The sequence below is a fragment of the Rhinatrema bivittatum genome, chromosome 3 (genome assembly GCF_901001135.1).
Source record: "Rhinatrema bivittatum chromosome 3, aRhiBiv1.1, whole genome shotgun sequence".
Taxonomy (NCBI): domain Eukaryota; kingdom Metazoa; phylum Chordata; class Amphibia; order Gymnophiona; family Rhinatrematidae; genus Rhinatrema; species Rhinatrema bivittatum.
The window spans coordinates 275,444,912-275,694,033 of NC_042617.1; the positions used below are offsets into that span (position 1 = coordinate 275,444,912).

The 249,122-nt window shown below is 46.4% G+C and overlaps 3 protein-coding genes across 4 annotated transcripts; all 3 read left to right on the forward strand.

The window, feature by feature from the left end:
* The first annotated feature begins 18,761 nt into the window (after nucleotides 1-18,761).
* Nucleotides 18,762-154,281, forward strand: LOC115087471 (inactive dipeptidyl peptidase 10-like). 2 transcript variants are annotated; one of them, XM_029594695.1, is made up of 13 exons: nucleotides 18,762-19,310; nucleotides 25,226-25,369; nucleotides 68,675-69,103; nucleotides 81,452-81,566; nucleotides 81,870-81,965; nucleotides 111,398-111,472; nucleotides 131,746-131,798; nucleotides 136,549-136,630; nucleotides 140,751-140,871; nucleotides 142,074-142,228; nucleotides 142,479-142,576; nucleotides 144,849-144,972; nucleotides 153,745-154,281. In XM_029594695.1, the coding sequence occupies exons 6-13, from the start codon at nucleotides 111,404-111,406 to the stop codon at nucleotides 153,766-153,768; spliced, it is 726 nt and encodes a 241-aa protein (XP_029450555.1). In that variant the 5' UTR covers nucleotides 18,762-19,310; nucleotides 25,226-25,369; nucleotides 68,675-69,103; nucleotides 81,452-81,566; nucleotides 81,870-81,965; nucleotides 111,398-111,403; the 3' UTR covers nucleotides 153,769-154,281. The 2 variants fall into 2 exon arrangements, 1 of the variants encoding a protein (XP_029450555.1); XR_003855531.1 differs by lacking the exons at nucleotides 111,398-111,472; nucleotides 131,746-131,798; nucleotides 136,549-136,630; ... (3 more) ...; nucleotides 144,849-144,972; nucleotides 153,745-154,281 and adding an exon at nucleotides 83,185-84,696.
* Nucleotides 154,282-155,055: 774 nt separating this feature from the next.
* LOC115088562 (inactive dipeptidyl peptidase 10-like) lies at nucleotides 155,056-206,724 on the forward strand. Its single transcript, XM_029596819.1, has 10 exons — nucleotides 155,056-155,143; nucleotides 156,092-156,183; nucleotides 161,710-161,757; nucleotides 162,289-162,407; nucleotides 163,405-163,452; nucleotides 186,922-187,020; nucleotides 195,547-195,613; nucleotides 197,438-197,632; nucleotides 198,092-198,223; nucleotides 206,220-206,724. Exons 1-10 carry the CDS (start codon nucleotides 155,129-155,131, stop codon nucleotides 206,722-206,724), a joined length of 1,320 nt encoding a protein of 439 aa, XP_029452679.1. The 5' UTR covers nucleotides 155,056-155,128.
* A 1,895-nt stretch (nucleotides 206,725-208,619) lies between these two features.
* On the forward strand, nucleotides 208,620-233,128 carry LOC115087472 (inactive dipeptidyl peptidase 10-like). The gene is made up of 5 exons (XM_029594696.1): nucleotides 208,620-208,714; nucleotides 208,839-208,897; nucleotides 209,696-209,768; nucleotides 215,299-215,372; nucleotides 232,721-233,128. The coding sequence occupies exons 2-5, from the start codon at nucleotides 208,868-208,870 to the stop codon at nucleotides 232,862-232,864; spliced, it is 321 nt and encodes a 106-aa protein (XP_029450556.1). The 5' UTR covers nucleotides 208,620-208,714; nucleotides 208,839-208,867; the 3' UTR covers nucleotides 232,865-233,128.
* Nucleotides 233,129-249,122: the final 15,994 nt, after the last annotated feature.

A 249,122-nucleotide genomic window follows, 5' to 3' on the forward strand; every position in this document is an offset into this window, starting at 1 on the left:
CTTGCCTCGGTGAGTTCTTGTACTTCGGATCCTTGTTCCTGTCTTGGCTTGGTGTTCCTGGTTCCTGACTTTGGATCGGCTAGCGGTGATTCCTGGTGTGTGACTTTGGACTGGCAAGTGGCGATCCCTTGGTATACGACCTCGGACTGGTAAGCGGCGACCCTCTGGCACATGACTTCGGACTTCTTCTGGACCATCATCTCCAAGGGCCCACCTAAGTCCCAGCGGCCCGGGTCCCTACTGGCTCCTCCCGGGGGGACCCCGGGCTTACAGAGGTGAAGCTTCAGTTAGCCCTTGCACCGACCTCTCGACTCCTTGACCTCTCAAAGGTCCACCTAAGTCCCAGCGGTCCGGGTCCCTACGAGCTCCTCCTGGGGGGACCGTGGACTTCCAGTGGTGAAGATTCCGTTCTTCTCCTTGACGTCACGACTCTCCGTCTGCTTCCACGGTCGCCTCAGTCTCCAGTGCCAAGGATCAGCTGGTCACATCTTCTGTTCTGCCTCGCCACCCGACGGGAGAACCTACGGATCTTCCTCCTAAGGTACACCATCCTCCCGTCGGCCCAAGGGTCCACAAGCCTGAGCATAACAATAAATCCCTCTAAATCACAGGTGCTATTAAGATTTTTGATTTATTGTCTCTGATCTGACATCTGAAGAAGAGGCCTATGTAGTTTTAAAAGCTTTTTTATTTTGCAGCTATTTTTAGGTAGCCTCACTTGTTCTGTTTACCTAATAAGTAGTGTATTGGTGTTTTAGGGCCTGATGTAATATTTGCAGTGTTCGAAAAAAGAAAAAACAAAAAGGTGTGAAAAGTAATATCATACATCCAAAGTTTATAGAATTACTAAAACAAACTGGCATCATAAAATTTTATCTGCACAAACTTCGTTCCCCTGCCTTTTGCCTCTCAATGGGCTACAAACAGTATCAGGATATGGCTCACTAATTAAAAGTCATCTACTAGTTTTCAAATTTTTGTGCAAAAATGTGTCGTACAAACATGCCATATCCTGATACTGCTTGTAGCCCATTGTGAAGTAAGAGGCAGAGGAATGAAGTTTGTGCATATAAAAACATTTCTGATACCAGTTTTTTAGTAATTCTATAAACTTTGGATATATGATATTACTTTTCACACCTTTTTGTTTTTCTTTTTTTTTTATTTGATTCAAGGTATGTGCTTACTATTTTTTTTTTTTTAGTTTGTACTAACATATTTGCAGTGTTGCCTTTTTATAGGTAGGGTTGTTGCTGTTTGAGTGCTGGCAGTTAGTGCTGTTTTGGTATGGAAGGTTTACTATATTGTAATTGTTTATTCATGGCTTTCTAAGGGCCAAGTCCACACCCAATGTGTGTTACGAAATGCCTAATGCCATATGGGTTCCAACTGTCTTTTGTATGCTGGGGAGAGGGGACAGAGGGAGCGAGACTGATGAAGACTTGTGGGGGAGAGGGGGGCGAGATTTAAATCCCCTCCTATTAATGTCAGCGCACGCCACTGAGTCATCCTGGGTTGTATTCCTTCTGGCCCCAAGAACATAAGAACATAAGAACATGCCATACTGGGTCAGACGAAGGGTCCATCAAGCCCAGCATCCTGTTTCCAACAGAGGCCAAACCAGGTCATAAGAACCTGGCAATTACCCAAAAACTAAGTCTATTCCATGTTACCATTGCTAATGGCAGTGGCTATTCTCTAAATGAACTTAATAGCAGGTAATGGACTTCTCCTCCAAGAACTTATCCAATCCTTTTTTAAACACAGCTACACTAACTGAACTAACCACATCCTCTGGCAACAAATTCCAGAGTTTAATTGTGCGTTGAGTGAAAAAGAACTTTCTCCGATTAGTTTTAAATGTGCCCCATGCTAACTTCATGGAGTGCCCCCTAGTCTTTCTACTATCCGAAAGAGTAAATAACCGATTCACATCTACCCGTTCTAGACCTCTTCATGTTCAGATTTTCTAATTCCCTGCAAACTCTTCATTCAGTAAATGGATCAGCATCTGCCCGTGACCCATGTGCACCTCTGCCAAACTCCTGGCAGTCCTCTAATCTGTGTACACGCAACAAAGACTTCTGTTCTGCAGTTCTTTTTAAAGTCTCACCCTTCGCACTTTTCTCCTTACGGTCCCATCTCTGCTTTTTCTGCTTGCACTGAAACACCTGAGAAAAAGTCTGGTCGCTTTGCTTTACTACCTTAACTATTATTCTTTCCCCTGCTCAGGCTGTTGCCAACCTCCTTATCTTACTACTACCACCAAACATTTCTATAGGCTTCTCTCAGCGTTTTCAGATAATCTTCTCTTAGAGACCTTCATTTTTGGGTTTTATTTTATTTTTCCAGGGAATTTGTCAGTCTCTCTATATATATATATTTTTTTTCTTTTGTAATTATCTGTTTATTGCAAAAAGAACCATAACATAATAACAGGCACCAGCATACATGAAACTCGAATACACGTAAGATACAGCCTGAAACCGTAAGTACACGTTACCACACTTAACATAGAAAAGAAAAGAAAACATCGTTTCCCAACAGGAAACTCATTTATTATAACTGTACCACTAGGCAACAGTGCTCTGCATATGGGTCCTAACGCATTAGAACCAATAGAAGTTAACCTCCTCCCAAGAAGCCCATCCCTCCCCCGGATAGTATTCATCCGTGATTGGAGTCAGACCTCTGTTGATAAACATGCCACGTTTTGTGCAATTTAGCCAAGGTATCCCTTCTGGAAGCAGTCAGATTCTCCATAATATAATAAATCCACTTCAGTCTCCGTAACACCTCTGACACTGAGGGCGCTCGTGGGTCCTTCCATCGTTTAGCAATTTCGCCCCAAACAGCGTGAGCAACCGCGCGAAGTAGGAGCCTGTGCTCACCAGACACGTCGGCGTCTGGGGTATGCAAAAGAACTTCCTTTGGGGTAAACCATATGGGTGCACGCACCAGGTCGTGGAACCAGGTTTCTACCTGCTTCCATAATCGTTTTATTGCTGGGCAGGTCCACCACATAGGATAAAAGTCACCCTCTTGACCACATTTTCTCCAGCGTAATGAGTCCTTGCTAAGCCCCATCTGTTTTAGCTTGTGTGGGGTAATATACCATCGAAACAACATTTTATAACTGTTCTCTACCATAGAAGCAGCGGTTGAGCTGCGACCAATCGCAGAAAAGCATACATCCCTTTCTTCTTCCGACAGTTGCCCGCCCAAGTCTTTTTCCCATGCCTTAATATGGCGCAAGAACAGAGGCGCAGCCCCATTAAGCAAAGAATACATTTTTGATATAACCCCTCTCATCAGGCGAGTTTTATCACAATAACCTTCCAGAAGTGTCTTCCCTTTATTCATATCTGTACGCACTGTTTTAGAGAACAAAAAATGGCACAGTTGTAGATATGCGAAATGATCGGAGGTGCCCAGCTGATACGCAGTTTGCAGCTCCACAAGGGGGTTTCACCCCTTGATCAGACCAAAATTGACCAAGTGTCAACATCCCCTTTTTAGCCCATTCATGAAAGATTTTCCTTTCACGCCCTGCTGGGAAATCTGCACATCCCCGGATCTTGGTGGAGGAAAAATATATTTATTTATTTATTTATTTATTTATTGGTTTTTATATACCGAAGTTCCTGTATACAATACATATCACTCCGGTTCACATTTAACAGATATAGCTATCGCCGGGTAGGCGGTTTACATGGAACATATCAAATATAATATAATGAACAGAAGAACTATAATACAGTGTAATATATTATATTAAGAAACAACTAAGATCAACTTAGGTAACAACTTGGAACAAAAAACTGACTCAATGTGAGCATTACATTATTGTGGTAAGACAAGGCTGGAAGTTTTAATGCGGTCTCCCACCAATTGTTTTCGCCAACCCTGCCAAATAAGCAGTGTAATAGCCATACAGGGAGACCGGAGCCCTATATCAGTCGGTGGAGGGCTCCTCCCCCAAAACCAATCGTCATATATTACATTGGAAACCATATCTCTCTCTAATTGTACCCATTATTTAACTTCCTTATTATTATGGAAGTCCACCACTGCTCGTAACTGAGAGGCAACGTAGTACTTTAAAAGATTGGGTACCCCCAAGCTTCCAGCTATTTTATTTTGGTAGAGCACCGCCTGTGCCACCCTTGGAGGTCTCCTCTTCCATATAAAGGAAAAAACTTTAACCTATAGGCCTTTCAAAAAGTGAGATGGCACTATACATGGTAACGTTTGAAAAAGATATGCTATCCTGGGTAGGAATGTCATCTTAATGACCGCAGTTCTGCCTAGCCAGGTGAGAGTCAACCGGTCCCAGGCTTGTAAATCTCTCTCCAGTTTTTTAATTAACGGCAGATAATTTAAATTGAACAAATCCTGATAGTCGGAACCTAGCAAAACCCCTAAATATTTCACCGTTTGTTTCGCCCATTGAAAAGGACATTTCAATTTTAATTGGGGAATCATGGATGGTGGTAGAAAAATCGGCAAAATCTCCGACTTATCCTGATTAACCTTAAAGCCAGACACTTTCCCGTATGCTTCTAAGAGCGGTATTAGACCCCACAGGGAGCGTTCAGGTGCAGCTAAAGTAAATAATACATCATCAGCATATAATGCTAACTTATAAGTTTTGTCTTCGATAGTGATCCCTTGAACCTCCTCCACTGTCCTGATTTTCGCTGCAAGAAGTTCTAAGCATAAAGGAAACAACAGGGGTGATAGGGGGCAACCCTGTTGAGTTCCCCCTGTACCTCAAAATTAGCCGAATAGCTCCCATTTACTTTTATGCAAGCAGCGGATTGTCTGTAGAGTTCTTGGACCCAGGTGAGAAACCTCCCTCCAAGCCCAACCTTCCGTAGCACCTGAAACAGAAAGGGCCAATGGACCCGGTCGAAGGCCTTCTCAGCATCTACTCCAAAGAGTATTGAGGGAATGGAACGCATTTTAGCATAGTGAATTATATTTACCACTTTTCTGATATTGTCACCTGCTATTCGGCCTGGCATGAAACCCGCTTGGTCATCAGGTACTAACAGTGGGATTACAAATTTCAAGCGATTTGCCAGAATTTTCGCTAACAATTTTAGATCGATATTAATAAGTGATATGGGTCGATATGAACTACAGAGCAGTGGATCTTTTCCAGGTTTAGGCAGTATTGTAATGCCTGCTACTTTCGCCACCGGTAGAATATGACCCCCTGTTCCTAAATTGTTAAACATGTCTACTAAGGGACCTACCAAGACTTCCTTAAATTTTTTATAGAAAAGAGGAGTATAACCATCTATCCCTGGCGCCTTTCCCGGCTTCAGGTCAGAGATAGCAGCTAGCACCTCCGCAGAGGTGATAGGTTGACCAACTCCCTCCGACAATGATTCCTCTAAACTGGGAAGTTGAACCTCTGCCAGGTACTTCTGAATGTCCGCCTCAGAAGCGCTATCCTCCCTTGAATACAAAGTGGCAAAAAACTGATTAAACTGTGATCGAATCCCTTCCCTGTCCGTGACTACCGTCCCCTCTGATGATTTAATTTTAGTGATTTGAGATTGGGCCATTCGAGACTTCAAAGTGTGAGCCAACAATTTTCCTGCATGATTACCATGTTCGTAATAGGTTTGTTGAACTAGGTCTAACTGGTGAGCCCTCTCATCCGCATCTAGCTGTTGTAGCTTGTATCTGATATCCCCCAATTCTATCAAGAGAGTCCTAGAGGGATTTAATTTATGAGCTTTTTCCACTGTTGCCAGTCTGTCTTTCAAGATCCGACTTTGTCTAAGCTTTTCTTTCTTTTTATATGAAGCTTAAGCGATAAATTTTCCCCGAAGGACCGCTTTAAGGCAATCCCACAACAACACAGGCGTGGTCCCTTCAGTATTATTAGTGATTAAATAATTCCTAATAGCTGTGCGGATGTCCTGTTCTACCGCCCCATCCTTGATTAAGGAATCATTCAACCTCCAAAATCTGCGACCATTATCAGTTCCAGCTCTATGAAAAGACCACCATATAGGGGCATGGTCAGACCATGTAATGTTTCCAATGTTAACATCAGAAGTTAGCCCCAGCACAGTATTATCAATAAAGAAATAATCAATTCTGGTGTAAACATTGTGAGCTTTAGAGTAGTAAGAATAATCCCTCCCACTAGGTTGTCGTTCCCTCCAAATATCGACTACCTGCCATTTTTCAAGAAACATTTGTAATGCTCTGCTATCGGCTGCAGAATAATGCCCCTTTCCTTTGGAGCAGTCAACCTTGGGGTTACATACCAAATTAAAATCCCCCCAATGATCTGCTTTCCGCTTTTAAACTGGAGCAATTGATCATCAATCCGCTGCAGCACCTCCCTTTGTAGCGTGTTGGGGTTATACACATTTACCAAAGTATATAAAATCTGATTAATATAAAGGGACACTATTATAAATCTACCCTCGGGATCCCTAAAAACAGAATCTACTTGGGCCATAATATCCCTAGAAATTAAGATCCCCATTCTGGTGTATTTAGACTTAGGCGTACTAGCAGCCAGAAATGCTAATGGGAAACGAGCATTGTGCAGTAAGCCTTCGTGCCACTTGCGTAGGTGAGTCTCTTGAATAAACAAAATATTGGCCTTCAAGCTAAGCGCTTCTTTAAACAGGCTATGGTGTTTGGCTGGGTGGTTAAGGCCCTTAACATTCATAGAAACTATTCTAACAACTCTTTTAATGAACTCTCAGCTATAATCCTCTTAATTCATTCTCTCCAACCTGAACATGCATACCCTCCTCATCCAACCTAATAATGCGTACTGGACTTGATATGTTTATTTCTGTAAATGTTCACATTGTTATATTGTTGCAAAACTGCTAAGAAAAATGTTCACTTTGTAAACCGTTATGATGGCTCTACTGAATGACGGTATATAAAACTCATCAAATAAATAAATAAATAATAGACATCATAGCCCTCCCCACTCTTCCATTCTGCCTATATCAATCCCGCTCCTCTCTGCTTTCGTCGGGAACCTACCCCAGACACCGTAGAATATCCAATATAATAGCCAGTGGTCTGCCCTCCACCATCTGCTGTAAATTTCCTCCCTATCCTTCCCCAATCCCCCCCTCCATCCCCACCCTCCCCCTTGCAATACCCCGCCGCCGTATCATCGGCAGGGAATCCACCGAGGTGAAGTGAGGTCCCCCTCCCTCCCCCATCGTCCCTCCATCCAGAATTACACAAACAATATATAACTTAGAACATTGAGAACAGTAGAAAGATAATATATGAGAAATCCAAAGGATATGCAAAATGCAATAACTATGGTATGATCAACCCTCAAGTATCAGCATCAATTCCATCGGTGGACAACCCAAAGTTAGGGAAGGTCCGATAAGACCTCCAGAGAGAAAACTTAGACCCCAGATGTCCATAATCAAGTAACGGATGGGCCCTCCCCACCATCCTGAGGCCTGTTGACCCCATTAGATTTGCGTTGCAGTCTGGAGCCTGTCGTCCCCATTCTGCTGCCAGCGTGGACGGTCCGCTGCTGAAGATTTTTGTATTCCACTCACCACCTCGGGAAGAATCAAGCCCTCGCCTGCCAGCACTGTAGCTGCTTTGGACGCCATCTTGATGAAGTGCGTGCAGCCATCTTTGGTAAAAGCTAACCCGGTCGGGTACACCCATCTATATCGCAGATTTTCTCGACGAAGAAGCGCGGTCACTGGCTGAAAGTCTCGTCTTTTTTGCAACGCGGCCGCCACCAGATCATTATAAATAGTAACACTCTGGCATTCCCATGTAATGGTGTCCATCTTGCGAGCTTACTGCATTATGGCCTCTTTCGTATGAAAACTATGTAGACACGCTATAATGTCTCTGGGGGTATTCATCCTGGTAGCTCTTAGCACTCTGTGAGCCCGGTCTAATACAATTTTGCCATCCAGCGAATCACTACGCTCCGATCTTTCATTTAGCACTGCTCTACAGAGCTTTTGCACTACCAATGTCACATCCGCGAACTCCTCCGTTTCAGGTACTCCCCGCACTCTAATATTAGCGTGCTTCGAGCGGTTCTCCATGTCCTCCAGTTTAAGCAAAATCTCTTCGTTGGACTTTTGAAGCGCTGTGAGGTCCTGTCGGAGGCGTGAGGCTTCCACCACCTGCCCCTCAACTATGCTTTCCACATCCTCGACCCTCTGGCCAAAATCTCCGAGTTCAGACCAAAACTCAGTCAGCACTGCTTGCATATCAGTTTTAATAGATTTAATATCCTTTTGGATTTCTAGAAACCATTGCTGAAAATCATCTTTAGTGGGTTCTGACATCGCTCCCAGCCGTCTTGCCTCCTTTCCTACTGTCGCAGCGCATGTAGCCGCTGCATCTGGCTGAAGCGAGTCATCCGCCATTTCATGTTCTCCCAGCCCGGGTTCTTCACCCAGGGCTGCGAATCGTGAACCTCCCGGTTCATAGGAAAAAGTTTTCAAGTCCATTTATTTTTTTCCTAGGATGCATCTCTGAGGTGTCAGCCGGCCCCTGATGCTTTCCAGAAGTAAAACTTTTCCCCGGGTTCTCCGATAAAGCTTATTATAGGATGGATGAGAGAGGAGCTATCGCCTCAAGCGACCATGCTGTAGGGGTAACGTCACTTCCCTCCTGTCAGTCTATACTATAGCAAACAAAAACAGGAGAAACTGTTTCCACTTTTTATTTGTTATAATAAACACTGACAAAGCAGTGGCGTAGCCAGAATTGATTTTTTGGGTGGGCACAAGGTTAACATGGGTGGGCACAAGGCATGCAGGTCTACTAGTTGTTTTCGTACTGATAAATAATACCATATACTGCACCCTAGAATGGCTTTCTAAGTAGTTTGAAACAGCCATTATGTGTCATGTATGAAACTTTAAAATAATTTACTACAATTATTTCAAGTATAGAAAACAATCAAATCCAATCATATAATAAAACAGAAATTAATGTATTCTTTTTTTTTTTGCAGAAACCCAGAAATCTTCATAAATACAATAAAATATAATTAATCATCAGAACAGGTGCAGCGCAGAGCTAGGGCAATTCACATTACAAGTAACATGAAAAAAAAAAATTCAAATTCTGGTGTCATCTCAGCAAAAAATAACCCTCCACTGCTATTTTGTGAAGTAACAAACTCTTGCAAAGAAAGAGGCATCTGGAACCTTGCCATACAGTCACAGCACTGACTCTCAGGATTCAAACAGCAACCTTATGAACAAGCAGCAATGCAAATACTACACCAGGCCCTACTGGAATAACAGAACAAGCTGGACTACTACTACAGAGAAACTATATGCTAGAAATACTGCATTTCCATCACACACACAGGCAAAACTGAGACTGACACTTACCTAATATAGAAATAAGAGACTATAAATTAGAAACAGAAACATGTAGATAAAGCCAAAATAGAAAGCCTGAGAAACTAAAATGTCTGAACAGTGGAATACTTAAGAAAGAGCAAAATACAAAAATATAAGAATGCACATTCCCAAAGATGACATATTTAAATTGCTAACATCTCTCTCTCTCTCTCTCTCTCTATATATATATATATATATATTTTTTTTTTTTTTACCTTTGTTGTCTGATCTTTGTATTTTTCTAATCAGTTGGTCCTGGTCTCTTTTTCCCAATTTTTCCCTTGTCGCTCATTTCCTAATTCCTCTTCAGTGTCTTTCCTACTACTGTCTTCTTCCCTTCCACACACACACATATATACATACATGCTTTCTCTCACAGACTCCCTCACACACTCAGGCTCTCACTCTCGTATGCTCTCTCCCCGCCCCCCCAAGCTCACATTGTCTGCAGACATACATACAAGCTCTCACTTTCTCACCCCTCCCCAGGCTTATATTCTTATGCACACACAGACGCACATCCAGGCACCCATTCTCATCCACACACACAAACCCATACTCCCATTCTCACCCACACATACACATATTCAAGCTCCCATTCTCACCCACACATACACACATTTAAGGTCCCATTCTCACCCACACATACACACATTCAAGCACCCATTCTTACCCACATATTCAAGCTTCCATACTCACCCACACACACAAACCCAGACCTCCATTCTCACCCACACACACAAACCCAGGCTCCCATTCTCACTCATATATACACACATTCAAGCTTCCATCCTCACCCACATATTCAAGCTTCCATTCTCACCCACATATTCAAGCTTCCATTCTCACCCACACACATTCAAGACTCCATTCTCACTCCCATACACACCCAGGCTCTGATTTTCACCCACACACACACACACCAAGGCTCCCATTCTCATCCACACATACACATTCAAGCCTGTGCACAGTTTCCGCTTCCTCCCCCCAGAGCAGGAAGATCAGCTGGCCTCTCCTGCTGCAACTGGCCTCCTGCTATCTTCGAGCCATACGGCCGACCGATCTTCCTGCTGGGGGGGGGGGGAGCGGAAGCTGTGCGCGGCGCTTCCACTCTCCTCCCCCCCAACAGGAAGATTGGTCGACCGTACGCAGGAGGCCGGTGGCAGCAGGATAGGCCAGCTGATCTTCCTGCTCTGGGGGGAAGAAGCGGAAACTGTGTGCGGCGCTTCCGCTCTCCCCCCCCCCCCCCCAAACAGGAAGATCGGTCAGCCGTACGGCCCGAAGATAGCAGGAGAGGCCAGCTGATCTTCCTGCTTTGGGGGGAGGAAGTGGGAGCTGTGCGCAGCGCTTCCGCTCCCCTCCCCGCCCCCCCCCCCCCCCGCAAACAGGAAGATCGGTCGGCCATATGGTTGCAGGACTGCTTCCCCACGTGTGCTGCGATGGTGCGCCAGGCATGGGTTCTCCTCTTCACTGTCGCGGGGATGGGATCCCGCGACAGCCTTGCAATTCCGGTGTCAGTTGAGTGGGCCTCGGTCTAAATTGGGTGGGCACCTGCCCACCCAGGCCCACCCGTGGCTACTCCACTGTGACAAAGTGCCTGGAAAATAAAATGAAGACAAAGGTCCTTTCCTACCCTTAATATGACCCCTCCTGCTTCCTGGATGCTTAACCCTTTTGCCCTTACTTTGTTCAGCCTTGTTTAAAAATATATATATATATATATTGATCTCTTTCTCCTCCTGGAGGGGTCTGGGTCGGAAAGGACCCGAGTCTTCATTTTTTTCTTTTATTTTCCAGGGAGCTTGTCAGTGTTGTCAGTGTTTATTGCAACAAATAGAAAAATGGAAATGTTTTCTCCCATTTTTGTTTGTCACAAGTCAATGGCAAAGCACTGGAGCAGAATTCCCCGATTCACAGGAAGCTGACAGGAGCCGCTGAGTGAATGCTTCTGCCAGGGCGCCTGGCGCTGTGCTGAGACCACCAAACCATTTCACACAGGCCACGGGATTTGAGCCAGTGGCCTGGATGCGAAAGGCTCTGTACAATGATGGCCTTTTATTTACAACCCACTGTTCTACGCGACAAAGAACTCCCCACTCCGCCGGTCCCTCCTTGGTACATGCCCTCATCTGAACAGCGCTGGCAGCCTTGAAGTCCAGGGCCCCTGACCTTGGTGTAACCCCAATCTCCTCCCTTTGCTCTCATATTACCTACGCTGTCTGATGATCACTGGAACTTAGGTGACCGCCTGCCCCACGCTGGAAATATTTATCCCTGTTTATAAGCACTAGGGGGGGTTCTGTAAGTACAGTATTTGCCGGAAATCTGGGACCTCCCTACTTCTAACTGATTCTGCAGATGAGGCCTTCTTCCTGCACAAGGCGTTTTGGTCTGTCTCCGCCTAGGTGGGGGTGTAATATGTACACAGAGGATTCCAAACCAAAGGACAACACTAGCAAGCCAGCAGCAGCTGCAACGTTGCCTTCCCTCTCCTGTGAGAGGTTCTACGGGATGCAGGGATCCGATTCAGTTTGCGTCTGCACTGCCGATGCAGCAACCAGGCAGGTTCCTGTGCTAGTGCTTGGCCCACGTCTCAGGTTAAGTTCCTTGTCTGTGAATTCCGAAGATCACTGGCAGCCTCAGGAAAGGCTTTGCAGCGGCGAACTGGCTTTTCCTCCAAGGAATAGCAGTTCTGCACTGGCATCATCAATGTAGCGACAGGCATCCACCCCAGGGCACTAGAGTGGCAGTTTGGGGGAGGGGAGGGAGCAGCAGGGCAGGACCCCCCCCCCCCCCCCCCCACACACACACACACTGCCACTGGTAGTAGCAGGACCACTATCCAAGACATAATGGGCTGCGGCCGGAGAGGTCCCTGCCCCAGGAGCAGCGGCAGCCATAGCAAAAGGGACCCATCCCGTAGCAGCAGGGCCCCTGTTTCAATGTGGAAAAAAAAAAACAGCACCCGAGGGCCACCACAGCAGCAACAGGCCTCCACGGTCGGCTCCATTCACAGCAGAGGGCACTGCTAAACTGAATATTTTCCTTGGGCGTGAAATGGCTGTGAAAGCCAGTGAAGATCTCAAGGTCAAGATCTGGAAAAGATCAAGAACTAGAGGAGGAGATCTCAGGGAGGCAGGAAAAAAAAAAAAAAGCTAAAGCACCGGTAAGAATCCGTATGGGATTGAGAAGCATCACCGCCTGGAGCTGAGGCACCTTTGCTTTCAGACAGCTCGATCCAGTAAAGTTCAGTTGAAGATTTCTCGTCTGTAACGAGCTCGCTGCGCACAATTCGGACGCATAAGGCAAACCAGCGATTCAGTCTCCAATTTTGCGCATCCGTAGTGCTTCTTAAAACAGACGCGTAACCCTTCCCGCACCCGGCATGTAAATGAACGAATTAGCTGTATAATGAAGGAATTAGCTATTCCCCTCCGATACCGTAACGCGCGCTCAGGTTCTCTCATTAGTAACGCACTGTTTTGCCGCGGCCGTAACGTGTTAGTTTACCGCCTCCCCCTAGTAGGAGTTAGGACTGTGAGTCTAGTAATAAATCCATTGACACCGCTTAAGATACTCAAAAACAATAAAACACAATTTAAAAAAAAAGCGATACAGAGATGATCGAGAAAATGTAATGATGTGGGACACATAAAACCTGTCAGAAGAAAAAATAAAAATTTTTAAATACCTGTCGGAGGGCCGCGTGGGTCCAGGCGGCCGACGTGGGTCCAGGCGGCGGGAGCCGGGTGGTCGCGTGTTAAATCTAGGCCGCGGGCGGGTGGGCGCCTGTTCCGGGCGGCGGCGGCAGCGGCGGCGGGGGGACACGCGTTAGTTCGAGACGGCCGGCGGGTGGTCGCGTGTTAAATCTAGGCTGGGTCCGCACAGGCGCGCATTCACTGCCGGTGGGGGCTGCCTCTCCCGGCAGCCCCCACCGGCAGTGAATGAATGAATGCGCGCCTGTGCGACCCCTGCGATTGGGCGCTCAAGGCGTGACGTCACGGCATGTGACTGCCTTGAGCGCCGAATCGCAGGGGTCGCACAGGCGCGCATTCATTCACTGCCGGTGGGGGCTGCCGGGAGAGGCAGCCCCACCGGCAGTGAATGAATTCATTCATCCAGGCGGAGGAGCCGGCTGCTTTCGCCACCGGCTCCTCCGCCTGGATGAATGAATTCATTCACTGCCGGGAGAGGCAGCCCCCACCGGCAGTGAATGCGCGCCTGTGCGGACCCAGCCTAGATTTAACACGCGACCGCCCGCCGGCCGTCTCGAACTAACGCGTGTCCCCCCGCCGCCGCCGCTGCCGCCGCCCGGAACAGACGCCCACCCGCCCGCGGCCTAGATTTAACACGCGACCACCGGCCCCCCGGATCCCGCCGGCCGCCTGGACCCACGCGGCCCTCCGACAGGTATTTAAAAATTTTGATTTTTACACTTCCTGGTACCTGTCATTTCAAATGTCATTTGAAATGACAGGTACCAGCGCACCCTGGTTACTGTATAGGCGCTGTATTAAGCGCCTATACAGTAAAATGGGTTACGCGGCCATAACCCTTCCCTACCGCTTTAAAGCCGCGGCATGCATTTGCATGCGATTAGAGGAGAGTATCGGGGAGTTAGTGAAGAGAACTGTGCGTGCGGGGAGGAAGGGTGCGCCTGACACTGCCGCACTGTTTCTACCGCGGCCTTACTGGATCGACCTGAGAGTCCAAGTACTCCTCAGCAGGTTAATTCACTGGGGACAGAGATTCAGCCTCTTTGTAAAGGCGTTAATGTCTACATTATCCTTAAACAAAGAAAATTCCTCCCTGGTCTCTGCAGTTCATCCTGCACTGAGAGAGGGAGAGAAGTAACCACAGCCCCAGACAGACAGCAGAGCTAGCCGGAGTGAATAGGAGAGCCAGGGTCCCTGTTGATGGAGTAACACATTTAAAGGATGGCAGGGATAATAAGGTAGACCTCACGCTCATGAAGAAATGTGAAATTCTGGGCATGTATCCACTGCAGCAGCCCATGCAGCCAGAGGGACTCTGAAATTGCAACCATCAGTCATTTCCAGGCCATCGGGAGCACACCCCTTGCGAGATGTCTTGGCAATCCTAGCAGCTGCCAGAATGGATGGGGAGGGGGCTCCAAACATATGAGAGAGCAGCAGTCGTGGCAAGGGCAACATCTGCACCGGTTGTAGCCAGAAGAGCTCTGCAGCTTAAGGAGTAGAGGGCAGATGGTCAGTATAAATTACCATTTGTTCTATCTACCTTTCAAGGGCACAGTGCTATTAGGTGAAGATTTGGATGTCCTGATTAAAAAAAAAAGTTGAACAGCGGGGAGCGGGGGCAGGGAGGGTGGAGGGCAGTCTTGAGGTACAGGGGTTTATGTATAAAGCACGAGTGTGCCTATGATAGTTAGTTCGGAGTGTATCACAGTAGCTAGAGCCTTGTACGGTGTGATCATACACCGTTTATCATCTGTCTGTTACGATGTGTACTGCACTATAATATCTAACTACTCTATGTACAAATTCACAATACTGTCCATATGGCCACCTGATTGTTCACTTGTTTATGTATTGTTACACAAAAGTTCTAAATTAAAAAAAAAAAAAAAAAGTTAAAGGACAGTAAAAGGGGCCAGCACCACCGCAAGATTGTAGGTTTAAGAGCCCTTCGTTTTGTCTAACTACAAAGGTATCCATTTTATTACTTTTGCAGAACAGGGTTTCCTAAAAGAACACCCTTCAGAAAATTGAGTTCTTTCATTTCTATCACAAGGATCATTAGCTAGGTGGCAGGAAGGGGACCAGACACCTAGCGCCCTCAGCTAGGCCTGGATTTGTGAATAGGCACATTAGACCCATGCCTAGGGCAGCAGAAATGTGTAGGTGGCAGACTGGCTGAAGATTTGCTGCTTTCCAGCTGTGCAGAATCTCACTCAGCAGAGAACAGCCTTTTGCTTCCTGATCTAGCCTCTCCACTCCCGTGCAGCCTGCAGGAAGCAAGAGAGGAGGAGGGTGAACCTGGAGCAGACATAGCAGAGCAAAGAAGAGCTGCTCTGCTCCCTAATCCAGCCAATCAGGGAGGGGGTAAACCTGGAGCAGACAGAGAGCAAAGGGGGATCATTTTGGAGAGGTTAAGAAGGACTGCCTGGTGGATAATTAGGGCTAAGGAGAGAGAGTCTGTGGAAGGGGAGGGGTTCAGCTGGGGCACACGTGTGTGTGTGTGTGTGTGAGATAAAGAGAGGGGGGGAATGTGAATAGGGGACAGTGTTTGTGCATGTGAGAGAGAAAGGATTGGTCCCAAATGTGTGTGAGTGTATTGGGAGGGAGGTCAGAGAGAGGATGCAAAGGGGATCAGGGCTAGAACACCTTCCTCCTTCCCAACTTCCCTTGCCCTCACCACAATTCCAGATCCTCTCTTCCTTGATCTAGAGTTGTCCCCCCCCCCCCCCCCCCCCATATCCTGGATCATCCCTCCTTCCTACCTCTCCCATCTCCTTGATCCTGGGAACTCCCCCCCACCCCCCCCCCCCCCAAAATGTCCTGGAACCCTCCTCTCTCCCTCCTCTTTCTACATCCCAGGTTCCTGATCTAGCCCCTCCGCCTCCCTCAATGTCGTCATCCCCTCCCATCCTTACTCCTCCTCTCTCTCTCTCCTCCCCCCATCCCCAGTCCTCTTTTCTCCCCCTCCTTCCTTTACTGATGCTTGAGATTCCTTTTCCTCACCCAGTAAAAAGACAATAAATTAGACAGACATAAGCAAAGTTGGAAGGCTACTTTACTTTTATAATGTAATATACACAAGATGGAAATGTTTGTTAGTCTGCTTCATTATTTTCTAATTTTTTGCTACAGAATCTACCCACGAGTTGTTGCATGAACCTGTGGGGCTGTGCCTCAGACTTTCTGCTCCTTGTTGTCTGAACCTGTTGGGGGGTAGGAGACAATCTACACTGCCTCAGGGCAGCAAAATTCCCCAAGCCAAAATGTTCACTTTTATAGTGGGAGAGAAAATAGAACTGCTCTCAAGAAACGTCCTCGGACTCAGTTGAGTGGTTGGCCAGTTGGAAAGGACAGGGAGCTCACTTTTCAAAGGCTTTGGGTCTCAGTAAATCAGCCGGAGGTGAGAGCCATGTTCAGAGCCTTGTGTGGATTCACATGTAGCGGATTGGCAACAAGCCTGCCCGTCAGGCAGTATACTGATGCCCGCCTCTACTGTACATAAACAAATGGGCGCACCAAGAGCAAGTGAAATGTCACCCGTGTGAGCCCAAATCTTTCTTTTGGATCTGAACAGTAAAATGTCTAACACTTTCGAATAATAGAAGGACTAGGGGGCATTCCATGAAGTTAGCAAGCAGCACATTTAAGACTAATCGGAGAAAATTCTTTTTCACTCAACGCACAATAAAGCTGTGGAATTTGTTGCCAAAGGATGTGGTTAGTGCAGTAGTGTAGCTGGGTTCAAAAAAGGTTTGGATAAGTTCTTGCAGGAGAAGTCCATTAACTGCTATTAATCAAGTTTACTTAGGGAATAGCCACTGCTATTAATTGCATCAGTAACATGGGATCTTCTAGGTGTTTGGGTAATTGCCAGGTTCTTGTGGCCTGGTTTGGCCTCTGTTGGAAACAGGATGCTGGGCTTGATGGACCCTTGGTCTGACCCAGCATGGCAATTTCTTATGTTCTTATGTCTCAGGTTAAATAAAAAAAAAAAAAAAATCCAACCACGTCAGCAAAATTCTAGTTCACCCAGGCAGAAGGATTTTCACAGATTTGCCACTTGTGGAGAGTTCCAGCAATAACCTTCACAGCAGCTTGAATCAACAGGAAGGAACAGCAGTAGCTAACCCTTTTTTAGGGTTTTTCCTTGGGGAAAAAGGACACCCCTTTAGGCACTGCAGAGACCTGACAAACTTGGCGCACTCCATATGGCTCTTCTAGATAGGGAGAAAGCAATTTGCTACTGGATTCAAATGGGATCAGTTTCAGAGTCACCCAAATAATGTTCTGTGTTACCTGCCACTATACTGTCTCTTAAAATCAGCAGGATTTCGGGGTGGGGGGGGTGTTGGCTTTGGGTGCACCTCCCTCTCCCAGTCCCTCCACCCTTGTGCGACTCCAAAATAAAACTTCAGGATTCACTCCATTTGATTCCAACCATCTTGTTTATTTTCTTGCACACACATGACACAGCAAACAGAGATCCCAGTTCAGACTGCCAGTACATCAATGGAATGTAAAGCTGTCCGATGCAATTTGATAATCCACATTGGGCAATGCTACTTGTACTGCTGCACTTTCACGCACTAGCGTAATCCTATGGTACTCACAGCAGGATGATTTGCCCCATGCCTCAGCAGGGGGAATCCCAGTATTGGTTGGCATTTCCCTCCCTGGAGCTTCCAAAATGCTCTTCATGTTGCTGGGTCCTCTAGGGCAGCAGGCTGGAGAGGGAGGTGTTTCCTGTTCCAGTGCTCTCTCTCCAAGGAGCGAAGTTACTCAAACTGCAGCATGCTCAGGTTGCCACAACACAAAAACATTAAAAACTCCACAGGGGGCACTTGAGTACCATTTTAGCTGGTAAACATGGATTACATAGTGTCCTCCCCACCCCCCTCCCCCCACGAATCCTGACGCCCCCAACGCATTTAACAACAGTTAAGTATTTAAGCAGCATCATATTATATGGCCCAGTCATCCATTGCTTAACACACATAGCATTACATTATTTTTAACAACTTATGGCTCCGGTGATACCTTAAGACTATCTTCTGTGTTAGAAAATACCAAATGTGATGACAACCAATTAACCCTGGCAATATCCAGGGCCACATATAAGTGGTGTCATGGCAGCAAATGTCACTCCACCAAATATACTGCACAAAACAAGATAATGATAGTGACATGATTAAATACTTTAGCCTTTCAGCCTGGCTGTGACACACACAAGCACAGACACTGTCAAAGAGCTTCCTATGGAGGAATTTTTAAACAAGAAGTACTACCCTAAGGTGAAACTGCATCTGAGAGTCCTAGGACAATCTCCAGGCAGATACAATTATGCCCTGCCCTAGTCTGGCAGGCCGGACTCAAGAAGCAACCCCTCAGAAGCGACACAGAGCTGCAAGGCAGGACTAGGGCTGGTCGTCTGCCTAGCCAGACCCCCTCCCCTGCAGGTTAAGTCCTTGGGTTCTGGGAGCTGGTAGGACTTTCCACCCGGCAAACATCAGGGCTGGGAGCTGAGTACAGGCAAAGGCTGGGAGCTGGATGCAGGCACTGGCTGGGCCCGAACCAAGGACAAGGGCAAGGCCTAGGCAGGGACTGAACTGGACTGCGCAGGGCAAGTGCAGGAACTGGACATGCAACAGGAAGCAAGAATGCTCAACAGGGCACGAGACTGGGCAAGGTAATCATAGTGAGTACGGAGGCCAGAAGGCAGGATAGGCAGTTACAAAAGGCTACTGAGCAAGGCAGCAGAGCCTAGAAGGCCACAAAGCACGGGAGGAGGCCCGGGTAGGCCACAAGGCAAGGTATAGCAGGACAGGACTGGCCAGATCAAAGAGCCAAGGTGACTCCATGATGAGGCACTGAGGGACTAGATAGGCTGGGTTAAGGAGGGCTGAGGCTGAGGCATCAGGTGATCAGCAAGGAGGTAACTTGCACAGCTGGAAGATGGGCTTACTGAGGACCCCTGGTGGAGGGAAGGCTGCACAGCCATCCCCCTCCCCTTTAAGACCCCCTCCTCCTCCTGGGTCCCATTTGCCATGCGGGCTTTGATCAGTATGTACTGGGATAGAGTCTCTCTCTGAGGCAGTGGTCTTGAACCAGAGTTTCTTGGACACTGCGTGGCTGGGCCAGAGACTCTTGGGCGCTGGGTGGCTGGATCCTTCAGCAAGGTTTAATTGCACAGGTAGGATTTTTTAAAATTGCTGTTGGTAGCTTTGGCTGTTGTAGAAATATTCTGAGTAAACTTAAGACTGCTTTAATGAGGATTCTAGGCAAACTGGAGTAGAATCTAAGCAAACTTGCACAATATGTAAATTACCTTTAGCTGGAACAGAGGCAAGAAGATTTGTTGTCTCAGGCTGCACTCTTGATTGGCTGTTGTGCAGTGAGCAGTTTAGGGGCTAGACACCCGCCGACAGGTTAGTTCTGGAAAGATCATGTTGCCAGAACTGCTTTTTTTTCACATCCCCACCAGTCAGGATGAAAAGAACCACAGTTAAAAAAATCCACAACTGTGGGTGGGTTACCACTCGGGCATCCAGCAATTAAATGAAGTAGAAGGTGCTTTAAATTTAGAAACGACTGATTCTTTAGCCCCTCCGACTTGCTGATAACTTCCTATGTTGACCATCTTTCTGACTCACGACTCCTCGCTATGTCTTCCTCCCTCACTATACTTATTCCCAAGCAATCCTCTTTTCTCCTCTCCCCACCTCTCTAGGAACCCCGCTAATATTTACTGTACTGTTATTCAATATGTATAACCATAGCATAAGTCTGTAGTTATACCTTTACATGCATTATCCAGGTTAATCTATTAATCATGCTGTGTAAAATTTTAACCAAATATTTTATGTTTAACTCTGTTTCCATGTATTTTCAAACTTTGTTGTATTTTCATTGGAAAAGCCTGTTGCTGCATTATGTTCCACTGTAAACCGAGGTGATGTTCCAAACGTGCCACGGTGTATAAAAAAAACCCCCTTAAATAAATAAATAAATAGAAAGTTTTCTGTTGGCTCCCTGCAAGTCTGGTAAGCCAAACACAGCCCTTGTTAAGGTTGTGCTGGAAGTATCTGTTGTGGTAAGGTCACAGAAGCTGAACCACTAGCCATCTTAGGCTTTGAAATTCCTGCAGTCTGACACACAGGCTCAAGGACAGAGGAAGTACTGCGTTCTGAAACAGGATTTACTTTGGTAAGTATCGCTTTTAAATAGCTTTGGCTGGTTTTAGCTGTGACTGGATTTGCTGTGGTTTTCAGGGAAGCTGGTCTTGGTGTCTGTGGGAGAGGATATTGGCTTTGAAACTCCTGCAATCTGACCCAAGGGCAGAAGAACTGAAGCAGGATTTGCCTTTTCAGGTGCAAGTTTAAATTTTGTTTTTTGCTGGTTTCATTTGTAAGCAGGTGTGCTGTTAAGTTTTCAAGGGATCTGGGCTGGGAGCTTCCTCAGCAGATTGCAGGCTGGCACTCACTGGTGTTTATAGTTGGGAAGGCATTTTCAAAGAACCATAACCAAAACAGGTCTCTGTAAAGTGAGGGTTGCAAAACAGCACCTTTTATATCTCCACAAAGCAGGGTTGGGAAAATGGCATGAAAAACATTCTGGGAAGTTTGGTGGCTTCCAGATTGTCCGGATGGTTTTCTGTGCTGCAGCTGAAGCGGGATTTGCCCTTGCAGAGATAGGAGGTAATTTTCAAAAGGATTTACACATGTAAATGAAACTGCTATTGTAGCAGTTTTCAAAAGCCATTTACTAGTGTAAAGTGTGCTTATGCGAGTAACTCCTATGGACAATTCAAAGGCATACTCGAGTAAAGCGCATTTACACATTTAAAACCCGATTTTCAGCGTGTAAATGCTTTTAAACTCAGGCCCATAAGGTTTTACTTTGGCATATTGTGGCTGTATTAGCTGTGGTTTTCGGAGAAGCTATGCTAGTTTTTTCTGAGCGGCAACTCCCATGCTTTAGAGTCTGGAGTTTGTAACCAGATAGGCCTTCGCATCCACAGGGTTCACCACTTTGCTTCCCACACACCACTTTGCATCCTGGTTTGGGTTCAGAGAGCCACAGTTAGTACATTCAAGGAATGGTGGTGGGATCCAACATTGACACCAGTTACAAAAATAGACAGTGGTACAAACATTTTTTCTTTTGCTCACTGGGTTGGCAGGGAGTCCTATACCCACTCCTGTGGGGGTTGTTTGGCCTCTTCGTTCAGTCGTGGTCTGGTAGGCTGGACTCAGGGAGTACACTCACAGAAGCAGCATAAGGCTGCAAGGCAAGGCTAGGGCTGTCTTCTGCCTAACCAGCCCCCTTCCCCACAGGTGAGCCCTTTGATTCTGGGGGCTGGTAGGACTTTCTTCCTGGCGAATATCATAGCTGGGAGCTGGGTACAGGTACAAGCTGTGCTCAAACCAAGGACAAGGGCAAGGTGTGGGAAATAGACAAGGGACCGAACTACACTGGGCAGGGCAAGGACCAGATAAGGACAGGACTGAACAAAGACTGGACAAGGCTAGGACTAGACAGGAAACAAGAAAGCCCAACAGGCACAAGTCTGGGCAAGGTAATCCTAGTAGGTCTGAAGGACAAAGGCAGGATAGGTCGGCTTAGAAGGCTACTGAGCAAGGCAGGAGAGCCTAAAAGGCCACAGAACAAGGCAAGGAAGCCTGAACGGCTAAAGAGCAAGACAGGGAGTCAAGGTACACTACAGAGCACAACATAAGGCCAAGCTAGGCTATAGAGCAAGGCAGGAAGCTGGGTAGGCCACAAGGCAAGGCAGGAAGCTGGGTAGGCCACAAGGCAAGGCAGGAAGCTGGGTAGGCCACAAGGCAAGGCAGAAGGCCTGGGTAGGCCACAAGACAAGACTCGCTAGATCAAAGATCCGAGGTGATTCCATGAAGAGGCACTGAGGGACTCAAGGTGCGGTTTCACCATGGAGCGCTATAGAGGCATTATGACATTTTCCGTTTTATTAACCATTCCCTTCCTAATAATTCCTAACATTCTGTTTGTTTTTTGACTGCTGCAGCACACTGAGGTGATGATTTCAAAGTATTATCCACTATGATGCCTAGATCTTTTTCCTGGGTAGTAGCTCCTAATATGGAACCTAATATCGTGTAACTACAGCAAGGGTTATTTTTCCCTATATGCATCACCGTGCACTTGTCCACATTAAATTTCATCTGCCATTTGGATGCCCAATCTTCCAGTCTCACAAGGTCCTCCTGCAATTTATCACAATCCGCTTGGAATTTAACTACTCTGAATAATTTTGTATTATCTGCAAATTTGATTACCTCACTCATCGTATCCCTTTCCAGATCATTTATAAATATATTGAAAACCACTGGTCCAAGTACAGATCCCTGAGGCACTCTATTGTTTACCCCTTTCACATTGAGAAAATTGTCCATTTAATCCTACTCTGTTTCCTGTCTTTTAACCAGTTTGTAATCCACGAAAGGAAATCACCTCCTATCCCATGACTTTTTAGTTTCCTTAGAAGCTTCTCATGAGGGACTTTGTCAAATGCCTTCTGAAAATCCAAATACACTACATCTACCAGTTCACCTTTATCCACATGTTTATTAACCCCTTCAAAAAAAATGAAGCAGATTTGTGAGGCAAGACTTCTCTTGGGTAAATCCAGGCTGAATGTGTTCCATCAAACCGTGTCTTTCTATATGCTCTGTGACTTTAGAATATTTTCCACTATTTTTCCCAGCACTGAAGTCAGGCTCTGTGGTTTGTAGTTTCCCGGATCACCCCTGGAGCCCTTTTTAAATATTGGGGTTACATTGACCACCCTCCAGTCTTCAGGTACAATGGATGATTTTAATGATTGGTTATAAATTTTAACTAACAGATCTGAAATTTAAATTTCTACTTCCTTCAGAACACAATGGTTATGCATGCCATCCTGTCCAGGTGATTTGCTACTCTTTAGTTTGTGAATCTGGCCTACTACATCTTCCAGGTTCACAGTGATTTGGTTCAGGTCATCTGATTCATCACCCTTGAAAACCATCTCCGGAACTGGTATCTCCCCAACATCCTCATTAGGAAATGCAGAACCAAATAATTTATTTAGGGGCCGATGCAATAAATTTGCATAGAAAGTGTGCGCTGAACAGTCAGCGCCCGCTTTCTTAATGCACCCCAGGTGCCCCCCAGGCGCCATGCAATATTTAAATTAGGGGGTCACGTTAACAAGGAGGTGCTAGGATCGCTTGTGCGCCCCTAGCGCCTCCTTGCTAACAAGAACCCAATCGGCTTTTCTAACTTGGCCGTCTGCCGGTTAGGAAAACAGACACCGGGGGTTCAGGAAACGGACGCTTGTTAGTATGCGTCCGTTTCCTGCACTTGACTCGCAAGTGTTTTGTTTTTTTTTTAAACTTGTTTCTTAAAGGATTTCCTCCTACTTAATATCGCAATGATATTAAGTAGGAGGAAGTACAGAAAAGCAGTGGAACTGGAACAGGGACCAGGGCAAGACAGGCTAGGACAAGGCAGGACAAACCAGGACAAGGACTACACAGAATGCACGAAGGCAGCGAGGGCAAGGAGTTCCCCAAGAGGCAAGACAGGGAGAGACCTAAGAGTCTCAGGGCTAGGCCAAGGCTAGGAAACAGGGAGGCCTGGAAACAGAAGAGACCTGGGAGTCTCAGGAAGGCCTGACAGGACAGAAGGCTGGGGCCTCAGGACAGGCAAGGGAACCAGGAAACAGAAGGCCCAAGGCCAAGGAACAAGGTATCAAGAGTCAGAAGGCCCGGAGGCCATGAGGAAATACAGAGAATGGCCTGGGAGGGCCACAAGGCATGGGTTGCCAAAGCATTGAGGCATGGGAGAGGCAGGATTAAGTAGGGCAGGAGTTTGAGTGTGGTGCAGGCAGAACAGAGGGGCTTGGCCAGCCAGGGGCGAGAGCTCGTGGAAGTCCTCTGGTGGCATAGAGGCTGTAGGATATGCCAGGGACCAAAGACATACTGGTAGTTCGGAGCCAGGTTCACTGGGGTCCTCTGGTGAAGGGGAGGCTGCGCATCGGCTGGAAACGCAACAAAAAAATTCCACAAGGGGTGCTCAGGTACCATTTTAACTGGTAAACATGGGTTACATCTGCATACATAGCATTCTTATTCCAATCAATAAAAGAAAGAAAGTTTACTGAAACAAAATGTAAGTAGTAGGAAATAATGCAAATCCTCTTCCGAATTACAGTCTCTCAAAAATACAGACTCCAGCAACAATACACAGTACAGATGAGCAGTGAAGATTCTGGGTGTCCGTTTGGCCTCCCTTGCTCTAAGATTTCCCAGAATAGATGTGGTTCCTTTGTTACTATTGCATATTCTCCCTTGTTTCTTTATGTGCTACAGCTCCTCAGAAATGGCTTTGTTTTCCTCTCCTTCAGATGGATACCCTTCAAAGATTGCAGTCTCAGATTTCTCCTTCACAAAACAAACCCAGAATAAAACTGTGGATTTGTAGTACATTAGTAGAGATCCCTGGATTACAAAATAATTTGCAGAAGTTTGTGTTTTCTTGCCTTTGTAGGGGAAACTATCCCACTCTCCAAAAAAACACAGGAACAGACCCACAGTGCTTGTGTAGAAAGACAAGTGGCCTTCCCACTGGATAAAGTGAGAAGCTGGAGGTTCTTGCTCCAGAGAGCAGGCCAGCATCTTTGCTGCCTCTCTCTCAATTAAAACTCTCACCGCAAAACAAATAGTACTTCAAAATTCCCTGCAACACTCCCTAGATCTGCCATTTTAAATTATGTGGAAGGTTCCTCCCAGATTTATAAATGAACTTTACACACCCAAAACACACTTTATGCATACCGTCACTCTGGTAAGGACCTGAGGGCCCTTACAAGTAGATAAACAGAGCTCTCGACCCATACACGTTCTCAGTTCCAAGTGGCAGCCATCTTTCTCTCAGTCCTTGACATAGGAGAGGAGAATTGTATTCTGTGCCTGACAGTGTGACATAAAATCGATCTGAACTGAGATGTAACCAATTGAAATGTGCATTTTGGATGATGTTTATCCACCATCCATTTTAATGTCTGCTCAGTGCTTTTTTTTTTTCCAGTTTTAAGTGAAAGAGACCCGAGGGTCTGTGAAAGAGATTAGATAGACCACTGAGCTCAGGGATGGTGACACGGAATGAAGATCTGAAAGGATTGAACCCCAGAGGAAGGCATTATTATTGCTGAAACAGCCAGTGTCAAATGAGGTTTGTCTTTTTTTTTTTTCATCTCTTCCCTTGTTTGGCACAAGATATATTGGGGGTTAGCCCTTTATTTTTATACACGAATTCATAAGATTTCTCTGATTTTGAACCTTATTAGGCAGTGCTTAAAAGGTCTATTGATGATACCCTAATTGTATGTAAAAGTCTTGTTAAAAAGATTTTCTGAAAATGTACATGCGTTTTCACAAGTTTTTGATGTTTTGTTATTCTTATAAGACTCTTTAAGTGTCCTTGATTTTGTAATTTAATTTTACCTGCTTCCTTTATAGCAACAGAGAGGATATCCAGGCCCAGGCCAGCTCCTGTCTTGTTCCATTCACTATCACTCTCTGTTCCCAGGGAGGGCAAACCAGAGCCCTTCCTGCTTCTGTGTCAGATGAGCTTGAGTGCACCCTGGTCGATTTTACAACAGCTGTTGCAATCGCTGCCACAGAGACCGTTTTGTGGCTCTTATTTAGACCATGTCTATGTGTGATTTTGTTTCCTTGTAAATACTATTTTTCGGTATGGGAAGTGCGCTAACTAAGCATCCAGAAAAATAAAGGGTGCGAGTTCCTTAGCCAACAGACAAGTGTAAACCAGTAAAAAAAAATTGCAGATGTGATTTTTTTTTAAATTTACCCCTGTGCTGACCATGGTGAACTGGGGAGTACCAGTCCATGCTGACTCCTCTCATGTCTCCAACCTTTTCATCTCACTTCATGTGCCACACTCTCCTTGTCCCCCTCCAGTCAGTCTATTACCAACTTTCTCCATCCTCTACTTCCTACCTGTTAGGAGTGCCTGGCCACTTGCCCTCTTCTGCGTTTCAGAGTCTCTCAGCTTTTTCTTTAGGCAGGTTCTTTTGGAGCTTTCAGCTCAAACAGAGCTGGTCTCTGGCTCGGAGGCCTTGAGCTTTTGCATTTATGAGCCATCGGCCATCACAGTGACAGTCCTTGGCAAGGAGCCCATCTAATGTGGCCACTAAGTCTGGTACTAGGTGTCACTGTGGCGCATTGGCTAAGACTCCTTCCCAGTGGCTCTGACTGCTGCCTGTGCAGCATCCTAACTATTATAATTAATGAGGATTGAGTGGACCCTTGGACACTGTGGCAGTTGACCACGCCCACGGGTGGGGAAGTCCAGTGAGGGGCCACAGGTCAGGCTCAGCTTAGGACACACAAACACAGAGATTGATCTTTTATTAGACAATGTGATGAAGCTACCAGAGGTGGCAGTAGTGAGTAGTTGAAGTAACCCGGCTGGGCTAGTGTCCCTCAGACACTGGAACAGTGACTCCGGTAGCAGTGGTATAGTGGAGAGAACTGAGAATAATGAGTAAAGTGGAATATGCACAAAGCCCCAGTATGGAGAACCCCACGATAGGGAGAGCAGGCCCTCGAGGAGCGAGAACCTGATTCCTGAGAGCAGAGAGGCTTGAAGGTAATGTACTCACACAGCGGTTCCACGTAGGAGATGGCACCAGGGCTGAAACAGAGGCAGGCCCTCGAGGAGCGAGTACCTGGTTCCAGGGAACAGCTCTGAGGTGAAGATGGTAGTACTCACTGGTGTTGAAGATAACTAATCCCTCCAGGCAGAAGAGAAGGTAGGAGCAGGCAGCGAATCAGGGAACATGGGCACTCGAGGAGCGAGTACCGGTTTCCTGATAGCGACCTGAAAAGCAAGTGAGGCCCCCGAGGAGCGAGTACCCGTTAGCGTTAAGAGTCCAATGGAAGATTGGAGCCAGAGTAGCTGGGTACGGAGAGCGAATCCCATCCGTAAGGTATCCCCTTGCTAACTCAAAGGCTAGCAAACGTTGTAGGCTTTAAATATCCGGGCAGCGTGAGGTCATCACAGGGGGACGCCCCTGAGGTTCTCACCAAGTAGGAAATAAGACTGAGGACCGTGCGGCGGCGGCGCATCCTAAGGTACCAGCGGAGCATGGCGGGAGGCAGCGCCCAAGCCGGTCCGGGGACGCCGGAGAGGACGGCAGGCAGACACCGCGGCAACCAGGCGTCCATCCACAGCGAGAGGAGGTGCAAAGAAAGAAAGGTAGGTGGAGTGAAGCCGTCGGGAAGGGACGGTTGCAGCACTAACCCTAGGGGGCCTGAGCAGCAGAAGCCTAGTCTGGGCATCCAACCCAGGTCTTTGTACACGGCAGTGTGCAGCACTTGTCACTGAAACACTGGGCCAGCCCTCCAGTTTCAGTTTCTAAATCTATATCGTACTATTAATAGTAGATGATCTTTGTCTGTTATTTCTTTTGTCTTTCCAGCAAAGTCCTCCTACATTTCTTATTCAATTTCAGTAAGTCACAGTGCATTAGAAAACTCTTGGGCTGCAGTTGTGCAATTCTTCTTCTTCTTTTTTTTTTATTTTTATTAAATGTTTATTACACAATGAGAATATTGCAGTGTCACATAACAGTCATTGGTTTTTCCTTCACAGGACACATCAGTTATTATGCTAAAGCCAAACTGAATAAATCAGTTACATTATTGTAGCAAACATGAGTTTGTAGTACACATAGGTGTGGCAAATAAAGAAAAGAAAAACAAAGTCTTGTGTACAATTGTTACCATTTTTATGTTTCTATGTCCTATCACTGTGATGGTGCCCCCCCTCCCATGAGATGCCTATCGGGGTATCGAGTTGAGTTTTAAATCAAGTGGCCTTATGGATGTTTGGGGTTAGACTCAGAGTATCTTAGTATCTGGGTCTTATCCATTTAATATATGGTGTCCAAGTCTTCTCGAATTTCGGCAGTGTATCATGGATTTGAGAGGTAGTGTAGAGTTTATCTAGTCTGGTTTTGATGTGGGCTTTCTGGGGTATCTCAGGTTTATGCCACCAAGCCGCCAGTTCACAGCATGCTGCCACTATAATGATTTGTGTTAACTGGGAGGTTCTCTAGTCTATTGTGCGTATATCTATATGGATAGCAGAAGAAGTCTGGGGTTTCTTTCGACCTTACACCCCGTGACTTCTAAGATGAAATATAGGACCATGTTCCAGTATTCTTCTGCTTTGATGCATTCCCACGACATATGAAAGGAGCGTCCCTCCTTCCCACATTGGCGCCATCAAGGCCCGGGAACATCTTGCATAGCTTGTGAGGTGTGAGATACCACTGGAATAGCAGTCTATAGCCATTCTCGATGACTCCCGATGAGATCAGGTTTTTCCCCGTCATTTTATAGCAAACATCCCAGTCTGATTGCTCTAGCTCTATATTCACGTCTCTTTCCCACGACAGCACGTGTCGTGGTTTTGAGGTCATCTCATCAGTCAGGAGTCTGTATAATTTGGATATCGTTTTGGTCATGCTATCTGCTTTAGAGCAGATTATCTCAAATGTGGATTTATTCCTTTGGAGTAGTTATAGGATTCCCCCTGACCTTAAGAATGAGAGAAGTAGGATATAGGAAAATCTGTCTCTCTCTTCTATGAGTTATATCCTCAAGGTTTACTATTTCCTTTTCTAACTTTACTTGTTTTTGTTAAAATTAGTTTATTTTATTTATAAGAGTAGGGATTATAATGATATAATGTATTTTTATTCTTTCTATTATCATCTTTAACTTCTGTTGTTAGTTTGGTTTTATTTGATTTTATAATTTTTATTTTATTTGATTTAAATTTAATTTCTGGTTAATTTTTTCTTTATAATTTGTCTCTTGTAAACCGTCTTGATCAAACTAGTTTGAAAAGACGGTATAGAAATATTTTTAAATAAATAGGGGGTATAGCTGGGACGCCTTCTCGAAGGAGTGTATGGATTTCCCAAATCATAGCTGTTCTAGTCTTACTATCCCTACTCTTCTCCAGAAAACAATGGTGTCTCCATCCCAGGAGGGAAGAGCTTGTTGAGTAGGCATGATGAGCGGGGCCATAGGGTCTGTTCTCCTTTCAATAGTTTTCCTGTGTTGTGTCCAAATTGTGAGTGTGGTTTGGGTAAAAGGAGATAGTTTTTGCGAGAGATTTAGGGGTATGGCTGTAAACTGTTATGACCATCGGTCGCAGATGGCTGCGACCACTGTTACTCACTTCGTGTGTCACTGCCTGTTACGTAGCGGGGGTGTTTTAGTGTGCCCTTGGGCCTCAGCTCGACCCCAGATGAATCCAGGACCGAACCGAGGGTTGGCGACGTGTCCCAGCATGGCAGAACACGGTCTTACCCTCTGCCAGGCCTGCAAGCCCCCAGAGCCAACAACAGATGATGTTGGTAGGGGAACGGTCCTCCGACTGTTCCGAGCACTTTCAGACCTGCCGCTTGAAACGGCATGGAGCAGCAGGCCGGCCTGAGGATGAGGGCAGACGGAGGCCTTGACATGAAGACATAAGACCAAGGTTGATGCGACAGCATCTCAGACGAGGGTTGAAGCAAAGACAAGACACCAGGGCGGATGCAACGGCATCAGAGACGAGGAACTTGACGAAGTCCAGACGAGACGAGAAGCTGGGAAGGAAGACATTGGCACTGTCTCTCAGGGCGCCCTACACAGCCCACCTTCACGGGCGAACCCAAGGGGCTGGTTGCGGACCACCCTGTCCCACTGCTCGCCCTACACAGCCCAAGGAGGCTGGTCACGGACCACGAGGAGAGCGGGACAAGAGCAGGAAAGGAATCCAGCTGGCAGAGGCTCCAGTGACCGGAACAGGAACCAGACGGAATGGATTTACCTTCACGGAGGTCACCTGGAGGACTAGGAGAGCTGGAACATCGCAGGAACAGACATCAGGGAGATCAGACACCAGGATACCTGAACAGGGACCTCAGGCAATGAAGACATGGTTCTAGATACAGACGAGACAAGGAGCTCCACGAAGAAAACAAAGGCCAGTCGGAGCGCTGGACAGCAGGAGCTTCCAGAGACGAAGTAACTCCGATTCAAGGCTGACTGAAAGTTGAAGTCCTTTTATAGGGCTGCAGACCAGCAACTCCCTGGGAGGAGTTTGGAAGGCCCACACCTAGCTGGCCCTATAACTGAGGAGTGCTGCGGGCCGGCCGCTAGGAGAAGGGCGTGGCCCAAACCAGGAAGTCCATGCAGACACAAGCAAGCCTCAGGCAGGCCCCAAGAACATTGAGGCCTCCCAGGCCCTGGAGCAAATCCTGGATAGTTCGTAGGCGAGACCCCGGCTTTGGAGCGGCCTCCAGGAAGAGGTAAGGAGCCTCCCGTAGCACCGCTACAGGAGGGTTCATAACACTGCCCTCTCTCCTCTGGGAATACTCGTGGCTGTGGCTAGCCGCCTCTGACCCTCATGGCTCCATTCCAGGACTCCCCAGAGCAGCGAGGACACTGACGACCGCCATGTCTTTCCCGGGCCTTCCTAGGCGCATGCACTCCTTGGCCCTCTTTAAGGATGCTAGGGCGGGAACCTCAGGGGCGTCTCCCCTTGATGACATCACTAGCCCTGGACTCTTCAGCACCATTGGGGCCTGGCTCTAATCAACTTGGCAACGAGTTCCTTCCTTGCTGAATTCTGCTATTCTCGCTAAGGGACGTTGGTTCCTGGTTCCTGCTCCTCCTGGCATGAGACACTCTCGGGTACCCGCTCCTCGAGAGCCCTGTTCCTGTCTCTGGCTATCCGCTCCTCGGAGGGCCCTGCGCCTCGGACGCTGTTTGCCATCACCCCTGCTCCTCGGGGTTGCCCCAGGAACTACTCTACCCGTGAGACTCTACTTCAGTGTACCCTACTCTGCGGACCATTGCCTTATGACTCTACTTCATGGAGACCAACGTAGGTGTACCCTGCCCTGCAGGCCACTGCCTCACTGCTCTGCTTCGTGGAGATCTAGTGCTTGTGTACCCTGCTCCGCGGGCCATTGCCATCGCTTGTGACTAAGCTGCGACCCCACTCCTCAGGGTAGTGCATTGTGAACTTGGGACTGAGCCGCGCTACCCCGCACCTCGGGGCAGTGCCTTGTATACTTCTGTTACTACATTCCGCTTCCCGGGGTAACGTCCTGCCTCTCTGAGACTGTAGCGCACTCCCCCGCTCCTCGGGGTATTGTTCTCTTGCACTGCCAGAGACCCCTAGGCTTCCCTGTGTCCCGGGTAAGCCTACGTCATACTTTCTGTGCTCTGTGACTCAAGCACTCCTCCATACCCTGCCTGCATTCCCCGCTCCTCGGGGCCTGTTCAGCACTCCACCACTAGGGGGACCTATTCTGGTAACCACATCCACACCCCAGTCTCCTCTTCCTGTACTCGCTGGGCTGTGTCACCTATTGCTCAGACCTTGCCTCCCGACGGTGAGGCTCAGTGGGGCTCCTCCCCGTGGGCGGTACCATCTCTCACCTCGGGCCAAGGGCCCACTAACCTGTGAATCCTAACGTCAACCAGACTAGTTCCTCTGTGGGGGTGGTGCCTTCAAAGTCTTATTCTATCACTGTCCATAGTTTACAGGTAGATTTTCCATGCCAGGAAATTACTGCTCGTAGTTGAGATGTGGCAGAGTAACGGGTCAGATCGGGTATGCCTCGTTCCCCCTGTAGTTTTGGGCAGGAGAGGCCTATGCTCACTACTCTAGGTGGCCTACGCCTCGAGATGAAATGGAAAAGCTTCCTCTGCCAGTCCTTTAAGGTTTTGGGGTGAATGCTTATAGGGAGTGTCTGGAAAAGATAACAGAATTGGGGTAGAATATTCATCTTGATAGTGTGTATCCTGTCCAGCCAGGATAACTGTAGCCGTTCCCATTTCTCTAGGACTGCAGTGACTTCTTTTTTGAGGGGCCCATAGTTAATGTCGAGCAGCTTCCTCAAGAATGATCCCAGTGTTATCCCTAAGTATTTTATATTATTGCTCGCCCATTTGAAGGGTAGCTTCGACTCAATATCCGATGTTTCCTGTATCCCCAGGGTTGGATTTAAGATTTCGGACTTTTCCTCATTTACTTTAAAGCCTGATACCTGCCCGTATCTCCTCATCTTCTTTAGTAAAAGGGGGAGGGATCTTGCTGGGTCTGTGATTGTGAATAGCAGGTCGTCTGCGAATAGTGTCATCTTGTATGATTGTGAGCCTATGAGGACCCCGTCAATCTTGTCATTGACTCTAATTTGTGCAGCGAAGGGTTCTAATGAAAGTGCAAATAGCAGGGGGGGGCACAACGGACATCCCTGTCTTGTTCCCCTGCCAACCTCAAAGAATTCAGAGTATCTCCCATTGACACGGATGCTAACTTTTGGGTGATGGTATAAGGCTTTCACCTAAGTTAAGACATTGGTCCCAGGCCAGATTTGTGGAGAACCTGGAATAGGTAAGCCCAGTGCATTCTATCAAATGCTTTTTCTGTGTCAATCGTTAGCATGACTGCTGGTATTTTCGCTTTCTGTACCCACCACCTGGTATTTAGGACTCTGCAAACTTTGTCTGCACCCAGTCTCCCTTGCATGAAGCCCGGCTAGTCTGCATGGATAATGTTAGGGATTATTAAATTTAGGTGCTGTGCTAGGATTTTAGCTAGTATCTTGAGGTCAGTATTGATTAGTGAAATAGGTCTGTAGGACCCACACAGTGTGAGATCGTGTCCTTCTTTTGCTATCAAAGTGATGCCGGCTATTTTGGAGTTTGTCGGCAGTTTGCTTCCCTCCCTCAAGTAGTTAAACATTGAAGTGAGGGGTCTAACAATTGCATGCTTACAAGATTTATAGAATCTAGCTGTGTACCCATCTAGTCCTGGGGATTTCCTATTATTAAGCTTTCTAATAGACTCTAGTACCTCTTTTTCATCTATTTTGGCATTCAGCTATGTCCTAGCCTCCTCAGAAAGGTATGGAAGGGAAGTATCCAAGATATAGCTCTCTATATCTTCCTCTTTTATGGAGGTGTCTGCAGAGTAAAGTTCTGCATAGAATTGGGCAAATCTGTTAGAAATTTAAGTACTATCATATAGGAAGTTCCCTTTTCTGTTGTTGATTTTAAGAATCTGATTTTGCAGCTATCGATTTTTAAGTTACCTAGCTAACAGACTGCTGGCTTTATTACCAAATATGAAGAATTTTTGTTTTGTCCTCTCTAATTGGAAAGCTAAGTCTGCTAAGTCCAGGTCTCTCAGTTCTCGTCTTGTCTCTTCGAGAAGAGAGAGGGTAGAGCTGTCTCTTGATCTTTTATTTTTGATTTCCAGTTTACCAATGCATGTCAATAGCTGCATTCTGCTCTCTTCTTTTTCTCATTTTAGGTGTGTGGCGCTAGAGATCAATTTTCCCCTGATAACCGCTTTTAGTCCTTCCCATAGTACCGTAGGACTGGTTTCCCCTGTCTCATTATTAGTAAGGTAATCCTCTGTCTCCTAGTAGGCTGTCAGTGAATGATTTGTCAATGACTAGGTTTTTGTTGAGTCTCCAGAAGGATCGTCTAAGTGGTTCCCTGCCTGTCCTCAGTTCTACCCATATGGGGGCGTGATCAGACCAGGTTATATTTCTGAAGCCTATGTTGTGTATCTTGCCCATCGTTCCTTTATCTATTAAGAATTAGTCGATTCTGAAGTAGGATTTGTGGGGTTGTGAGTAAAAGGTGTAGTCCCTTATAGTGGGGTTTCTTAATTACCATGCATCTACCATGCAGGTGTCTATAAGGGCCTTCAGGCTGCGTCTGTGCATCTTTGAAGTGCCATGCCCCCCTTGCTGAGTTGTCCAGGAAGGGGTATCCTGTCAGGTTGAAATCACCTCCCATTATAGGATCAGGAATCTCCCGTGTATGTCTCTGATAATAGCTTTGACGTCAGCTATTAAATTACTGGCAAATAGTATACCTACTCCCCCATATTTCCACTCCTTAGTGGCTTTGGAGTAATATTGTGTTGGGTGTTTTCTGGAGTGTGCTTCTTGCCAAAAAAATTTGCATTCTTAGACTCAGCTTCCTTATACATTAATTTATGTTTCCTCACTGTATTTAGGCCTTTCACATTCAGTGATATTTTTAACCATCTCATGTTAAGAACTAGTTTCTCTCCGCCTTGCCCTTTTACACATCTCTAAACTTAAATGGGTAATGCCCCTCCGGTGGGTTAGGAAATGTGGTTCCCCCCCACCTCTTTGATTCTTGGCCTTCCTATAATCAGGCATCGTCCCTTGTACCCGTGCTCCAAGTGGAGACTTTCCTCCCTTTGGAGGAATGATTTCATCCAGGCAAAGGAGCCTGTTCCCCGGCTCTACCACATAGTTTAAAGTATCACACGGATTCAGAGTTCACACACTCACCACCCTGCCGGCCGCGAACTCAGTGGGGTGAAAGACGTCAGAAATAATAAGATCATTATTGGGTATATCAGGCTAAAAAAAAAAAAAAAGATAATATTCCAGGTGTTTTACAGTTACCACTATCTGCTTCGTCACCTATTCACCGATCCCGGTGATGGTGGGTTGTTCGTTTGTATCTGTAAGCGGCTGTTTGTCCCCAGGACTCTCTGCCATCTGGTTTGGTCTTCCATGCTTTTCGGCTGCGCCTTGGTGGGATTCCCCTGTGGTTCTTCCGGGGTGCTGATTCCCAGCTCCTTCAGGGATTCGGTGGCCTCTGATGCTGTTTGAACCTTAAAGGTCTTGCCTTGCGAGGTGAATTGTAATCCAAATGGAAATAGCCAGCGGTATTTAATGTCTGAGTTTCTTAGGGTGTTGATGACTCCACAAAAGTCCCTGCGCTTCTTGATTGTGGGTGCTGATAGGTCCTGGAAGACCTTCTACCTTCTGTCCCTGCCACTCCACATGACCCATTTTTCTGGCTATCCAGGCTACTTTTTCTTTGATGGTGAAGTCGAGGAAGCATGCCACTATGTCTCTAGGAAGGCTACCCTTTGGTTTGCCTAGAGATCTGTGTGCTCTGTCCAGTTTATTCACTGTACCTTCTGACTTGCCTTCCTCTGATTCCAGTATAGTGGAGCATATGCTGGTTACCATGGTGTGGCAGTTGTTATATTCAGGGAGTTCCTGCACTCTCCTGAAGCGTAGCTTGGATCTGCGGGATTTGTTTTCAAGGTCTTCCATCTTTTCCTCTAGGTCTGTGATCAGTTTGGAGAAGGATTGCGTTACCCTCTGTAAGTCAGTGATATTTGCTGTTTGATCTTCCAGATGTGCGTCTGCCTCCTCCATGCGGTGTCCTAGCGCAGCTATGTCTCCCTTCACCTCACTGATCCACTGTCTGACCTCAGCGCGGAGAGATGCCGTGTCCTGTCGCACTTCGGCAAACCAGCGGAGGAAGTCCGCTCTTGTCGGCATGCTGCTATCTACCGGCTCTCGGAGGTCTTCTTCGCTCTCGCGGTTCCTCGCCACCGCCATGCGGTCTTGTTCCTCCTTCCTCTCCAGGGACAGTGCATCACGTGCCTCCCTGCTAGAGAAGGAAAATGCTGGCGGTCCATTTTTTTTTTTTTAGCGCCGTCATCTGGGGAATGATTGCTGCTAGGAGCATGGTTGCCGGGTGCTTTTTTTCGGCCAATGTGTGCCGTGATTGCTACTGATATTGTGGTGGAGGTTCAGAGCTCCAGGCTCAGGTATCCATTGCGGTGGATAACGCCACTTCCTCTCCTGCAGTTGTGCAATTCTAACAAAGTTTTTTTTTTTATTGAGAATTTTTATGTTATGAAATAAAAAAAAATCAATTTAAAATTATCAGACTTGATGGGCTTTGAACTGCAGGTTTTTTTCTTGCCCTTCCTAAATATAACTGTTATGTTTGCTGGCTCGCGGGACATCCCTGTGAACTGGCACATTCATCCCCAAACACCACAGCAGCAGGCCTCACTCGTGAGGCACAGATGCTGTCATCCTCACACCAGTCCTGCTCTCCTTAGGCATGCGCACATGAAGGCTACCCAGATTTAAAGGACCTGCAGCGGGAAACAGGCTGCAGTACCCTTGGATGACGTCATAGGATTCAGCCTTTAAAAGGGCTTTTTGGACATCCAGACCTCACCTCAGCAACAGATATCCTGCATTCTCTGCAGTGTGTTGCTAGCGTCCTTGTTGCTTCTTCTAGCCTTGTCTTCAGGGGCGGATTGGCCTTTCGGGGGATCGGGCATCCCCTGGTGGGCCGATCGCTCCAGTCACGTGGTCTGCCGTGCGCGGCCGTGACAGAACCGCGCACGGCAGACCACGTGATGTGTCCTGGGCCAGCCTGGGTGGCGAATACCCGGGCCGGTCCGACCCGACATCGTGAATCCGCCGCTGCTTGTCTTACCTTCCAGGCTTGCCTCATCCAGCCTTATCTTGCCTCGTTGTCCAGCCTTGTCACCTGGTCCAGCCTCATCCAGTTTGTCTTCCTTGTTCCTGTCCTCAGAATTTCCTGTATGTCCGTGTCTTCCTCAGCTTGCTGCTCTAGATCCGACCTCTTGCCTTGACCTGACCATGTTTGCTTGCCATCTGGACCTGACCTTTATCCTGGACCTAACTACTCTTGCTCACTGTCTGCCCAACCTTGGCTCTCTTCTGACTTCCGTAAGCTTGCTGTCTCCTTTGTCTTTGGTATGTCTCTGGATTCTAGCACCGCCTTGATTTGGGCCTCCCCTCTCTGGAAATGGGATGATCAACTCCTGGAGGATCTGACCCACTTTTTGCAAGAATACTGGCAAGTATTTGTTGAGCCCAGTTACACCATGTCTAAGTCTTCTGAGCTCCTGCAGATCAAACAAGGCTCCCGTTCGGTGGGGGAGTATGCAGTGCACTCTCTCACCTTGGCTTCTGAACTCCAGTGGGGCGGCGACAACTTGATGGCAATTTTCCGACAAGGACTTCCAGAATGCATTAGACAAGTTGGCTGTCTGCGACCTACCACCTAGCAAGGACGGGCTGCTCAGTCTAGCCATACATATAGATCTGAGGTTGCAGGAAAGGACCAAAGAAAGATGTTTGAACTGTCGCTCTGCCCACCTTGCTCCACCTTTTCAGAAGCAAGTGACTAACCACTCCCCTTCTGAGTCTGGTTTACTAGCAGCAGAGCCTATGTAAGAGGATCATTTCTGAATCTCAGATGATGAGGCAGAGGCATCAGACTCTCAACCTATGCTTCTACTGTACTACGCCAGGCAAAACGATGCCCTAACAAACTGGGAAACCCAAAGACCTGGCCTGGTGGGAGAGGCCACCCTAGGTCATCCTTATACCTCTCAATTACTGGTTCCAGTACACCTGTCTTACAAAGATGTCCTTCTTGATTCTCTTGCCTTCCTGCTCACATTCACTGGAGGGAGTTTTATCCATGAGACTCTGATCCAACACTATAGTATAGCAACAGTGCCCTTGAATTCCCCACTTCTGATATCCTCCATTTTATGGAGATTTTCTGCCAGGACAGATTACTAAGACTACAGTACCACTGACCTTACAGACTGGGGTCTTATATGAAGAACAAATCAGTCTCTACGTGTTACCCAATGCAATCATTCTGGGCCAGCTCTGGTTCCTTAGTCATCAGCCCCACATCGATTGGACAATGATGTAAATTGCTAGATGGGGTCCTAAGTGCCCAGAAAGGTTAGAAAGATCTCATGGAGCAGTCAGGAAGCCAGTCTATGAGAAAACCTGATATGTGTGATGTTTCTGTGTTACCTGAACTTTATGTGAGCTTCATCATTTGTTTGGTTTTGCTTTGCCTTTCATTTTTCACTGTAAATAAACTGCAGAAAAGGAAACAGCCAAAATCTGCTTCCTTCTGGCTGCTATCACCCAAGTTACCATAGCATCATAGGGGATAATACATTGAAATTGGCTCAGTGTGCTGTGGTGGTAAAAAAAAAATTGAATGTTAGGAATTATTAGGAAGGGAATGATGAATAAAACGGATAATTTCAAAATGCCTCTGTATCGCTCCATGAAGAGACCACATTGTGAATACTGTTTGCAGTTCTGGTTGCCACATCTCAAAAAAGATATAGTTGCACTGGAGAAGATACAGAGAAGGGCAGCCAAAATAATGGACATGGAACAGTGAAGAAAGGCTAACGAGGTAAGGGCTGTTCAGCTTGGCGAAGAGACAGCTGAGAGGGGAATATGATAGAGGTCTATAAAATCATGAGAGGACTAGAATGGATAAATGTAAATTGGTTATTTACTCTTTCAGATAATACAAGGACTAGGGGGCACATCATGAAGTTAGCAAGTAGCACATTTAAAACAAATTAGAGAAAATTCTTTTTCACTCAATGCACAATTAAGCTCTGGAATTCATTGCCAGAGTATGTGGTTAAGGCAGTCAGTGTAGCTGGGTTTAAAAAAGGTTTTGATACATTGCTGGGGAAGAAGTCTATAAACTGCAATTAATCAAGTGACTTAGGGAATAGCCACTGCTTATTACTAGCAATAGTAGCATGGGATCTATTTAATGTTTGGTTATTTGCCAGCAGGGGCGGATTGGCCTATCGGGACTTTGGGCATGCCCCGGTGGGCTGGTCAAGCCAGTCACGTGGCTCACGGCGCCACTTGCTGGAGGTTTCTTGCAGCCTCCGCAGAGGAGGAAATGAGTGCTGCAGAAAAAGGAGAGCCATGGTGGCAGCTGCAGGAGTGAGAAGATGAGGGCCGCAGTTGCAGCAAGAAATGAAAATTAGGGCTGCGGTGGCTGCAGCAGGCAGCGAATATTAGGGTGACATCGGCTGTGGGATGATGAAAATGAGGGTCGTGTTGGCGGCAGGTGCGGAGAGATGAGGGCTGGGCCGCGTTGGCGGAAGGTGCTGGAGAGACGAGCACCGGGCTGTGTCGCGGGAGGTGCAGTGAGATGGGGGCCGGGCCACGTCGGTGGGAGGTGCATAGAGATGGGGGCCGGGCTGTATCTGTGGGAGGTGCAGAGAAATGAGGACTGCATCGGTGTTCAGGATCTGATGCTAGGAGTTAGCAATCTGTTATTTTCTGTTATTTATTAGGAGAGTAGTGGGTGAATCCTTGGGCCGGTGGCAGATGACCACGCCCCCTGGGGAAGATCCCGAAAGGGACCACAGGTCAGGCTCAGAGTATGGAGACAGACACACACTAGTTCTTTTATTAAACAGTATACTGAACCACCAGAGGTGGCAGTAGTGAGCTGGAAAGCCCGGCTGGGCTGTAGTCCCTCAGATACTGGAACAGCGATCCCTGGAGGCTGAGCTGTAGAGAAACTGAGATATAGTGAGTAGGCAGGGTATGCAGATGGTAACACTCACCCAATGAAGCCCAGGAGCTGGAAAGTATAGGCCCTCGAGGAGCGAGTACCTGGTTCCAGGGAAAGCTCAGAGAGAACGATGGTAACTCACTGATGTAGCTGAGATAGTTGGTAGTGAAGACTTCCAGGCAGAAGAGTATATGAAGCAAGTCTGGGATGAGGGCCCTTGAGGAGCGAGTACCGGTTCCAGAATGTCACCTGAAAAAAAAAACCAAGGAGAGAGCGAGGCCTCCGAGGAGCGGGTACCTCTGGTAAGTCCGAGGAGGCAGAGTAGCTTAGACAGACGAGATTCTGTTGTCAATCCTTGCTAACTCGATGTGTTAGCAAATTCCGAGACCTTAAATATCTGTTGCGGGTGATGTCATCTTCGGGGGACACCCCCCGAGGTTCGCGACAATGCCGGTACTTCAATCGGGGGCCGCGCCGTGCGCGCGCCCCTGGGCCTCCAGGAAACATGGCGGTTGCAGCGTCGAGCCGGTCCGGGAACGCCGGAGAGTCCTCGGCAAATGGACGCCGCGGCAGCCAATCTTCCCGCGGACGGAGAGGGAGGCGCCAAAGAGGTGAGGAGGGTGGAGAGAGGGATTCGGGCACCGACGGACACAACAGTCGGTGGCAGCAGTGGGAAGATGAGGGTTGCAGCAGGAGCATAAGGGCCTGGTCAGTTGAAATGGCAGTGACAGCGAGAAGATTAGGAGGAAGGCTGACAGCAAGAGCTGGAGTTTGCAGAACTGAGACTACTGGATTGGGAGGAGGTGTGTTAAATCAACATGGTGGGGTGGGTAGGGGGAGAAATAGAATGAGATTGTTGGAGGCAAAATGATTGGGATGGAGGGAGACTGCTGGTGGTGGAGGGAGAATGAGAGGGGTGGAATGGTGGTGAAGAGAGAATGAAAAGATGGGATGGTGGTGGCGGGAGCTTGAGAAGGATGGGTAGGGGGAAGGGGTAGGGGGTGGTTGGAAAGTGTGTGAAGAGAAGTCTGAACAGTGAGACTGATGGGTAGGAGATGGGATTGGGTGGGTGGAGGGGGAGTGAGAGCGAGACTGCTAGGGTTGGGGCGGGGGAGAGGGAGACTGATGGGGATGGTGTGATGGGGGTCAGGGGAGGGAGATGGATTGGGTGGAGAGTGCGTGGGATGGGGGTGTGGGGAAGAAGATGGATTGGTAGGGAGGGAAACTGCTGGGGATGGGGACTAAGTAGCTGTCTAGAGTGCTACAGTCCATGGGGGCAGCAATGATTTCTCCTCCCCTCCTGCACTGGCAGGAGGGGAGGAGGAGGCAGCAGGGTTGGCCCCATGTGCCCGGAGCAGGAGGCAGTAGCAAAAGCGCAAGGGGCCTGAAAGAGCATGGAGCAGGATCAGCCTGCAGGGCTTTGAGTAGCCAGAAGTAGCAGGGTTAGCCTGCGTGCTGTGAGCAGAAAGCAGCAGAGTTGGCCCTCGGAGCTGGAAGGAGTGGGAAGCAGCAGTACTGGCACTGGCCAGTGTGCCGGAAGGAGGAAGAGCAGGAGACAGATCGGCACTGGCCCCAGTGCCCAAAGAAGGAGAGGAATCCTGAGGGTCACTGGGATTGGAGGAGGAGGCTGCTGCTGCCCCTTGCTTGTGCTTCCAGAGGGAGACTGAGCATGTGTGTGAGAGAGAAAGGAGAAAGTTTCTCCCCCTGCTAATCCTTGACAAACTCAGGGCATCTAAAGTTCCCAGGTATGGAGATTGATTTTTTTTTTATCAGTTTTAATTATTGGGTATTATTTGATGTGTCTGCTGTTTTGAAATATTTTATTGGTGTTTGGAGAATTTGCAAAAAATATGACTTTTTACACTGAGTGTTCTGTTTGTCAGCTGTTTTGAAATATGTTTATTAGTGTGGTTTTACTATTATTGATAGTTTTATAGTTCTTGATTTTATTGTTGATGTTTTATGAGGAATGGTGATGTTTATGTTTTTCCATTATTGCTTTGCATATGGTGTCTGGCTTGCAGTTCCAGTTCAGCTTTTGTCTGCACATTTGTATTTATACTTTATTCTGTATCTGGCAAGGGTTTAAGGTTTATCATTATTTATATACCGTTGTCTCAGCAAGCCTTCACGACGGTTTACATTTCAATAAATATGCAGTGAGGAAATTACATTCAGTCATAAAAGATAAAACAGCTAAAATTTATAAGAGAGAAATTACTAAAACATATTAGCTGTTAAAAGATATAAAGCTATAAATATTAAACCAATAAAACCATTAAAACAATAAAAGATATTTACAATTCAGCATTGCCTATGGATTAATAGGAAGCGGCCTGTGCATAATGAACTTAAACGCATGTTTGTTGTTCATTTTCAATATAAGCTGCATTGAATAACCATGTTTTAAGTTCTGCTTTAAACTTGTTTTTTCTCGCTGTGTTCTTAATTGAACTGGTAGTGAATTCCACAGTTTCGAACCTGCAATGGATAACGCTCTTTCTCGAACTTGGCTAAGATGTGCTGATTTTATTGTAGGAATTGATAGAAGACCTTTGCCAGCCGATCTTAAGTGTCGTTGAGGAGTATGCAATCTCAATACTGCATTTAGCCATTCTGTTCTTTCTCCATAAATTATATTGTGAATTATACAGACAGCTTTATACAGAATTCTAAAATGAATAGGCAGCCAATGCAAAGTTTATCAATGTTGGAGTGATGTGGTCAAACTTCCTCTTTCCTGTCAAAATTCGAGCTGCTGTATTTTGAAATACCTGCAAAGGTCTAATGGTAGATTGAGGTAGGCCTAGGAGGAGAGCGTTGCAATAATCTAGGTTGGAGAACAGTAAAGCTTGTAAAACAGATCTAAAATCAGAAGGTTCTAGCAATGGCTTCAGTTTTCTTAAGGTTAATAATTTAAAGTAGCCATCCTTTAACTTAGTTGCTATATGTTTTTTCATATTAAGCTCTGAATCAATCACTACTCCCAAATCTCTAGCAAAGGGAGAAGGCGTCAAATCAAGGGTCTGTCTATGTTTTGCATGTGTGATGGAGGTGAGGTATTCTGCACTGCTGTATAGTTTCTGTGTACTGCTCTATAGCAGCCTGGTTTATTCTGTTTACCTAATAAGAGATATATTGGTGTTTTAGGGCCTGGTGTAATATTTGCACTGTTACCTTTTCATAAATATAATTGTTATGTTTGAGTGCTGGCAGTTAGTGTTGTTTTGGTATGAGAGGTTTACTATATTGTGATTGTAATTCGGTTTACTCAAGGCTTTCTGAGGGCTAAGCCCAACACCCATCCCATATTACAGTAGGCCTAATACCATGTGGGTTCCAAGGGTCTTTTGTTTTTCTGGTTTGCAAAACAGCAACACATATAAATATATATGTATTGCAAGTGATATTTCTAGTTCAACTGTAATTTGTTCTTTTTCATATAAAATCTATTATAAATGCATCGTTTTTTAATTGTATGTGAGGTGGGCTCGGCAGAGGCCAAGCACATGGCTGTAAGGTATGCTTAGGGCACCTAATTTCCTTGCACTTGCCTTGGAGGGTGACACCTGGGAAGGGCGATGTATGGGGTGGGAGGTGATAACAGCACAATATTTATTTATTTATTTATTTATTTTTAATTTTTATATACCGAAGTTCTTGTGGGAATTACAAATCACTCCGGTTTACATAAAACGATGAACTGCCCAACAGCGGATGGGGGCTTTACATAGAACTGTAGAACATAAGGAACAATAAAATTATAAGTGTAAGAGAGGACAGTAGCAATTCCCAGATTTTGGTGCTGGTCCATTTTGCATCTAGTCAGATTACATTTCTGGCCATGGCTGGATAAAGTATATTTAGTAGGGATGTGAATCGTTTTTCTGATGATTTGAAATATCGGTATGATATTTCATTTCAATTCAATTCCCAGTCCTGTCTCTTTTTTTTTCCTTCCCTTCCCATCCCGTAGCCCAATCCATGGTCCTCCCTCCTTCCCTCTCCTCCCCCTCTCATTACCCTTCCCTCACCTCCCCCTCTCATCACCTCTCCCCACTCCCTTCCCCCCACCCCAAGGCCATCTTCAGTACAGCAGCATGTTGTCACCTCCTGTGTGGTGCAGCCGCATGGTTCCAGTCTCATGCTGTATGAACTGCACAGTGCTGACAGATCCCCTAAGAGCAGTGTATGATATACAGGGCACCGCACAGTTCATACTGCAGCCTGAGGGCCCGATGTTATAAGGTATGCTCAGCAGAGCGCAGTTTAACCCTCAGTTGTGGGCACATTTTTTTTTTGTGTGTGTTCGAATGTTACTCTCGATGCACCAAAGAGTGTTGCACCCAAAAAATGTACACACAAAAAAAAAATGTGCGTATTCCTTAGAGCCCTCACATGGAAATCTCATGCTACTGGTGGCATTAGGGGTGCTCTGGGTTAGGTCAGGTTTTCTTAGCACTGGAAACTCAGCTCCTGGTCCAAGGTGGAGTGAAACCCAGGAGTTACAGTTCCAAACCGCGAGGAAGTATGTTTTGTGCATATTAAAGATTTGTGTACGTAAAACAAGTGGCAGTACTTCAGCCTAGACAACATCTGCACCAAGAGCCCCTCCCCCCATGATCCAACTACTACCACAAGCACCTGCTGAGGGGCCCTCAAGAACCGCAGCACCGCACCTCCCTGGCCTGCACCGAGGACCCTTACACAGGGCCTGGCTCCTCCCTGCGTCGTTTGCAGGGCCAGGGACCACGACTGCTGCTCGAGGAGTGGCAGCCACCAAATGACAGCAGCGGCACGGTGGCTCCTTCCTCCTCTTCTGCAGCAACAGTGACGGCGGCCCTACTGCTCCCCCGCTGCAGAGGTGAAATACATATCCACCAAAATGACAAGGACACAGGTCCTTAATTTCACACACATTTTCCATTTCTCAAGCACACACTGCCTCTTTTTGCATACACAAACGCACTTAGTTTCTCACACACACATACACAAACACACCCAGTAACAGAATCTGTCACCAAGACACACACAGGCAAACAAATTCAAATTCTCTCTCAAACACACACACACATCAACATACAAAGCCTTCCTCTCCCACAAACAGCCAAACAACTCTTGCCTTTGTCTCACACACACACACACACACACACGGATAGACACACAAAATTGACCTTTCTCTCTCTCTCTCTCTCTCTCTCTCTCTCACATATACACACACACACGCACAAATAAACACATTTTGGAAATTTGCCCACGACGTAAAGAATTCCTTTGGAAATTTTGTGCACTCCTGTGGAGAACACCTTCCCAGTCTTTTAGCTTTTCTAAGTAAATGCTGTAGTCTTGCTGGTAAAAAAAAACAAAAAACCATTTGCTTTTCAAATAAAACTACACAATTTCCTCTTCGAGATGAAACCTGAGGTAGCTTGCAGAGCAACAGGAAGTGCCCAAAGCTGATGTGTGCACGAGAGCAGAGAGGCTGGTTCTTTGTTGGTGCTGGGAGGTATCCTTGTGTCACAGTGTTTGTTATGTGGGTGGGCTGGGACCGCAGCATACAGTCACACGGGATGACAGCATTACTAGAGAGCACCGCAGCCCGAAGTGAGTCAGAGTCCTCTCTGGCAAACGAAACTTTAAAGGTTAAGTTCTAACCTTTGCTCCATTTGGTGGTGGGCGGTCAGGGCCTTCAAGGGAGTCGGTGAATCCCCTGCCCTCAGGTGGCAAACTTTTGGAAGTGGCAGCAAGTGTCTCCTCCACCTCCAAAAACCCCCCCCAAAACCCTGTGGCAGCTGCCTCACGCTTTAATTCTCACTTCGCTGCTGAGGCGGCCACGGATAACCGCGCTGGCGGTGTTCCCACTCCTCGCCAGCAATAATAAGGTCGCCGCAGTGGGGTTCCCATTCCCCGTCGGCATTGAGAAGGTCCCCGTGCTGGTGGGGTTCCCCACTCCCCGCCAGCACTAGAAAGGCCCCTGCGAGGGCGCGGAAGGAAGATGAGCTGGTGGCGTTCCCACTCCCCGCCAACACTAAGAAAACCCTCGTGGCAAAAGAAAAAGCCCTTCGAGGCGTTTCCCCTGCTGCCAGCAGCCACAGAAGAATGATAGGTCCAACGTGTGCCTCTTTGCGTATATACATGAGAGAATGTATGTGAGAGAGTGCCTTTGTGTGGGAGAAAGTGACTGCCTGTGTGTACGAAAGATTATGTGAGTGCTTCTGTGTGTGAAAAAGTGACTGTGTGGGCCTATATGAGAGACAGTGCCTAAGGAAGACTGCCTGTATATGTGTGTATGTGAGAGCGGGACTCGGAATGATGACATGCTGGTAGAGTTCCCACTTCTGCCAGCAATAGGGAAGATCCTGTAGTGGCGCAGAACAATGACATGCTGGCAGGGTTCCCATTCCCTGGCAAAAGAAGAGGCCCTGCAGAGTCGCCGGTGGCTAAAAAAGGCACCCTGCAGGCCATTGGCATTTCCCCTGCAGCCAGCAAGCGAAGAAGATGGAGAGGTTCAGAGAATATGCGTATGTGTGTGTGTGTGTGTGAGAGAGAGTGCCTGTGTATGTGTGTAGAGACAGCGAGGTTAATTTGTGCACCTTTCTTGGGGAGCAGCAACAGGCAGCCTACTTAGACCCTGGGGCCCTGCCTGGATCCCCCCTGACCACAATGCAAGAAAAATATTTTTTATATACTTATTGGGTGAGTGGGTAGGGAATAAGAAAGACCATGTGTTAGCCAGAGATCCTGTTTGTGTCAGTGAGCATGTGTCAGAGTCAGCATGTGTAAGAGAGAGAGCACCTGGGTATCAGTGAGCCTGTGCATGAGCGAGAAAGAGAATGTGTTAGTCAGTGAACCTGTAAGGGAACATGTATGTGAGTGAGAGAGAACCTGTGAGTGAGCTTGTAAGGGAGCATGTATAGGAGTGTGAGTCGGCAAGCATGGGTGTGGGCCTGGGTGTGAGTCAGAGAGTCTGTGAAAGGAAGCCTGTGTGTGAGCAAGAGAGAGTGGGCACTTGGGAGTGAGCATATATGAGTGTGTGAAAAAGATCTAGGCATCATAGTGGATAATACTTTAAAATCGTCGGCTCAGTGCGCTGCAGCTCAAAAAAGCAAACAGAATGTTAGGAATTATTAGGAAGGGAATGGTTAATAAAACGGAAAATGTCATAATGCCTCTGTATCGCTCCATGGTGAGACTGCACCTGGAATACTGTGTACAATTCTGGTCACCGCATCTCAAAAAAGATATAGTTGTGATGGAGAAGGTACAGAGAAGGGCAACCAAAATGATAAAGGGGATGGAACAGCTCCCCCATGAGGAAAGGCTGAAGAGGTAAGGGCTGTTCAACTTGAAGAAGAAACGGCTGAGGGGTGATATGATAGAGGTCTTTAAGATCATGAGAGGTCTTGAACGAGTAGATGTGAATCGGTTATTTACACTTTCGAATAATAGAAGGACTAAGGGGCATTCCATGAAGTTAGCAAGTAGCACATTTAAGACTAATCGGAGAAAATTCTTTTTCACTCAATGCACAATAAAGCTCTGGAATTTGTTGCCAGAGGATGTGGTTAGTGCAGTTAGTGTAGCTGAGTTCAAAAACGTTTACTTAGGAAATAGCCACTGCTATTAATTGCATCAGTAGCATGGGATCTTCTTAGTGTGTGGGTAATTGCCAGGTTCTTGTGGCCTGGTTTGGCCACTTTTGGAAACAGGATGCTGGGCTTGATGAACCCTTGGTCTGACCCAGCATGGCAATTTCTTATGTTCTTATAAGTAGAATTGTAACTTTTTGAGTGCTGGCAATTAGTGCTGATTAGGTATGGGAGGTCTACTATATTGTAATTGTAATTCAGTTTACTTGTGGCTTTGAGGACTAAGCTCACACCCAGTGTACCTTATAATACCTTAATAGGTCTAATGTCATATGGGTTCCAAGGGTCTTTTTTTTTTTTTTTTTTTTTGCAGGGTTTTTGTTGGCACCACAGCAATGTGTATACATCTTATAAGTGATATTTTTGCCTCAGAAAAACATCCTTTTACATGTAAAATCTGTTATTCTAAATGCATAACTTTTATTGAGTGGGGGGAGGGGAGGGTGCAAGGCTATAAGGTTTGCTAGGGCACCTAATACTTTTGCACCAGCTCTGGCTGCATTGGTTCCATGTGGAAAAGCAAGATTCCATGTGCAGCTGTACTGCTTTGGGTCAGTGGCTCGCCCTAGTCTTGGCCCAGCCAAGTGTTGGGGTGGTGGTGGGGGGAAGTACAGGAAGTGACGATGCCAGTTGAGGGGGGGGGGAGGTGGTGGTGTGCATTTACTGAATCCCCTACCTTGAATGTCACCGCATGCAACTGGCTCCATTCCTTCTACACCTACCTTCCCCCACCCTCCATATAACACCTCCCCTGCTAGAGAGTAGTATATTAATAATGCTATTTGTATTTTTTATATTAAAACTATAATATATTGGGAGGGAAGTGGGGGAGAGGGGCAGTTGAAGCACTTTTTGTCTCTGAAGCTGCTACTGGCAGCCTTGAAGCTGTAATTTACTGGAAGATTAACAGGTCGGTATAAATAATGCAGCTCCAAAGCACCGATCCCCAGAGGAGCAGGAATAATTTCAGCCGCTGATTGCTCAGACTGCATAGGCAGCGTTGCGGGAGAGCACAACCAGGCCAGCTACATCTGCAAAGAGAGCTCCTATGGTACAACCAGAGGCTGATAGGTTGCATTCCAGTATCGCTGGCTTGCAAAAATATGCAGAGTCCTTACAATCCAGATAATAGCTTTATTTTTGGTTGATTGATTTTTTTTTATTTTTTTTTTTAGCATAAAGTTTAACCCTCCTGCTTTGGCAATGCTTGTTACATCATCAATAACCTCCCATCCCATCTTGTGCAGGTTCTTTTTCTGGAGGACTGTGAGGACCACCTCTTTTATCTTTTATAATCAGACCTGGGCGTTACATGTCATAATAACAGTTGGTGCTTTTATACTGTTCCATTCTTAAGCTCATCCCCCCCAAAGCATACGCCTTATCCACAGCATACAACACATGATTTAAAAAAAAAAAAAAAAGAATGCAGCCACTATAGTACAGCATTATCTGTGTGGGAAATGCATTGTCAGCTGCCTTCACCCTGCTGCATATCCGTCTGCTGTGCTTTAGATATGAACAGAGCAGAAGCTCTTACAGGTTGAAGACATTTTTCAATGATTTTTATCATGTACGTGTTTCTCAGTCAGTTGGCTCTTCCAATATTGACATCCTTAACTGGAGGTTTCAATTAAATGCTACGGCTTATGTTTCCTTTAACAGATGAGGGATAATACCTGCTTTAGTAACAAAGATAGCGTAAATGTATGCACATCTATCTCCACTCATAGTAAATTATTGGGAGGCCCATCCACTAATTGGATACGTTGGGGGTTTATTTTTTTTTTAAACTTTGTAGGTTTTTTTTTTTCCAAAGAGCAAGCAGATTAACAAGTACATCAAAACCTTTGCAAAGTAATACATTAGAAAAGAACATAGTACTTTACAGTACACGACATGAGCAAAACACCCGATACTTAACAATGGCCAACAACCAGGTATTATGGGGAGGAATCCCCCACCCTTTTTAGCATAAATTGGCTGCCCAATATGGATCCCATATTCTGTCATGTACGCAACCTCCTTGAGCTGTTTGCACCTATGCGTCATCGTGGGAACCAATTTCCACATGGTGGCAGTGGTAAACCGCACAGCATGAATTGAATGCACACTCCACTTGCGCTGGTCCCGCCGAAGAAGTTGTTCGCACAGTTCTTCCAACAAACAGACCTCTGCTGTGAGCTGTATCTTGGCCCCCTAGGACTCTTGAAATTCAGTCCACCTCCTTCAAGAATGACTGAGCGTACAGACATGACCACCACATGTGCAAGAATGTACCCACCTGGCCACAACACTGCCAGCATACCCCTGACGCCGACGGGGAGAAAGAGGTGAAAAACACCCACTGTCTATGCTTGCACATAAGCTCAATTCTAGGGCTGCAGATAGAAATCTTTGAGGCCCTTTTCCAGATAGTTTTCCCATTTGTTAGGTCCAATCCCGGCCCAAGTCGAAATTCCACTTATCCATGACGCCTAGGTGGGCCAGGCCATCCCTTGAGACTGTATAGCCTTATAAAAGCCAGTTACCAATTTTTTTAATTCTGCCTGTGTCCATTAAAATTCGTTCAAGTGCTTTTGGCTAACCTCCTAGCCCACACTGCCTGTTCTTGTTTGTGGATAGCCCCCTTCATATGCTTGTATAGCACACCTGTCGTGGGACTAAGGCTGTAATCCTCCTGTAATTGAGCAAAAGAAATCCACTCTTCTTTGTCCCACAATTGCCCTATGTGACGAAGACCCAACTCATCCCATTCCCGCATTGCCCTGTTAAAAGTGTGAATGGATAGAGACAGATTGTGACACAACAAGGAGACTGGTGATAGAATACTCTCTGGTAACCCAAGGTGTTCGCACACCTCCCTCCAGACCCTCAGAATATTTGATATAACCGGGTTGAACCTGGCTACCTTCTGTAACCCCGACAAAAGTTTGTGGGAGAAACAATATAGTGGCCAGCTCTTTCCCTTTAGCCGACCCATTTTCCAAGGACAGCCACACTTTCCTGTAATCTCGTCTACCCAACCTTGCTGCTTAATAATAGCTTCTGAGGTTTGGAAGCACCATCCCTCCTTCTGCCTTTGATCACTGTAAGTTTATTAGCTTATTCCTGGGGGGTTTGCCTTGCCATATAAACTCATGTATACAACTGTCTCGTAGGGCAAAAAAAACTTTTTGGGAGCAAGCACAGAGTGTGTCGGAATACATATATCAGGTGAGGCAAGATATTCATTTTAAGGACGCCTATCTGACTGGCCCAAGGTATTAATAAATCTTTCCATTCAGAAAGATCAGCTTGTATACTGCTGACCAATGGGACATAGTTGGTCTTATATAAATCTTCCAATTGACACAGTATAAAAATTCCCAAATAATGAAACCCATCTTGCTCTTATTTGAAGGACAGCGAAGATGTCACCTTTGCCCCGACCATTCTGGGGTTTACGAGAAAAACCTCTGACTTTTGACAATTTACCTTACAGCTGGAAGCTCGGCCATGTTCCGCTAAAATCTCAAGGAATCTATCAGGAATAATAAGACGTCTGCACAGAGTGAAATTTTGTGGGTTTGCCCTTCAAATTTAAAGCCGGCTATCCGTGGGTCTTGTCTAATAAGATTGGCCAGTGCCTCTATGGCCAAATTGAACAGCAGCGGAGAGAAGGGGACACCCTTTTTTCGCGTATCCCTCCTTATAGGGAATGGTGCTGGCAGATCCCCATGAGTCAGGACTCTGGCTTCTGGATGTGTGTATAAGGCCCGTAACCCACTCAATGAAGAGGGAGCAAAACCCAAAGTGCTTTAGAACTGTCAAGAGAAAAGGCCACTGGAGGCCGTCAAATGCCTTTTCTGCAAGCAGCGCAAGAATTGCTCCTGTTCATGCCAACTATCCTGCCAAAGCCACCAAATTAAAAACACGTCTTGTACTGGTGGTGGACTGCCTCTCTTTTACAAAGCCAATTTTGGTCTGGATGTGTAAGGTCCAGCATGACCCCATCCAATCGTAACTGTAGGACTTTGGCCAAGATCTTAATATCAGCATTGAGCAATGAAATTGGACAGTATGATCCAGGGTCACATGCGTCTTACCCTTTTTTGGAAGAGCTACATTGGTAGCATCTGTCAATCTGTGGGCAGCTGGGGTTTTTCCTAAGGGGCTGGAAGGTCCTACATAAAAATATGCCCAGCCTGGGTAAAATATTTTATAAGTGATAGCCATCAGGGGCCGCACACTTTCCACTGGGCATTTGCATCCCATACTTCTGAATTTCTTCCAGTGCAGTAGGAGCTGACAACTTAGTCTTTTGCATTTCAGTCACTCGAGGGAAGCTTATGCCAAGTACTCATTTATTTCAGAAAGCGACATCCCCTCCTCCCCTGAATAGGGCCTAGTAAAGGAACCAGCAAAGGAGTGGTTAATATCCTCCATTTGGTATGTTAATGCGCCAGACCCTGTACGCATTCTATTTATCATGTTGGCTGCCCTCTTTTTTTTCCACAACATCCTGGCCATAAAGGCTCCAGTTTTGATGCCATGCACGTAGAATTTTTGTTTTAGAATCCGAAAGGATTTCTCAGCCTGGGAAATTTTGCAAATGATTCCGTTTCGCTCTGCAGTTCTGCAATTCCCTCCAGATTCTCCGGGAGCTTCTCTCCTTATGCTGACTGTCTGACACTGTGATTTTTCTTAACTAGGGATGCCTCACGTCTAGCCCGCAACCGGTTCAGGTGGCTAAATCCTATAATCCGCTCGCACAGTGCCGCCTTTAGCATCTCCCAAAGTACCACCGCACGGTATTGCAGAGAGGAATGCACCTGATTGAATTCCTAAATAGATTTGTGGATCATTTCTTGGAAGTTCTCTCTTGCCAGGAGTGACCGATATAAGTTTCCATGTCCCTCCCCCAGCCCCCAGAGCATGTCTTAATCGATAACAGTATGGGCTGAGGCCTGAGAGCGGTGCTGACAGGATATCGACAGCACTCAGTTGAGAAGCCAATCCTTCTGAGGAGAGAAAACAATTCAATGCAGTTAACTTATATGTGTGATGAGAAGCTGGAAAAAAAAGCATCTCCCAACCCCAAGGACTTCATCAGCAATGTCAGCCTTAGGCTGCAGTCCCTGCTTCCCACCAAAGTATCTATCTGATCCTGTCTGGGGTCCATGTATGTGTTTCAATCGCCCCCCCCCCCCCCCCCCCCCCCCCCGCCACTATAATTGGTTGGCCCCTTGCCCCCTCTTCTGTATATAGTATTTATTCTATTTTATTTCACTTTATATATTTATTGCTCCGTTCACCCCCTCTTTATTTTCCTACTCCAAGTTAAGGCTTCCTTGTTATAATGTAACTGTATGCTCCGTATCTCTTGTTGATTGGTTAATTGTATATTCTGCTTAGTTCATTGTAAACCGAATTGATTTGATTTGTATCAAGAAAGTCGGTATATAAAAGCCTTAATAAATAAAAATAAAATAAATATAATATGGGCAGAGAAAGCCGAGGAGTCAGATGTCAACTTCTTACAAAAGCTACTCTGGCCTTTGTTTGGTCTGTAAACATTCACCAGTGCCACCCTTTTGCCCAGATGCATGCAGTCAAGAATTACACTTCTCCCCTCTAGGGCTGCCACTGTTTTATGAGTCGTGACAGGTAGTGATTTGTGGACCAATATGCACACCCCACGACTATTCGAACTGTAAGAGACGTGTACCATCTGGCCCACCCAATCTCTCTTTAATTTCTCATGTTCCTTGCTGGTCCAGGTGAGTTTCCTGTAACATAGCTATGTGCACTTGATGTTTTTTGAGATAGGAATACAGCCTCTTCCTTTCTATGGGAGAAGCCAGGCCAGGAACGTTTTATGACACTAAATGTATTTGTGTGCCCGACATCAAGGTAGGTGAAAAAGATACATGCACAAATCAGGCAGCAGATGTACATATAATAAAAATGACTTCCTGTACAAATATATTATTGCCCTAGCCTGCTCTGTGTTTTTCATTTACCAAACCTCCCAACCAGAACCCAAAGCTTTACCAACCAACCTGCCCTAACCCGACTCTCTCTTCCCGATGCTCCATTAAGAAATGAGGGAGCTTCCACATTGCATCTCTCTCCCTTAATATTTCCCAGAGCCCAAGCCCCTAATCCCTAGATGTGCGTAATAAGCTGATGAGATCTTTCAGTGGAGAAAATCCCGGGGCTGAAGTTTCATCCCATCAGGTGCTCCCCTCCTCGTTCCCGCCCCCTATGCCATTCTCTCCCCCCCCCCACCTACACCCGCCCTTTTTCTCCCCATCCTCCTCCCCACCTCCCCCTCCCCCCTCCATCAGACCTATGCATATAAACAGTCCAATTATGAAAAACCCCCCAACAACGAATCTATCGACGCTCCTGCAGTAGCACCGCCATTGCTCCAAGCAGGGCTTAACAGGGCCTGAGCCAACTCGGGATCTCGCATTGTATCTGATTGATGTTGCCATGCGCTCCAGTTCACTTAGGAACAAGTTCTTCTCGCCGACCTCGGATGTATCAGGGTCTCTCACTACCTGGGCCTTGCAACCTGATTTGCAGCCTACTGCCGGAAAGTGCTCCTGCTGCTCAGTACCGATATTAAGGCCTCCACCATTGGGCAGATCCCTTTGAGGCCCATTTGGTCCAAGCAAATCCAGTGTCCCATTTGCAGGCCATTCCTCCCACCCACCCCTCCTTTCCCTCCACCTATAAGAACAAACGAAATGAGTTAAAACGGTCTCCCTCTCCCCCCTCCAAACCATGTCATGTCCAGAATTCATATTTAGGGACCGGTGTCTGCTGAAGCAGCATTTGTTAGGCTCTTGGCATAGTTTTCTGCCTCAGCCTGCAGAACTGAAAAATTAGCTAGGGTCTCCGAAGCTGACCCGAAGTCTCGCAGGATAGAGCAGTGGGTACTGCACACCACAGGAACAGAGGTGTCGTTTCGCATTTGTGAACCCTGGCTGTTTTTTGTTTTTTGTTTTTTTTAGAAGGCCGGCTGAGAAATCCTGGAAAAAGTAAATGCGCTGACTTAGATCAGAGATATTCCTTGCAGCCTTCAGGATTTTAGCTTTATCAGCATAGTTGTGTAGCCGCGCCAGGACAACACAAGGTTTTGCTTTCCCTGCTGGCCTCTTGCCAAGAGTTCTATGTGCTCAGTTGATTTTAAGGGCTGGGCTCATGGCCTGTAGCTGCAGGGCCTGCAGGATCCATTTAGCAAAGAACCCTGCCACATCCGAGCCTTCAGTGCCCTCCAAGAGACAGGTGATCTGCATATTTTTACAGCAACTGTGATTCTCCACCTCGTCTTGTTTCTCGGTAAGCGATTTGGCAAGCTTTTCGAGTTTAAATTGCCACCCACTTTCAGTCTCCCCCATTTCTATCTTCTCCATGCACATCTGCAAGCTGTCCAGCCGGGCTGAATTTTTGGACACACTAGCAACCAAGGCTTTTCTCCAGTTCTGTGTCTATGGGAAAAATGCTTAGTAAATGAAGCCCCAGGTTTGTGAGCTGGACCACCCCTGATTCCATTTGGGTTCTAGGCTGTCATTTATTTGGGTTCCAGTTTTACTCGTGGCCTATATCGCCCGAGAGGCCAGTATCCCCCAGAGACTCCTCATCAGAGGTGGCCTCTTCCGTGGCCCCTGCCTTCTCAATGGCATTTTTAAAGTGACTTTTTGGAACTGACACTTTGATCTCCCCCACAGCTTTGGCAGGGAACGCTTTGAGGGTCTCTGACCATTTTTTTTAAAGTAAGAGATGAGAATAACAGTAGGATTTAGCTGAAGGGGAGCAGGAGCGTGCCATCGCAACTGCTTCTGGTTACACGGCCATCTTGGAACCTCCCTCCCCGATCGGATAAGTTTCAGCTGGAAAAAAAAACCAAACAAAAAGCAACAAGGACATTCCAAAGGCGAAGCTTAAACTTAGGCAGGCGGCGCTGCATATCAGTATCACCCGGATAAGTTTAAACAGGTAAGTCTGGTCCTGCCTGAGAGCAGGTCTAAAGTTATCCAGTGTGCTTACCCGGATAGCATTGAACCTAACTGACTTGATCCCTCACCTCCCAAAATACTTTAAAAAAAAATAAATCTGGACATAGCTTCTGACACCCCCCCCCCCCCCGACTCCCCAAATATTTAAAACATTGTAGGTTATAATGACCCAAGACCCACTCCCCGCAAACCCCAATACTAAAATGAAAGAGCTACTTCCGGGCCTCCTCCTGCCCTCGCCTCCCAACCCAGCCAGATCCCTCCCAGACCTGCAGCCCAAAAGGACCGCAGTGTCGGCAGTGTAGGCTGCCCACGTTACTATCAAAGCAATGCTGGACGAGGCTGGGAGCGCGATAAGACTCCCGCCTCCTGGCTTGGTCTTGGGCTGCAATGAGCTGCAACTTGCTTTAAATATTTGGGGGGGGGGGGGGTTGGGAGGATTAGGCCCCTACAACCTAAGTATTCTGGGGGATGGAGGGGTCGGGCCTATTGCCTGCAAGTTTGGTTTGGTTTTTTTTAAATGTTACTAGCTGTGTGTTGAATGAATACAACTAGTTAGGTTTAAAGTTATCCAGATAACTTTTGCTGCTTTCCAGCCTTAGCAAATGTGAACGTCTACACTGACATCAAGAGCACTGGCTGGCATAGAACCAAGAAGAGCTCTGTAACCTGCTTCCATAGGAAACAAAAAAACTAATTCAATGTAACTGGTTCTTTGCCCACTGTATATATATTTTTTTTTTAATCTTTTCACTGCAGTTAAAGCCTAAATGTATGGTGCACCAAGCTAGGTCCTTGTTAGGTTAAGGTGGCAAAGCAAATAAAAAGAGGCATATTAGGTTACCAAAATGCTTCCCTTTTTGGAAATAAAATATATTTGGCTTAAATCTTGTCTGGAATCAAACTTTTGTGACTGTGGATGAGTGCCCTGCAAGCAAACAAAATAAAAAAACAACCCCACTAATGCTTCAGTACCCCATTCCAGTATTTCTATGTCCTCTTACTGCTACTGGAATTCAGTTAGACCAGGGGTGGGCAATTCCAGTCCTCGAGGGCCACAAACCTGTCGAAGTTTTAGGATATCCTAATGAATATGCATGACATAGATTTGCTTACAACTGAGGCAGAGTGCATGCAAATCTCTCTCATGCATATTCATTAGGGATATCCTGAAAACCAGACTGGTTTGTGGCCCTCGAGGACCGGAATTGCCTACCCCTGAGTTAGACAATGCGGTTTTGTATCCATACAATATTTTACATTGGATTTTACCAACCCGTAACACCTGAAATTTCTACCTGTGGATCCTATGCTGTATTTATCCCTTGCTCATCACTTCTCTTGTTTTAATGGACAATTGCATAATATTTCATCTCCTTGCATGCTGAATATATCCTTCTGCTCATTAGAAGAGTCTGTTGAGTATAATGGGAGACTTCAATTACCCCAATATAGACTGGGTAAATGTATCATCGGGTCACGCTAGAGAGATAACGTTCCTGGATGGAATAAATGATAGCTTTATGGAGCAATTGGTTCAGGAACCGACGAGAGAGGGAGCAATTTTAGATCTAATTCTCAGTGGAGCACAGGACTTGGTGAGAGAGGTAACGGTGGTGGGGCCGCTTGGCAATAGTGATCATAATATGATCAAATTTGATTTAATGACTGGAAAAGGAACAGTGTGCAAATCCAAGGCTCCCGTGCTAAACTTTCAAAAGGGAAACTTTGATAAAATGAGAAAAATTGTTAGAAAAAAAACTGAAAGGAGCAGCTACAAAAGTAAAAAATGTCCAAGAGGCGTGGTCATTGTTAAAAAATACCATTCTAGAAGCACAGTCCAGATGTATTCCACACATTAAGAAAGGTGGAAAGAAGGCAAAACGATTACCGGCATGGTTAAAAGGGGAGGTGAAAGAAGCTATTTTAGCCAAAAGATCTTCATTCAAAAATTGGAAGAAGGATCCAACAGAAGAAAATAGGATAAAGCATAAACATTGGCAAGTTAAATGTAAGACATTGATAAGACAGGCTAAGAGAGAATTTGAAAAGAAGTTGGCTGTAGAGGCAAAAACTCACAGTAAAAACTTTTTAAAATATATCCGAAGCAGAAAGCCTGTGAGGGAGTCAGTTGGACCGTTAGATGATCGAGGGGTTAAAGGGGCACTTAGAGAAGATAAGGCCATCGCGGAAAGATTAAATGATTTCTTTGCTTCGGTGTTTACTGAAGAGGATGTTGGGGAGGTACCCGTAATGGAGAAGGTTTTCATGGGTAATGATTCAGATGGACTGAATCAAATCACGGTGAACCTAGAAGATGTGCTAGGCCTGATTGACAAACTGAAGAGTAGTAAATCACCTGGACCAGATGGTATACACCCCAGAGTTCTGAAGGAACTAAAAAATGAAATTTCAGACCTATTAGTAAAAATTTGTAACTTATCATTAAAATCATCCATTGTACCTGAAGACTGGAGGATAGCAAATGTAACCCCAATATTTAAAAAGGGCTCCAGGGGCGATCCGGGAAACTATAGACCGGTTAGCCTGACTTCAGTGCCAGGAAAAATAGTGGAAAGTGTTCTAAACATCAAAATCACAGAACATATAGAAAGACATGGTTTAATGGAACAAAGTCAGCATGGCTTTACCCAGGGCAAGTCTTGCCTCACAAATCTGCTTCACTTTTTTGAAGGAGTTAATAAACATGTGGATAAAGGTGAACCGGTAGATATAGTATACTTGGATTTTCAGAAGGCGTTTGACAAAGTTCCTCATGAGAGGCTTCTAGGAAAAGTAAAAAGTCATGGGATAGGTGGCGATGTCCTTTCGTGGATTGCAAACTGGCTAAAAGACAGGAAACAGAGAGTAGGATTAAATGGGCAATTTTCTCAGTGGAAGGGAGTGGACAGTGGAGTGCCTCAGGGATCTGTATTGGGACCCTTACTGTTCAATATATTTATAAATGATCTGGAAAGAAATACGACGAGTGAGATAATCAAATTTGCAGATGACACAAAATTGTTCAGAGTAGTTAAATCACAAGCAGATTGTGATAAATTGCAGGAAGACCTTGTGAGACTGGAAAATTGGGCATCCAAATGGCAGATGAAATTTAATGTGGATAAGTGCAAGGTGATGCATATAGGGAAAAATAACCCATGCTATAATTACACGATGTTTGGTTCCATATTAGGTGCTACAACCCAAGAAAGAGATCTAGGTGTCATAGTGGATAACACATTGAAATCGTCGGTTCAGTGTGCTGCGGCAGTCAAAAAAGCAAACAGAATGTTGGGAATTATTAGAAAAGGAATGATGAATAAAACGGAAAATGTCATAATGCCTCTGTATCGCTCCATGGTGAGACCGCACCTTGAATACTGTGTACAATTCTGGTCGCCGCATCTCAAAAAAGATATAATTGCGATGGAGAAGGTACAGAGAAGGGCTACCAAAATGATAAGGGGAATGGAACAACTCCCCTATGAGGAAAGACTAAAGAGGTTAGGACTTTTCAGCTTGGAGAAGAGACGACTGAGGGGGGATATGATAGAGGTGTTTAAAATCATGAGAGGTCTGGAACGGGTAGATGTGAATCGGTTATTTACTCTTTCGGATGGTAGAAAGACTAGGGGACACTCCATGAAGTTAGCATGGGGCACATTTAAAACTAATCGGAGAAAGTTCTTTTTTACTCAACGCACAATTAAACTCTGGAATTTGTTGCCAGAGAATGTGGTTCGTGCAGTAAGTATAGCTGTGTTTAAAAAAGGATTGGATAAGTTCTTGGAGGAGAAGTCCATTACCTGCTATTAAGTTCACTTAGAGAATAGCCACTGCCATTAGCAATGGTTACATGGAATAGACTTAGTTTTTGGGTACTTGCCAGGTTCTTATGGCCTGGATTGGCCACTGTTGGAAACAGGATGCTGGGCTTGATGGACCCTTGGTCTGACCCAGTATGGCATTTTCTTATGTTCTTATGTTCTCCCTCTGAAAGTGCCGTTAGTTATCATCTGGGAGCTGGACATTTCTGTTTTCATCTGTTCTCTCCACACATTGTGTCCTTCACTTGTCCAATAATACCTGGTGTACCAACCACACCATCACATTTCTTCACATCTACTGCTATTATAGCCAACTCCTCCGTGGACATTACTGAAGACTTTCTCGCCTTCTCCGTCCACCCTCATCTGTTTGGATTGGCAGAACATGTTTACCATCAGCTTGTGGACTTTTCTGCCTTCCACTGGTACGTGGTCTATCTCAGATCCAGCATCTTATCAAGATTGAGAACCAGAAGATTTCTCACACAGCTGCTAATTTGGACTCTGCTGGTATTTTTTGGTGGGAATATTTTTTTGGTTTCTCTCCTAAAACAACTCAAGTTTTTTACTTTCTTATTCATCCAATTGTTCTATTGATTATTGTGCAAGTTATTTTCATTATTTCATTGCCCATGTTTTGTTGGATTTGTAAGAAAATATTTAATTTATTGCTTTTATGTCATGATATTTGCCAAGTGTCTTTGACGTCTTAAACATACACATACGCTGTTCTTGTCTTTACACAGTTTATCACATTCTGCTATCAACTCTATTGTTTCCTCTTCTGACATTTAGATTTACATACTGTTCACTCAGCATTGAATTACCTCCATTTTGATTTTCCTGCTGATATTGATTTTATGTTATCCTTTGATTTATGTTCTGGTTTGCTCTTTTGAATTGTCGTCCTCATTTGCTTTCATTTGATGTTGTTCCTCTTATTTATAAAATTGATTTTATCCTTCTGTATGCTTTAATTGATTTTATTGATTCAATATTGATTTTCTTCTTGTGCTGTGACATTATATTGTGACTCCTCCTTCTTCATGTGCTTCACTCAGAGTCATAAGGGGGTAGATGTGAAATTATTTATTGGACCTGACATTAAAGGACTATTTTCTGGAACCTGGAGCAAACAATGGCTGAAGGAAAGTAGAATTGCTAAAGATAACCAGGCCTTGGTACAGATCTCAGGCAGATCATGTAGAAAACATCTGTTAGTAGGTAAAAATAATGGATAAATGTGCCAGAACCAACTCCCTTACCATCCCCACCTCTCTAGAAATTAATAGAAAAAAGAAGAAACTGCTATGGGTCATGTACATAATTCAGGCCGACTTGTGCCTGAATGCAGCTCGCCTTGAGCTACCAATGAAAAGGCACAGCTAAGTATGCAGTACATAAAAATATTAAAATAAACAGCAGCTCTTCTGATAAGGTATATAAGAAGGGGGATGGTCCTAAGGTACTTCGGAGCTCATCATGCAAAGTCACTGCAGCCCAGACTGGTCTGTGGTCTGTTGATGAACAGTTCCTGCCTGGTCAGTGGAGCAAATCATGGAACATGAGTAATCGTGTTATGTGCGCTGTAGCTTGGCATATCCCTTATTCCCTGATATATAGCTTCCCCTGAAGATCCCGAGTGTAACTAGGTACCACGAATGCTCTACTCTTCCAAAAACAGAACTTATTGTACAAGGCCCCGTCACCGTGATTATAACAAGTTAATAATCTAACAACCGTGTGGCAATTTTGTAGCACCCAAAACTTGTTCTTTCTTTATTTGATTGATATTCTGCTTTTCAATCACTGTCCCCAGAGAGATCACAATCTGAGGTAATGGAAAGTGAATTGATTTGCCCAAGATCACAAGGAATAGCAGAGGGGTTTGAATCCTGGCTTCCCTGGTTTGTAGCCCGCAGCTCTAATCACTAGGTTACCTCTCCCCTCTAGTTCTACATTGTGACCATTATAACCAGCACTATTATTAATCTCAGTACAATAAAAAATCACTAACAGAGAATCTGAGTTGCATTTCCTCTTTTCATTGACACTACCAATCACATGCTACATTTCTCCTGTGAGTAATAAAAATAGCCTTTACCGTTCATTCTCCATAATTTGGTTCCCCTTTCTCCAACAAGGGCCTCAGTAGGGTTGGGTGGCAGGGTATTAACTCCTGTCCATCCCCTATTGTACTGGTTCTCAGTCTCAGCCAGAAGGCCAAGATATCACATCAACACGTCTAAAAGTCAAGAACAATTAGTGCAATTCTGATAGTCATATTGCCCCTGGAGAAAACGTGCAGCTTTAGTAGGTTGTGAGAGCTTATAAAGGATCAGAATAAAGATGTTGCAGTAGAAATGCTCCGGAGACCTCACAGGTCCCTTCTTCAGAAGATGCATGTGTGTTTGTTTGTGTGGTCTCCAAAGCTCATGCTCAAAGCAGAAAACAGGAGCCGAGTCCTTCCTGAGCAGCTCGGAGCACTCAGCATGAATGGATGGTCCTAGAGGCCACAACAGCAGAAGACTGCAGAGAGGAGAGCAGGAAATGGCATCTTCTGGCCAGAAAGTATAGGAGTGGCTCTTAATTTTCAGAAAGTGGGGCTGCTTTAACCTGTGGCCAAAAGGGATGGTTGCCCCAGACCCAGCATAACAAGGGGACCCATAGCAGCAGCAGTATTAGAAGCAGCTTTCATCCAGCAGAGCAGCAGATTTTGAAGGCGTATGATGCCTGGCTTGCTGCTGCCTTCCTTTCTCGGAGTGCTGGGCTCTCCCGGCCATCTCTTGAGTTCCGCCTGGGTGGTGGCGCTGCCAGCATTACCCTCAAAATAAGTTGCTGCCTGCTGCGCCATGCATGCGTCCTGCTTCAACAAAATAAAAATGTATGCCTCATGTTGGTAACTGCTGCTACATAGTGCCTGCCCCCCCTCTGTCATCATCTCAGTTTCACAGGATCTGCAAAGTAGAATGTATACGCGTGAGAAAGAGAGTATGTATGTGTATGAGAGAGACAGTGTGTGTGTATGTGTTTGTGAGAAAAAGAGGGAGGGAAGGAGAAAGTTTGTGCCCTCCCCCCCACAATAATGTCAAGCTAACAGGTATGGAGAGTGGGGAATGTTTTTTTTTAACCTTTATTAGTTTTAATTATTGGGTGTTATTTGATGTGTCTGCTGTTTTGAAATATTTTATTGATGTCTAGGAAATTTTAAAAAGTTTTTAAATTCTTGGATGTTATTCTATTCATCAGCTGTTTTGAAATATTCTTTTTTCTTAGAATGGTTTTACTATTATGATTGATGTTTTACACTTCTTGATTGTCTTGTTTTTTGAGGAATGGTGCAGATTATTTTTTTTTTTAATTCTTTATTTCTCAATTTTCATGTCATGATACATTACGACAGATATACAGTAAATTTTTTCAGTCCTTATTTCAACATTTGACAATACTGTTTAGATTTCCAAAGAAAAAATTTTTAACTGAAAAATATACACCATAATCGTACAGCAAATGTTGCAAAACCACTCTTTTGTATAACTTCTTTTAGTGATAATTTAAAGGAATTTAAACCTGGGATCAATGGAAATCATTATTTAGGAGATTAAATAGGATAAACTAATTTCTATTACATATGGTACAGTTATTGCAGTTTCATTACAAAATGCCTGATACTTCAGGGTATTATTGGGGAAGAGGCAGTTGGCTCTCTTGCCCCTACAAATTGGGTTAGATGTTCTAATTGGGAGAAGATAAAAGTTTCATTTCCCCGCTTAATTATACATCGACAAGGGTATCTGAGCATATAGGAAAACCCTAGTGCAGTTACCCTTGATCTTAATGCCAGAAATTCTTTTCTTTTAATACGTGTAGAGGGAGCCAGGTCTGGGAAAATTTTAACATCTTGACCACAATAATTAACAGGAAATTTCTGAAAGTAAACTTTCATTAAATTACTCACATCAGCTGTAGTAATTAAAGAAACAATCAATGTACTTCGTTCTATTACCTGTAAGGTAGAGTTTTCTAAAAAACTTGTTAAATTACTAGGTATTGATACAACAGGATCTGAGGTTCTTTTCTTTACAAAAAAGCAAGAATTAATTGATGGAATACTATTTTCTGTAAATCCCAGAACCTCAGTGAAAAATCTTTTCAGGGACGTAAATGGGATTTCTCCCGCTATTTTAGGAAAATTTACAATCCTTACATTTAATTGTCTCATATTATTTTCAAGGATTTCCAAACGCTTTAAACATGCAATCTGGTCCTTTACAACTAAATTATTAACAGACTGCACAGTTCTTATATTATTTTCAACTTCATCTACTCTTGTTGACATTTCAGTAACTTGTCTTTGTGTACCATATAATTGTTGTTGTAAATTAGAGGATACCGAATCTATTTTCCCCTCCAACCTATTTACAGTGGCATTCAAACCACTTACCAGGTCCCAAATAGCCCCTAATGTGACCGTCTCTGGCCTAGTTGTTAAAGAAAGTCTATCCACAGGGTTCTCAGTTTGAGGGACGTTCAGATGTAAACCTGTAGACAATATAGCTGTTTCTTCTCCTCCAATGGAGGCAGGCTCAGTGGGATTCATCCCTGAGCTTTGTCCCGGAACAACTTCCTCAGATGTTACATTTTGCACCACTTTATCAGTGGGCAAAATTACTGCACCTCCTTCTGGATCGCTTTGAGGTGGAGGCGGTCTGTAATCAGGACTGAGGGAAATCTCATCCTGGGGAGTCTCCTTTCGAGGAGCTCCCAAAGGACTCACCGGAACCCTCTTTTCCTAACTGCTGCATAAAACGGTCTATCTCAAGTTGAAGTAATGAAGGTAAAGGTTCTGAGGGGAAAACCCTCACTTTGCCTTTTCGTTTAGCTGGCATAATAATACTTAAAGAAAGTTTATACCAGAATTCTAACTGAGAAAATACACGTTTTCTGTACCTTTATTTTCCTTGATCCCAGTCATTGGTCCGGCTTAGTCCGGATTGGACGGACTAACAGAGGAAGCCCTGCAGACGGACTCCAGATTATTTTTTTCATTGCATACAGTGATACAGAATCTAGCTTGTTGCTGTTTCCAGTTCAGTTTTTGTCTGCACGTTTCTATTTACTTTCTGGTCTGGGAGGATGTTATGTCAGACTGTTGGGTCCATGCCATCATTCGTCAGGGGTATAGTTTCAATTTCAATCGGCTCCCAGAGACCTCTCCTTCATGTCCATCTTGGGGTTCTTCCGCCCAGCAGGTCATCCTTCAAACGGAACTCTCTGCCCTTCTTGTAGCAGGCGCGGTAGAGCCAGTCCCTTGCCCGGGTCTATTTGAGGTACTTCCTCATTCCCAAGAGGAATAGCAGCTTGCGCCCCATCCTCGACCTCAGGGCGTTGAACAAGTTTCTCGCAAAAGAAAAGTTCAAAATGGTGTCTCTGGGCATGCTGATTCCCCTCCTCAAAAGAGGAGTCTGTTTTGCTCCCTCGACCTCAAAGAGGCTTACGCGCACATAGCCATTTTCCCCAACCACAGAAAGTATCTCCGCTTTGTGGTGGGGAATGCCCATTACAGTACAGGGTGCTACCTTTTGGGTTGACCTCAGCCCCCCCATGTCTTCATCAAATGCCTGGCAGTGATGGCGGCCTATCTCAGACATCAGGCAGTGCATGTTTTTCCGTACTTAGACGACTGGATGGTCGAGCGATTCCCATGCAGGGGCCCTGAGTGCTCTAGCCCTGACGGTGCATATGCTACAGGCCTTAGGGTTTGTTATCAACTATCCCAAGTCTATCCTCTGCCTGTCCCCTCAGCTGAACTTCATAGGGGCCAGGCTGGACATGGCGCAGGCAAAAGCATTTCTGCTCCGGGATCAGGCTCTCACCCTCTACTCACTAGCAGCCTTTGTCCGCAACAGCCGGCAGGTATCCGCCCTTCGTCTGCTAGGCCACATGGCGGTTTCCATCCATGTCACCCCTCTCGCCAGCCTGTGCATGTGGAGGGCTCAATGGACCTTGTGATCACAATGGCGACAGGCCTCCCAGGACCTCAAGACTCACGTCGCAGTCATGGAACTTCTGTGAGTGTCTCTGTCCTGATGGGAAGACCTCTCCAGTTTGAAGAGGAGACTTCCCTTCCAAACTGCTCCGCCTCAGGTGATCCTCACCACTGATGCCTCTCCTCAGGGCTGGAGAGCCCATGTGGATGGCATCCACACACAGGGTCTCTGGACTGCCTACAAAGCCTGCTGTCAGATAAACGTCCTGGAGCTTCAGGTGATCCGTTACACCTTGTTGGCATTCGCACAAGGAAGTCCTGATCCAGATGGACAACCAAGTAACGATGTGGTATATCAACAAGCAGGGTGGCACGAGCTCGTTCCTTCTTTGTCATGAGACGGAGCAAGGGTGGTCCTGGGCCCTGTCACAGGGGCTATCTCTGCAAGCGACATACCTGCCGGGACTCTGAACGTGCTAGCAGATCGCTTAAGTCAGTCCTTCCAGCCACACGAATGGTCTCTCAACCCGGTGGTAGCGACTAAGCTATTTCGCCGGATGTGGACCTCTTTGCCTTCCCACACAACTACAGGGTGAGCAGGTTCTGCTCCCTGTAGTCGGTGGGCAGACATATGACTTTAGATGCCTTCTCCCTCCACTGGGAGAGGGCCTGCTGTATGCATACCCCTCTCTACCTCTCCTGTTGAAGACACTGCTAAAGCTTCAGCAGGACATAGGGATCATAATCCTTGGGCACCCTTTTGGCCCCGACAAGTCTGGTTCCCGCTTCTGCAGGACCTGTCAGTGCAGGCCCCCACCCGGCTGGGGATGGTGCCAAATCTCATCTCACAGAATCAGGGCACCCTGCACCATCCGAACCTCCAAGCTTGGCTCTGACGGCTTGGGTGTTGAGCGCATAGTCCTTCAGCCCTTGGCCCTCTTGGACTGTGTCTCTCAGGTGCTGGTGGCATCTTGGAAGCCCTCCACCAGGAAGTCCTACAGCTTAAAGTGGAAATGATTTTCCATCTGGTGTGCAGGGTATGGCTTGGATCCTTTCTCATGTCCCCTTCCCCAGCTGTTGGACTAACTGTGGCACCTCTCCGAGTCTGGGCTTCAAACCAGCTCGGTCAGGGTTCACCTTAGCGCTATCAGTGCGTACCATCAGGATGTCGCTGGCACGCCCATTTCGGTGCAGCCTTTAATTGGCCGTTTCATGTGGGGCCTCCTCCAGGTGAAGCCCCCTCTTCGGCCTCCTGTTGCATCTTGGGAACTCAATGTTGTCCTGGTACAGCTCATGCGCCCTCCCTTTGAGCTGTTGCAATCCTGTGATCTGAAGTTCCTCACCTGGAAAGTTATATTCCTGGGGGTGATCACTTTGGCTCGTAGAGTCAGTGAGTTTCAGGCTCTGGTTACGTACCCGCCATATGCGAGGTTCTTCCACAATCGTGTGATCTTGCATACGCATCCTAAGTTTCTGCCCAAGGTTGTGACTGATTTCCACCTCAATCAGTCCATCGTGTTTTACCCACCTTCTTTCCGAGGCCTCATTCCCACCCAGGGGAATGGGATTTTCATACCTTGGACTGCAAAAGGGCCTTGGCTTTCTATTTAGATTGCACAGCCGACCGCAGGCAGTCCACTCAGCTCTTTGTGTCCTTTGATATCAACAGGCTGAGAACAGTGGTGGGTAAACAGACGTTGTCTAACTGGCTTAGCCTTCTGCTATGCGCAGGTGGACCTTTTGCTAGCCGGCAGAATAAAGGCTCACTCTGTGGAGCTATGGCGATGTCAGTGGCCACTTGCATGCAGTCCCCATCGTCGAAATTTGCCAAGCCGCAACATGGAGTTCTCTTCACACGTTTGCAGCTCATTACTGCTTGGACAAAGATGGGCGTCAGGACAGTGCCTTCAGTCAATCCGTCCTGCGCAACCTGTTCCAGACCTGAACCCAACTCTTCCTGTTTATGCCTCTTGTGGGAACCAGATAGTCCCCTACCAACCCACAGCGCCGCAGTTGTTGTGCCCGTTGGCACCTTGTTCGGTCGCTGTTGGTCTCTCCTGATAACAGGGATAGTTTGGAGCTTGATATTCACCCACATTTGAGGACTACCATCCTGCTTGTCCTAGGAGAAAGTGCAGTTGCTTACCTGTAACAGGTATTCTCCTAGGACCGCAGGATGTTAGTCCTCAGGAATCCTGCCCGCCACCCCGCGGAGTTGGGTTCCCTTACACTTTGTTGTTTTACTTTTTCGCTCGTATTTTTCATCTATGTTATGAGACTGAAGGGGGACCTTGCGTGGACGTGCAGATAGTGGCATGCTGGGCATGCTCAGTCTGCTGGTCAAAGCTTCTAGAAACTTTGACAAAAGTTTTCCTTGCTGGGCTCCATCGGATGAAGTTACCCACATGTGAAGACTAACATCCTGCGGTCCTAGGAGAACACCTGTTACAGTAAGCAACTGTGCTTTCTGCTAAGCGTATAGCTTCTCTGTAGGGGGTCTGTGTAAGTAATGATTTAGTCATTTAAGGCATTGCTTTAATACACATTTTGTAATAGTATAACTTTTCAATCTGGATAAAACAAAAGGGGGCCCATACACAAAAGTTTGCCCAGGGTCCCATAAGTGCTTAAAGTGGCTCTGCCAGAAAGTAAAACATCAGCCAGCACAGCGTTAGCCTGCTGAAAGTTACCATTCAGGTAAAAGAATAGAAAGAGTTAATGCATCCTGGATTCCTTTGCCATCATTACTGCTGAGATTAAGTGCTGGCCCAGATGTTTACTTCAGCAAAAAAAAAAAAAAAAGCCAAGACATTGCAACCAGCAGATGAAAGTAAGAGTGAGTGTGGCTGTGTCGCATGACTTTCTTCTCTTCCAGTTTACATTTTGATCTCTCTTGACATCTTGTGACTGATGCTGGTACTGCAGCCTCACAGTGAGGGGTTGGAAGGCTCTTTTCGTGGTTCCTCTAGGGGCCACAGTCTAGGTATTGATAACCATTTCTGTGCTGCGCTGCTACCATGGATTACAAAGGGGTGTAAGACCAGATCTCCTCGCTGAAATCCAACCTGATGTGGAACACTGGGTGTGAGAGCCAGAGTGGCCAACTCATGACATTTGTTACTGTCCACCAGATTTTTTAGTCTAATTGTTTTGAGAGACACATGTTTTACTGGTGCTAGTTTGTACACAGCTGGACTTAATATGCTGAGATTCATCCCCTTTATGCACCAAGATGTAGTCTCCAACTTTCACATGGTGTAGCCCCCAGAACCCACCAGCACCAGAGAGAGAAAGAAGCACTCACTCATGAGGTTTTTTTACTGACATGAAATTATTTTTACAGACATTTTTTTTTCCTATCATTAAATATACGGACAGTTGGCAACCCTGCAGTAAGCTGTCCAGCCCTGGAGTGTCATTAATAAAATGACTTTAGATGACTCCCTCCCGCCCCCCATAATTTGTGTACAGTATCGGCTTTGTCATATTCTGCCTCAAGTAACTCTCAGAATTTAAAAAAAAAATGTCGACTCCCAGCCTGTTCTCTATAAGAAAAGACCAATGATCTAATTGCTTTTCTTTTTTTTACCTTTATAGCATCTCGATCTGTTTCTCCCTCTTTTTTACCTCCCTTCCTGATGCTATGTCATTCTCCTTTTCTCCTCCGTCTCTTCTGAGATTCCTTTCTGCTTTGATTCCCTTCGGCTTCACCTAACCTGCCCTGGGCTGGGACTAGGAGTTCACTTCTTTCTCTCACCACAGGAGTCTGCGGGACATTTCGCTGAGAGAGAGGTTTGCTCTGTCATCATGATTCATTCCCCCTGGTCAATATTATATTGACTTGCAGTAAGGAGGTTCTGTGAGAGAAGGAGGAACAGGAGGAGGGCGAGAGGGAGAAGAAGACTGTGTGAGGAAGAGAGGCAGACGGAGAAAGACAAAAGGAAGGGGAGAGAGAGTGAATGAGAAAGAGAGTGAGCTTTGCTTACCTGCTTGAAGGGACCCAGCTCATCATGTACTGAAGGAGAAACTGCAGTCGTCCAAAGAAGAAAAGGAGACATTGGAAATTAAGAGGAACGGCAGAGGAACAGGGGGAAAAAAATAAAAAGGAAACCCCTAAACAATCTTAAGACCCCGGAACCAACTCATCCAGACATGATAGCAACCACCCAGCAGAACATCACACCTGCCCGGGTAAGCAACTTCTTTGCCTTTTGCTGTGTGGGTTGCTCTTGTCTTGTGCTGGCTCTGATCTGGTGAAATATTCCAGGGAATTCAGGGCAGCCACAGACAGTGGTCTGTGCAAGGACTGTGGGTGGCTTCCCGCTGGGGCTGTCCCCCTCCGAGTCACATCCCCCGCTCATTACCGCTCTGCCAGGCTGATGAACATACCTGGCCTTCAGCTCCCTCTACAAAGTCTTTTAATATCATGAAAGGATTAGCTTCGCTAGACCTAATGGATGTATAGTAAATCCCTGTACACTCACACACACACTCCATGACACACATCCCTGTACATACACTTATTCTACTACTATTGCACATCTTTGTGTATACACACCTATACCTCTCTACACTTACATGTATACAGTCACACATATACAAACTCTCACACATCTATTCATACATCCACGCATGTTCAGAAACACATGCACAACATAGCTCAAAACGTGCTCACACAGACACATTTACACACGCATGCATTTGTGCTGACTCCCAAACAACTATTGCATAATTCACAGGTTTAAGTCACACATAGTTGGATGGAATCACACACACACACACATGAGTCGTTGCCTACACTTCACTGACTGCTGTTACTATTCAGTAGCCCCGTTCTGGTGATAGTGAGAGTGCAAGGAAAAACTTCTGCATTAAAGCGTTTGAAGACAAAGCAGATCTGGGAAACAGTTTTCACCAGCAATATGAAGAAATTCCCTACACTGCAGCTGGATTTAGCCCTGTTGCCTCTCACTAGAATGCCCTGTTTGGCTGCACCTCCCTGCACCGATCCCAGGAAAGGCGTCTGGTCACTGGGTTTAGAATTTCACATCCTACAAACCAGTTTAACCTATGTCCCTGAGTCAATTCATATGAATTAACAAAGACTTCAGTACTAGGGATGTGCAGCCCAGAAAATGTTTGGTTTGATTCACTTTTTCATTTTAGAGGGTTGGGAGTTCACTTTTTCATTTAATTTAATTTTTTTTTTTTTGTTCAGTTTGTTTCTCGAACCCCAAAAAACTTTAAACTCCACCCCCAAAAACAAAAAAACCCCCAAAACACCAAATCGGGCCTACCGAGGCCCTGCAACTTCTAACCTACCCCCCAAAACATACCCGGGGCCTGAGCCTACTCAGCTGGGCTAAGCCGGATCCATCTAGGACTCCTGAACCCCTCCCTCTCCCCCAGTACCGGGGCCAGGCACCAATGTTCCCTCTAATTTTTGAAAGGCTACGTGTGCTCTTTTGTGCAACTGTTTCTAAGCCAAGTTCAAATTTGTGCGCTATGAGCCAGTATAAAAATAATGCAAATAATAATCGGGGATTTTGTATGCACACTATATTTTGCCCTGTGTGCAGGGTTCACGCCCTGTGTGGCCGTGCTTAGAGGGATCAGTGCCGGGGATCCCGCTCCCACAGGTCCAGGTAAAAATGAAGAAAAGGGCAGGAGCCAAGCCACTCATTTGTTCCTGCCCTGCATGCCAGTGACTTAAAAATGGCACTAGTGGCCCTGAGACTGGCACCATAGGGACATTACTTCCTCTCTGGTCTCAGGGCCGTCTGTGCCATTTTTAAATATCCCGGCATGTAGGGCAGGAAAGAGTGAGGGACTTTGTTCCTGCCCTTTTCTTTATGTTTCACTGTACCCAGAGGAATGGATGTGGTGGCTAGGGAAGGAGGTCCCTGGGCCCGACACAGGGTTCCAGGGGGCAGAAGGGGCCTAGGGAGGCCTGGCTGAACCCAGCTGGGTAGGCCCGGGCCATGGAATTTCCTTAAAGGGGTGGGACGGATGTCGGAGAGGCCCGACTAAGCATGCCAAGGCACAGAAATGTCTTGGGGGATGGAAGGGGCAATGGAGAACCTCGGGGAAGCCCATTTTTAAAAAAAATATTTTAATACGAAACAAAAATACCTGAACATTTTTGGGTATTTTTGTGAGAGGTTATTTTCAGTTTGTTCCATTAGGAATGAACCAAAAACGGCCTCGTTCATCCTGTTTTCCGCAATCATGCAAAGCCGATGCACATCGCTATTCAGCACCACTGCTGCTACTATAGGGGATTCTGACAGTCAGTGAGCAGTGCTGAGGGTGCAACCCCTCCAGCCCGAGAGTCGGGGAGAGTGCCTTGAGCCACCTAGGCACGCCGACTGGAGAGAGGGGATGACAAATATATAGGATCATTCATCAAAATGTGTTATGGCGTTAACGCATGCGATAAAGCATTAACGCATGCAATAATGCATGCAACAGTTATGATATCGCATGGCGTGAATGCAAATTTTTTGAAGGGGTGGGATTGGGGAGGGGTTTGGGTGGGATTAATGAAAATGAGGGGCACTATCACACCATGCAATGTTCTCTCACCCTAGCTTGATGGACTCTATAGCAGGGTACTATCAAGCTAGGGCGAGAGAACTATTGTAGAAATCTCATCTTTGTGAGACTTTCCTCACTCCAAATGACTTCAAATCTTCACTGAGGTGTACTGTGCTGTTCGTACCCTAAACCACCACCAAAACTGTGCTGTTCGTACCCTAAACCACCACCAAAACCTCACCTCTAGTTATTACCTGCCCCTCCTATAATGATATACCGTTGATAGCTGACTATTGTGAAGTCTCCTCCTCTTACAGGGAGAGAGTAAGTAAAATGCAAAAGGAGAGAACCAAAACGATCTTCTTAGAAGAACAATAGACTCCACTCTAGGCAGGGCATGCCCCCTAAAACCAAGTTGGGATATAAGTCACACAAAGTAGAGTCCTGTAACCCGGGTCAGAGATTAATTAGAAGGCATTCTAACAGCATGCTGAGTCACGGGTGTCTTGAATCAGTGGAAAGAAGGCCTCCTAACAAAAAGCTGCAGTTTCAGGTCTGTATGGGGTAAAGCAGAAGAGGGCCCCTAACAGCATGCTGGGATAGGAGGGGGTCACACAGAGGATAATCCCTAGCACCAAGACAAGTGCATAGGAATCAAGGGATGCCCAGGCAGAAGGGAGGTTAGATGCAGGGCAGAGAGAAACATGCAGATGTACAGTGCCAGGGAAGGAAATGGAATGAAGAGAGCAGAGGGTAAAAGGAGGGGGGGGGGGGGATCAGGGGAGGGAGAGCATCGAAGCTTGTCTAATGGTGATTAGAAAGTTCCACTGCCTTTGACAGCATTTCGATAATGAGTCCATTAGCCTGAGCAGCCACAAACAGCTCCCAAGGGATCAATCTCCATTCAGAGAAAATGATCCTGTTACAACCGTTTCCATGAGCCCTGCACATTTATCCACCTACACACAAACAGGAACACAAAGACTCACAACCACACCAGCACAGGCCCACACTAGAATTCACAGAGCCTGCGGTCCCAGCTTCTCCCAGCAGGAGGTGCTGTAGGAAGTCTTAGTTTGAGTTTCTTCCACAAATGCTCCGGCACAGGAGGAGGCTCATGCATAAAATGGGAAAGCTGGGTGTGGATCCCGAGGTGGTGCAATGGATTAAACTGACTGACTAACAGACCACAGCCTGTTGTGGTAGATGGCACTTACTCTAATGAGATAAGTGGAGTGCTTCGAGGACCGGTTTCTGATCGGTATCTTTGTGAGCCACATTGCAGAGGGGTTAGAAGGTAAGGGCTTGTCTTTTATGGATGAGACTAAGATCCAAAACAGAGTGGACACCCCTGAAGGAGTAGAGAGAATGAGAAGTAATCTAAGAAAACTCAAAAGAGCGGTCAAAGGTTTGGCAGCTGGGATTCAATGCCAAGAAAATGCAGAGTCATGCATCTGGGGTGAAAAAATTCAAAGGAGTTGTATGTGATGGGCGGGGCGGGGGAGGGGGCGAAAAACTGATATGCACAGAACGGGAGAGAGACCTTGGGGCAATAGTGTTTGAGGATCTGAAAGTAGTGAAGCAAAGTGACAAGGCAGTGGCTAAGGCCAAAGGGATACTGGGCTACATAGAGGCATAACCGGCAAAAAAAAGGAGGTGATAATGCCCTTGTACACTTTGGGGTAGATTTTATAAAGTTGCGCATGCGCGTCCATGTGCGCATGCTACCTGGCGCATGCACATGGATGCCCAATTTTATAACATGCGTGCACAAGTGTGCGCATGTTATAAAATCGGGGGTTGGCGCGTGCAAGGGGGTGCACAATTGTGCAACTTGCGTGCGCCGATGCCTGTGGCCTTCACCTGTTCCCTCCCAGGCTTTATAGGGAACAGGTGAAGACCACAGGCATCGGCGCACGCAAGTTGCACAATTGTGCACCCCCTTGCATGCGCCAACCCCCGATTTTATAACATGCGTGCACACCTGTGCACGCATGTTATAAAATTGGGCATCCATGTGGAAATCGGAGCGGCCTGGGAGGGAACAGGTGAAAGCCACTGGCATCGGCGCGCAAGTTGCACAATTGTGCACCCCCTTGCGAATGCCAACCCCCGATTTTATAACATGCGCACACCGGAGTGGCCTGGGAAGGAACTTTCCAACCCCCTAACCTAACCTCCCTTCCCCTTCCCCTAACCCTCCCGTCCCCTAGCCCTCACCTAGACCCCTCTCCGACCTTTATCTTACCTGTTGCGCCTGCCTTTGGGCAAATGGCCGCTGTGCCAGGAGCCTCTGACCCCACCCTGCCCCCTCCCTGCCCCTTTTTCGAAGCCCCGGGACATAGGCACGTCCCGGGGCTTTACACGCGTCGCCGGGCCTTTCTAAAATAGGCCCGGCACGCGTAACCCCACCTATGCGCATAGGCTTTTTAAAATCCGGCCCTTTATGTATATTGTATTTGTTTTTCTGTTATCTGCATTGAACATCAACCTATGGAAATTGTGGAATATGTGAAAATAAACAAATAAATAAATAAATATATGCAGGTCCTTGGTGAGGCCTCACCTGGAGTACTGTGTTCCATTCTGGAGCCCGTATCTCAAAGGAGATAGAGACAGGATGGAGGCGGTCCAGAGAAGGGCGACCAAAATGGTGTGGGGTCTTCAGAGAAAGACTTATGAGACTGGAAGACCTAAATATGTATTCCCTGGAGGAGAGGACAGATGGGGAAGATATGAAGCAGACTTTTATATCTTAAAGATATAAATGATGTACGAGAACGAAATCTTTTCGATGGAAAGGAAGCTGTAAAACCAGGGGTGATGTCATGAAAATCCAAGGGGGAAGACTCAGGAACAATATCAGGAGTTGTTTCTTCACGGAAAGGGCGATGGATGCAGGGAACATCCTCCCGGAAGGAGGGGGGGGGGGGGGGGTGAGGATGAGAATGGTAACAGAATTCAGAAGGACATGGGGTAAACACAGAAAATCCTTAATAGCTAAAGGATGGAAATGAAGAAATGGGGCAGATTGGATAGGCCATAGGGCCGTTTTCTGCCGTCGTGTTTCTATGTTTCATTGTGACCTGTGCTAACTTTAGGTGTAACCTTTCGGCATGGGAGTAACGTGCACGAAGTGGTATTTGCAACCCTAAACTACTTGCTGTGCAGACTGGATGGACCATTTGGGTTTTATCTTCCGTCATTTACTATCGAGCTGATGCAATATAGGTGTGCATGATTGAGCGCCCATGTGCTGATCCACCTCTCCGGGGTGCCCAATGCTACATGCAAATGGGCTGCCATGGTAAAAAGGAGGCGCTAGGAGATCATATGATGCAATGAGCAGAAAGGACGTGTTTTCCTCGTGCTCCGGGTGCCTTCCCTCTGAAAACGCCTCCAACAGCAAGCATTTAAGATTATTTTTACTCTCAAACATCAATATCACAGCAAGACACTTGGGCGATAACCACTTTTTTAAGGGACGGTATGTCTACTTTTTTAAGGGACGGTATGTCTACTTGCCCCACCAGAAAAGAAAAAGACAAGCTGTGCAAACCCGACTCTAAAATGGCCGCCACAGCACCAGCAGTACAAGATGGGGCCTGAAATGACTCAGCGGTAGCGACGATTACTACCACTGTCGTGGCAGCACTAAACTCCTGCTTCGACGAAATTTCGTCGCAACTTGCTGAAGTTAAGAACTCGCTTGCTGACTACAATTCATGGCATGGACATAGTTGACAGCCGGGTGAGCATCATGGAGGACGACACCTTAGCCCTGCAAGTCAAAATGGCGAATTTGGAAAAATCTGTGGCGGCCCAAGACTCAAAAATAGAAGACTTGGAGAACAGATCAAGGCGGTCAAACTTGCGGTTCATGGGGTTTGCTGAGCAGATCGTCGAGGCAAATTTATCTAATTTGATTGAAACCTGGCTCCCGACGGAACTTGGCCTACCAAAATTAGTGGAGCACCTGAAAATTGAACGGGCCCATCGTGTCGGAGCTGTAGCAGTAGATAGAAAATCGCCGAGAGTTGTGGTGGCAAAATTACTGAACTATGCACATAAGGTGAGACTTCTGCAGGCATCCCACAAAAAAAAAAAAAGGAGCTTCAACATGAAGGGAAGCACCTGCTGATATCCCAGGACTTTTCCACTAAAGTCTCACAGCTCCGGCGTGCATTTTCAACCATCTGTACCAATCTGGTAAACCGCAAACTGCGTTTCGCGCTACTATACCCAGCAAGATTAAAAATTTGGATCGAGAATAGGATAACATTTTTCAAAACACTGAAAGCAGCTGAAGAATTCCTTCAGGAAAGCACACCATGATGGGTGGATGTGAGTTATTTACAATGTTATCTTCCATAGCCTTGTAAGTGGACTCTACTATCTAATGGTGATGTCGCGGATTTACTTTCACTTCAAGACTACAGGTTTAAGGACTCATACACTAACCAAAGGACTAAGGTCTCATGGCGGGGAACATCAATGGAGGAGGGAAGGCACCCACGTGCTCTAAGCTGATCTCCAATGGAGGGATTTTTGCCCTCTGGCACTAGGGATTATACTGGGGGAGGAGGGGGAAGGGGGAGGGGGGATGTTGAGAGGGGGGGGGGGGATACCAGGCGATCTCCAAGAGGGAATAGCAGAGATGCACTGATCCATGTCTTACTAAGGTTCCTGTACCAAGTAAGAATGGCTATTTTGTGGTTTACTGTCATAGGACTTGTTTATAGTTTTGTGTCTAGTACTGGGTCCTGTAGTGCAACAGTGTTACATAGAAAGTATGTAGGTCACTGCTTTACTCACTTGTCAATATGAACCCATAGCTAAATCTGTCTCTTTTCAGCAGCAATGGGCTATCGCTGATCTCAGGGGCCGCTATATTATCATAGAAGGCCTTCTATTCGGGAAATTAACCATTTTGACCTCTATATTCGGACCCAATTAATATGACCATAGGTTTTTCTCAGAGATTGTGTCCCAGATAATGTCTCTTAACCAAGCGCCAATTGTGGTAGGAGGCGATTTTAACTCTGTGGCAGACCCTGTCTTAGATTGCTCCTCCCAAGCTCCCGGGAGATCTTTGGGTCCGAACAAAGGCATTCTCTTCCTATGTGACTCCTTGCAGTTATTAGACTCATGGCGAGTGTTAAATCCGGGAAGTAAGGATTTTACCCATAATGCATGAGTTGCAATCTCAAAAGCTCGGCTTGACTATATTTTAACAGCTGATTCTTTGTTTACACAACTCCAGAGCTCAGGTATAGAACCCTTGGTAGTTTCGGATCACTGCCCGGTGTCCTGTGTCCTGAAGAGGCCTGGAATTTTCTGAAACCCAGCAAATTGGAAACTGCCATTGTGGCTAGTCCAAGACAAAGACTTTAGATAATTTCTGATTTCCAAATGGAGGGAATATGAAAAACATAATATATAACATCTCGCCCAGTTGCTACATCTCTGTCACTATCACAAATTTGTGGACCCCATTCTGGTGGGCTTCGTTGCAGAGAAGGCGTTCGACAGAGTCTCCTGGTCCTTTCTTATGCATGTCCTGGACAAGATGGGTTTCTCAGGTTTCTATCTTCAGGCTATCCAGGTTCTCTACTCTAACCCCGGGTGGAAGGGTCATGGCGAATGATTGTTTGTCAACCCCTCTCCTTTTAACAAGATGCACTCGCCAGGGATGTCCAATGTCACCACTATTATTTATTTTATCTCTGGAACCCCTAGTGCATGCTCTTCAAAGGTTCTTGAATACTGCCACTACCCACAATAGTACCATCTTACCGAACACATTTTTGTTCACTGATGACATCCTGCTCTTTGTCCCTCAAGCACGCACTCTTCTACCAAGCATTCTGGGTCTATTTGAAACCTTTGGCTCCTTTTCAGGCCTCAAATTAAACTTAGATAAGTCTGAAGTATTAGACATATTAGGTCACTTACAAGCAATCTGGCCAGAACTCCCTCTACGCTGGGTAAATAATTCGATGAAATATTTGGGAATTTATCTCCAAAGGGACACTGCTCAATGGTATGCACTGAATATCCCACCTATTATAGAATATATCCAAAAATTGAGTGTGGGATGGATGGTCCTTCCTCTTTCTTTAATGGGATGTATAGCGCTCTTTAAGATGTCTCTCCTTCCAAAATTTCATTATGTATTACAAATGCTACCTCTTGCTATTACCCCTCCGATCTACGTAACCTAAACAGACTGAGTACCTCTTTCCTGTGGAAAACTCGTAGGGCGAGAATAGCACTTCGGAAACTAAGGATTCCTGTGAATGCGAGGGAGTGGGGTTTCCCAAAGATACAACTTTGGTGCACTCTGGTCAGTCGGAGACTGGATTTTCGGCAGTAATCGCTATTCGGATATGCAGCTGGATCGCCAATTAGCAAAACCCTTAGACTTACGTTTTGTAGTACATGCGGGTCCGACTGATCTCCCTGCACATCTGAATACAAATATCCTGGTGAGATATGCCCGGTTTGGCTGGTGTGCTACTCGTAAGAGGATGTCGCTCCCTTGGAAGATGTCATTATTAATGCCCTTATGTGGAAATCCCAAATTTATCCCAGGCCAAGAAGGGAAGTTTTACTCCAACGTTACACAACAGGGTCCTTCTACTTTTTCGTATTTCATTGATCCATAGACCCAAAAGATATACCCCTTCTCTAAATGTCAGGACTTATTTGGGTTTCGTCCAAATAACATTCTCTGTTACTTTCAAATTGCAAGCTTTATCGCCAAGCATTTTGGAACAAACACCTCCACCTACAGTTCAAGTCCCTTTTAGAGACTATTGGCCTTGTTCCGAGGCAGGAAACAGTCCCTGGCCAATATATACAAATTGTTACAGGCATTGGTTCCTTATGGAGTACTGAGGGTCTTGGCTGAGCTCTGGAATCAGGAATTGGGTTCTGACAAAGATGAAGAGGACTTACTAGAGGCTTTAACTATCTTTTGTAAAGCTATACCTTCGGTTGGCATGAGGGAACAATACCTAAGGGTAATACATAGAATTACTATCTCACCTCTCAGAACCTTTCGGATGCGAATTATCTCTTCCCCAAAATGTTTCAAGTGCCCAGAGGCCCAGGCTTTGCTAGGCCATGGGATGTGGGAATGCCCCCCCCCAATACAAGGATTTTAGAATTCGGCTCTGGGCTATCTGACAGGGATCTTGGGGTGCCCTCTCCCAAAGACAGCCTCTGTAGCTATACTAGGTATTGCAGATGAGGATATGAGCTGGACTCGCCGGAATTATTTGTTTGCGATCAAAGCCATAGGCATAGCCAGGAAATGCATATTATCCAAATGGATTCAACAAGAATCTCCGACGATGGACTTCTGGCACGCTGAAATGTTGACCCTCCTGAACCTTGATCATCGAACATGGATTCTTTCCAAACATCGAAAGAAAGCGACCTTCTCAAAAATCTGGGGTCCCTTTATTAACCATCTCCCAATAGCCCTACAGGGCAAATATGTAGAATCTGCTTGATAGTTTTCCTGTCATGTCTGATGCTCGTAACAGGAAATGGACATACTAGGGTAATGTTTTTAAACTGAATGCGCTTGTTAACACTCTAACAACCGTTAACTTTCCTCTTGAGTGATAAGGGAGGGGAAGGGGAGGGATGGGAGATGGGGATGGGGGTGGGGGTGGGGAAGCGGAGTTCCATTGTTGCTAAGTTACCTGTGTGTAAACATGGTTTAATATTAATGTTTGTTGAAAATACAATAAAGACAAATATAAAAAAAAAAGGAGGTGCTAGGGGAAATTGCACGCCCCCTAGTGCCTCCTCGGCAGCGGGCACCCGGGAGAGGTAGTCATCAGCCACTTAGGAAAAAGGACACTCAATTTTAGAGTGTCCGTTTTCCTAACCTGTGCATAGCCATGGGTTAGGAAAATGGACACTTGTTAATTGAGCAGCCCTTTTCCAACCTGACCGCAGGCACTTTTTTGGGGGGAGGGGATATTTCTATTTTTTTTTTAGTTCCTCTGACTTAATATCACCACCATATCACCACAGTATTTTCTGCTTTTCTGTATACTTTTTGAGTTCTTCAAGACTTAACGTCAGCTTCAGAGCTGGTGTTAATTTTTGAGAGTAAAAATGTGTGCCTCTGGCGAACATTTTTTTTTTTTTTTTTGCATGGTGGGAGAATCGATAAAAGCCTCATCAACATGCATTTGCATGTTGATGAGGCTGTTACCTACGTGTGCGATAGGAAGCGCGTTTTGGACGTGCTAACCCCCATTTTGCATCAGGGGATATGGATGTGCATCCAAAACACGCCACCAATTGCAGGTTAACCATGCGCTGCAGCCAGCGCATGGTATAGCATCGGCCCATATCTGTTACATACTGTGAGAGTTAATACAGGGAATAAGCCACCTGAAGGCCTTCACAAGTTTCAAAGCCTAGAGGGGCTCTGTCTTTCTGCCTAATCTCTGTACTATGGATGTTTTTTTTTTCCCTTCCAGCAAGCCTTATCCCAGCTGGGCAGTCTGAGAAGATCAGGTATATGCCAGAAGGGGTGCATGGGGGAGGGAGGAGAAGAGGGAAAAAGCAATTAGTTTAAAAGCTTTCTACTCAGGGAATGGTAGTCTTGTAATCAATCAGTGAGAGTCACTCTCTTACTCTCTCTCTCTCTCTCTCTCTCTCCCTGCAGTCTTGAGAGACATTTTATTAACTTGTTAGCTACTTTGGAAGATGCTCAGCTGTCAATATTGTGGATTCCTGCTGTAATTTCACAAATGATTCGTTGATTTCAAAGCTAAATCCTAATGTCTGCATTTTTCTTGTCACACTGGCAGTGGCTGTGCTGAGTACACAGAAGTAGGCATCTCGCCTTCCAGCAATGAGAAATAGCTTAGGGATATTCTCCAGTTCTGCATTTTTTGGCCTGTGTTCGGCACTTTGCTGGAGTTGTCTGCAGCAGCCCTTGTTACTCCATCCCCCTATCCCTACCCTGTAACCTGAAAACCAGGCGTTCGGTGCATAAGCATTGTTTCTTATATTTCTGGATTGAAGAGCAAAGAGAAGCCTTTTGTTTTGGATATATTTGATTTTGTTTTAATTTTAATGCATTGATTTTATTATTTACCTTTCTTTTATGTAGTTGTTTTAGATTTTTATGTACTTTTTTACTATTTAATGTATTTATGTACCAAGTAGGTACATTTAACATTATTGATCACTAACTATGTTACCGAAACTTATGGCACCCTTGTAAATGTTCAAATCACAGTATCATTAATTTTATGTGCCTTGATGTAAACCGTTGTGACGGTATCCTCCAAACGACGGTATAGAAAAGATTTAAAATAAATAAATAAATAAATATTGAGCTTGTGAATTGGTATGTTTTGGATCAGAATATTGGTATATAAAACTAACTAACTAACTAAATAAACAACACCCTTTGCTATAACCAAGGGAGAGAAAAGATGGAGTGAGACATATAGCAAGAGAGGACAGGGGAGGGGAGGGAAAGAACAGAGACAGTGAAGCGAGAAGTTAGAGGGAATGGCACATGAGGGAGAAGGGAGAAAGCTTGGTGAGAGACAGACCCCAGAAGGTCTTCACAAGTTTCAAAGCCTAGAGGGGCTCTGTCTTTCTGCCTAATCTCTGTACTATAGATGTTTTTTTTCCCTTCCAGCAAGCCTTATCCCAGCTGGGCAGTCTACTCAAACCACTATAAACAGCTCTTCCAATGCACCTCTAGTCTGCCTAGCAGCACCTGCTGTTATTCCACTACAGAGACCTCTCCTACACACACACACACACACACACACACCCCTCTGCCAATGGACCTCAGTTCTGCCCTGCAGCATGCTCTGCTATACTCTGTCCCGTTCGCTGTAATAATAAGAATGCTGTAAAATTCAAGCTGTTTGAATAATCAACCAGTTTCAACTTCTGTAGCCTGTAGGTTTGATGTTTCCTTTTGATTCTGCTTATTTTCCTATTTGCTAGGACTTGGGGATCTCTGATCAGCCTCCTCGGAATTGGAAGGGGATTGGGATTGCAGTCCTGGTTATCACTATTGTTCTTGCTATGGTTACTGTGTCTATCATCCTCCTCACGCCAGGTAAGCATTCACATTTACACTTCTGGGGTCTGTCTCTCACCAAGCTTTCTCCCGTCTCCCTCATGTGCCATTCCCTCTAACTTCTCGCTTCTCTGTCTCTATTCTTTCCCTCCCCTCCCCTGTCCTCTCTTGCTATATGTCTCACTCCATCTCCTCCTCTTTTCCCTGTGTCTTTTCTCTCCGTTGGTTATTTCCTTCTGTAGGAAAATAAAAATCTGCAATGCATGTCATATAGACATGGAAATGCAAAATAACATATAGTTGAGAACACAGGTGCCCACGATTCCATTTTCCTATTTCCAGAAGATTCCATGCTGTCTCTTGGCTCCCCGCTTACTCTGGATGACCTAGAGAAGAACGAATTCAAGCCTCATAACTCTCACCTGTGTTGGATCAGCAGTGAGTATAGCCCATAGACTGCCCCCGTATATGCACGCTGCTATAATACGCATGTAAAAACACACCTACTCTAACTTATATGTACAATCCACATGCACATGCACACCATTAGTACGTAGCAGAGGTATGTACACAAACATACATAGAGACACACATGCTTACAATCAGATGCTCGCAGGGAGGCAGAGGTGGCAGGGTGGCAGGATGTTAGTCTTGTATCCTATACGCTCATATACCTCGGAAGGTAGAGAGCCAACGAGTAAAAGAAAAACTGACTTGAATAAGGAGCGATATCCTACAAGCAGCCAAGCTTCTACAGCTGCTAGCTGGGATTTGCTCTTGCAGCATTGATGGGAATGAATGCGAAGACTGGAAGGGGCACTTGGTCTTTTTCTACCATCGCCTACCATAATTACATGCAGACATTAACTGTAGTGAGTCCTGCTCTGTGGAAAAGCAGATTTGGGGGTGATAATATCAGATGATATTAAGGTGGCCAAACAGGTGGATAAGGTGATGGTAAAAGCCAGAAAGATGCTTCGGTGCACAGGGAGAGGAATAGTCAGCAGAAAAAGGGAAGTGATATTGCCCCTGTTTAGGTCCCTGGTGAGACCTCACTTGGACTACTGTGTACAAATCTGGAGACCGCACCTTCAAAAGGATATAAACAGGATGGAGTTGGTCCAGAGGGTGGCTATCAAAATGATAAATGATTTTTGTTCTAAAGCTTATGGGGACAGACTTAAAGATTTAAACATGTATACCCTTGAGGAAAGGCAGGATAAGGGAGGTATGATAAAGACATTTAAAAACCTCCAAGGTTTCCATACACAGGAGGTGAGCCTCTTTCAATGGAAAGGAGTCTAGAACGAGGAGTCATGAGATGAGGTTGAAAGGAAGAAGACTCAGAAGTAATCTAAGAAAATATTTTTTCACAGACGGGGTGGTGGATGCCTGGAACAGTCTCCCCATGGGGGTGGTGGAGTCAAGGACAGTATTTGAATTCAATAAAGCATGGTATAAACATTGAGGAAGTGAGAGGGATTGTGAAGCTGAAAAGTTGGTGTGGATGGGCAGACTAGATAGGCCTTATGATCTTTTTCTGCCATCATATTTTATGTTTCTCTGTAAACAGTATTCTCCGTATACAGCCATAACACATGAAGTGGCATTCTCCTGTTTACAGGTATACAAATGTGCTTTCTCTGTCAACAAGCAGGCATGAATCAGCTATAACAAGTGAAAAGTCCCAAGCTGAGGATTGCATTGCAGAGCAATTACTTAAAAGACTACCCGGCCCCACCAGATGGAGAATGGACTACTAAGTGAACAGACTGTGCAGACCTGCTCAGCCAAAGTTGCCTGTTCTTTGGGACATGTCGTCTAGATAGTAATGAGATGTAAAGGTGTGAATTGATGACCAAGTTCCAGCTTTGCTCTGCCTTTAATGGAAGTGGCCCTGAAGTTGCCATGGCTCTCATTGGATGAGTGACAGAATCTGTAATCTGTAAACTACCCATAGTGTAATAGTGCATAATACAGTCTGCTAGCCAATTAGACACAGTTCTTTTTCTAACTATCCTTTCCTACCTATTGGGATCAAAGAGCATGAACAGTTGAGAAGCTTGATGGTGAGATTGAGACCTCCTCAAATAATACGCTAGGGTTCTTTTGCAGTCCAAGGAAGAGCCTGTTCTCTTTTGTGTGCATGCGGTCTTAGAAAGAAAGTTGGCAGCACAATAGCTTGGTTAAGGTAACATGCAGATGCCACTTTTGGAAGGAATTTGGGGTGAGTTGGTAGAACAAACCTCTTATGAAAAAACTGCAGGTATGGTGATTAAGAAACAGAGTTTGTAATGCACTTACTTTTGGTACCAAAGTGATGGCGACAAGAAATAGACTTTCCAGGTGAGAAACTTCAAGTCCACTGACTAGAGAGGTTTGAAGGGAGGTTTCACGAGCTGGGCTAGGACAATATTGAGGGTCCCCAGGCACTGGAGGTTTATTGACCAGAGGCTTAGATGCCAGAGATCTTTCATAAATTTAAATACTAAATGATGGATAAGAGATTGGAGCTCCTGCCACCTGTACATTGCAAAGGCATGGAGATGAGCCTTAACTGAAGAAGGTGTTACGATCCTGCTCGTGGAGCTAACCCCCCGTAAGCAGGCCTCTCCACTTACCCCAGACTGCCGGCACACATCTTTGTGGCCTAGGCCCACCCCCAGACCAGGCCGCTGCTGCTGACTTCCTCTGCGTGGCCTAGTGCCGCTACTGCCGCCGCCGCCGAGACCCGCGGCAGGCTGCCGCCAACACCATCTTCACTGTGGCCCTATGCTGCCGCCGAAACTCTGCCCCTGCGGCATGGAGCCACCGCCAATATCTTCCCTGAGCGGCAGGGGGAAGCCGCTGCTACTGTGACGTCGTCTTCGTGGCCTGGTGCCACCGTCAAAGCCTGCCTGCTCCTACATCTGCGTGCAGGGAGAACACCGCTGTCCATGGTCCTGTGTTCTCTTCCTGGCCCTTCCTAGGTGCTGGCGCATGCCTCTTCAAAGCTATTTAAAGGGCCAGAAGCGGGAAAAGCCCACAGCCTCACCGGAAGTCTTCAGATCTTCACTTCCTGGTTCAGCCCTATATAAGGGCTCATCTTCAGTCACTCGAGGCCTTCGGATCAGCTTTGCACTTCGTTTATGTTCCGTCTGCTGGTCCATGTTCTCTGTGGTCTTCATTTGTGTAGATGGCTTCGTGTTCAGTGTTCTCCATGTTCCTGATCCTGATGTTCTTGGTCTCCTCATCCTGATGTCTTGGTCTTGTCCCTCATCGGAGCTCCTTCATCTGTGATTTGGGATGTTTCCATGTTCCTGATGTTTGTAATCCAGCCCTGATGTTCCTGATGTCCATGTTCCTGATGTTCCGTGATCCCGTCCTGATGTTCTTGATGTTTTGTGATCCAGCCTTGATGTTCGGTACCTCTGGTTCCTTGTCGCTACCTTTCCTGGTGTGTTATGTCGTGGTTCGTGACCAGCCCCACGGGTGGGCTGTGTAGGGCGCTTGTGGTACAAGGTCTGCCTTCTCGTCTGCAGCACAAACCTCCGGAGGGTAATTTTTGCCTGAAGACAAGTCTTGTCTTGGTCCTGGGTCTTGAATCCTTGCCTGAAGCCAAGTCCTGTCTTGGTCCCTTATCCTGAACCTTGCCAGCCCTCGGATTCCCTTGTGTCTGCTCCGTCCATGTGTTAAGAAACATAAGAAAATGCCATACTGGGTCAGACCAAGGGTCCATCAAGCCCAGCATCCTGTTTCCAACAGTGGCCAATCCAGGCCATAAGAACCTGGCACGTACCCAAAAACTAAGTCAACTCCATGTTACCATTGCTAATGGCAGTGGCTATTCTCTAAGTGAACTTAATAGCAGGTAATGGACTTCTCCTCCAAGAACTTATCCAATCCTTTTTTAAACACAGCTATACTAACCACATCCTCTGCACTAACCACATCCTCTGGCAACAAATTCTAGAGTTTAATTGTGCGTTGAGTAAAAAAGAACTTTCTCCGATTAATTTTAAATGTGCCCCATGCTAACTTCATGGAGTGCCCCCTAGTCTTTCTACTATCCGAAAGAGTAAATAACCGATTCACATCTACCCGTTCTAGACCTCTCATGATTTTAAACACCTCTATCATATCCCCTTTAGCCGTCTCTTCTCAAAGCTGAAAAGTCCTAACCTCTTTAGTCTTTCCTCATAGGGGAGCTGTTCCATTCCCCTTATCATTTTGGTAGCCCTTCTCTGTACCTTCTCCATCGCAATTATATCTTTTTTGAGATGCGGCGACCAGAATTGTACACAGTATTCAAGGTGCAGTCTCACCATGGAGCGATACAGAGGGATTATGATATTTTCTGTTTTATTCACCATTCCCTTTCTAATAATTCCCAACATTCTGTTTGCTTTTTTGACTGCCGCAGCATACTGAACTGACGATTTCAATGTGTTATCCACTATGACACCTAGATCTCTTTCTTGGGTTGTAGCACCTTATATGGAACCCAACATTGTGTAATTATAGCATGGGTTATTTTTTCCTATATGCATCACCTTGCACTTATCCACATTAAATTTCATCTGCCATTTGGATGCCCAATTTTACAGTCCCACAAGGTCTTCCTGCAATTTATCACAATCTGCTTGTGATTTAATACTCTGAACAATTTTGTGTCATCTGCAAATTTGATTATCTCACTCGTCGTATTTCTTTCCAGATCATTTATAAATATATTGAAAAGTAAGGGTCCCAATACAGATCCCTGAGGTACTCCACTGTCCACTCCCTTCCATTTAATCCTACTCTCTGTTTCCTGTCTTTTAGCCAGTTTGCAATCCACGAAAGGACATCGCCACCTATCTCATGACTTTTTACTTTTCCTAGACGCTGCTGGAACCTGCTGGAACCTGCTGGAACCTGCGCCACTCCAGCATGGTCCTTGACCAGCCACAAGCGGCTGTGTATGGCGCGCCCCGGTGCAGGCCTCAACAGTATCTGGGACATGTTCCTCGCACTTGCTTCACTTCTTGTCTAGAGTCTGCCCCGCATCCATCGTGTTCCGCGACCAGTCCTGTGGGTGGGCTGTGTAGGGCGCGCTACGTCGCAGCCTCAACCTAGTACTTGATCCTGACGTCTTCGTCGCCTGAACCTTGATCCTGAGTCTTCGTCTCCTGAACCTTGATCCTGAGTCTTGTCGCCTGAACCTTGATCCTGAGTCTTCAGTCTCCTGAACCTTGATCCTGAAGTCTTTGTCGCCTGAACCTTGATCCTGAGTCTTCGTCTAAGTATCCATGTCTTTGCCTGGCCTCCGTTCGGAAGTAATCCATTCTTTGCCTGGCCTCCGTTCAGCCTGCGCTTCTTGCCATTGCCCAGCGGCAGGTCCAAAAGGGCTTGGAATGGTCGGAGGACCATTCATTGACCACCATTGCGTTGTTGGTCTTCTTATAGTGTACAGGTCTGGTGGAGGGTCAGTACGTTCAGTCAGCCTTGTCTTCGTTCTAGCCTTGTTCCTGTTCCATCCATGCTGGTACCAGCTCACCTCCCGTGGTGTGTCTTGGGGCTCCTCCCTGAGTCGTGCCATGGGTCAAGGGCTCACATTCCTCTCCAGATGGATTGTGCTCTGCAACAAGAAGTGCTGAGGGTTGAGGATGAGTTGAAGAATAGGTATCGAAGCAAGTCCCTCAGGCTGCAGGAGAATAGATCCAGCTGGTGGGTCCCCACACTATATCAATAACCTCTTCCACTTGAAAGGATTAGCTGGTTGAAGGTATCCCTGGCAGCAATCAGCATATCCTCCACTTCCTTAGGAAGGTCTAAGAAAGAGACTAATGTGCATTCAACAGCCATGCCATGAGGGCAACAATGTCAGGTTTGGATAGCACAGCCTGCCATCTTCCTGTATGATAAGCACTGGAAATAACCCAAGGGATTTGGAGTGTAACTAGACAGATGGATGAGATATGGTTACCACACTTGTCATGGCCAGGCTGGTGCTATGATAATTATTCTCTCTCTGTCCTGAAGGACCTTCTGGACAGTCCTGGCAATGGCAGAAATTGATGGGTACTGTGATGCAGTACGACCTGGCCCGGGGCAGAAACAGCTGAGACACAACCGAGCAGAAGCTAGTGGTACCAAACTTAGCCACCGGAGGGCGCTGAGGAAGGTAGCAAAGACTACACTTCCCAGGTTCCCCGAACCAACACCTGACCCCTGGCTGGAGCCTGAGCAGGAACAGGTGGAGGAAATTGGGACTGATCCCTATGATTCAGCAGAATCTATGGAGGCTGAGGAAGAGGGCGTGCCCCCGTGGTGGACCTGGCCACAAAGCCCGGCTCCTCAGAGTCTCTGGAGGAGGAGATGGAGGTAAGCTGGGGAGAGGAAAGCTCCAGCTGTTCCTCTATGGAGGTGGAATAACCAGGAGGTTGGGGGATGGTAAATCCTGTATTGCTGTATGGATGTATGAGACAGGCGGGAAGGGAATTGTGTTTTAAATGCTGTGTACCCTGGGGCTTGTAAGGACAACCCCGCATTAATATAAGGCTGCAGCCACTGAGCTACAGCACCACATTAAAACTCCTTATTGATTAAGATCTTTTTCTGTGTACTGCTTGGGAGTGCCAGGACTGGGCCTGGCACTCTGACTAGAGGCTGTGAGGAGTCCATAGCAGCGCTATGCCTGAGCTGTGCAAGGGGACAAGACGTGTCATAGGAGCAAAGCCAGAGCCCTGAAGCCCAGCAAAGCCCCACAGCATGCTGAGCGGAGGGACCCTCATCGTGACAAATGGTGGCAGCAGTGGGATCCTTGAAACTCGCTGACTGGAGGGCAGACCCAGCGGTCAACTACCTGTGCTTCTACTGACCTAGTGAAGGCATGGCGTCCGAGGAAGTGCTAAAATGGATGGCAACCCAGATGCAGCAGCAGCAAGAGGCCATGCAGCACATTATTCAGCGCATGATGGATCACCAGCAGCAGCAACAGCTCCCGTTGATCCAGATGTTGGAGGAACAGCGCAAGGTCACCCAGCTCTGGGCCGCCCAGCAGGCTACTGGAACAGCAGGTACCCCACACCCGATGACTGGGACTGGCGGAGTAGGCCGGATGGACCTCATGCACGGTATCCACCTAGAGAAGATGGGTCCAGGGGATGACCCTGAGGCCTTCCTGGTCACGTTTGAACGGGTGGCTAGTGAGGCTGGTTGGCCCAGAGAACAATGGTCTGCCCGGTTGGCCCCTTGTTTAACAGGCGAGGCCCAAGCCGCCTATAGGGCTTTGGCCCGGAGCAGGCCATGAACTATGCCTTGCTGAAGACAGCCATCTTGGACCGACTGGGTATAACCCAGGATTGGTATCGGCGCCAATTCAGGGAAACCTGGTTACAGCCGAAAGACAGACCTCGGGCCCTGGCCCAGCATTTGAAGGACTTCGCATATAGATGGCTAGAACCCGAAGGGAAAACGGTGACTAAGCTCATGGAGCTGATAGTGCTAGAACAGTATATAAGAGCACTACCACCTCCAATGAGGAGCTGGGTGATTCGCCAAGGAGGCAAGTGGGCTCGAGAGGGCGATAGTAAATACAGAGAGATACTTGGAGGCAGAAGCCGCTATGGGAGGTGGCGCATCCTCCAACAAAGAGAAAGGGTCTAAAGGACCAGGTCTGAGTAAGGAAGGTAGTCAAGGGGTTGCAAGGAATCAGAGAGGTCCCCTACAGGTGCCCGGTGGAAGGGGTGGACCGCAGGAAGAGACAGGCCCAGGACGGGAGGCGGGGGTAAAGCCGGCCCCAGGGCGATGTTTCCATTGCGGTGGCGCAGGGCACTTCAAAAGGGAGTGTCCACACTTGGCGACTGCCTATGCCCATCCACCGGAGCGAAGGGAGGAAGCAGTATCCAGAGACCCGAATCCCTACTTTCAGCAGGTTCAGGTTAATGGTCAGCCAGTGCAGGCCTTAATAGACACTGGCACTAATCAGGCGCTGCTCTCTAAGAAACTGGCTGTGGCTTTGGGACTCAAGATGCCCCAAGCCCAAAAAGGGGAGGTGGTGATACGATGTGTACATGGTACGGCCGTTAGGTACCCGGTACATGAGGTACTGGTACGTTGGAGAACCCATGAGGACATCGTAGAGATAGCCATAGTGGAAGGATTGCCGGTGCCCCTCATTTTGGGGAGAGAGTGGAGGCACCTCGCGGAGGTGTTGGCGGGCAGGCAAACTTTGATAACCACAAGAGCCCAAGCCCAGACACAAGAGGTACGTGAGCATGAACCCCCTCTAGGAGAGATTTTCCCTTTGAGGAGGGGGAGGTGGTGGAAACTCCCGGGGTTAGTTGTAAGCCCCGAGCGGAGAGAAAGAGGGAGAAGAGGAGACAGACTGGCCCAGAGGAAGGTGAGGACGCAGGGGTCCACTAAAGAAATGATAGGCACCCTGCTAGCCCAGTTCCCAGAGTTTAGAGAGGAGCAGGTTAAGGACCCAGCCTTGAAGGTGGCCTGGGAAAAGGCTAAAGTATCTATACAACAGCTTGCTAATAAAGAGGCTATGATATACCCCTACTTTATGGTCCAGAAGGGATTACTTTACAGGGTAGAGGAAGGACTGCAGGGACAGGGACCGCATAAACAACTGTTAGTGCCCCTATGGTTTCAACCCGAAGTCATGTCACTGGCGCATGACCATCCCCTGGCCGGGCACTTAGGCCCGCATAGCACCTTAGCCCGTGTCAAGCGGCGATTCTTCTGGCCAGGTATTTACAGCACAGTTAAGAAGTTTGCAGCTCGTGCCCCAACTGTCAGTTGGTCGCCCCAAGGGCCCCCCCTAAGGCACCCCTGGTACCCGTGCCGGTAGTACATGAACCAATGGATCGGGTAGCGGTAGACATCATGGACCGATAGAAAAAAGTAAACGCCTGTCATCAGTATATTCTCGTGGTATTAGACTACGCGACCAGATTTCCGTGGGCCGTCCCTTGAGGTCTACTGGGGCAAGGGTGGTAGCCCCGGAGTTGATAAGGATATTTTGCCAGTTCGGCTTTCCACGTGAACTACTGACAGACAGGGTAACCAATTTTATGTCCCGGAATTAGCAGGCCTATGGGCCCAGTTCGGCATTAAACATATACGAACCTCAGCGTACCACCCCCAGATGATGGGTTAGTGGAGCGCTATAATCAAACCCTGAAGTCCATGATGCGCAGTTGTCTAGAAAAAGATGCTAGTAATTGGATCGCCTCATCCCATTCTTGTGTTTGCCTCCAGGAGGTGCCCCAAGCTTCCACAGGGTTCTCACCTTTTGAACTTATTTTTGGGAGACAACCCCGGGGTCTGCTCGATGTCATACACGAGCAGTGGACAGGGGCTGAGGCGGAACCTCAGGACATCATAAGTTACATTGGGGGTATTAGGCAGCATGCTGAGACTGCCCTGGGTTTGGCCAAGGAAAATCTCGAGCAGGCTCAAGAAAGGCAGAAGACCTACTACGACCGCGGGGCTAGGGACCGGGAATTTCAAGAGGGAGATCAGGTCTTAATATTGGTGCCTACGTCCCCTAACAAACTTTTGGCCAAGTGGAAGGGCCCAGGGACAATTTTAAGGCGCCTGGGGCCCCTAAATTATCAAGTCAAGGTAGGACTTAAGCGACCCCAGGTGTACCACGTCAATTTGCTGAAACCTTGGGTAGAGAGGCAAAGTATGTCCGCGGATACGATATCCGAGGAAGAGGTGGATTTAGGTCCACAAGTAAGGGAACTTAGTAAAAAAGTTGAGGTCCCGATAGGAGAGGAGCTAACTCCCAGGCAAAGAGCCCAAATACAGGAGATAGTTGAACAGGCCAAAGACGTGTTCTCCCTGTTGCCAGGACGAACCACGCTAATCACGCATGAGATAACAACACCGCCAGGACAGGTGGTTAGGAGGAGGCCCTATCGCCTCCCTGAAGCCATGCAGGATGAGGTTAGAAGGCAGGTTGAGGAGATGTTGCAACTGGGGGTCATCGAAGAGTCCAGTAGCGCCTGGTGTAGCCCCATTGTCCTGGTGCCTAAGCCAGATGGAACTTTACGTTTCTGTATAGATTTCCGGTTGGTTAACGCGATATCCACTTTTGATGCCTACCCCATGCCACGAGTTGACGAACTAGTAGAGAGGCTGGGACGGGCTCAGTATTTAACCACCCTGGACCTGACCAAGGGATATTGGCAGATTCCCTTGGCCAAGTCCTCGCGAGAGAAAACAGCGTTTGCTACCCCAGCAGGGCTGTTTCAGTTCGTGTGTATGCCGTTTGGACTGCAAGGAGCTGCGGCTTCTTGTCAGCGCCTCCTAAACCTGGTGTTATGCCCCCATATAGCATATACAGCGGCCTATATGGACGACGTCATTATATACTCCACTGAGTGGGAATCACATCTAAAAAGGGTTAGAGCGGTACTGCAGTCGCTTAGGGATGCGGGGTTGACGGCCAACCCGGCTAAATGTAGGATTGCCCAACGAGAGGTTAAATACCTAGGACATCTGGTGGGGCGAGGGGTGATGAAACCCTTGCTGGATAAGGTGGAGTGCATTCGGGATTACCCGCTGCCCGAGACCCAGAAGCAGCTCCGAGCCTTTTTAGGGCTCATTGGATATTACAGACGGTTCATACCACACTTTGCAGATCTGGCCACCCCTTTAAATGACATGTTAAGGAAGGGGACCCCAAACAAGTTGCGGTGGGGCCCACTGGAGGTAGAGAGGGTGGAGAGACTTAAACGGGCCTTGTGCCGAGATCCCGTGTTGAAGGGCGGTTGACTTCACGTTACCATTTCTGTTACAGACGGATGCCTCAGGGTGTGGGTTGGGGGCAGTTCTCTCCCAAGTGGACAAAGGGGAGGAACACCCGGTCTTGTACCTTAGCAGGAGACTTCACCCCCATGAGGAAAAATATGCCACTAATGAGAAAGAATGTCTAGCCGTTAAGTGGGCTATTGAAACACTAAAATATTACCTGGCGGGACACCCCTTTGTGTTAGTGACGGACCATGCACCCTTAAAATGGTTGCACGTCATGAAAGAGTCCAATGCCCGATTAACCAGGTGGTATCTTACCCTCCAAACCTATCGCTTTGAGGTTAGACACAGAGCTGGTAGGGATCATGTTAATGCTGATTTCCTTTCCCGGTTGGGGGAGAAGACTGGAACTCGGGTGAGGAGTTCCAGGGTTTTTAAAAGGGGGGGGGTGTGTGATGCAGTACACCTGGCCCGGGGCAGAAACAGCTGAGACACAACCGAGCAGAAGCTAGTGGTACCAAACTTAGCCACCGGAGGGCGCTGAGGAAGGTAGCAAAGACTACACTTCCCAGGTTCCCCGAACCAACACCTGACCCCTGGCTGGAGCCTGAGCAGGAACAGGTGGAGGAAATTGGGACTGATCCCTATGATTCAGCAGAATCTATGGAGGCTGAGGAAGAGGGCGTGCCCCCGTGGTGGACCTGGCCACAAAAGCCCGGCTCCTCAGAGTCTCTGGAGGAGGAGATGGAGGTAAGCTGGGGAGAGGAAAGCTCCAGCTGTTCCTCTATGGAGGTGGAATAACCAGGAGGTTGGGGGATGGTAAATCCTGTATTGCTGTATGGATGTATGAGACAGGCGGGAAGGGAATTGTGTTTTAAATGCTGTGTACCCTGGGGCTTGTAAGGACAACCCCGCATTAGTATAAGGCTGCAGCCAGTGAGCTACAGCACCACATTAAACTCCTTATTGATTAAGATCCTTTTTCTGTGTACTGCTTGGGAGTGCCAGGACTGGGCCTGGCACTCTGACTAGAGGCTGTGAGGAGTCCATAGCAGCGCTATGCCTGAGCTGTGCAAGGGGACAAGACGTGTCATAGGAGCGAAGCCAGAGCCCTGAAGCCCAGCAAAGCCCCACAGCATGCTGAGCGGAGGGACCTCATCGTGACAGTACACATAGACTAGATCAAGACTCCAGCCTAGCATGAAGGTATTAGGGCTGATCTGCAGTTGCTTGTATGCATGGAACTGAAATCCTCAGCTTTCCTGTTGTCCTCTGAGGTGAACAGGTTAATTATTATCAGTATGCCCCAATAACAGAACAAGCCATTTGCGACCATTTGATCTAAGGACCACTCATGGGGCTGTGGAACTGTGCTGAAATGGTCCAACAGTGTATTATGGGCTCCTGAAAGGTAAGACTACTGAAGGTGTGTTGTGATGACAGACCCACAATCAGATTTGGAGTCCCTCCTCAGAGACAGTGCACAAGCCAGTGCCTCCTTGTTTATTTATACAGAGCATGGCCATCTGATTGGATCAATATTCTCTGGCCCAATAGCAGGTGGAAGAAAGCTCTTAGTACATAAAGGATGGCTCTTGACTCCATAAGGAGATTTTCTGCTAGGAACCATAATCCTTGGGTCCAAGCGGTGCCAATGTGCACTCAAACACATGATGTACTGGGATACATAGTGAGAGACTGTCAAGGTCTTAAGATACAGGCACAATAGGCTCACTTCATCAGCAGTTTTAATGAAAAGAACCGCCGCCAACATTGTCCTTCTCTGTGACGTGGAGCCGCCATCATCCCTGCCATGTCTCGCGGCAGGACTGCCGCCTTCAGCCTTCTTTTGCGGCAGGCCGCCGCCGCTGCTGTTCTGGTCCCAGCTACTCCATAGGCATGCGGCCGCGCCTCTCATCTATATTGAAAGGGCCATAGCGGGAAAAGCCCCACGGCCCTGTTTGATTACATCACTCCGCGTCACCTCTTCAGCCAGATCCTCGTCACCTTCGCAAGGAGCTTGTCTGCTCCTGGATGCTCCATTCCTGTTCTTCCTTCCAGGAGGCTCCGCGGTCCATCTTCTCTCCTTCAAGGTCCTCTGTTCTTCGTGGGAGCTCCCTTGTCTCGTCCTGTGTTTCTGGTCTCTCAATGGATCCTGCATCCTTGTCTGTCTCGTTGTTTAGATGCTTCAGTCTCTTTGGTTCCTGTCTTCGGATGTTCCATTCTCTTCGGTTCCTGCCTTCGGATGTTCCAGTTTCTCCAGTTCCTGGCTCCAGGAATTCCAGCATTGTCCCTTCCTGCCGGATCCAGTCTCCAGATGACCATCCTGTGAGTAAATCCGTATCTGATCCGGTTTCCTGTTCCCGGTCATTGGAGCCCTGTTCGGTTGGATCCTTCTTCAAGCACTGCCAGGATTCCTCTTTCTTCCTGAGATTCAGTCCTGTGCTCTTCCCGCTCTCCGCGTAGTCCGCAACCAGCCTCTTCAGGTTGAATAGGGCTAGCAGTAGGACAGCATGGTCTGTGACCAGCCCATGGGGGGGCTGTGTAGGGCGCGTGAGGAGCAGTGCCTGCCTGAGTCTCCAACTGCCTACGTCTCATCCAAGTCTCCAAGTGCCTACGTCTCATCCTTGTTCCAGAGTCCTCATCTGTCCTCAACCTCTGACTGTCTTGTTGCATCTGCCATTCCTAGACGGCAGGTCTGAAAGGACTATCGAGTGGCTACCCCAGAGACCAGCATTGCGTTGCTGGGTCTCTCCTGGAGCGTTCAGGTTCGGCAGAGGTCAGAGTGCTCCGAGTCTTCAGCCTGTCCGCCCGTGCTCGGATACGTCTCGCCTGCCATGGCGCATGCCCTGGGTTTCCCTCTGGGCTTGTGCTGTGGTCCAAGGGCACACATTCTGTCCCAAACAAGCGACCACTCTCCCGTGCTCGCAACACTGGAAACTGCAATAAGACAGACTCCATATGCAGTGCAACATTGGAAAATCAGAAACATTCCCATGCCTCATAAAACATCATCAAGAAACATAAAACAATCATAATAGTAAAACCATACTAATAAAAAATATTTCAAAACAGCTAGCAAACAGAATAAGAGGAAAGGTGGGATAAACAACATATTTCAAAACAGCCACTGATAATTAACAAGGGTTTAAAAAAAATCTCCTGCTCTCCATACCTGCGAACTATTGAGTTCCAGTTATCCTGAGATTGTCATTCATTTGTGATGAATGACAATCACAAATCTCTCCCTCACATACACACAGGCACACACATACACATCTCTCCCTCACATACACACAGGCTTTTCACACACACTCATGCTCTCTCAAACACACAAACACACTCATGCTCTCTCTCTCACAAACATACACAAACATACTCATGCTCTCTCTCTCTCTCACACACGCACATGCACATGCTCTTCTTTCTCTCTCCTCCCTTCTCCTGGAACAGGTAAGCAGCAGCAGTAGCAGCTTCATTTGGCAGGCCCGCCGTCCGACGCCTCCTCTCTCTCTCTCTTCTGTTTGCAGCTGTGCAGGCCCAGCTGAGGCTTCTTCTGCTCAGTGCTCCTTTCTTCCTTCTGCTGCCGTGCAGGCCCAGCCAACGCTGCTCCTCTCATGGATTGCTGATGTCCCTCCTGTTCCTCTTCTGTCTCTGCTCTCTTTAGCTACAAAGGCTAGCTGAGGGTGCTCCACCTCGGCAATCCTTTCTTTTGGCCCATGGTTCCAATGCCCTTCCTATTCCATGCTCCATAGTGCCATTGTGATTGGCCCAAGAAACACAACTTCCCCTTCCGGCTGCATTGGGATGAAGGCAGGAAGAAGGAGGTGCAATTACTAAAACTCCTTCCAGCATCTGTTTAAATGTGACATAGGCATAAGGCCGGTAGAAGTACTAGGCTGCCGACCCCAAACTTTCCACACTCTAGGCAGTTGCCTAGTCTGCCTAGTGTTTCCACTGGTCCAGTTCCCCAACTTTCTACCATAACCATAGCTCACCTGGGAGGAATTCAGTCTACCATTCCCAGGGTCAGTAGTTCAAAACCCCACAGGGCATTACAGAGATCCACCATTGGAGGGATGTGCACATCTGGGGAGCCATTTACATTTGATGGGATAAAGGCTGGAATAGTTGATTCCAATGATATTGGATTGTTCATTGCAGGCCCTGCATGTGCAAACAAGTCAAAGGAACCATGTGAACTGCTGGAGCTATATGACTAGGATAACAAAGATTGACTTCACTGATGTCTGGTCCCATTGCAGAAGGGATCTTACCAGGTTCATCAAAACTTTGGTTCATTTGATAGGAAGAAATGCCTTCTCCCAAAGCAAGTCTACCCAAGCTGCTGTGAACTGAATCCTTTGAGACAGGACAATGTTGTACTTTGAGAAATTGACCAGGGAATAGAGAAGCTGAATGATCATGCTGAGGAACAAACCCTCCTGCTAGAGATAGGCCCATCACCATCCAATTGTCCATGTATAGGAACTTGCAGCTTCCTGCTGATTAAGCTGCACAGCTATGACCACAAGACATTTCTTGGCCTATAGTAAAAAGAAGTAACTTGTACTGGTAGTACACTTACTGCATCACAAACCTGAGAAATTTGAGATAGATGGGGTGAATGGGAATATGCACATAAGTGTCTTTCAGATCCACAGTACACATCTAACCAGCTGGATGAAAGGCAGGATCATCTGAAGGGAGCTCATCTTGAACCTCTATCAGACCAACAATTTGTTCAACTTCATGGAGTGCTCCATAGACCTTATATCATCTCAAAGAGTATCAATCGAGTCATATTTACTCATTCTAGTCCTCTCATGATTTTGTAGATCTCCATCATATTTCCCTTCAACTGTCTCTTCTCCAAGCTGAACAACCCTGAACAGGTAGATGTGAATCGGATATTTACTGTTTCGGATAATAGAAGGACTAGGTGGCAGTCCATGAAGTTAGTAAGTAACACATTTAAAACTAATCAGAGAAATTCTTTTTCACTCAACGCACAATTAAGCTCTGGAATTTGTTGCCAGAGGATGTGGTTAGTGTAGCTGGGTTTAAAAAGGTTTTGAATAAGTTCTTGGAGGAGAAGTCCATTAACTGCTATTAATCAAGTTGACTTAGGGAATAGCCTCTGCTATTACTGGCATCAGTAGCATGGGATCTACTTAGTGTTTAGGTACTTGTAGCCTGGTTTGACCACTGTTGGAAACAAGATGCTGGGCTTGATGGATCCTTGGTCTGAACTAGTATGGCAATTTCTCTTTAGCCTTTCCTCATAGGGGAGCCGCTCCATCCCCTTTATCATTATGGTCACCCTTCTCTGTACTTCTCCAGTGCATCTATATCTTTTTTGAGTTGCGGCAACTAGAATTACCAAGAGTAGAATCCATGGCCACACTCCTGAGATGGAACAAGCTTAATTGCCTTCTGCTGAAAAAGAGAGGCTACCTCCAACTTAAGTTGAAAAGATTGAGAGGGGTCAGAACCAAAGACCACCCGCTTTTGGTCTGGAGGGGACTAAAAGAAGAGCAAAAATTAGCCATATTCCACAATTTTAGGATCTACTTGTCTTTGGTGATACCAGCTCACTCCTGAAGGAAGGACTGAACTCTTCCCCCCCACCAGATGTGGGGAAGTGGGCCTCAAGGATATAAAAAACTGGTCCCAGGCTTTAGGCTACGAATGTTGCTGGGCCTTCGATTGATGTCTCTCCCTTTACTGACCTCTAGCGGGAAGCAGCTGGTGCTGGAGAGGAAGAGGAACTGAATGACATTGATAGAGTGGAAATGACATCTTTGAAAAAAATGAATTCTTATATGAAAAGAGCTTTTGTCGGGCTGTGGCTGCAGACAGCAACTGCTGAGTGGATTGATGGTCCTTAAATCAGAGCTACCGTCTCTTGCACCTTCTCCCTGAACAAATTCTCCTTGGCACATATTCCTGAAGGACACTTGCTTACAACCATGTTAGCTTGCTAGTTCCTACAGAAGCAGAGCAGATACTTCTCAAGCTCCTCTGCATCTTCCATGGCTCAATGGCACGCTGCTTGCCTGGGGTCTGATTAATCCATCAAAGCCTTCAACTTTTGCACATATTTGTGTAGACATTGTACCACACACACACACAGACCAAAACACACCAGAGAAACAGAAAGATCCACACTCCATAGAGCATCCAGACACACAAGCCACATACCACAATGGTAAGGGCTGGAACATTTTTCCCAGAACTTAAGTGCCAGTCAAATTCTTTTAGGAGCTGAGAAAAAGTCTGCCTCACCCTGGCCAACTTTTTTTTTTCTTTTCACTGTATTCCCTAATTTTTCTATTTTTCTCTCTAGTTTTTTATTTTTCATAGTTTCCTCCTCTTTTATTTTTTTCATGTTTTGATTTATTTAACTTTTTTACACTTATTCTTCTTTCTCCACTTCCTCCTTCTCTCTGGCCTCTTTGCCCATTCCCCTCAGCAATCTCACCATTTGTCTTCTCCCGAGGGGCAACAGCTGCAATCTCTTTCCCTGGGAAGGGACCCAGCAACAGCAGGTACTCCTCCCAGGCTGAGGCCTGAGGGAGGCGGGTCCTCCTGGGGTGTGGAACACTGCTGCGGCTGTTCCCATGTCCTTGTTCTGCCACACAGTAAGCTGCACTCCACCTGGAACCGCTGTATCAGAAACAGCTCCTTTCCCTGACTCATCGAAAGACGATGTCACTACATTCTGGCAGATTCCTCCCTCTTGAGCTTGCAATCCTTCCATGGCACTGAGACTCAGCAGTGAAGCCATTTTTCCTTCCTTGATTGGGCAATCAGTGTTCTCCCCTGTTTTGGGTTCTGACTGCAAACACTATGAATTTTACCCGATGGGCTTCTGCCTGCATGCCAGTGGGACTATATGAATGTTAGGAACTGCAAACAGAATGTTAGGAATTATTAGGAAGGGAATGGTTAATAAAATAGAAAATGTCATAATGCCTCTGTATTGCTCAATGGTGAGACCATACCTTGAATACTGTGTACAATTCTGGTCGCCGCATCTCAAAAATGATATAGTTGCACTGGAGAAGGTACAGAGAAGGGCAACCAAAATGATAAAGGGGATGGAACAGCTTCCCTATGAGGAAAGGCTGAATAGGTTAGGGCTGTTCAGCTTGGAGAAGAGATGGCTGAGGGGGGATATGATAGAGGTCTTTAAGATCATGAGAGGTCTTGAACGAGTAGATGTGAATCGGTTATTTACACTTTCAGATAATAGAATGACTAGGGGGCACTCCATGAAGTTAGCATGTGGCACATTTAAAACTAATCGGAGAAAATTCTTTTTCACTCAATGCACAATTAAGCTCTGGAATTTGTTGCCAGAGGATGTGGTCAGTGCAGTTAGTGTAGCTGGGTTCAAAAAAGGTTTAGATAAGTTCTTGGAGGAGAAGTCCATTAACTGCTATTAATCAAGTTTACTTAGGGAATAGCCACTGCTATTAATTGCATCAGTAGCATGGGATCTTCTTGGTGTTTGTGTAATTGTCAGGTTCTTGTGGCCTGGTTTGACCTCTGTTGGAAACAGGATGCTGGGCTTGAAGGACCCTTGGTCTGACTCAGCATGGCAATTTCTTATGTTCTTATTTTCTTAAGGAGCTTATCTAATATAAACATACACACACAGTTACTGGGATTATACCTGGGGTCTTGAACCTAGCAGCTTATTCCCCACACAAATAATCACACACACACTCTGACTCAGTACATCGCGGTTCCAGGACTTTCTGATAGGTTTATTTAAGCAATAAGAGAATAGAACAGAGAATAAATAAAACCAGAACTGCAGTTAGTAATTACTCAAGAGAATACCTAAATATGTATATATATCATGAGATACTAGGATATACAATGTGATTTATAATACCTCCAAACAGGGTTTAAAATAATCTTATATCACAAGAAAAATTGTGGTGGTAATTACTTGTAATAATAAGGAAACATTTCATATATTGGCTTCACTCTATTAAGAGAGTGTAATATGAAAACATTTTTTATGTGGATGAAAGCAGTGAGTGGATGAATGAGTGCAATGTGTTGGGCAGCAGGGTAAAGCAATTGGTATTATGGTTTAAAAAAAATCGTGATATGCAATTTTCATGTAACTTTGTAATAAAAGATTTTTGTACATTGAACAATGCAAAGGTGATATTAATAGAGATATTCTTGAATAGATATACAGGGTGGCCCATGGAAAAGTAGCCCGCCTCTGTTGCGCTCATAGGTGGACCACCGTCCTTTTTCTTCATGAAGAAGAACCCCGCTCCTGCGGGGGAATCAGATGGACGGATAAAGCCTTTCTCTAGATTCTCTTTAATATACTCCGACATAGCCTGCGTCTCAGGCTGGGACAACGGATAGGTTCTGCCTTTGGGAGGCGTAGTGCCCAGCAGAAGTTCAATAAGACAGTTGAATTTGCGTAATGGAGGCAGGATATCCGCTTTCTGCTTAGAGAACACATCGCTGAAGTTAGAATACTGCGGAGGTAAACCTGGAATGGTAACTGATTTCAAGATGGGTATCTCGGGGGATACTGGGTGCAGACAAGTCTTTTGGCATTTTGGGCCCCACTGTACCAACTACAAGGACTGCCAATCGAACTGGGGTTTGTGGACCTGGAGCCAGGGTAGCCCCAGGATTACCGGATGAGTTGAGCATTTTAGGACGTAGAAAGATGTCTCTTCCTCATGGAGGGTACCTACAGTGAGATGGATCACCACTGTCTGGTGAGTAATGAGACCTGGAAGATGTTCCCCCTGGATGGAGGCAATACGAAGACTCACCTCTAGGGGTTGGAGAGGTATTTTCAAGAGTTTGACAATGTCGTTCATAATGAAGCTACCGCTCGCTCCGGTATCGATGAGAACAGAAGTTGCAAAGGTGTGGGCCTTGATGCCCAGGGATACAGGAAGCAAGAGTTGAGGGCCAGAAACAGTTGCGCCCAAGCTCGGGACCCCCGCCAGGCTCAGGCGTTGCAGTTTCCTGAACGGACGGGGCAAAACTGCAGACGATGTCCAGAAGTGCCATAGTAAAGGCAGAGCCCCTCCTTTTGCCGACGAAGATTTTCGGTCGGAGACAATCGCCCACGATTCACCTCCATAGGTTCTATCATGGAGGAAGGTGGTGGTGCAGGAGTCTTCACTGGAGTGCAGGGTGCACTTGTGGGGCGTACTGGAGGAGGGCGTGGAGCCTTTACTTCTAGGTGTCTTTGCTGGAGGCGATGATCAATCATCCCGGCAAGGGAGATCAAGTCTTCTAGAGTCGTGGGAGTCTCACAGACAGAGAGCTCATCTTTCAGAGCACAGGAGAGTCCATCTAGGAAGATGGCTTGCAGACAGTCTTCTTGCCACCCAAGTTCTTTGGCCAAGTCCGGAACTCCACTGTGTATTCGGAGAGGGTCCTTGACCCTTGACGGAGGTGGAGTAAGTTATGACTAACGATAGCCATGCGACCTGGGTCTCCGAAGGTCTGCTTGAAGAGAGCAATGATGTCAGATAGCTTGGAGAGAATGGGGTCAGAATATTCCCATAAGGCCCATGCCAGAGCCTTCCCTTCCAAACGGGACAGAATGAAGGTGACTTTAGTGATCTCCTTCAAAAATAATGAGGGTTGTAGCACAAACTGCATAAAGCACTGATTAAGGAAGCCATGACAGGAGCGTGGATCCCCATTATACCTGAGGGGTGCAGGAAGTGCCAAAGTTGCTTTGGGAAGCATAGTGGCCGAGAGGCCCACTGGGTTGGCCATTGCTGTATCTTGTAATTGAGAGCGCAGTTCTTCTACCGAAGAGGCCAGCGTCTCTAAAGCTTGATGATGTTGTTTCACTGTGGTGGCCAGTCCTGGTAGGGCCCTGGAGGTGGGAGACTCCGCCGAGTCCATGGCCTTGGCAACCTATTGCACTCGGGGGTGGACCCTTGTCCTGGGACAGTGAAGGAACGCTTCCTGAAAGGGAACAGGAGGTAACTACCCCCAGGGGGCAGAGCACTGGAGGAGACAGGCTGTGAAGCTTCACCACTGGAAGCCTAAGGTCCCCCCGGGAGGAGCCAGTAGGGACCCGGGCTGCTTGGACTTAGGTGGGCCTCGCCGGGTCTCCTGAGAGAATGGAAGTCTGGCGTGCCCACAGACACAGGAGGAGTGCGATCGGGTTCGAAGTTGGAGGCTGGTTGGAACAAGGAGAACCAGAACAGAGTTGGTGATGACAAGGTGAGGAACAGAGCCAGCATCTGGAAACAAGGTCAGGCAGGGAGAGGTCAAGATCCAGAGGTCAGTCCGAGGAATGGTCAGTAAAGCAGGGGTCAGGTACCAGAGGTCAGACGAGGTCAAAGGCAGGCTGAGGTCTTGAGGCAGGCGGCAGGCAGGCAGGTCAGGAGCAAGCTGAGATCTTTGAGGCAGCTGGCAGGTAGGCAGGCAGGTCAGGAGCAAGCTGAGGTCTTTGAGGCAGGCAGGCAGGTCAGGAGCAGGCTGAGGTCTTGAGGCAGGCGGCAGGCAGGCAGGTCAGGAGCAAGCTGAGGTCTTTAAGGCAGGTGGTAGGCAGGCAGGCAGGTCAGGAGCAAGCTGAGGTCAGTACCAGTAAGACTGGTACTACCTGGGTAGACAGACAGATGAACACAGGAACAAGCAGGACGCAGGAAGTAGGATGCAGGAACAAGTCAGGAACAGAACTGGAACAGAAGGATCCTGGAACGAGACTAGGAACAGGCAAGAGCAGGCATAGGCAATCTTAGAACAAATCGACCCAATTGCCAAGGCAAGGAAGCATAGACAGGAGCTTCCTTATATCGAGGGATCAATCAGGGCGCCCCGCGGAGCTAAGACCCGCCCTTGCCCTACATGAGTCCAGGCAGTCCACGCGCATGCGTGTAGGGGCGTGGCTAACATGGCAGAGGACGCCGAGCCTCGGCGTGAGGCCTGGCGCGCAGTGGAAGGCCCGGCGACCACCACCGCGAGACGCTGGGGCCTGGCAGGGCTGGCAACTACTGCGAGGGAGGTTGTCCCGGGACCCGCTGTGGAACCATGAAGGTGAGCAGGCCTGTGCGTGGGTCGGCCGTGGGCGGGGCGCGTAACAGCCTCCAATACCAGTGCCATGCAGGCAGGCTACTTTTCCATGGGCCATCCTGTATATTTTGATTGGTCAAGTATCAATACATTGAAAATTTGTTTAAGCCCAAATTCATATTACTGTATAGTATAAATATATATATTTCCAAAGGATCAGTCTGCTCTATCACTTTTGGGAAGCAATCTCTCTTCTACTCTAGGTATTATCACTTTTCAATTCAGTACTCACTGCCTGTCCTTCTGCCAGTTATACACTTTCTATCTGTATATCTGAAACTATGTTATGAGAAAAGCATGGGGTGTTCCCAAAACGCAGTCTAGACTGTCTCATGTAATTCTGACTGCCTCACATCAGATTGTGTGCACTTGCAGGCCGATGCAATATAGTGCACTCAGCCAAGCGCCCTGGTTAACCCGTGGTTGGACATGCGTCCATAATCCCTTATGCAATAAGGGGATTAGCACGTCCAAAACGTGCGTCCAACCCCTGCTAAGCTAATAGCGCTCTTCACATGTAAATTCATGTTGATGGGACTATTAGCTATTACCTCCCAATGCAAAAATTAAATGTGTGCCCAACGCACACATTTTTACCCTCAGAAATTAACGCCTGCCTTGGTCTGACCCAGTATGGCATGTTCTTAGGTTCTTATGTTCTAAGCATGGCTTCTCTCTCAGAAGAAGAGTTATTCTGGGCTCACACAGAAGGCTTACCTTAATACTCCTGTCTCTTGCACACACACTGAGATAAAACACCTCGGTGTCAGGTGAAAAATAATATCACATTTATTATTAGCTTTTAGGAATAATTAGACAACGTAAATTGCTACAAATAACACTAAATGCTTGACTGCAATAATCAGACTGTGGGGCGGATTTTAAGAGCCCTGCTCGCCTAAATCCGCCCAAATCCGGGCGGATTTAGGCGAGCAGGGCCCTGCGCGCCGGTAGGCCTATTTTACATAGGCCTACCGGCGCGCGCAGACCCCGGGACTCGCGTAAGTCCCGGGGTTCTCCGAGGGGGCGTGTCGGGGGCGTGTAGGGGGCGGGCCCGGTCGTCGCGGCGTTTAGGGGGCGTGTCGGCAGTGTTTTGGGGGCGGGTCCGGGGGTGTGGTTACGGCCCGGGGCGGTCCGGGGGCGTGGCCACATCCTCCGTACCCGCCCCCAGGTCGTGTCCCGGCGCGCTAGCAGCCCGCTGGCGTGCGGGGATTTACTTCTCCCTCCGGGAGGCGTAAATCCCCCGACAAAGGTAAGGGGGGGGTTTAGACAGGGCCGGGGTTAGGTAGAGGAAGGGAGGGGAAGGTGAGGGGAAGGCGTTAGGGGATTCCCTCCGAGGCCGCTCCGATTTCGGAGCGGCCTTGGAGGGAATGGGGGTAGGCTGCGCGGCTCGGCGCGCGCCAGCTATACGTAATTGATAGCCTTGCGCGCGCCGATCCAGGATTTTAGCGGATACGCGCGGCTCCGCGCGTATCTACTAAAATCCCGCATACTTTTGTTGGCGCCTGGAGCGCCAACAAAAGTACGCCAACGCGCCTTGTTTGAAAATCTACCCCAAAGAGAAAAATCACAATAATTAATACAGTAGTATATGAAGCAAAGCATATTTCTTACAATCAGGCCGATACAGTACAGTGCACTCCGACGAGCGCACTGTTAGCCGGCATTTGGACGCGCGTTTTTGACGCGCTAGCTTTATCCCTTATTCAGTAAGGGTTAATAGCACGCTCAAAACGCGTGTCCAACCCCCCTGAACCTAATAGCGCCCGCAACATGCAAATGCATGTTGATGGCCCTATTAGGTATTCCCGCGCGATTCAGTAAGTAAAATGTGCAGCCAAGCCGCACATTTTACTTTCAGAAATTAGAGCCTACCCAAAGGTAGGCGCTAATTTCTCCGGGCACTGGGAAAGTGCACAGAAAAACAGTAAAAACTGCTTTTCTGTGCACCCTCTGCAATATAGTGCACTCAGCCAAGCGCCCTGGTTAACCCGTGGTTGGACATGCGTCCATAATCCCTTATGCAATAAGGGGATTAGCACGTCCAAAACGTGCGTCCAACCCCTGCTAAGCTAATAGCGCTCTTCACATGTAAATTCATGTTGATGGGACTATTAGCTATTACCTCCCAATGCAAAAATTAAATGTGTGCCCAACGCACACATTTTTACCCTCAGAAATTAACGCCTGCCTTGGTCTGACCCAGTATGGCATGTTCTTAGGTTCTTATGTTCTAAGCATGGCTTCTCTCTCAGAAGAAGAGTTATTCTGGGCTCACACAGAAGGCTTACCTTAATACTCCTGTCTCTTGCACACACACTGAGATAAAACACCTCGGTGTCAGGTGAAAAATAATATCACATTTATTATTAGCTTTTAGGAATAATTAGACAACGTAAATTGCTACAAATAACACTAAATGCTTGACTGCAATAATCAGACTGTGGGGCGGATTTTAAGAGCCCTGCTCGCCTAAATCCGCCCAAATCCGGGCGGATTTAGGCGAGCAGGGCCCTGCGCGCCGGTAGGCCTATTTTACATAGGCCTACCGGCTCGCGCAGACCCCGGGACTCGCGTAAGTCCCGGGGTTCTCCGAGGGGGCGTGTCGGGGGCGTGTAGGGGGCGGGCCCGGTCGTTGCGGCATTTAGGGGGCGTGTCGGCAGTGTTTTGGGGGCGGGTCCGGGGGTGTGGTTACGGCCCGGGGCGGTCCGGGGGCGTGGCCACATCCTCCGTACCCGCCCCCAGGTCGTGTCCCGGCGCGCTAGCAGCCCGCTGGCGTGCGGGGATTTACTTCTCCCTCCGGGAGGCGTAAATCCCCCGACAAAGGTAAGGGGGGGGTTTAGACAGGGCCGGGGTTAGGTAGAGGAAGGGAGGGGAAGGTGAGGGGAAGGCGTTAGGGGATTCCCTCCGAGGCCGCTCCGATTTCGGAGCGGCGTCGGAGGGAATGGGGGTAGGCTGCGCGGCTCGGCGCGCGCCAGCTATACGTAATTGATAGCCTTGCGCGCGCCGATCCAGGATTTTAGCGGATACGCGCGGCTCCGCGCGTATCTACTAAAATCCCGCATACTTTTGTTGGCGCCTGGAGCGCCAACAAAAGTACGCCAACGCGCCTTGTTTGAAAATCTACCCCAAAGAGAACAATCACAATAATTAATACAGTAGTATATGAAGCAAAGCATATTTCTTACAATCAGGCCGATACAGTACAGTGCACTCCGAGCGCACTGTTAGCCGGCATTTGGACGCGCGTTTTTGACGCGCTAGCTTTATCCCTTATTCAGTAAGGGTTAATAGCACGCTCAAAACGCGTGTCCAACCCCCCTGAACCTAATAGCGCCCGCAACATGCAAATGCATGTTGATGGCCCTATTAGGTATTCCCGCGCGATTCAGTAAGTAAAATGTGCAGCCAAGCCGCACATTTTACTTTCAGAAATTAGAGCCTACCCAAAGGTAGGCGCTAATTTCTCCGGGCACTGGGAAAGTGCACAGAAAAACAGTAAAAACTGCTTTTCTGTGCACCCTCTGCAATATAGTGCACTCAGCCAAGCGCCCTGGTTAACCCGTGGTTGGACATGCGTCCATAATCCCTTATGCAATAAGGGGATTAGCACGTCCAAAACGTGCGTCCAACCCCTGCTAAGCTAATAGCGCTCTTCACATGTAAATTCATGTTGATGGGACTATTAGCTATTACCTCCCAATGCAAAAATTAAATGTGTGCCCAACGCACACATTTTTACCCTCAGAAATTAACGCCTGCCTTGGTCTGACCCAGTATGGCATGTTCTTAGGTTCTTATGTTCTAAGCATGGCTTCTCTCTCAGAAGAAGAGTTATTCTGGGCTCACACAGAAGGCTTACCTTAATACTCCTGTCTCTTGCACACACACTGAGATAAAACACCTCGGTGTCAGGTGAAAAATAATATCACATTTATTATTAGCTTTTAGGAATAATTAGACAACGTAAATTGCTACAAATAACACTAAATGCTTGACTGCAATAATCAGACTGTGGGGCGGATTTTAAGAGCCCTGCTCGCCTAAATCCGCCCAAATCCGGGCGGATTTAGGCGAGCAGGGCCCTGCGCGCCGGTAGGCCTATTTTACATAGGCCTACCGGCGCGCGCAGACCCCGGGACTCGCGTAAGTCCCGGGGTTCTCCGAGGGGGCGTGTCGGGGGCGTGTAGGGGGCGGGCCCGGTCGTCACGGCGTTTAGGGGGCGTGTCGGCAGTGTTTTGGGGGCGGGTCCGGGGGTGTGGTTACGGCCCGGGGCGGTCCGGGGGCGTGGCCACATCCTCCGTACCCGCCCCCAGGTCGTGTCCCGAGTCGGAGGTCCCGAAAATTTAAAAAAGTAAAAAAAAAAAAAAAAATTGAAATAGGCCCACAGCTCGTGGGTTGAAAACTGGATGCTCAATTTTGCCGGAGTCCGGTTTCCAAACCCGTGGCTGTCAGTGTGCTCAAGAACCGACGCCGGCAAAATTGAGCGTCGGCTGTCAAACCCGCTGACAGCCGCCGCTCCTGTCCGAAAAGAGGCACTAGGGACGCACTAGTGTCCCTAGCGCCTCTTTTTACTGTCGGGCCTAATTTAAATAAATTTATTTACTGCATCGCGCGCACAGCAGAGTGTCCTGTGCGCGCGATGGGAGAGCGGGCACTTGCCCGCTCTCCCGCGTTTTTTACTGTATTGGCCCGAATGTTGTTTAGGACCCAAGGTATCATGCGGCTCCTGACGTGTATAATGTTTTGTCCGTTTATAGCTTTGCTTACTTTTAACACTGGCAGCTGTGAGCTTGAGGCAGGAGAGGGTCCCCCTCTCTCACTATTTTATCAGTCCTGGCCTCACAGTTCAGCACATCAGACCCCAGTGCTGCTTTAATGCTTACCTTCATGCTTGGGTGTTGTCTATAGCTCCAGAAGCTCCCAAATTCTTATTGGATAGTTTTCAGGGTTTCAGCACTTAAGCATTTGCATTGGTGAATCCTCAAAAGCTGAAGAGGTTAGGGCTGTTCAGCTTGGAGAAGAGACGGCTGAGGGGGGATATGATAGAGGTCTTTAAGATCATGAGAGGTCTTGAACGAGTAGATGTGACTCGGTTATTTACACTTTTGAATAATAGAAGGACTAGGGGGCATTCCATGAAGTTAGCAAGTAACACATTTAAGACTAATCGGAGAAAATTCTTTTTCACTCAACGCACAATAAAGCTCTGGAATTTGTTGCCAGAGGAGGTGGTTAGTGCAGTTAGTGTAGCTGGGTTCAAAAAAGGATTGGATAAGTTCTTGGAGGAGAAGTCCATTAATGGCTATTAATCGAGTTTACTTAGGGATTAGCCACTGCTATTAATTGCATCAGTAGCATGGGTTCTTCTTAGTGTTTGGGTAATTGCCAGGTTCTTGTGGCCTGGTTTTTGGCCTCTGTTGGAAACAGGATGCTGGGCTTGATGGACCCTTGGTCTGACCCAGCATGGCAATTTCTTATGTTCTTATGTTCTTAAAAGCAATGATAGCAGGGGCGGTTTTAATCAACAGCATATTCAATATATGTAAGGAACATGTAAAGGACATCGCCCTTCTCTGCGGCCTCAGCATATGTAAGGGACATCACCCTTCTCTGCAGCCTTCATATCTGACAGGTTTTTTTTTACTCATTTGAGTTTAGCTAAGTGATCCCTCTATTATCCTTGCAAACAGTAATAAGATCTTGTAATTTAAGGTCAGCGTTCAGTCCTGTTAAGGCCCACAGGTATCATTAACCCTATTTGATCTGAATTGATCACACTCAGATCAATTCCATAACAAGCAACCCGCTGCCCAGCTTCCTAAGACTTCTAAGCCTTACCTGACAGCACCTTCCACAGTCTTTCCATCTTCCAGACATGGCACTTCTGCACCCTTGAGGACATCCAGCCACAACTATAACAGCTGGCATCATCCTGAGCTGGACCCAGGTAGCGGTAGCAGACAAAATGGGTGTCTGTGATGGATATCCTACGCCCACAAATGCAGACTTTAAACCTACTAACTGCAGGCTTCTTGGCCTTATATTTTTCCATATCCCTTTTTTTTTTGTAACTGAAAAGTTCCTTTGAGGCAGTAATAGAGGAAAAATAAGGGGTAGATTTTAAAACCTACGTGCAGGCGTCCATGCGCGCGCGCTACCTGGCACGCGCACACGGACGGCCAATTGTATAACATGCACGAGCAGGTGCGCACATGTTATAAAATCGGGGGTCGGCGTGCACAAGGGGGTGCACACTAATGCATCTTGCATGCGCCAACGCCCGCGGCCTTCACCCGTTCCCTCCCAGGCCGCTCCAATTTAGGAGCGGCCTGTGAAGGAACTTCCCTTCCCCCTACTCTATCCTTCCTACCCCTTCCTCTAACCTTCCCATCCTCTAGCCCTATTCTAACCCCCCTCCCCATTTCTTTACCTTACCGCGTGTGCCTGCCTTGGGGCAGGCGCAGGTTGTGCACGCTGGCACCCTGCTGGCATGAGATCCCTCGGCACAGCGGCAAATGGCCGCTGTGCCGGAGACCTCTAGCTCCTCCCTGCCCCATCCCCGCCCCTTTCCCGAAGCCCTGGGACTTAGACGCGTCCCAGGGCTTTATGCGTGTTGCCGGGCCTTTTTAAAATAGGCCCGGTCCGAGTAACCCCCACCTACGTGCGTAGGACTTTGAAAATCCGGGCCTAAATGAATCGCAAACATAACTCGGGACAGAAATCAAGGCCAGTAACAAGGCCAAAAAGGAAGACAATTTTAAGAGAGACTAGGAACACGTTCATGCTGATGAAGAGAGACTGGGGGGCTCACGAGGCAGCCTGCATGAACAGGAATTCCCGTGCATGAACAGGAATTCCCGTGCATGCTTAGTAAGACTTTTTCTAAGTTCTGAGATCTGGGTCCATGCTGGTGTTGTCAGATGAGGCCACCTAATGCATTATGGATGGTTCAAGGGAGAACCAAGAAACTGATGTGTTAGAAAGAGGAACCTTTGGCTTTATAAATGTGGTAGTGTTACTTTTTTTTTTTTTTTTTTTTTAAATCTATGTGCATTCACAGATAATGAAATTGTTCTGAAGACAAAAGAAGGGAATGTGGTCAGGCAGGAGGTGGAAAGCCAGAAATTGGTGACACTTGTAGAGAATAGCACACTGGTCAGTATTAATGCCATCCTTTATATCTAGTATGAGCAGCAAGGGCAACCTTCAGCCCTGGATGCACATGAAGCTTGCATGCAGAGACCATGAATGCCCCTCAGCTCAGGATTTCGGCATTTACCTGAAGCATGTGTTCGATTACCATAAGCACCCATGGCGCCCAAGTATTACATAAAACATGCACTGAGTGATAGTGATGAGGACCCCTTTAGTTCTGGATCCATCTGGCGCACGCATGAATGACTGTAAGCCCTCTTTGAGCCCAAGCACCTGAAGCATGAATGCAGAGAGCACATCCCCATCCTATGATTTAAATTAAGCATGCATGCGAGTACCAAGCTTACCCTTAGCCCAGGAATTACCTAAAGCGTGCATGTAAATACCATACACCTCACGGGCCCAACATTTACCTTAAGCATGCATGCACCGACAGAGAGAATCGCAATTTACCTGAAATACGTAGGCAGTGACAGTAATAACCCCTCTACCCCTCCAACCCCAGGATTTAACTGAGGCATGCATGCAGTGACAGTGAGCACCCCTGCTCCTTCCAAATTCAGGATTTAGCTGAAGCATTCATGCAGTCACAACAAGAGCCCTTCAAGCCCCAAGTCCAAGATTTACCTGATGACGTTCATGCAGTGAGAGCCCTTCCCCACCACGTGCAGGACTTACCTGAAGCATGCAGTCACAGACAGCCCCCTCCAAGCCCACTCCCTACCCCGAGTCCAGGATTTAACCGAAGCATGCATGCAGTGGCAGTGAGCACCAGCTGAGACCACCAGTGTTTGCATGCAGTGAGCAGCAACACACACCACCCCAGGCTGGAATCGTCCTGAATTACAAACTGCTTTTTCCATTCTGCTTCCCTCTGCCAACAGCTGTCCATGAAAGCAGTGCATTTCCAGGTGTCCCGGGATCTTCAGAACGTGCTGTTGGCATACAATGTGGAACAGGTAAGAGTATAGGAGGCCTGGATTCTCTGCTGGGCATCCTAGCAGGGATGTAAATTGTGGTTTTACTGCCAGGCCCTTCCCTCACATATCACAGGGAAATGGTCTTCTTAGAATAATTAGTGTGCTGTTTATTATTAGGAACGTATTACTTACAGCAAATATTTACAGAAAGAAAGGCTAAATAGCAAAAAAAAAAAAAAAAGTGGGCTGGGGAAGAGAGAGAAATAATCTTTGTGTTTGTTCCATGTTATATAGGGACACATTACAAAAATGTACATCTCTCTTTATTATCCTAAGTAAAGGTGTGCACTGTGATGCTCAGAAATTCTAAAACAAACTTAAAAGACTGAAACCTTACAATAACATCAATCTTATTATAACCTTTAACACCTGGGTCTGATGACTGAAATTATTTGTCAGGACAAAGTTAAGTAATCCATTAATTATAACCTAACTACAGAATCATATAACTACCCTTTCCCAGTTCAGCTCACGAGAACATCATTCAGTACCCACACTACTAATCCAACAAGCTCTTTTCTCTGCATCGTGTAGATATCTATCTTGCTTCTTCCACAAACACAAAGAGAAATATTAAAGAGGTCAACCAGACTTCACTAATAGCCATCCAATAAATAAAATAAAAAGATGTCGAGTAAAGAAACCATCACGTCTTCATTGTTTGGAGGTAAAGGGAACACAATACAAAACTAATTTCTTTTACCATTTTGTTGGAACTGAATACTGATGCATCTTGGGAGAAATTGTCCCCGTCATCCATAAATAACACAACATGAAGGCAGACAGCACGGTAAGAAAGACAAGACACAACAGATAACTTGCATCCAGATCTCCCACTGCTGCTTTTGGGCCATCTCCGAAGCCAGACAGTGATGACAGGAGTCTTGTTATCCACGACTTTGCAGAAAGCTCTTTTTTGCTCCCACAGCTCCCTGACTTGTGCACCCTCATTCTGTCCTTAGCTGAGTGAGTCCAAGTCCTGGAAGTCCAGCTGCAGACTGTGGCAGCCCCTTTGCACGTTTCCCCACAGGCTGCCTGCAGTACCTGTGCTCCAGGCTTACTCCCCTCCTACCTGCAGGCTTATTGAAGGGGAATGGCTGCAGCAGTAAACAGAGAGGCCCTGAGCTTGTTAGCGTTTCCCAAGAGACCGGCAATTGCTGCAAATTCCCTAAGTCTCCAGGGGAAATCCGGAAAGTTCCCAGGTATGGTACTAAACAAACATAGAAACATAGACATGACAGCATAAAGGACCAATGGTCCATCCAGTCTGCCCAACAAGCTTCCCATGGAAGTACCTACCGTGCTGTGCAGGTTACTCCCCTGCATCAGTCAGTTTTGCTTGACATCCTTTGCTTTTGGACTTGGCCGTAGAAGCAGTCCTGTGTTTTTTTCTTTAATGTCTGTGCATCAGTACCTCAGACTGTAAAAAGTCATGGCTTGCGTTGGTTGTCTTTGATTCCAAATTCCTTTTTCCTTTCACTCCCCAACCCCTTCCTTTGAAGCATAGAGTGATGTTGCAATTGCATCAAAAGCATCAAAGCTTATTGGTTAAGGGTAGTAATCCCCTGCCTTCTGTTAAGGGTAGTAACTGTGTTAGTTACCTCCATGCTGGTCAGTTCCCCAGATTCCTCTTTTCTCCCGCCATTGAAGCAGAAAGCAATGTTGGAGTTGCATCAAAAGTATCAAGGCTTATTGGTTAAGGGTAGTAACCACCGTACCTGCAAGTTACTCCCGTGCATGCTTTCTTCATTTCCTTTAGGACTTGGCCGTAGAAGCAGTCCTGTGCTTTTCCCTTATGTCTGTGTATCGTATCCCAGACCATGGAAGTTGGGACCCTCGGTTGTCATCTGAATCCAATTCCTCTTTTCCCCCTGCCATCTAAGAGGGGAAAAATATTGAAGTTGCATTAAAAGCATCAAAGCATATTGGTTAAGGGTAGTAATCGCCACGCCTTCTGCTAAGGGTAGTAACCGCCTTACCAGCAAGTTATTCCCCTGCACACTCATTTTCATCCTCTAGCCTTTAAGGATCCACAGTCTTTATCCCATGTCCCTTTGAATTCTTTGACTGTTTTCTTCTTCACCACCTCTTCCGGAAGGGCATTCCAGACCTCTATCACCCTCTCAGTGAAGAAATAATTCCTGACATTGGTTCTGAGTCATCCCCTCTGTAGTTTCATTTTGTGACCCCCTAGTTCTATTGATTTCTTTCCAATGGAAAAGGTTCAAAGTCCATACATCTTTGAAACCTTTTAGGTATCTGAAGATCTGTATCATTTCTTCCCTGCACCTCCTTTCTTCCAGGGTATACATATTTGGATCCTTCAGCCTCTCCTCATAGGTATTCTGATACAGACCTCACACAATTTTCATTGCCCTTCTCTGGACTGCCTCCATCCTGTCTCTATCCTTTTTGAGATACGGGCTCCAGAACTGAACTGTTGCAGATCTTAATATCATCCATAAGTAGACAAACTTTACCTTCTATCCCTTTTGCAATATTGCTCATAAAGATATTGAACAGAATCTGTTCCAACAACCAATCCATGTGGCACTCTGCTTAACACTGTTCTCTCTTCAGAGAAGATTCCATTTACCATTACATGCTGTCTCCTATCGGTCAACCAGTTTGCAATCCACGCCACCACCTTGGTGCTCACTCCCAAGCTTCTCATTTTATTCACAAGCCTCCTATTGGGGTTTCTCCGCGCAGGTTTTTTTTGATAAGTATGAGAAAAAAAAAAGAGTGTGAAAGCTTGCTGGGCAGACTTGGATGGGCCGTTGGTCTTCTTTTGCCGTCATTTCTATGTTTCTATGTGGGACCATATCAAAAGCTTTGCTGAAAAGGTCATGGAATAGTCATGAAAAGTTGAGAATCACTGTATCTACATTATGGCAAGTCAATGTGAGCAGAACCTTAATAAGGAGAAATTCAGCTTTAGAGCACTTCAGCAGTTGCTGCACCTCTACAGCATTAGGGTTGAGAATTGGTTTGGAACCAGAAACTGGAGCAGGAACTGGAATCTGAGTTGGAATATGAAACTGAAATTGAGACATGAAGCTGGAACTGGAACTTGGAGCAGGAACTGGAGTCTTGAGTTGGAACGTGTAGGAACCATGACATAGACTGTGGACCCCTAGCCTGAGTTGGGGTTGACGCTACCTGAGGGGGGAACCCCCCGCAGGTCCCCAATGTCAGGAGGCGAGGCCGGAGGAAGACAGGGGTCAACTGGAGCTTTGCCAATACCAGCCCACGTCCCCCGCAGATTAAACCCTTGGGTACCAGGGCTGGCTGGTCTTAGGTGGGCCCCTGTGGAGATGTATCTGCGTAAGGTCCGAGGGTGAAGTTGGAACGAGGTTCGAGGACAGATGGGTGGCTGGCAGGGCAAAAGCCAGGCCAAGGTCCGGGTGCTGGCAACTAGCCAGAGAGGTGAACGCTTGACCGATGGTAGGTGGCAGGCAGGCCGGGAGTGGTTCAGACCAAAGGCCAAGGGCTAGAGGCTAGCAGGCAAGATAAAGTCCGATCTAAGGTTCAAAGGCAGGCGACAGACAAGCAGGGTGAAGTCCAATCCAAGGTTTAAAGCCAGGAGGTCCGTCCGAGAGAAAGGCACAGGAAGCAGGGGACAAGGACCAGGTACTGGAACAGGAGTCAGGTACTGGAACAGAAGACCTTCCAGAAGACCCCCAGGATCCCGAGAGGAAGCAATGCAGGAGACTCATTGCCAAGCCGTATGGGTACGGCCCGAGGGACCCTTAAATAGGCCAGAGATGATGACGTCATCCTCCTTGGCGGGAGCAGGCCCTTTAAACAGTGGCCAGCGCCGCACGCACGTGCCTAGGGGGAACCCCGGGCAGGGCCAGAAGCTGGCGGCGTCCCATGCGAGGATGCCCTGGCATCCCGAGAATGCGAGCGGAGTAGAACCAGGAAGGCAGGCTGCTGCAGCCAAAGACCCAGGCATGGCAAGGAGGCGTCGCCGGCCAGATGGAGCCGGCATAGGGGTTCCACAGATGGTGAGTGCAACAGTACCCCCACCTCTAGGGCCCCTCCCCGGGGGTCTTGGCTTCCTAGGATGGGCGTGGTGGAACTGCCTGATCAAGTCCTTATCAAGCATATTGGCAGCGGGTTCCCAGGAATTCTCTTCAGGGCCAAAGCCCTCCCAGGTTAGCAGATATTCCCACCTGTGACCTCTTTTCCTTATGTCCAAGATGTCGCATACTTGGTAGATGGAATCATCCTCAGCGACTAACGGTTGAACCCCGGGCGGGACCGGAAGCTGGTGGTGTCCCATGTGCAGGCAAGGCTGAGGAGGCCCTGGCGTCCGAGAGTGCGAGTGGATTAGAACCGGGAAGGCAGGCCGCTGCAGCCAAAGACCCAGGCACGGCAAGGAGGTGTTGCCGGCCAGATGGAGCCGGCATAAGGGTTCCGCGGATGGTGAGTGCAACAGAACGTGGAACTGAAGCTCAGAGCAGGGACTGGAATTGACTCAGGAAGTGGTGTGGGAAGTAGAAACAGGACTGAAACCTGGGACAATGACTGGATCTGCGACTAGAACAAGAACTGGATCTGCAGCTTGAAATCAGAACTGGAGCAAGGGCTGACGTAAGGAGTGGATCTGCAACTTGAAGCAAGGACTGATGTAAGCACTGATGTAAGGACTGGACCCACAACTTAGAGCAAGGGCAGGCTGGAATCAAGGCAGGATCTGGAAATGGAAACTGTAGCTAGAGCTTGGAGCAGGAACCATAGCTGGGCAAGACTTAAGGCAAAACAGGAATTTCGAGCTGCAGCTGAGACTTGAGGCAAAGAGCAGAGCTGAACTGTGAAACGGGCAAGTTCACCTGGCTAGAGAGCTTGGATAGCCTTTTGGTTGTTGTGAACAACTTCAGTTTCCAAGCAATCCCCTTTTAGCCTGGCTTTGGCCAATCTGGTCTTCTGGAAGAAGTGATCATTTTCTCCCTTCTTGGTCTCTTATGTTTCCTAACTCTGCTTACTTCCAGTTCACTGGCTGGCTTGATGTAATATTTCATGGCTCGTGGGTAGGCCCTGCGATCCATGGCACTCATCTGGGACCACTGACCTGCTGGTCTCTTTCTTCTGTACTCCGCTGGGTGCTTGCTCTGTGGCAGGATACTGCCATCATCATTACCCTCCACAGCTCTTCTAGGCATGCAAGCGCCGGACTGTGACACATTTAAAGGGCCTGTGGCCCTCCTCATGATGTCAAGGCTCCAGCCCTATATAGAGCTTCTCAGGGCTCCTTCCTTCGTCTCAGCAACATGTCGGCTATACCTTGTATGTAATGTGAGTTGCTGCTTTTCCTGCTTTCCTGATCCTGTGCCTGCCTCATCTCTTCAGCCCAGCCTACTTTTATTTTTTTTATTTTTTATATCTTTTTATTTGAGTTTGAGTTGTTTACACACATCAGGTAGTTACAGAAAACGAGTAGTACAGTAATCCTGACAAGCAGAACATTTGATTACCAATAAACAAAACAAGTTAAATTTACAATATGATCATTATGAACATACGGTACTTTGGCTTCACAAGAACTTGCTGGCTCTCAACGGGAAACCAATTATCTAGATACTTATGAGGTGCCTATTAGGCGAACTTTAGATTTACCCAAACGAATCCTAGTAAATACTTGTGCTCAAACTTTTTATTATATAGTCCTCTGATAACCTTATCCCCATCCTCCCCCCCCCCACCCCTCTCCTCATTAGCTCTCCTTCTAATTTTGGGTTGTATTATATTATCATTATTAAACACTTCCTGGTTATGGTTGTCTAATTCTTAAGTGTCCATTGGTATCTACACGTATCAATTTCATGTATGGCAATAGGTAAGTTATTGTTCGGTGAAGAAAGCAAGGATTCTCATCGTGGTCTCGGCATTTTGCGTCACAAGGAAGGGATCCCATATATCCTTAATCCTTGCTTTTTGTTTTCTGCTTCCTTCTTAACCGAGAGAAAATCAAAAATAGCCCGTTTAAGCATCTTATTTAACCAATGTTGATACTCAGGCGCCTCTGCAGAAAGCCAGGCTGATAATATGGTCAGATTTGCCAGTAGGGCTGCTATGTCAATAAACCTGCATTGTACTTTTTGAAGCCTCATCTGTTCTGTATTAATCTTCCCAAATAACCATATTTGTGGGTCATCTGGTATATCTTGTCCAAAAGTCTGGAACATAATTCCTGTATTTCCAGCCAGAGGTCATGCACTTTTGAGCACAACCAGAAACAATGTAAGTAATCCCCTTCTAAGGTCTCACATTTCACACAAAGAGATGATTGGCAAATTTTCAATTGAAAGGCTGTCTTCTTTGAGTAATAATATTGCCAAATGAATTTAAACTGCAATTCTCATAAATTGGAGTTTTCAGATATTTTAGGTATTCTTTTCAGATATTCCTTAATGCCTAAGACAGATATGTCCAAAGTAGAGTATTTCTCCCATTTCCTTAAAATGGCCAAAGAGGGATCAGTGGAATTTTGCCTCATCAAGGCCTTCGCAAAGTGTGAACATTTTGTCTTACCCAGGGAAGGGCCAAGAAGAGTAGCTTCTAGTAAGCTATATTTGGATAGTGGGTAATCTTGCAAGCCTAAGGAAGTTACTTAATGTCTGATTTGTAAGTAGGCATAGAAATCAGAGTTATGCAACCCATATTTGACCCTTAACTCCATGAAACTGTAAATCTGGCGTTGAGTGCCATTAATTAGTTGCCCTATGTATTTTAATCCTTTGTCCGCCCAACTTCTAAATAATGGGTTGTTTATTCCTGGTGAAAACTGAGGGATGCCACAGATTGGAATCAACGGTGTCACCTTATATCTGATGCCCCCATATGCTCGTAAACAAGCACACGCTCTTCTTCCGGAGTCTAAAATTAGGAAGTGTCTAACTTTTGTCGGAAGCAAACCCATTGGCAATTGTATTAAGGCTGTAAGGGCAAACCCTTGAAACCATGCATGTAGATGTAGCTGGGAGGAATGATAAGAAGTCCCAGCAAACCAGTCTTTAAAATGTTGCATCATACAAATTAGGTTATATTTTCTAAAGCCTGGACAAGCCAAGCCCCCATTCTGTAACGGTTCATCTAGATAGCTAAGCACTATTCTTGCTTTCCGTCCTTGCCACATAAATTTTCGAAAGGCTCTTAAGATCTCCTAAAGGTCTTGTTTTTATAGCCACATGGGTAACATTTGAAATAAATGTAACCACCTAGGGAGTTCATTCATTTTTAATAAATGTATCCTGCCAGTAAGTGAAATGGGTAAGTGTGACCCATTTCACTTACTGGCAGGCGTTCCTTAATATTACTGGCAGGCGTTCCTTAAGATTTTTCAGCATGGGATGGATGTTCCAATGGTAGATTTTAGTGATATCGGGGGGGATCATGACCCCTAAATATTTGAAATGCGTATCCAACCAGCGAAGAGGAAACTCAGATCCCCAGATTTGCTGTAAATGTCCAAAAACTGACATAGCCTCGGACTTTTCTCTATTAATCTTTAACCCGGAAAAGGATCCGAACCTAGTTTGATGGTCTAATACCAGTGGTAGGGAAAGGGGCGGTTCTGTTAAGAAAATAAGTAAATCATCAGCAAAGGCCACTATTTTGAAGGATGTGTTATCTACTTCTAGTCCTCTTATTGCGCCATCTTCCACTATGACTCGCAAAAGCGGATCCAGAGATAGGACATATAAAAGTGGTGATAAGGGACACCCTTGTCGGACTCCCCTTTGTGGGGTGAATGGACTTGTAATGGTGCCATTGACAAGGAGATGAGATGTGGGATTTGTATAAAGAAGAGATATATATTGGAGCACATTTCCTGTAAAACCATAATGACCCAGAACTGAAAATAAGTAAGGCCAGGCTACCCGATCAAAGGCCTTTTCCGAGTCAAAGCTTACTGCAAAAGATGCTAGATGATGGGAGGTACAGTAAGCCATTGCTGTTGTTAAGTTCACTATATGTGAGCTTGATGAACTGCCTTTTACGAAGCCCACTTGATTGCTGGAGATTAAACTAGGAAGAACTATACTTATACGCATGGCCAACACATTGGCTAACAGTTTAAGATCGCAATTTAACAACGATATTGGTCTATATGATGCCGCCTGGGGCACATCCTTACCCGGTTTGGGCAACACAGTTATATATGCTTTATTAAAGTTGGGCGGGAACGTACCCTTAGTTAGGCCGTTCTGGAAAAATTGATATAAAGGACCAGATATTTGATTTTGTAAGATTTTAAAATAGTCGTATGAGAACCCATCCGGTCCTGGGGCTTTGCCCATTTTACTAGCCTTATTAACCCTTATTAACTCAGGGGGAGTGATTGGTCTGTTTAATACCTCTATTTGTTGTGGCGTGAGTTGTGGTAGGCTCAAATTTTTAAAAAACTGTTCCTCCTCTAATTGTCCCCCTAGTCGATCCTCAGTATATAAGTGTGCATAAAATGAACTCTCCCCAATTTCTGCTTCCCATGTGGCCCAGGTGCCTTGGGCTGTCTTTGGTTCTACTTCGTCTCATTCTTATTAAATTTGCTAGTAATTTCCCCATCTTATTCCCGGGTCTGAAAAAATTATGTTCCGCAAATTGGAAACTCTTCATAGCCCTTTGTTGTAAGTATGTTTGTAATTCTCCAAGTGTGGCATAATAACTATTTATATTTGCAGAAGAGGGGTCATGAATCATTTGTTGTTTAACCTGAATTAATTCAGTTTCTAGTTGTAAAATTTTAGAATTCATCTGCTTATTTCTGGATCGTAAATATGAAATTATCTCCCCTCTCATTACCGCCTTACTCATATCTCAAAAAAGACAAGGGTTGTCAATATGTTGGGCATTAGCTTCACTGAAGAGAGACCATTTATCTCGTAAAAACTTTTGAAAATCAGAATTATTTTTCATATATGCGGGGTAGCGCCACCATTTTGTCTGTGGATTCTGCCCTCCTAACTATATATCCACCCAAATTATTGCGTGGTCAGAGACACTAGCATGCCCAATATTTGCCTCCCTAACAAATGGGAATATAGTTTGGGCCCCAAGGATATAGTCGATGCGAGACAGTGTTTTGTGTGCTTTGGAGACATGGGTATAGTGCTTTTCCTCGGGGTGTAAATTGCGCCAGAAATCGAGAAGCTGTAGGCATTTACAGAATTTAGCTAAACATGTGGGGCAGGTGCCCAGCAGCCGAGGATTGGTTTTAGTGGATTTATCTAAATATGGATCCAGAGTTGTGTTAAAATCTCCAGCTATAAGAAGCCATCCCTGCATATATTTCATAATCTGACCAATTAACATGTGGAAAAAATATTGAGATGGCGAATAGGGCCCATAAAGGTTGTATAATGTGACTTCCCTGCCATTTAGTTTTCCTGTGAGGATGGAATATCTGCCTTCAGGGTCGACTATCTCTAAATTCAGTTGAAAATTTATAGACCTATGAAATAATATCGCCACCCCTGCTTTTTTACCCTTAGCCGGTGAGTAATATACTTGCCCCACCCAATCACGGCAAAATTTTTTACTTTCATCTGCTGTCAGATGAGTCTCCTGTAAGCACGCAATATCTACTTTAGTTCTCCTTAAATGTTGAAGCACTTTCGCCCTCTTGATAGGATTGCCTAGCCCATTTACATTCAAACTAGCCAATCACACTGTAGAGGGAGTCATGGGCCCACCACAGTTATTAATTCTAACTGATGTCTCATTGTAACCGGCCTGAGAGTCCCCCAGCCTAGACTCTCCAGCCATAGCATCAGATGGGTCCACCATCTTCCATGGTAGCACAAGAATGATATTTTAACAACCACAACAGCCATTCTGTTTCTGTATACTGTCAGTAGAGCTAGCTTAAATGTTCCCACCCCACCCGCACCCTCCCCCCCCTTCCCCTTCCCTCTATTTCCCCTATAACACATTACCAAATGACCTTCATGAAATCTCAGGGGAGGTTGAGGATCACTAAAGGATGTGCTGGGGCACCATCCAATCCAAATCTTTCAGATCGACCAGTAAAAGTCTGTTTGTTCCCTGGGCTAGAAGCCCAATGTGGAAGTTTTAACCTTCACGCCACAGACTTATCAGGTAATTCCTTGTTCCCCTATATGACTGGAAGGTCAGGAAGCTGTCCTTTAGTACACGTGGAGAGCAGATGTCATTCCACCGTCAGGGAATCATCGCGGTCTTGTCCTCCTCCTTTGGTTGTCCGAACAAGCGCAATGTTTGAGAAATGTTCGTGAGGGATATTGAACATACGAACCCATAAAAAATAAAACTTGTACATTCTATCTTCAGTGTAACTTCAAACATTAAAGTTTCAACCTTCTTCGGAGTGCTTTTTATTATAACGGAATGTAAACCCAAATAAAATTGGGTTTTAGAACTCACCCTTAAGCCCCTCTACAAAAGATCTCGCCTCTGTAATATTAGTAAAAAGATGAACTGTCCCTGCGTGCCAAATTCTTAAATTTGCCGGGTACTGTAGTTGGAATTTATATTCTGGTGGTATAGTTCAGTGCAGAGTGGACTGAAGGCTTTCCTTTTCTGTGAAAGTTGTGTGGAGAAATCCTGAAACATGTGAACAGGTATCGATTGGTAGGTCAGATCTTTTTGCGATCGGAAGGCTTGCAATATTTTCTGCTTTTGGGACCAATTTAACATGCGGGCTAAACCATGCGGGGTCTCTTTTCACCGTCCTGCCGTCTGCCTAATCGGTGAGCTCGCTCGATACTTAACTTCCCTTCCAGGTCTGGAAGTGTCAGAGCCTTCGGTAGCCATTTTTCCAGGAATGGCCCTAGATTTTGTTCCTCAATAGACTCCGGCAGTCCTGTGATGTGAATGTCACTTGGTTGCGCCCTGTTTTCAAGATCATCCAGTTTGTCTGCACTATCCAGGGCTGTTTTATCAAGGGCAGAAACTTTCCAAACCAGTGAGGAGTTTTCTTCCTCCAAATTAGCAATTCGCGTCTCCGCATGGTCCATTCTTGGGGGAAGATCTTCTATGGTATTTTTAAGTTCCTGAAATTGGGACGCCAGTTCCGTGAACTGAGAGTCCAGGGCTCTCACCACGGCTTCGGTGACTTGGGCTGTAAGATTGCCCGGGATTTATTTCGGTGGGGTGCCAGGTGAATCACTGGTGAGAGGAGAGAGAGTATTACGGCCGGTTGCCAGTGCCATTTTGTCAGAAGCGTTTTTGCTTTTATCTTTCTCTTTTTTACCCCTCTCAAGGGCATGTTGATTTGCTATTTTAACATGTACTTATCAATAGGCATGTACCTCTTCTGCTACGTGGTAGAGGCAGCTTTTCTCATCCGTGGAGTGCCGATTTTGGTATATTTGGTTGGATGGTGCCCGGAGCCGAACTAGCACACGTCTGCTCTGCTGCACCACATCACGTGACCCCCCCCCCCCAGCCCAGCCTACTTCATCTCTCCATCCCATCTTGTCTTGTCCTTATCCAGCCCTTGCCTCCTTCCTACCCTTCCATGTCAGTCCTTCTCCTTGTCTTCTCCATCTGCTCTCGAACTGATTTCTAGATCTGACCTTAGCCTGGCTCTTAAACACTCTTGTCTGCAGCCTGCCTCTGATCCTCACCCAGATATCGACCATTCTTGCCTGCCTCCCGCTACCAACCCTAGCCTGGATATTGATCCTCCTATTTGGCCCCCTTCCTAGCCTGATACTGGATCTACGCCCTTGCCTCAACCTTAGAGACTCTCACCTAAGACCTGCTGATCCCTGGAATCCAAGGACTCAACCAAAGGGTTGGTATATGTGAAGTTCCTGATCGGTCTCTTCCCAGCGTAGTTCTGTCAGCTGTCGGTAAGGACCTACGGGGTCTTCCCTGTAGGGTGAGCCAATCTGCCCACAGCACAAGGGTCCACAAATCTTACACTCAATTGCTAAGGCTCTGGCTTTTTGATCTTCCAGTTGTTGCTGGTTTGAATCCCACTGGTGCTTTCCCTTGACATTACCCCATCTATCAAGAGTGACCTCCAGGTTCCTCAGGCCTGTTTTCTGGGGGTATTGTTTATAGAAGGCTCTGACTTTGTCTACATATTACTTTAATGTTTTCCTCTGGTTCCCATGAATATTCTTCCTGCCCATAGGCTTCTTACTTGATGAGATATTGTAGCTTATTCCTTTCACTAGGAGGAATTGCTTGACTAGGTATTCTTCATGACTAGATAGCTGCAGTGGAGGAGGTAGCTTCTGGGTTCTCAATAAATGGTTAACAATAAGGATACATGGAAAACAAAGTGGATTCCTAAAGAAAAGAGGTAGCTGTAGCCCAAAGGTGGTGGGGTTAACTTGATGGATGATGGGAAATGGTTCCAGGTATCAGTGGTCCAGTTTCCTACTGATTTGGATGAATTAAAGAGGGTCAATAATCAGCTGCATGGAGTCTGGCTAACTTGTATTGGATATTCAGTGGCATGGGTGCACTGCTGAATAAACCCAGTAAGTTAGGGAGGCGGAGAATGACCGAAGGTTTGCCTAGGGCACCAATTACTCATGCTCAAATACAGGGCTCCAGCACAGTGCTCTCTCTCCTACAGTGGCAGTTGCTGCAACAAAGTATGTCATTCTTTGGCACATTGGATCTGGACCAGGATCACTCTGAGTCTCTTGCTGAAGGATTTTGCTCCCCAAAAATGTTGGCGCTCTAGGTGAATGTCTAGTTTTCCTAATGGAAGCACCAACCTTGTGGATAAGTTTCTTAGGCTAACATTACCTATTCTAAGAAAATTCTAAATTTAGCCAGCTAATTTAGCAGGATAACACTGAATATCAGTGTTATCTTTGCTCTTTCTCAAAATGCCTGTGATCTGGCTAAATTTTTAGCTGGTTAAAGACTTAGCCGGATAAGTCATGGGTGGTGAAATTGGCATGAATTTCCATACTCATAGTTTGTTCTACATAGTAACATAGTAATGACGGCAACAATAGACCAAAATGGTCCATCTAGTCTGCCCAGCAAGCTTCCCAAGGTAGTAACTGCCGTTCCATGTAGGTTACCCCCACGTTTCTATTAAGGGTAGTAAAGTTCTAAGTTTGGAACTTAGCCAGAAAAAATGTTTAAATATGGACCTCTAGGTTTTTTTGAGGCTGGCCACTCTTTCTGGCCCATGGCATTTGTAGGCCTCTTTTCTTTTTGGTTGGCCTGTCATTTGTAGCAAATTTTGAGGTGTACAGTTGTTTCATGAGCTCCACCTGGATTTGGTGCAATTTCTGGACCTCACTTCAAGCTGCAGGGACCAGAGAGTTGGGATTTACAGAAGGATGATTCTTGGGGTGGAACCCATTGTTCACAAAAAACAGTGTCTGTTAGGTAGAGGAACATTCAGTGTTATTGTGTGCAAATTCAGCATACAGTAGAAGTTCAATCCAGTCTTCTGGATGGCAGTGGAGGAAGCACCACAGGTATTGCTCCAGCACCTGATTGATTCATCTTTAGTCTGTCTGTCTGAGGGGGCTAGCCAGTGGAGGTAAAGAGCTGAATGTCCATTTGTCAGTAAGTGGTTCTTCAGAAGCATTAATTAAATGATCCATGGTCAGAAATGATGCAGTTAGGAAGATAATGGAGTTTGAAGACATTGAAACAAGTTTGTTCTGTTTCCTCAGTAGTAGGTAACTGGATGAAGGGCACTAAATGGACCATCTTGGTTGATTACCACCATGATCACAATGTTACTTTGTGAGGGTGGAAGGTCTATGATAGTAGTTTAGGCTGAGAGTGGCCTAAGGTTGTAGAGGTGTGGTGGTGGCTTGCAGATGACCTACCTTAGTACAAGAGCACAGGTCGCAGGAACAAAGGTGTTACATGGATACTCAGCTTGGCCCAGCAGAAACTATTGGAAAGTAGAAGAGATTTGGTTCTTTCTGAATGACTCACATATGGGAATCGTGGCACAAGTGGAGAGCTTCAAGTTGAGCAGCCCCAGGTGGTACATAGACTTGGTTTTGCTATAGAAAGAGTCCTCTATCTTCCTGAATTAGCAATGGTCCTATAGACGACAGTACCTTATTAAGTTCAGCTTGTACTACAGGGACTTGGTTGCTGGTGTCCCATATTAGTGCTAGCAAGTATGGGGTCAGAGTTGCTCCAACACCCCAGCAGCATTCTAGGATTGTTGGGGGCTCAGTGTCTTTCTCAGATATATTCTGGTAGTGTTTCCCTTGATGGAAGAGTTCACTTACCTTCCCATTCTGGATACTAGGGAGGCAGGAAATCTGGTAATCAAAGTGTGTGAAGAATAAATCCTAGCGCATCAACCTGGGATTCAGATCTCTGGATGTTCAGAGATATTCTAAGTTGCAGTGGTCCAGAAGGATCTGTATGGGTGTGAGGACCCTTCCAACTAATGTCTCCATTCCTGAAGTGCCACCTTGATGGCCAGAAGTTCTCTATACAGGGGAGCACAATTTGTTTGGCAGATGACAGCATTCTGGACAGATAGATGCAGGGATGCAGGTGTTGGCAAGGACCTAGCCACTGAGCCAATACTAGTCCGATGACCAAGTCTGAAGCTTCTGGTTCCACTGTGAAGGGAAGCATCAGGTCTGGGTGTATCAGGGGAAAAACAGTGGTAAATGCTTCTTTTTCAAAGGTCTACTGTACCTCAAGAGCCCATTGAAGCTTTGCAGGTTCCTGTAACAAGATATCAGGGATGACACAATTCTAAAAATAACCTTGGATAAATCAACAATAAAAGTTTGCAAAAGTTATGAAACACTGAATGTCCCAAATGCTTTGAAGAGTGACCCAATGACATATGCCTGGATCTTCTGGGGGTCCATTTTATTCTCTCAGAATTCTACCTCCTGTTGATCAAACAGACACTTTTCTGGTTTTTCATATAGACTATGTTCTCAGAATCTCTTCGGTGCTGAGTTACATACTTCTCATGGAATTCAACTGTCTCCAAACAAATGAGGAATATCATTGATATAGACTACTACATAATGGTCTAGACTCTAGGCCATCTCAGCAGGTGCCACTGAAGGACATCTGGAAGGTGCTGGGTGCAATAGTAAGGACAAAGAGCATAACACTGCACTTAAAGTGGGTATATCAAGTCCAGAATGTGGTTTTCCATTTGCCTCTGGCTCAGATTCAGACCAATTTACAAGCAACTTGAAATCCATCCCAGAGAGGATGCGGGCATTTCAAACTTGATCAAGGAGCTCGGGGATCAAATACAGCAGGGACTGGTTCCACATAGCAGTTTGATTCAGGGCTCAATAGTCCACGTACAGATGAAGACTTTCCTTTTTTGCAAAGATTACTGGGGTTCCAGTTGGCAAGGTTGATATTTCTATGCATCCTTTATTTAGATGATCTTGCAAATACTCTCTTAGGGTAGCCAGCTCAAGTTCAGACATTAAATAAAGTGATCCTGTGGTATTCTGGAGTCTGGTACCAGGTCATCTGTGAATTCATAATGTGAGGGAAGATGATCAACATTGTGCTTCTCAAAGAGTTCCCAGTATGTCTCGTTTTTTCTAGGCACAGAAGTCTGGACTTGCAGAGGTAGCTACACTGAAGCCCTTTTCAGAAATGACTCTCTTTTGTTGCTTGAATCAACTATAGTCTACTGATTTGGATAAGCCTGCTCTAGAGTTGGAGAGCAAAGGACTGCTTAAAGGGCTAAACCAATGCTGAGCTCTCCATATACATTGTCTTGAGGATTCACATGGAGGAATGAGAGGTCCTGGGAGGGTTATTTCCCTGGTGCCTTGTCCAGACAGTCCATGCTGTACTGGGCTGACTCATTTTCCACCAGTCACATCTGGGGTCATCCAGGAAAATGGTGTCCAGCCTCCCCACAATATAAGCAGAGGCTTTGGGAGCTCCTCCTCTCTTTCTTTTCGGGAGCAAACTGTGAGTGCTCTGTGGATACCTGCATTGGCTCTGGATAGGGGAACTTATGGGGTGTGTGGGGAGTAGGGCCTGAGTAACTGTGTTGTTTCTTCCACTCCTGCTGCTGCTCAGTCAGTTCCTTGTGGGAGGTTTATTCAGACCAATTTCTCCTTTATCTCATCTTTGAATCTCCTTTGGAACTGGTACTATTGAGTGGGTTCATTCCATTTGGTGTCAATAATAAATTGACAGAACTGGAACACATACAAAACAACTGACCAAGTTGCTTGTCTAAAGTGTTGGAGAGATAGTTCCGCAGTATAGGCACACTATAGATCACAGAAAGCTTCAGAAAATGCCTTTAGAAACACTTCCCAGGAAAGGGCTTTCAAGCTCCAGAAGTGGAGAGGCCAAGCAAGACTTCTTCTATAAGAAGACTTAATACCAGCCCCATTTTTGCGATGTCACTGTCATAGTCTTGGGGATAAGCAATAAAGAAAAATCAGCACTAATTTTCATGAAACCCTGAAACAGTTCCTATCAGCCATTAAAGCATTTGGGTGATAAGAATAGGGTCATAGGTTTGCTTGTCAAGAATTTAGTCGCAAATCATTGGAGTTCTTCATTTTCAGTCTTCAGCTGGAGGATCTGCTGTTGCAAAGTCTGGTCTTTCAATGGCCAGTACAGTGAGCTGTCCCTACAGAGCTTCCATGACCTGTACTGGACTTGGACTTTCCATTTAAGTACCGAAGGGTGAAATTTAAAATCCTGGTGCACATCAGAACTGGAAGATACGCAAGTATGTCCGTCCGGTGTGTGCCATGCGGATTTTAAAAGGCACCCGAGTATGCGCATATCTCCTGGTATGCGCACAAATAAGAAGTTGCAAAAAAGAGGTGGAGCATGGGCGTGATCTGGGTGAGGCCTGGGCATTCCAGGACTTTAACATGAAATGTGCACGTAAATATTTACATGCACAAGCGTGCACTGGGGTCCCCTGTTGCGTAACTTTACTACTGCTATGGATGGCGTGTAAGTAATAAAATAAAAAATTCTAGGCTTGTCAGCGGGATTTTAAGGGTTGATGCCAACAGGGTAAAAGGAAGGCTATTTAACTAGGGGGGTTAAGGAATTCCTATCCCTTACTTGGGCGAACTGGGAATGAACTGGTGAAACTGATAATTGCATCAGCGTGCGTCTACTCAAATCCCCCCACTTACGTGGTAGAGGCAATGTTTGCACGCACATGCGCGCGTTCATATAAAATTGTGTGCACACGTCCACACATATAGCCCATTTTATACCATGTGCGCATATACATGCGTGTTATTATATGGCTGCATCCTTTGGCGCGAGCCAGCATATGTGCATACATGTGTACCCGCGCGGCTGTTTCAAAGTTACCATTCCAGGACAGACTGAGGTACACAGTAAACCGTCAGTTCCTAGCCATGCTGGTACTCATGAGTAGGAATTTGAGATTGAGGCAGGGAGAAGAGATCCAGTGCGCTGAACTGGAATAGGAACTGGAGTTGGGAGCTGGACTGGAATCGGAAGCTAGGGCAGGAACTGGAGTCAGAGCTGGAACATGAATGGAATCTGAGACATGATGCTAGAAATGGAACTCAGAGCAGGAACTGGAGTCTGAGTTGGAGCATGCAACTGGAACTGGGACTTGGAACTGAAGCTTGGAACAGAGACTGGAACTGATGCAGGAACTGGAGTGGGAACGTGGCACAGGAACTGGTGCTGGAAGCAGGAACAGGGCTAAAGCTTGGAACAGTGACTGGATCTGCAGCTTGGAATCAGTACTGGGCAAGGACTGGACTCACAGCTTGGAGCATGGGCAGGCTGGAATCAAGACAGGGTCTGGAACTGGAAAGTGGAAACTGCAGCTGGAGCTTAGAGCGGGAACTGGAGCTGGACAAGACTGCAGCCAACACAGGAATTTGGTGCTGTAGCTGAGATATGAGGCATGGAGCAGAGTTTCGCTGTGAGTGTTCACCTCACTAGATAGCCTAGGTAGCCTTCTGGTTGCTATTAGCAACTTCCTGTTCTCAGCAATCGCCCTTTGGTTATTCCGGTCCCCTAGGAGGAATGGAACAACTCCCCTATGAGGAAAGACTAAAGAGGTTAGGACTTTTCAGCTTGGAGAAGAGACGACTGAGGGGGGATATGATAGAGGTGTTTAAAATCATGAGAGGTCTAGAACGGGTAGATGTGAATCGGTTATTTACTCTTTCGGATAGTAGAAGGACTAGGGGACACTCCATGAAGTTAGCATGGGGCACATTTAAAACTAATCGGAGAAAGTTCTTTTTTACTCAACGCACAATTAAACTCTGGAATTTGTTGCCAGAGAATGTGGTTCGTGCAGTTAGTATAGCTGTGTTTAAAAAAGGATTGGATAAGTTCTTGGAGGAGAAGTCCATTACCTGCTATTAAGTTCACTTAGAGAATAGCCACTGCCATTAGCAATGGTTACATGGAATAGACTTAGTTTTTGGGTACTTGCCAGGTTCTTATGGCCTGGATTGGCCACTGTTGGAAACAGGATGCTGGGCTTGATGGACCCTTGGTCTGACCCAGTATGGCATTTTCTTATGTTCTTATGTTCTTATGTTCTTCCTTCTTGGTCTCTTATGCTCCTGGTTCATGCTTACTTCCAGTTCCTGGTTGGCTCTGTTGCTATGGCTGCAGGCTTTTATTTCCCAACTTTCGAATCCCATTGGCACCTTCCCCTGACAAGAATGTAACCCAGAAAAGTGGGATATACTGTGGATATGGTGGTGTAATACTGTGACTCAGAGTAATAAGTGACAGGCAAGAGAGGCTAAATCCACCATAAGCCAGGAAGCAAAATGATATGAATTATAGTACTGAAAAACAGGTACAGGTCTTAGTAGTGAGGCTACATATCTCAGTGGAGTGGGACACTAAACCCTAGGAGTAACATTACAGGTTGTTCACATCAGTGGTTTGAGATTGTATTCAAAAGGAGGAAGGAAGGAAAAAGGAGGGGGTGATCCATATAAAACTATAAAAAGGTGAGTGTTGCCTTTAAAGGAAATTGTGAAAAATATATATTTCATATGTGACAGGGTGCCAAATTTTGCCTCTTAAGAGATAACCTTTACAAATATGTCAACGGTGGCTTCAGCTGCTCTGAGTGCCCTCAGAATGGGGTAGATTTTAAAAGGAGCACGCGTGGCGTACATGTGTGTGCGCTACCCAATGTGCGCACACGCATGCCCGATTTTATAAGGAGTGAGGAAACTCACTCAAAGAAGACATTTGGGCAATGTTCTCTCAACCTAGCTTGATGTTACCCAGGTAGAGAGTCCATCAAGCTAGGCTGAGAGAACACTGCACAAATATCATCTCTGAGTGAGTTTCCTCACTCCGAGGGTCATCAAATCTTCACAAGAGAGCACTGTTCTGTTCGTACGTCCCACTTTGAATGTCAAAGTGGCCCCTAACCCCTACACTAATACCTAAACCTCACCTTGAGTTTCTAGGTGGGCCTCCCATAGAGATATAAATACCTGTCTAGCATGAGGGTATTATGGCTAGGTTCTCTCTCTCTCTCTCTCTCTCTCTCTCTCTCTCTCTCTCTCTCTCTCTCTCTCTCTCTCTCTCTCTCTCTCTTTTGAAAACCACAGTCAGCAAAAGCATGTTTTAGTATTATTTGAAAGGTTAAATAACTGTCCTTTATGTACCAGTTTCACCCCATTCGTGATTTTATAAACTTCCATCATGTCCCCTCTCAGCCATCTCTTTTCCAAGCGACAGAGCCCTGCCTCTCATCTATTTTCTTTATCATGTTTGTTGCCCTCCTCTGCACTTTTTCTAGCTCTCCTATGTCTTTCTTGAGATGGGGCAACCAGAACTGCACACAGAACTCAAGGTGTGGTTGCCTCATGCCTCGATACAGAGGTAATATAATATTTTCTGCTTTATTCTCTGTTCCTTTTCGATTCATTCCTAACATTCTATTTGCTTTTTTAACTGCTGCCATGCATTGAGTACATCCCAATGCCCACTCAGCGTATGTACATATGTATGTTCCAAGCTACGTGCATACCTCAGAATATATGCACAGATGTCCTGAGGTACAGGCATATGCTGGTCAGAGTCTGGTGGGTGTGCATGTGTGCTGGCGCACACATGCACATCCAACCAGTCCCTAACAGTCAGACACCATCTGGTGAGCCCAAGTACATTATATATATGTAGATAAAAAGGAAAGCTAAAACAAAAAATAAACATAAAAATACAAATAATAAAAGCAAAATAAAAAATATTTACAAAACAATAAATTAATACAAAGTTTCATACTTCTCTATTGAACCCCCTTGGCTTCTCTTCAGGTATTCCGCTTCTCCTTTACAGCATCCTACGCTGTGTACAATATTGCAACCAGGTGAGATACCATATTATATGTTGACCTTATGTGATGCGGTGTATAAAAACAGCAGGATAGAATATAAAATATTCAGTGGGGGATGAAAATATTTAGTGGGGGATGGATTTCGGGTGCTCCTGCATTTTTGGTTTTGTTGGGTTTTAGTTACATTTATAATCAAGCTGAGCATTCAAGATAAGTTTAGCATTTCATCTTAACACAGCTACCTCTTGACAAATGCTGTAAAAGAAATGTAATTGTAATTGGAACTAGATACACTAAATGACTAAAGGGAAATGGAGCATGCAGGTTGAGCCCCTGAAGTAGTTGCCATCGAAACAATAGTACTATATGGGCAACTTTTAAAGGGAGGTAACCATTTTCACTGATGCACATTCAAAAGAAATGATCTTATTTGCAAAAAGAAAAACTTTCCTATAAAAACCTGCAGTACATGACTCAATACAGTTGTAAGGAAATATCTTGATTTTTCCTCAACACGGGTGTTATGAAGATTAATCATACTGTATATGTTTATGGTTTATGGTTTATTTGATTTTTTTAAACCTTCACATCAATAATAAAACCATCACAACGGTGTACAATCAATAAGAGCATAAAATACAATAATAGTAAAATATAAAATAATAGAATGGTTACTAACTTATCTTGAATACTCAATTTTTTATTTATGTTGGGGGAATTCAATATTTGACTCTTTTTGTTTAGAATAAGTTACATTTATAGTTAAATATATATTGGCATCTGGTTAGGTGTGGACATGTACAATTATGCTGTGTACTGGTTTCTAGCATGCAGGTGTGGAATATTGCCCAATCAGCAGTGCCTGTGAATGATCTGTAAATGCCAATAAACAGCTACTGAAAAAAACCCCCCAAAAAGAAAATATTCATAACCAAACTGTACCTAACGGAAAAAGACCATAATTCATCCTTCCATCTGCCAAGGGTGAATGAGATTGCTCTGAACCAATCAGAGAGCAGGAAAAAATAAGAGGCTTTGTTATAGGCGCTGGATGAGTTACTTGCTTGGGGAGGCTGAAGATGAGAAATGGCTTTGATGGAGCCCATTGTGCAATGCTGGCTGCCGAAAAAGAGGTGGAGATGGGGAGCCCGTGGTTGAGCCTATCCCACAGTGCCCCCCTCAGCCCTGCTGAAGAGAAGCAACACGCGAAACTCATCCCGTGGTGTCTTCCGCTGAAAAGAAGCAACAAGCACGGATTATTTGCTGATAATATTTTGTTGTCTCTGTACAACCCCTTCCTTACTCTTGCGAATCTAATAAAGAAACCTAACTTATGTAGCATGGTACCAGGATTCAAGAGAAATTTGGATAAAATCGATACTTTATGGATCAATCTTAATAAGGAATCCTTAGAAAGAGGGTATAGCAACTTCCCCTTTAGCTAAGCAAATAAGGCTCTCAGATAGTTAACTTGTCAGATAATCAGAACTCTGTTTTTGACGTTAATTATTTGAGTTTCATTAAAACTCTGGAAACAGATTTAGACAGTTGGATTATGCAATGGATTGTGACAATTTGGTAAGATAGCAGCAGCAGAAAAAATGAGCTGGTTACCACGATTGACCTACATAGATGTGCCCAATGAAGTCCTGGATAAGTTACACTGAATATTCTCAAATTTATATGGAATAACAACTTCCTTGCCCCCTCCAAATACCTAAAAATATCCTGTTTCATACTAAAATTGAGAGTGGATTGGGAATCTCTAACATGATTTGCATTAGGGCATGTCAGCTTAAAACTTTAATAAGGTGACTTGTTTTTCCAAGCTAGAAACAATGAGCTGACTTAGAGCAAGTGGAATTAGGTTCACTTCCTTGGTTTTCTAAGTCATTGTGTCCAAGAACCAGTAGGCCACATCCTCTTTTAGATTTTAGTTTGAGAATAAGGGATTCTTGGAGTAAGTTATTTGTCGAAACATTTTCTTATTTCATGCTTATATTAGAAATTAATTATTTCCCCCATGGCTGGCTTCAAAGATCTTCCAGACGTGAGATGACTTGGGTATTAACTACTTGGGTCAATTGACTGATTAATGTAGTGTTTGTGACTTTAAAACCCTGCAATGGAGGTTTGGTCATTTGACTTCAGACTTTTATTCATTTTTGCAATTAAGTCACTTTGTAGAACAAAAAAGGTATTAAGGAAAATGCATTAGAATCAATACCACCTTTAACAGATATGTTTAAAAACAATGGGCCGGATTTTAAGAGGTACGCACGGGTGTAGATTTGTGCGCGCAACCCGGCGCGCACAAATCTACGCCCGATTTTATAACATGCGCAAGCATGTTATAAAATCTGGGGTCGGTGTGCAAGGGGGTGCACACTTGTGCACCTCGCACACCGAGCCCTAGGGGAGCCACAGTGGCTTTCCCTGTTCCCTCCGAGGCCGCTCCGAAATCGGAGCGGCCTCGGAGGGAACTTTCCTTCTGCCCCCCCCCCCCCACCTTCCCCTCCCTAACCCGCCCCCCAGCCCTACCTAACCCCCCCTGACCTTTGTTTTTAAAGTTGTGCCTGCCTCCTGGCAGGCGCAGGTTGTGCGCACTGGCCAAGTGCCAGTGCGCGATCCCCCAGCCTAGAGGCCTTACGGAGGCCTCTGGCCACGCCCTGCCCCTTTTTTCAAGCCCCGGGACATACGCGCGTCCTGGGGCTTGCGCGCGTCGCCAGGCCTATACAAAATAGGCTCGCCGCGCGTAACCCATACTAAAATAGGCTCACCGCGCGTAACCCATACTAAAATTGTTATTTAATAATTTGTTTTAGCTAACATTTATCTAGCTATTTAGTTAAATTTATGTATTTTAAGTTCATTTTAGTTATATTTTATTTTTACTTTATTTTAACATATTGTAAACCGTTTTGATAAAATTTTATTTTAAAAAGCGGTATATAAATACTTTTAAATAAATAAAAATAATCTGCCCCTATGAGTATGCCCCTATGCCCCTATGAGTATGAAAGGCCTAATCTCCAAAATATATAGACTACAAATTAGCAAGGCCTCTATTAAAAAACAAACAAATAGAAATAGCCACAGTTGGGAGAAGGAGCTGCATTGTTCCTACACAAATGAGCAGTGTAGAGCCAAACTGAAATAAGTCTAAGGAAAGCTTCAGTCTCATCAAACATTATAAATTGGCTTCAAGGTCATGTATCCTTGGTACCTTGTCCCTAGAAGAATCAATAAGATTTTCCCTAATGCTCCCAGCAAATGCTGGCGAGATGTCCCACATGTGGTGGTAATGCCCAAGGATTATTACCTTTTTGGAGAAAGACACAACATTTTATATTACATGTTCTAGATTTAGACCTTCCTTGGGAGCCTGGGATCTTTCTATTGGGCTTGCCATGGAGGATGGCGAAGGGAAGAAAAACAGATTTGGCATTTCTTAACTGTGGCTCATTGTTGTATAGCTGCCTTCTGGAAAATATGATAATCAAGTATTCTGGATTGGCAAATCAGATTATGGAATGTATTTAGTATGGAAAAGATTGCAGAGATTCCGCAAGAACTAGGCTCCATTCCTGGCTTTCGTAGATTAACTGTTTGCTGAGGCTTTTTTTTTTTTTTTTAATTCTATTACACATTTCTTTAACTTTCTCTTCTTTTCCTAGGACTTTAAACCTTTTTTTGTATGCATAAAAATCTGAAGTTATAACTTAATTAATGAAGAAATAAGCTTTGTGCTCCCTTTTCTAGTTTACATGTTATTTGCTTATACACTATTGGGCTTTGAGCTATTCTGAACCAGTAATTTTGTACTAATGGCTTCAGTACGAAAACAAAATTAGGAAATAAAGCAGTCGACAGAGCTCATTCCGTGGCGCTGGAAGCCAAAGTGTGTTCCAGCAGGTAGGCAATGAGCTCTGTCAGGCACTCCGTCCCAGCTTCTTCTTCTCTTCAGCAGGTTAAAGCACAGGATGGACTCTGCTCGGCACCCCAGCCCTGCCTTTTCTCTTCGGGAGCTGGCAGGATGGACTTTCTTGCTTCTCTTCAGAAGAGGACACCACGGGATGGGCCCTACTGACCACCCTTCCCACTTCCAGCGCAAATCTTAGTCACTGGGGCAGAAAAGTGCCACCCACTCCTGTTCCAGCACCATGAGTTTGGGGTTCTTGGGTCACTTTAGGCAAAGTTATTACAGGGACACTTAGCCTCCCTAAGTCTCTGATCCCGGCCACCTATGGGCTTAGTCTAAATTGCATTCATCCTTCCAAGGAGATATTAGTATCCAAGGTTTCTGGAAGCTCCTTCTTACTTCAATAACATTTCGAATCTAAGAACATCAGGGGCACTGATGTGCTGATCATCATCAAACCCCCCCCCCCTCCCCATGAAGGCATCACAGCCAGATATGTAAAGCATGAATACAGCACTGACAGCTGAAGAGCCGAATCCAACGAAGGAGATGTTTTATGAAGAAGAGGGTGTGACTGTAATAAAAGCTGCATGCATTCATTCCTCAAAACTGGAACTATAAAATAATATTAGCATACTAAGGAAAGGGGTCATAAAAATAAGATCAAAAGAGGAAGAAGCAGAAGCAAATAATTGTCAGGGTGCTTATTTAGAAGAACCTACTTAGCACTGCTGCACGAAAACTGTTGCTTTCTTGTGCACTTTACTTGCCTGATCCTCAGCTGCCCATCCCCTCCGGCTCTTCCTAATCATACTTCCTCCCCCCCCTCTCCCTGGACGGTAAAATTATTCCTTTTTGTAGAGAAATCTTGGAGCTGAAGTCACCTGAGTCAAACCTCTCCATCTTGCAGTATGCAGCCTGGGGCCCCCACGGGAGCCAGCTGGTAGGTGCCTCTTATCTCGGACTCAGAGGTGAGAAGGGGGTGTGGGGGAGGGGATCTGCATTCAGGAATGGTTTGAGGCCTTTCACGTTCCCCTGAGGGCTTCATGCCGGGTTCTGAAGAGAGGGGGTTACCTGCATGGTGTCTCTTGCTGGTAATGCTGGGTCTTGGAGTGCTGCTTTGCTCACAGACCTCCAGGAAGAAGACAGAATATGTATTTTAAAAAAATATTTATATCCTGCTCCATCCACTGATCTGAGCGAGTAACACCAGTGTATTTATTTATTTATTTAAAAGCTTTTATTAACCGGTATTCATAAGTACATCATATTGGCATAATAAGTGAAATAGCTTTGTTGGTACTTGTATCCTGCACTCAGATATACACACAATGCCCCCCTGACTAGATATGCAGTACATAGATAGTGCCAGCCTTTGCCAGGTGTATACCATGCCTTACAAAAGTCTTCACACGCTTTTGGATCCTGTCAGGTATTTGTGACCTGGATTGGCCACTGCCAGAGAAAGGATGCTGAGCTTGATGGACCCTCGGTCTGACTCAATATGGCATTTCTTATGTTCTAACAACAAAGAGCAGCACTGCGAACCTGTCAGCTCAAAAGCAAAAATAGAACAAAAGTATCTCCAAATTTTCTCACAAATGCTCTTCACCATCAGCCAAACTATTTGTAAGAAACGGGACCGCATCAGCAAGACTTAGGCAATGTTAATGGCTTCTTCCAGGGGAATATTTGTATATAATGCTTCCACATCAAGTGTTACCAAGAACATTGAAGGTGTGTCTATTTATTTATTTATTTATTTATTTATTTAAATGCTTTTAAAATATACCGACATTCATAGGACATATCATGCCGGTTCACAATCAACATTGTAAAGGAGGAAGAGGAAATTACAAATAACAGGGAGGGGGGAGGTGGAGCAGTGAAGGAAAAAGGAGAGGATGGGGGTCAGGTGACAGTGAGCGCAGAAGTTGCGGGAAGGAGAAAGGTAGTGAAGTGCTAGGGGAGAGAGAAATTGATAGGAACTGTGTTAAAAAAACTGAGAATAAAAAATTAACAAATTTACAAAATTTGATAATTGTCAAGAAATTGTATCATATGTTGAGAATCTCTGATGTATGACACACCTTCAATGTTCTTGGTAACACACCACCTGAAGCTAAGTATTTTCATTTTACATAGATTATTAAGATATATTGCGAAATACTTTTGTTTGGTTTTCCCATAGACTCTTTGTTACACCATTGACTCCTGATGAAGCAGCCTAGTGGCTGCGAAACACGGCCGCTGTCGAGTCATTTATTCTGAGTTCACAACCACCATAGGTTCTATTGAAAGGGCATATAGAAATAGAAATAACATCGACTTGGGTAAACACCGGATGGTGAATTTTGCAAAATAATTTCTCACGGGCCGCAAATGATTGAAAAGACCGGACGGCTCGGTGTTGTTACTGAGCACATCGTCTAAGGCTTGCTGATGTGGTCCCGTTTCTTACAAAATTGTTTGGCTGATGGTGAAGAGCATTTGTGAGAAAATTTGGAGATTACCTTTTGTTCTATTTTTGCTTTTTATTTCTTATGTTCTTACATTTTTCATATTCTGCTGTCTAAAAAGTATAAATCAAAATGCATTAAAGGAGGAGTTTGTTTCACTAATCTACACAACATACTCTACGCTTTCATCATTGAAAGAACAATTATAGAAATATTCCAAAAGTAATTAAGAATAAAATCCCCAAAGTTTTGATTGCGTAAGTCGTCACCCCCCCTTGTCTCAATACTTGGTGGAAACCCTTTCTGTAGCAGTAACAGCCATGAATTGTTTAGGATACGTGTCTGTTATACAAGTAAGGTCATCTCTCCTAAAAAGCTACTAAGAATAACAACAACAAAAAAAACTTTTTCAATGTTTTAGCAATTACATTTTTTAACAATGTAATATTTTTTTGATGATATCCTATAGTCTCCAGGTCACTCTTAAGGGAACACACAACTAGTCCAGCTGTACTCATGGGCTTGAAGTCTAGATGGGTCAATCATCTATCATCAGTAGTACGAATGACGGTATATAAAACTCAACAAATAAATAAATTGACCCACCTAGAAAAAAAGGGGCATTCCAGGGCATGGTTCCGAAGCACATGCACAAGTTGCTATTTTGTAAGAGGTACACATGTGTAATCAATTTTATGTATTTTATATTGCGCCTTTGAGCCATCTCAAAGCGGACTACTTTCAGAAACTGTAGGTATTTCCCTGTCTCCAGAGGGCTCACAATTTAAGGGCCTCATTTACTAAGCTGCATTTGGAATTTACCACACGGTAAATGCCTTAATACAATGGCAGCACATGATATTTTAAATACCACGTTATTTTTCCTCCCTGATAGCACTAAAATGATAATGAGTTGCTTTGCGTGCGAATGCAAAACTGGAACTATAAAATAATATTAGCATAATAAAGAAAGGGGGGGGTCATAAAAATAAGATCAAAAGAGGAAGAAGCAGAAGCAAATAATTGTCAGGGTGCTTATTTAGAAGAACCTACTTAGCTCTGCTGCACGAAAACTGTTGCTTCCTTGTACACTTTATTTGCATGCAAAGCCGCTCATTACTGGGCAATTTAATATAAATAAAATAGTGCAGCTTCCCTGGAAAATCACAAGCCGGGTTGTTTTCTGGACAATTAGCTAGAATTCTGGAGGTGTAGCTATTGGGAAGCTAATGTGCATCCTGATGCTCCTGGAGCAGTCATTTAAAGGGGCCTTATGACCTGAATAAGCAACCCCCAGAATTGCACAATCCCTCGGGGGTCTCTTGAGACCCCCTTGTCCCACCTCCCTCCCACCATCTCATAAGATGGCCGAAGTATCCCAAAAATGTTTTAGACAAAATTAAGACCCCCCAGGTGCTGGTCCTGACCCTCCCCTTTTGTAAACCCCCACCCCTCCCCAGGAGCTTTCCCCACCCCACAAACCCCCTGGTCCTTACTGAAACATTCCTTGCTGTGGAGCCACCACTGCATGGAATTTTTTGGAGCAACTAATGCACAATGGGCAGGATTTATGCACGCCGGGCCTATTTTCAAAAGGGCCGGTGACACACGTAAGACGCGTGTAAGTCCCGGGGCTTTACTAAAGGGACGGGGCATGGGCATGGACGGGGCATAGCGGTCTGGGGGTGGGGCAGGGGTGGGATCAGGTTCCCGGCACAGCAGCCATATTTGCTGCTGTGCCGGGAATCGTGCACCGGCAGTTGGCCGAGCACACAACTTGCGCCTGCCTCTGGGCAGGCACAAAAGGTAAAATAAAGTGCGGGGGGGGGGGGGGGGGGGGGTTAGAGTAGGGCTAGGGGGGGAAGGGGTGGGAAGGTCAGGCTAGGGGGGGAGGGAACGGGAAAGGCAGCGTGGCTCAGCGCGCACAAGGTGCACAATTGTGCACCCCCTTGCACGCACCGACCCAGGACTTTATAACATGTGCGCGCCTGCGCACGCATGTTATAAAATCGGGTGTACATGTGCGTGCGCCGGGTAGCATGCGCACATGTACGCCCGTGCACAACCTTTTAAAATCTACACCAATATGTTTCTCATTAAATGCTACAGGGTTACTAAGCTGTGATAGTCAATATTGCAGTTTAGTAAATCTTGTGGTATTCTCTTCTCTGGCGTAAATATCACAGCTTAGTAAATGTCCCTCTAAGTTTATACCTGGGCTAATGTAGGGTGAAGTGAGTTGCCCAAGGATACATCAGCATTTGACTTTTGGAAATTTTTTTTTTATTCATAATTACTTTTGAAATATTTCTGCAATTGTTTTTTCTTGATGAAAGTATAGGGTATGCAACGTTGATCAGAGATACAAACTCCTACCTTAATGCATTTTTATTTTTATTGTTTTAGATAGCAGAATGTGAAAAAAAATGCGCAAGGGTGTGAAGACTTTTGTAAATCATAGCCCTTGGATATGGGTGTGGGGGGGGGGGGGGGGGAGTTAATCACTGTGCTGTGTTCAAGAAAGTAGACACTATCCACTGGACTGTGGAAGAGACATGACCCCAATGCTTGATGTACATGACTGTAATGTTTTGTGCCCCACAGCTTTTTATATTCAACAACAATATCTACTATCAGCATGAGGCAACAAGCCAGCCCCTGTGCCTGACGAGCTCTGGGAGCCAGGGCGTCATACTACATGGGCTCTCTGATTGGCTGTATGAAGGTGATGGGAAACTATACCTTTTAACTGTTCAATGGATGCTGATGCTCTAAGAATGTTATGTATTGAATCCTTGGGTTGGGTGTGGGTACTCTGGAGGGGGCAGGGAGAAAGGAGCCTCTAATAATGTTCTTCTGGCTATTTTTGTCATTTTATTATTTTAATAACATAAACATAAACACATCATATGACTGATACACAGCAATATGCAGCAAAAAAATAACAAAAGGGTCTGTATCATCTACCAAACTCATCCAAATCCATGATTACCAATCTCCTGCCCCGACTCCCTCCCAACCAACTGCCCCCTGTCCTTCCATGGTGTCTGACCATAAGACAAACATCTCACTCCAGAACCTACTACAGATGAAAATTGTGGTCTTAATGGAAGAGGTTAGTAGTAAGTCTGCAAAAGCGAAGAAGCTGTGGGATCCGGCGTGGCATTTCCCAAGTAATACTTTATGAATCCTTGATATAACTTTGAAGGGAGATCTAGTCTTTTCCCCATTTGATACTTGTATATTGTTTGTTTAATGCCAGAGAATGCATGAAATAGTTTACTATGAAACATATTAAAAATAACAGACGTGTTTTGTCTGCTCACTCATGTTTTCTTAAAATGCTATAAAAGAATCTGTCCTGTAGCACACTATATATGAGAGGGAATAGCAACACCTAAGGTCCTTTGGTTCTTAAAATGCTATACATCTTGCAAATTCTGCCAATGGTATGTAAACATGAGCAAAACTGTACTTGGAGTCACATAAGCTCTCTGAAGGATGCAGTATTGCTGATCAACTATGTTGGCAGAGATGGAGCACTTCCACATCCCTTCTACCATACTCTCCCAAATTTCCTCCCCTTGGCTTGCATCCACCTCCCTTTCCCATGGTTTAATTATCGATAGTTTCGAAACAGCAGTTAGTCCATGAATAACCTTGTAAATTTGACTGATCTGCTCTTTCAAGGGAGCTTTTGTTTATTTATATTGTGCCTTTTGGCCTTCAAAACAGACTACATTCAGGTACAGTAGGTATTTTCCTATTCGCAGAGGACTCCACTTCCCTCTTTCCACCAAGGTGGGCAACTTCAAAGTCCTCCCCTTATTCTCTTGTGCTAAGTCAAATGCTCTCGATTGAAAGAACCCATATAAAGGGAAATGATCACGTCTCATGCTTTTCCGCGGTCTCTGCTCTGGGTTGCAGAGATGATCCTCAAGAGGTACCCGGCACACTGGTGGTCCCTGGATGGAGCCCGACTGGCATACATCACCATCAATAACTCTCATGTACCGGCCATGGAGTTGCCACATTTCCTGGGCAGTACCTACCCTGCTAGCAAGCGCTATGCCTATTCGAAGGTGGGTGTGCTCCAGGACCGTGGGAAGAGATTGCCTCATGCCTATGTGGGCTTCCTCCTTCCCTCTGCTGGTCATATCATGCTTTTTCATTTCTTCTTTCTCTCTTTGTTTTCTTTTGGTTCCTATTGCTTCTGTTGCTCGCTCTGCCCCTGGTTATCCCACTCTGCTCCTCCTAGTCTCTTCTCTTCAGGCTTCTTATCCATGTCACTTCTGCACATTAAGTTTCCTCCCTCTTCCTTCTTCCCTGCAGGCTGGTCAGCCCATTCCCTTGGTGAAGCTGTTTGTGGTTAACCTGTATGGTCCGGCTCACACTCTGGAACTCCTCCCGCCTGACACCTTCCGATACAAGTGAGTTCAGCACTCAGGAGCCGGTCCAGGGGTGCCCGGCTGAAGGGGAATCAAATTCAGGATTTGATAAGAAAAAAAACACATAGGAACAAGACCAGATAGGATTTTAATAAGGAGGTGAATTCTGCCAACATAAAAATTCACAGTCACAATCTGCATAGACATTTGAAGAACAAATTTCAAAGCACTGTATCCTGTTGAAACACATTGACATGCCTAGTCTGCCTTTCTATTTATAGCTGGCTGCGAGGAGGTATTCCTGGGGGTGTGAAGGCAGGGGTAGGAAAACAATGGGCCAGATTTTCAAAGGTTATGCATGCACGGGCCTATTTTAAAAAGGCCCAGCGACGCGCATAAAGCCCCGGGACGCGTGTAAGTCCCGGGACTTGCAAAAAGGGGCGGGTGTGAGCGGGGCCAAGCACCCGGCACAGCGGCCATATTTGCCACTGTGCTGGGGATCGTGTGCCGGCAGTCGGCCGGCGCGCGCAACTTGCGCCTGCCCAGAGGCAGGCACAAAAGGTAAAACAAATTTTTTGAGGGGGGTTAGAGTAGGGCTAGGGGGGTGAAAGGTTAGGGGAAGGGGTGGGAAGGTCAGGTTAGGGGGAAGGAACAGGGGAAGTTAGCGCGGCTCGGCGCGCGCAAGGTGCACAATCGTGCACCCCCTTGTGCGCCGACCCCTGATTTTATAACTTGCACGTGCACCTTGCGCGCGTCGAGCTGCGCAGCCTTCCCCTGTTCCCCCTAACCTGACCTTCCCACCCCTTCCCCTAATCTTTCCCACCCCAGCCCTACTCTAACCCGCCCCCAAAATTTTTGTTTTACCTTTTGCGCCTGCCTCTGGGCAGGCGCAAGTTGCCCGCGCTGGCCGATTGCCGGCACGCGATCTCTGACACAGCAGCAAATGGCCGCTGTGCCAGGAGCCGCTGACCCCGCCCACGCCCCGGACCGCCCTCTCCCCGCCCCTTTTTGCAAGCCCCAGGACTTACGCACGCCGCCGAGCCTTTTTAAAATAGGCCCGGCGCGCGTAAGGCCAGTTATGCGCGTAAATCCTCTGGATTTACGTGCATAACCTTTTTAAAATCCTGCCCAAAGTGTGCAGGTGCTATTATCCTATGTACTTTGTGTGATTTCTCAAAGAAAACCGCACTGGGTAGTTTCCTCCCTTTGAAAATCAGTGTAAAAGTTGAACGTTAAAGGGGTATTTTTTTTAACTCTGTGGCTAGCTGGCAAACCCGTGGGCTACTTTGCACCTGTCAGCCTGCAAGGAAATTTTCAAACTAAATCTCCCCACAAGGAGATTCCCTTTGAAAATTCGGGGCCGGCCAGATCCACAGGCACTTTCATACCCACAGTCTTTGGATGGCACAATAAACCACCCGAAGGGATTTCCAACTGAAATCCCCTTGCATTTTTTGCCATTTTTTTCAGCCTCCCCTCGCCATTCTCGGTCCTGGCCTTTGCTGTCCAGGTAACAGTCCCTGCCCTGTTTTATAGCACAGGAAGAGGAGGGCAGATTTCAACCAACAGGTCCACCCAAGTCAAACCATCTAAAAATTACCCTCTTAAAGTACCCGCATACTTTATAACTTCAGGGGCTATTTAAAAATCAGTTCCTTGAAGAGGAGCTCTTCATGTAATTATCAGACAGGGATGGAACAGACCTCCCAAATGAAGATTTAAAAAAAAAAAGTATTTCCCTTTGGAAGTTTTTTCTTAGGGGTCCTGCCTCATGAAACCCAGCAGACTCTTGAGTCATATCACAAATCCAGCTGGTCTCAGAGATGTTGCAGATTTGACGTCTCTCTGCTGGAGAACGTCACAGGCTGCAGCAGGCCTTATGATTAATACAGTGAACGTGCCTGGCTTTGGGCTAGATGTAATGCAGCTGGAGATCTCATAAGCAGTGGTGCAGTGGAGGTGGTGCCGTGTATGACTGAGTGTGGATGTGTGTACGGGTGTGGAGACTGGGGGGAGGGAGGCACACTGCCGCAGTTTTACAATGTTTTAAAAACTATGTCGGCGGGGTTAGTGAACTAGGGTTGTTAAGACAATCTTGCTTGTGATTTCTGTACTTACACTATTTTACTAAGTACACATTTTGCAGTAATGTTCTCCTCTGATGTCATAATAAACAATCATTTTAAAAAATAAGACTAGATCTAGGGCATGGAATAGATTTGCATTTGGCTCAGGAAAAGAATTGGGGGGTTTTTGGGGGGGGGGGGTTTAAGAGGTGAAGGAGACAGTTTCTAAAGTCTCTCCTTGATTTTAGGGAATATTTCATCACCATGGTGAAGTGGTTTGCCAACACCCGTCTGGCAGTGCGCTGGTTGAACCGCGCTCAGAATTCCTCCATCCTTACTTTCTGTGAAGCTACCACTGGAGCCTGCACACAGGTGAGGGGGTATTGTACCCAGGTCCTGCAGCTGGCATCTCGTGCCCACAGCCCCACTTCCAGGGCCACATGCAAAACACCTCATACCTAAAATCCCATACCTAGCACCTCATATCCAGTGCCCTACATCCTGCACCTCACAGGCAAGCCCTGCAGCCAGTACCTCATATCCATGGCTCCACCTCACACCCAGCGCCTCATGCCAGGGTCCCACACTTACCCAGCATCTCACCACCAGGCCTTCCCTTCCAGCACCTGACACTGAAAACCCCACGCAAAGTACTCCACACCCCCCTCCTTCACTCCCAGTACCTTATACCTTTCATCCTTTCGCTGCACTTCATTATTCACTTTTCTCCTTTCCAGGTTCAAAGACCTGGGACTTTCCAGTTCCTGTAATCTCTCTGAGTACTCCAGCATATAACAGACTCAACTAAGCTGTAATGCCAGGTCACCTTGGGCATTGGGGGTCAGGGTGTGAAAATATTCATTCAAGCTCAGAACTCATACCAGAGGTCACAGGAATCCACTTCAGGTTCTTCTCTTGTGTTTTCCATCCCGCCTGTGAGAGAAATAAAGAGATGCAGAGATGCAGTGGACTGGGGGTTCCTGCTGGAGCTGGTAGAGGAGGAGGCTGTGCATACAGAGGGGGGCCCTGTCATTCTTTATTATGCAGGATAGAGTAGTGTGGTAGGACTGCTAGTCCACTTGAAATGCAGACTAATAAAGGTTAACAAATGAACAAAATAATGTAAGGTGATACAGTTTATTAGACTAAATCCATTTCTTGACTGGCTTGCAGGATTAACTCTTCCTTCCTCAGGTCCAAACAGAATGAGCAAACGAAGATGTTTCACAAAATTTGTGAATCACAGAATACATTACAATAGTAGTTTGAAGGGGAAGGAAAAGGGTTTAATCCCTTTTAGTATCCTGATTCTGTGAGAGGACCTACAACAATCTAAATCTAAAAACTAGTAAGAAGCAAGCCTCTTAACAGAAACGGAGAAAGGAGACAATGATCAAATTCTTGCAAATCTCCACGCTGCAAACTATGCCAGCACACGACAGGACCCCACAGTTTCCCACATGGGAAAGACATTCAACATAAGGGGATCCTACTCATGCTCCTCCTTTAATGTAGTGTATATTATTCAATATAGAAAACGTGAAGTGGGAGGAACTGACCAGAAGCTACACATTAGAGACAAGGCAAGACAACACCTCCGTAGGATAATATTTTTGGGGGCTAGACCACTACATTAATGACCATATGGTCAGGATACTATAAAGGAAATTCAATACAGTCCAGAAATGTAAGACATTTGTTAATACAAACAAAAATCGTACTTTGAAATGTCTATATACAAATGCTAGAAGACTAAAACATAAGATGGGAGAGTTAGAGTGAATAGCACTGATAGAAGAGGTAGATATAACTGGCATCTCAGAGACCTGGTGGAAAGAGGATAAAGCAAAATTGCTTACCTTGTAATAGGTGTTATCCCAGGACAGCAGGATGGAGTCCTCACATATGGGTGACGTCACTGATGGAGCCCTAGTGCGGGAAAAACTTCTGTCAAAGTTTCTAGAAACTTTTGACTGGCAGCCTGAGGCTACTGAGTATGCCCGGCATGCCATGATATTCTCTGCCACAGGGGTCTCACTTCAGTCTCATATGTAGCAATAAGCGTTACCAAAAATAAATTTAGAAAAAAATAAGAGGCCCAACTCCGCGGGGTGGCGGGTGGGTTTCGTGAGGACTACATCCTGCTGTCCTGGGATAACACCTATTACAAGGTAAGCAATTTTGCTTTATCCCAGGACAAGCAGGATGCTAGTCCTCACATATGGGTGATTAGCAAGCTAGAGGCTGAGTCATTTAATATGAAGGCAACAGTGATGTGTTGTTGTGGAAATGAGTCAGCCGCAGATCACAGCAGATTGGTTGTAGAAGGAGTTGGGATTATACTGGAAACAAGTTCTTTAAGACAGATTGTCCATAGGCCGAATCCTGTCTTCCTTGCTTGTCCAAGCAGTAATGAGCTGCAAAAGTGTGAAGAGAAGTCCATGTTGCTGCTTTACATATGTCAAGGATTGGCACTGAACGGAAGTGTGCTACTGAGGTTGACATTGCTCTTACGGAGTGTGCCTTTACTCATCCTTGAAGAGGAAGGCCTGCTTTTTCATAGCAAAACTGTATGCAATCTGCTAGCCAATTGGATAGAGTATGTTTACCCACTGTTTTACCTGGTTTGTTTGAATCATAAGAAACAAAAAGCTGATTTGATTTTCTGTGTGTTGCAGTGCGGTTTAAGTAAAAGGATAGTGCACGTTTACAGTCCAAGGTATGTAAGGCTGATTCTCCTTGATGGGAGTGTGGTCTTGGAAAGAATGTGGGTAAAACTATGGATTGATTCAAGTGGAATTCTGTGACTACTTTGGGAAGGAATTTTGGATGCGTACAGAGGACCACTCTGTCATGTAGGAACTTTGGGTAGGGTTCGTAAGTGACCAATGCTTGTAATTCACTAACTCTTCTAGCTGAAGTAATGGCTATGAGGAAGGTAGTCTTCCATGTGAGAAATTTAAGATCACACGAGTCTATTGGTTCGAAAGGAGAACGCATAAGTCTTGTTAGTACCAGATTCAAGTCCCATTCTGTGACTGGAGGTCGAATTGGTGGTTTGAGTTGAGTTAAGCCTCTCATAAATCTGCTGACGAGAGGTTGTGTGGAAATTGGTGCTTCCCCCACTTTGTTATGGTAAGCAGAGATTGCACTTAAATGGACTCTTACAGATGAAGTCTGAAGTCCAGAGTCTGAAAGATGGTATAAGTAGTCCAGTAGCGAAGTAATAGTGCAAGTGAAGGGATCAATGTTGTTTTGCTTGCACCACAAGGTGAATCTTTTCCATTTGGAAGCGTAATTCTTTCGAGTGGAAGGTTTACGTGAAGCTATAAGCACTTGGGAGATTTGGGTTGAAAGATTGAGTGGTTGTAAGATTAAACTTTCAACATCCATGCTGTCAGAGATAGGGATTGAAGATTGGTCTGAAGTGATCGCTTCCCAACAGCGGGCAAAGCAAAGGAGCCTGCCACCAACCAGGGGGTCGACCGCCAGGGGAAACGCCGTCTGGCTCGTGCCCCCTCGCCTCCAGTCAAAAGCCTGTAGATGGGGCCTGCTGGAGGGCTGGTTGGGTCCTCATAGCCTGCTGCTGTCGGCCGTGACCCCTGGAACTTGTCCGAGGTGGGAGAGCACGGGCAACTGGAGGATAGTATTTCCTCAGCTGGTAGAAGGGCTTGTGAGAACCTGGGCTTGAGGTCTTCCTGGCGGAGGAAGGGCCTTCTGAGGGGCTGGCAGAGAGTTCCTGAAGAGTATCATGCACCATGGCCTCCTTCACCCTGTCCCCAAACAGGTTCTTGCCTCTACAGGAGAGATTTGCAAACCTGTCTTGAACCTCCGGCTGGAGTCCTGAGGCTTGGAGCCAAGCCAGCCGTCTGGCACCAATGCCTCTGGTGGCCAGACGGGCTGTATTTTGAACACATAATAGGTGGATCTCACCTCGTACTTACCACCTTCAAGGCCCAGCAGGCAATGGCTGCATGAGATTCCTGCTGCTGCTGGGGAAGGCCCTCCGCAAAGTCTTGGACTTGTTTCCACACATTGCGGCTGTATTGGGTCATATCCAGCTGGTAGGTTGCAATGTGGGCCACCAGCGTGGCACCCTGAAACGTTTTCCTCCCTATGCCCTGGAGGTGCGGAAGCGTGCATCCGAGAACATCTAGCTTTCTTCAGGGCAGACTCCACAAGTGCCGACTGGTGGGGGAGGTGCTGCCGTTCAAAGCCCACGGCCTACTGCACCAAATAGGTGGCATCGGCCTTCCTGTTGACAGGTGACACTGACACCGGGTGTTCCCTCATACGAAGGAGGAGCTCCTTAAAGATGTCGTGGATAGGCACTGTCACGATTTCCTTGGGAGCATCAATGAACTGGAGGACATCCAGCATCTTATGATGGGTATCCTCCTCCGACAGGAGCTGGAAGGGGATGGCCTCTGCCATTGCCTTTACAAAACTTGCAAATGACAGGTCTCTGGGCGGAGATTGACGCCGCTTCTCCAGGGGGGAAGGCTCCAAGAGAGGGTTGTTGGAGAACTCCGAGGATGAATCCGAAGAGTCATCGCCCTATTGGTCATAAGGACCCTCCTCCTCACTGGGCCAGGCACGAGGGCGGGGGCCAGAAGGGACAGCGGACCTGGGCCCAAGGGCACTGGAGGCTGTGGGAGCACCGACGGCATCGATGGAACCCCCGCATCGAGGGGGGCTTCGGCCGCGGTAAACCAGGGGGATACGGCAGCCGCCGAGGGAACCGCGGGAAAGGGTCCCCGAGGCCTCATCCTCCTCAGAGGACCCGGGAATCGGGATTGCTCCGGTGGAGGGTGTCGCTGGCCGAGGAGGCATCGAGAGTCTCTTGGGCACTGGTTGCGTCGGTAGGGCGCCAAGAAGGATGTCCAGACACTCCAGCAGGGGTGCGAGCATCGATGGCGGAGGTTCGGGTACCGGTATGGGGGCCAGTGGCGCTGGCAGCTCAACGCTCTGGAGCCCTTTGAGCACTGCCGACTGCACTCTGCGGTCCAGCTCCTCCTGAAAGTTCTGAGTGGTCAGGACTGATGGAGGGGGACGAGGCGTCGCTGGCACACCCTTGGGTTCACAAGGTGGCATGGCGCCCTGCACCTTAGTAGGTGGAGAACACTTCGGGCTACTGGGGCACTGGAGGATGGGGCCTCCGGTGGCCGGTGCCGCTTCGATGGCTGCTCAGTAGCCGCCAATACTACTCCAAAACAGAAACCTTGTCAAGATGGTGACCAGTGCTGATGTTTTCTTGACGTCTGGTGCTCAGCCTGGTCTTTCACCGGCGCTGAGGAAGACGATGACCCCGAAGTCTGCAGGAGGGGAGAGAGCACAGAGGATCAATTTCCCTCTCCCCGATCCTTTGGGGTGCTGGATAGTGGGATCAACAGGGGAAGAGACAAAGATGGCTCCCCATGATCCTTGGGCGTCGAGGACACCGAAGCAGGAGCAGAAGATTTCAGAGACCTGAAGAGCTTTTCCATTTTATCTGGGAAAGCTCATTGCCCTTTGATGTCATTTGGTCATGCAAACGGCACTCCTGGTCGTTGTGTGAGGCCCCCAGGCAGAGGATACAGACTTCGTGCAGGTCCGTGATGGACATGGTCTGCGGGCACTGGGGGCACCGTCGAAAATCTGATGATGCCATTGAAAAAAGAGGCCGGTGTGTGGTCGATGGCCGACGGGTACCACCGTGCAAGGGTTGGGAATCGACCGCAAAGAATGACAAAAAGAACGAAAACAAGGGTACTTACCAAGATGGAGAGATACCGATCGTGAAAGGAGATCCGACCAGAAAAACTCTCGAAAATTTCAAGGAATTGGAGCTTCACCACAGCGAGGCTACTGCATCACAGAAAAGAAGAGACTGAAGGGGGACCTCGCGTGGACGTGCAGATAGCAACATGCTGGGCATGCTCAGTCTGCCAGTCAAAATTTCTAGAAACTTTGACAAATGTTTTCCGTGCCAGGCTACATCGGATGATGACACCCACATGTGAAGACTACCATCCTGCTTGTCTTAGGAGAATATTAAGAAAGGAATGGAGAATAAAACAGAATAAGATAATGCCTCTGTATCACTCCATGGTATGACCTCATCTTGAGTATTGTATACAGTTCTGGTCACATCTCAAAAAATATATAATGGAATTATAAAAGGCACAAAGAAAGCAACCAAAATGAAAAAGGGGATAGAATAATTCTCCTATGAGGAGAGGCTAAAGAGGTTAAGATTCTTCAGCTTGGAGAAGAGACGGCTGAGGGAGATATGATAGAGGTCTATAAAATAATGAGTGGAATGAAATGAATAAACGTTAATCAGTTGTTTACTCTTTCAAAGAGTTCAAAGATTAGGGGATACACAATGAAGTTACTAGGGATACATTTAAAACTAATAAGAGGAAATATTTTTTTACTCAATGCATAATTAAGCTCTGGAAGTGGTTGCCAGAGGATGTGGTGAAAGCTATTAGTGTAGCTGCATTTAAAAAAGGTTTGGAGGAGTTCCTGGAGGAAAAGTCCATTAACAATTATTAAGGGAGTGTTGCAGAAATCCACTGCTTATTCTTAGGATAAGCAGCTTGGAATCTATCCACCCCTTGGGATCCTGACAGGTACTTGTGACCTGGATTGGCTATTGTTGGAAACAGTATACTGAGCTTGATGGACCTTTGGTTTAACCCAGTATGGCAAATCTTATGTACTTATGTAAGTTAAAATGATCAAACACTTTATAACTCACATATAAAGATTTAATAGAGACTAGGCGGGGAGGGGGGGAGTGTTTAACTACCAGAAATAATTCTACTGCCTCTCTGTCACCTGCTGCTCACCCTGATATGTCAAACACCCCTTTTTCCTTTGTACTGTCACTATAATGTATTCTGTGAGTTACTTAATAGTTTCTGGCAAATGTCATCTTTTTCTCCAACCTGCTTATTCTCTGTGGATTGCCCCACATGTGGGTGACTTCATCACACACAGCACCAAATGTGGCGACAAGTGTCAGCTGATTGGCTAGAAACCTCGAAAACTGGCATGCAGTGGCCCTGCACGAAGCCGCTCTCAGTGTGTCAGAACTAGGGGCAGGCAGAGTAAAGAGGTGATTAAACTTTTGTGGGCAGGCAGGAGGGAATGTGGGACTGTCCATCCTGCTGTCCACGGAGAACATAAGATTTACTCACAATATACCATCTTTCAATAGATATACAAATGGTGCACATAATAAGAATCACCAACAATTCAAAGAGCTTACAAAGAGAAGAACATTAAACACATAATGAAAAACAGGCCACTTAGAATGTCAGATAATGCGGCATAGAAATGTTTTCATAAAGAACTAAAAGACAAAAATTAGCTTAAGCACCTCCAAGGTAAATAGTCAATCTAAAAAAGACCATGTATGTGACCAGTAAAACTAATTACAAACATGAGTCAAAGCCATGTTTTAACAGATTTCCTAAATTTCAAAGTCTGTCTCTAGTCGGGCTTTAAAGTGGTTAAGGATTTCTGTAACAACAGTGCTTGATACCTAAAAGCAGATTGTCTCACCAGGAGAAGGAAATCCCAGCAATTCTTGTCGAGAAGATCGTAGGGCCTAACAGGTCTATAAACAAATACAGGATTGGCCAGATATAAGGATAGACCTCTATATAATGCTCTGTAAGTAAGACAAGTTCTACCCCTTACTGGTAACCAATGTAATTCCTGGCGAGCAACTTTGTTTTCTGTTTAGAACACTCCCCAGGATGGGAGTGTTAATCCCAAAAGCCAGTCGAGAAATTGTATTACATTAGTCCAACAAAAGTGTTATCCTTACTAAGGTAAAATAAAACCAGGTGTGGAAGGGTTTTGGTGGTTTCCTTGCACTGGTGAGTGAGTTCAAATGGTGGTCAAGTGATATGGACTAGATTCAAAGAGGGAGAAATGAATGAGGTGCTCAAACTGGACAGGGAAACAGTAAAAACAAACCTGTTTTCCCTTCCAACTGCCTCCTGAATAAAACTCTGGCCAAACTCTTCAAGCCTTTCTTGTCAGACACAGGATCTTCACCCCAAACCCTGGGATCACTCCAATTCCCTAAAAAAAAAGGTTTAGTGGCTCTGACAGGCAAACAATGTATTTGCTCTTCTGGGCAATCAGCAATAAAATTCAAATAATAAGTGTCACAGGCTCCCACAGAAGAGATCAAAGCACCGATAGCCAGGGTAATAAAATCTATTACCCGATAGTAGCAAACTGTTATGAGTTCCATTAGCTCTAAACTAAACAACAGGAAATCAACCAGTCTGGCATCTCACACAACACTTGGCTTATTCATTCACCAGCACCTAGTTCATCTGGTTGAAGATTATTCCCAAAAGGAAAATTGAATCTTGCAAAATGGCTGTGTCCAGGCTTCCTCCTAGGGCTCCTTGAGGAGAAACTAGGCATTAGCACAAAGTGTCATAACTTGGCACGCCATCATCCTGGCAAGACGAGTAAGACCACTTCTGGACTGGGGAAAGCAGAAGGTGTCTAAGTGAAATCAGCAGAACCCAGAATAGGTCCTGTTCCCTAGAGTTCCAAATGCAGACTCTTTTTAAAATAACTCCTTTTCAGTTGAGAAAGTCAAAGTCACACGCTCACTTAAAGGCAGAGTGACCTACTTACAGCCTAGTACTGCAGAACCACCAACCCATAGCAAATGAAAACAGAGGGTAAGCTGTAGAAGTTAATGCCGTTCTTGCTACAGACCTTAAGTTCACACTTTAGGGATCTATGGTCACAAAAGGTATCACCATATTTTTTTTATTGTTGTTGACCTTTATTTCTGTGCTTATTATGCAGGGAAATACTAAGTGTACAGTGTCAACTGTAGGACACTGGAGATGGGGATATAAAGCAGCCCCAGAGTGCAAGTACATAAAGGGGAAGCTCAAATAATGGTGGAAATCAGATCTGAGGACAGTACGAACAATGGAAAGCTATGACTTAGTAAAGGCAACTGCACATTTGATTGTCCTTATCACCATCTACCAAGATTCCAGTGTTCTCCAGGAGCAGTGCGACCATTAGAGCTCTACAATTATATTTAGAGAGATTCTGATTATATTTGGAGGGTTTTAAAAATAGTCTTTGTGTTCTGTTCGTACTCCACAGGTGCCGTGGAAAGGAAAGCAGTGAAAAGCAAAAGCATAGGCCAATCATGCATCTGACATCTCTCTGCTACTGTCATTCTTACTGCTGCTCTCACCAACTCTGGGACTAGGAGCAACGCAAGCAGCACCGTAATCAGCAGCAAAATCAGCACCATCCCTGCAACCATCACTGAACAGTATCAGCGCTGCACCATCACCATCACCACAACCTCATCGTAACCATCACGGAAACACCACCATAACCATCGCTGCAACCATCACCATAACCAGCACCAGCACTGTAACCATTGCTGCAACTTCACCATAACCAACAGCAGTATCAGCACAGCAACATAACCATCACTACAACCATCACCGCAATCTCATTACAGAAACTTCACCATAACTAGCACCAGTGACATAACCATCACCGCAACCATCAAGGCAACCATGACTGAACAGTATCAGCGCTGCATCATCACCATCACCACAACCTCATTGTAAACATCATGGAAACACCACTATAACCAGCAGCTGTATCAGCACCAGCACCATAACCTTTCACTGTAAGCTCATCATAATCAACATTATTAGCACCATAACAGACCATAACCATCAACACAATTTCAATGAAAACATCACTGCAACCATCATTAGTATCAGCACCAGCACCATTCCCGTCACTTTAACTTCACTGTAACCAGCAGCACAAATGGCAGCTCTGTCTCACAGTAACCATTCCAAGTAATGTAGTCAGCATCAGTACCATTGAGTATCACTGCCAGCAGCTCGGTGACACTGACTTTCAGCACCATTCAGCCCCTAAGCAAGATTCTCCCTACTCTCAAGGTCTCACATTATCTTTCTCCTCTTGTGTCTGTTTGTATTAGAAATACAAAGTCTCATCTGAGGTGTGGGTGAGTGAACAGGTAAATCCTGTGGTCCTTCCTTATCTGTGTGTCTATCTCACATTCTCTCCTGCCCTCTCTTCCCCCACCCCATCCATCTCTCATTCTCTACCATGCTTTCTCTCATTCTGTCTTGCCCTCTCTCTTTCTCGCATTCTCTACCTCTCCTTTATTTCTGCTCTCTTTCTGCATTTCTGATGCAGAAGTCAGATTTCCATATTTTTAGCCCAGGCTCTGGACCTGTCTACTTATTGCAGACCTCTCTCAGGCCAATGTAATAAGGTACGCTTGGTAGAGCGCACAGTTTAACCCATGGTTGTCCACACATTTTTTTGTGCACATATTTTTGGAAGCATCACTGTTTAACATATGCTCCATGATCTAATCACCTGCCATTCTCCCCAGCAGGAAGAACCACTGTTTTCAAAGGATGAGGAGACTCTCTTCTTATCAGTGCCAGTGAAGCAGGGGGCTCGGGGGGAATTCTGCCATATTGCTATGTTTTCATCACAGGTAAATGTGTACAAGTGTCACATCCACAGTTTCCACCTTCTGGCCAGGCTCAGGGTTTGTAATATCAGAACCACTGTCCCTGATCTTACTGACAAGTTCCTGTCAAATACACAACCCGGAACTCATTCCTAGGCTGTACTGTATATATATTATGTGCCTATTACACAGAAAACTCACAGGCAGCTCCTGAATTGCATAGTAATCCATAATCCATTATTAGTCAGGTAGACTTAGGAAAGCCACCACTTATCCCTGGGAGTGAGCATTAAGGAATGGATCTAGCCTTTGGGATCTAGCAGGTACTTGTGACCCAGAATGGCCACTCTCAGAGACAGAATGCTGGCCTTGGTCGACCTTTGGTCTGTGTAAGCATGGCATGTTCTTATTTGCAAGCAAGCAGCAGATGACTTGCTAGGCTTTGCTTCCCGACTCCTTAGATCTGGCACTGCTGCTACCACAACTTTTTAAAGTGGGATGGAAATTACAGGAATCACTAACATCTCTCAGTTAAGAGCCCTTTGCTTTCAGTGGCAGATGGCACCATGCGCACAGATTAAACTGGGTATTCACTGGAAGCAGTTAACAGTGAAATGTTGCCTCTCTGCGGTGGCCGCACTCCTCGGGCAGAGAGTTTTGTATCCCTGGATTGTGTTCAGTTCACCATTAGGACATTCTCAATGGTTGTCGCCCCTCAGGATCTAGAAGGAGTTCAGCCATGAAAGCCTGGCTCATGATCTGTGACAGTCTCTCCAAAATGAGATGTCACCTCATCTCTCCTTATGAATAAAGCTCCTCCCCTCCAGAAGATTTCAGATGTATTGCATGCAGTACATTGAATGAGGCCTTCTTTAGGAAGCTTTATAAAGGCCTTGGAGTCAACAGGCATAATAAATTACAATATAGGATGATCTTACCACTCACAGACTTCGTTTCTGTATTATGCTCTAGCCCAGCGGGAAAGAGAATATTATTCGGTTTCTGACATCTGGCAACTGGGAGGTGACAAAGATCTTAGCCTATGAAGAGGAAACTAAGAAAATGTAAGAGAAACCTTGTTTATTATCCTGTGTAATGAGCTCTGCATCACATAAGGTAAAGGTCCCGTCCTCAAATTTCTTAAAGGCTGAGCACAGAGAGCTCAAGTGACTTGCTTAAGGTCAGAGGATTAGAACCATGAGGATGTATTGTTCCCCTACTCATGAATCAGAGAGAGATGACATGTCAAACTAAAAAAAAAATGGAAAACAGATCCAAATGAAGAAAATAGAAAAAGAGTTAAGGACTGGTAAATTAAATGTAAAGCAGTAATAATGCAGGCCAAGAAAGAATTTGAAAAGAAGCTTGCCACAGAGGCTAAAACTAACAATGCAAACTTTTTCAAGTACATTTGAAATAAGAAGCCTGTGAGGGTCTCAGTTGGACCACTACATGACCAAGGAGTAAATGGGGCGCTCAGAGAGTGTAGGAACCACGGTGTGGTCAGTGGACCCCTAGCCTGAGTTGAGGTTGATGCTACCTGAGAGGGAAAACCCCCACAGGTCCCCAACGTCAGGTGGCGAGGCCGAAGGAAGACAGGGGCCAGCTGGAGCTTTGCCAGTACCAGCCCACGTTCCCCGCAGGTTGAGCCCTTGGGTGCCGGGGCCTGCTGGACTTAGGTGGGCCCCTGAGGAGTGGTATTGGTGCTGGGTCCGAAGGTGGAGCATGAACGAGATAGGAGACAGGTGGCTGGCTGACAAGGCCACACTGGCTGAGTTCAGCTGTCAGCAGCAGGGAAAGGAGGTGGACGTCTGCCTAGAGTCAGAGCCTAGAGCCACGATCCTGCAGAAAGGCTGACAGGCAAAGTGAAGTCCAGTCCAAGGTTCAGAGGCAGGCGGCAAACGAACAGCATGAGGTCCAATCCAAAGTTCAGAGCCAGGAGATCCGTCCGATAGAGGTTCCAGGAAGAAGGGAGCAAGGTCCGGTCCTGGAGCAGGAATCAGGTACTGGAACCGGAGTCAGGTACTGGAACCGGAGATAGGTACTGGAACAGAAGTCCTTCTAGGAGAAGCGCAGGATCCCGAGATAAGCAACGCAGGAGACTCGTTGCCAATCCGTCTGAGTACGGCCCGAGGGAGCCTTATATAGGCCCGTGCTGATGATGTCATCCTCTGGGGTGGTCCCAGGTTTCCTGCCGAAGGCCCTTTAAATAGCTGCCGGTGCCGTGCACACACGCCTAGAGGAAACCCCAGACGGGGCCGGAAGCTGGCAGCGTCTCATGCGCCGGCGAGGCCAAGGATGCCCCGGCAGGTGTGAGTGGAGTGGAACTAGAAAGGCAGGCCGTGGCAGCCGATGTCTCAGGCAGGGCACGGAGTCGTTGCCGGGTAGATGGAATTGGCATGGGGGTTCCGCGGGCAGAGAGTGCAACAGAGAGGTCAAGGCTATAGCAGAAAAAATTAATGGATTCTTTGCTTTGGTGTTTACTGAGGAGGATATTGGGGAGACACCCACGCCTGAACCATTCTTTATAAGTGATATCTCAGAGGAACTGAATCAAATCAGTGTAAATCTAGAAGAGATGAAAGAGCAAACTGACAAACTAAATTGTAGCAAATCACTGTGACTTGATGGTTTTCATCCCAGAGTTCTAAAGGAACTCAAATATGACATTTTAGACCTGCTATTGGTAACTGTAACCTATCATTCAAAAATACCTCTCTACCTGAGGAATGGAGGGTAACAAACATAATAATGGTTTATGGACTTTTCCTCCAGGAATTTAGGTAAACACTTTTAAAACCCAGCTGTATTCTATATGGAGCGTCTCACCCTTATCCACGTGTTTATTAGCAGCTTAAAAAAACTTTAATAGATGTATTTAGCAAAGGGAAGGCTTGCATTATCAATGTTGAACTACTTATGTAAGGTTTGCGATCAATCAAGCAATAAACTAAACTTGGCTCTTCCCTATCAGACCATGTCTATCCATATGCCAGTAATTTTGTTTATAAGAATAGCTTCTACAATTTTGCCTGACACCAACAACAGGCTCACTGGTCTGTAGTTATTTGTGTCTTCCCTGGAGCCCTTTTTGAAAACTAATGTGAGCCATGTAGACTTGGGGAATTGAAAAGAACTGCTTATCCCTGATTATGAGCAAGAAGGATTGGACGTATTCTTTGGGACCCTGTTGAGTAATTGCGACCTGGATTGGCCACAGTCAGAGACAGGATGCTGGGCTTCATTGACCTTTGGTCTGACCCAGCATGGCATTTCTTATTTTATGCTACATTTATACTGCATTTTATCAAATCCAAAAGAATTACAACAGGTTTAAAATACACTTCATAAAATACATTTCATACACAATAATAAACAGGACAAAATATAATCAAAATACAATGTACATCCTTAGTCCCATTTAAAGGAAGAAGTGAATATGTGAGGAGATTCCAGAAAGCAATAATCCATCTGACCTGCATTGAGCCACAGGGAGCGGCAGTTAAACCATAAGCATCTTGCTGGGCAGACTGGATGGACCATTTGGAGCTTTATCTGCCATCATAACTAGGTTACTATGTTTGCAGAACAAGTGGAACATTCGCACATATCTTGGCAAACTGATGGCAAAGGTAGAAAGCTACATTCCTACCCTTTTTCCATCATCGACACACTCTTTGTTCACCCATTCATCAACCAACCTGCCAGGGTCATTGCTAGCCATGGGCACCTATGGCTCATGGCTCTGGATCTATTGGCCACTGCCCTGAATCTCAAACGGTTGTTCTGTTTATTTCTCTGCAGGGAGCAGGAAGGGAGAGGGGCTGGAAAAGGGAGTAGAGCAGTAGTTTTTTCTTTCTGCAGTGACTACTCCAAACTCACCCCCCCCCCCCCCCCCACTCCGGTTCCCACAGGAAGAGGAGGGGGTGAGACTGAGCAGACACTGCAGGCAGCATGAGGGGAGAAACTGAAACAGAGCAGCTGGACAGGAGAGCCTAGAAAAGGAGTAAGGAGAAGACTGACAAGGACCTCAGGAAACCGAGACAGAGACTAGTAAAAAAGACACCCCCCCCCCCCCCCCCGATAACAAAGATAGAAAAAAAAGCATGTTATCTCCAGTCAAGAGACTGGAATATGTAAAGCAGCGATCTAGTAGCTGTTTGTCTCCTACAGTAAACTGGATTCTCTGCAGCTGTGATGGATCATTGTCAGTATTATATATGAGCTATTGAGACCACATAGGTCCCTTCTTCAAATGTGAGAGGCATCTCTGATGTGACATCTGAGGAAGGGGTTTCTGTGGTGTTAAAGCTCATATACCCTGGAGGAAAGGAGGAGCAGAGGTGATATGATACAGACTTTCAGATACTTGAAAGGTTTTAATGATCCAAAGACAACCACAAACCTTTTCCATCGGAAAAAAAATCAACAGAACCAGAGGTCATGATTTGAAGCTCCAGGGAGGAAGAATCAGAACCAATGTCAGGAAGTATTTCTTCACGGAGAGGGTGGTGGATGCCTGGAATGCCCTTCCGGAGAAAGTAGTGAAGACCAGAACTGTGAAGGACTTCAAAGGGGCGTGGGATAAACACTGTGGATCCATAAAGTCTAGAGGATGTGAATGAAGAGTGGGTGGCTCGCGGGTATGACGGCTACTACCTAGAGATAATAACCTTATTCAATAAACATACCCACGGTTAATGCGACTCCAACATTGCTCTAAGCTTCAACGGCAAGAGGAAATGTGGAAAAAAGCATTTGCATTCACAAAAAAGTGGGGAGTAGCTTGCTTATTACGGCGGTTACTACCCCAAACCAAATAAGTCTGATACTATATCCAGCATAGCTCTCTGCTTCAACGGCAGGGGAGAAAGACCAATACTTCACTTTCAATGCATATCCAGCATAGCTCTCTGCTTCAACGGCAGGGGAGGAAGACCGATACTTCACTTTCAATGCATATCCAGCATAGCTCTCTGCTTCAACGGCAGGGGAGGAAGACCAATACTTCACGCATATCCAGCATAGCTCTCTGATTCAATGGCAGGGGGAATGAAGAAAAGTGGATCTATATACAGAGAACAACCAACAAGGACTGAATTACATAGTCTGGGTAAACAAATAAGCATGGGTGTGGCTTGCTTGCTGTGGGGATTGCTACCCCTAACTAATTAGCTAGATATTTTGCTTAGATGTGGTTCCAATACTGCTCTCTGCATTAATGGTGGGAGTGGAAGGGAAATAGAACCAAAAGGTTACTAAGAGCCAAGAGAAACAGATAAGTATGAGAAAAAAAAAAGTGTGAAGCTTGCTGGGCAGACTGGATGGGCCGTTTGGTCTTCTTCTGCCGTCATTTCTATGTTTCTATATACAATATTTTTAGATAATTTGTATGCTGATCCAGTAACAGTTTCAGAATCTGCCAAGAATCTCATGACTGGAAGGTAATTTTCAGCTTTTAAGTTATTGTATGTTCTATGTAAAATGTATTTTGTTGTATACAGAGAGGTGGTGGAGGCTTAAATAATTTTGTGAAAGCAAGAAGCACCTCACCAAGTGGAACAGAGCTGGTGAGAGCCCCTAGATAAGACACTGACAGCTCATCACTGATCCTGTAAGAATCAGCCAGCATAGTCCATCTCCTTAGCTCTTCCAGTGTGACTGGTGTCAGTTTCTTACATTGTCCCCTTAAGGCCAGCAGGATTTCAGTAATACTATTGTCCTGAGTTTCTACAGGATTATTCTTGGAGCAGAAGGGAGGGGGCTTAAGATGAAAAGGCTGATTGATTGATTGATTATCAAAATCTCAGGGGGACATTATATGGGCCCTGAGTCTTTTAAGTACTTAAGGGCCGATGCTATAATAAACGCGGAAATCGAGCGCTGACTTTTCAGCGCCCGCTTTCTTAATGCGTGCATGGCACCTGCAAAGGGGGCGCCATGCTATAAACAAATTAGAGGGTCGCGCTAGCAAGGAGGTGCTAGGGTCGCTTGCTAACCCGACCCCGCGGTTACCGGCGGTCTGCCGGTTAAAAACACCGACGGTTATGAACACCGATGCCGATAACTCGGTGTCGGTTTTCAATGTGGCCAGCTGAGGGCTTTTTTTTTCAACTTTTAAAGAAGTACAGAAAAACAGTTTTTTCTGCTTTTCTGTACTTCTTTTACATGCACTCAGCTATTAACACCTACTCCAGGCAGGCGTTGATAGCTGAGCGATAAATGTGCGTCTGAGACACACATTTATTTTTTTGCATTTGGATGAATGAGTAAATAGCCTCATTCACATGCATGCTATCGCATTCACTCCACGTTGGACACACGTTAAATAGGCGCTAATCCCCGCCTATTTAACCCACGTCCGACTGCGGGTTATAGTGCACTCGGCTGAGCGCACTGTATTGCATCGGCCCCTTAGTAATGCTTTTGCAGCCTGTTAGTCTTTACTCACCTAGCAGGGAGCTGTCATTACTCTATCTATGAACCACCCATCCAGCAAGCAATCAGTTTTTGCATACTGGCTCTTTGCATGAGGCATTTTGGCCATGCAGAATTAGTACCAGCACTGACCTCAGTTCTTTCCTTTTTAGATATTTTCTCAGTACAGAAGACATGCCCAGGAGAAGGCACTTATACAGGTGAGGAGAGGTCTCAGAAGAAATGCAGAGGGAGGGTTGTGACAGTGAGATCACAGCAACAGACCCGCTAGAGATCTGTGGCACAACCCAGTTTGTTCAGATAAAAGAATGCCTTCTAAAGAAAAGCAAGCCAGGGTGGTTTCCTCTTTGCAAGAGCAGTAAAACAGTATTAGAACAAGGTATAACAAAACTGTAAACAGCGAGCATCTCATTGGAAAGAAGGGTTAAGGAATATTACCAAACCAACATGTGAGAGAAGCTTGCACTGCTGCTGCCAATGCTGTACCCAGTCTGTGGTTTGATAGGGTGCTAACCGTTGTTTTAATGGAGATTAATAAAATATTTCCATTACAAAGGAGAAAATTTGTACCAAAGCTGCAGGTTCTGAGTATCTGTGGACTTTGCCCCCCTGGGTGGACTCTTTTGAAAATCTCTCACAGAGAGTATGAAGATGGGGACGCAGGGTTTATTGCTTTGATTTTGGCATAGCTGAGTTATTAACAGAATGTTTTCCACTTTTTCTCATGGTAGTGTCGACTTACATGGCCCCTTTAATCGCTTCTGTGTAACCTGTGACCTCCTCCCTAACTGCACTTTTGTTGATGCCGAATTCAGTCCCAGCAACAGCTACTTCATCCTGTACTGCAAAGGTGACATGTTACAAGAGAATGTGCCTGGGATAGACATCACACATAGGATGGAGGGAAGGGCTAAAACATTCACAAGAATAGAACAAGCAATAAGGAGAGAAACTCTCTCCTAGAAATACTCACTCCAAAGAAGGGTTAAAAAATGTTGCCAAACCAATATGTGAGAGAAGCTTGCACTGCTGCTGCCCGTGCTGTACCTGTTCTGTGGTGGCACAGAGTGTGTGTGAGGGAAGCTTGTGTGAGAGAGAAGCTTGCACTGCTTCTGCCTATGCTGTACCTGTTCTATGGTGGGGCAGTATGTTGCTGCCTGTGCTTTACCTGTCTGTGGTGGGACAGTGTGTAGGTGAGGAAAGCTTGCACTGCTGCTGCCTGTGCTTGTTCTATGGTGGAGCAGTGTGTGCTTGTTCTGTGGTGGGGTAGTGTGTGTGTGTGTGTGTGTGTGTGTGTGTATGTGTGTGTGTAAGAGAAGCTTGTATTGCTGCTGCCTGTGCTGTACCTGTTCTCTGGTGGGGCAGTGTGTGTGTGTGAGGGAAGTGTGCACTACTGCTGCCTGTGCTGTACCTGTTTGTGGTAGGACAGTGTGTATGTGAGGGAAGCTTGCACTGCTTCTGCCTGTGCTTGTTCTATGGTGGAGCAGTGTGTGTGTGTGTGTGTGTGTGTGTAAGAGAAGCTTGTATTGCTGCTATCTGTGCTGTACCTGTTCTGTGGTGGGGCAGTGTGTGTTTGTTTGTGTGTGTGTAAGAGAAGCTTGTATTGCTGCTGCCTGTGCTGTACCTGTTCTGTGGTGAGGCAGTGTGTGTGTGTAAGGGAAGCTTGCACTACTGCTGCCTGTGCTGTACCTTTTCTATGTTTAAATGGAGAATTTAAGACTCCAATGCTTCAGCCTACCATCTCCCACAGGCACTACCATGTTCTGGCAGTGTGTGTCTGCTTTTTTGATGATCTGCTGGCTTCCTATGACTAAAGCCTATAATGTACCACATTCTGTGTGTCACAGGTCCCAGGATCCCTCAAGTATCTGTGCACAAGACTCAGGATCCCCATGGTAAGTGCAAACCTGCTCAAGGGGGAAGCAACAACTATTTTATAACCTCTTTGCCATATGTGATGTCATTGTGCCCAGAGTCTAGTAGCTGAATTTTAGAAAAATATTCAAGACAACAAAACTAAGAAAATTACTGCCAGAATCAGTTCAGCCAACAGATCCAAGGAGTGGACCACAGCAATGATGTCAATGATAGGTAAACCTGGAAAAGTTCCAGAAGATTATGGGTCCTATAGATCTATCTTCATATTAAATGTAAACTATACAATCTTAATGAAAGCATTAAGTTGTACTAATAGAGAATGTGCTACCCAGATCAAACTGGTTTTCTCCCGGGTTGAAGGGTAGGGGGGTCAGATAATATTAGAAAATAATGCATAGATTCCTGGATTGGCCAGTGTCAGATAAGATGATGGGCTTGTATGACCTAGTATGGCATTTCTTATGTTCTTAATTAGCTGTGGACCCTCTACTCTAACTTAGCTTCCAGAATCCAGATTAATGGGGGACTGAATTGGATAAATTTAAAATAGAGACTGGATTGCCCTTTATTGCTGCAATAAAAGTAATAGAAGCACACAATATTGAAGGTATCAATGCTTATGTCCACCAGAGTAAAATCTCACTTTATTTTATTTATATTCTGCATTGCTTCAAAGTGAATTACATTCAGGTACTGTAGGTATTTCCCTATCCAAGAAAACAAACCGGTAACCGATCCAATGTGGCTAGCAGCAAAGGATGACAATGTAGAATCGGAAAAAATGGACTTTATTGAACTTTCCCGACTCTGGCCGAGTTTCGCTCACATGAGCTGCCTCAGGGGCTTTGAACCAATGTAATTGGCTCTGTGCAGTTTCAATGTATTTTTACATCAAGTTTGGACAGTCAACATGCCCAGTGTTGGCATATACAAAAAGCAAGAACTTGTACTTCATGGATGGTTGTGCAAGTGGTGGTGATACGATTCTTCAGATGAATCGGAATGCAGATGCTCACCGCGCAACCTCTCATACATTGGTTCAAAGCCCCTGAGGCAGCTCATGTGAGCGAAACTCGGCCAGAGTCGGGCAAGTTCAATAAAGTCCATTTTTTCCGATTCTACATTGTCATCCTTTGCTGGTATTTCCCTATCCCCAGAGGGCTTACAATCTAACGGGCCGATTCAGTAAAGCGCAGCCATGGTTGCGCGGTTTTTAACCCGCTTTGGATGCATGTTTTGAGTGCGTAAGACGGACGCCCGATTCAGTATCGGCTTTTACACGTCCTTAGCGCTTGCCGAAAGATGCATATCCATTTCCGCCCACCGCATATATATGGTATGTTAATGATCGGATTAGCTATTCCCCCCGATACAGTAATATGTGCCCAAATTATCGCGTCTTTAACCAGCTTATTTACCGCGTCTTTAACCTCTATATTTACCGCCTACCCTGACCCTGGCGTTAGTATGGTGTTCAGTCAGCTTCGGACCGGACAGTGTCATGGACAATATGTATATATTGGCTCTGGCGATCTTTTTCATTCGGTTGAGAAGCAGAATAAGAAATGCTCGGCAAGCGAATTCTAGAAGGCAGATTGGAGAGGCCAACAGGGGAGCCCAGCAGCAAGGAAAACCCAGCCAACCCAGCCAACAGGAGAACCCTGCAGCAAGACCGGAGGAGGTATGTGTTCAATGGTACCATCCATCTCTGGGCGTCTCTGAGGCTCCGGGGGTCCAGCGGAGACATGGACGCCTCTACGGACGCCGGAGAGATGGGAGCCACACCAGGCCTTCCTCCGGCTTCTACAAGGCGTCCTGAGGCTCCGGGGGTCCAGCGGAGACATGGACGCCGGAGAGATGGGAGCTGCGCCAGGCCTTCCTCCGGAGTCTACTAAGCGTCCTGAGGCTCCGGGGGTCCAGCGGAGACATGGACGCCTCTACAGACGCCGGAGAGATGGGAGCCGCGCCAGGCCTTCCTCCAGCGTCTATTAGGCATTCTGAGGTTCCGGGAGTCCAGCGGAGACATGGACACCTTAACGGAAAATCTACCAAACAGAAGAGGAGCACATGGAATACAAAGGGAAAATCAACCAAACAGAAGAGGAGCACATGCAGAGCATAAAGATGGAATACAAAGGCAAAATCTACCAAACAGAAGAGGAGCACATGGAATAGAAAGGGAAAATCAACCAAACAGAAGAGGAGCACATGCAAAGCATACAATTTGGCAGAACATGAACTACAGACGTCTATGGCCGCTGCCTTGAGCGCCATGATCGACGTCCGGAAAGGCAGCGGGGCCTTTCAGTCATGGACATCGGGAAAGAGGTGCGAACGTCCATGAACAGAAGCCCCGACCTTGGACGTCTGGGCAGGCACTCAAGACAGCGGCCATGGACGTTGGAAGGCAGCGGGGCCTCCGATCATGGACGTCCGGAAAGAGGCGGGAACATCCATGAACGGAAGCCCCACCTTGGATGTCCGGGCGGGTGCTCAAGGCAGCGGCCATGGACGTTGGAAGGCAGCGTTCCCGTCTCTTTCCGGGCGTCCATGCTCAGAGGCTCCGTCTTTCACAGACGCCTGGACGTCCTTGCACGTCCTTAAGCGCCCGGACGAGGAAGGTTGGGGGTGGCCTCCGGTTAAGGACATCCGGATGCTCAGGGCAGCGGCCCCAGTGTCCATGCAGGGTCTGTAGATAAGAACCATCCACTTACCTGCTGAAATGACATTTGAAATTACATTTGAAATTACATTTGAAATGACAGGTATGGCGCCAGTGCACCCTGGATACTGTATAGGCGCTGTAGACCGCTTTATACAGTAAAATGGATTGCGAATGCCTACTGCTTCATAGGTTCACTTTTGATGCTCCTATGCTGCCACTTGGATTTGCGTCTAATTTGAATACTGAATTGAGCGGCTTGCGAACCAAAATGTGTGTGGGTCAAACACGCCTGGCACTGCTTTTTATGCATTGGCCTGTAAGTTTGTAGGTGGGGTAATGGAGAGTAAAGTGACTTGCCCAAGGTCACAAGAAGTGATAGCAGGACTCAAACCCTGGTCTCCTGGTTCATAGCCCACTGCTCTAACCACTAGGCTACTCCTCCATGCCCTATAGGCACATGAGTGCAAATATACACACATTAATATATAACAAATCAAGAACACACGTCATTCTAAAAATCCATCTGTTTGCTCCATTATTTAGAAAATATTTACATAGAAACATAGAAATGACGGCAGAAAAGGATCAAATGGTCCATCCAGTCTGCCCAGCAAGCTCATGGCAGCATGAGCTGCACCATGCAGGTCATCCCCGTTCTTATCAATTTCCCAAACGGAAAAAGTTAGGGCCCTTGTTGGTTACTGTCTGAATCCAATTCCCCGTTACCCCTTGCCGTTGAAGCAGAGAGCAATGATGGAGTTGCGTTAACAGTATGTAGGCTTATTGGTTAAGGGTAACCCCCAGCACCAGAAAGTTACCCCCATGCTTATTTGCTTCCTCAGATTGTAAAAGTCGGGGCCCTCATTGATTGCTGTCTGAATCCCATTCCCCTTCGAAATGAGACAATAACTAGCTGGGTCAGAGTGCTGGAGACAGAGAGGTCCATATTCAGCGCCACTTAGCCGGATAAGTTCCAACTTATCCGGCTAAGTTGTGTGTTTTAAATATGTGGCCATGGTCAGCGGCCAGCACTTATCCAGCTAAGGATTTATCCGGGTAAGTGGTGAGAGGGGAATGAGCATAATGGGGAGGAGTTAAGATAGCCATATAAATAATCCGGCTAACTCCATTATTCAATTAGCTGGATAACTTATCTGGTTAACTCTGTTTTCTCCATAGAGCTAGCCTAATGTTATCCGAATACGTTTATCAGGCTAACTTTAAGACAGCTGGATATATTCCATGGCGTGTCTGTACCGCTGAATATATAGACTAATTTAGCTAGATAAGTTTATCAGGCTAACTTTAAGACAGCTGGATATATTCCATGGCGTGTCTGTACCGCTGAATATATAGACTAATTTAGCTAGATAAGTTTATCTGGCTAACTAGCCGAGCTGCACAGTGGCTGAATATGGACCTCAGAGCTTTTTAAATACCAGATGAACTAAGGTCCTCTTTAGAGTGTAGTTCCTACTTCAGAATGTTGTCTGAATTATGTGGGAGTCACATTCAGTCCCAGGGCTAAATCCTCACATTGTCTCTCAAGTCTCACATCACCACGGCGGAGGCTGAACCTCCAGGGCCCATGACATAAAGATGGAAACCTCCTCACTGTGAACACTGGTTGTTGCTTAAGTGTAAGTGCAATGAATTGACAGGCAGGACACTCTTGTTGTGTTCCAAATTAAAACATTGCTGTAAGTAGTTCAAGGTATTCAATTTGCACCATCAAAATTGTTATCAGTTACATCCATGTTCAAGACCTATATATCAAAAGAAAAGAAAACCCAAAAGATTATGTGAAGGGTAGCGGGTGTGTGAGCCCTTTGTGCTGCAGCGTAGTTGATGCAGCTTCAAGAGTGCACCCCTGAGGCTTACACCAGCAACTGGCAAATGCACCCTACAGGTTGAGCCCTTGGGTTCTAATGGCTGGCAGGTGGGTCCCCAGGGAGAAGAAGGTTACTACAGTGCAGAGGCACAATGGGGTCAGGGCAGGCAGCAGAATATCGGCATCAGGAACAGGCCAAGGCTGGGGCAGGCAGCTAACAAGAGTGGTCAGGTCCAGGCAAAGGGTAAGGGCCAGGCAGCAGGCAATCATGGTCAAGTCCAAGCAAGAAGTCAAGATCCAGAGAGTCAGGAAGAGGCTGGGCGAAGACACACAGAAGACACTGGATGAGATGGGCAGGACAAGGCATGACTGAACAAGGAAGTCTAGAGAAAACAGTGCTGGACGAGGCACAGATGGAAGGCAAGGCAGGACGAGGCATGGCTGGACAAAGAATCAGGAATACAGGAGCCAAGAATGCTAGGCAACATGCACTGCAAGGCAGAAGACCCGTTGCTGAGGCAGGGATGGGAAGTCCAGGGAGTTCTTAAGTATTGAGGCATTGCTGACTTCATCAGAATGCGTTGTGGGGACTTTCCTTCCACAGCCCCTTTAAGAGTCTAAGTGCACTGTGCACACATAAGGCTGGTTGACAGGAACGGCAGCTGTCAGCTTCTCGTGCTGCATTGAGCGGTGGCCTGCCCGTGAGGCCTAGTTGTTGGTGGCATCCCGGCTGTGAAACAGTGCTGCCACCGTTGGGGGTAAGTGAGGCGGCTCGCGGGACTGGCCCAGGAGCCATGGAGTTTAACAAACTGGCATATCATGAGTACCATGGAACTCATGACAAAGATCTGTGAGGTTCTGAGGTCTTAAGTGGGGCAACCAAGTCTAAAATATACCACAAACTTTGATTCAAAGAATTGACAAGAGGTGAAATAACATAATCTAGGTTATCTTGTGACTGTATCCAAAGAGATTCAAATTCACTGAGATCAATAGGATTCAAAACTGGCAAAGAAATCAGAGTCACTCATGGCTCCCCCTTAAAAAATAAAACAAGTGATATGGTACTTAACAGATGCTCTTCCTGGCTGCTAAAGTTGAATATGAAGGGGCGCATAAAAGGGCTTATCCCTTTAGTGTGGCCTTCAGTGTTCACCCTGCCGAAAGCGGGCACCTAAAGAGACCAACCCCTCTTACAGGGAGCAGGGGGGGTGGTAGCTTTGGCTGTTGTCACCTGTGGGGAGGGCAGGATCAAAGTTCAGCAATCAAGAGGACAATAGCAATGAGGAAGGCAATGAGAGCACCCCATGTTTGGGAAAACACTGTCCTGGCCCTGCTTGCTTTGGCAGGTGCAGAATGCAGATGCTACCTCTCTCTTCAGCTCCTCCATGGGGGTTGGTTTTGGCTGACGCCACCAATGTGGGCAGGATCAGGGTATGGCAATTGGCTGCATGCTTTATGTATACCAAGCATATTTTTGTGGAGCACATTTTTGGCTTAGTGTGGCCAGGAGCGATTGGGCAGACTAGATGGGCAAATTGGTCTTTTATCTACCAGCTACTATGTTACTGTCAATCCAGGCCCAAGAGGATCTACTGAAAAATTTGGAAGGAAACAAAATGAATTTAGATATTCAGAATGTCTGTTTTTGGGACATATTTCTGCTAATGACCTGTCCAAAAATCCTTTTTAAAGATTGCAGAAAAGTGATTCTTATGTTTAGGAATAAAAATATATAACAAATCTAGAGATCTGTATAAAAATATTTATTTCTAATTAACAAATTTAAATATGGATTTTAAGGAGGTAATTTTCAAAGAATACATGGGTTTGTATGTGTAAAATCAGCATCTACGTGCATAAGTAGCCTGTGTGAGTGCAAGGGAATTTGATTAGCCTGAGTTTGACTACTCTGGCTAAGGATATATTCAGAAGAAAGGCCTTTAGTGGACTTAGGGTTCTCACACATCATTTGATTGTAACAACTGTGAGAACATAAGAAGTAAACATCAGATGTGCAAGATTTGTAGTGAGGGAGTTAGAATTGCAAGACAAAAGCCTGAACTGTGTTTTGGGAAAACCACATGCATTTCTCAAATCATGGTTTCAGATATGAGGCCAGAAAGGGTATATTAATAGGAGGCAGGGGAAGGAAATGGCAGAGGGATAGACAGCAAGAGAGAATCCTCACCGACAGAGCCTGCTCTCATTGACTAACCTTAAGAAAAGTATTTGTACTACATAATTATCATTGCAACTATTGTCTTTGCTGTATCTGTGTATTCTGCCTTGCTTTCTGGAACGTAACATAGCATTAATAATTAACACTGCTAATCTCAGTACCTCTTGTGTGCTGACTCAGAGTGTGAGTGAGTGTGTGAGTGTGGCTTTTTATTTTCTCAAGCAGTAGGTCCTGTCAAGAGAGAAAGAGCCTGGGGGCTACTGCTTTGTGTCTTGAAGTGGCGGAGCCTGTCAGAGGGGGGAAGAGCCCAGGGGATTTGAGCCCTTTGTTTCTTTGTTTTTTTTCTTTACCACAACCACAGAGTGAACCTGCAATAAATTTGGTGCAGAGAGCAGATTTTCTGGCATATCAGTTTTGTGTTGTGCCCGTCGGCTGCAGACGCCTGCAGCCTCTCTGTCTCACCTCTTTTCTGCCTTTCTCCGTTCCAGTTGGCAAGATGGCTGCCTCCGCTTCCACACGCGGACCGCTCCGGCGCCCACGGACCAACAAAGGCGATTGCGTTCGCCATTTTCCTGCTGGGATCACCTAGGGCACGTGTGCACGCGCTGGCCCTCCTTTTACATATGTCATGGCGGGAACCTCGGGGGCGTCCCCTCCGCATGACATCATTACCTGCTGATTTCGCTCAGGTTACAGACGCCTTCGCTCTGTGCTCTCTCAGGACGACCCAGGTACCCGCTCCTCGGGGGCCTTGCCTCGTCCTGGGCCTCCGCTCCTCAGAGGTGCCTACCTTCCTCATCCTATCACTACAGAGTGAGTATCCCAGCTTCCAGTCTCTCTCTCTCACCTTGCTACAGTGTGGATTCACGGCTTACCCCACTCTGCGGACCACTACCGGATCTACCCTACAGGCCTGCCATTTACAGCATGGATTCACGGCTTACCCCACTCTGCGGACCACTACCGGATCTACCCTACAGGCCTGCCATTTACAGCATGGATTCACGGCGTACCCCGCTCTGCGGACCACTACCGGATCCACAGTCTATTGGTGAGAGTTCATCTCCGCAGGTCACGCTGCGGAGTATCAGCGAGAGCACTCCTCTGGGACCACCCTCCTCTGTGCAGAGATACTCTGCCCACTCCTCAGGTTATTTCCATCATCGGCTGTATAATAAAGACTCTCTTGACTTCTGTGTGTGTACCATTAGAGCCAGCCTATTGCAGCAAGTCCCCACAGGGCTCCTCCCTGTGGGAAGTTCCATCTTTTGCTACGACCAAGGGCCCACAACACCAACAAAACATAACAAGGGCATGGTCAAGACCTGGTCCGAGGTCGAGGCAGGCTGAGAGCGAGGTGAAGTCAAGATCCAGGCTAAGGTCAATGCAATGGGAAATCAGGCCAGGGGGAGAAAACCAGTACGACAGGCAGGAGCGGGCAAGGCAGGAAAGAGGCAGGGGAAGAACACACAAAACAAAACTCAGGATCAAGACAAGAACACACAAAAATCAGGAACACACTGTAGCAACCAGCACTGCTGAGAGAGCAGGAGACCTGTTACGAAGGCATTAAGTGGTAGCTCTGATCCTCTTCACTGCAGCAAGAACACCACCATCGCATCTTCCTCCATTCGTAGAACATCGCTCCTAGTGCATGCGCAGGTCCCCAGATCTTGTGGGCCCCACGGTGGGAGACATTACCATGGCCCCTTCTGATGACATGAGACCCTGGTTCTGCATAAGACTCGCTCCCGCGGATGCCCAATGCCTCAGCAACAGGTCTCTTGAGCATCCCTCCTGAATGTGTGTTGCTATTTCTTGTTGGTCCTGCTTTGCTTCCTGTTGGTCTGTCTTGTTTTCTTCCTTGCTTGTGTCTTATCTGTGCTTCGTCCTTGTTCCCTTCCTTTCCCTGCCTTGCTTGTCATGCATCTCATTGTCCTGCTGGTCTTACCTTGTCTGTCCATCTGTTGGTTTTGTCTGTCCTGTCCGTCCTCTGCTTGCTCACTTGGATACTGACCTTGGTTTGGATTTGACCTCCCTGGATTGCTACCTGACCAGACTCCTGCTTGGACCTGTTGCTCGCTATCTGTCACCCACCTCGACCCTTGGTCTGTCTTCTGATTGTTCTGATTGTGGATCCCTGGGCCGAGGGAGAGTTGGCACCATCAGTGGGGAGGAGCCCCGCAGGCCTCCTCCGTCAGCTGGCGAGGCTGGATAGAAGCAGAGAACCCGCTGGAGCTTCACCACTACCAGCCCACGTTCCCCTCAGGTTGAGCCCTTGGGTTCCGGGACCGGCTGGACTTACGTGGGGTCTCTGGAAGACCCAGTGGAGTGGTAATGCTAACTGGAGCCCAGCGCGGGGTCCAGATACCGACAGGGATTGGAGTAGTCAGATGTTCAAGGGCTGGGGCTCTGGCATGGGCTGAGGCTAGCGGTGAATCTCATGGTCAGTAGTACAGGCAAGGGTTGTGGCAGGCAGCGAATCTCGTGGTCAGTAGTACAGGCAAGGGTCGTGGCAGGTGGCTAATCTTGTGGACAGTAGTACAGGCTAGGGTCGTTGTCCAGGTGAAGGTCAAGATCCAAAGGAGATCTGAGACACAGGAACTTAGGAAACCTCCTGGGGAATAAGAGCGGGAGCCAAGAAGCCAAGGCAAGGTCTGCAGGCCAGGCCTTGCCTTAAATAGGATGAGACGTCACCTCAGGAGGGAGGGGCCGTGGCATATTCCTGCCGCGGTCTCTTTAAATTCTAGACAATGGTGCACATGTGTGCCTAGGCATCCCGGGGGGTTGGGGGTGAGAGGAGTCCAAGGCGGCGTTCAGCCGTGCCCAGGCTGGAAGCAGGGCTGGAGGAGCTGGCGGCGTCTGTCTGACAGGGAGCCTGGGAGAGGGAGCTGCGTTTGCAGCATCTCCCTGCCATCACCAGTGTCCCAGGGGCCTGCCTGAGCCGTGCTGCGGCGTGGGTGAGTACAAGGAGCCAGTCGCGGAGGCCTGCGACCGGCAAACGTAACAGTACCCCCTCCTTTAAACCTGAGGAACGCCACCGATGTCCTGCTCCTGCACCCGTCCTCCTAGGAGCACGCACATGCCTCTCTTCAGAATTTAAAGGGCCTGCAGCCGGAAAAGCCCCGCAGCCCTTGCTGATGACATTATTGCCCTGGAACTATTTAAGGCTGGTCCCTGCCTTCAGCTTTGCCTTGGCAATAGGTCTTCTTCTGGAACAGTGATTTGCCATGTTTCCTGAATTCCTGAGTTCATTCCTGCCTTCTGTGTTCCTCACCTTATTCCTTCCTTCCCTTCGGACTGATCTTGGCTTGACATAGGACTGGATATTGAACTTCACTTCTTGCTGCCTGCCTCGACCTTTGCCTGGACTCCGACCTTGAGCTTCACTGCCTGCTTCTGAACTCGGCCTGTGTACCTACTTCTCGTGCTTCTCTGAATTCCTGGCTGCTTCTTCTTTTGACCCTTTGGCATACTGCTTGCTACACTCCAACTGCCTGGACTTCCAATTCCGCAGAAGCCCCACCTAAGTCCAGCCAGCCCCGCACCCGAGGGCTCAACCTAAGAGGAACGTGGGCTGGTATTGGTGAAGCTCCAGCTGAGCCTCTGCTTCCATCAGCTTCGCCTACTGATGATAGGGACCTGTGGGGCTCCTCCCCACAGGTAGTGTCAACTCCCCCTCAGTCCAAGGGTCCACCAGCATAGCAGGATCTGGCAGCATTACAGGCTGTCCCCAGGTTGGCTTCCTGGATTCAGCAGCAACAAGGCATACTGGATCAGGTCAATGGAGTTCTGGAAAGGCTTGCTGTTTGTATAGATGCCCTTGCAGATGTACCATCCCAAACGCCTGGTTTCCAACTTTCAGTGCCCAATTTCTCCTGCACAAGCTCCAGAGCTTCGAGAACTACCCGAAGAACCTATGCGGGTAGATTGTCTGCAGATCTCTTCAGAGGAATGCCAGTGCCGTCAACAACTCAATCTGTGCATGTACTACTCTGGTTCTGGGCACTATGCGGCCAACTGCCCCATCAAACTGGGAAACTCTCAAACTTAGGCCTGGTAGGAGAGGCCACTCTAGGTCACCTGGGCACCTTTCTCCAGATTCTACTGGGATCTGCTTCACCCTTGGAGATGCCAAGCTACACCTCCAGGCTTTCCTGGATACCAGCACTGCCGGAAACTTCATTGATGAAACTCCGATACATAAATTCAGTATCCTCACATAGGCCCTGAAGTCCGCACTCATTGTGTCATCAGTCTCTGGAAAACCTTTACCAGGGTGACTTGCCCAAATAACTGTGCCATTAACAATGTATACCGGTCTCTTACATCAGGAGAAGCTCCAGCTCTATGCCCTGCCCAAAGCAGTCAACCAGGTAATCCTGGGCTTACCTTGGCTGATCCAGCACTGTCCCAAAGTTGATTGGGGATCTCTACAGCTGGCAAGATGGGGTGCCACCATACATGAGTAATGCTTGCCTCATTTGCCGCCTCCGACTCAGTCTCTACTGCTCGTTTCCCACTATGCCCAGACTATCAGCATCATATGCTGATTTTGCAGATGTTTTCAGCAAAAAACAGGCATAGACCATGCCACTATTGCCCCATCAATCTCCTCCCGGGGAAAATTCCCCCTTGAGGGAGGGTGTACCCATTATTGACCTTGGAGACTGAGGCAATGTCTCTTTATGTCCAAGACAATCTGGAGAGGGGCTTCATTAGACTGTCCTTGTCCCCCACTGGGGCAGGATCAGAGACAGATTGGCCTATCGGGGGATTGAGCATCCCCCGGTTGGCCGGTCACGCTAGTCACGTGGTCTGCCGAGCGCAGCTGCAACAGAGCCGTGCTCGGCAGACCACGTGGTACCTCCTGGGCTGGTCTTCATCGGGAATCCACCACTGGGCAGGATTCTTCTTTGGGGGAAAAAAGACGGATTATCGGGGGCTCAATGCAATTACAAAGAAGAATTGTGGGGGCAGAACGATGATGTCACTCTGAGTGGCCACTTCTGAGTCCTGCTCCCTAGGGATCAATGGCGAATGTATTACTAATCTGCATTAATTTCATTTATATTTTGAACTGAAATACTATCTTGGGTTGAGGATTTCATGGACAATTGGATGGTGAAGTTGTCTGCTGATATGACGAGTCAATCTAGGAGGATGGGTATGGATAAAGCGGTCGGACTTGAAGACAAAATGGCGCAGGAAGTGGGGCCTAACACAGATAGAATGTCGAAGGCCATGATGAAAGAATTGTTGCACATAGTTACTGCTTCCCTGACTGACTAACTCCATAAAATTCAATCATCGATTGATGAGTTAAAAGACACGGTAAATGCGTATCGAAGACTACAGTGTCTGACCACAATGAGAGGTTAGCAATGCTGGAAAACTGCGCAGCTGATTTGAAGGGGAAAAACACAGCACTTAAAGAAAAATTAGATAATTTAGAGAATTGGAGCAGGCCGATCTCAGAATCATGGGCGATCCTAAATTGGTTTGCACAGAAGCTCTGATCTCCCTCTGTAAAAAGCCCTTACTCTGGACATAACGGAAAGAGCTATTCTTATTGAGCGGGCCCATAGAATTGGTGCAGGAGGTCCTGATCAATATCGGCCCAGGCAAGTTATTGTCAAGTTTCTCAATTATACAGACAGAGTAAGAATTCTTAATGCATATTGCAAAGTGAAAGAACTATGCTATGAGGGCAGTAAGATCCTGGTGCTTCCCGATTTTTCAGCAAAAGTGCTCGCAGCCCGGAAGGAATTCATGCCCTATTGTTCTATGCTTTACTGCAAGGGCATAAAATTCTCATTACAACTCCCAGCTTGACTACTTTATTTATTTATTTATTTATTTAAAGGCATTTATTATCCGCTCTTCCTACGTTCAGAGTGGGGTACAATGTGGAACGTATACAGACAATAGGGAGGAGGGAAGGTAATGACAAAAGTATTTCAGAATGGGGAGGCTTGTCTATTGGCTACAGGTTCACAGGCTAAGGCCTTCATGGAGCACCTGGGCTGAGATATGCTACCCACCTATTGTTGGCTGCATTCCAGCTTCCAAAGTTTAAGGTCAAGCACGTATTTACTTTTCACCATTGGGAACCATATTCAAAAGTTCTAATTTCGCCATTCAAAAACAGACTTTTTGTCTTTTTCTTTTCAAGCCTTGGCGAATGTGCCAGCATTACTGTGCTATTGTGTGGGGGTTATCTGCTCTGTTATATTTGTCAGAACACCTTGGAGAACCTGCATGATGAGTTGGACTGATTGTCTTTTTGTGCCATGTTAGGCTATGATCCTGGCAGTGTCTGTGGAAAGCTGCCATTGAGTCTGGAGCTTACAGTGATTGACCCTGACCTATCATTTTATATGGAGCTGAGCGGATCTAAGCTCATTTGTTTTTACTTACGTCAATGCCCCGGAGCAGTATGGAGCTGCCGAGCATGTTGGAAGATGTTTTGATAACAATTAAGCTAATTTCTTCTAGGTTGTTCCTCACTGAGTTTGTTTGCCACTGCTGATCCCAGGAGTTTCTATGTGATGAACAGGGAAAGTGCCTGACATCGGGTGCAGAATTAACCTCGATGTTTGTATTCATTGAAGTCTGATCATCCTTGGAAGATGGACTGTCTTTGGTTTTCTGGTTTGTATTTTGGTGGGTGGGAGGTGAAAGGGAGGTGCATTGGGGGGTGGGTGGGGTATGAATGCTGGAGTGCATGAATATGATTGTGGCTGTATGACGCTGAAGCCTCAGTGAGGTTTCATGTGGAGTGATGGTATGAATAGTTTTGTTGATCCCCTTCAAGAGATGGCCATTTCCAATTGCATTTTTACTCTTAGTCTTGGGATTTCAAATACGTGGGCTTGTGAGCAGGGGGAGGGGCTCAGGCTGGGGAGTCCTTCCTAATTGTCTTATATTTTACAAGTCAAATAAAGATTTTAGTTGACAAGATGGTTGATATTGTCATAAGTTCTTTAAATGTAGATGGGTTACACTCTCCCATTAAAAGAATGAAGGTGCTCACAGAACTTAAGAAATGCAGATCCAACATTGCACTGTAAAAAGAAACCCTTTAGGAGGATAATGAACATCTTAAGCTCAGGAGTAAATGGGTGGATCAGTGCCATTTCTCTTCCTTTTCTAATAGGAGGGGGGGGGGGTTGAAATTCTTATTCACAAGGATTTATTTGTTCTTCACAAACAGATTAAGGACCCAGAGGGTCGATTCATTATCATTGCTGGCTCTGTATCTGGAAGGAATGTACTTATTGCAAATGTTTATGCTCCTAATGTATACAACCATAAGTTTTTTTCTGCTTTAATGGCAGCTCTGTTGTCCTTCCTGGAATATGTAATCCTTATAGGAGGCGATTTCAATATTGTCAGCAATTCTCTGGTAGATTGTCAACCTGGAAAAATTCCTAGGAAAAAACAATCTGCTTTTGGCATAGGTTTTCTATGTCAAAAACTAAATTTAATCAATACCTGGCAAATGTTACATTTGGAGGAAAAGAAGTTTTCTTTTTATTCCCACCCTCATAATGTTTACTCCAGATTAGATCATATACTTTGTGCTGACTCTGTTTTTGACAAGCTACACAACTGTGATATGTTAGAGGTACCTTTTTCTGATCACTCTATGAAAAAGGGGTTTTCCTCTCTCCTGGAAATTGTCTGCATTACTTTACTATGATAAGGACTTTGTCCCTTTTCTAAGGGAAAAATGGAGAGAGAGCGAGAGCCTCTGTAGAGGCTCACCAAAAAGTTAACTATTTATACCACTGTAAGAGTGTTGTGTTCCGCGGCTGTGGCAGACCATGACCATGGCCCCCCTACCTTGCCCGCGGCGCTCCCCCACCGCGGGAGCCCCGGAGGAGGGCACTGACTCGGGCCGTCGCTCCGGCACGGCCTTCTGTGCTGCTTGCTGCAGGGGGAGCTGTCCCTGCTCCCCCCTCGCAGCAGCCAGCGGCGTCTCTCCTTCGCGGGGGAAATCAAAGATGGCCGCCGCCATCCTTAGGCGCAAGGCCGCGCCTTCTTTACAGATTTAAAGGGACCTGATCCCTTTAACCAGCTTCACCTGTTCTTGATCAGCCTGAGCAGGGGAAGTATAAAGGGAGGCTTCCTCTGCTCATTCAGTGACTTGGCAACTTCCTCCAGTGCTGTCTAGACTGCTTGCTACGGTGAATTCCTTGAGCTTTGATCTTTGTTCCTGTTCCGTCTTGGTGTTCCCGGTTCCTGACTTTGGATTGGCTTACGGTGATTCTCTTGTGTGTGACTTTGGATTGGCAAGCGGTGATTCTCTGGTGTGTGACTTCGGACTGGCAAGTGGTGATCCCTCGGTGTGTGACCTCGGACTGGTGAGCGACGACCCTCTGGCACTTGACCTAGGGCTCCTTCTAGACTACCGTCTCCAAGGGCCTGCCTAAGTCCCAGTGGTCCGGGTCCCTACGGGCTCCTCCCGGGGGGACCGCGGACTTCCAGGGCAAAGCTCCAGTCAGCCCTTGCACCGATACCTTGACCTCTCATAGATCCATCTAAGTCCCAGCGGTCTGGGTCCCTATGGGCTCCTCCTGGGGGGATCGCAGACTTCCAGTGGTGAAGACACAGCTCCTCTTCTCGTCTCTTCATCCGCCTCCGCAGTTGCCTCAGTCTCCAGTGCCGAGGGTCAGCTGGTCCCGTCTTCTGCTCTGCCTCGCCACCCAATGAGAGAACCTATGGATCTTCCAAAAGGTATACCATCCTCCTGTCGGCCAAGGGTTCACAAACCTGAGCATAACAAAGAAGAGGCACTAGTAATTTGGGGTGAGATTTGGGGGGCAGTTTTACATGCACAGTCATATGTATGAACTGCACAGTTACCATCAGTGAAGATTTAATGTGATTTGGAGTGATGAAAGGTGAAAGAAGAGTATATTGTACCATGTTCTCTCTACCTTGCTTGATGCAGAGCGTCTATCTTTAAAAATGTGTTATATGAACACATCAAGTAAAAGTATGTCAACCTATAATATGTATGTCATGTTGTAAACCACTGTGATCTTCATTTGGAGTGAGGATATATAAAATGGCTAAATAAATAAAGAATTAATGAATGAATGTGGCCACATAGAAACTTAAACCAGTTGCATTTCTCTTGGAGGTCAGTGAGTTGATTAATTCCTGGTGGATTCTGGGTTAAAGCAGCATTCAGAGAGTGGAGGTGGTGGAGGGAGTGATTAAACAGGGCATTTCTTATCTCTCCATTCATATCATTTGTTGGCAACAGGGATTTTCCATTGAGGCTGGAAAGCTTGGTGTTTCATTCTTGGAAAAAAAAGGATTTTTCTGTCTCGGACAATTGGTTGACGCTGAGGCAAACTCTTTATATTCCTTCCAGCAATTACAGGAACAATGGGAAATTCCAAAATCAGATTTTTATGTTTACTTACAACTCAGGCATTACACTATGCCGGCATGTGGGGGTGTGAATGAAAGGATAGCCTTTATTGCTGAAGAGGAATCATTTTTTGAAACAGTTCCAAGGTTTAATACAATTAGAATTTGGATGATGTCCCTTAATAAGCAAATAAAATTGACACATCTTGGTAAGTTTGTAATGCATAATCATGACAATGGGCAGGTGACATTGGATTATTATTACAAGAAGATGATTTGATCCAAGCATTTACTGTTGTCTATTGACTAATACTTTCAGCTAATCTCAGGAAAATACAATTCAAATTACTTCATCGGGTGTATGTTTCCAGAGATAAAGGTGCTCGCAAGAAACTTTGGGACTCAAATCTATGTCTAAAATGTAATAGTAAGATAGGGACATTATGTCATATTTCTCCAACTGCAACAGATTGCAAACTTTTTGGGGTCATTTCTGGAGGCTGATAGAGGCTGTTCTGGAGCAGCAAATTCATTGGGATGGAAAAAATTTTTATTTGCATTTATTTCCAAGAAATATCCTACTTCCTTAAGGGTGAGAAGCAATTTCTAGCTGTTTCTCTGGTCCTGTAAAGTAATCTGATCCAATTGGCATACTGAGGAACCTCCTTCTTTTCAGTGTTGGAAGACATAAATGTTGCACTGCTCTGCTCTGGAGTTGTCAAGGCAGCATGATTTGTAAGGTCAAAAGTCATTGTTATTTTTACGGGGATATTTTGGTTTATGGGAAAAAAGTTTCCACTTTGATTTAGTTTAGGGTACTGTATTCATGTTTTATGAGATGGCCATGGATAATTTTCTCAGCTTATTTGTTTCGGGATGGTGTGATTGTGAGAATGGGTAGTGTATGTGAGTGTTGTGCTTGGATCAGGGGTTATAAGGAGGAAATAATTGTGAGACATGATCTATTCGGTATCTATTCATGTTTAGAGTCATGTCCTTATGTATTCGTTATAAGTGTTCAATTTTATATGATTTAGTTATGACTTGCTTAATAAACATTATAATTAATTAAAAAACAAAGAAGAATTGCCCTTACCGCTCAACTCGAAGCTCTTCAATCGGCTAAGAGGGGCTTGGATTTTCAGAAAACTGTACCTGAGAGGGCATATAACTTGAACAGAATCAAAGAGGGCGACGAGTGGGGTCAGGTGATGCAGCTGTGAGGAAGCCACCCGCACAGGCTCCAGCCGCGAGCCACTTTCATCCTAATAAATATTAGCTTTCATTGTCACTAAATCCACGATGTCGCTTAGTAAAGAGGCTTCCAAGCATTCCATACCTTACCTTTGGGCAGAAAAGAGGAGTAAGACCTCCAAAATGGGGAAAAAGATAGAGACAGCAGATCAGCCATACATGGCCGACTCGGCCTCCAATTCCGAGAGCCCCGATGACTCGACCAGTTTCAATGTTAAACATCAATATGTCCATGACCTGATGGAAAAATGTGCCAAAAAGATTTCAGCTATGTTGGATGCCCATTTAGGGGTAATTGTGACAAAGTGGCGCAACTCGTAGAGAATGTACAGGATAATATAGCGAGACTCGGAGAAACGGAGGAGAGAATTGGTAAAATGGAATTAATGGTTACCTCAATCGCTAAGGTGGAAAGTCTGGATTGTCAGCAGGCAGAGATCATTGAAAAGCTGGACGATTTAGAAAACCGAACGCAACGCAGTAACATTAGGGTGATCGGACTCCCAGAAAATGTAGAGGGGCAAAATGCGGCTGCGTTTTTTGCACGTTGGCTCCCTGACACCCTGGCGATATTGCCGGCTAAAGCATGATTAAAATTGACCTAGCCTGCTGATCATTAGCCCCTCTGCCAGGTCCTGCAGCCCATCCAAGAGCTGTGATTATTAAGCTACACCACTTCACCGATAAGCAGAAAATACTGGCCGCAGCCAGGGAGGCTGGTAGGATTACATACGAAGGACATCAGATTATGTTTTTCCCTGATTTCTCTGCAGCACTTTCTTCAAGTTAAAAAAAGACCTACAGCAATTAAATATTTGCTACGCAATGCTATATCCTGCCCGACTGCGGTTGGTTGTGAACGGGAAAACATCCACTCTGGACAATGTCAAAGCAGCGGAGGAATTGGTTGCGCGGTTGCGCCGTGATTGCGGGGCTGCTTGAAGATCTTAGCACTCTGCCCCTTCTTTGGCAGCTCAACATGAATCGTGGCTGGTAGTAAAGCTGCAGTGCGACTACAGGGGGACTACCCCTTTTCTTTTTTTTTCTTTTTTGGTGTTTCATTTTTTTTGGCTTATTAAGGTTTTCTTTGGAGACAGTGTGTTCTCCCTGGGGGATCCCATGTTTGGGCCTCTATATTGCTTCTATTCTCCTGCTTTTATGTGTTTTTCTATGGAGGCCTGCAATCCAGACTTTTGTATTGCCCTGCACCTTCCTATTTACAAGCATCTGGACTCTATTGGGTTGATTACAGTGGGTGGAAGGAACTTTGGTGTAAAACCCTCAGCCCTGTTGGAAGGTTGGGCTCTCTTCTTTTCTCTCCTTTTGTTTTTCCATTCTCTACCTCGCTTTTTTATGGTTCTCCTGGCAAGGTTTTTGGACAACTGAATAAGAGCATTGACTACACCTCTCAGATTGTTTTTTTGGACTCCAGCTTGGACTAGTAATTGACAGTGGACAACAAAACCTATATCCAATAGTTGGGGGTCACTGTTATTAATAGCCAATTTCATTTCATAAGCTATATAAAGTTTTTGTGTAATTTCCATCATTTTTTACTGGGTTCTATTATCCTATGTTCAGATGAAACATGGCTTCTGTTATGGAGACTCAAAATTATAGTTTTTGGGTTAGGGAAGGGCCTCTCTACCTGGTCCAGATTGCTATCCCACTGGGTAGCGCTTTGGTCTGTTCTAACTCGTGGGAATTGGGGATTGTTGATTTTTTGGGGGAATGGTGGGTGAATGGGGTTTCTAGAATTGGTAAGGGAAAGGAGGAGGATGGGTATGTTTTGGGGTGGGTCAAAAGAGGCATTCGATTGTGAAGGCCATAGTATCTGTGCTTTTCTATTTAACAGCATTAGCGGGACTCTTCTTGTATCAGGTGACCTATTTAGATCTCCTTACTAGGCATACGCTGTGGGCCCTGCCCTTTATTTTTTATCTGCACCACAAACATTTTGGGACTTTTCTCCATTGGTATATTATTTACAATAAGGTCCATGAGTTCTCACCTTAAATGTGTGTCCTTTAACATGCGGGGGATATCTAGTCCTATTAAACGATAACGTATTCTGTAATTTGCCAAAAGAAATAATGTAGATGTTCTATCGCTGCAAGAAACTCACTTGACCAGAGCGGAGCACGAAAAGCTTAAAAGGGACTAAGTTGGGCAGATTTTCTATTCCTCGTATAAGTCAAAGAGCAGGGGAGTAGGTGTCTTAATTCACAAAATTCTTCCCCTACAGGTTGACCAAGCCCTCTCGGATCCTCACGGTCATTATGTCGTGGTTGACTGTATGCTCTGGGGAGAATCCTTCACTATAGCAAATGTTTATGCCCCTAACCAAGAACAGAGGGTCTTTTTCGAAAATTCTTTAGCTGTCCTGCTTGACTGGGGAACTCGTCTGCTCTTAGTGGGGGGTGATTGGAATATATGTTTGAACCCGTCCCTAGATAAGACCTTCTCCTCCAGGGCCAATGTGGGCACCACTAAAGAACTATTTAATTTGATTGAAACTCTCCATCTCACAGACATTTGGAGAAATCAACATCCTCCGGAGCAAGATTATACATTTTACTCTCTCCATCATGCTATGTATAGCCGGATTGGTTACTTTTTATGCTCTACGAACTTAGCACTTAAAATAACTCAAAGTGATAATCCCATGAGGAACTTTGTCAAATGCCTTCTGAAAATCCAAATACACTACATCTACCGGTTCACCTTTATCCACATGTTTATTAACTCCTTCAAAAAAGTGAAGCAGTTTTGTGAGGCAAGACTTGCCTTGGGTAAAGCCATGCTGACTTTGTTCCATTAAACTATGTCTTGCTATATGTCCTGTGATTTTGATATTTAGGACACTTTCCACTATTTTTCCTGGCACTGAAGTCAGGCTAACCGGTCTGTAGTTTCCTGGATCGCCCCTGGAGCCCTTTTTAAATATTGGGGTTACGTTAGCTACCCTCCAGTCTTCAGGTACAATGGATGATTTTAATAATAGGTTACAAATTTTTACTAATAGGTCTGAAATTTCATTTTTTAGTTCTTTCAGAACCCTGAGGTGTATACCATCCAGTCCAGGTGATTTACTACTCTTCAGTTTGTCAATCAGGCCTACCACATCTTCTAGGTTCACTGTGATTTGGTTCAGTCCATCTGAATCATTACCCATGAAAACCTTCTCCAGTACGGATAACCCCCCCCCCCCCCCCCCCCCCAACAACCTCTTCAGTAAACACCAAAGCAAAGAAATCATTTAATCTTTCCGTGATGGCCTTATCTTCTCTAAGTGCCCCTTTAACCCCTCGATCATCTAACGGTCCAATTGACTCCCTCACAGGCTTTCTGCTTCGGATATATTTTTAATAGTTTTTACTGTGAGTTTTTGCCTCTACGGCCAACTTCTTTTCAAATTCTCTCTTAGCTTGTCTTATCAATGTCTTACATTTAACTTGCCAATGCTTATGCATTATCCTATTTTCTTCTGTTGGATCCTTCTTCCAATTTTTGAATGAAGATCTTTTGGTTAAAATAGCTTCTTTCACCTCCCCTTTTAACCATGCCCGGTAATTGTTTTGCCTTCTTTCCACCTTTCTTAATGTTCAGAGCTAATTTTAGTTCTGTTAATGAAACAGTATCAAAAGCAACAATACCATAATGCCATGCTTCTGTATCACTCCATGGTGAGATAGCATCTTGAATACTGTGTGCAGTTCTGCTCACCGCATCTCAAAAAGGATATAGCTATACTGGAGAAAGTGCAGAGAAGGGCAACCAAAATGATAAGGAACATGGAACGGCTGTCCTATGAGGCAAGGCTAAAGAAGTTAGGGCTGTTCAGTTTGGAAAAGAGGGGGGATATGACAGAAGTTTGCAAAATAATGAAAAGACTTGAACAAGTTAATATAAATCGGTTATTTACCCTGTCAGATAATAGAAGGACCAGGGGGCACTCCATGAAGTTAGTAAGTAGCTCATTTAAAACAAATCGAAGAAAATTATTTTTCACTGAGCAGATAGTTAAGCTCTGGAATTCATTGCCAGAGGATGTGGTTATAGCAGTTAGTGTAACTGGGTTTAAAAAAGGTTTGGCTAAGTTCCTTCAGGATAAATCCATAAACTGCTATGACGGTAAGCTTGAGATGGGTACTTGCCAGGTACTTGTGACTTGGATTGGTCACTGTTGGAAACAGGATACTGGCTTGATGGACCCTTGGTCTGCCCCAGTATGGCATATCTTATGTTCTAAAGGTTCAGGCAGACAGCAGCAAAATAGCTTTAGCAGTACAATGAGTTAATGCCTGGCAAAATGCAATATATTTAATCATTGGCACAACCATTCACTTACTCAGGTTTTGCAGCTGACATAACTGATGAGACTCCCATAAGGCAGGCTGTTCCTTAATCTGTAATCCCCTTTAGAAAGAAGCTAGGCCATAAGTCTAGGAGTAGAGTTTTGCTATTACTCACTCCATTAGCATGAAAAATGCATCTATTGGATTTGGCACCAGCAAACAAAGGCTTTAACACTGCACTACAGCCAAAGCAAACACTGCACTACAGCCAAAAGCAAAAAGAACACATCTCAGACAAAAAGGCATGCACTTACTGTAAGTCTCATGTACTTACTGTAAGTTGATGTCACTGCTGACATCAACAAGGCTTAAAGGCTATCGCCATGCTGCAATAAATAAACATAGACCATTGTTCTCTAAGAGTAGAGGTTAAGTCATATTAAGGTAAAGGTTAAGCATGGACTATTGGGGAGCACTGTCACAGCTACATCCCTATATAGGCTTAAAAAAATTAGCAAAATGAAATATCTAATATCTGCATTGTATAAATATTAAGTGAAGCTGGTAAGCTTCAAAAACACTCCTGAAAAAAGAACTGGAAGTAGGAGGGTACAATTTCAGATCAACCTTTCCATACTTCTTTAATCTTCCTGATGCAGAGAGAATTTCGGTGGAAAATTGAGCAAATTGATGGGACAAAACAAGGAAAATGCTGGATAAATTGTTACTGATAGGATAAACTTCATACACATCCGCTGGTATTGTCCCAAGCCAAGACCTTTTGGAACTGGATCAGTAGCAAGATTAGCTCCAGGGCAGTTGCTTGACAAAATGGCACCCAGGTCAGAGGTTGTTTTGGGTGCCTCCCCACCTTCTGTTTCAGGGTCATGTTTATTTTATTTATTTATTTATTTATTTCACTTTATATACCGACTTTCAAGTTCATTTCAAGGCGGTTACAATAAATTGAGTTGCAAGTAGCAACACTCAAATACGTATAAAACAATCCGTACACATTTTACATCACACAAAATTAAAACTAAAACATTTTAAATATCACTTTAAATACGGCCATACAATAGAACCCCACCCCTTCTTCCCCTATCCTCGTACCATTTACCCTCCATCCCATCCTCCTACCTATTTACTCTTCTCCCTATTAACCCTCCTTCCCATCCTCACCCATCTAGTCTTCTCACTATTAATCCTGGTTAACCCTTCTTGTATCTCATCAATCTATAAAGATGTGTTTGCAGACTCAGTCTTATTCAAGAAGGGCAGCAAAGCGATCCCCCCAGGCTTGGTGCCCAGAGTGGTCGCCCTGCATGCCCATCTCCACATTAGGCAAAACTACAAAAGTGAAATGACTCACATATATTTTGAGGGTTATGAAAGACCGACACTATGTCAGACTATGAAAAATACTCATGTAAGGCCTTGACATTACCGGCTAAAAAATGTGTTACCATAAGCTGGCTAAACCAAGAACCAGCTGCCGTGATTTTGTGCTCAGAGAAACTGGAGATAAATCAGACATATGGAAGAAGTATTCCCTCAGAAATCAGGTTATCTGCATATGAAAATAGATGTCAAGCTTGTTTGGGTACTCATTTTTATTTTATTTACAGGATTTTTTTATACTGCTGGCGTGTGGTGACATTTATAGCAGGAGATTCAGTCACACTCCTTCAGCCCCCTTTCCACTCCCAATCTGCCCTCTTCCAAGTCACCAGTAATCTCGCTCTGTCTCCCCTAGAGACAAAAGACACATGGAGCACATATGGCATTAGACCTGTTTAACATGTAATTGTAAAATAATTATGTATACTGTAGGCAAGGTTGGCATCCCCCTTTTCTGTTTCTTTGCAGATTTCTTAATCATTGAAGATAATGGTTTACTGAGAGAATTGCTCCAAGGCAAACAGATGCCTGTGACTGAGTACAAAGCAATACGTCTTGCTGGGTATGGTAAGAAATAGTGGCCAGCTAAGAGCAGGCAGTTTGCTAGCACTAAATGGCTTTTGCTACTCAGGAATCAGGGGTGTGTGTATATCTCTCTCGCCTTCTGCTCCTTTCTTTTGCATCTCTTTCTGTCTCATGAGGTGAGTGTTGTTGGAGAAGGGGGTGTGGCTAGGTTTAGGAAGATTCAGACACAATCCAGATAGCAAAGGTAGCTGGATAAAATTATCTGGCTAATTATGGAGGTTTATTCAGTAATGCAGTTGCACTATTGAATAAAGCTGGCTATTTTAAAGTTAGCCGGCTAACATTAGGGCACCTCTTTGGCCCGATTAGACTTAGCTGGGCTAAGTCATCTAGCTAACTCTGACTGTCGGAGTTAGCTGGTTAACTTAGCCAGCTAACTCAACTCCTCCCAGTTACAGCCCCAGAATACCCCTAACTTATTCGGCTAAATTCTAGCCCCCTAATTTATTAGCCAGCTAGAATGTAGCTAGAAATGTACTCAATAATTCATTTATCCGGTTAACATTGGAGAAATTACTACCTGATAATTTCGTTTTCCTTAGTATAGACAAATGGACTCAGGACCAGTGGGTTATGTGCTCTTCTGCTAGCAGATGGGAGACGGAGTCAGATTTCAAAACTGACATCACCCTAGATATACCCCTGCAGTGACCTCAGCTCTTCAGTATTCTCTTCAAAAAGCAATTGTGGATATATACTTGCTTAAATAACTTGATTTAAAACTGATTATAAACTTGATTGAACTGATTTCAAAAACTGGAGACCACCAGTGCACTCAACCAATTAACACCGACACCAGATTGTTATGAATCCTGCCCGCGGAGCTACTCCCCGCGAGCAGGCCTCTCACCTCCTGTGCTGCCTTCTTCAACGTGGCACAGAGCCGCCGATGTTCTTCGCGGCAGGAGCCGCAGTCAGCTTGTCCTCTTCACCGCGGCAGGAGCCGCGGACTTTGGAGTGCCTCCCCAGCACGGCAGGCCTGCCGCTGTGTTTCTATGTGGCTGGGGCCGCTGCCAACGTCACTTTCATCTTCACGGCCAGAGGTCGCAGTCCCCGGACTTTCCTGGTGGCTGGAGCCGCCTTTGTTCCCTCCTGCAGTGGCAGGAGCCGCTGCAGATGTCGAGGCCTACTCCTCGGCCCAGCCCTGCTTCCCCGTCGACGACGTCTGTGCAGGGCCGCTGACCACCTAAGGACTGTTTCCTGTCTCAGCCCTATAAAAGGGCTTCTCCAACACTTCTGCCTTGCCTTGCATTGGAGTTACTTGCTCCTGGAAGTCTCGTCTTCCAGTGCTCCGTCAGGTCTTCGTTCTTCGTTAGAGCTCCATGTCTCGTCGTGCTTCCTGAGTCTTCGTTGCTTCCTGTGGCTTCCTGATGTTCCATGTCTTCATGTTTCGAGGTTCCTAGTCCAGGCTTCCTGATGTTCCACTTCCTGATGTTCCAGGCTTCCTGATGTTTCCGAGGTTCTGCCCTTCCTGAAGTTTCCGAGGTTCCTCCCTCCTTCGCTCATTCCGAGTCCTCCTGACCCTCCAGCTCCTGTGGTTCTCCAGATGACACCTTGCTTCGTCATTGGAGTCTCGTCTCAGCTGGATCTTCTTCCTGTGTTTCCGAGTCCTCTTGACCCTCCAGCTCCTGTGGTTCTCCGGATGACATCTTGCTTCGTCATTTGAGTCTCGTCTCAGCTGGATTCCCTTCCTGCGCTTGTTCCGCTCTCTGCGTGGTCCGTGACCAGCCTCTTCAGGTTGTGTATGGTGCACAGTGGGACAGGGTGGTCCGCGACCAGCCCATTGGGTCCGCCCATGTAGGTGGGCTGTGTAGGGCGCCCTGAGAGACAGTGCCAATGTCCGAACCTTCCAAGCTTCTCGTCTCATCCAAGACTCTTCCAAGTTTCTCGTCTAGATACTTCCAAGTTCTTGGTGCACATCCAGAGTGTTCTCGTCTCGTCTCGAGTCTTCTGTGTCACAAGGCCTCCATCTGTCCTCATCCTCAGTCCAGCCCGCTGCTTCTTGCCGATACCTAGCGGCAGGTCCGAAAGGGCTGGGAACGGTCGGAGGACTGTTCACTAACCAACATAATGTTGTGGCATCCAGAAGCATGCAGGTCCGGCAGAGGGTCAGACTTTGTCTTTGCCCATGCTGGGACACGCCTCGCCAACCCTCGGTGCTGTCTTGGATTTGTCTGGGGTCGTGCCGAGGCCCAAGGGCACACGAAATCCCCTCAAGTTGGACTGCTCTCCCAGCGTTCCCGTAATATAACAGAAGGCAAGGCTTCCTAAGGCCCCCCTTCTGTAACACAGACAACTGTGGGTGTCTTGAACTAGGGGCAGGCAACGGCTTACCCGTATTTGCTTAATCTCAAGGTTCGCTTTCTGAGCTCCTCCTTTTCTGGGGCAGCCGTGGGCGGGATGCTGAGTCCATCTGTCTACGCTAAGGAAAACGAAATTATCAGATAAGTAATTTCTCCATTTCCTAGCATGTAGCCAGATGGAGTCAGGACCAGTGGAATGTACAAAAGATACTCCTGGACAAGGCAGGAGGTTGCCCGTGGCCAACTTATTACTGCTCTTGCGAAGGCTGCATTTTCTTGGGCCTGAACATCCAGGCAGTAGAACCTAGAGAAAGTGTGTAAGGAGGACCACATCGCCGCCCGACAAATCTTGGCGGGCAACAGCAGCTTAGATTCTGCCCAAGATACTGCCTGGCCCTAGTAGAATGAGCCTTAACCTGCAGTGGTAAGGGCTTTCCTGCCTCTATGTAGGCTGCCTTGATTACTTCCTTGATCCAGCGAGCTATGGTTGCCCGCGAAGCCGCTTCTCCTTGATTCTTCCCGCTGTGGAGAAAGAACAAGCAATCCGTTTTGTGCATCGGTTCCAATCTTTGCAGGTATCGCACCAGGAGTCTATCGATATTTAGATGACGAAGAAGGCGTGAGTCTTCCGAGTCCTTATGTTCATCCAGAGATGGTAGGGAGATGGCTTGGTTCAAATGAAACTTGGAAACCACTTTCGGTAGGAAGGAGAGGATGGTGCGCAGCTGTATCGTTCCAGGAGTGAACCTAAGGAAAGGCTCCCGACAGGATAATGCCTGTAGTTCGGAGATGTGACGAGCTGAACATATTGCCACCAGGAATATCGTGTTCAATGTTAAGAGGCATAGTGACAGATCGCGCATTGGTCTGAAGGAAGCCCCCGCTAGGAAGTCCAATACCAGATTGAGGTTCCATGGTGGCACCGGCCACTTTATGGGTGGCCGGAGTTGCTTAACTCCTTTTAGGAAACGGACCAAGTCCGGATGAGCTGATAGACGGATTCCGTTCACTTCGGCTCCGAAGCAGGAGAGGGCTGCTACTTGGACCTTGAGGGAGTTGAGTGACAACCCCTTCTTCATACTGTCCTGTAGAAACTCCAGAATCATGGGGATCTTGGCTATCCGCGGGAATATTCCGCGGTCCTCGCACCAGGCTTTGAATATTCTCCAGATACGTATGTATGCCAGAGATGTTGAGAACTTGTGCACACGGAGCATGGTGTCAATCACAGCCTTCGAGTAACCGTGCTTCTTCAGACGAGTCCTCTCAAGGGCCAGACCATGAGAGAATCGAGATGGATCTTCGTGAAGAATCAGGCCCTACTGGAGAAGGGCCCTGTGTGGAGGTAGGCACAGAGGGCTCCCAGCCAGGAGTCTTTGCTTGTCTGCGTACCATGGGCATCTTGGCCAATCCGAGGTCACTAGTAGAACTAGTCCCCTGTGGTGTTCTATTTTGCAGATGATCTTGCCCAGTAGTGGCCATGGGGGGAAGGTGTACAGTAAGTCTTCCTCTGGCCAGGTCTGGACGAGAGTATCGATCCCTTGGGAGTGTGGTTCTCGTCTGTGGCTGAAGAACCTGGGGACTTGGGTACTGAGAGAGGTGGCCAGTAGGTCCATGGCTGGGAGGCCCCAGCGATTTACTGTCAGGTGGAAGGCTGTGGTCAACAGCGTCCATTCCACCGGGTCCAGGCTCTCTCTGCTGAGGAAGTCTGCTGAGACGGTGTCTTTTCCTGCGATGCGGGAGGCCGAGATCATTGCGTCCATGCCATTAAAGGGTCTATCTCCAGAGACACCTGCTGGCTCCTGGTTCCTCCCTGGAAGTTGATGTAGGCAACCATTGTAGCGTTGTCCGACATAACTCGAATCGCTGTGCCTCGAAGTCTGTGGCTGAATCACAGGCACATTAGTCTGACTGCTCGAGCTTCTAGGCAGTTTGTGTTTCATCCCATCTCTTTCTTGCTCCATTGTCCCTGGGCCGTCAGTTCCTGACAGTGGGCTCCCCACCCTCGAATGCTCGCTTCCGTGGTGAGCACGATCCAGTTCGGTAGGGATAGGCTTACTCCTCTGCTTAGGTAGTCTTCCTGTAGCTACCACTGAAGGTGAGAAAGTACCTCTGCGGTAGTTGGAGGCGAATTGAGTAGTCCTGGGACAGTGGGTTCCAGCGTGACAGTAAGGAGCACTGGAGTGGTTGCATGTGAGCCTTTGCCCATGGAACGACCTCCAGGGTTGATGCCATGAGCCCGAGGACTTGAAGATAGTCCTATACCTTGGGGTGTGCATTGGTCATCAATCATCGTAATTGTTCCATCAGCTTCCTTCTCAGGAGGGAGGAAGACTTTGTTCTGTTTGGTGTCAAAACAGGCCCCCAGGTAGTCCAGAGACTAACAAGGCTGCAGATTGCTCTTGACTGTGTTCATGACCCAACCGAGTTCCTGCAGTAGGTTCTTGACTCTGCTGGTCACCTGCCGGCTCTCTTCTGAAGACTTTGCCCTGATCAGCCAGTTGTCCAAGTAAGGCTATACCAAGATCCCTTCCTTCCTTAGTGTTGCCGTCACAACCACCATAATTTTGGAGAATGTTCTGGGGGCGGTTGCTAGGCTGAAGGGTAGCGCTCGGAACTGGTAATGGTGTCCCAGTACCGCAAAGCGTAGAAAACTTTTTTTCTGGGGCGTAGGCACTGGAATTATAGTTTTCAGACTGAGTAATCTTGCCAGAATGGATTCCACTGCCAGTCTCTTGGTATGGGAGTGGCAGGGTGATATCATAAATTAGTCCCGAAGGATGCTGCGAAACTCCAGTGAGTAACCCTCTCAAATGATGTTTAGTATCCATTTGTCCGACGTGATTTTGACCCATTGTTGGTAGAAGAGGGAAAGCTGACCCCCTATTTCCTCTTCCTGTGGATGGGTCAGCCCATTCTCATTGGGAAGCACGGTTCAAGCCTGCCCCTGGGCCTGTTCCTCTCTTGGTTTGTTGGTTCCGAAAGGGCTGGGACCTTCCGGAGGGGCGAGTACATGGAATGTTGAGTTCCTTTAGGGTCGAAAATGTTGGGAGCCTCTGCCCCTAGTTCTTCTGGGGGAGGGGCATTGGGATCTTTTACCCCTGTCTTCCGGTAGCTGAGACACTGGGGATTCACCCCACTTGCTGGCTAACTTCTCTAATTTGCTTCCGAATAGGAAAGATCCCTTAAAGGCATTCTTGTGAGATTCACCTTAGAAGTCGCATCTGCCGACCAGTTCCGCAACCATAACTGCCTTCTGGCCACCACTACCGAGGCCACTCCTCTGGCTGAGGTACACACCAGGTCTGAGCTTGCGTCCATCAGGAAGGCTGCTGCAGGTTCGATCGTTTCACCGGCATATGTTCTGGAATTATCTGACTTTCCGATAGGAGCAAGTAGGAACGTGCCACCAGCACACAGCAGGAAGCTATTTGCAGTGTCATAGCTGTTGCGTTGAATGCTTGCTTAAGGATGGATTCTAATAGTCTATCCTGAGTATCCTTCAATGCCGCCCCTCCCTCCACGGTTGTTCACTTCAATGCCGCCCCTCCCTCCATGGTTGTTTGCTTCGAGATGGCGCAGACCATGGCATCCACTTTCGGGAAATGCAGGCATTCCTTGGTCGCTGGTTCCAGAGGGTACAAGGCTTCCAAGGCCCGACCTCCTTTAAAGCTTGCCTCTGGGGCATCCCATTCCAGGTCAATCAGTTCCTGGATGGCTTCCATCATTGGGAAATAGCATGAGGCTTTACGAAGGGACACCAAGATGGGGTTCTTTTTTGGTTCCACCATAGGGTCCATCCTGGGATCCCCAGAGTCTTCAAGGTCTGTGAATCAAGGGCCGGTAATTCATCCCTGTGGAAGAAGTGAAGCATTGTTCTGTATGGTTCCAGGCCTGGAGAGATTTCCCCTTCCTCCAGTGAGGCACCATCATCGTCTGAGGTGTCCGGGTCCCTGTCAGTAAAATTCTTGGTGAGGCGAGGTATGTCTCGTGGCACCTGAGCAGGGCCGGGAGGGTCAGGTGCTCCTGGCTGGGGTTGGACCTGGGTCGCAGCTGAGGCTGATTGCGCCTGAACGAAGGCTTGCAGTCCCTGGAACAATTCTAACCAGGAAAAGGCCCCTGGGTCCATGTTAGCCCCAGGGGAGTCGGAGCAGGAGCCCCTGAAATGCCCTCTTGTGGAAATGTCATTCCGGAGTTACATAGGTCCGGGTTGCTATCGTATGTAGTAGTTCTGGACCCATCCTCAGACTGTGAGGGACCAGACTTTGGTACCCCTTGGGCTTCTTCACAATGATGGCACAGACAGGACTCTAATTCAGGCTGCGCGGCTCTGATGTGGCAGGCTGTGCAAAGAGAATGCCTTCTGGGATTCTTGGATGCCAGTGCCATTGCCTCTGTATATAGACGCACAGATAATGAATTTCAGTTATGCGCGTGAGCAGTGCGTGCTTGTAGTTATGAGCGTGGTTGTGCGTGTAGTTATGCGTGCAGTGTGCGCTCAGTTGTGCGCAAAGCTGCGCTCGCGCGTCTATATTGGATGCGCACAAGTTGGGCGCATTGGCTGTCCGGCTTGCCCCTGCATACCGCCGGTCGAGAAGGGAAGATGGTGCCGACGCCCCCTGTGCGTATGATGGCGGCCCCGAGGGTGTCCACGTGTCTGGACCCCTGCACCGGATCAGGGCCTAGCCCAACCAAGGCTGCTCATCCCGATCGGTGCTCCCTTTTTCCCTCGCCGGAAGAAAAAATGGAATCGGTACGGCAATCTGAGCCCCGGTACGGCAATCTGAGACCAGAGAACTGAATTTAAAGTTTTCTGCTTACCTGGTCTCGGCGCTTACCGATCGTGTGCTGGGACAGACTCCAGCTGCGGGAAGAGAGGGCTTTACCTTCACCACCGCGCTCGGTTGTGCACCCGCTGCCTTTCAGTCACTTTGGGGGCTAAGTCCTCGCCGGAAACCGGCTACCGGACCAACGCACACCTCTGAGGGATATCGGAAATCACCTCAGGAATTCTCAACTGGGGGAGGGACCCTTAGGTATCACCACAGGAGAGCGGGGCTCGATATTCTTTAAGGTAAAAAAATGTACTTCTTTGCTGTAATTCTTAACACTATTCTAGTGTGTGGGATAGTGTCCGCATCTGCTAGGAGACAGAGAGATACTGGAGAGCTGAGGTCACTGCAGGGGTATATCTAGGGCAGGGGTCGGGAACCTTTTTGGCTGAGAGAGCCATGAACGCCACATATTTTAAAATGTAATTCCATGAGAGCCATACTAACTACAACCCCCCCCACCCTCCTGAGTCCCCCAAGACAACCAAATTAATTTACTACAACCCCCTACTCTCCTGATGCCCCCAAGACCTGCCAAATTAATTTACTACAACCCCCCATCCTTCTAACCCCCCCCCCCCCCCCCCACAAGACCTGCCAAAAGTCCCTGGTGATCCAGCGGGGGTCCAGGGCTCGCAGACAAATCTTTAATAAAAAAGTAAAAATCTAACAAAACCCCCCACCCTCCTGATGCCCCCCAAGACCTCCAAAATTAATTTTACTACAACCCCCCACCCCCCACCCTCCTGATGCCCCCCCCCCCCAAGACCTGCCAAAAGTCCCTGGTGGTCCAGCAGGGGTCCGGGAGCGATCTCCTGGACTTGGGCTGTCAGCTGCCAGTAGTCAAAATGACGCCGACGGCCCTTTGCCCTCACTATGTCACTGGGGTTGACCATTGGCGGCGGTAGCCCCTGTGACATAGTAAGGGCAAAGGGCCGTCGGCGCCATTTTGACTACTGGCAGCCGACAGCCCAAGTCCAGGAGATCGCTCCCGGACTGCTCCTGGACCCCCGCTGGACCACCAGGGACTTTTGGCAGGTCTTGGGGGGGTCAGGAGGGTGGGGGTTGTAGTAAATTAATTTTGGAGGTCTTGGGGGGCGTCAGGAGGGTGGGGGATTTTGTTAGATTTTTACTTTTTTATTAAAGATTTGTCTGCGAGCCAGATGCAGCCATCAAAAGAGCCATATCTGGCTCCCGAGCCATAGGTTCCTGACCCCTGATCTAGGGTGACGTCAGCTTTGAAATCTGACTCCTTCTCCCATCTGCTAGCATAAGAGCACATAACCCACTGGTCCTGAGTCCATCTGGCTACACACTAGGAAACGTTTGAATATGGACCTCAACTTGTTCTTGTCTGACTTCTTTTCTTACAGACCTTCCTGTGCAGTTATCTCTGCCTGCCGGGTATAAAGATGCTGCTCACCCACTCATTCTGATGCTGTAAGTATTATGGCCCCTGAAGGGCCCAGATTGTGTCTGAGGACAGAAGATGGTCATCTTGCCTGAACTGGGCTTCCTGCAGGCGTTTGAAAGGATTTCTGGCCCAGCTTTGGATTCCATGCCCTAGAATGTTCCTGAGTATGAGGAATAATCGTTTGAGCTGTTTGCTTCCTCTTTGGAGGTTCTTGCTGTGGCAGGGTCCCCCCTCATACTCGTTTACCCTGTATTGCAAAATAGGCTGCACTGCTTGCACACTGGTCATTTCTCTCCTACATTCAACACCAGTGACCTCTTATCAGGAAAATAAAGGTAATTTACCCACTTGTTCCCTCTTAAATGGTTTCCTCCTACACTGCACTACAGTGGGAGAATAAGACACCTCCAGGGATTTCGGATGTTGTCAATCATGTATTTATTTTATTTATTTATTTATTTATTTATTTACTTACAGATATTTGTATACAGTCTTTCCAAAGATGATCAGGGTAGTTTACAATTTCAAAACTTACAAAAAATAAAAACAACAGACTTACAAAGTCAGAACTGAAGAATCTGTTGGTCATATTAGCTATGTATACATATCATGTGACATTGTAGGCTATTCTGAACAACCAGGTTTTTAACTCTCTTTCTTAATTTATTTATTTATATACTGACATTTGATCAGAGATATCACATTGGTTTACATTCAGGTACTGTAGGTATTTCCCTATCTCCAGGAGGCTTATAATTTTGGGTTGTACCTGAGGCAATGGAGAGTAGAGAGACTTGCCCAAGGTCACAAGGAGCAACAGTGGGAACTGAACCCTGCTCTAACCACTAGGCTATTCCTCCGCCCCCTAATGCTTAATGTCAGAAGACATATGAAGCACTTTAGGCACAGTATTCCATAACCTGGGTTCCGCTACAGAGATAACTCAGTCTTGGATTTCACTTGTGTGCACTGTGAAATGATGGATTGTCCAATAGATCTTTATTAATGGATCTTAATGCCCTTTGAGGAGTGTGGAAATGTAAAGCTGCTCCCATCCAATTGGATTCTTTACTGTTAATGATTTTATGAATGAGATTATTTTGCACTCAATCCGAAATTTTATTGGTGGCCAATGTAATAAAATTAGTGTGGAAGTTATATGGTCAAACTTTTTTGTTGCTGGTGAATACATGTGCTGTGGCATTCTGTAACATTTGTAGGGATCTTAAAGAGCTTGCTGATAGACCAAAAAATAAAGAATTGCAGTAATTGATGTTGGAAAAAAATACATTTGTAAAACTGTACAAAAACCTTTTTATTCCACCAGAGGTTTTAATCACCTAAGCAAGCATCATTTATTATAACTGGATTTGATTATTGCTTGAAAATGTTTGTTCATTGAGAGTCTGTTGTCAATTATTACAGCTCGGTCGTGCACTGAGGTGGCCATGTAGACTTTTGAGTAACACTTCTATTTAAAAAACATTTGTATTTAATTTTAAAGCTCATCTACAGAGGCAAACCCATGGAATAATGAGAATGATGGTGATAATGGTATTGCTACTAAAGACTGCAAGGTGATGACATGTGACAGTTTCCACAAGATCTCTAGGGGTCACCAAACCTACGATGACTACAAATTTGAGAACAGCTGTGCTGCCTGAGACAGTTTTGTTTATGGCTATATTCTCATGCGTGCACAATTAGCTGTACACTTGTGTTTTTATGTTAACGGCTTAGCATGGTTTTTCTATTATAAGCAGTATATAAGATCTTTTAATAAATAAAATATTAAATAAACCGCCTTTGTCCCACAATGCTCTTCCCCCTGTCTTTTTCTTTCCCTGCAGCGATGATGCACCAGAAAGTCATTGGGTGACAGAAGAATTCCTGTTGACCTGGGACACTGTCCTTGTGAGCTCACTCGAGGTCATCACAGCTCGATTTGATGGAAGAGGATCCAAAAATCAGGGACGCAAACTCCTACAAGAGATTAACCACAAGTTGGGCTCTCTGGATGTCAAAGATCATATTACGCTGATAGAGTATGTTACTTCACCTGCTCTCATCTTGTTGTGATACAGCACATTTCTCCTTCTCACCGAACAATTTGTTAGCTAGATGCAAGATGAAATGATGCCATAAGTCAGGGCTGGTGTCCTTAGCTAGAAAGGCATGTTTTATAATATCTTGAGGTCTTGTGATTGGTGTCAAGCTCTGGCAGTGATACCAGCAGACAGATGGAATCATCTGGTAATGTCAATGAATAAAGTCTGGTTCAGCAAGGATCATACTATGCTGCCATCATTCATAGCTGGCCTCACATAATTGTATCATTGGCTAGAGCCAAAATCAAATGCAGATGTCATCAGATACGGAATGGATCATGCAATAACAACATGAGAAAAAAACAAGTTCACCTAGTGGTGTCATCAAATAATGATGTCATCAGATAGAGCCAAGATCATCCTGTTGAGCTTGCTAATAAGAACACTTTCTTGCAGGTGGTTAGGACAGCTGCCTTACATTGACCACAGGCGAATTGGAATCTTTGGAAAGGTAAATGGGATTTTCCTCTCTTTTTCCAAGGGACCCTTACTCCTCCCACCTAAGGAAGCACTTGAGAATTTAGCCTAGTTATCCTTTCCTTTCTTCATGCAGAAATAAAGGCGAGATGAATGATGAAATGCTAAGAGAAATCGGGGAAGCTAACCAATGTGGCAGTGCAGTAACAATGAGAGATTTCAATTACCCCATTATTGACTGGGTAAATGTAACATCAAGGCGTGCTAGAGAGGTAAAGTTCCTGGATGGAATAAATGACAGTTTTATGGAGCAATTGGTTCAGGAACTAAAGAAAGAGGGAGCTATTTTAGATCCAATTCTTAGTGGAGCCAGGGCTGGGATGTGGCGTCCTGAGTCTTCATTCATAACTATCCGAGGATTTTTCCCCTATTTGATATCTTTCTTTCCCACCAGCCAACATACCTAGTCTGGTCATCGCAGTGACAGTCCTCAGCCTGGGGCCAGGCTCCTTCCAAAACCCTGCATTCAAGAGTCCCGAATCTGGCCACCAGATGTGACCCCTGAGCTCAGGGCTGTGAACGCTGCCTCTGCAGCATCCCCAGCCAACAGAGGGAGTGGAATATCCAACTTGCAGATCGAACCGGAGAACATGTGCTTGATCATTTTAATTTCCAATGTCTTACCTTCCCTGATTTCTGCGCTGGGTCCCAGTATGTTTAACATCAGCTCTGGGTATCATCTACAATTTCTTTATTAACCTTTACTTCATCTTATCCAAGTACATGCCCACTGCACTGCTTCCTTAGGGGGAAACTTTCAAGCTGTCCACATTTGGACAAAGTTTGCACATATTTTGTACTTGCGGGCTTTGCACCAATTCTGAAAGTTAAAAGATTTTTTTATGTTATATGTTAACTTTCACTTCGAAGCTCACCACAGTAGAAAGTATGCACATTGGCTTGCACCTGCTTTTTTCTGTGGGAAGAACTTTGCTAGAAAAAAATCTGTGTGAAGGAGTAAAAATGCCTTCCATATGCAGATATATTTCCTATTCTTGATCTAAGCCTTTTCGGGGGACACCTCCCCTCAGTGCAGCTAAAATCATGGAACAGCGTGCAAACTTTGTAGCCGCATTGAGGGAGGGCAGTGTGCAGGCAGCTGATTAATACGGGTTAAATGCTTTTTAGCCACAGACATCGCTGTGAAAATTGTCCTCCCCATGTGCACACACTGTGCACTGAGCTTTCTTTCTTCAGAGCCTGCTGTGGATTCTCTTTCCACTCCATATTGATGGGGGAGGGGGGGGGGAGATAGTATACTGAGCTCAGAGTCAGCGGGTAACTAATTAAACAGTGTTTCCAAAATCTTTCTCTGAAATCCCGGATTCACACATCCTAGTGTTTCTTGCAGTCATTTTTTCTTCTTTAGCTGATCTGATGTGTTTGAAGGGTGACTGGAGATAGGGAAGACTGTTGCAACAACTCCATGTCTGATTACCTTGCGGGGGTGATCTCGGGCCCATGATAACCTAGTGGGACTTCCTCAGGTGGACTCGTCGCTCCTTGTGTACTTGGGCGCACCAGTATCCCTGGTAATCAGCGTTGAGTACCCCCAGCAGATTGAAAGGCAAAGTTGGATCCCACAGGAGGACACAGATCCCAGTGGTGCCTCCAAAAATGTAGTAATACCCTTCTGCCCAATTACCTTGCAGGGGCGTTTCTGGGTCTGGGACTGACCTGGTAGGAGCTCCCCTTGGGCAGACTCCATCAGTCCTTAGGTGCTTGGTGCCTGGTGCCTCTACCTGGCAAAGAAAGTACTATTTGTTGAGATTTCCCTCCTTTTACCCAAGGAAAACAAACCAAAAAAAAAAGACAGAAAGGAATGTAAACACTGCTAGCAATATTTAAAAATATGTACAAGTTTTATGGAACTATATGATTATATAATTTTCTACAAGATATCAAACCGCATATTTATCAAATTGTGGGTATTAGGCTGAGACTATGCAACTATATACAATTTCTACGTTATCGACTGGCACTTTTAGCTACTTGGGGGTGTTAACCCCCAGAAAAATACCACCAAGTAGAAGAAAAAGAACATCTGACTTTCCTTTTGGTCCAGTACAGTTACCTTCCCCTTTTTTGTCTTCCCACTGTACTCCAAGTCTCACCCATATAAAAAAAAATGAAACTGGGTCAGTGAATATTGCTGGTCATAAAGAGGTGAAGGGGATCTAAAGTGTTCAGACTGCTGTTGCTGCCATCTCCTCCTCTACTCCACTTTCTTCTGCTCTACTGCTGGAGTCCATGCCCTCTGGGGGACCTGACTCCGCCTCACAATCCACTGCTGGGGTCTACACCTTCCTGGGGGATCCGATTCTATTTTGTGATCAGCTGCTGAGGTCCATGTCCTTCTGGGGGAACCCCATGATGCCTTCTGTTCAACCACTGGGATACACAACCTTCTTGGGGACTCAACTTTGTGTTTGTAAAGCTATTTTCATGAGGCTTTCTTCCTTAATGGAAGGGATTTCCTTTGCTTAGATTTATAGCTCACTGTTTCCCAACCAGTATGCCATGGCACACTGATATGCCTTCAGACCTGATCAGATGTGCCACGGAAAAGTCACCACTGTCTGATACTCAGATCCAGACCAGTACCTCAATGCAAAATGTCACCAGCAGTGGCTCTTAAACATGCAGGAGCTCCTTGCTGAGAACATGTGCAATCATGCATGCCTCTTCTTTCTAGATAAGAGTGTGGAAATTAATGGGCAGCATGCAGGGCATAGATACTGGGCCCTGCTCTGCACGGCACACACACTCAGTGCACACACCACCACCTCCTCCTCTTCCCCCCTCCTGAACCTCCTTCTGAGTCCTTCCAACCTGGGAGAGTGTGCATGGAACACTGGATGTGACTCACTCTGAGCATTGAGAACAGCAGCAGTGGAGGAGCTCTGGCAGACACATGCCGTGGTCAAATAATTTAAGCGATCTAGCTTTTCTCTTTTCCTGCTCTTGAATATAAAATAAAGCAAAATTGCTTACCTTGTAATAGGTGTTATCCCAGGACAGCAGGATGTAGTCCTCACATATGGGTGACGTCACTGACGGAGCCCTATTGCGGGAAAACTTCTGTCAAAGTTTCTAGAAACTTTTGACTGGCACTGTGAGGCCACTGAGCATGCCCAGCATGCCATGATATTCTCTGCCACAGGGGTCTCACTCTAGTCTCGTATGTAGCAATAAGCTTTAGCAGAAATAAAATAATAATAAAAGGAATGTGACCCAACTCCGTGGGGTGGCTGGTGGGTTTCGTGAGGACTACGTCCTGCTGTCCTGGGATAACACCTATTACAAGGTAAGCAATTTTGCTTTATCCCAGGACAAGCAGGATGCTAGTCCTCACATATGGGTGAATAGCAAGCTAGAGGCTGAGTCATTTTGTTGTGAAGCAACAGTGAAGTATTGTTGTTGGAAATGAGTTAGTCGAAGATCACAGCAGGTTGGATGTAGAAGGAGTTGGGATTAAACTGGAAACAAGTTCTTTAAGACAGATTGTCCATAGGCTGAATCTTGTCATCCTTGTTTGTCCAGACAGTAATGAGCTGCAAAGGTATGAAGAGAACTCCATGTTGCTGCTTTACATATGTCAAGGATTGGCACTGAACGATAGTGTGCTACTGAGGTTGACATCGCTCTTACTGAATGTGCCTTTACTTGCCCTTGGAGAGGAAGGCCTGCTTTTTCATAGCAAAATTGTATGCAATCTGCTAGCCAGTTGGATAGAGTATGTTTACCCACTGCTTTATCCGGTTTGTTTGGATCATAGGAAACAAAAAGTTGATTGGATTTCCTGTGGACTGCAGTGCGGTTCAAATAGAAAGATAGTGCACGCTTACAGTCCAAGGTTTGTAAGGCTGTTTCTCCTTATTTATTTATTTATTTTTGGTTTTTATATACCGGAAGTTCCTGTATACAATACATATCACTCCGGTTCACATTTAACAGAAATAACTATCGCCGGGGAGGCGGTTTACATGGAACATATCGAATTAATAAACGGATAATATATAATAAAGTACAATCTATTGGGAAAAACAACTAAGATCAACTTAGAACACAACTTGGAAACATATAACTGAAGTAATATAAACCTTAGATTATTGCTGTAAGGCAAGGATGGTTGTTGTTCTTCTTGCTTTTAGCTCTCTGGGAAAGCTTGACGGAAGAGCCAAGTCTTGAGTTTCACTTTAAAAGTAGTATGGCACGGCTCAATGCGGAGGTCCTTGGTGAGAATGCACCAAGGAGGTCCTTGGTGAGAATGCACGGCTCAATGCGGAGGTCCTTGGTGAGAATGAGGCCTTGGGAAGAATGTGGGTAAAACTATGGATTGGTTCAAGTGGAATTCCGTAACTACCTTGGGAAGGAATTTTGGATGTGTATGGAGAACCACTCTGTCATGTAGGAATTTTGTATAGGGTGAGTATGTAACAAGTGCTTGTAACTCACTAACCCTTCTAGCTGATGTAATGGCTATGAGGAAGATAGTCTTCCATGTGAGAAATTTAATATCACAGGAATCTATGGGTTCGAATGGAGAACGCATGAGTCTTGTTAAAACCAAATTCAGGTCCCATTCTGTGACTGGTGGCCGAATTGATGGTTTAAGGTGAATTAAACCTCTCATAAATCTACTGACGAGAGGTTGTGAGGATATAGGTGCATCTCCCATCTTGTTATGGTAAGCTGAGATTGCACTTAAATGCACTCTTACAGATGAAGTCTGGAGACCAAATTCTGAAAGATGGTATAAGTAGTCTAGTAGAGAAGTAGTGGGGCAAGTGAAAGGATCAATATTCTTTTGACTGCACCACAAAGTGAATCTCTTCCATTTCAAAGAATAGTTATTTCGTGTGGAAGGCTTATGTGAAGCTATAAGCACTTGAGATACATTGGTTGAAAGATTGAGTGGTTGTAGAATTAAGCTTTCAACATCCATGCTGTCAGGGATAGTGATTGAAAGTTGGGATGGCGCAAACGACCCTAATCCGGAGTTATGAGAGTGGGAGCTACTCCCAGGCGAATGGGATCCCTGACTGAGAGGTGTAAGAGTGTGGGAAACCAGACTTGTCGAGGCCAATATGGGGCTATGAGTATCATATAGACCCCCTTGTCTTGTTGTAGCTTCACTAGAGTTTTGGTTATGAGCAGTATTGGAGGATACGCGTATAGAAGGCCTGAGTTCCAAGGGCGAGCAAAGGCGTCCTTGGCTGGCTGGTTCTTCTGTTTGTGTAGAGAACAGAATTCGTCCACTTTGTGATTCAGATGTGACGCAAAGAGGTCTATTGTTGGTTGCCCCCAACGTTGAAATATCCTGGTCGCTACTGAGGGATCCAGGGACCATTCATGCGGTTGGAATTGACGACTGAGTCTGTCTGCCAGTACATTGTGAATGCCTGCCAGATAAGTGGCCCGGAGAAACATTGAGTGGTTCAGGGTCCAACCCCAAATCTGAGCGGCTTCTTGACAAAGGAGATACGAGCCCGTACCTCCCTGTTTGTTGATGTACCACATGGCTACTGTGTTGTCTGTTTGGATCAGAACAGTCTTGTGTGAAAGGCAGTCCTTGAATGCATGTAGCGCATAATGTATAGCTCGAAGTTCTAGGAAATTGATTTGAAATGTTGCTTCGAGTTTTGTCCAGGTACCCTGGGTTTGGAGATTGTCTATGTGAGCTCCCCAACCTACGGTGGATGCATCTGTAGTTAAAGTAATTTGTGGGACTGGTTGTTGGAAGGATAGGCCCTTGCGCAAATTGTCCTTGTTCGCCCACCAAAGTAGAGATGAACGTAGCTGGTGGGTTACTTGAATTGAAGAATGCAGTGGTTGAATGGCTTGGATCCATTGTGATCTTAAAGTCCATTGAGTTACTCGCATGGCTAATCTTGCTGTAGGAGTAACATGAACTGTGGAGGCCATGTGGCCTAGTAAGGTTAGAAACTGATGAGCTGTTGCTTGTTTCTTTGAGTGAATCGAGTTTGCCAACAGGGACAGTGTTTCTGCTCGATCTTCGGGTAGAAAGGCTTTTGAGAGGATGGTGTTCAATTCTGCTCCTATGAATTGAAGCAGGTGAGATGGGATGAGATGGGACTTTTGATAATTGATGAGAAAACCCATGGAGTGGAGTACCGTAATTGTGTGACTGAGAGAAGACAGAGCTCCTTCTTGAGATTGACTTCTGATGAGCCAGTCATCTAGATATGGGAAGACATGGACACCTTGCTTGTGCAAGTGTGCTGCTTTGACTGCCAGACATTTGGTGAATACTCTGGGAGCAGAGGCAAGTCTGAATGGCAGCACTTTGTAATGGAAATGTTGATGACCTACCATGAAGCGTAGATACTTGCGATGAGGAAGGAATATTGGAACGTGAGCGTAAGCGTCTTGAAGATCCAGAGAACAAAGCCAATCTCCTTTTTGAAGAAGTGGAAGCATGGTGCCTAGAGAAACCATTCTGAACTTTTCCTTCTTCAGAAATTTGTTGAGATTTCTGAGGTCTAGGATGGGTCGAAGGCCTCTGGTTTTCTTTGGAATGAGGAAATAACGGGAGTAGAACCCTCTGCCCTGCTGAGACCGGAGCACTGGTTCTTCAGCCCTGGCTTTCAGAAGGGTGGATAATTCTACCTGTAACTGAAGCATGTGATTTTCGTTGAGATGAATTTGAGTCGGTGGAAAATCTGTTGGAATTGAGAGGAAATTTAGTTGGTATCCTTGAGATATGATGGATAGAACCCATTGGTCTGATGTTATTGGATTCCAATTGTTGTAAAATTTGGATAACCTGCCCCCTATCAGGAGGTCTTGTTGAGGATTTATGGAAAGGCTGAGTTCTCTGGGTAAATTTTCAAAAGCCCGCAGCAGGACCAGTTTGTGGAGCAGGTTGGGGCCTAGCTGTTCTCTGTTGACGTGGTTGTGGTCTCTGTTGGGTTCTGGAGGGCCTGGGTCTGGAGGAAGGAGGGTAATATCTCCTCTGACGATAAAAAGGCCGTCTTGTGTCCTTTCGTGGAGGCCTATGGGTAGTATGAGTAGAGGGGTCCTGTGGGAGGGAGGACAATTGTCTCAATGTTTCAGTGTGCTCTTTTAACTGAGACACAGCTTCCTGCACTTCCGAATAAATTGTCTCCTATGCAGGGGAGGTCAACCAATTTATCTTGTTCCTCTGGCCTAAGATCTGAGGCCTTGAGCCAAGCCCACCTTCTGGCGCTGATGCCTGACGCAGCCACCCTTGAGGCCGTCTCAAAGCCATCATAGGCAGCTCTGACTTCGTGTTTCCCGGCCTCTTGTGCAGCATCTTTATATTCATTTGGAAGAGATGGAATAAATTCCTCAATTTGCTTCCATAGGTTTCTTTGGTATTGGGTGATGTATAATTGATAGGATGAAATCTAGAATTTAGCATTGCACCCTGAAAAACCTTACGACCCAGGGAATCTAGAAACCTGTGGTCCTTTCCTGGAGGATTTGAGGAGTGAACTCTTGTCCTTTTAGACCTTTTTTGTGCTGATTCGACAACTACTGAATGGTGGGGTAGTTGTGATTTTTGATATCCTGGAGTGGATTGAACCAAGTAAGTGGTGTCTATCCTTTTGTTTACTGGGGGCACAGAACAGGGATGTTCCCAAAGGCGATGCTGAAGCTGTAGGAGAACATCATGTATGGGAATTGCCACCACTTGCTTTGGAGGGTCAACGAATTGTAGTACTTCCAAAGTTTGTTGTCTAGAATCTTGTTCTGATTCCAATTTAAATGGAATAGAATCAACTATTTCCTGTACAAATGTGGTGACGGTCAGGTCTTCTGGCGGGGATTGTTTCCTGGGATGTGGTGGTGAGGGATCAGACATGAAGGCTTCTGATGAAGTGTCTGAAGCAGTGTCACTCCATGTACCATATTCTGGAGTCTGTTGTGTTTGTGGTGCTGCAGGTTTAGGTGGAGGAAGAAGACCAGATGGCCCTGGCAGAGGATCTTCAGGGGAAGAGTCATCTTCCCATGGATTGGTTGGTAAAGATTCCAATAATTCTTGGTATCTTTTTTGCAGTATAGAGAATAGTGCTGCTTCTGAGGATCCTGGAGCTGCAGGAGGAAGTGGCACCGTTGATGAAGTAGTTTGCATCGATGATATCGGTGTTTTCGATGCTTGTTTAGTGGGCATCGATGATGATCCACTTTTCTTTTGTGATGATGCAGAAGTGACGATAGGCACCGAGAATGGAACCGATGACGTCATTTGCATCGATGGAGCCTCCGAAAAAAGAGGAGGAGTCATCGATAACGGAATCGATGGTGCCGTTGTGCATGGTATCAAAGGCATCGGCATCAGGGATTCCCCCGACATTGGAAACATACCCGGCATCGGCAGCGGCACCAGTATTAAAGATGTCATCGGTATCGGCTGTACCGGCATCGGTGACGTTACGGGTAAAGAAGACGTCACCGGCATCGGCGGTATTGCCGGCATCGGCATAGTCGCCAGTATATGCTCTTTTATAGCCTGCAGCACCGCGTCTTTAATGAACGTCGCTAAGTCTTGTGACATTGGATGAACGTTCGGCACCGGTATCGGCGGAGAAAGTATCACCTGCGATGGTGTAGGTTCCACTGAGGAAGCCTAGGCAACGGCAATGTATCTTTATGTTTCGGCCTTTTTTCGCTCGGTTCCTCATGGGAGGAAACTGATGGCAATAACGAGGCATGACGATGCCAATGTTTATGTTTAGGCCTTACCTTGGTCTCCGAGCGTATCGATACCGTTGACGGTGTTGGCGAGGTTTTGTCTCCCGAACCGTCCGGTCGACGTTTTTTCAAGAGGATTTTCTTGGTACCTCCAGCTGGTGAAGATTTTGTTGATGGTGAAGGAATCAGTTGCAGGTGGAAAAGTTGTTCGATTTTTTTCCTGCCTGAGTTTTCTTCCTTTTGGTGTCATTTCCTGACATAGCTGACAGGAAGAAATATCGTGGTTTTCACCTAGACAGACAACGCATTCTAGGTGCGGGTCTGTGACCGACATGATCCGATTACAGGCCGGGCATTTTTTGAAACCATGGTGATATTGACAGCCGTCGATGGATGAGAGAAAAATTATTAGCTTTTTGAAATAAAACGGCTATAAATATCTCACCAGCCGGTGAGATATTGAAAAGTGAGACCCGTGAGGGAGAGAAAAAATGTTTTAAAGTGTGACTTTTCAGTCAGAACTGAGTAAAACTCAGAGGGCTCCGATGACCGCGATGCTTGCAGCAGCGTGGAAAAACGAAGACTAGAGTGAGACCCCTGTGGCAGAGAATATCATGGCATGCTGGGCATGCTCAGTGGCCTCACAGTGCCAGTCAAAAGTTTCTAGAAACTTTGACAGAAGTTTTCCTGCAATAGGGCTCCGTCAGTGATGTCACCCATATGTGAGGACTAGCATCCTGCTTGTCCTGGGATAAAGGGAGTTGGTCCATTGTGATGAGTTAATGCGTGTCTTTGTCTCCTTCTCTCCCTTGATTTTAAAATTTGGAATAGAGAAGAGTGGGGCTTTCAGTGCTTCCCTAACCCTTCTTTTGGCCATGAGTTCTCTTCCTATCCATACTGCCTGCTTGGTATAGGTTCGTGTTCTGTGCAACATTTTTGTTAATGTAGGTGTGACTTGGGTTTAAAAAGGTTGAGAATGGAATGTATTGGTTCAAATGTCTGTTGACTATCATTTGTGTGTTCCAGAAGAAAAATTTTTGGAAAAAAAAAAAAAAAAAAGGTTGAGAAACACTGTTATAGCTCAAACTAAGGTTGTTCAGCAATTCCAGTTTTCGTCAATTCTGGCTCAGCTAAGCTCATGACCAGTTTGCTTTTTTTTTTCCAGCCTAGAGGAATCACCTCCTCTTGGCTACAAGACCAGAACCCAGGCAGGATTATGTAAAGAGAACAAATGCAAGCTCTTCCATCCTGCCTGGCCTTTTCTACTGCTCTGAAAACCTGATTCCCAAGGTTTCTGACCCCCACCCCTCCTTGTCATTTGGGGTGAGGACGTGTTTGTGGATAAGACTGTCTTTCAGTACATTTCCAGATCCCTGTTTTAGTCAAAGTTCAGCAATTTAGGATTTTGACATTCTTTGTTTGTGAAGTGATATTTCACTGTAAGTCGCATACAACCCCCCTATCCTGAGACTCTGACTCATTTCTTCAACAGATGTTTTACTTATCTTTACAGTCGGGGTCTCATAACCTTTCCAGTATACTCTTCTTCCCCACCTCCCAGGGTGGGGGGAGGGGAGGGGGTTCACGGACATCTGAATAATTTCCAGTATACAATAGTTTTGGGGAGTTACTGTACCCATAAAGCAAGATGGTTAAGGGAGTGGGGGAGATTGTCACTAGATTCTGCTTTGGATTGTCTCATCACTTCTCACTAATACTTTAACAAACAGAGACTCCTGAATAAACTCTCCTTTCTTATAGGCATATGGAGGGTTTTAACCCTTAAACTCCTGGCAGTAACAGATGCATTGTTGAAGTGTGGTGTGGCAGTAGCTCCCATTACAGACTTCAGACTCTATGGTAAGCTGTTTCCCTAATTGATACAGGGGATTGAACCCAACTTTCCTCCCATGGATCTCAGAAATGGGCCGGCAAGAAGATCAAGAATATCCTGGAATGACTGATTATTTATCCGTTTACCTAGCTTCCGTGTTTTCGGAGAGGTACTTGGGAATGCCATCTCAAGAAGAGGCAGCGTATACGGTATGTGAAAGTGGTCTAACTTCATCCAGAGCTACTTTTAAACAGTAGGAGTAGCATATGCTGTTTTATTTTTTTTTCTAAGTTTTTAGGTATATTTATGATGCTGTATTAGTTTTGTGACATGTATGATTATTATTGTTGTACTCTGCTTAGCACAGTGGGTCTTTTGTAGGCAGATAATAAATGTTTTAAAATAAATAAATATGAGGGCGCAGAGAAGGTGGAGGAGTGCTAAGCAGGGCTGGTTGCAATATGAGGGCTTTTAGTGTGTGTATATGTGTGAGGGGGGGGGGGGGGTATTTGCATCCAGTTACTTTGGTGGGGCTCTTCCCCCTCTCCATGCACTTTCATCTCCTCTTCCCACAATGCAATCTTCTTGCTCTCTTAACTAAACCTCCATGCCCTCTGCAAATGCCCAACCTTCTGCCAGGTGATCCACTCCCCACATCTCTCTGGCTGGCAGGAGGAGAGCGTCGTCTGTCTCTTCTGCCTGCCAGCTTCATTCTGCAGTTTGAATGTGTGCTGGGCAGCACTTTTTGAAACTGGTTCCCAGAGGCACCAGGAGGTGGCAGGCAGTACCATTTTCCTGAAGACCAGACTAGAATCATGCTGGAGGGGAGGGGGCAATCTCTGAACAGTAAGTCATTGTAGAGCTATTGTGCTATAACTATTGCTTATGCTAATCATCATGGTTGATTAGTTCTGGCGTATGATGAAACATTTCCTCTTGCCGCTATGAAGTACGACTTTTTCTGACACTTTTCAACCAACCCTTGACATCTCATTGCTTCTTCTCAGGTGGCGTCCTTATTGAATGATGCTTACAGACTGAAAGATCAACAATTTCTTTTAATCCATGGAACTGGAGATGGTAAGTGTGGCAGTGTGTCCTGTGCAAAGGCTGGGGAGATGTATGTGAGACAGTACAAATAGTGAAAAATTAGGAAATAAATCATGTTGACAATATTATGTACACACACACACAAATATATAATTAGGGCTTGTGTGTTTAGGCTTTAACTGATAAACACCAGTGGAAAAAATTATGAAATCAGTGTTAATTGGATAAAAACTGCAAAAATCTGCCTCCCTTCTAGGCTGTGCCAAACTGTAGAAATCAAAGCTATTATATTATTATGGAATGGTAATCTGTGTGTAGTTTATGCTTCCAGCGCAGCGTACGCAGAGGCTGTGCTTGGGGATTGCGGGGAGAGGGTAAGTTCTGATCCCGCTCCCCACAGCACTTTTTTGGGTTCGGGGAAATGGGGGGAGACTCCGGGGATAAGGGTAAGCTGTGCTGGATATTTATATTTCAATTATAGGGAGGAGGAAGGGTCCAGGGGCAGCAACAGTTTTTATTGTAGAAAGAACCAGGAAAAGGGCTGGGGGGGGGAGGGGGCTCCAGCACATTTTTACAAATGTATAAGGAGATTGGGATAGGGGAAGCACAGCACAATGGCTGATCTTTAACTTTGTGGGCAAGGTGTAAATCGAGCCGCAGGCCCTTTATTTTCTCTTCAATTTTTTTGGTTGACAAATGCTACTTATCCAAGACAGATAACTTTAAATCTACTTTGCTGCAGGCCTAATCTTATCCAGCTACTTTAGTCAGATATTTCTGAAATGCGGCTAAGTTAGCTTGATATGTAAACCCCTCCTCAGAACGCCCCAGGAATGCATCTTTTTTTATCCGGCTATAATTTAACCAGATAAGTGGCTGAATATTCCTAATTTGCCATTTAAATGGATAATCTTTGAGTTAGCTGTTGCGAACCTGCCCGTGAGGAGCGCGGGCAGGCTCTTACCTCCTCATGACCAGTCGGGCCGCTGACATCTTCTCCTTTGCGGCGGGCCTGCCGCCGTCGCCGGGCTCCTCCCCAACTGCCTCCGGTCCTACGCAGCAGGGTCGGGCCACCGGGAGCTCCCCCATGCAGCCGGCTCCTCCGCTGCCGCATCTGCCTTCCCCGACGCACTGAAGCCTTTCCCGGAATCCTCCGGAGGCAAGGAAGCTGACCTTGCTTTGCCAGGGTCTTCAACCGGCAGGGAGGCCGTCCCTGCCGGTGCCTACTGCTGCTCGGGTCCTTGCCCGGCAGGGAGGCCGTCCCTGCCGGTGCCTGCAGTTATCTTCTGCTTCCTGCTTCTGTCTTCACGGCATGGAGCCGCTCCAGCAGCCTGCCTTCCTCCAGGGCTGCTCCTGCTGCCTGCCGGCGTCTCCTCGGGCCTTCGCAATCTGTTGTGGAGCGCTAGGAGAGCGGTCCCACAGCTCGACCCCAGAGGAACTCCGAAGAGGTGCCGCAGAAGGCGAGGCATGCCCGAGCATGGGCTGGACAGGAGCGAGGCTGGACAGAAGACTGGAGATACTGACCCTCCTCTGGACCTGCCCCGCTTCGGAAGACCAACAATGCAATGATGGTCTTATGAACAGTCCTCCGACCGTTCGAAGCCCTTTTGGACCTGCCGCAGGGTAAAGCAGATTGCGAAGGCCTGTGTTCGGCGTTCATGTATTTGTGATGGGTCCATGCCTAGTTCCGGAGTTCTTTGCCAAAAGATTTTTTTTTTTTAAAGGAAAAAACTTCTGTCGCTGTGATCTACCGACCTGCTGGAGGCGCCAGCTTGCTTGAATTTTTTGTTTTTCCCCCACCGCTAGAGGCTTTAGCACCTGCTTCCACCAAGTGCCTTCTTGAGACTTTGTTTAGCCTGGGTACACTTGCTGTACGACCTGCAGGAGGCGCCTTCACCCAGGTTCACCACCATCTTCCAAGCTGCAGCATCTGGTTCCTGTTCAACACGACCATCTCGTCCAGAATTTTTTTATTTTCTTCTGAGTACTCTTGTTCTACTCACTGGACTCACCTGCTCCATAGAGCTTATCTTCCTGGAATCCTGCACATTTCGTCCATCAAGTTCACCATCCTGCAAGAGATGTCTTCAACTCACCAACCTGTGGCACTTCTCTCCAGACGACCTGCAGGAGGCGCCTGCACCCCATCTGTGGTCATCCGTCCAATGGGGCCTGGAGCATCGATCATCTCTTCAAACTGAACCAGCAAACTCTTTCACTCTTCCCGCTCAGTTTCTTCAGTGCTTCCAGTTACCACATGCTTGCCTCTCTCATCACCCCGAGCTTAAGACCAGCGACCTCTTCTCTGGAATTCGCTGCAAGCTTCATCATCCAAGTAAAGGTGCCTGTCCAAGTGTGCCTTTTCAAAGTACATCTACTTCCAGCTTGCTCTCAGTAGCCCAGAGGATGTCCACCTCCTACCATCTGCCTAGGACCACTCTAGTGTGAGTGTCAACTAACCAAGCACTGCTAAGATTCTGCCCAGCCTTGGGGCCCACTCCTAAGATGGGAATTACAGAACTTTCGAGCCTACTATACCTCTGCTCTGCTTAAATCCTGAGTCTTACCACCAGTGACTTTGAACTACCATTTCTACCAACCTGAACCTTGGTAATATGTCTACGCTAGGGAGTCCAATCACTAACCAAAGGACTTCACCCAACGTTCCTTGTCAGGCATAATTCCATCCGTGACCACCAGCAGTGAATAAGTCTTCCACCTGTCATCTTGAACTAACGCATACTAGCAAGTCACACTTGTCATCTAGAGACTGCCAAGCCATCTGATCACCAATACTCTAAGCTCTGATCCTTGAACTATTGGTTGGTCCCCAACACCAAGTGTCCCCCCATGCTTTAAATCCAATTTGAACCAAATGTGGGAAGCCTTACATCTTCTAGTGATACCAAGAGTAATCCTTGCCGCATCTCAAACTGCTACCTTGAATCCATGCATCCACCGTGAGTCACTGAAGTGCTAAGTTCCTGGACCCGTCAACCCAGCGTCTAGTCTTCGCCTGGTTACTCCAACCTGCACTACAGCTTCAGCCTTAAGAAGTATTAAGGACTTCCGTTCAAAGCCAAGTCTTGGATGGAGCCTTGCCTCTGCCACTTTGATCCTTGAACCAAGATGCTGTTCTGTACCCTGCACCCTGTCTGAACTGCGCCTTCAACATTCCATGTTCTGTGTTCGTCTTGCCTGGACCTTGACCCCTTCTGTCTTGTCTTCTGCCCAAGTATTCTTCTCGCTACAGTTTCTCGCCAAGAAGTTCCAGCTTTGTCCTTGGATCCTTGATTGCCCCTGACGGTATATGGAGTACCGCCTTCTTCTCAAGCTGTTGATAAGAGACTTGAGGGGGGGCTTTGAGGAGGGGGGTACTGTTGCGATCCTGCCCGTGAGGAGTGCGGGCAGGCTCTTACCTCCACGCGGCCAGTCAGGCCGCTGACGTCTTTTCCTTCGGGCGGGCCTGCCGCCGTCACCTGGCTCGTCCCCGACTGCCTCCGGTCCTGCACGGCAGGGTCGGGCCGCCGGGAGCTCCCCCATGTGGCCGGCTCCTCCGCTGCCACGTGTGCCTTCCCCGACACACTGAAGCCTCTCCCAGGGTCCTCTGGGCGTTCTCCTCTTCAACCCTACAAAAGGGCTTAGCGTCCATTCCAGCTTTGCCTTCGCAAAGAGTTGGTCATTCCTGGGATCTTGCTGTCCTTCGCTCCAGGAGTCGTCCTTGTTCCAGCACGTCTTCAAGGTCCTGTGTTTACTGTTCTTCGTTGGAGCTCCTTGTCTTGTCCTATTGTCTACGTTCCAGTCCTGATGTTCATCTGCTGTTCCAGATGTCCGTGTTCCAGCCCTAAGGTCTGTCTCCTGATCCAGTATCCGTGTTCCAGTCCAGATGTTTGTTCCTGATGTCCATGACCCAGCCCTGATGTTGCTTCTCCTGATCCTGAAGTCCGTGATTCTGTCCTGCTCTCCTGAACCCCGCGGCAAGCCATGTCATGGTCCACGACCAGCCCCACGGGCGGGCTGAGTAGGGCGCTTTATGATGCAAGCCTTGTACCTTGTTCCTGAGTCTTCTGAAAGCCAAGTACCTTGTTCCTGAGTCTTCTGTAAGCTTGGTACCCCGCGGCAAGCCATGTCGTGGTCTGCGACCAGCCCCACGGGCGGGCTGAGTAGGGTGCTTCATGATGCAAACCTTGTACCTTGTTCCTGAGTCTTCTGAAAGCCAAGTACCTTGTTCCTGAGTTTTCTGAAAGCCAAGTACCTCGTTCCTTCCTGCGCTGGTCTCGCTCCCGCGGATGTAGGACAGGGTGGTCCGTGACCAGACCAGTAGTACTGGCTGAATAGGGTGCCCTGAGGGATCGTGCCATTGTCCGTATACCCGAGTCTCGTCTGTGCATCCAAGTACCTCGTTCCTGAGTCTACGTCTGTTCCTGAGTCTCGTCTGTGCTTCCAAGTACCTCGTTCCTGAGTCTCGTCTGTATCTCCATGTTTCGGTCTTCGCTGCCCTGGCCTCCATCCGGCCTGCCGCTTCTTGCCGTACCCTGCAGCAGGTCCGAAATGGCTTGGAACGGTCGGAGGACTGTTCATAAGACCATCATTGCATTGTTGGTCTTCCAAAGCGTGCAGGTCCGGAGGAGGGTCAGTATCTCCAGTCTTCTGTCCAGCCTCGCTCCTGTCTAGCCCATGCTCGGGCAAGCCTCGCCTACCGCGGCACCTCTTTGGAGTTCCTCTGGGGTCGAGCCGTGGCCCAAGAACACACATCTCTTGGTAAGTGGGACCGCTCTCCTAGCGCTCCACAACAGTTAGCCATCGAAATGGCTTTTGAATAGGGACTTCCTAAGTCTATTGTGGTACTAGGATGCAGCATTTTCCTCCTGCTCCTTTGGGCTTCTAGCTCAATCAAATCCAGTGATGGTTCTTGGCTAGGGTCCACACACTGTAGCTCTCTCCAGAAACTGGTGTGAGGGCACCCCAAGTTCAGATACTACGTCTCCCAATCAGCCCCTCCCTCGCTGAGGGGCTGTACACGCTGCCTCTGAAACATGCTCGGTTGGAGCTGGGAGCTGGAGCTGGAGCTGGGTCCTGGCCAGGCATCAAACTTGGCCTTCAGTGATTTAGTACTTATTTTAATTGTCAAGAAATGTATCCATTTAGTCCAATACAAAAATATCACCTTACATATTTTTTGTTTTCTATTTGTTAACCTTTATTTCTATGTTATTTATTTATTTATTTATTTATTTAAGGCTTTTCTATACCAAATTTCTTGATGCAGATCAAATCAACTCGGTTTACATCGAACAAAAGTTTTAACAATAACGTAGCCAATAAACATATTACAAGAGGCAGATATTGGCAGAGTCAAAAGTTACATTATAACAAGGGCGGGCAACTGGGGATTAGGAAAAGAGAGGGGGAAAACAAGATTGGTTTTTTTGTAATTGTTTGGACAGACTATTTGGATAAAATTGCAGTGCAGAAATATTGAAATAAAAGAGGCCAGGGGTGTGTATGTGAGGAGAGATGTGTGAAGAGTGACAGTTTCCCTCTCCTTTCTCCCCTTTAGCTAATGTCCATTTTCAGCACACAGCGGAGCTTCTGAACCATCTGATGCTGGCGGATGCCAATACCACAACACAGGTAGCGGGACATGTTAACCACTGGCTGCTCAGTCACTTCTGCTTGTGCTGGGTTTCAGGTGCCCACCTGACTCATACATAATCTGTGCTGTGACAGATTGCGCCTCTCTGTTGCTGAGCTTACACAGAGGCTGATGTAATAAGGCACACTAGGACTAAGTGCTCATAGGCACTTGTTAGGAATTTAAGATTTGCCTTACAGGGTCAGACCAAGGATCCATCAAGCCCAGTATCCTGTTTCCAACAGCGGCCAATCCAAGTCACAAGTGCCTGGCAGGATCCCAAAAAGTCAATAGACATGGAAGCCAACTTTTGAAAATGATTGGGGATGCTGAACTCAACGCAAATTTCAGCACCCTCTGCAAAAAAAGAAAAAAACAGAACACAGTGGGTTATGAATATGACTGACCAGCTTGTATTTAAATGTCCAGAGAGGAGCAAGTAATGTGAACATAAGAAAGCCTCATGTGGCCAAAACAAAAGCCAGGGAAGCACTCAGAGTCCCACAGTTCAATCTTCTCACCAGTCTCCTCCCTCCTGCTCCATCCCCCACCCCATCCACTTCAGTCTCTTCCTCTACCCTCTCAACCTTCCTTTTCTCTCATTCTCCTAATCTACCTTCACTCTCCCCTCCTTACCTTGCTGCTCTCCTAATTCTCCCCCTCCTGCAGAGGAATACTCTGAATTTTATATTTGGGGAGGAGGGTTAATTCTCCTCTTTCAGCTCTGTTCCCCATTTCCCACCGACCTGTCCTCCCCAGTCCTTCTTCCCATCCCTGCACTCTCCGACGGGTTTCTCCTCATGCCTCCTTAGCCAGATGCAGTCTTCTGCAGGCTGGGATCACCCACCCCTTCACTGATTCCCATCCCTCATCAGCATGTTGGGCTTTCCTTCACTGGCAGGCTCTGCTCACCTTTCTCAGGTTCCAGTCCAGAGCCAATCCCATGCCTGCAGAGTTCATATAAGTCACTTCACTACTTGCATGTCCTGAGCAGCTCCTGAGCCACGATTTGGAAACCCCAGAGAAAACTGCTGTCTCCTATGGGATATAACAGGGGAATGTTTTATTTACTTTTGTAGCAAAGGGAGCAATGCTCATCTCAATTTAAGCCCTGACACAGCCCCTTAATACTGGAGCTGCCAATTATTAAGAGAGATTTGGAGCCCATGATATCACAGGCCACTACTCCTTCCCCATTCCCATTGCTTTCAGTAAAATACCTTATTTACCCTGGTGGCTGGAATCAAGGGCAGATATCATCTGCCCCCCCCCCCCCCCCCCCCCCCACCTCTGATCCTGCCCAGCTAGCATAGAAATAGTCACCAAACTTAAAATAACTTATTTTCCAACCTTTGTGTCTGTCGTTTGAATCTATCCTTGGTCTCTGCAGGCTCTTGGCTTTTTTCAGCTTCCTCTCTGCCTTAGACCTTCCTTTTTCTTTTAAAGCTTATTTTCTAGTCTTCCTGTTTGTTTGTTTTTTTCTTTCATGTGTATAACTCTCTCTCTCTCCACCAGCTGTCTCTCCACAGATCATTGTCTTTCCCACTTCCTCCTGGTCTCACCCCCTCTTGCCACTTCCATATCCTTCCTCACCTCTTCTTGCCTCTTCCCTCCATCATGATTCTCTCTCTTCTCACAATCCTTCTCTTGGTTTACATCTCTATCAGTTCCCCACCCCCATCCACAGAGCTCCTTTCCCAGACCTCTTCACATCTCTTCCTTTTATAGTACCCTTCATCCAACCACTCACTCCTGCTCCTCTTCTTATCACACCCTATGTCCTCTCTCCTAGCTTAAATCCCCCTTTCCCTTCTCACATCCCATGTCTCCTCTGTCAGCCTTCTCTGCAATTCTCCATGCCTCTCTCACCCTCTCCCTCAACTCTTCTTCCAGTCCCTCTTCCCCTCATAGCTCCTTCTCTCCCAGCCAGAATTTCTTCTTTCAGTTCCTTTCCCAGCCAGTCTCCCCTTTACAACCAATTCCCAGCAGTTCTCTCAGCCCCTCTCACACCCTGTTTATAACTCTTCTGTCCCCCTTTCCTTTCTAGCCCTTCTATTGGCAGCCTGCCCCATCTCCACTGCATCTCAGGAAGCCTTCCTGTCCTCAACTGCTGCTGCTCTCTAGTCCTCCATTGAATAGACATTCCACAGTCAGCCAATAGGTTGAAGGGGAAGGTGGGAACAGTAGCTGGGAGACAGAGGTGCAATACCTGCCCTCCCCCAAGCCCATTGGTCAGACATTCCACAGCCAATGGACTGCATGGGGAGGTGGGAGCAGTAACTTGGAGACAGAAATACCTCCTGCCTTCCCTGGCAGCCCTGTGCTGCAGGAATGCAGGAAACAGTATTGGGGGTGCTCAAGCACCCACAGAGTTGGTGCCTATGTCGACAGATTCCATGCTGATAAGCAGTGGATTTCCCCAAATTGTTTATGTACTTTTTTTCCAGGAACTTGTCTAAACCTTTTTTAAACCCAGCTACAGTAACAGCTTTTATCACATCCTCCAGCAATGAATCCCATAATTCAATTATATTATTACCTAGTAACTTCATTACTGTTGCGTCGGAGGTGGACCCTTGGGCCGAGGTGGGGTTGACACAACCTGTAGGTAAGGACCTACGGGTCCCCACCGTCAGCAGATGGAGTGAGCTGAAAGGCAGAGGCTGCTGGAACTTCACCTATACCAACCCTCGTTCCCCACGGGTTGAGCCTTTGGGTGTCTGGGCCAGCAGGACTTAGGTGGGCTTCTGTATATAGTTGCAGGAGAAATGGGTTCAGCCCAGTGACAGCAGGCAAGGGATGGTACAGTTCTGCTTTGGACTGGATAATGTCCTGGAAACTCGGGCGCCAATGGAATGAAGGCAGACAGAGGGCACTCGAGCAAAGGCAGGCCGAAACCTGATGAATCCACATCCAAGAAGTAGACAGAAGAGGTGACCAATGGTAGGCTTAAGTCAGGGCTGGCGGCAATCCAGAGGCAATGGCAAGCTAGGCTGAGGTCTGATCACGGAGATAGGCTGAAGCGTGGTCAGGCAAAGCAGAGGTCTGATCATGGAGATAGGCTATAGCATAGTCAGGCAAAGCAGAGTCAAAGTCCGTGAAGTCAATCCGATGCATAAGCAGAACAGGAACCAGGCACAACAAGGAACAGGAACGCAGGGAAGAGACTAATCTCTTAGTAGCAATGAGTACTCGACCAGCAAGGAGACCTCTTGCAAATGCAATGCTAGGGAGCGGAGTCTGCACTTAAATACTGTGAATAGTTTGATGTCATCATCCAGGGCCGCGGCTAGGTTCCTGCCGCGGTCCCAACATAAGGATCAGCGATGCGCGCGCACCTAGGGAGGGTCACGGTGTGAGTGGTGGCGTCTCTCTGCGGGCCACGCGGAGTGGCCTGACGAGTAGTGGCATCAGAACCGGGAAGGCTGGAAACTGTCGCAGGGCCAGAGGCACCGGGGAGGCCCGAGGACGGAGCTGGAGGCCCACTGCCGCCAGCGAGGAGGAATCAAAGGCTGGAGTCCTTGTGGAAAGGTGAGAGTGCCGTGCTGCGGGTATGCCGTGGATGGCACGCATAACAATTACATGACCCTAGTTTTTGTACTTTTTGAAAAAGAGTAAACAATCGATATGCATTCCACTCATAGAAACACAGAAAATGATGGCAGAAAAGGACCAAACGGTCCATCTAGTCTGCCCAGCAAGCTTATGGTAGCATCTGCCATGCCATACAGGTCACCCTCATACTCAGTATCCCAAACCGTCAAAGTCAGGGCCCTTGTTGGTTGCTGACTTGAGTCCAATTCGCTGCTACTTCTTGCCGTTGAAGCAGAGAGCAATGTTGGAGTTGCATCAAAAGTATCAGGCTTATTGGTTAAAGGTAGTAACAGTCGCATCAGCAAGTTACCTCCATGCTTATTTGTTTCCCCCTCCCCCCTTGCTTATTTGTTTTTCCAAACCATAAAATTCAATGTCCTTGTTGGTTGCTGCTAAATCTAATTCCCCATTTCCTCTTTTCTCCCTGCAATTAAAGCGGAGAGCAACTATGGAGTTGCAACAGAGAGGAACAATGGAGTTGCATCAGAGAGCAATAATGGTGTTGCATCAACAGTAAGAAGGCTTATTGGTTAAGAGGGTAGTAACCACCACACCAGCAAGTTAGCCCCCAGCACTCTTTTCTTCATTTCCATCCTCTAACCTTTAGGGATCAATAGTTTTTATCCCATGCCCCTTTCAAATCTTTCACCATTTTTGTCTTCACCACTTCGTCCAGAAGGACATTCCAGGCATCCTCCACCCTTTCCATGAAGAAATATTTCCTGACGTTGGTTCTGAGTCGTCCTCCTTGGAGTTTCATTTCGTGACCCCCAGTTCTACTGATTTCTTTCCAACGGATGAAGTTTGTCAAATGTGCATCATTAAAACCTTTCAGGTATCTGAAGGTCTGTATCATATCCCCCCTGCACCTCCTCTCCTCCAGGATATACATATTTAGGTCCTTCAATCTCTCCTCATAAGTCATTTGATGGAGACCACCCACCATTTTTGTTGCCCTTCTCTGGACCGCCTTCATCCTTACTTTGTCATAAGAACATAAAAACATAAGAAATTGCCTTGCTGGGTCAGACCAAGGGTCCATCAAGCCCAGCATCCTGTTTCCAACAGAGGCCAAAACTAGGCCACAAGAACCTGGCAATTACCCAAACACTAAGAAGATGCCCCTTTTGAGATACAGTCTCCAGAACTGAAAACAATACTCCAGGTGAGGCCTCACCAAGACCTGTACAAGGGGATCATCAGCTACTTTTTCTTACTGTTTATTCCTCTCTCTATGCAGCCCATCATTCTTCTGGCTTTATCTATTACCTTTTCACATTGCTTCTCCATCTTCAGATCACTAGACACTATCACCCCAAGGTTTCTCTCTTGCTTTGTGCACCCCCCATCACATATAGCTCTTTTGGATTACCACACCATAGATGCATGACTCTGCACTTCTTGGCACTGAATCCCAGTTGCCATACCTTTGACCACTGGTCAAGCTTCCTCGCTTTATCTCTTTGACAATCCTTTCTTCCGCCTGACTTTTTGCTTTCTTGATTACTTTTTTGTCTTCCTCAGTTTCTCCAGATATTCTTCCTTGTGTTTCTGGTTTTGGAATCCTTTATATTTCTTGAACGCTGTTCTTTTTGCTTTTATTTTTTCAGCCACCTCCTTTGAAAACCAGATTGGTTTCTTATTTGTCTTACTTTTGTTTACTTTTCTAACATATAGATTTGTTGCCTTTGTAATTGCTCCTTTTAGTTTGGCCCACTGTTGTTCCACCTGTCCCATTTTCTCCCAGTCATCTAGTTCTACCTCCAGGAACTTCCCCATTTCGACAAAGTCCGTATTTTTAAAATTCAACACTCGGGTCTTCATGTGACTTCTCTGTATCCTATTTGCGATGTCAAACCATAGGGGCAGATTTTTAAAATTACGCACGGGGGGAGGGGGTACATTTGTGCGAGCACAAATGTACACCTGATTTTATAACATGCGCGCGGTAGCGCGCATGTTATAAAATCTGGGGTCAGCGCACACAAGGGGGTGCACACATATGCACCTTGCATGCGCTGAGCCCTAGGGGAAGCCCGATGGCTTTCCCCGTTCCCTCCAAGGCTGCTCCGTATGTTAATATGTTCTCTGTACACCGACGTGATATCTTGATAAGCGGCGGTATATAAAAACCAATAAATAAATAAATAAAATAAATATCACAGACCAGTTAACAATATTCCTATCTCCAATCACCCCTTACTATCTCGTTTCATTAAGGGGTTAACTCACCTTCGTCCTCCGATCTCAAAACCTCCAGTTCCATGGAACCTCAACATAGTTCTTGAGCAGCTCATGCTTTGCCCGTTTGAACCCATGGACTCGGCACACATTAAATACCTCACATGGACATTGCGGAGGGGATAGAAGGTAAGATTTGTCTTTTTGTGGACGACACTAAGATCTGCAACAGAGTGGACACGCCGGAAGGAGTGGAGAGAATGAGACGGGATTTAAGGAAACTGGAAGAGTGGTCGAAGATTTGGCAGCTGAGATTCAATGCCAAGAAGTGCAAAGTCATACATATGGGGAGTGGAAATCCTAATGAACTGTATTCGATGGGAGGGGAAAGGCTGATGTGCACGGAGCAGGAGAGAGACCTTGGGGTGTCTAATGATATGAAGTCTGCGAAACAATGCAACAAGGTGATAGCAAAAGCCAGAAGAATGCTAGGCTGCATAGAGAGAGGAATATCGAGTAAGAAAAGGGAAGTGATTATCCCCTTGTACAGGTCCTTGGGGATCCTCACCTGGAGTACTGTGTTCAGTTCTGGAGACCGTATCTACAAAGAGACAGAGACAAGATTGAAGCGGTACAGAGAAGGGCGACCAGAAAGGTGGAGGGTCTTCATCGGATGTCATACGAGGAGAGATTGAAGAATCTAAATATGTACACCCTGGAGGAAAGGAGGAGCAGGGGTGATATGATTCAGACTTTCAGATACTTGAAAAACTTTAACGATCCAAAGACAGCGACAAACCTTTTCCGTCAGAAAAAAATCAGCAGAACCAGAGGTCACGAGCTGAGGCTCCAAGGAGGAAGACTAAGAACCAATGTCAGGAAGTATTTCTTCACGGAGAGAGTGGTGGATGCCTGGAATGCCCTTCCGGAGGAAGTGGTAAAGTCCAAAACTGTGAAGGACTTCAAAGGGGCATGGGATAAACACTGTGGATGCATCAGGTCTAGAGGAAGCGTATAAAGAGGAGGCAGCAAAACACTGCACGGATCGGCAGTAGTCACAGAGGCATTCATGGAGCAGGATGCAAGTGGCCAGTGGTTGGTGTTCCACCTTCACGGAGTGGAAGCATGGAGGGCTGCCATCTCCAAATTAAAAAAAGAAAAAAAAAACAACAAAAAACCAGGGATGGGTTCATGGGCTATAGGTATTACCAATTATTAGGCTTATTGAATTACCAATTATTAGACATTTCAATACTAGATGATAGTTAATGTGACTTTCAAGGCATACTTCACTTTCAATGCATATCCAGCATAGCTCTCTGCTTCAACGGCAGAGAACTATGCTGCCGCTTACCCAACTAATCAAACTTAATATTTCACTTGGAAGCAGCTCCATCACTGCTCTCTACATTAATGGTGAGGGTGAAAGGGAAATAGAACCTAAGGTTATTAAGAGCCAAGAGAAACAGATAAGTATGAGAAAAAAGAAGTGTGAAGCTTGCTGGGCAGACTGGATGGACCGATTGGTCTTCTTCTGCCGTCATTTTCTATGTTTCTATGTATTCTTAGTTGCAGTAACATCAGCACGACGAGTCAGTGAATTACAAGCCTTGGTCCATTACTCTCCATATTTACAGTTTCATCACCAAAAGGTGGTTCTCCGAACTCACCCGTCCTTCCTACCAAAGATGGTTTCTCAATTTCATCTCAATCAAACCATAGAACTACCCATCTTTTTTCCTAAACCTCATGCAAATGATAGGGAAAAATTACTGCTTACACTAGATTGCAAAAGAGCCTTAGCTTACTACAAAGAGAGAACAAACTCGGACCATCGGGTTTCTCAATAGAGATGTGAATCGTGTGATCGATCGTCTTAACGATCGATTTCGGCTGGGAGGGGGAGGGAATCGGATCGTCGCAGTTTGGGTTTTTTAAATATCGTGTAAATCGTGTAAATCGAAAACCGGCACACTAAAACATCCCTAAAACCCACCCCGACCCTTTAAAATAAATCCCCCACCCTCCCGAACCCCCCCAAAATGCCTTAAATTACCTGGGGTCCAGAGGAAGGGTCCCGGTGTGATCTTTTACTCTCGGACCTCCATGCGTTGTAGAAATGGCGCCGGCGCTACCTTTGACCTGTCATATGACAGGGCAAAGGTAGCGCTGGCGCCATTTTGTTTTTTTGTCTCCTGACAGCAGGAGCGTAGGAGATTGCTCCCGGACCCCCGCTGGACCTCCAGGAACTTTTGGCCAGCTTGGGGGGGCCTCCTGACCCCCACAAGACTTGCCAAAAGTCCAGCGGGGGTCCGGAACGACCTCCTGCAGTTGTCTTGACCAGTAAGAGTTTAACAGAACAAAGAAAGCCATGGGAAATGGGCCACACCTCCTGGGAAGAAACTAATCAGGGATAGTTAGGGATGATCTAATCGTGCATTTGACATCACAACTTATGTAAATGATTCTTTGGGCAGTCACACAAGTCTAGAAGCTTCCAAAATATTGTATGTTATCTATAAAAGAAGGATCACTTCCTGTATACGAAGAGATGCTGGTCAGTTTGTAAGACTAAGGGCACCCAGTACCCAGCATCTCCCGAGAACACTTATATTGACTAATAAAAATACATTATACTTTTTACTAAGTCTAAGTGTTCTTGTGTCCCTGGCCATAAGCATAGAGTGAGCTTTACAATTACATTATTCTGGGGTAAATAGAAATCCTGTTGAATATCCCCATAGTAAGCATTACTTAGGCAAATAAGTCTGTCTAAGTTTAGACTTGCTATTGAGTAGGTCTAACTTACCCAGATAAGAAAATTGCTACTTAGCCAGATAATTTAACTGGATATCAGTGATTGCCTCATAGCTGGATAAATCCTCCTCTCTTATTCTCCATACCTTTCCTAATAATTCCTAGCATTCTATTTGCTGTCTAGACCGCCGCTACAAACAGAGGCGAGGATTTCAACATACTATCTACGATGACACCTAGATCCTTTTCCTGGGTGGTGACTCCCAATGTGGAATCTTGTATTGGGTAGCTATAATTTGGATTGCCCTTCCCTAAGCGCATCTCTTTGCCCTTGTTCACATTAAGCCAGTAATTTTCAAAGGAGTTATACGCATAAATGTTAACGTTTATTTATTTATTTGGCCATTTTATATACCGTCGTTCCAAATGAAGATCACAATGGTTTAATTCATGACATAGATAATGGGGCAGGTTTTCAAAGGGGTAAGCACGTAAGATAAGCACGTACCACCCGAAAACCTGCCCCAAGTTCCCCCTGCACGCGCCGAGCCTATGTTGAATAGGCTCAATGGCGCGCGTAAGCCCCAGGACGCGCGTAAGTTCCGGGGCTTTCCTGGGGCGCGTGTCGGGGGTGATTCGCGGTGGCGTGTCATCCAGGGGCGGGGCCGCAGATGTGGTTCCGGCCCGGGGGCGTTTCAGGGGCGTGGTCGAGGCCATCCAGTGCTCCTAACATGTGACAGGGGCCGGCCAATGGCACAGATACCCTGTCACATGCTAAGGGCAAAGGGCCATCGGCGCCATTTTGTTTACTGGCAGCCGACGGCCCAAGAGCGGGAGAATGCTCCCGGAACCCCCACTGGACCACCAGGTACTTAAAAGTTTGGGGGGGGGGGGGGTTGGAGGGGTCTGGAGGGTGGGGGGATACTAAAGAACTAATTTTAAAGGGTCGGGCTGTGTTTTTGGGTTATCGGCTCAGCCGATAAAAAAAAAACGACGATTGGACCACGGGAAAAATTATTTCCCGATGGTCCACAAATCCGAAACCAGAACCAATTCCTGTTCCGATTCATATCTCTAATGTCTGCAATTTCATTTTTCAGTTTTTTCAGCACTCTGGGATGTATACTATCTGGTCAGGTTATTTGCTACTGTTTGGTTTGTCAACTTGCTCAATTACATCTTCAAGTTCACTGAGATTTGATTCATTTCCTTTGAATCATCACATTTGAATATCACTTTTGGCATGGGTATCTGTCTTACATCTTTCTCAGTAAAGACTGAGGCAAATAATTTATTTACTCTCTCTGCTATGGCTGTTGTGCCGGCCGGCCAAAGAGCTCGCAATTGGCCTCCCTTACCTGGCCCCCCGCCCTGCCAGGGGCGGGCTCCGTCTTCCCCGCGATGCAGGGGAGCGGCTCCTGTGCTGCCCCCCTCTTCACGGCCCTGCTGCCAGATGCCATTGCCATCTGCTCCTCCCATTTAGCCTTCCCAGGCGCGCGTGCCTCTCTGGTTACTTAAAGGGCCCGCGACACGCTAAGGCTGCCAGCTCTTCCCTGTGACATCATCTGCTTGGGCCTATATTAGGCGAGCCCTGACAGTCAGAGCCCGCCATGGCTACAGGTTTTCTTGTTCCTCGTGGCTAGTGCATGATCCTGTCTTCACTCCTGGTTCCTGTTTCGACCCTTGTTCCTGGTTCCTGCTCCTGTACTTGACCCTTGCCTAGCCACGGCTCCTGATTGATTCCCGGCTCAGCTCCTGCTTGTGTTCCTGATAGTTCCGTTCCTGTATTCTTGCTTCTGACTGACTAGACTTCTGCTTGTACCTGATCTCCGAGATTCGCTGCCTGCCAAGACCTCTACTTGTACCTGACCTCCGAGACACGCTGCCAGCCAAGACCTCAGTTTACACCCAACCTCCAGCCATGTCATTTGCCTTGCCAGCTCCTACCTTTGGCTCATCCTTGCCTGCTAAGAGCTACACCTGCAGCTGGACTCTGTCTCCTGAGGCCCCACGTAAGTCCAGCTGGCCCCGGTACTCAAGGGTTCAACCTGAGCGGAATGTGGGCTCATAGTGGTGAAGCGTCAACGGGGTCTCAGACTTCCCATTAGCCTCACCTGCCAATGGTGGAGACCTGTGGGGCTCCTCCCCACAGGTGGTACCAACTTCCCCTTGGCCCAAGGATCCACACTCCGTAACAATTGCCTTGTCCTCCCTTAGTGCCCCTTTTACCCCTCACTCATCTAATGGTCCAACTGACTCCCTCACAGGCTTTTTGCTTCAAATGTACCTGAAAAAGGTTTTATTATGAGTTAGATAGCAAGCTTCTTTTCAAATTCTGTCTTTGCCTTCCTTATCAATGCTTTGCATCTTACTGCCCAGTGCTTAAGCTGTTTCCTGTTTTCTTCATTTGGATCCCTTTTCCATTTTTTGAAAGATATTCTTTTGGCTACAATAGCCTCTCTCACCTCGCCTTTTAACCATGTTGGCAGCCATTTTTCCTTCCACCTTTTTTAATGCATGGAATACATTTGATCTGGGCTTCCAAGATGGTATTTTTAAATAATATTCATGCCTGATGTAATTCTTAACTTGGCACGGCTCTTTAAGTTTTTCCTAACCATTTTCTCATTTATCAGTCTCCCTTTTGATAGTTAAATGCTATCACAGTAGATTTCTATAGTGTCCTCTCTCCAGGTACCAAGTCAAATTTGACCATGTTATGATCACTAATGCCAAGAGGCCCCAACACCATTATCTCTTGCACCAAATTATGCATGCCACTAAAGATTAGGTCTAAAATAGCTCCCTATCTGTCGTTCTGTTACCAGCTGCTCCATGAAGCAATCATTTATTTCATCTAGAAACTTTACCTCCTTAGCATGTCATGGTGTGACATTTACCCAGTCAATATCAAGGTAATTGAAATCACCCATTATTACTGTGTTGTTAATTTTTTTAGCTTCCTTAATTTCTGTTAGCATTTATTATCTGTCTGTTCATTCTGGCCAGGAGGACATTAGTGCACCCTCACTACTATTCCCTTTCTCATATGGAATTTCTACACATAAAGATTTTATAGTGTATTTTGTTTCCTGCAGAACTTTTATTCTGTTTGACGATGCTCTCTTTAACATATAGCGCCACCCCTTTACTAATTTTGATCCATTATATCACTGCAATATAATTTGTACCTTGGTATCAAACTGTCCCATTTGTTATTCTTCTTCTACCAGGCCTCTGAGATTCCAATTATATCTACCTTTTCATTCAGTGCTATACATTCTAACTCTTCTATCTTATTTTTTAGATTTCTAGTATTTGTATACGGACATTTCAAAGTATGAAAGTGAAGGGAGAGAGGCTCAAAAGGAAAGTGAATATAAATCCCTAATTTGGAGTGGAGGAATAGCCTAATGGTTAGAGCAGTAGGCTGCGAACCAGGGAAACCAGGGTTCAAATTTCACTGTTGTTCCTTGTGACCTTGGGCAAGTCACTTAACCCTCCATTGCCTCAGGTATAAAAAAAAAAAAGTTACATGTATACATATAGGGGCGGATTTTCAGAGCCCTGCTCGCGTAAATCCGCCCAAAACCGGGCGGATTTACGCGAGCAGGGCCCTGCGCGCCGGGAAGCCTATTTTACATAGGCCTCCCGGCGCGCGCAGAGCCCCGGGACTCGCGTACGTCCCGGGGTTCTCGGAGGGGGGCGTGTCGGGGGGCGGGGCCGGAGCGCGCGGCGTTGCGGGGGCGTGTCGGCAGCGTTTTGGGGGCGGGTACGGGGCGTGGCTACGGCCCGGGGGCGTGGCCGCGCCCTCCGTACCCGCCCCCAGGTCGCGGCCCGGCGCGCAGCAGGCCCGCTGGCGCGCGGGATTTACGTCTCCCTCCGGGAGGCGTAAATCCCCCGACAAAGGTAAGGGGGGGGTGTAGACAGGGCCGGGTGGGTGGGTTAGGTAGGGGAAGGGAGGGTAAGGTGAGGGGAGGGCAAAGGAAAGTTCCCTCCGAGGCCGCTCCGATTTCGGAGCGGCCTTGGAGGGAACGGGGGGAGGAAGCGCGGCTCGGCGCGCGCAGGCTATACAAAATCGATAGCCTTGCGCGCGCCGATCCAGGATTTAGTGGATACGCGCGGCTCCGCGCGTATCTACTAAAATCCAGCGTACTTTTGCTTGAGTCTGATGCGCAAGCAAAAGTAGGCTGATCGCGCTTCTTTTAAAATCTACCCCATAACATACTATCATAGCAATTTTAAAAATCCATCTACATGTATAAAGTGCACTTACATGTGAATATCCTATGGACAATTCAAGGACATATATTGTAGTACTTTTCAAAAGCCCACTTACAAAGGTAAAGTGCATTTACACATGGAAAACCCAATTTTAAGTGTGTAAATGGTTTTTTTAAATCAGGTCCTTTAGATTGTAAACTCCCTGGGGAAATACTTATAATACCTAAATATAATCCTCTTTGAAGTCCCTGAAAAAGAAGAATATGAACCAAATAAATCACAAGGAGACAGAATAATTAATTTGTTCTTTATAATAAAGAACTTATAATAGCAGACAGATAGATATTTCGAATATTTCAGGCTATGAAGAACATGTTGGAATGAAGAAATGAATATTGTCTGCATATAACCGATATCCTGCACAGATACCAGCCAACAATTTTACATATAGGTGCCATATAGATGCTAAACAGCACTGTGGATAATGCTGACCCCTGGGGGGACACCGATTAAAATCGGAAACCAAGAAGAAAAAGTATTATCAATTTGAACTCACTGAGACTGATTAGAAATAAATGCTGAAAACCATTGAAATACCAGCCCAGAAATGCTGCATCTTACTTTGGCAACACATTTAAAACTGTCAGGCCAATAAAGCTATCTGAATCTGAATCTATTCATTCTCTGGTGCCATCTTGTGGATACAAGTTTGTGTTGCCAACAAGTTTAAAGAAACTCTTGTAACTTTCACAGACGACTCAATTACCCTACTACTTACAGCAGAGCAAAATTTACAGTGTTGCCTTGCACATCTTCATAGTCGTCCTCCTCACTAACACCTCTTTCTCAGAGTCTGCAACCAAGGGGTAAATAATCAAAACTGGGAGCCTGGGTGGGAACCCCGCAGGTACTTTTTACCCACATTCAGGCCGATCCAGTAATCTGGGAGCTAATAAAATGTGCACTGGTTTTAAGGACACATTTTTAACACCCATATAGTTTTTTTAACTCCTGCTGCAGTAAGCTCATGCATCGGGAGTTAAAAAACGTGTGCAACCTTTACAATGTGCATTTGGCAAATGGCTGCATCTCGCTAACATGAATAAATACTAGAGATGTGAATCGTGTCCTCGATCGTCTTAACGATCGATTTCGGCTGGGAGGGGGAGGGAATCGTATCGTCGCCGTTTGGGTGTTTAGAGTATCGTTAAAATCGTTAAAATCGTGAACCGGCACACTAAAACCCCCTAAAACCCACCCCCGACCCTTTAAATTAAATCCCCCACCCTCCCCAAATGCCTTAAATTACCTGGGGGTCCAGCAGCACACTAAAACCCCCTAAAACCCACCCCCGGCACACTAAAACCCACCCCGACCCTTTAAATTAAATCCCCCACCCCAAATGCCTTAAATTACCTGGGGGTCCATAGCGGTGGTCCGTAGCTTAAATTACCCCCGGGTCCGTAGCTAAATCGGGGGAAGGGGGAGAGCAGGAAATCCGGCACACTAAATCGTGGTGTCTTCAGCCGGTGCCATTTTGCAAAATGGCCGCCGCAAATGGCGGCGGCCATAGACCAATACGATTCGACGCAGGAGGTCGTTCCGGACCCCCGCTGGACTTTTGGCAAGTCTTGTGGGGGTCAGGAGGCCCCCCCAAGCTGGCCAAAAGTTCCTGGGGGTCCAGCGGGGGCCCTGGAGCGATCTCCTGCCGCGAATCGTTTCCGTACGGAAAATGGCGCCGGCAGGAGATCGACTGCAGGAGGTCATTCAGCAGGAACCCTCGCTGAACGACCTCCTGCAGTCGATCTCCTGCCGGCGCCATTTTCCGTACGGAAACGATTCGCGGCAGGAGATCGCTCCAGGGCCCCCGCTGGACCCCCAGGAACTTTTGGCCAGCTTGGGGGGGCCTCCTGACCCCCACAAGACTTGCCAAAAGTCCAGCGGGGGTCCGGAACGACCTCCTGCGTCGAATCGTATTGGTCTATGGCCGCCACCATTTTGCGGCGGCCATTTTGCAAAATGGCGCCGGCTGAAGACACCACGATTTAGTGTGCCGGATTTCCTGCTCTCCCCCTTCCCCCGATTTAGCTACGGACTCGGGGGTAATTTAAGCTACGGACCACCGCTACGGACCCCCAGGTAATTTAAGGCATTTGGGGTGGGGGATTTAATTTAAAGGGCCGGGAGTGGGTTTTAGGGGGTTTTAGTGTGCCGCTGGACCCCCAGGTAATTTAAGGCATTTTGGGGGGGGGTTCGGGAGGGTGGGGGATTTAATTTAAAGGGTCGGGGGTGGGTTTTAGGGGGTTTTAGTGTGCCGGTTTTCCTGCCCTCCCCCTTCCCCCGATTTACGATTTTTTGACGATAAATCGGGGGAATTGGTATTATATCGTGGCCCTAACGATTTTTGACGATTTAAAATATATCGGACAATATTTTAAATCGTCAAAAAACGATTCACATCCCTAATAAATACTATTACACTTAAAGGTGTTACGCGTGCCGTCCGTGGCAGACCCGAGGCACGGCCCCCTCACCTTTCTACAGTGACTCCAGCCTCTGGTTCCTCCTCGCGGGCGGCAGTGGGCCATCAGCTCCGTCCTCGGGCCTCCCCCAGTGCCTCCAGCTCTGCCACAGTCCCAGCATTCCCGGTCCTGCTTTCACTTCTCGTCGGGCCTCTCCGCGTGGACCTGCAACAGGTCTCCTTGCTGGTCGAGTACTCGTTGCTTCCTAGAGATTAATCTCATCCCTGCGTTCCTGTTCCTCATTGTTCCTGGTTCCTGTCTCTTCATTCCTACCCTGCTTTATGCTTCGGATTGACTACACGAACTTTGCTTTGCCTGACTATGACATTGATCATCTCCAAACCCAGACCTCTGCTTCACCGGACTACGCTACTGCCTATCTCCAGACCCAGACCTCTGCTTCGCAGGACTATGCTACTGCCTATCTCCAGACCCAGACCTCTGCTTCGGACTACGCTACTGCCTATCTCCAGACCCAGACCTCTGCCTCGCCGGACTACGCTACTGCCTATCTCCGATCCAGACCTCTGCTTCGCCGGACTACGCTACTGCCTATCTCCGATCCAGACCTCTGCTTCGCCGGACTACACTACTGCCTTTCTCCAGACCCAGACCTCTGCCTCGCCGGACTACGCTACTGCCTATCTCCAGCCCCAGACCTCTGCCTCGCCGGACTACGCTACTGCCTATCTCCAGACCCAGACCTCTGCTTGGTCCGACTACGCATTGCCTATCTCCAGACCCAGAACTCCACGTCGCTTGACTACGCTTTTGACCATCTCCATGATCAGACCTCTGCCTTGCTTGACTACGCTCTTGACTATCTCTGTGATCAGACCTCAGCCTTGCTTGCCACTGCCTTCGGATTGCCACCAGCCCTGACTCAAGCCTACCATGGGACGCCTCTTCAGCTTACTCCCTGGACTTTGTTTCTTCAGGCTTTGGCCTGCTTTTGCTCGAGCGCCCCCCTGTCTGCCTTCGTTCCATTGGTGCCCGAGTTTCCAGGACATTACTCAGTCCAAAGTAAGACTGTACCATTTCTCACCTGCTGTCTCTAGGCTGAACTAACTCCTACTGCAACTACATACAGAGGCCCACCTAAGTCCTGCTGGCCCCGGCACCCAAAGGCTCAACCCGTGGGGAACGAGGACTGGTATAGGTGAAGCTCCAGCAGCCTCTGTCTGTCAGCCCACTCCACCTGCTGACGGTGGGGACCCGTAGGTCCTTACCTACGGGTTGCGTCAAACCCACCTCGGCCCAAGGGTCCACCTCCGACGCAACAGAAGAGTCATGACCACCTGGAACAGACATCTAGTGGAGCTTGTAGGAGCCAAAACAGTAGTTGATCTGTCGTTTTATTGGTCATTTATATTTGTTTCTGGTTTTTCTGTTTTTCTTTTCTTAGTATTGTTTTATGTTTGTCATTTGCTTTTCTGTATTAGGTTATACTAGGAATGTTAAATTATTTTGTATTGTTTTTGTGCATGTGTATATTATAAACCACTTTGAACTCCTTCTAAGTGGTATATAACTGAGTAAAATAAATAAATAAAAATGTTTCCTTTTCAAACAGGAAGCCCACAAGAGGAGGAGACAACTACTGGCTCATAGTGCCTGTGCTCTGTGACTATAGCATGTCAAAGAGTGGGTAGGGAAAGGGATGGTTGGAGGGGGAACCGTCTGAGCATACATAAGGGGAAAACTGAGGAACATAAGAACATGCCATACTAGGTCAGACCAAGGGTCCATCAAACCCAGCATCCTGTTTCCAACAGTGGCCAATCCAGGCCATAAGAATCTGGCAAGTACCCAAAAACTAAGTTGGTTTGCCAGCAACTATATTGCCGATTTAAAGGTCCTCAATAAAAGACAGTCAGGCGAGCCACATGTGGCCAGGTGGGATTTACACATGCTAAATTGGTTGAGATGCACGGGCAGAACTGTGTTTAAGGTGCTGGCACAATGCTTGCCCACAACATTTATAGCTGGTTTCAAGGGGACAGTACTATATTACTGAAAGCAAAATTAATGTTTACATATTCTTTTCTATGGATTGCTTTCTTTGGCAGATTTATCCAGATGAAGGACATTTCTTCCAGTTGGAGAAGAACTGGAGGCATCTTCACAACACTGTGGTCTCCTATTTCCAAAAATGTTTCCAGAGCAGCAAAAGATTGGACTCCTCCTCTTCCTCCCATGAAGAGGATTCGTAGTCTTGGCTGAGTTAGTTGCTTTGGAGAGAGCCACTAGGCAGAGAGTGGTGGCAGCTGCCTGTTCTTCCTTCACCAGAGGCCTGGTAACTAAGCGCACTGACTTGGGTACATCACAGGCCCAGAAATCCTGGACTAAATTTCAGCAAAGGCATTTTCTTAAAATGTAGAATGTTATTGAGATATATAAATGATGAAAATTTGACAGTTAACAGGAGAGATTTACTGTATCCTGTTTATCTAGACAAGTTATGTACCCTAACATATTGTCTCAAATTAAAATAAAGAGTTGTTTTGTTTTTCCTTTTTATCACCTGATCGATTATAAACAGAAGAGTGATTATAAAATTAAAACAAAACACTGGACTCTTTGTCTCCAGCCCCTGCCTGACTCTAGTTACAGCCCTCATCCCCAGCTCCTGCCTGTCTCCAGATTCAGCCCTTATCTTCAGCTCCAGCTCTGCCTTCAGTACCAGTCATATCTCCAATTACTGCCCTGCCCGACTGCTATCATGTAACATGCCAGGAAAGCCCTGCTGGCTACCAGAACCTGTGGGCTCAACCCAAAGGGGAGATGGCTGATCAGGCAGAAGACCCTGTCCAGCTCTGCTCAAGTGCCTGGCTCTGCTCCTGTTGGGGAAATATCCCATCCAGCTAATTCCCTTCTCCGTGACAAAAAGCCACTAGAGAAGAGGCCATACCAGCTCTGGATCCCACTCTCGAGTCAAGGGGAGAATGCATTTAGCTTCTACTGCTTAAATCTACTTTTTGACAGAGATCTTTTAAAGATCATAGTTTCAACAGCTAACAATGGATGTATTAATAGCTTGAAACTTCATCTCTCAGCTGTAAGAGTGTAAAAAATACCAGGACATCCCCCAACTCAGAAAGCTAGACCAGAAGCAAAAATATTCCTCTCTCCTGAAATAACTGGGAAATTGAAAAGAGGGAGGAACGGCATACACTCTGCTGCACCTTCCCAGGTGTTATAATTAGTGAGGTTTGGGTGGACCCATGGACATTGTGGCAGCTGACCATGCCCATGGGGGGGTGGGGGGGGGAAGTCCCATGAGGGGCCACAGGTCAGGCTCAGCTCTGGACACACAAACACAGATTTATCTTTATTTAGACAGTTTGAGAAGCCACCAGAGGTGGCAGTAGTGAGTAGAAGATGTAGCCCGGCTGGGCTAGTATTCCCCAGGCGCTGGAACAGCTGTTCCTCCGGTAGCAGTGCTGTAGTGGAGAGAACTGAGAGAATGAGCACAATAGAACACTCACAGAGTCCCAAACATGGAGAAGCCCCGAGAGAGGGAGAGCTGGCCCTCGAGGAGCAAGTACCAGATCCCTGGGAGCAGGGAGACTCGTTAGCAAAGCGGTTCCACATAGGAGATGGCACTGGCGCTGGAACGGAGGCAGGCCCTCGAGGAGCAAGTACCTGGTTCCAGGGAGACAGCTCTGAGGAGTGGATGATAGTAGTACTCACTGATGGTGTCTGTAGTGAATTTTTCCAAGTAGAAGAGGAGACAGATGCAGGCAGCGAGTCAGGGAACATGGGCCCTTGAGGAGCAAGTACCGGTTACCTGATAGCGACCTGAAAGAAGCAAAAGAGGCCCCCGAGGAGCAGATACCCCGTTAGCAGAAAGAGTCCAATGGAAGTTGGAGAGGCAGAATAGCTGGGTATGGAGAGCGAATCCCATCCGTAAGAATCCCCCCTTGCTAACTCAACGGCTAGCAATAAACTGTAGGCTTAAATATCCAGGCAGCGTGACGTCATCACAGGGGGACACTCCTGAGGAACGCGCCAATGAGGAAATAAGAAAGAGGGCCGCGCGGCGCACGCACCCTAAAGGTACCTGTAGAACATGGCGGGAGGCAGCGCCCAAGCCGGTCTGGGTACGCTGGAGAGGATGGCAGGCAGATGCCGTGGCAGCCAGGCGTCCATGAAGAGCAGGAGGAGCCGCAGAAAAGAAACGGTAAGCGGAGTAGAGTCGTCGGGAAGTGATGGTCGCAAAACCAGGCAATTCTTGAAGTATGTCTTTATTATCAAGCACTGGTATGAAGACAAAAAGCTTGCTCCTTTCTTAGCTTCAAGATGAAATATAAAAAAGACGTGCATCCATAGATACATTTGGGGGTATCCTTCAGAAATGATCAGAGGGTTTGGGAGAGGAAGTCATCTCACTCAGAAATCATTGGTGTAGGAGGGGTCTAGCAGCCTCCCCCATCCCAGCTGTCCCTCCTAGATCTTCCTCTTCCCTTTGCAGAGATCAACCAGGGATCTGCCTCCAGTTCTCTTTAGCTGGGCCCACACAAATAGTAGAAAGAAATTTCATTGAAACTTTGCATGGGGCCTTTAAGCTGGTGTGCATGTCAGAGGCCCTGTTCTGGCATGGGTTTCTGTATTAACAGGAAAACTGTGCTGAGAAAGGGGCAGGGAAATCATTGGGCCTCTGATTTGCGCACCGGCTCAAAGACCCCCTTGCAGTTTTGTTGAAGGTGTTCCTGTCAGGACCTGTTAGACAATTCTGTCTGTCCGCCACCAGAAGGCTTCAATGGGCCTTTTGGACTGCCTGCTTGGTCCTCCCAGTTCTTCTGTAGCCATCTTGTTTCTGGTATGGCTTTTGTCATACTGCAGACCCACAATCACTATGTTGCCCAAGCTTGGCCCAAATAATGTTCTTGCCTTGTTTCCTAATCTTGCTCTTAGACTCTGGCTTTGTTGACTCTAATTTGTGGCCTTACATGAGTCCTTCTCTAGACCATCATATTCTGCTCTTGTGCTCCCTCTCTCGTCTCAGTCTTGTCTTTCAAAATTGATCCTTGCTGTTCTAAATTGTCAGACAAAGTCCCCAATTATTCTATTAAAAGATAAGAATAACCTTGGGAGTTTCAGTAAGAAAACAGAAAAAACTGTCCTGGAGAGTCAGTTTATTCTAACTGCATTACTGTTCCCTAATCAGCTAACATATAAATTTCTCCATCTTTTAGAATCTATCACACATTTTTAAACGCCAGAAATAACTACACCTTTTTTCCTGGCATTAAGCTGTGCGATATTCCTAAAACGGCCGTAAAGCAATTTGTGATAAAGATTGCAAATTGCATTTTGGCCATTTCTGGGCTTGGGGAGGGGAGAGAGGAGAGGGAGTGAAGTGGAGTAGAGAGAGAGAAACAGACAGACAGACAGATAGACAGACAGACTCTGGGGAGTCTAGCCAATTTGACATGCAGAGTGAGACGTATGAACAGCACAGTACACTTCAGTGAAGATTTGACATCATTTGGAGTGAGAAAAGTCTCACAAAGATGAGATTTCTAGTGTTCTCTCACCCTAGCTTGATAGTACCCTGTACAGACTCCATCAAGCTAGGGTGAGAGAACATTGTAGAAATCTCATCTTCACTGAGGTATACTGTGCTGTTTGTGTCTCACGCTGCATGTCAAACTGGCCCCAAAACCCTAAACCACCTCCAAAATCTCACCTCGAGTTATTACTGGCCCTCTATAGTGATATAAATAGTTGAATACTGTGAAGGCCTCCCCATAGTCGCTCTTTCTCCCCAAAATTATAGCATTTTGTTGAATCTAGGGGCTAGTTTGTTATGATCCTATTACAGTCTTCTTAAAATGTCATTTTAAAACCAGATAACTCTCTGTGGTCCTCTATTCTTTGAATTACAGAAAGGACTGAAGATGCTTATTCAGAAACAGAGAAGAATGTCATCTGCATATAGTGCATCTGTTCTCCTAAGTCATAACTAATGCCTTTAATCTCTTGAGAGAAACTAGTTTAGAAGGCAAGAGGTACAATTAAGATCACAAAGAGGGGAGATAATGGGCATTCCTGGCAGATGCTTTTACCCAAATTAAATTGATCAGATCTAATCCCATTAACCAATGGCACAACTAGGGCAGGACCAACAGTGCAGCTGCCCTGGGTATAACCCAGAAACATGCATAGAACATGACTGTAGGTAAAGTCCATACAGCCCATCCAGATCTTTTATTCAGCTTTATAGTCCCTTCCTCTCTCAGAGATTCTGTGTGCTTGACTTCTGACACTGCCCTAGTCCTCACCATCTCCATAGGGAGGCTGTTCCACTAACCTTTCTGTAAAAAAAAAAAAAACCAACTTCCTTAGATTACTCCTGAGTCTACCTCCCTTCCGCCCTCATTCTATGATCCCTCACCCCAGAATCTCCCTTCTGTTATTTTAAGCTTCATCTCTTGGACATTTGTTCCTCAAAAGTATTTAAAAGTCTCATCTTACAAGACACGATAAGTTCACTTTATTTGCAAGAAATTACAAAAAATGCAAAAATTCTAATAAGTACGTTTGGCCAATGATTAAATGTAAGGCAAATGAATGTATAACCAATGCCCGAAGTGCCTATTATGACTGTGTTACGCCTGTCGGTCGCAGATGGCTGCAACCGCTGTTACTCACCTCTTTCTTCACATCCCCGATGCCATTGGGAAGATTTGCAGCCTAGCCAGCCATCGCCAGCCTGCCTATCGCTCCCAGGCCTCTCAGTGCGGCATGGACACCGCCGACTGCCATCTTGCCTTTGGAATCACTTAGGCGCAAGCGGGCCAGTCTTAAGCACGTCATGGCGGGAACCTCAGGGGCATCCCCACCAGATGACATCAATCCCCCTGCACATTTAAGCCAGCTAGCCCTGCCTACCTATGACGTGGCAACGAGTTCCCTCCTGCTAATTCTGCTTTGCTCACTGACGGATCCTATGTTCCAGTTTCTACTTCCGTGGCATGAGACGTCCAGGGTACCCGCTCCTCAGGGGCCTCTCCTTCATCTCTGGCTATCCGCTCCTCAAAGGGCCTTACTCCTTGGACTCCTGCCTGCCCCGCTCCCCGGGGCTTCTCTGGAATCACCACTACTCCTGCCATGAGTACTCAGCTCTGCAGACCATTACTTTCTCTACTGAGGACCTCTTCGGTGTACCCTGCTCTGCGAACCATTACCATCTATACTGAGGTATACTCCTTGGGTATCCCCCATTCCACTAACCAGTGGTACCTCAGTATCTGTGAGACTTTCTCTGGCACCCCTCGCTCCGCGGGTAGTGCTGCTCTCTCTCTTTAATAAAGACTCTAGACTTGTACTGTGTCTGACGTCAGCTGAGACCTTGCCTCCTGAGGTGAGGCTCACGGGGCTCCTCCCCATGGGTGGTAGCATCTCTCACCTCGGCCCAGGGTCCACACATCCACTAATCCTAACAGACTGGCCACATTGATGGTTCATAATTGTTTGAAAGAAGACATTTTTCCTGTTCTGTACACATTTTGTATAATTTTCTCGCACCAGTTTGACATTTAAAAGTCTCAGTCATATCCCCCTATCCTGCCTTTCCTCCAGGGTGAACATGTTTACATCTTTAAGTATGTCCCCATATGTTTTATGATAAGACTGTTGACCATTTTAGTAGCCATCTGCTGAGCCGATTTTATTTGGTTGGAGCGGTCACACAGTACTCCAAATGAGATTTCACCAGAGACTTATACAAAGGTGGTATCATCTCCATTTTTCCTGCTGGCTATTCCTTTCCCTATGCATCCAAACGTTCTTCTGGCTTTTGCTGTAATCTTATCTACCTGTTTGGTACCTTTAAGATCTCATTCTTGTTTTGTGCACAGAACTTCAGCCCCTATTCTGTACTGTTCCCTTGGGTTTTTGCAACCCAAATGCATGACCCTGTATTTTTAGCATTAAATCTTAGCTGCCAAACCCTAGACTATTCCACAAGGCTTCACTAGATCCCTCATGTTTTCCACACCTTCCAGAGTGTCTACCCTATTGCAGAATTTGGTATCATTCAGAAAAAGCAATCCTTTCCCAATAGCCTTTTAACAATATCTCCAATAAAAATGTAGAACACAACTGGACCAAGGACCAATCCCTGTCACTCACCACTAATAACCCCCCTTGCCTTAGCATGAATTCCATTTATCACTACCCTTTGTTGCCTTCCACTCAACAGTTTAACCCAGTTAGTCACTTTACAGCCCAAAGCTAGGGTGCTCAGTTTGTTTATAAGTTATCAATGTGAAACCATGTCAAAAACCTTGCTGAAATCCAAGTACACTACATCTAGTGTTCTCCCCTGATCTAACTCTCTGGTTACCCAGTCAAAGAAATTGATTAGATCCATATGCAAGAACTATCTCTGGTAAAATCACTGGCATGGGGTTGCAGTTCATTAAACTTGCCCCAAAAGCAAAAATGTCTGGTTACACTACTGCTATTAACTAAAATTTCATCTTTTAGGCAAGCATACATATTGTATGCTTTTCTATTAGACGAGGGCTGAAGGCATTGCCTTCCTTTGATTACCATCAAGGATGTAAACATATGGTCATGAGCATGTCTTCCAGAGATCAATTCTGCCTGATGTCTGTGTCCTAGTCTATTATTCTTTCCAAATAAATTGCCCAAAACTTTGTTAAAATATTTGAATTTATATTCAGTAGAGAACTAGGTATCTAAGAGGAGCAGAGCACATTTTAGCCTTCCCATCTTTGTTATAAAAACATTTTTGCTTCATACATAGAGCTTGGCAGCAGTTCATAGAGCATTCTGAAAAAGCTTAACTAGAAAGGGAGCAAGCTGTATTCTGATCAATTTATAGTTCTGAATAATGAACACCTTTGGAATTGAGTTCAGTGACTTGCTGGCCCCTCCTGCGAGCCGCCGCACTTACCTCTACCTGTGAAGCCCTCAGACACTTGTCTCCTTCCTCAGACGCGATAGCCCATGCTGCAGCCCGACAGCACACTCTGCAGCACTCAAGTCAGGAAGCCGCCGTTCCTGGCCCTGCTCCCCTTAGGACTTGTGCACTCAGCGACTGCCGACAATTCAAAGGGCCAATGACAGGAATCCAGCAGAAGCGCTTCCTGATGACCTCATAGCCTCCTCTGTATTTAAGGCCTTCCTGGACGTGCCTTCAGTGCCCTGGCAATAGGTCAATTCCTTTGAAGAAGTGCTTTGCCTCTGCAGGTTCCTGGTTCTGATTCCTGTTTCCTGAGTTCCTGTCTTCTGTTCCTGGTTCAGTTTGGCAGCCTGGTCTGTGTTTGAGTTCTTGTCTTCGAGGTCAGTCTTCCCCTCGTTTGTCTTCAGCATCTTCGAAGAATTCCACCCAGGAAAAAGTCCCTGGCTCCATGTTGATTCCAGGGGGCTTTATAGTGGAGGCCCCGGAGGTGTCTTCCTGTGTAGGAGCCGAGTTGAAGATACAGAGGTCCAGGGTACTATAATTAGTGGATCCGGATGCCTCAACTGGCTGTGAGGGACATTGCTTTGGTTCCCCCTGAGCTTCTTCGCACTGCTGGTTGCGCAGCTCTCAGGTGGCAGGTTGGGCAGAGGGCTTGTCCCTTGGCCTTCTTGGCAGGCGGTGCCATGGTTTGTGCTCGTGGTGAGCTTCAAAACTCGTCTGTGCGCGTAGGAATGCGCGCCGGGAGGCTTGGTTGAGCGCTCCGGGTGCGCTGAAGATGTGCGTGCGGAATGCCTAAAGAAGTGCGCGCAGGCCACTACTTGTGCGCCCGGCTGAGATGTGCGTGCCGCTGTGCACACGGCAATATTTGTGCGCTTGGGCCGTTTATGCGGGCCGCTATGCACCCGGCACCGTTATGCACGTCGCTGTGTGCACAGCACAGGTGTGCGCACAAGTTGGTTGTGCACATGGCTCAGTTGAGCGAGCAATACGGCAGTCACGGGGGGAACATGGCGCCGACGACCATGCGGGCAAGATGGCGACCCCCCCCCCCCCCCGGAGGGTCTCCACGTGTGTGGACCCTCACATCGGATCAAGGTCTAGCCCAGACGGGGCTGCTCAACCCGATGTAACAGATGCTGGAAGGGACGATCTGTGCGGCAAATCGAGCCTCGGAGACCGGAGACTTTAAGAGAGGTTTCTACCTTACCTGGTCTCGGCGTTTCCCAGTCTCGTGCCGGGCGGTCTCCGGCTGCAGGGGGAGAGGGAACTACTTTCACTGCCGCACTCAATTCTGCACTTGCTGCTTCTCAGCCACCCTGGGGGCTAAATCCATGCCGGGAGCCGGCTACCGGACCAAGGCATGCCTCTGAGGGATCGCAGAAATCACCTCAGGAATTCTCGACTGGGGGAGGGACCCTTAGGTATCACCGCAGGAGAGCAGGGCTCGTCTTGTAGAGGTAAGTTTTCTTTCTTCTTTGTTTTAAAATTTCTAACACTATTCTAGTGTGTCTAGTGCTTAGGAAATGGAGAAATACTGAAGAGCTAAGCTTCCTGCATGGGTATATGTAGGCTGACGTCAGCTTAGAAATCTGACTCCATCTCCCATCTGCTATCAGGAGTACACTATACCCATTGGTCCTGAGTCCATCTGGCTACACGCTAGGAAAATATATTTTTTGGCAGTTCATCTAAAATCCAGTTAATCAAAACACATTACCTAGCCACTACCATAGAACTATATAAAAATATCTTGCTATACTGATCTAACTCAAATTCTGAAGGGATGCCTAGTATTGCCACTGTGCTACAAATAGAGATGTTGCTATTAGTATTTTACTTAAGAAGTTAGAAATGTGTTGCCAGAATCCTCTGATCTTATCACAAAGGAAAAATAGTTTAAGGAGACAGCTCATGACTGTCTGCATTTTAGACATTTACCTTTTGGGGTTATGGCACATTTCAATGCATCTCTTCAATCTGACTTTGAGATATTGATGTGATTGTTAAACAAATAATGCACAATTATCTAATGAGATCTGTTTGCAATACGTTCAACTATTTTGTCATTTTTTAAATTTTGAAAGTTGTCAGCCCTAGAATCAATCATCCCTGACTGGTGGGGAAGGTGCAGCAGAAGCTCAGTAGGGTTTCCTCCCAGCTCCCACAGCTGCAGCCCGCAATCACAGGACTATATTTTACATTTATTAAAATTTGTTAATCGCTTAACACAAGATGGCCTAAGCAGTGGACAATAAAAAACATTCAAATTCAAATTTTATAAAACCAAGACATAATTAAAATACTTGAAAATCGAGTTCCTGATGCTTAATCAGCCCTGTGGAAAAAAAACAAACATGAAGGATGCACAATATTTTTAGATAATTCATACACTGATCCAGTAAAAGGTTTCAGCATCTGCCAAGAATACCATAACTAGAATTTTGGTGTACAATTTGGGCCGGATTTTAAAAGGCCTGGCCACGCGTGCAAGTCCCAGGGCTTCGGGAAAGGGGCGGGGCAGTCCAGGGATGGGGCGGGGCTAGAGGCCCCCGGCACAGCAGCCATTTGCCGCTGTGCCGGCACGCACAACCTGCACCTGCTTCAAGGAGGCGCAAAAGGTGAGATAACTTTTTTTTGGGGGGGGGGGTTAGGATAGGGCTAGGGGGTGGGTAGGGGTTAGGATAGGGCTAGGGGATAGGGGTTAGGATAGGGCTAGGGGAAGGGGTAGGAAGGATAGATTAGGGGGTAGGGAAGTTCCCTCCCAGGCCGATCCTAAATTGTAGTGGCCTGGGAGGGAATGGGGGAAGGCTGCGGGCCTCGGCGCACTCAAGTTGAACTAATGTGCACCCCCTTGCACGCACCAACCCCCAATTTTATAACATGTGCACACTGGCGCGCAAGTTATAAAACTGGTTGTCCATTTGCACGGGCCAGGTAACGTGCATGCATGGATACGCGCATGCGACTTTTTAAAATCTATCCCTTTGTTGTTATATGCAGAGAGGAACTCAACTAACGAGAGAGAGCCCCTTGATAAGAAACTAGCAGCACATCAGAGATTGTGTAGGAATCAGCCAGCACAGTGTATCCCTCTTACTCTTCCAGTGTGGTTGGTGCTTATTTTTTAATTGTCCCAGCAGGATCTCAAGAGAACTTTTGCTCTGGAATTGAGGTTTTTCAACTTTTGATGTTCCTTCTGACGCAGCCTTAGGGCGAAACACGGGACCATGTCAGGGGACCCACTTCTGTTGATGATGACATGGTTCTTGATGGGAAACTCTGAATAAAGCACTTGAAAAATGTCTTAAGGATTGTGATGTTTGAAAGGTTTCTGAAGGACAGCCTAACATTTTTTGGCTCACATGCTTTTGCCTTTGTTGATTTTCAACCTGATTGTGTGTTTTTTTTCCACTTTGATTTCTACAATAGGTCTAATACCATATGGGTACCAAATATTTATTTATTTATTTATTTGTTGAGTTTTATATACCGTCATTCGGTAAAGCCATCATAACGGTTTACAAAATTTAAATTGTAATTCTCTTAACAATTGTGGAAAAAATATAACAATGTGCATATTAAACAGAGGTTAAACATTTCAAGTCCAGAAAGTATCATTATGTGGGGGGAGGAAGAGGGATCTATTTTGCAGGGTTTTCTGGTTGGCACCACAGCAGTGCATGTAAATATAATATACATGTTGTCATAAATGATATTTTTAGCTCAAAAGACTGTACTTTGTTTTTTTGTTATGTTAAATTTGTTGTTATAAGTGCATAATTTAAAAATTGTGTGCGGTGTGGTGAGGGCCAGGCACAAGGCTGTAAGGTTCAGCTAGTGTGCCCAATACACTTGCACCGGCCCTGATTGAGTGCATCACACACAGATCCCTACCATTCACTTATCTCTCATTTCCCCATGAGAGAAATGCTGGGGACCCGTGGGAGGCAGGTCAAGGGTTCATAGGAGTGTTGCAGGACTTTTGGCTTTCTAGAAATATCACTTACGATAATAACATAGTAATGACAGACGTTAAAGTCCAAATGGTCTATCCAGTCTGCCCAGCAAACTGCTTATGGATGTAACTGCCACTCTATGCAAGTTACCCAATACCTTCGGTTAAGAAGGTACCTGCCACTCCGTGCACCCTTTTCTTCATTTCCATCCTCTAGCCTCCAGGAATCCGCAGTGCTTATCTCATGCCCTTTTTTTTTTTTTTGCATAAACATTTTTATTGGTGAACAACCAAAACAATATAAAGACACGATATCTTATGAGCTACATATTTTTTTTTTTTAATTTTATTTTTAAGAATATTTCAAATTATTACAAAGTAATAATCACTTTGTCAGAAACATTGGAAACATACATTTTCACATGAAGAAATTACAATATACCAACAAAAAGGAAAAACCTCATCCATATTAACTTAGACCACAATATTCTGGGAGTAGATATTAGAGATTCAGACTAAAGGAGCAATAATAGAAAAAAGTTTCCAGGAAATTAGCATTTACATGAAGTTAACCTATCTAACTAATTACTCCTGAGATATGGGGCTTACTTGAGGAGAGGAGGTGAGGAGCTCAGATTTACGAGAATCCAAAAACGTTTTTAAATGTTCAGGAAGAAAATATATATAGATTTCACTATTTAATTTCAAAATGCATTTACAAGGAAATTTTAACCGAAATGTAGCTCCAATTGATTGGGCTTCCTGTCGTAATGACAGGAAGCCTTTCCTCCTCTCCTGTGTAGACCTTGCTAGGTCTGGGAAAATCTGTATAAATTGATCATGGAAATTAACCCTTAAATTTTGAAAATAGCAACGCATAACATAACTAAGATCAGGTTCATATACAAAGGAAATCAGTAGAGTTGCTCTTTCTATTATTTCTACTGTGGAGGACTCTAAAAATTGTGTTAGATTTTGTAAATCTAATTGATGTTGATTCTCATTAGTTCCCCTAACATTTCGCAATGGCAAGAAATAAACTCTATTAAACGATGGCATCTTTTCTGATGGGATCTTCAAAATTTCAGAAAGATATCTCTTTAACGTAGTTCTGGGCTGTTCTCCAATGATTTTGGGAAAATTTAGAAGCCTAAGATTAAGTCGTCTTAGGCGATTATCTAAATATTCTATTCTTCTGTTTATCAATTGTTGTTCTTTTATAATCGTAGACTGTACTTCTAGCCCTTTTTTTGTACTATCTTCTAATCCTTGAATTCGAGTATTATATTCTTGCCATTTTGTGTTATATTCTGAGGAAATATTATCCACCTTCTGTACACATGTTGCTATTTGTTGAGAACATTTTTTCACATCAGACCCAAGCTGTGCCACAAGCCTCCATAGGGAGTCTAATGTCACAACAGCTGGTTTTGGAAATAAATTCTCTAAATCAATTTCAGAAGAAGAAAATATAGCTGCATTGACATTATGCTCCTGATTCATCGCTGATGCCTCCCCCACAGATTCCCTGGTTTCACCCTCTGGCAACTCTATTAACCTTATAGGTTCATTAGTTGCCAAAACCTTTTCTGGGATTATTTGTGAGGGTGTCGATGTAATTTTCCTCAGGACTGGAGGACTTAAGGTGATATCCCCAGATGAGGCAGAAGCTCCTTCTTCTGCTTCAGCAGCGGGTAAATTTGTCACATCCATATGAGGGTAACTAACAGTATACTGCGGTATTGTACGTTGTCCTAAAGGGATGGAAAGAGTAGAGGGATTTACTCTAACCTTCCCTGCGAGCTTTCGTGAGTGGAATCCTACCTGCATTGCCGGGAGCTAATTAAAAGCTAGCTTCAACGGAGCCCCAGACGCTGTTTCCTGACCCCGCCTCTGACGTCATCAACGGGGACCAAAGGGGCCTTAAAAGCGGCCCTAGAGCGAAAGAAAAGCCTGGGAGGTGAGAGACTGCGAGCTATCGTGAGTGGAATCCTACCTGCATTGCCGGGAGCTAATTAAAAGCTAGCTTCAACGGAGCCCCAGACGCTGTTTCCTGACCCCGCTTCTGACGTCATCAACGGGGACCAGAGGGGCCTTAAAAGCGGCCCTAGAGCGGCGCTTGCCGCCGCCGGCGCGTCGCCAAAGGGGCGCGCGCGGCTTTGTACAAGAATTTGTCATCAGGAGATAACATCTTTACGAAGTTAGGAAGATTAAGAACTTCCACAATCATAGCCCTTCTCTTGGTAAGATATAGAGACATTGAATTAGTGCATGTAACAGTATCTGCTTTGTCTATGTTTTCTTGTAAAAATTGTTTATTGTAAGAAATGCCCCCCAAGAGCTACATATTTTTATTCCCCATGTGTTTGATTTTCCTCCCTTCCCTCCCTCCCCTCCTCCTGCACATGACAAATGATATGTCCCATATTCGTAGAAGTCCGCACACTCCTTGTACCATCGAAGATAGGAGGCTAAACCGACTCATTGTTATGGTTTTGAGGTGTTGGAGTGGATTTTTGGGTACTGCGGAGATGGCCACTCCCATGGGGAGAAGCCCCGTGAGGAACCGCAGTATTAGGCTAGACTCTATACACGCAGACACAGAGAATTCATATTTATTATACAGCTTGGTGGTACTGCCCAAGGGGGCAGCAGTGAGGTAACCCAGTAGAAGTAGTCCAGGGGCCCTCAGCAGAGGAGACCAGTCTCACGCTCAGGTAGATGGTAGGCTGCGCAAGGTTAATTATTCACTGAAGTAGATAGCTGAATTGATGAAGATACTGGCAGGCAGAAGTAGTTGAACTGTAGGCACCAAGGTAGGGAGAGTAGGCCCTTGAGGAGCGAGTACCTGGTATCCCAGATAGGTACCTGAAAGAAAGCACAAGGGCCCCCGAGGAGCGGGTACCCAGGTTAGAGATGACCCCGAAGGGCAGAGAGAGCTTCCAGTGGCAGCAAGAAAGCAGCAGAGCAGCTTAGACCGGACGCGTATCCAATCCTTGCTAACTCAGTTTGTAGCAAATGAAGGGCAGGCTAAATACCCGGATGTCGTGACGTCATGCTGAGGGGACGCCCCCGAGGTTCCCACCATGATGTGGATAAAGACGTGAGTGGCGTGCACACACGCACCCTAGGAGGCCCTCAGGAGAAACATGGCGAACACCGTCGCCGTTGCGGGGACGCCGGGGAGAGCAGCATGAAGACGCGGCAGCAGCCATCTTCTCAAGGCTTGAGAAGAGAGAAGGAAGAAAGGTGAGGCACAGAGGTCAAAGCCATCTGAGACCGATGGACGCAACACTCATCCTTAGTCAGATCTCCAGCTGAGTAGGCATCCCAGGTCGAGTGAAATCTGTTAAGGGAGTGATGTTTTTCTGCAGTTAATTTATTCATTGTACATACTCTATCGAGCCTCCTCTTAATTTGATGTAATGATGGATATAAAGTTGATTTCCACGAGTGCAATTTCCAGCCTTGTTGCAATACAAACTTGTGTGACCAATGTATAAAGTTGTATCAATGTTACTGTATCAGAGACATTTAATAAAGCCTGTTCCTTCGTTAAATGAACCAAAGTCTTAATTATTTGTGACATCTTGTCCTCAATCTGTTTCCACAAAGTCTTTATACAGTTGCCCTCCCACCACATATGTAAGTACGTGCCTCTTATGTCACACCCCCGCCAACATTTCCCATCTGATGCAGGTATATATTTCTGCAGGCAGACTGGGGTTAGGTACCACCTATACAGTTGCTTATAACAATTTTCAACCAAGAGAGAGGAAATTGAAGTTTTGGTTATCTGCCAGACCATTCAGTATTAGAGTATTCTCTAGGTAAATCACTCGCCCATGCCCGTATATGAGCAGGCCTGATTATAAGACTCATATTTAGTAATTTATAAATTTTTTATATCAGACCCTTAAACTGTAAAAGGGTCGAACAGTAGCCTTCAAATAAGGTTCTTCCCTTCATATCTCAAATACAACAAGATATGGATAGGTGGGACAGATCGGACATCTCATGGTTCGGCAGAATTGCGGTGATCAAAATGAACGTCTTACCTCGCTTCTGTTATATGTTTCAAACATTATCAGTAGAGGTACTGGAGGGAGCGATGCGACTTTGGGAGAGGAAGATCTTTCGTTTTATATGGAAGAGAAAACCTCCCAGGGTTTCCCGTCAAGTACTCTATAGGGATAAGGCTTGGGGGGGGGGGGGGGGGGGCTCAACATACTTAACTTACTCTGGTACTACTCAGCTATCATGCTGGGGGTGGTTATAAGCTGGACGAGGGATGTAAAACCATGGATAGCTATTGAACACCTCTGGAGTACAGGGTCTGGAGCAAGACGGGGGGGGGGGGGGGGAAGATAATTGTAAACAATTGACATCTTTTTTGCAGGCTGTGTTCAAGGTTTGGCTGAAATGGCAATCATACCTGGTGAGTGATAAGAAGGTGCACCATTCTACCTCTGTTCTATACAACCCTGCCTTTCCTCCGAGGATGGATAGGGCCTTTATCAGCCAATGGAAGGGGAAGGGTCTAACCCGGATAGGGCAGTTCTATTCTGGTTCCCAATTAATTCCATATGTAGACCTGCAACATAAATATGACTTAACCCCGTTGGATATCTATGCGTATCTTCAATTAGCACATTACTTTAAAGCGGAAGGGGCCCCAGCGGACTTACTTACAGGCAGGACAATGTTTGAAACATATCAAGATTGTATATGATCATTAATAGAGGCCCCGAGATTAAGATGACTTACCAGCTGAGGTGGGAGGCAGATCTTGGGGGCGAGCTTTCAGAATCCGATTGGGATTCCTGTCACAAGCACATGGGCAGGAGCTCAGTATCAGCCACCATCAAAGAAAATGGTTATAAACTGTTATATAGGTGGTATATGTCACCCGACCATTTACATAAATTGAATGACAGGGCCAACCCACTATGTTGGAGGCAGTGTGGGGAGAAAGGAACGTTTTTTCATATGTGATGGACATGTGCTAAGGTAGTGAAAACCTGGGAAACAGTATTAGTGCACTTATTTGAGGTGCTGGGTGTACAAATATCTCTGGCTCCTAAAACTTGCCTTTTAAGTTTGATGGAAGAATTTGTAGGGGATACACAGAAATCCCTGATGCTTCAGTGTATGATTGTAACTCGATGTGAAATAGCCTATATGTGGAAAAATGTAAACGCTCCCACTCTCACGAATATACTTGGCCAGGTAGACAGTTTATCAGATGGGATATCTAACCGCCATCAGGAATCAAAGAGTTCATAAGTTCCATGCTATATGGGACCCGTACTGCACCTGGAAAAAGCAAACTTTGCAACCACAGTAGAAGCTATCTTGCAGGCATACTGGGAAGGGTATGGGAAAGGACGGGGGGGGGGGGGGGTGGCTAGGGATTGTCAAATGGGGTAATTTGAAAAAGTAACCAGACAAAGGAGACAAGATATGGTACTATATAAGTGTTTTATTCATGTCCAGGTTTGTTGACATATAAAGGATTAATTACTATTTTGGTTATGTTACTGATCTGTTATGTCATAACAGATTGTTGTATTGTATT

Coding starts and splice junctions, on each gene's coding strand:
- LOC115087471 (XM_029594695.1), top strand. CDS start 111,404: ATGAAAGCAGTGCATTTCCAGGTGTCCCGGGATCTTCAGAACGTGCTG. Junction 140,872..142,073: donor CTCTGATTGGCTGTATGAAG/GTGATGGGAAAC, acceptor TCTGGGTTGCAG/AGATGATCCTCAAGAGGTAC. Junction 144,973..153,744: donor CCACTGGAGCCTGCACACAG/GTGAGGGGGTAT, acceptor CGTACTCCACAG/GTGCCGTGGAAAGGAAAGCA.
- LOC115088562 (XM_029596819.1), top strand. Junction 163,453..186,921: donor CAAGACTCAGGATCCCCATG/GTAAGTGCAAAC, acceptor GTTTCTTTGCAG/ATTTCTTAATCATTGAAGAT. Junction 198,224..206,219: donor GCACTTGAGAATTTAGCCTA/GTTATCCTTTCC, acceptor TCTTTTTTGCAG/TATAGAGAATAGTGCTGCTT.
- LOC115087472 (XM_029594696.1), top strand. CDS start 208,868: ATGCCATCTCAAGAAGAGGCAGCGTATACG. Junction 209,769..215,298: donor AATCCATGGAACTGGAGATG/GTAAGTGTGGCA, acceptor TCTCCCCTTTAG/CTAATGTCCATTTTCAGCAC. Junction 215,373..232,720: donor ATGCCAATACCACAACACAG/GTAGCGGGACAT, acceptor TTTCTTTGGCAG/ATTTATCCAGATGAAGGACA.